Genomic DNA, 288358 nt, shown 5'->3' on the forward strand with positions numbered 1-288358 from the left:
GCTATTTAACAGAGGCAGCAGGTCTGTGTATTATATGTGTATCCTGTATATCAACATTGTGATTGATTAATACTAAATATTGTTATGAAATTGAAAACTTCCCTAATTACAAGTATAAAAAACTTCCGACTATGTATGTAATGTTACATATGATCAAATAAAGCAACTAATTCGTAAGGTTGTTCTAATATCCTGAATTCAAAATTGTAATTTTTTGTATATTCCAATACTGGTTTGTAATATTTTGCTCAGTATGGTAATTATGAAGCAACACAGTTGTTAATCCAATCTATGTAAATTGGAATTTATGATTTTAGTAAAATAGCTTTGGGAGGAGGGGGGGTTACTTCTTTCTACACATACCTAACTAAACTAGAAGTTAATTCTTGTGAAGCTGGAAGTATATCGTAATTGCAATGCATATGAATTATGATCTACCGCCTGTAAGCTTTTATCTTCCATAGACATTCACAATAGTCTGCTATCATTTTTTAGTACTTTTGATTACTCTTAAGTCCTAAAGATTTGAAGAAACACGTGTTTGTTTGAATATATTGTATTTTACATGATTTAAAGATGGCATACATATTGAATTGATAAATGCATTACATACTTTTTAAAAATCCAAACGATTATATGTTTGATGATGTTGAATGAAAAAGCTATGAATTGTTGATGTTTACATTTTCATTTGGTGCAAATATGTTTTTATTTTCATTTCTTTAAGTTAATATTTTTTTCAATATTATTTTTTTAAATCAATCATCTTTATATTATTCCTGTTCATTATTAAACAAAAATTCTTTTTATGCATGCCAAATATATTTGAATTTATAGATATTGTTTTAACTGAAAAATAAAATAAGAAGCTTTAAACCTATATGAAGATAAAAGAATAAAATTATCTTTAAGCAATATAAAAATCTATGTAAATATGTCTTTGAAATATTATATATATTTTTCTCGTTATCAATTGATATGTTCTGCATTATATATTGAAGCAAATGAAATTTAAACAGAAATATCTGCTTATTTTTGCTTCACAAAAGATTTAATTGATTCTTTCAATTTAACAAATTTCTGAGAAAGTAGGTTTTAGCAAAATTTGATATATAATCAATGTTTCTTTGTTATGAAAACTTTATAATAAACAGAATATTATTTTCAATTGTTAATAGCTCATTTTAATAAAAAGTTCTCTGAATTAAAAATAACAAATTAAGTTTTGCCTCCATTGGATGTGCAGTGAAACTTCAATTTATTAAATAATAAACTGAAGAAAATTAATATATCAATAAGTTAGTACATTAATATATATCCAGTTTTGAAAATTAATAAGAGTTATTGGAAATAAAATTGAAAGTACATATTTACCAAGTGCACGATTTTAAAATCGATGTCTAGTTATATGATTGAAAATAAATATGATTGATTGGCTAAAAAAAATAAATAAACGTTTGGAAAATGTATTATTTATGAATGTTCAATTGCTGCAGAATCCTAGGGACAAAGCAGTTAAAAATTTTACATGTTCTCGAAAATATCTAGTTTGTTTTTACAATATTTCAATGCTATGGAAGTTGATAAATTCATATTTTAAGTTAAGCCATGCATAAAGTTTTGCAAAGAATTTGGAAAATGTAGAATTTCCAAGCAATTTGGTAAACTCTGTTTTTAACAATTACAAATTGTTATGAATGACTTAGTCAGAATGTAATGAATGCTATACTCTGTTTCACCCTAACTTGGCAGTAGTGTATATTCTAGGCATGCCGAATCGCAGTCGCCGTCAGGGGAACAGGGTTACTTTAAAGTACAATGTTACTAGAAATGCAGATCGCTGGCGAAACTTTATCTCGCAAATTTTTCGCCAAATAGTAAATATTTATTTACTTTATCATATTATCACTTTATCGGAGAATTAATTGTTTCCTTATTTTCATTATTTTTTCAATATTATTGACACATTATTTTAATAAATCATTAAAGTTATTTCATTTCGTTTCACCGTTTCTCAAAAGAAAACAATATATCTTTCAATATTCTGTAAAGCGTAGTTCGGCTAATGTTTTTCGAAAAGATATCTGTATCATCGTTCACATCTTTTAAAACTTTATCTAATGTTGGGATCTCATTTCTGCGAAAAAAATGCACGGATTTTTGTCAAATACAGATTAATGTAAAATCATCATATTTTACAAGACCTGAATGTTTATCTACTGAGCCTGGTCGCTTCTTTCCAGGGGTACTTAAAGGATGCCTTTATTTCTTTTTTCAAAAGGAAAACTGTTCATTGCGAAACATCTGTAAGATGCGAAACTTTATCAACGATTTGATTGATAGAATCTTAAGGGTTTTCTCGGAGTCGAGAATAAACATTTAATATGTTTTTACATGTTGCCCTTCTTGTTGGTTTCACTCATCTTGAAGGTGTGCACAGCTTAGTCGGTGAAAACACTTTCTCTTTTTCAAACATTTTAGAAGTTAATAGAAATGACGAATCGAATAAATATTCACCAAACAAAACTAATAAATACTAATGCGATTAATAGTATCAAAAATATCAGCTGCTAAAAAAGCGAAAATAAAAAAAGTACGAAAGATGATTATGGTTGCGAACTGAATGAAGTTGAGTTGGCGGAGACGTAAAAGAAAAATGCGCCAAATATTGACCTTGAAGACCGGTTCTAGCCAAAGTGGAATTCATTATGTCAATCTTTTAGTTTTATTCGTTCGCTTTATTTACAAAATACTTAACAAATAAGCACTTCTAACTTGAGAATAATTTTAAATACATATTGATAAAAAAAGGATTTCTGTAATTTATGATATTATTTGATAAATTTCTGCGCATTTTAACTATTTTAAAGTCGGAATTGATGGGGAACTCTTTCCCAACGCGGAGCGTCACATTTTCTACCTTTTACAATACTGCCAAGTTAGGGTGAAACAGAGTATAAGGTGTAGTACATGAAACATCAATAAGGATAAAAATTTTTAGTAATTAAAAAGTGAGTAGTTAAAATTATTAAATTAAAAAATTTAGTATGATTCATATATGAATGATTCCCATACACAACAGAAACAAAAAAATTTGATAAAATAATTTATTTTTAAGATATGATAGAATTTTACATATGATTAATTTGGCATATTATATATATATATATTAATATTATGAATATTGTCTCATATCCAGGATAATTGTGAAGGTAGGAAAAAAAGTAAGAAACTGGTACAATATTCCATTTATAAATACATTTTTCATCTGTACAATTGCAAAACATGAACAATTGAAAAAATAATGAATATGATACATATGTGATGCTGAGTCAGATCTTAATATTATGCAACAATAATAACAAACATTACAAGAATAAAAAAGAAAATGAACAATATAAAATTATTAACAGCTATGCATATAAAATTTTAAAAACTTCATAATAAGAAGTTCCTTCATTAAGTATTAACGGAGGAACATCAAAATTACATGCAAGTTATTGCTATAATATATATATTTTTAGTCATATAAAACATCATCAGCTGCCTACATCATCAAGTACTCAAAATAGCTATGAAGTTATATAAGCAGTATCATAAAAATTAAACCTCAAAACAAATGATTAGGAACTGTGTTAAGATTTTGTAAATATATTGCCATTGATACCTTCTAGTAAAAAAATCATTATAAATTTTAAGTTTATCATTTCTATAAAACAAGAATTTAATACTATATAGCAATAAAAGTTTTCTAATTGCAGGTCATTTGCTAATAGAATTTATGTGATAGATTAAAATTTTATATATTATGGGTAATTAAGATGACTGCACATATAGGGTTGCAAATGCGATTTAAAAGTTTGAATAAGTTGATTATTGCAATATATTTAAATCCAATTATTTGAATTATTGACACTAATATGCTATAAAAAGGATTATAAAAAATCCAGAAATTCAAATGTCATAAAAAAACATTTTGAAAATATTTTTGTTTAAAAAAAAAACCTCTCAATAGCCTGTAAATTAATATATTGATATTTCATTCATGTACATTTCATCAAATAAAAAAAAGATACAGTAAATCATTTTTAATAGCTTTTCCATGGCATAGATTGTGATAATTATGTAAAGGGGAATTTGAGAAAACACCTAAAAAGATAATGCACATGAAATCAAACTATAGAGCGTTGAAATGCTACTCCATAGACAAATGTCATTTCAGAAATCGGTCATGGTGCTTTGTTGTCTAGTCAGCTGATAATTTCAAAACACAATAAACTTTTAAAATTCCAACAATATTACACTGAAAGATAAAATTTGAAAAGAATAATACAAAACACTTTTTTGAAGGATTTAAAATAAGCCAAATATTATTATTTCATAAAAGCATGACGGATTTCTTTTTTATATGAAGAAAATTGATATCACAACCACTATCAATTCCAAATAAACCAATTTGTGATTGAATTTATTTTCTGTAAAGTTTAGACAGAATTGACGATCTGGCAATAAAGTCTCTCCTTTAATATCACCATCTCAAGATTTGTTTTCAACAAAGATATTTCATGTATATGGGCTTGTTAAATCTGTAATTGGAACTGAAGTATTCTCATGCTAGACAAATATCATTTTTTCAATTGAAAACTTAACAACTGTTGCACATCTTAAATAAGTAATAAAAATCTTTGAGATCTCTCCAACAAATCAATTCAAAGTTGAATAAAATTTTATTTAAATCATTCTTATTTTGTAATATAATAAAATTGTGTGTCTTTTACATCATATTATCTTTACTCATTAATGAAAAAGATATCTGTCTACAAATCAAACGACAACATAAGTCATTTCAGCCATACAGAATGATAAACTTTCACAAATACTGTTATTTCACAAAAGTCAATACTGACTCAGAAAAAAAAATCCTATAGAAAGCAAGGAAAAAAACTGTAGATCAGTACTTAGAGATGTAAATACGAGTAACTTCATTTTTAAAATCAGTTAAGAATAAAAATATTGTATTTCCCAGTTTTTCTTCTAAAAATTTTTAAACTCCAGAGCAACAAGAACAAATTTTGGCATTTCAAAAGTAGATAATTCATATTTATATGCATATTTTCATCATCTAAACATTCATGGATAAGCTATTGTTTAGTTTTCTAAATACTAAAAAAAAAAAAAAAAAAAAAAAAAAGCATTTTGTTTCTTTTTAAAGCTGATTTTTCTAACATGAAAACAATAAGATCAAAATAACTGATTACTTTGAGTGTAAAGAATCTCAGATGTTAATGATATAATTATGATTGAAGTGAAATTGCAAATAATTAAGAAAATCCAAAAATAACAGTAGTAGTACATTTGGATACATATTAAACATTTTGTGTCATAAGCACAACAGAAAAGATTAAACTTTTGCAAAATATATTAAATAACATTTAAAAATGAGAGAAGAAAAGCTAAACTCAGAACATAATATTGCATTCATACACTAACAGTTTTTAAAGACCAGTATAGAAAAAATTTAACAAACACATTCTTATAAAATAGATGTAAATATTATGATTAATCATAATAATAAATAATTAGAAACATTATCAGTTTTTTTTTAATGTGATAGCCAATTTTAATGAGTAAAAGATGTTGTGATTTGTAAAATAAGAAATTTAGTAATATTTTATCTTAATATTACTAAAACTCACTTACGATTACTTATGACATTCACTTATGATTGTGCAAGTTATTAAATTTTTTTATTTATTTTAATCACTTACACAATCATAAATTTAGTAGAAATCTGTGATAAAAAAAAGCAATTGAATGTAGTAACAACATTACATTTGTATATAATGAGGATAAATTGAAACATTTTAAATTTACTTATACTTTTAAATAAACCTTCAAAACGAACATCAGAAATACAATTCACCGAAAGAAAATTGTGAAGAGATGACAGATGCTTTTTTGTAGATGTATGCAAAAGTAAGCATAAGATGAATTAAATGGCACTTTCTAATATAATAGAATACAACTATTGTCATTATCTAAAAGCCAGAATGGCACAATAGTTTATATATATGACAATATTCACTGCAAATAAATTGCATATAATATATTCATCTTTAAATCAACAGCAAAATTCAATATTTGGATCAACATCATCATTTAGAAATCAATTTGACCCTTTATAATAATTTAATTCAGAATTTGATTTTTGCTGTTTTATATTTAAATTATGGTAAAATGCATATTCATATTAAGTCTATATAGAAAAAAAATCTATTGCAAAATATATCCCAAATAAAAATATTTAAAAAAAAATGCTTTCCTGGCACCCTTTTCAATAACATGGAAAATAATTTTAATATTATCGCAAGGTTTTATGCTTCTTTTTGAAAGACATGTTCATTATTTGAATGAAAATCAGTGAAAAACGGAGAAAAATAAGTCTGATATGGACACAAAAATTTACTAATCTAAAATAACAACACTATAAATATTTTATGCTAACAATGTATTAGAGATTCTTGGAATGTAGTATGAACATTTTATTTATATTCCCCCATCCATCCTCTCTCCTAAAAAAATCCTCTTTCATATTGTGACATTCTAATTAATTTCTAGTATGTTAAAAATATAATGTATATCATTATACTTTGAACTTACTAAAAAGAAAGAAAATCTCACATCTTAAGTAATACTTAAATACAATTTTCAGTCTTTTATAAAACATAAAAAAAATATTCAGTATTCAAAATTATTTCATTTAAATCAAAGAAATAATACCATTTCCATTTAGAAATGCCAAATGTAAGATCTTAAAATTAAAATAATTGATTTGGAATGATTCAAGGAAAATGGATTTCATAAAGCTATATGCTTTATAATTTAAACCTGAAATTAAGTATAAACATTCACACACAACATGAGAGAAATAAAATCTAATAAATAATCATTCACAAACCATAATAAAAAATAAAATATTTTACATAATTCATTCAAAGAAAATTGATTATTTAAACACAATCTGGATAGGGTTAAAAAATTCCTATTTGTAGACCTTGTAAAAAATGAACTGCCTCAAGATTACAAGTTAAAAGGGGATAATATGTATAAAAAATATTCTTTTAAAAAGTTTCAATGATATAATAAATCCATTCCAGTATAAATATTTTCAACAATAGTATACTACATTTAATTATAATTTTAAGATATAGTGCAATCAGATGTTTGATCCTCTTTTCGTTGAGAATCAGCACTATCTTCCGATTCTTCAGAAGAAATTTCATCCTCTTTATCTGGACTTGTACCATGAAGTACAAGAGTACCCTCAATACCTGGTATGTCACTACTTGTGGAAAGTCTATGATGATTTTGGTCATTATCATACAAAATGTCCGAACAGTAATCCTCATTAGTAGTTTGCATATCCAATTTGAGCAATGAAGATGCAGATGACATTTTGCTAAGAGCTTTGGCTTGATTGTGTACTAATATCATAAAGGTTTTGTAACCTAAACTAGAAGGGAGAAAAAAATCAAAATTATAAATTAAGAAAAATTTGTTTATTACTAATAAAGACAAAAAATTTTCAATTAATTTTTTGCGCATATTAGAACAAATAATTAAGAAAAATATAATCTATATATAACAACGTATTGAGGAAAGCAATGACGGATAATGCATTATAATCATGGGAATGCTTAATTAATAAGTGCACAGTTTTTACCAGCAAGCAATTGCCTTGTGCAATATTTGTACCACCATTCCTTTACAGTGGTACATTTCAGCATAACTTATATTTTATCTTTTTAAAATTAATTCTGAATGATTGAATAATTAATAAAAAATTAATGAATTATATTTTTAACTTGGAGTTGATAAAGTGTTCTAGAATAAATTTTAAATTAGCATTTATTAATTACAATATTAATTAAAATTTCTTTTGAAAATAACTACTTTTAATTTTTTTTAAAAAATATCCTTAATTTAATTTACAAAGATTCACACAACTGCAGATGAGCATTATAAATGTTCATGAAATTTAAAGACACTTAAATCTAGGGAAATTATTGTCTTTAATTCTAAGAAATATTTCAGGCCACATTATTATTTAATTAATTTTTATTTATCATTACTTATCCCTAATTTTTTATATCATTTTCAAATTTTTGTCTGCCAAAAATTAATTCAACATTCTTTCTTATTATGTAGCAGTAAGAATCAGTTCACTGCTAATGTGTATATGAAGTAGAAGGAAATCAAGATTGAGTTTTAACTGCTGGAATACAATACTCCTTCCCATTTCTTTTCTATGAAATATTTAAAAACAATTATACAATTACTCTCTGCATTTCTCTTTAAAGTTGAATATACTAAAAGGCAAACTGCATTATATGTCTAAATAGGATTAAAATAATATTATTAAGGGATTGTAATGATCAAGTTAATGAGTAAATTATATATTGAAAAGTCAAGGGTGCCATAAATGTGCAGTATAGATGTAGACCTATACACAAGCCAATCTTGTAAGAAAGTAATCTATGTATAAATGTGCTTAGATACCTCTTATTTTTTAAGCTTTATTGTTTCTTTTTATTTTCATCCATTAGCTTATAACTCCTTAGCTCTCACAAATTATTATTTAGTGAGAAACATTTCATATTAGTAATACAGTGGAATATTGTGTCACATCATTACACATACTTCTATATAGTTCTGAATAATTCAAGTATTTAAAGATAAACGAAGTTCTGAATAATAAATCCATACAATTAAAAATTGTCTAATTCAAAGAATTGTTTCTATATCTCTATAATGCATGGAAATGTTGGATCTCTATAATGTTGGATTCTATGCATTCTCAACATGAACAACAAATGCACAAAGTACTTATTTTTTAAACTAAAAATTTCTGGACATTGTTACTTCTCTAGCTAGTCCATTTTGAGAGGGGGAAAAAAAATACAAATACAATAGTTGTATTATATATTATATGCTATAAAGCAGCTATTAAAAAAAAAAAAAAAAAAAAAAAAAACTTAGGAATTTCATTATTCTTTTGATATGGAAATTTAACAGGAATTTCTTTCCACATCAAATCTGACACTACATTGTCAAAATGGTTACCTTATTCTCCATAATTTTTATTTTTGTTTTAGATTATTAAAATTTGTATAAAGATTATCTTTAATTTTATATAAAAATTATTAATAAAAATAACCAAGCAATTAATAGAAATTGCTAAGTTGAAATCAATTAAAAAGAAAAATTAAGAAGAAATATTTTACAATTATAAGTGAAGGGAAGTTGAAATAAATGAAAACATATTTACAACCAAAATAAATAAATAAAACAGCATGCAATACAATACCACTCTTTTTCAGCCCACTGCTCAATAGATGCCATTCCTTCTTTTAAATGTTTCAGTACATTCGGAAATTGTTCTTGTTTGGCAGTATTCACCACACGTATCACACTCATAGCATCTCTCAAAATTATTGCTATAAGAAGAGCCCAATCAAGACAACCTGCTTCTAAAAGCAATTGCAGAAGGTACCTGCAAATTAAGAAGGATGAGAAATTTAACTCAATTTTCAGAAAAGAAAAAACATATAACTACTTATAATATTCTGTATATTAAACAATTCAATAAGGACACACTTTTACAATTAGTGCCCAACTAAAATGTAAACAATCAGGGGCATAGCAAACATTTCACTTTTAGAGGTGCTTGAAGAATAAAAATGTCAACATTAATGATGAATGTTGCTGATTTAAAAATTAAATATTTTCATGATTCTAATTTACAAGCATGTTTGCATCTGTGAGCCTTTAATATCATTTTTGATTTATTTTACTTTTCAATGAAAATGTAAAGTTTTTACTATGCATTAAATGTATGGCTGTACCATAAGCAATGAAACAGCTTAAAAAAATAACAACAGCAGTCTGAAAAGTATATAGAAAAAAATTAATAATATAAAAATTAATGAACTATAATGAACACAGAAAATTTTGCCAAAATACAACTTATCTTTATGAATAATAATAAATCTTAAAGAGTTTTCTTTAAATAAACTTTGGCCTATAGTTCTACTTTATGGACTTTTAATTGAGAACATTTATTCACATCATGAATGACAAGTCTGTGTCAATGACACTGTTGTTTAAAAGGGAGAAAACATTAATTAAACCAAATGTTTATTAATTCAGTTCTTTGGAATGTGGTTGAAAACAAATTTCAGTACATTAAATTATCCTACATCCAATGATAAAGGAGATGCTAAAATGATATGAACATTTTGAAAAGAGCAGGTAAAGCATTTTGCAATTTAAATACTATTAAAATATCTAAAAATTTAGGAAATTTTTTTCTGAATTCTGAATTTTTAATTTAACATATAAATATTCTTATTCGTTCCAAAAGTTTTTGAATGAGATTCTATGATCAATTTTATTGATTCAGTTGTATAAAATATTTCTCTTTGCTGAAAATAGGAAAAAAAAATTGAAAGGTTGAAATACTGAAAATCAGGATTAAATTTATTTGAATCATTGTAAGCATTCTAATTATACCATCACTATTTTGATGATATATTTGTGTATTTTATGTAAATGTATTTATGCTCATAGATAATAAAGTTTTTATGAAAGTATCAATATGTATAATTCTCCCATACAGTATAAAAAAATTTACTACTTAAAAATAGTACAGATTTCTAATACAACTAGTTTTCTCCCCAATATGATACATTTAAAAATAGATTTTACATATATGAAAATTAAAAGTGAAAGAGAAAAAAAAAAGAAAAAAATCTGAAATGTGACTGAAATTATATTTTTAATCTTTGCATCATCCCCCAAACACACACTTGCTAATGGTTTATAAAATTTTGTGTGATCATTCAAATGAATTAACAAATTTAAAAATTTCTTCACTCTCTGAAAACTCAGTACAGTTATGTTTAAATAATAACAATTTAGAAATAAATAATATTTATTAATTGAACTAACCAAAATATATTCAAATTACAGACAATATATTGACAATTACTTTAGCATGAAATTCAAAGGCCAAAAAGATATTGCACTATATCTTCAAGATGTTGTTCGATATTCTGAATGTTGTATAATATTGTAACGATTATTGTAACAATGATGTTGAACACTGTGTGATAATAAAATGATTTAAAAATCAATTATTAACAAATTTGATTTTTTTAAAACTTCTTATTAATTAAACATTGATACTATAATAAATAGAATCTTTTGAAAAATTTAAAGTAACTAAAACACATCTTTAATTTTATCAGTTTTTCAATAACTGTAGCTGTCTGTATCCAGAAGAAAATTGTGAGTAAAGTGTATGCAATAATACTAAAAAGAGTATCTATTATACTTCTATGAAGATCTTATAAAATCATAACTGTTATGAGAACTCAAATTTTCAGCCAAAGTTTAATAAAAGAAGAAGTCATGGAAAACAAGTTTGCTTAAATACCACTAAGTGACTTGGCAAGATTTTAATTTCAAGATTATGTAAACTCAATAACTTGAAAAATAAAGCAACTTGTTTTGAAAGAAATTAATCAAAGCAATTTCTCTTTCAGTAAAATTAAAAACCATATTAAATGCATTTAAGAAAAACATTCTAATTTTTTAAATTATATTTACACCTCATTTTTACATTTATATTTTTAAGACAAAATCTGAATATCTCTATATTTAACATGATTAATAGATCATATTTCTTAAGAAGTTCAATTCTATACCTTAACTGAACCTCAGTTTCCAAGGGTCCCCGACTGACAAGTTCCTCAGATATTGTTTCAAATTCTGTGGGTAAAGAAAGACTAGAGAGATTTTCATCGTCAAATGTAGCTATACTATCTTCAGTCCATAAAGAACTATTTTCAGAAATGTCCAATGTTAATAAACTTTCTAAAAAGAAAACAAATGAAAAATCATAGTAAAAAATAGTTTCATTTTTTCAAAGCTTTGCTTTAAAAAATGTTCCAATCTATGGATATTCAATAAAATACATCAGTAAATTAACATTTTCACTCTGTAGATTTTTTAAAATTATTATTATTATTTACTTTAGAACTATAAAAGTTGATCTTACCTTTTTGTTTCGGAGCTAATTGAGCTTCAATGGTATGTTCAGGGACATCTTCTAGGCTTGAATTTGAATTCAAACTAGATAAATTATGTAAATTCTTCAATTTTTCAGCTTTATTATTTTCAGGTACATTATTCTGCATATTATTAGCATTCAAAATGCTAATAATTTTGCCTTCATTAAATTTGTCATATGCATGAAGACTTGGTTCTGAGAGAATCATTTTGGAATCCAAAAGAGTAGGAGAAGAATCTAAAAAAAATTACAAAATAAGTAAAAGAATAAAGGACACAGTTTTCATACTTAACAATTTGATATGTATTAGAAGAAAACGATCATTAAAAAAAGTGAAAAGGTACATCTGAATAAGTCAGATTTTGATAAACATTCTTTACTGAAAATGTATTTGAAAATTTTTACATTGCATGCTTTATTCTTTCTGAAAAATAAAAAATAAAAAAAAATAAAAAAAAAAATCGTAAATGGAACATAAAAAAATATTTGTTTGATTTTTTTTTAAAAATTGTAATGAAATTTAGCATATTATTTCATATTACTCATATTGATTATTCTATACCAATTAGACACAAGGAATGCTGATAAAAACATGTTTTATAAGTCAGGTTTTCTTAAACTGTGAATCATTACTAAAAATATTAGGATGCACTACTTCTATTCTCACATGCTTTTTTTCTTTCTCATTCTGCAAATGTATGAACGAATTGTCAAGTAATTTCTCTTGACAGTTTTGAATTTATTGAATAGGGAGAAAACATTAAAAAAGCAAAATTTTGACATTTCTGGGGGAGGGGGGAAATAACAAATAAATGAATTGACTTGAAACATCATCAAAGTCTCAAGTCACATAGGAACACTTCCACTCTTTCTCAGAATAAAGAAACGTGAGAAGGGCTGTATTATAGTTTCCAAAGACCAACCAGAAATGTTATCAGTCTTCCAGATTATACTATTATAATGTTTATGGACAGATTTTGCTCGGACATAAGATTAATATGAATTCAAAGAAGCTATAACTGGTGACAGATATTGTAAAGGTTCCATAAAAAAGTTTGAAAAGCTACATTGAAAATTAGTAAAGGGTGGTGTCCAGCCAGAACAAAAGACTAGGGCAAGTGGATCCATGTAACATACAATACCGATTAAAAAAGTGTCAAGACCTTGATTTTTGAACAAATTATCTACAGAAAATGTTTAAATTTCTGAATCGAATATAGGAGATGATTCCGCGTTTTTGGAAGTATCATAAAACTAATTACAAGTAGCTATAGTAATAACAACAGCAGTAACAGTGCTTTTAGATTTGGTTGCTAATCTGAAAACAAATGCAATTTTTGAAATCTTTCATTGATAAGTCCTGCTTTGAAAGTTTTAGCACCAAATATTTCTGTGATTTAAATTAACCTCTCTAAATACTAGATGGTTCAGGACATTATTTGAAGATGAATCAAAATTGAAAGACTGGTCTTAGCTAGTGTTTATTTTAATTAAAAATGCCTGATGTTATGAAATGTGTCTTAATAGCAGATGCCCATCCAGTGCCTATAGTAAGAATTTAGGTTTTAACCTTACATCTTGTTCCAAAATAAGAAATCTTTCTTTGAATTTAGCTGCAAAAATTTGCATTTCTAAATGCCAATGTGGACATAAATGGCAATAGACAACCTGATTGCCAATGCAATTATTCATAGTTAAGCAATATTCTTCTAGTTATCATGACTTTTGCCACATAGTGGATGGAAATCAAAGTCTTGTAGTAATTTTGATTGCTGATCAAAACATTGATACTGAAAATAGCAGAGAGAATTTAAGATGTAAGATAAGTAAATGATAGTAAGAATGTAGTTCTTAGGTTACAGAGTTGTTCATCCTCTCAAACGGTAATTCACAGCATATGAATTCCATCTAGACTTTTTAAATTATTTATTATAACTTCAATTAAAATGTTAAATAGTTTCCCATAAGTTATAAATTCTTTAGAAAAAATCAGAGAGGCTTGTTTATTGACATTGATTAGAATAGTTGTTAAAGCTTTCAGTTTCATGATTTTCTGAGCTACATGTGAAAAGTGATCTTTCTTATAAAGTTAACTGATCAAATTATGAGAATGGAAGTAGTTTCTCCAACTATCCAAAGTTTCTTTTCAACTAACAACTAAACTGAACAACTAAAAAGTGACGAAAGCATTTTTCAGTAGATTCATTTTATCAGGTCATATTTGTTTAAGTTAGGCCATATTCTTCAAGAATCAAATTCATGTTGCGCCCATCAAATTTAGAGCAAAGGATTCAAGAGAACTATCTAAATAAATCTATCTATACTACTATATACATTGTTAATTATTAAGAGTTATTAGAACACAAGGTTGTTTTGAAATGCTAAAACTTACAAAATGAAAGTATAAAGTATTTTTCAAAAGTGAACAAAATCAAACAAATTTGGAAGCAAAGGTATGGCAATCTTTACCTGCTGTTTTATTTATACCATTTGTAGAATATATAGAGGACGATAATGGGAAAGGCCACTGAAAATCCTGATGTAATGTGAACAAGGCTCTAATAAAATCGTCAACATGTGCAGTATGATTCCTATGATAATGATATGTTAATTAAGTATGCATTAAAAATATGATGCATACTACAAATCACACACACATATATATATACTTCTATATACTATTTGAAAATTTTAACAAGAAAATGGAAAAAATTATAACAAATATAAATATACTTTTAATGTTACATTAAATTGGGAGAAATAAAGTCTATAGAAGCAATATAAATAATTACCTTTCTTTTGTAAAGAATGTGATTAAATGAAAATCAAGATGGGCAGCAAAATATCCCAAATCTTTTAGTTTTCCTGAACTAAGCAGTTTTCTAGCATATTGAGTTAGTAAAGTATCAATGAAAAATTCTTCAGAACCTTTGTCTTTATGGTCAGAAATTCTTCTGCAAAAGAAATTATTGATTTCTTATTAATGGCTATAAATATCCAGCAAATATAAAACACACACAAACAATGATGTTTATAATAAATTTGTTTTTATTTTGAAAATGGAGCGACTAGTTTAAATGTTTTAAAACAAAGATAATTTTAACAATAGACGATTCATATCTTTCAAATAATATTCTTATATTATACAGAGCAATGTACAGTATTAATAAAGCCCAATTAAAAAAATTATTAAAAATCATTATACCCTTATTTAATACACTTTTGGATTATTTGATAAAATTAATTCCAAAATATTAAGAATATTACACTAACAGTACATTCCAATGTATTAAGAATATTGAAACACTAACAGTACAATCCAATATATTAAGAATATTGAAACATTAACAATACAATCTTTGACATAATTCAATTAAACATATGCAAAAAAATTTTCATTATATTATAGAAAATGAAGTTTCATTTTCAGTAATTCTCTTAGTATTTTCTCATAAACAAAATATGCACTGAAATATTAAGTCAAATTTCAAACTTTTTGTAGAAATCAGAAATGGATAAACTGATATCATCAAATACAGGAGTTTTTTTTAAAAAATTCAGTATGAACTATTTATTTAAATAATAATTATAGAAGCCATTGCCAGAAAAGAGCAAAATTACAAAACGAAAAATTATTTTGAATGTATTTATAAGAACTTTTTGATATCAATAAAAAATATTCAGTTGTACATTACCAAAACAATTTAATTTCAGGATATAAGCGATGGTTATTTATTTACATATCCACAATAATGCAAAATCGTCTTTCTTTATTTGGATAAGTGGCATCATTATGTGGAAATATACAAAAGTGGAGAACCAAATTTTACTTTATGAAATATATTTTACTTTATGAAATATATTTTACTTTATGAAATATATTTTACTTTATGTTATTTATTTTGCTGCTGTTTTATTTACTTTTATGTGTGATAAAAATTTACAGGCATGAACATTTCAATAAAAGTTAGTCTCAATGGATAAACATAATCCATAATGACAGATAATAAAATTCAAGCATGAAACATTTGATATAATAAAAATCCACATATTTTTGACAAAGTAAGATGCAAAGTTAAACTAAATTTTACTATAATTTTTTTTTTTAATAATGTACTGTCTTTAAGGCAAAGCATAAAAAATTATTCAATTTAATGATGACCATTCTATGTTAAGTTATCACTGTAATAAAAACAAAATAAATAGTATTGTAAAAGTGATGTCTCTGATATTGTTACTAGTATAAGAATGCTATTTTGGATAAACAAAATACAAATACCACATATTTTATACCTTCTCCTAGGAATAATATGAGGATCACTTATAGTCCTTGCTATATCTTGATGTTGCACTCGAGAAGATTTATCCTGCATTGTTAAGGCTAATTTTTGACTCACAGTAGTACTTTGTGATCTACCTCTAGTCAGAGACACAGTTCCAAGAACAAAAGACAAATCATCTTCAGATGGACTACAAGGTGGAGTTGAATGAGGTAAACCATATTTATTTGGAGGGATAAAAGTTCGAGGCACTGGTTCATTATCACTGGGATCTGAAAAATTAAATGGTCCATTTAAATAATATTTCTTTCAAATATAATAAATAAGAAAAAAATGTATCATTAATTAATAAAAAGATATCAATAAAAATTTTAACTTACCAATTGCTTTTAGAAACCTTACTAATTCATTAGCAAGCTGCAAAAAAAATATAACTGTCTTCAATAATTATTTTCATTCAAATGACATCGATTTTTCTTTCTTATCATATACATGTATTTAGTTACTATTTATTCAACATTTTACTTTTAAATTGCAAATTCTTTTTGTAACTTCAGTTTTGACAAAAGTCTGGATTCTCTGTAACCACATACTAAGTTCATGCAATAATTACTTTTTTCTGTATATGACAAGCAAAAGAAATGATATTAAATATAAAATAAAAAGAGCAAAAATAATCTACTGAACAATATTTAAAAATCTCCAGACATCAAAATTGAATAGCTAAGCATCCTATCAATGTCTTGCATTTAAAATAAATTTTTCCACAAACACACTTTTATCACCATTTAGATTGTTTCTCCCTTCAAAACATTTCAGTCCAACTTACAACTTTCTCAGTTAAACACATTAATCTTAAAATATCTGATGATTTTCTAAACTTCGTAAAAATAATGCCTGGAATTATTGACCTAATCACTTCTCGAAAAATACTGAATTCACAGTAATGTTGTGACATTGTGTTAATTCAATTTAATCAGAGTTCTAATAAAAATTGAAATCAGTTAAAAAATTATACTGGCAAAATTAATTAGCCTACATCATAGATGCATATTATATGGATAATGAAATTTCGAATTTAAGCATATTTAACAGAAAATTCAGTATCAGTAATTTGAAAATCTACTGATCCAGTGCAATGGATGTTTGGTGATACAAAGTTTCCACTTCATTGCAAAAAAAAAAAAAAAAGTAAGGATTTTTTTTAGAAAATTGAAGGATTATAAAATTACCTATCTCAGATATAAAAATGCATATAATAAATTTAAACAAATTTTCATCATTAATTTTCAAATGCATGATTACATTCTTGTTCACTACTTCTAAATGGTAATCTGAGATAGGAAAAAGCCATAAGGTGAGTTTTTATGTTCATCTGTTAATGAGCTCAAACTTGCCGTTTGATATTGCACTGCAAACACTTTTACTGCTAACCACTACACAGCAGCTACTGGATGCTAATTTCACACAAATTACTAAAGGGTGTTGACTTCACAAACACATTCACAGTGAAACATGTTAAACAATGAAAAATGTTAATTCCACTGGAATCCCTTAATCTTACTTTTGACTAGAGCTTTGCAGAATGAATACAAATACTAACTCATGAATCTTTGTTCACATTTAAACAAAAGAACAGGAAACAGGGTGCCATTAAAATATTGTAAATTTATATTTTAAATTACATTGTGAAAAGCTTTAATTTCTACCACTATCCATTCTGTTATGTACTGAAAATCTCTGATATCTTCTGCCATTTCAACTAATTTGTTTGCAGATTTTTAAAGTTAAAAAAAATCCACCAATTTTTTTTTTTAAAATTTAAATCATTTAGTTAGTCTTCAATATTTCATTTTCTTATGCTTTTCAACATTTTGAAATTATAATCTTCAATTCTCGATATATATATTTCAAGAAGGTATTTTTCTGCATATAGAAATTTTTCTGAAATTTGAAAATTTTCTACTCTATTGTACTGTAACATACTTTTCTTCTTAAATTTTTAAGCCTCAATTTTTGTTATTGAATTGTAGTCTAGCTATAAGATTGTATCCTCAAAATTTTAATTTCTTCCCACAATTTCTGATAAGACTTATAATCTTTTGAACATTTTGATGAAAACTTGACATACTGATTTATGGATACTTCAAACTCCAAAAAATGTAAGCCACATCATTTATTAAAATAAAGTCACATTGTTTATGCGTAGACACTTGCAATTCACATGAAAAAAAAAAAAAAGTCTTTCATTTCATTTTAGTGGTCAAATAACAACATTCAACCAGCCATAGAACCAACCTAATAACATGACAGTGACTTTCAGTCAGCATATGACCAACAGTGACTTTCATCACTTGAAAGTCAAAGCTTTCACAGGAATATCTTCATCTATTCCAAACACAGAGATTGCTGATTCAAACTATGTAGACTCCACCAGTAGGAGCAAGGAAATGCCAGGAGGCTTACAGATAGGCTGTCTTTTTAACTTCTGCGTCAAGACTGCACCTAATAGAACCACATTACTACCGGTGTTTGCCAGCATTGAGAAAGGGATATAACAAACAAACCCAGTCAATCAGAGTTCCTTTTTTCTCCACTGCTAAATGTGGAAACTTTCAATCAAACAAGAACAGCACATAAAAGAAACAGAAGCATACAAGTAGCAAATCAATAGTTAAACAGCCATAATAGCATAGAAGAAATTCAACAACTCTCTCTCACTCAACTCCACTACTGATTTGCTACTCAGTACATGACTAACTCAGTACTGACTGGCTGGCTATTCAGCATATGACCAATGCTGCTTCAATAGTCTAATGACTTCAACTCTGCCATCTGGCTTTTTATAGTTTTCCAAGCCAGAGCAAAGAAGGCTTTAGAATGATTGTAATAGTTCACGTTCTAATGGAATTATCACCAAAATTTCAGTAGATTCCAAAATCTATTTTATTGTCAAATAGTGATAGTTGATCTTGCATAATAAAGTGCAAATGAGGCGAGGGGGGTCAAATTTCCATAACTATTCATACATTGTTTAAAACTATCTAGATATAATAAATATCCAAATATAATAGATATAGAACTACATTATTATTTTTAAGGAATTTCTTAGAAAACAAGATTTGACTTCTACTTACTGACAGTGCAAACACAAAAAGTTTGCTTATCGAATAGATAATATTTTTAAATATATACTTAAACAAAAAAGCATTCTTAACACTCATTGTTTCTTAATTTATTAATGAAAGAGGCAATTTCACATAAAGTAGGAAAATTTTGGTACAGCAAACAAGAATTATGAATTTTAAATATTGAAATCTATAAGTTTTACCACTGCCTTCTATACAACACTTGTTGTGCTTTGCACTTATACATAATATGATGAATTTACTGACCTCCCATTTTCCAGCTTCAAGTGCTGAATCCAGCAAAAGTGTAGCATGTTGTTGACTAATCGAAGATAATTCTAAATTTTGTAGAATAATTAAATATGAAGCAGCAGTCTCTAATTGTCCCTGATTAAGGCATGCCTATGCAAAAAAAAAAAAAAAAAAAAGATGAATTTAATAATAAAAAAAAGTCAAAATTTTCAAATAAAGATAAAGCATAAAAATATGCTAAAACACAAATTTTTAAGTCAATACAATCTAAACAGAATGCATACTTGAAATAAGTTCCTAGGATTGCCAACTGCAGAAAAGAGATAAGGCCATAATGCTAGCTCAGTTTTTCTAGCACACTGCACAACTGTTTGTAGAAATACAGGAAATTCCTGAATAAAATCTATTACTCTTGGAAGTAAGGCATCTAAAAGGAGGAAGGAAATGAAAATTAGATTTTAAAAAAATCATTTTTATACTAATATTCTTTTTGTTTCATCTCAACAAACTGAAAGTGAATCGAAATGGCCATAGTAAAGTCATGCAGCAAGGTACATCATTCTCTGAAGTGTATATCCATTTATCAAATAAGGCAAACAAAAATGACATTCTATCAGCTTATTACGTATCAAAGATTTTAATATGATTTTTTTGGGTTACTTAATTAAATAGAATTAATAAAAACAGTATAAAAATCTTATTATTTTTATGGCTCTTGCTTTGTAGAATTAATAATTTCATTACTCAATATTAGATTTAAGAGTGCCTGTAAAACATGACAGAAAATGTTATATTTGTTAATATATAAATATATATGCAATAGGCACTGAAGATTCTTGAAACGTTTAAATAAAATAATAATCGTATATTTAAATTTGAAAAAGAAAATCTATTGATATATTCAACAATAAATTTGATTTTAAATAATCACCTCAAATATAAATTACAAATAACATATAAGCAAAATAAATTAATGTGTTGCTTAGTTAGTTTGGGGAAGAAGGTAATAAGAAAAAAAAAAAAAAAACACTCAAAATAAAAAAGTAAATTGTAAAGTATCCTAACAGACCAAAATAATAATAATAATAATAAATCTTTTTCACTTCCTCAAAAATGAATTCAACTTTGAAGAAGGTAAAACACATTCAAATGGATGTAAAAATAAGTATTTGGCAATTTGAAAGTTATATTTAACAATTAATTCTAATATATCATACATTCCCAAAAGCAAACATTTCTTTTTTCTTTTACCCAACAAAATTCTGTAACTTAAATTTTTGAGAACATAACTGTATGACATAAATAAATTTACTTTGAGTAATTTCTTTTGTAGTGCAAAATGCTGATTTTAAATCTAAAGATAAAACCGAAATGTTAAAGGAATGTGGGGGGGGGGCACGCCATTTCAAAAGGAATGTATGTTTTATATTGTACAAAAGCTCAGCATACATAATGTATATTCATATGACATGCTAATTATTGTCATATCTTTAATTTATAATGGAATAAGCTCTATTTCAAATAAACTGGTGATTTGCATTGCTAATATTAATTTAATTTCTGAAAGTTTACTGGTTGGCACCATTTTCGGATGCAAAAATAAAAAAGCTTTTATTCAAATATCATTTAACATAAAAGCAATTAGCACAATTATAAAAATATAATATCAAAATCCTGTTTATCAATCTGTGTTTCAAATAAGCAAAAATAATAATTTCACAATATATATATATATATATATATATATATATATATATATATATATATATATATATATATATAATATTTTGTGTAGAATCAGATGTATGAGTAAACAGCACCTGGTATAGGATCTGAAGAAGTAGCCTCTTCCTCCAGAATCTCATGTAAAAGTAATTCTAATGAATGTGGGAAATATGGTAAGGTTGAACAACTTCGAGCTATTTCCCATGCATGATAGCCTAAACTAAAAAGTAAACAAATAAATTAACAATTATATTTTCTCTAAATATAATATTATTTTATACTCAATATTATGCAATTCAAATGATCTTATAGTATTTATATGTAATAAACATTTTCTTTAAATTATAAATGTTTGAAATATAGTATCAACTACAAATATATAAAATCATATTTATCCAAAATCAAAGCAAAATATGTTTGTTTTTAACTTAAGAAGCAAGCACATAACAGTAATTTTGATGAAAAGGGATGTCTAGTTTCTGAGTAAAATGTTTATGTTTGGTTATTAAATACAGTACACTCCCGATTATCCGCGGAATTGGGTGGCGCGGCCGAAGCGGATAACAAAAATCGCGGATAATCCGAAAAAAGCTAAAAACGGGTATAGCAAAAGAAAAAACAGTCTTTCCAACTTTGAAAAATCGTTTTATGTACAATAAAACGTAAAATAAACAGCAGGAAATGTTTAGCTAACCCTTAATATTTTAGTATATCACTCAAAACTTACCTAAAATGCATTTTGTTAATGAAAACAGAAAAGTGCTTTGTACTCACGAGAGGCGTCAAGGATGCACAGAAAAATTAATACATATGTACTGTTTTAATACTGTAATGTATTATGTAATTACAAAAGCATAACTGTAAAACTACACCTTTTTGAAGAAATCAGTCATTTGTGTTTGCTTCTTGCTTTGGAAGCATTTTCCCTTGCTTGGAAGCAAGAAAGAAAACTTAGTGAGTCAGGCGCGGATAACCCACCTGCGGATAATCGGGAGTCTGCTGTATATTTAATGTAAAATAGATCCAAACAAATGAATGAAAGACAGAACAAATATTTAATGTAAAATAGATTAAAGCAAAACATATATAAAATTTTAATGATCAAAATAAGAAAATTCAGCCTTGGTTTCAAATTTATGCTTTTAGCCATTAATTTTTTTCTGCTGCTTGTTACTTGAAAGTTCTGTCCTTTGGGTGACTTCCTCTTTTTCTTCTTTTCTTTCTTTTTTTTACAGAATTAAAATACTTTTCATAATTACTTTTTTTTTACAATTTTAATTGTTCAAACCCATTAACCTCATCTAAGAATTTATGAAAAATCCTAAAAAGGGACAAGAAGTTATAAAATAAAGATTGTTTAAACTTCATTATATTAATTATTTGTGCATAAATATTAAAATAACGTGAGGGGGGGGGGGTAAATACTTCATCCAATATCAAGATAAATTATATGAGCATAACGAAGTACAAAAGAAAAATAAACTCACTTTCGTTTTAATAGCTGCCTTAGAATTTGATGTAGATATACTTGACTCTAGAAAAAATTATTTTCAAATAAAATTAGTTCAATGCAATGAAAATCAATAAAATAAATAAGCATATTATTGAAAATAGATATTTTATTAGATTATAAAATAAATAAAAAATCTTAACATAAAATTTATTAAAAAATTTCTTATATTTAAAGCAGATCAGACAACATTTAAAGAATAAATTAATTTAAATGAAAGAGTGTTATTTTTAAAAAAATAAGCACATACTGTACGAGAAATGATACTAAAAGGATGTTTGCTATAACTATCAGCTGGCAATAATACAGTTTCATTCTCCGCACCCAAAATTACAGCATCTTCATATAAAACAGCTATAACAGAAAGAAAAATCATTCTACAATATTTTTTATTCTTATACAAGAAAGCAATACAATATTTTACAATGCCCCGAAATATACAATTACAATATTTTTATCACAATAGTCCCCTATTCTATCTAAAGAATTTATAAAACCTTCCTACATCATTTCTCATTTGACTTAAAACATTATACAAGTTCCCTTTATGCACACCAAATTCTTCTGTGATTCGAAATAAGTGTTGGTAAGCCATATATCAATGACAGAATAAACAAAAATTTAGCTAAGTACATTGATTGTAAAAAATTTCTATTAAGTTATTTAACAGTACAGGACTGTTAAATACTTTCATTATTTTTTCTTAATAATGCTTATGAGTCTGCTAAACACAGAGGCAGTTCAGATTTCTATAAAAAGAAATTATGAAAATCTGAACTGCTTCTGTGTCTGCACTTCACACTGGGGTAAGAATCGATAGTTTAAGAATCCTTGATTTAGAAGATAATGAGGATGAAAATTTTAGTAGGAAGAACTAGTTATAGATTTATAAATGAATAGCATACCATTTTAAACTTCAAAGAAGATGATTATATGTATGATAGTTATCAATTTATGATAGATAATCCTCAAAACTTACGTTTCTCTCTCTCTCTCTCTCTCTCACACACACACACACAACTAACAGGAAAAATATAAATTTTCTTCTAAACACACACGTCATGTATAACAATTTTGATTTCTTCTGTTTTAGATGTTATTTTATCACCTTTTATTGAAAAGATGGCAAAATAACATTATTAGTTATCAGGTCATTTTGGAAGATAATTTGTAAATGCAAAATCAATTAAAGTACTTGATTTTTGCTACACAATAATAAAAATAAAAATCTATTGTGTTGATAGACTTGAAAAGTAGAAAATACCTAACGGATAAATGTACACTGGAACTGGAAGCATAATTCTTTTAGACATGAAGTTATGAGCTCTTTGTTTTTCTCCATCTCTAGGAAATAATGGCAACCAAACCTGCAAAATTTATTTTAAAAAAAGAAAAGACTTTTTAAAAAGATTATACAGCAATATAATAATCAATATATTTAACATTATTTATTTAATTCTATAAAATAGCTTTATTCATTCATTTGAAGAAATAATTTTTACTAAAATTATCTACTAAACATCTATCTACTAAACATTATCTACTAAAAAATATTTTTACTAAAATTATTTACTAAAATTTTTATTAAAATTATCTCTTACCTTATACACTATGGAATACATATGTAGAATATCTACATTTTAAACTGTGCTTTCTGTCTAATACAATTCTAAGATAATTTTAAAGTACAATAATAACTAAACAAACTTTTTTCTTACAAAAATCTTGAAATACATAAGTTAAAATACAACAATCTCAGCTACTCAATGACATCAAAATTGAATTACAAACAGTTTATTCAAATTTAAAACTCTAAAAAATATGTAGATATTAAACATTATCATGTTAGGCTATAACAATAAATAAACTTCCATTACTGAATAATGAACTATAGCAATATAGTATACTGATGTATATATATATTTCTGTAGCTTATGTACTGTTAAGTAAACAAGGAATTTTATTTATTTATTTATTTATTTTTTATTTTTTTTGTAAAATTTATTTAAACTTTTGCTGATACTTTTAAGAAATGATAGAACACACTTATATAAGCACAAATCTTTCTAATGTAATGAAATGCCAGAGGGTATTATGTATCCTACAGAGTAATCTATTTCTTTACATCTGTCAATCATAACAATCCTATTGAATTTTGAGAGTTTTTGTTACTATTTCTATAGCATCATATGAGACATACCTTATGTTTTTGTCAATGCATGCTCACTACCTTACATTACTACATTATTTGAGCATTTTCTGAAATTCGTTCCATAAAATTATGGCTTAAAATCATCAGTTTTCATTTGTCCCTTCCATGTAATTTTTGTATTTCCTTGTTTCAGGATACAGCAATTACCATTCCTTCTACTTTACCATTTCATTTACAACTACACATTGCAACATTTAAATATGTCCTATCACAATATAAAACTTGTTACATAAGTTTTAAAACAAGCTAAATATAAGATTTAAAATTTTAAAAAATAACTGCACAAGCTGAAGTATTTATAAATATACCTACTCTCATACCATGAGCACCACAAGCTATCCACAAGGCCTCAGTAAGATGGGGTGTATCTTTAGAGCTATGAGAGCAAACCCAAACATTTTCAACACAAGATGCAAGAACGGTTGGCAATCCATATGATGGTATCTTCTGGAGAAATAAAGGAAGGCAGTTTTTAATGAAAGAAAAAAAAATTGCATTGTTTGTTTTCCTTTTATATATGTATAATTTTACTATTTACATATTAAAAAAAATTTCGAGTTATCAAAAACAAGAATGATTATTTTGTCTAGTTAAAAAAAGATGTCCATGAGGATTTTAATGCTTAATGAAAAAATAAATTACAAATAAAATTAAGTTAATAAAAAAATTTCCAATACTGTTGCAAAATTTTAAAAAAATAATAAATAAAGTAAAAGTAACTGTTAAGTAAATTAATCCTTTGCACTCGGATGGTGACTCACACTTATCATTCAAGACAGTGCAACAACATTTTTGATATTTTAATTATTTGATTCTTAAAAATATCTGCAGAGTAGTAAGAAGATGCAAATTAACTAAACAGAAGAATTAAATTTAAAACAATTATATATATTTTTATTTTTTGGAGCAATAAACAAGTCTTTGTATTAGGGGAATAATTATGTATCAAATTACTTATCCGAGTGCAAAAGGTTAAAAGTAGAAGCAAAATTTTCAAAAGGAAATAATAGAATTGTTAGCAGTTTGGAAACCTACGTGACAAATTATGCAATCACAAGTTGCCTACTCTGATCTGCCCTGAGAAACATAAATAAATCTGAATGACTAGACCACCATTACAGTATTGGCGGGAACTGAGGTTGAGTCCTAAAGGCCATCACTGCCCACTGTACAACCCCTCCAGAAGGTCATTAGTAGTGGATTGTTGATTCCACACCATTTCTATATTCACTACGGTGGCAAGTTACAACCATCATACTGGAAGCTTCTCATCCTCAAATCTGAGGTGTCCCCAGTAGGATTGCCAAATTATGTAAATAAGACATACAATTTTTAGATATATTTAATAACTTTTTGAAATATGTCCAAGAGATAAACTAACCTGTGAATTATTGTTTACAATATCAGAAGTTCTAGATACAGGATCTTGTTGTAAAAGAAGTAAACGACCACATATATTCAAAAGAATACTTTCATCTCCTTTCCGAGGCCACCTTACTGTGGTAAAAATGAAAATATACTTTAAAAGGTAAGTAAAAAAATTCAAATAAATGTATTCTTGAATAGTTAAGGTTAATCACATTAAAATTGAGTAATTAATTAGTTGTCATTTCAAATAACAGTTCTCAACAAAAAATAAAATCTAGTTGCCTAGAAAGTTTCAGGGATCTTTGATCCTGCAAATAGCAAAACTTATTTGGGGGGCAGGCGGGAAGGGGGGTGAAATGGTTCTAGATTTGAAATAATACATGTTCTCAACACATTGTCAGAATTTTCAACCACAAATGCATGCTATTTATTTTAGCTCATCTTTTTCACTTCTGATTTTACTCATTTTATAATTATATATTCACATGACTAACGAATTCAGTGACCATCAATAACTTTGAGCCACAAGCAAAATTTGCAAAGATTGTATATAGCATTTACATTAGAAAAGAAAATACTAAAAGGGAAGTTTACAATTTGGTAAGCGAAAGGTATGAAGAGAATCTATTAATCTGAAGTCATTTTTTTTATTGTAATTCTGAAAAGTTTTGTTTAAAAAAAAGGGGGAATGCCAAGCTTGGGAATCAGCAAGATGACTTATGAGGTAGTGCAGATATTCTTATGTTAGTTTTCATATAATTGCCTGATACGTCTTCCATAGATGAAGACATATACAATTAAGAATATAATAATAAAAATGAAATGATGTAAGGTTTACCCTATCATAATTCTTTAAAACTGAATTCACTGATTTGACAAGAGAAGTTAGTCATAGCAAGGTTCAAAACATTTAGCTTCAAGTTTGAAAAGGTGGAGGAAGGATGCCTAAAGTCTGATGTTAAATTAACAGCTTATAAAATATGAAAAGAGAAAATTCTTCCATACTTCAGACATGATACAGGTGTGGAACAAAAATTGTGAGTTTCATAAAATAATGAATTGCACAAAGCATCAAAAAGTAAAATAGGTATGATTAATTAAATAAAATGACTACATTTATATAGAAAGTTCTAGAGATATTAAAAATATTGTTGAATAATTATATAAAAAATTTAAATAATCACAAGAATGATAACTTTCGAGAAAATGTTGAACATTTTTCTGCAGAAATGTGTCATTGTTGATGCTATAGCCAAGAAAGAGAACTGTCCTTTTCTGCCAATGTTCATTCAGTAAAACTCAAGAAATGGTGATATGAAAAATACTAAATGACTTTGAAGATGTTCTACAATCAAGAACAACAAAGTTGTATTAGTGCTGATCTTGAGATGGTCAGTTTTCTACTGGAACAACCAACGGGACATACAAAGAATTCTTGCATTATCTATATATGTGGCATAACAGAAGATCACCAGAAAAAGGGAAAATAGTCTTTAAGAAAAATTCTGAAGTAAATATCGAATTGAATAAAAGTATTTAACTTTTCCTTTATTCGACATGATTCCTGCATTTTATTTTCTGATTTATTAACTGAGGCCTATTTACAATCAAACTTATTTGATTTATTGGTTTAAATTTATCACCAGTTTACTTCTGAGAAATTTTCAATGCAAATTCAGTATTGTGTACATACTACTATTGAAATTTAATTTTCATTTTAGGCAAAAAAAAAATTAAAGTTTCCAGATTCAGCACCAAAACCATGCAATCACCCTAACATTCAGACTATAATTAACAATAAAATCAGTGTAGCAGTATATACAAACAGAATATGATACAAATTATAAGAAAAATTCATTAGAAAAATAAAGTGAGTTTTGTTCATTAATAAAATAAAAGCACTATTCAAAACTAATATTGTCATACAATGCAAAATATTCTTTAAAATATCAATCTAAATAATTATTACATAAATTTACACATTAATTCACTTAATAATGTGTAGATTATGAATCAACAGCATGTGGACAGTTTAAAAGCGCATAATCAATTTTAAAATGAACATATGAAATATAGCATATGTAAAACCTGGATTCAAATTTAAAAATATTTTATATAATCTTTGTATTTTTAACAGCAGCTTTTTCTTTATTCTGAATACCATAAAAATACTCTACTTATCTTAAATTTTAAAAAATAAAACATAAGGTCACTTGAACACAACAAATAAAATTTTAACATCAAAATCAATTAGATAAAACAAGAGTAAACTAAAATAATATTCTTTCCTTTTTTCAAATTGCAAATTTAATTATTCAAAAATACTAAACCCATAAAACTGCTTCAATAAATTTATATATATACCTGTTTCTGTACACAATGATGTAAGCACTGATGACACAACACAAGCTGGATGAAATACTAAATTGGATACATCTAATTCCAAAATCCGTGAAACATGCAAAACACTACCTGAAAGAAAACACTATATTTCAATTTACAATGCAAATGTAAATATATGATCCTATATTTTAGATTAATAAAAATCCTTAGTAATCATAAAATTTACTTACTTGTAGGAGAAGTTTTTCTTTGCAATAAAAATAAAGTAAGGTGAGAATCTGCACAAAAACTGAGAAGTCTATCTCCAAGAGCTGACAACTGCAGAACTTGGGAATCCATTTTAACAACACGGACAAATTGGTTATCAAGTTTACTTTCTTGGGGATAAACACGAATCTAAAGGATATGGAAGTGAAGGACTTTAGAGGCTTAAATATTTCAATGGAAATAAATTCCTTTTAATACGATATTAATTTTTGAAATTTGATATATTTTACTATAATTATATATATATTATATATATATATATGCAACATGTTCAGATATTACACATTATTTTAAAGCAAAAGCTTTAGTTCAATGCTTAATGATTATTTTCATAGAAAAATCAATCAACTTTATAATACTATATTTTTATTTATGGCATTAAAAAAAAAGAAACAAAAACTTGAGTTCTAATAGCACTTTACTAAAATTTAGATTAATATACCCTTTTGCAGCTTTAGGAAGGATACTTTGGAAGGCATTATAATTATAGACAGTACGCAGGCAAGAGAGATAACACTTATGCCAGAACATCTCTTTTACACCACACTTACAGTGTTATGCTTTATCCTTTAAGGGTTAATTAGTGCACCAAATCTCCATATATTATTGCAGTATATAATATTAGGTTTCAAACCTGACTTTCTGGTGCAAAATTAATTCTATCTAACATTCTATCATCAGAGCAGGGCAGTTTAATATTTTCATAATAAAGAACAGGAAAGAAAAAATTTTTAAGCAAAGAAAAATATTCTTGCACTCTTAAACACGACAATGTAACTATTTATAGATGGAGACAGTCATTGTAACTAGCTGTTGATTGGAGAATTTAAGAATTCATTTCAGTAACTTGAATAAACAGGTCATTAAATTTATTTTATTTGGAGAAACATTAAAAAAGGAATTCCTAGAAAACGAATTAATAAAAGGATACAAAATTAGTTTTAAAACAACTATAATTCTATAAGCAATACTTACTTCATCCCTAAGGTCACGAAGATTGTAACATCCAAGGATGATCTGATCTTCCCACCAAAGTAAACCACCCATGACTACAAAATCTCTCTCCTAAACATACACAATATAATTGCAAATAATTATTTTAAATTTAAAAATATAAGTTTTAAAATATCATTATATAAGTTTTTTTTTACTTGAGTCTCATTCCCAAACAGTTTCCATCTTCGTGTTAATAAAGAATAATGAGCTAAACCACTTCTTCCAGCAACAGCCATGCTTTGACCCTGAGAATCAATTGCTGTATACTAAAGAAAAAAGAACAAAAGAAAACATTACAATATGCTCCTAAAACAGTAGAAATACAATACTGACAGTAGCAAAAAGATAAGCATAGCTAGCTCATAGCCATGAATTCATTTAGTAACAAATATCCATTTCTTTAATTTCCATTTTTTTTTAAATTAACACATTTTGTATACACAAAAAAAATAAGAATTTAACATACATTTGATAAATTTATGATAAGTAAAATTTTAGACACAATTTTTAAATTATTTTTAGATTAACTAAAATCTTGAATTATTAGAAACATTTTTTGAAATTATTGGAAACATAAAATAATCTATGTAGCATTTTTAAGTACTTTGATTTAGCACTTAAAGTGATTTAAAAATAGTAGAAAATAAAATATTTACTCGAATTGGCCAATTATTTCCAAGATATGCATATGGTATCTGAAATTAAAAAAAAGAAAAAGAATAATTTCTAATAACTAACCAAAGTTTAATACATAAAAATATTAAAAAAGTAAATAAATTAAAATACTATAAAAATATCTTTTAACAAAATGCTATTTAAAACTACTACAATAGAAATTTTTCAAAGAATTTTGAAAAAAATGCAGTTTTTCAAAATATTTTTAAATGAGTGAATATATATTTAAAGTAGAATACAAGAGTTTCAATTTGCAATAAAAAGATATATATATAATGTTTATAGATGAATTACTAAATTTAGCTCCCAATTCTTAGCTAAAACACCACAAATGGCAATTTCTTGCCCATATGGAAGTTAGCATATTAGACTCAGGAGTTTTTAAAAGCAAAAAATACTAAATAAATTTGTTCAGGTAAAAATACAGTTATTTGAAGTACTATGTATGTTTAAGTAACTATAAATGCTGCATCACACTAATTACCCAACTGACGAATTTACAAAATATAATTACATAAAAATATAATTTTAAAAAAATGCAGCTGTAAATAAAAATCGAAAATTATAATTAAAAATGCAATTGCTGTATTATAATTCCATTTTATTTATATATTTTGTCAAATCTAAATACTGAATATTAACAACCAGTTGTACTGATTCCTGAATAAAGATAAGACCAAATTTTTCATAATCAGAATAGTTTAACACACTACTTTCATATTCATACTGTGCCTTAAAGAGAAATTTTATATATATTTGAAATTAAGACAATGCATATATTAGCATTTTTGGATAACCAGACTATTTTAATGAAAGAAACCAATTTAAATCCAAAAAAGTTCTAAGATCAAAATATCCATTTGAAAAATATACAACAACTAAAGATTATCGTGAAAATATAACTATACATACTGGAATAACAATCCATTGCTTGTTTCCCACAAGCATTTGTTCTCTTGATAAACCAAGAGATGCATTTATTTCTGGTTCATTATTCCTTTCAGCACCACTAGGCTTATTATGGATGATATCAGCACCAGCACTCACATAAAGCCTATCTTCAGTTTGTAAAAATACATGTTCTTTGCCAGTCTGCAAAATCATACGTGTTATATTCACAGGAAATGGGTGGGATGCAAAAATGAATATTTCTCTAAATGAAATACTCACCATTCCAGCATTAACTGTTAAGGCACTTTTGGCAAATTGGAACAACGCAACTTTAATATTTGAATGTTGAGCATCATTAATAACTTTTACACTTGGCTTTTCAGCGACTGTCCAAAGATGATATCCTTCTGGTCCCCATTCCTGTAAAAATGTTACAAAATATTCTTTGTTTTCTCAGTATGATATATATATATATATATAATGCTATGCATTATTTATAAGAACATATGAAGTATAATAGCAAATTCTGATATTTTAGAAAAGTATTTTTTCTTTTAATAAAATAAACACTATTAAATTAAAAAGTGATTGTTCCTCTAGATAATTGTGAGTACAAAATTATCTAGAGGAAAAAAAAAAGGATTATCATTATTATTGTGCACCATATATATTAATTCATAACTATCTGTACCCAGCAACACATTGGCTCAGTCTGGTTAAATGGGGGGAGGAATGCATGCTTCTAATGTGTTTAATTTCACGATTCTAGTGGGTATACAATATTTCTTTTTTGTTCCATTGCCTGTATGACTGCGAGTATGCCAACTTTAGAACATGCAACATATAATTGTTCATGTGAGAAGCAAGGCATGTCTAGATTTAAACTGCACAATTCTAAAGATTGGACAAAACTTAGTTGATGATGATTGCAAATGTCATTCGAATTGTGAATTGTAATCTTAAATTGAAATGGCATATCTGTTAGAATAATAGAAATCAAAAGAATGAGGACATCTTCACCTTCAAATTAATTCGAATACACTCACATCCACTTTGGATTGGTCATGTTTTTCTACTTCGAATCTTCACCTTCCAAATGTTCTGTAATGAATGCTGCTTCTACAATGTTGCTCATTGATTTTTTTACTGCAAGCTGTGGGCTGTTGCAAAGCTTTGGTTGATTGATATTTGGAACACCAATAATATATGATAAATGGAACACTAATTTTCAAATACAGTGTGTGTGATGGTATCCCTGACAGAAGGGTGAATTCAAAAATTCTAATGGATAATTCACCACTTCAAATGCTTCCACAATAATGTTGATGGACTTGAATGTGAATGCTTTCCTTTGAATGTTAAACAAATAATATTGTTAAGTTCATATATGTTTTGCTCTGCGCCCCATAAATAGCTCGTGTACTCAGCCAATCATAGATCTTGTAATTGGTTTGAATATTGGGAAATGATTCTTCAACCATTTCTTCTTTTAATGTCACTAAAATGCAGACATTATGAGACAATGAAATTCGTCCTGAGGTCAGATCAACTGATATCATGCCATTCCTAATTTCTGGTAAATGAAATGAGAATATCTCAACTAATCAATCATTTTACAGCTGGACATGCATATTTGCAGTTAATAATAATATGTTTCACTACAAAGTAGAATATTTCAGGCAATGTTTATCTGAAATCTTATGCAAGCAATATTAATCTAATTCCATGTTGTTTGATGTTTCTATGCAAATCTTATAATGATTGATGAAGAGACTTGAGCGAATTTTTAGGTATCATTGCGCATTATCACAAAAAATAAGTTTGAAGTTCTGCAATACTTAATCCATGCTAGATGTTTTGGAAATGTTACAAGTGAACATTTCAATGAATTGCATATTCAATAACAATTTCAAAGCAGGATGTGTAGTTCTTCCAAGTGGCAATCCTGGTAGCTATGCCAGAGATATTCTGTACACAAAAGCTAAGACTGTCATTTTGGGATGGAATTGCTGTCAAAATCAATCTAATTAGGAATGTTTTATCAGTTTCAAAGCAGCAGTAGCAGATCGATTTAGTAGGAAAATTCCCATTTGATTGAGAATTTTGTCATATTGAACATATTCACTCAAACGTATTCGATGGAAAATATCTTTAATCATAAGTTATTTTTCTCTTTTCAGGGGTGTTTGTGGGACCCCAAAAAATCCCCTGAAACTTTTATGGACTTACTACCGACATTTTGGAGTTTCGAGAAGGGGGGGGGGAGAAATGAAAAATTACGATTATGAAGTATTGAATGACCTAATTATAAAAGTTCAATGAATTACTTTTTTTGCAAAATTAATAACCATTAATTTTGCAAAATTAAGACCTTTGAACCCAGGTCACGTGATCGCACATCTGGTCGAACGAAGTCTCTCCCTTTTTTTTCTGCCGCGCCTACTTGCCGAAAAGAATCCAGAAGAGAATGTCCGAGAACCGGGGGAATGAGTCATAACTCGCAATAAAGAAAGAACAAAAAAGAAGTTTTTCCCCCCTTTTCACGCATTATCACTGCCTTTGGAGAAAGAAAGGAAAAGTTTTCACCACACACACTGACCTTGCGTTTTCTGCTTTCAAAGCAAACAAAATTACCCAGATCAAAATAAATAATTCATTATTATTCCTACTTCCTTTTGAACGACGATCCCCGGATAATTCATTATTATTCCTACTTCCTTTTGAACGACGATCCCCGGAATTTCCGGGTATCGAAGTTCAAAATCCCCGGAATTCCGGGGTTTTCCCGGAGCACAAACACCCCTGTCTTTTAATTCTCTTGTAGAAGAAGCAGAGCAGGTGATCAATATGATTACAAACATCGCATGAATTTGATTTGAATATGAAGTGTTGCATGTGTCACTATGTGTTGTATATGGGGTCACCAGTGAACAAGGCAGTCAAGATGTTAATAATTTAATCAATTAACATTCATTTTAAAGCTGTAAGGAAAAAAAGAAGGGAAAAAAACTTACCAATGACAAAATTTTTAGAGCATTTTTCATAACATCTGCTGACCTAAATAAAAGATACATTAAGTAAGTAAGATGCATTTCACAAAATAAACATTAAAAAAAACATTAACTCATGGCAATAAAAATAGGCAGTTTTATTTACACCAAATGTACTTAAAATTAATAAAAATAAATTCATTTTTTAACTAATTTGCCTGAAAGTAATGGTATAAGATGCTTAGTTAAGACATAAGAACAAAGGCAAAATTATTTAAACAAACACAAATATAGAGAAAAACTATTTCTCAAAAATTCTAATCTTGACAACATATACTCTATGTGCAGAAAGAATAATTAAAAACAAATTGCACATTTAAATATATTCTAACATATACACTTTAATTTATATCCATTCCAGAAAATTTGAATAAATTTAAGAAGTTTCATCCATAAGTACACACAAACACAGACACACACACACACACTCAAAAAAAAAAAAAACCTAATAAAATTAAATATCTGATACAATTTTACATTTCTAAAAAGAAAATGTTTAAAACCATTAATAACCAATTTAATTCCGATTCTATTTTCTATCATAAAAACTTTTATCACGCATTGAAAATCCTGTGATATTTTGTATCATGATACAAGAAGTTCAATCTTCAGTTCATACAATAATGCATAAAGCAGGCATGACCTAGGCTTGGAGCAAAAAAGGTGAAATTCATAAAATAAAGAAATATGCTTAAAGGAACATAAATAAATTAAATAAAATAAATAAATTTATACAAAAATTGTCTGAGATATTAAAAATATTGTAGAATTACTGTATAAAAGAAAATTAATCAATCTCAAAAATAATGAAATTCAATTCCAAAAAAGTTGAAATCTCCATCTCTGCACAAATGTGTCAAGTTTGATAATTCTTTTTATGTTAATTTCATAGAACATATTTTTTTCCATATAGAACATATTTTCATAGAGCACATTTTTTAAATCTCAGTTAAAAACTAGTCACGTCAATTTCCTGAAGGTAATTAATATATATATATTCAGTGAATTGGTGCTGAGAGTGGAAACTCAAATTTATTTGGAATTTAAAACAATCAATGTTGTGAAATAAATACACATGAGTTTCCAAAAAAATGCAAATAGTCAAATTTTTAATGGACTTTTGAATAAGGATGCAATCAACAAAATAATATATTTACAGGGATGTGAGAACATATCAGTTAACTTACAATGATAATATGTAATTCAATGAGAAACAAATGTGCAATTCTAAGAAAACAAAAGATTTAAGATAATATTTAAAATGTCTAATAAATCTTTTAATTATATATTTTTGATAATAAATCTGAAGGAAGGTATAATAATTAATATGATAGCTCAAAACTTTTTCAAATCAATAAAAATTCAATTTGCTATCTATTATGCAGTAGAGGATAATTCTGTTCATTGTATATAAAATGCACTGAATGACATAATACACAATAAAATGGAATTGCCATTCATTATTTGAAAAGCCTTATATCAACAGAAAAAAAATGTTTAAAAAAAAGCAATGTTGAAGTTTTACTTTTTGACAATAAAATATTTCTCAAGGGAAAAAATTTCTGGCTCCTCAAAAAAGATTGGAGCACAATACATTCCACTGCCTTTTAAGGATCTTAAGCATTCCCTGAGACCCTGTTGTGACTTATGTCGAACTAGCTATTTTTCCGTTATTATTAACAGTACAATATAAAATACCTAGCCTATTTTTTTTCAAATACTAAAAAACTATATGCATCTATTATTGTTACAAAAGATCTTCCCATAAGCAGCATTTAAATCTGACACTTTTCTATAGTAATTTGACATATCTTGTCTTAGAAATCTTCAGAACAAAACTGATCATCTGCTTTCTATGAAAGAAATATTACATATTTCCTTGTATTTTTACAAGAAAAGAAACTACTAAAGAGTACATATTTTTGTAATTACAATTCCAATAAAGAAACTAAACACAAAAGCCTGCTAGAGAGCACTAAGTTAAGCAAAAAATATTACTGGAGAAATCTATCTTCAACTCTAGTTGCAAATTATTAGAAAGAAAAATTATGCAGACATTCCCTTGAACCTTACGAAATTGTAAACTAAGATAAAATAAAAAGGAAAAAATAAAGAGGATAAATTTATTTTTAAAAAGTCCAAATGAAGGAGGGTCAGATTCTATCCAACTGTACCTTAAAGACTTAAGATATGTTTCTTAAATCTCTTGATCTATTAGATGGAAGTTAAAATTTGAATTTATAGTCGTGTTCATATTTTTAAAATCATTAATAATTCTGTATATTATTTATCTACATTATCATTTAATATAGTATAATGCAAAGATGAGTTAGTCTCAGAAATCACTATTGTTGAAATAAAGTAATTAAAAAAAAGGAGAAAATCAAATTTTATACCCATAGTCCCAGCCAAGACTGCACATCAGCAGTGCTCCGAACACACTCCAAACAGCAAATCCTCCTTTTTCCCAAGTCATTGCCAAAGCACCGCCATCAGGCGTCCATTTCAAATTGGAAACACCTCCCGCTGCAGTTGAAATGTCTAAACAACAAAATATTTGTATATTAAAAAAATATATACATACCTAAAGATTATAACATAAACTTTTAAACTCAATAATTTTCAATTAAAAGTTAATTTCTTTTTTTTTTTAAATAAAAAAGAGAGAAGGCAGAGTATTTGTAATACATAAGCATTATTGACATGTTTCAAGGCTACAGCAGGAATGATGAAAAAAAGATGATAATTACATTTTTAAGATATTATGACACAAAAGAAAGGCTGTGTTGCAACAAATTTGCAAAATCTGTTTTTTAAAAAGTATGTGTGAGTGTGAGAGAGAGCGAGAGAAATAATGAAATAACTTCAAACAATAGAGAAATATTTTTTATATTGTTTCAAATTGATGATGGATGTTGTAATCTTTTGATGATGAAATGCAATATTGAATGATATTGACAGAATAATGCAGATTATCAAGTAAATATTACCAGATTTCATCACTAACTGCATAAACACAAATTTTAAAAATATAATTTTCAAACTCGGTTTTTTACCTGGAAAATCTTTGCTAGATAGTATTAGCTGATGAGTTGATTGTAAAGCACCAGTAATGTCATCTATGCAGAACACAACACCTTGAGCACTAGATAAATTTAATATAGACATATTAAAATATGAGTCATAAATCTAACAAAAAAAAGAGAATATATGAAAGTTTTATTTTATATATATAAAAAAGCAGTATAATGAAAGTAATTTGATTTAAAATAAATCAAAATTTAAAAATATATTTAAATGAATTAAATAGTTAATTATTATAATAATATTATACGCAAAAAAAACTGGTCTTTACAGTTAAAGTTTTTTTTAAATTATAACTTTTTCACAATAATGAAGAAAAAATTATCAGCTTATAACAGTAAAATTTACAGAGGGTAAAAATCACACCTTTTTAATCCATATGCAATTAAACGATATCGATGATTAACAGCTGTACATAATGCATTCTGTACATCTTGAGCAAAAATACCATAAACTTGCTACAATAAAAGAAAAAATATATACATATGCATAGAATTTATAAAATAAAAGGGTTTTTTTTAACACTTTGAAAGAAAAATAACACTTGCAAAACAAATCTCTGACATTCATTAAAAATGAAAAAAGCCAAAATAAAAATGTAATAAAAATTACTGTTCTACAGTTACTTAATAAATTGACAACAGCTTCATTTTGATTACTTAGAGTGTCAGCAAATAATACAATAAGGAATCCATAGTAAAATTATCTTCTAATACAAATTAAACAATAAAATATTCTCAAAAGTTGCCAATTTATTTTGCAGACCAATTGCAGTTTATATTGAAAAAATCAAGTCACTAATAAATAAATGATTGAGATACAGAATCAATGATCACCACATGCATAAAAAAAATATTTTCATAGGAAAAGTTATAATAAAAAGAATGATTCACTTCCAATATTATCAATCTCCTATTTTTGTCTAATAATATTTATCATCAAACAAAGGAATCATAAAAAAAAAAGTTTTGAAATACCAAAAAGTTTTAAAAGCTCAATATAATGCAATAAAATTATATATATAAAAAAATAATTATTCATTAATGGTAATATACAATATTATATGAATATATAAGTTTAATAGTAACTGCATTGAAATTAAAAGAGTATTTTGAAGAAAGGAAACTTTTCTCTTAAAACAGTTTAGTTAAAATAGTTTTGCAATTAAATTCAACAAATATATACATATATATATATATATATACACACACACCAATTCTGGTTATTCTAATTACGAATGCACAAATTAAATTATATTGTTCAATTTGTACATTCATAATTAGAATAACAAGAATTCATGTGCTTATGTTTGTGTGCATGAAAAAAAAAAATCACTCACATGAGGCTCAAATTTCAAAGTAGTTGCAGTTATGAAACAAGCTTGCCCATTTGAAAGTACAACAGAAAAGCCTCCAATGATTGGTGAATATTCCATACTTTTAACAAATAAATCAGATCCATGAAACGTAGATCCTGAAGAAAATCGAATACCTTTAAAAAACAAAACTTGCATTCCACTGAATGAACATACAATACTTGCATGCATTAAATTATATACCTCATCTTGAAGTTCATCAGAATTTTAAAAAATATATTTTGAATAATTCAATTACATATACAACAACAATTACATATTAACAAACAATTTTAATATCATTAAATTTTACAATGATTTACAAAATGTTCTTAAATCATACAAGCCATTTTGGGGACATATATCTTTAAAATAAATATCTTTCACTCCTTACCTCTCGATTGTAAATGATCATACCGAAAGGAAATATTGCTTAAATTTAATGTATAATCTTCATTTAATACGCCATCCCATTTCACTCGCCAAAAATGGCCATCCAATGTTGTCACCATGAGTTCATCCCGAATACATACTAAGCTGGAAACACATAAAGAATATTATCATTTCTCTTCTGTTACTATATTCAAAAAAACATTCTGATAATGGTATTAGAAAGAATAAAATAATCATTCATGTAAAGTTTCTTCATAAAATGTGATGCCAAATCTAATGTTTGGAACAGATAATTCATAACTAACCAGTAGAAGTAGTCTCCAAAAACTTTCTCACATAAATATAAACACATAGATATAAACAAATGACAAAGACAACATCCTGTGTGGCCATTTCTCCCACCAAACTCTCATATCACAGCAAATAGAAACATGTTTGAATACAATGAATTTCATTTATACCAAAACCATATGTATAATATGTTTACACATATTATATGTACATAAACCATAACCATAAAATCAAAGTGTATCCATATTAGAATACTATGTTCTTGTAACCCTCTGATATATGAATGAAACTTTAATACTAGGCTATAGCAGCTTCATTGATGTACTTTGGATATTAGATGAAAATATTTTTTTGAAAGTTAAGTTTACTGAGTAAATTTTAATTTTAAAGCATAATTATAATATGCTAACAACTTTTATTTATATATTTTTATACACAGCACAAACAGGCAGGAAACTGATTAATAAATGGTTTGATTTACACATTTTTAACTATCTTTTCAAAAAGAAAACAATATATTTTAAATCATATCTTTTTAAAAAATATGCAGTGATTACATTTATTTTTAAATAAAATAGTAAACATAATTGTAAACTTATTTTTGATATATAAGTATGTATGTATATTAAATATAAGTACATATTATATATATATATATATATATATACACATAAATATATATAAAAAAACAATCTAATCTTTTCAAAGATAATTTCATTCATTTAAAATTTTCTAATATATATTTAATATCAATAAATAATGTAAAAGAATTAAATTATATATTTTCCTAATGTATACATCTCTAATGACAATATTTTAGGATCTGAATATGACTTAAAGCAATAGAAAGAGAGAAAAAAAACTTAGCAATATACCTGCTAATTTTAGAATTAAGGCATAATGTGTGAACATGTTCCAATGAAATTGGAGGAACTTTTTCTTTTAAATATAATTCATCACTCTCTCTTCGCAATCCTGATATTCTAAAAAAACAATAAAATGCAATTATTTTCCCTTAATGATTAACAATTTTATACAGTTACTATTATTAGTTATTAGTTTCCTGAGAATGTTATGAATTAAAATCTGGAGTTAAATTAAGCAAATATGAAATGAAATATATTCAGATCATCAATTTCTGATGAATTTTTTGTATCATAAAATTTATAATCAGGTGAAAAAAATTAATATAATAAAAGCTATATAATATACAATTACTACTGACTGACTATAATTATTACACATCTGTTTGCAAAATTTAGCAGTTCAATTTTTAATTAATTAAAATTTGCATTTCAATAAAATAATGTTACTTCAGCAATGCATTTAATTACCGTCAATAATGCTCAATAAAATTATCTTTTATATTTTGCAAAATACACAATATAAAAAAAGAAATTCCGCAAAGAGAAAAAGTGCACTTTGCTTCAAAATATTAATTCTAGAATAATCATTATGTGCAATTTTGTTTAGTTATTATATCATGCTTAAAGCTCTTAAAAAGCTATTTTGTCATGCAACTAGTAATTTTAGGATCATAATTAGGATAGTAATTTGACAAAGATAATTCTAATACACTTGAGATGTCACTTGTTTGAATTTCCTCATTACAACAATGAGAAGACATTTGATCTTCATGGATTTAACATGCATCACATCCATGCACACAGTAATATTTCAAAGAAATCAGGCTTCAAACCTGCTACATTCCTAGTTAAGTGTTCAACCACGAAGCTGAAACATTTAACAAGGCCATTTTGCAGATAATATGGTTATTTTAAAATTTCTGCAGTTTAATGATGCTTGCTACATCATTTTAGCAACGATTCCAATTTTTATGCATTATGATGCCAGTATTTTAGGAAAACAGGAATCTATATTTCATGGGTAAGAAATAAATATATGAAATTTTCTAACATTTCTATTTGAAATTACTTCTTTTATTTAAAATTAAGAATATTTTTCATAAGATTGTTTAAGAAGACAATCAACAGATTTGCTTAAAAATCATGCTTTCATCATTTATAGTTGAAAGTTAAGACTATTAAATATCAATATATAAGATTAATCTATAAATATTAATCAATACCTCAACTCAATAGTTTTAAAACATAAAATTTCATATATAGAAAAGTGAATACTTGATAAAATATAAGGAATAAATCAGCTGTATTTTCCCTATAAATCTAATTAAGTAGTCATCAATCTAATGCAGCTTTTTAAAGCTATTTAGAAAATAATATAGGTTATATATTCATAATCAGTCTAAAACATGCCAATAGAATGGTGACATTCCAACATCTATCTGCAATGCAAAAAATACCCATAAATGACATGGTGTGAAGTGTAAAGTTGATTATCCAACCCAGCTAATTTCCTCTTAGTCTAACTGAGCTGAGAGGCAAGCAGGTACAATCATAATCTAACCCACCATTTGGTTTAAGCTGATAGTGAACGTGGATAAAAGAGGAAAGACTTAAAATGCACAGAAAGGCTTCATTGATTGGAATGGAATAAAGCTGGTGAATGACCAACTTAAATGGCTGGTGTAAAAATGGAGTGATGCAGAGTGCATCATTCCATCAGTGTAATCATGGATAATTTGCATTAGGTAGAAAAGAAAGTTAGGGTCAAAAATATTATTTGCATAACACAACAATATATTCAGCACCTTTCTTCAAGTCAAAAGATATGAAGACCTAAGGTTTTGTGTAGACAAACATGAAAACCGCTGGTGGAAAAAAATAAAATACTTACTCTTGTTATGTAATAATTATGAATGGCAAAATTTCTACAAATAATTTTCCAAACACATGCTGGAAAAACATAATTCCATTTAGAATCATTTCCTCAAAAAATATGTAAATATATTAAACACAGAATCTTGATTTAATGAAAAGATTCAACAACAAATGCAATTAATATCTATGTCATTAGCTTTTTTTTTTTTTTTCAAGGAGAACTTAAAGATTTTAAATACAACATTTTATTATTAAAGATACTATAGAAAAAAAATATCCCTGAAAAATACTTACTTGCTATCTAACTGCTCATATAGACATTTTATAGAATCATCAATTTCTACTTGAAAAAACAACAAATGATTCAGGCTTGTCTACAAAAATTTTTAAAAATATGTCAACATTAGTATTTAAATAGATACAAATATTAATTCACTCAACAAATATTAAAAAAATGAAATCAAATGGAGAAAAGGAATATTAATAAGAATGAAGGAAGGGCACTGAATAATTCCTTGTCTTCCATCTTTAATTTAATTGATTTTTTAAAAATATAATACTTTTTAGGTTATAAACATCTTAAATTATGTAAATTAACAAATATTTTAATAATACTATTTTTAAAATGTTTTTTTTTTCTGCATACTTATAGACAGACACATACACAATTGTACTGATAATTATATTTTTTAATAAAAAGAATAAATGAAAATAATTTATAACTTTGATCATAAATTTATTTGTGACATATAATATATGAAGAAAAAAAAAACACATTTATACAGAAAGAAAAAAAAAAAAAAAAAAACACTAGATTTCAGTATTTTTCATGGAACTAATTTAAACTTCTCCCCTGAAAATATTTAGCATATTCATAATTAAATCATATATGAATAAGGATAAAGTCAAAATAGCTTTGTGAATTTAAAAAATTTAAATAAAATTGCATTGAGCAAAGTGTTCAAAACATTTAAATATTTTAAACAAAAATAAATAAATTATCAAAAAAAAAAAAAAAAAAAAAGAAAAGAAAAGAAAGAAAGAAAGAGCAAAAGACAAAAATCTATGTATCCTTAATTTTTTTTCTGCAATTTGATTGTGATTTCAATCTACTTGGAACACATTAAACACTATTTTAAAGCCACTCTACTAATTATTCTATTTATGTAATAAAATGTTTTTTTTGTGTGTGTGTGAAATATTATTTCATTTACTACTTTCACTAAATATGATATATAAAACAAAATAAGTTAAGTACTTTCAAAAAGAGTTACACACACACACATGTAAAAAAAAAAGCATTCAAAGCATTTTTTATGTATCAAATGATTTGCCACCCTTCATTCCATAGAATAATATTTTTAAGAATTATTACCTTTAAAAAATCCTATGCAAATTATTACATTTAATGCATTTACAAAGTTAAAATATAGCTATTTAATACAAGAATCTCCTCTCATAAAGAGAAAGAAAAGAACTACTTACAGTAATAACAATCATTAAAGAATCTGGTTTCCATTCTGCTAATTGATTTGTGCCAAATGCATCAATGGACTCTTTACTCCTCTTAAAGCATGTAACTTCAACACAGGGCTAAAACAGACAAAAGGCATCTATATAATATAAACAATAGAATTTATAATAAAAAAAAATTAAGCTACATGAATCTAAATCTGATACTAATCAAATAAAATCAGAGGAGTTTCAGTTTATTAGAATCACACTGAAGATGAAGTTGCAAAGTAATCATTAAAACAAACAGAACCTCATTAAAAATTTTAAAAATATAAAGTACACAACAGATTAATAAATGTACGTAAAAATTATAGACAGTTTCATCAGAAACAGTAAAAACTTTTAATAATATAACAGATTATATATTTCCAATATAGTGGTGGTATAATATATATATATAAAGAAAAGAAAACAAGAATACCTGCAAGAAACATGAAAGAATCATATTAATCTTTTGTTTTGTTTTTTTAAGTATATAATCAAGCATATATAAGAATTTACAGTCCATTCTCAGATGAATAAGCTATAAGCTCGATTCAGAACAAGCTTTCAGATAAATCTGAAGTCGGTAGGCAAAATTTTCAGCTCAAAAATTACTGTACATTTTATTTTAGTGGTTATAATCTGAATTATCAGATAAACAGATCAAAGAAAAGGCAGGGGGAAGATAATTCCTTGAAAAGGAAAATAAAAAGAAAAGAAATTTTTCAATTAGTTTTTTTAATTGTTCATTTATTGACTATCAGAAAAATGTGTTTTTCATTAATCTACTTGCAGAATTCCATTTTCTTTGTTTCAATAAACAGCTCAATAAAAAGAAATGAAAAAATTTTAAGAAGTCTACTTGAAAAAAACTGTCAGCAAATCCAGACTATGTTAAATATTTGTATTTATGGATTACAATAAAAACTTGCAATTTAACTTTTTTTAAAGCACTAGCATTATTTGGAGTTGTTTTAATTAATACAGATATTTTTAAAATAAAACTGATTCTTTTCGTGTAAAAAAGTTATTTTCTTTTTATAACACTTTTTATAGTTGTGCATTAAAGTGTTCAAAATAGTTCAGTTTCAAAATAGATACAATTCATTAAAAGCGCCACAAAATTACACAGTGAAATAGATTGTGGATTCAGCGTTTTACTGCAATCTTATATAATTGCACATTAAAAGTTGAACACTTTAAAAATTTATATGTCAACTTTTACAAAAAAATAACCAATAATTGGACTGCAGCTAAAATGCGATGTAATTAAATTGCAAATCAACATAATCAGTAGATAATACTTTTATTAATTCTATATAATATTGTGCGTAAATTATAGTTGCAAATTTTTCTTTCAGTAAAGAAACTTTTACAGAAGCAACGATTATAAACTGGCAGTTAACTTTGCCCACAACTTGCAAATTTTCATTAAACGAAATGTATTTAAAATTTGCTAGGATACATTGGAAGAATTTACAGATTATTATTTACATACCCTTATAAACCAAATACTAATACTGTCATCAGTCAAGACACCAAATAGAGATCGATCTCTATTACAAAAAACTGAAATGGGTAAACTAAGTGAGTTTCGGGGCTCAAGATATTTTGGCCAACCTGTCGGAAAGTACATATTTACAATTTCATCAAATAAATTGAAGGGCTTAATTTCATTATATCTAAAAAAAGGTTAACGTCAACAATAAATCACTTTCATGTGCCATGTTGACATGGATCAACTAATCAAATCATTACAAAAATAACTAAACCAAAAACATAAGATACAGCTGTTGCCATTTATTTTGGTAATATGATAATTGTCGCCAATTTTCTTATCTTGACATAGTGATTAGTTAAAAAGTCCAGAATGTAAAACATCGCGATTTTTCCATTGGGAGATAAGCTGGAAACGGAATCAATAAAAACTTAACACCAAAGAGCATTTCTGTCAATTTGTATATTTTTTATGAAAACAAAGAGGAGAAATTTCAAAATTGTTTGCAAATTACAAATGTTTCCAAAACATTTTGTTTATATATTTATGTTTCATAATGTTTGGTTATCATAGATATTTTGGAGCAAATTTGAGCCCATTTCTACCAAATTAATGATATCTGTCACTTTCATATTAGTATTCATTAGTTCTCAGATTATTCTTCATCTTTCTTCAAATTTAACAGAATTTTTTTTCAAAAACTGGCATCATTACAGCCTGGAGGGCTGTGTTTATATTTTCGATTCTCTCCGAGTGGTTTTGGTTTGAGATGGCTGAAGATTTTAACACTCCTACTATTAGCAGACGAGAAATATCGCCGTCTACTTTAGGGGATTTAAATTTTGATATTGAAGAAGTAAGTAGCTTATAGGTTTTTAAAATTTGTGTTCTGTTCTAAGATATTTTTGTCTTATCATCAATTAATGAAATTTAATTAAATAATTTCCAAAATTTGAGAACTTTATTTGATACCAAACTGTATTTTTTCAATTTTAGTTAGATGACAAAGAATTTAATTTGCCTGTTATTGATACTCCACCAACGCTTGAAAGCATATTAAATGAAGTAAGTCAACATTATTCCGATTATTCCATTTTATTAGTTCAGTTAGCGGAGGAGATAATCTGAATGTTCAGTTATAATTTGATATTGAAATAAATTGTATTATTTTAATGATGTTCTTATAAAAATATTTAAATAATTTTTTAGGCAAATTGGTTGATTCTCTTAAATAAACCTCTTGACAATGTTACTTTTAATCTTATTAAATATATTTATGTGTTAAAATTTATTCTTCATTCATTAAATGACGAATTTAATGTGCAGTAGAAATATATTCTTCTTTTATATTCTGAGTGATTGAATTAAAAAATTATCTTTTTTTTTATTTATTCAGCTTGTTAAAGTTTTATAAAAATTAAAATATTGATTAAAGTTTTTGTTATTAAATTATATTAAAAAATATACTTTATTCCATAGTTTTATTAAAGTTAATTTAAAACATAATTATTTTTCTAATGTTGATGTTAATTTTCTATATTAGGCTACTGTTCAGGTAAATATTGGAAATCAAGAAAAATTTGAAATAAAATTTCATTAATTATTAATTTACGACATTATAGTTATATAAATGTGAAGCAAAAAAAATAAATAAATAAATAAAATTGTCTCTTATTCTCTTTGACTTTAAATATTTCTTTCATTAGAATTTCATAACTTGTTAAATAAAGGTGTTTTAAATTTTAAAAAATGATGTGTCATCGCAGGATGATGCTATAGTTTGTTAAATTGCTTCATCATTTTCCATCCTGTGTATTTTAATATGTACTGTAACTATTTTAAATCTGAAAAATAATTTATAATTATAATTATTGCTGTGATTTGTGGATACAAACTCTATCTAATAAATTACTGCGAATTTTCTGACACTTTTAGTTGGTTTTATCTTTAGTCATTATGATCTATATGCCAAAGTATTTTCAGAAAAAAATGAAATTATTTGTATGATTTGTTTTTAAATGAAAGAAAACATTTAGTGAAAATTTGTTTTAAAAACTGATATATTCAGGAATATATTTATAATTCAAATGTGTATTTTTATTTCAGACTGATGATGTTTCTTTAAGTGATGAAGAGCTTTCCAGCACTCTTGGCTATTTTCAAGAGACATGTGAAACAACTTCCATTGACAGCATTGAATCTCATACACGACGAGAACGGAAGTAAAAATATGTTTATTATTTTTAATAATGTTTAGTGTAACCAATATCTCTTTCTTCAAATTGTTTTTCCTATGCCTGAATGTATAAATATGGCCTTTTTCACATCAGTGATTGGGAATGATGCCTATTTTGAGCAATTTGTTTAGAGTTGTACCACCATTTACATAAGTTCTTTTAAATTTGTCTCGCCCAACTTTTGAATAGATTCACTTTAATTTTTATGGTTTAAATATAATTGTGATATGAATTTTTAATTATTAATTAAAGGGAAAAAATATATAGTTCTAACAAGCTAAAATAATAAAATTTTAACAGAGAACATTTGTATCTTATTGAAGAATCCCTGCAACCAGTAATAATCTTTTTTTTTTTAATGTTTATAAATTTGACATATAGAGAGAAAGTGGGACAGATTTAAAAAGAAAATTAAAAAAAATTACTTCTTTAATTTAGACTTGCAAAGAGATCTGTTTATAAAAATCTAAAACAATTAATTTATTTTTTAAAAATACTAGTTTTTATTTGCATTTAACATTTCTTTATCTCGTATCTTCCTTATATGAGGGACGTATGGGAACGCATATGAGATAGGAATATAACAAGGTTTGAGAAAATTAAAATTAATAAATAATATATTTTGATATCTTTTTCATTCAATGATATATGGTTTTGAGCAAGTCAAATAAGAGCTAATTTTGAAATCTTCGTTTGTGCTGCCATATCTTGAAAGTTTTATTTTCTTCTACAAACGTTTCCACTGATTGTAGTATATTATTATTTAATGTATTTTTCTGTTTCTTCATGCTTTTTCTTCCATATTCATGGCATTTGTATATAAAAAAGATAAAATTATTAATTTTTTTTTATTTAGAAAGTTAAAATTTTTAATAAATATCTTTCATAAATTAGCTCCATTTTTTTCAGTACTTAATTTTTACTAAATTGCTTATTAAAATATTATATTCACAGCACAATTTCCCTTGATCCAAATTAAGTGGTAAACATGATTTTAAGTATAAAATAATTTCTATATGTAATTATACAGAATGATCTACAGTATGAATGCATACCTTATATTATATAATTATTCACCTAAATAAAGAATAACAAAACATGTTTAGAGACATGGGGAATATTTTTGAAAAAGAGTAGAATTTTATTTTATGCTTTTTTTTTTTTTTTTTTTTTGATTAATGGAAGCCTAGCTTTTTTTAGTGTTGCACATTAATGCTTTATATTATTTAAACTATATATATTATAGTTATAAACTATATATATATACTTTATAAACTATTTATAAAGTATACCATTTTATATGTTTTAATAAATTTAAAGCCATCAACTTGCTATTGAATTGTAATACACCAACAGCTAATTTTAGTAAACAACTTTAAGAAAAATTGAAAACTTTAATCATTAGCATGTTTTGCTATTTAGAATCAAACATGCTCCATTCCTCCTTAACTGATGTTGTCCTATTCCTTCCATTGCAGAACTTTCTGTTAAAATGCATATTACATAAAGCATGTTACATTAAAACTTGACTTTAGCTTGTAAACACTATATCTTTGAGTTTATTATTGAAAAAATAAGAATTTGTATTTGCTTCTTAGGCATGAAAATCATATTTTCTGTTTTAAATATAAATAATATTATAACTGGTGTAACAATTTGGATCAAGTAAGGTGCTAAAGTTGTTCTTTCTAATTGAAAAAATTAGAAATAAATTCTTATCCTTTATTAGACATAAATGCAGCTGGTCCATTTCTCCCATTATCACATTCCTCCCAACTCTTCCCTACTTAATAGAAAGCATTTTGAATATCTATCAGAAATTTTTTGAGTAATGACACATGCAAAAAAACAGTTGCGTTAGCAATAAACTTGTTTAATAGTTTAAAATAAAGAATATCTATTTTTTTCATTGTAAGTTTTTTATTTGAATGCTACATTGTCCTTTAATTATGATTTATGAATAGAAAGATATAATGAATCAATGAGATATAATTATAAGTTTACTTAATATTTAAAACAAGTTAAAAGTTTAATATCTTAGCATAAAATATGTTACTTCTGCATCATAAATTAATATTCATAGAAAAGGTTTCACTAAGCATGAAATTATGCAAGTAATAATGATTTAATCTGTAGAAATTGTATAATTAATTGTATAACTTTTTTGTACAGAAGTGCTGAGAACTATGTTTCTTAAAAAGGCAAAATACATCTACTTTCCCCTTCTCTACCAAATTTGTTCAATATGGAAATCTTAAGAATATATTAATTAGTCAATAGTATCAAGATTCTGTGTTGTTCAGTTTAGAAGTTTGAACTATATTGCTATTTTGTACTGTTCCAAATCAAAATTTTATATTGTTTATATTATATATTAGTTTTTATTGTTCCAATTCAAAATTTTGTCAATTTCTATTTGTCTTTTTTTAATTTCTATATTTAGAATTAACGCAGTATGTTTCTCTTATGAATTTAAAAAATTTCCTATTAAACTTATTTATTTTTGAAGCTGTGTATAATAGCTGTATTTATTTTAGAGGAATGGGTTATGATTTTAGTCGTAAACTAAGTTTAAGAAATAAAATAACCATTTCTTTCTAATGCAAATAAAAAAAATAGTTAAGAGCATATAAAATAAAACAAGCATGATTTTATTATTCATATGATTATATCAATATAATTAATGCAGTCAATGCCTCTCTCTGAGGGCTGATACTCCCCCCCCCCCTCCATTGCTTTCAGACTAGCAAATCATAACATTATCCTGCAGACTAGTGCAGGTTAAACAAGAATTTAGAAAGATTTGTTGTGATACTAACTATATTAAATATCATGAATACATATTATGAAGATATTAATTACATTTGTTATATATCTGTTTATGGTTATATATTTTCTAGAACTCTTAACTGAAATGCATCCATTACATGTACTGAAAGTTATTATTCTTGTGTTTATTAATTTTTTTCTCTTTAGACACTCAATTCAAAAAGAAAAGAAAAGCCCGCTTTTTAAAAAACATGGCTCAATTTTAAGACATGTTACTCTTCGTGGTGTTTCAGCTCAACTTCAATCAGCAGCAGAGCGAGTTAATGCTGGAAAGCCAACTTCTATGGTAAGAATTTTTTAGTTAACTAAATTATTGACTAAATGTGTATACTAATACTCTTTTGATTTCATACAAAATAGTTAAAATTTTATTAAACTTTATTTTGTTTACTTTTATGAATGTTTTTAATTTAAAATAAAGTAATAATGAAATGCTATTTAATAAGCATATAATAATTATAAAATTTGTGTACTTCTCCTTGAGTTCAGTATATATCTTTCATCCAAAATATACATCAAATGTTTTCCAACTACATATGGCAAAATATATCATTTTTGTAAAGTTTGTGTGTATAAGGCTGCTATAATTTCTTTATACACAATTTCGTGTCTAGCATGCTTATCAAAAAGTAACCTTTTATTCTTAACAGTCATGCTTGACAATTAATGTTCTGAATCTAATGAAAAGTATAGATTAACTGATACTTTTTCAAAAATTCTGATTAATTTTTTGCTTTTTTATAATGAAATGTAATTGCTTTATTAAGCAACCCCTTTAATTTTTAAATGACATAAGGTATTTAAAAGTAATTTTAAATATTAAGTAACTCACAGTTTGTAATTAAAACTTGATATGTAACATTAAAAACTCATGTATTTTTTTCTTTTTAAAGTATATAAAATTTATTCCATATGAAACAAAAGTTTTAGTGATTTTTCTATAAATATTGGAATTGTTCTTTATGAAATTTTTTTCTGACAAGAATATTGTTTTGTAAATATTTTTTTTATTGATTACCTATTTATCTGATATACAAACAAATCAATTTTTCAATCAGTGTTTTATGCCTTTTTGATTCACCTCAGTTTTATTATATTATACATGTTTTATAACATTATGATAATTAGTATTGGAAAATAATTCTTTAAAAAAAAAAGAAGAAAAAAACCTTACGCTTTTTTTTTCTCACTCTGAAATGTTGGCTGAAGCAATTTTGGTGTGAAATGTATTAATCCTTGTATTAAATAACATTGAAAAATTTAACATGCAGTAGCATAATTTTAATTTATCTTCTCTTTTCTTTATATTTTAATAATATATTTTCTCAGTTTTTGAATTTAAAATTTATTCTTGCTTGCTTATTCCATTCTTATGTTGAGAATATTAATAACAAATTTTAATGTTACCTGTTTTCCAAAAATGACTTAATTGAATAAATTAAAGCAAAACAAAAAATTAATTTTTTTATCTAAAGCATATATTTTTTTTTAAGTGTAAGTTTCGTTGTAGTAGAGGTAAACATCTATTTGCTCTTTAAAACTAAATTTTGAAAAGAATTAATATTTATAGTTCTAAAATTTCTCTGTTTCTTTGTAAATGAGTTTTATGTATACATATGCATTTTTTTTCCATGGCTGTATTTTTGTGTTAGCAGATAATTGGTCATCTTCATAATATCCCATTGTGCCCAAAAATATGTCACATTAACAAATTTAACTCTACAAGGTATTTCATTTACTCGTGAATTGCTTGTTCCTTGTCAATTTTTTTATAGTTAGTAAGACATATATTATACTGTACTGAGGTTATAGATCGATCTTGAAAGTAATTTTGATGGATATAATAGCATGAAAATTTTTGATTAAAGTAATTGCCAAATGGACATAAAAATAAGTGACCTAGAATTAATCCAATTGGACTCTTCAACTGAGAAACTAACATTTTGCATATATATATGAAATAATTTAAATTTATTAATAGAGTAAATTTATCATTATATTAATTTGATGCACTTAAATGTCTATATATGGCAGCATTCTAAATCTACTTATATTAGAAAGCTACCATTTGCTTATTTGTGAACAAATATAATTTGAGAAAAATTAACTATGACATAATTATGAGAATATATATATGCATTTCTTTCCTACAGGCTGTTTCATCAGTCATAGCAGTTGGAACATTTCATGGAATAGTACTTATTTTTGGTAAGATTATGATTGAATATATTCCCCTTGAATTAGATCTTACTATAACGTAGTTAAAATTTAATTACCATTATTGTTAATGCCATTATTTTATTTCTCTTGCCCTTTTTCCCCTCTCTAAATTGCATAGTATGTAAAAATGTTTGTAATTTTTTTATTTCTTCTATGTATATGTAATTATTTTTTGTTTTTCATTATGTTTCATTTATTTAAGAGTAATAAAAGACTAATGAAATTGTATAATATAAATATTTCTTATTTATAAAAACAAAGGCATATAGTTTAAAAAAACTAAAAGTAAAATATTTTTCCTTGTTACAAAGTAATTATTAATGCTATTGTATGTGTGTTTTCATGTCAAATTAATAAAATAGATTACTTAAAGTTTGTAAATTTCTCTATGGCATTGTACTACTGTTGTTCTAGAATTGAACTGGTATTGTTTTATTTATATCTCATAAATAGCAGCAAAAATCAAATTAAATAAAAAAATGAAGTCTATTAATTTGAAGGTGATGAGGTGAATTCATGTATGTATTTCCTTATTAATTATATATAATTATTTTTTTAGATCCACAGCAAGTATTAAAATGGTGCTTAGGAACAACAGAATATGGAGAAAAATATGGTTCAGTCTCTGCATTGGCTTTCAATACTGACTGCAGTCGTTTGCTTGCTGGATATAGTAGAGGAGAAGTTAGTTGTGCTTATATTTAACCTGTTTATGCTAAATTTTAAATTTATGATTGAAATTTTGTATATGAATAGACTGATAGAAAAAATAACATGAAAAAATTGTTTTTATGTTTCTTTTTTGTATAAGTCATGTGTTATGATTGACCTTATTCTGTTTTTCTGTTATATAACTACCCAAAAAGAAAGTTAAAAAACCTATGATAGATGAATAAACTAATACATGTTTATTTAGAAATTCATTAGTTTTCATTCATAAAATATCATACTAAAACTGAAATTATTATAGTCACAATTCTCAATATGATTACCATAAGTAGATGCAGTTAAGTATGTTTTTTAATTAATGATTTTAAGATGATACAAGTAGAATTTTTAAATAATAAATATTTAAGTGATTTCTTATCTTTTACAACTGCCCAAAGCTGCATAGTATAATTTCTTTTTTCTTTTTTCTTTTTTTTTTTTTTTATGCAACCTACTTTTATTTAACTTGTAAGTAGGAGACATAAATGTTTAAGAAGTTGAACTTTTATTTGTTTTTATGATTTTAGTTAGATGATATATATTATATTATTATGAGAACCATTTTTAATCTCATTTTAGGTCTTTAAATTTTATGAAATTTAATTTAATTCTTATATTTAGCAACATTTTAAATAATGAATCATTTCAATTCTTTTTTCTCACCTCCAATTAAAAATAATAAAATATGATCTATGTTATAAGAATAAAGATGCACAATGTGACACCCTTATTAGCGCAAATAGCCAAGAACATTTTTTCGATTTCTACACGATGTTGGGTAGCATTCAAAATGTCGAACAACTTTTGGAGATATCATATAATATCTTATGCTAATGATGACAATAATAGTTTGACTTTATTAATATTCATTATTTAAAAGCACATTTAACTGATAAAATTTATTTCCGTTTTATATCAAAATTATAAATATGACTGCTATCTATGAACTATAATATCTGCTTATAATAAAAGTGTGTGTATATGCATGCATTTTCTAGTGTGTTTTGATTTTCTAAAAATCAGACCAACTGGCCTATAGTTAGTAAATTTGGCACATATATATTTAAGAGAATGGAAATGTGCACTTCAAAATAATTTTTTGAAGTTTTAATTAATTAAAAGTTAAGCTGAAATTTGTAGTTTTCTGAGATAACCTCTGAAGTTATTATTGTGTGAAAATAAATGTTATATCATTTCAAAACTTTAAAAATTTTCTTTTGCATTATACCAATTTAGGGATTGTGCAAATTTTTGCTAAATTTTGTAATATCTTTAAATATTTTTTTCCCGAATTTCCAATTACAGATTACATTATTGCTCTAACACTGAAATTATTTTGATTGTTTCATCAATAATTCAATTGCATGATTTTTCTCCATTATTGAAATTTGAAGAATAAGGATTTTGTTTAACTTCAGTTTAGTTTTTTTTGTTGGATAAAAAAAAATCACAATATCACAAATTTATGGTAGATCTACCACACATTTACATTTTTATTAATTCCATGATATCATGAGATTGTTCTCTATTAAATAGATCATGTACATGTCAGAAGCATATGTGTAAAGTAATACAGTTTTATTGTCTGGCAATTTCACAATATCATGGATATGAAGTTATATTTAAACAATTTAACAGAAATTAACGATTATCAATATCTATGCCGAACCAACTGGTTACCAAATGTGACATGTAAAAAAGATAAATGCAAGAAATATTTCTGATGTTTTCTTTATTTTGTAATGTTGTAAGGTTCTATCAAATTTTTGCTCTTTGTATTGTCAACTTTAACAGTATTTCTTGTTAAATATTAATGCACTTGAAACTTTTAAAATTTTAATTAATTTTTTTAGATCACCATGTGGGATCTGCATAAAGGTAAACTAATAAGAGTCATTTCTGATGCCCATCCAATGCAAAATGCAGTTTTACATATTAAGGTAAGTAAACTTATTAACACTAATTACTTTAGTGGCGGGTTGGGAAAATAATTTGTTTATTTATTTATGAATTCCATTATCTATAAATTCATTCTCAATTCATAGATTATAGCCTCTTAATAACTTTGCATGCATGCTATATATATAAAATATTACTTGTTTAATGAAGACTGGCTGTTCCCATATCATGTTTTTGGAAGTATTTAATATTATTGATATATTTAGATTGTTAATTTAAACTAAGTTAAATTCTAATGCCAGTTAAATCATTTGAACCAACTATTGAAAGAAAAATATAACTTGCAATGAACATGCTATCTTGAAGGAAGTGTTACAAATTTATAATGACTTCCAATTAGCATTTTCCTAAACTGTTACTTTTGTTGTTCCAGTTGTTGTTGACTAGTTATATAGTTAATGCGTTGCCATTCCTTCCTACAACTATTTTTACACAACAATACACAACTACACAACTATTTTTTACAACTATTAATACACAACTATTTTTTTATAATGGAATTAATTTATATTTAGTTAATTAAGCTTAATATCAATTTTCCTTGCCATTGCTACAATATTTATTGAAACAAATTAAATGAAATTTATTCAATGAACGAATGGCATATTACAATATTATTTCAAATAATGTTTTGTTTGAAAAGTTTAGAAGTGTTGAATTCTTTAATTAGGTAGATGAGATAAGAGTGTTGTAGTGATTACTTTTTAAATGTAACATGAGAAAAATTCTTGTTCAATATATATATATATATATATATATATATATATATATATAATATATATATATATTCAACATATGTATATATATATAAATTTCTAATTAACTACATTTTATAACTATTTTCTAATTTATCAAGCTCTGGCTTCATTTTCATTTCTGAGTTACTGGGACTTTTTCATTTTCTCACAATGATTAAAATTTCATAGAATAACTTTGGTAATAACTTTTCTATTTCTGTCTTCCTTTTTATTTGGTATGCTACTTTGTGTTTGTCATGGCTTTAATAAAGAAATCTTGTCTATAGATAGAAATTGGATTATTTCCTTAAAATCATGGAGAATAATAATTATTAAAGAAGTCCACTCCTTCATCATCATAAATCAAAGTGTGCTTTATGTGCACACTGATGCACATATGCACACTGATGCACATATACACACATATTTACACATAATATTTTTAAGAATGTACAATTGCTAAGTTCAGTAAAAATTTAATTTTGTGAAAGAATATTTTTTTTTAATTTTAGTTTTCAGATGACCCTACTTTAGCTTTGTGTAGTGATAGTGGGGGATCAGTTTTTGAATTAAATTTCAAGTAAGTAAAATTTACTCAGTAATTTTTTAAGATTGAAAAAATATAAGATTTTCAATAATAATGTTATTGCAATTCTAAATAATTTTATGTATTCTTCTTTATATTTAGACGTGTAATGGGAACAAGAACATGTGAAACACGATGCATCTTTTCTGGAAGGTAAGCTTAGATTACCATAATTTTGCCATAAGAAAGTGTAGTAACAAAATTGGTACATTATTTTTTTCATACTGTAGCTTCTTCGATTTTGATGATGATTTATTTATTGTGATTATTATTGTGATTATTTATTGTGATTTTATTTTTTATTTGCAGCCGAGGTGAAGTTTGTGCTTTGGAGCCTCTGAGAATGACTCCCCATTTTCGAAGTCATCCCAGCCAAGAAGTGTGTCTAGTTGCCCTGGGTACTGTTACAAAGGTAGAGAAATGATTTTCCTATTTAATTTTTTGATAATTTCAATCATTCTTACTTTTTATTCTATGTTTTTTCTCTATCTGACCATATGAAATTTAATATATTTTTAAAACTTTTCATTCTTTTTGAAAAGCATTTTTATGATAAAATAGTAATATTTAATTGTTATATTTGAAGTTCTAATTAGAGGAAATACTTTTCTAAGATTAATTTCTACACTTTTTCTTTTAGCATAATTTGTTTTGTGGAGAATTTTTAAGCCATTAGCTATAACAGAATATCATAAATGCACTTTAATACTATTTTGTCCCTACTAAATTCAGAAAAAAGGTGCTATTATTACTAATTTTCTGTTTAAAAACTTTCATTTAATGCATAATTTCAGATTTATTATTAATTTAATAATAATTTCTGCAATCATTAATTGTGTTTTCACAGCTATCCTTTTCACATAAAACTTAAATTAATACATGTTACATTGTATGATATTTCTTTTAATTAAATTTAAATGTTTTTTAAGGTTATAGCAGTGACTGTGAGGCCATCTTTACGAGTTTGGTTTACACATGCTTTGCGAGTAAGTTTAGTTTTAATATTTTGTTATTTATAATTTAATAAGAAATATTTTCCTTCACTTATTCAATTGAAGGAAAATAATTAAAATTTTACTGATTATTCGTCCAAAATAAGTGTTTCCTGCTCAGTAATATGTTTACTACTTATGTTATTGTAAATATTGGAGTTATTATGTTTTATCTGAATATTTATTTTCTTTCTTTTCTAAAATATTTATTTCCTATATATTTTTAGGCAGATCCAGATACCTTACCAGTTTTGAGCTGGCAGTTTGTAGTTATTCAGGTTTCTTCATCCACTCGAATTATTGATCCAGTTTTAGCATTTGGCCGACAAAGTACAGTATATTTTTTCCAGGTTTGTACAATTTTTAACCCTTATGTTCATTTTGTATTTTATACCATACATACAACTTTATAAAAATATACTACCACTATAAAATAAAAATATATATAAAATATAAAAAATATATATAAAATATAAAAAAATATATATAAAATATAAAAAATATATATAAAATATAAAAAAATATATATAAAATAAGCTACCTATATACATTTTTTTTTTTTTTTTGCTTTTTTTCAAAAAAGCAATCTTGCCATGATGAGGGTTAATATATACTATTATTATTATGCATAAATGTTATTTAATATATGTCTATTATAATAATGCAAATGCTGTTCATATATGTCAAATTAGAAAATCATTTCCTATTTGTAAAGATTTCTAAGCAAAAAATTTCGTAAAAAGTGATAAATGTTATATTTATTAGTGACAATAATTCTAACTTGACAATCTTATAAAGTAGACTTTTAAAATTGTCTTTTACTTTTAAAAGTAAATAAGGCAAATACTTTTTTTTAAGTAAATGCCAAATTAATATAAGAATTGCATGTTAATGTAAAATGTCAACAGATATCCATCAATATTTGCAAGATCTAGTGATTGGCCTATAATAATATTTTATGCCAATATCATGTAAATAAAATTACAATAAAAATCATTTTGCTGCTTTTTTTTTTTTTTTTTGCTTATTTATTTTAATTTTTGTAATGGCATATGGGGTCACAATGGCTTAATGGTAGAATCTTAATTTCTGGTGGTTCCATCAAAGCTTTCCTGTTTGGCCAGGCCTCATATACTTTACTTGTCAAGATCAAATGATCTCTTATTGGGTATTGTGAAGAAAATTGGAGAAGGGGTGTTAGTTAAAGTATCCTTACCATATTGCTTCACTTAAAAATTATGATATGCAGCTGCAAAATGAGGAATTTTAATTTAATTAAACTATAACTCCAAGTTGCGTGACATTTAAAGAAAGATGGGATATTGTATTCAATAATGAAAGCATTTCTTAAAAGGCTAAGTTTTTTTTTTATCTAATTTTTGTTGGTTATTTATAAATTTAAGAAAATTTATTGATATGAAATGTACTACTATAATTGCATAATGCAAACTTTTTCCAGAAATATGTGAATGAATGGTGGCATACCCGAGTTTAATGATACCCGATAATTTTATCTCTCATTTAATTCCCAAAAATCATCCTATTTTCAGAAGCAACAACAAAGAAATTGAGTCTTTTAAATCTTTAATTAAGAATAAATAAAATATTTTTAATTTTTTTGTCACAATTAAGTAAAGTGTAAGATAAAAATACAACATTTTAAGAATTGTCTATTTGATGGAAAAAAAAATGAATTTTATCAATAAAAATAATTTTTATATAAAGTCATTATTTAAAAAGACAAGAAAGTATTTGTTAATAAAACTGGGATTTTTTAAATGTTTTTCTTTTTGAATAGGTCAATTTTGCTTCAGCTGAGAAGATTAACTTCATTCCTTTGCAGAAAATTGAACTTCAGTATGTGTTTCAAAATTTTGCTGTAAGTTTTGTTTTTGTTTTTGTCTCTCATATGATTAGAATTGTAGAATATTTCTGCATTTTTATTTTCATATCTAATGCTGAATATAAGATGTAGATTTCCTGAAATCTCATTTTTTTTAAATCTGTGCTTTTTTTTATTGTAGTGGTTAAATTCAAGAACACTAGTAACTCTTGATGTACTGGAACATCTTCATGTTATTGATGTGAAGTCAAATGAAGAATTAGAGGTAAAGCTTTATAAGGGATTATCAGCTCATTTCATTTTAGGCATTTGTAGTACTTTTTAAAAAAAATTATTATAGTTTCCTTTCTTAAAATCCTTGGATGGCTCTTTTTTTACTTATTAATAGTTGATTATTTAATTTATATTACCAGATTCTGGATTTAGCAGATGTTCAGTTAGTCTATGGTACAACTCATTTTAAAGGTCTTGCTACTGGAGGAAATGTTAGCAAAGCTATGGTAAGACAATTTAATTTTAAATTCTGTGTTTAAATACATTATTAGTGCAAATAATAAATTAAAATGTTTTGTTTCCTCTGGAGATACCTAAAAAATAATTTATAAAAAAGTAAATTAAAAATAGTTAAAAAATAATTTATAAAATATTTTTTAAAAGCAAGTTTGAATATATTTCTTATGCTTATAGTTATTTTTTTATATAAAGTTTATACACACAATGACATAATATGACTTCATTTTTCGTACTGAATTATATTTTCACTAAAGTCATCATTTTAGCTGCATGACAAAATCTCATTTACATATAAGTACATTATCTTATGTTATCAAGATATATGATTGGTAATTATTTCGAAAATGCACAGTATAGAAGTATTTTCTATGCAGTAATTTAATTGCATACTTTTTTATGGAAGTATGAATTGTTTACCATAGCATCATTAATTCTTTTTTCTTCATTTTGACAACTGATTTTTTTTTTATTCATTTACTTAACTTTTCGATTGAATATGCTAAATAAAGTTGTGTTTTATTTTGTTACTTTTATAGATATTGAACTAGCATTTATATGTAGGTTGCTGGCTCCTTACTAGTTGTATAAAATGCTTTAAAACTATATAAATTTTTATACTGATTAAGAAAAATTGTGACCTTCATTTTGTGATATTTTTATATAATAACTTTCAGAATATTATCTTTTTATATAAAAATAGATGCACTTTTTAAATTTTTTTTCATGGAAATTGTATAAATCTTTTACTTTTCAGGCTGCAGCTGGTGAAAGAGCATGCTATTATTCAATGGCTGCATTTGGAAGTCAATTATTGCTTCTTGGAACAAAAAGTATTCATGTAATGACCATGCGAACATGGAATGAAGTATGACTTTACATTAATTTTTTAAATTTGAGATTTAATTCCTTATATTAGTACTTTATTTTGTTTATATTAGCTTTATTTTTGTTGTATGTTTACCTTTAATTACCTTACGTTTGCTATAGCTCTATTTAATTCTTTTCTCTGTGATAACAATTCTTTGTTTTCTACATTTAATTTTGCTTTATGCATTCTTAAAAGCAACTTTATTTTATCTATTTCAGAGAATAGAATTTCTAATCAAACAGAAAATGTTTCCTGAAGCACTGTCTCTAGCCTTGTCATTTTATAATGAAAATGCCAAAGCAGTCTCTGGTATGTTTCCAGATAGAGTTTTTCTAAAAATTCAAATTAAAATTGCTGTAAAAATAATATATTAAATAAGTAAGAAAAGCACAAAGGATTTAAACACTTTCTCATATTGCTGCTGTTACTTATAGGGTTGATTGGCAAGAAATCACACAGAAAAGATTTGGTTGCAACTAAAATTTTAGACATTCTAAGTTCATATGTTGATTTAATCATGACACAGCTTTGTCCAGAGAGAGGTAGAATTGAGCAGTTGATACATCATTATCAAGAAAAAGTACCTATTTGTGTGGAGTACTGTGTGGCTGTTGAAAGGAAGTAAATACATTTTTGAATGTCATTTGAAATGTAATAATGTCTTTGATAAAAATATAAAGGATAAAATTTATTTAATAATATTACTTGATTAAAAAATTGTGAAATATTTGTCAGATGAACTGTGCAAAGTATATATATATAATATATATATTGTGCTGTTTCAAAAGCAATGCATACAATCATAAAGAGAGAAGAATTTTATCTCAGTCAAAAAATAGCATTACTATATTAATTATTATACATAAAGGAGGGGTATGTACTATATTGAGTATTATGATGGAAATCTGTTAAATAGTATAAATAGTACAGTAATGGATATGTGGCTAGTTAATGACTTCTTACTCCCCACTTGCATTATTAGCATGATATATTTTATACCATCTACATAATATTGTTTGATCTACAATGTTGGTCAATATTCTGAATACCAGATAGTATCGTGAAAATTTCATAACAGTGTTGTTGGGTATATTTTGTACTAATGGGGTAACAATCTTGCCATTCAGTTTCCTGCATATCTTCAAAATGGATAGATTTCGCATATGGTAGCTACTTATTGTTGTAAATCATTTGGTCAATGGAAACACTGCTATCTGTGATAACTTCTAATCCATAGCCTACTATTTTATCCAGCTTATCTTTCTTCTCCTTCTTTATCTATATAAATATCTATATTATATGATCTATATCTATATTATATGAATAAATATTCATTACTAGGGGGTATTCTGATGAAAAAATAGTTTGATATATTGGTTTTTCTAAGCATCTTTTTAAAGTACCAATACTAAAAAAAGTAATGTAACTTTGAAAAGCTATACATAGAGAAGCTTATTAAGAATTAATAATGATTATCATATTTTCTGAAGATAACTTTCTACTGAAAGTACTTGAATTTTGAATTTATGGAGAAAAAATGTTTGATGGTAGGAAGTTGATGTTCCAAATTAATAGCTCACTAGATTATCTAACGTTACTGCTTATGAACAACGTATTTCCATTTACTCCTATGAGAGATTCTCAACAGATACCTTTATACAAATTGACACTTAAATTAATTAACATACATTTCTGAGAATTAATTAAAAAAATTTCAGTGAGCACATTAATATGTTATGCATATCCTACTTAATTCACATGTACACCCAAAAATTTTATTTCTACAATTTTTCAACATATTTCAGTTAAGGGGTTAATATGAGGAGACTGACAGAATAAAATATAAAATAGAAAGATAGCTACAAATCAAATGTTGTTTAAATTAAAAATTATTAAAATTTAATTATATATTTTCTACAAAACCTTTTAATTAAGTATTTGATCTTTAATGTAACAGAGTTATTGATTAGATTACCTAAGGTAATCCTAAAATTCTTACTGGATGTGACTTCAGCTAACTGAAGTCCTTAATGCATTAGCTTGCTAATGAAGAACAGTGTATTCTGAAAACAAAAGATAGTGCTAGATACTTCAGTAATCTTTTTGGTTTAAATGTGGATATCAATGAATACCCTTGAAATGTTATCATTCAGTGTCAAAAAAAATCATATAAGCAGCTTTATTTATCATTTTATAATTGGTTATTTATTTCCATTTTGTCTTTAATTTTTAATCTCTTGATTTATATTAATCATTTTTAATGGTAAAATATTACTAGACAGTTTATTTTTTAAACCAATTTTGTAATTGAATTGTTATGCTGAAATTAGTTTTAGAGACAAAGAATACAATAATTTTATTTTAACATAAGCTTTCTGTTTTTATAGTGTTGATATTTACAAATACTCTAATAATTCAAAGGAAATGTTTTGAAACATTTATATAAAATGTCTTTTAGTGCTTTATCAAGGAACAAAACCATAAGTAAGTTAATAATAAAAAAAGTCATAACAAAATAATCAAAACAAATGAGATTTTTCCCATACTTATTTCCATAAAATGAATATTTTATCTGATATAATTATTGCATATATTTAACACCTTGTGAACACAATAAAGAAAATTCAATAATTGTTATTGCTTACTTGTGAGCATTATTTTCTGTACATTTATTATTTATTATACAGTGAAACAAAAATTCTCTTATACTTTGTTTAATAAGGCTACTATTTTTATTCTAATTTACTAATAAAATTTGGCTCATTTATGTGTCATTTTAGAGAATTTCTTTTTGGAAAAATGTATGAAAGTTTTCAGTCTGATCCATTGGCTCTTGGAGTGTTTTTAGAAAGCCTTGAAACTTATATATTAGATGGACGTTTGAAATCAATGACTCCACAGATTGTGAAGGACTTTGTGAACCATTATGCAGAAAAAAATTTATTTGATGCCCTTGAAGCTTGCATTGTTCGACTGAATATAGAAAACTTGGATATTCATCAGGTAAAACACCTTTCAATGGCGTTTTGTCTTTTATGTATTTAATATTTCATTTGTCCTAAATCATAATTTTATAGTGTTTTTAATTTATAGTAATTTTTTTGTAATGCATGTAATTTTTTAATTTGCAATTACTTCTGAAACTGCTATTTTCAAATGGAATTTCAGACATCATCTTCTTCATCCGGCCTATGATTTGAATTCATGAATTTCAATGTAAAATAGCCCTCCTGTAAAACAGGATACTCAAATAATTAAATTAAATCTAAATTTTTTATAACTTGGTAGCTGCATAATTGTTATAAAATCATTATATTTTACTTTGGTTCAACTTAAAATCTCTTTTATTGCAGGATTTATATGCTTTGGATTTGTTGAAATTGAAACGTATTCATAGAAATTTGAAAAATAAGTTGGTAAATCAGATGCCTCCCTCATCATTTGATCCCAGTTAAAAAATATGAGATTATCTTATTGTTAGAATAAGGCATAAACCTATCAAAGGGCTTTTTTCTGCCTGAAAATTGGATTTTTCCTAGTTAATTTAAAAGCAGTTCAGAAAAAAGTTAAATATAGAAAGTTTAGCACAGACACATAAAAACTTTGAATTGAATGAATGGTAAGTTTGAGAGAAATCACTGATTAAGAGGTTACACACTAGTTTGCAATGTGACTATCAATAGAATGTTACCTTATTTAATGAATTAATAAATCAATCAAATCAATACAAGACATTTTATAAAAGATATTTTATTATGTTTCATATTATCTTTAAATAAAATTTATTCTCGGTTATTTATTAAGTGAGAGTTACTTAAATTTGTTTGGCTCAAAATCGTATTTAACTTATTGTTTAGCTTTTTAAAATTTGAAATGCAATTTTTTTAAAAAAAAGAATTATTATTATTATTATTTTGTTTAAATAATTTTTTAGTACTGATAACTTTTTTTATCACCTAGAATATTTGAAATTATTGTAAATTATTTTTACATAACCAGAAATACTTGGTTTTAATTGTTCAAGGCCAAAATGAAATATTACTTTCCTTTTTCAGGTTATGACTTTGTGTTGGGAGCATGGATTGTATGATGCAATTATTTATATATATAATCATGGAATGAATGATTATGTCACCCCCTTTGAGGTAATAATTTAGACTTGTTAACCTTCTTGATATTTATGAATATAGAACTAATAACATTTTTAAAATATCTTATTAACTTTCAAATAAAGAAGAAAAAAAAGATAAAAAAAACACTATTTTACCAAAATGAAGTTTTTTTTTATGTTCTTATAGTTTATTTCCTTTTAATAAATGGCTTAATCCAAATTGAAACTCTCAAAATCAAATTGAAATTAATTTTTTACAGTATGAGACATATTAATTTAAATTTTTTTAAAGAAATAATTTAAATGAGTATTAATTTGTTAAATCCATTGACTAGCTTGTAAATATTTTAAATCTTTAATTTGATTTTATTTAGCTGAACTAGTAAATGTAGATATGGTCTCCTTAGTTAATTAGCTTAATTTTGGTTTATTTACATCTACTTTCAACATTTTTTTATAATTGATGCTTTAAGATGTTATGGTCCTTTAATTGCTTTGGTTTCATTATGAAAAAAATGTAATTAACAAAACTGATTTTAACTTAATTAATCTGTATTTGATGACACCTTTTTATTAGTTGACAAATTATTAATGAATCACTTTTTACTGATTAATCTATGTATGATTATTTAGGAATTAATGGTGAATCTTCAGAAAGCTGTAAGCAGAGGGAAACAACTCACAGATGACCAGATCAAGCTGGGAAATAAACTTCTTGTTTATATTAGGTAATCTTATAATTTCAAAAATGTTCTAAGGATATTTATTTATTAAAGTGGTTAAATTCCAAAAATTAATGTATAGATTCTTTTTTTTTTTTAATGTGTAGTTGCTGTTTAGCAGGAAGAGCCTATCCTTGGGGAGATATTCCTCCAGATATTGTTTCCGATGTTAAATTTAAAGTTTTTCACTGTGTTACAAATTTGCATGGAAAGAATATGGAAGGTATGCTTTAAAATTATTTGAAGAATGTTTTATATTGCAAATATTGGTTGTATGCATTGTAAAGTCAATATTAAACACCATTTAAAGTAAAAACTATCATTTACAAAATTAATATGTACATAAAAAAATTTACTTAAATTGTTTCCTGAGTAAATTTTCTTTATAAAAACTTATTGAATATTTTTTTTTATATGAATGGAAACATGTTCATTTATTTTATCTCTTTTCTTCTCTTCTTCCTCTCTAAACATTTCTTGCATAAACATAAATGTAATTTCAAACATAAATTCATTTTATTAAATAATAATTATGCTTATGTGATGTATATAATTTACTTAATCTTTGTTTAAATTGAAAATTTTTCACAGATGCACTATATTGCATTTATGCTTATCAGTTACTGTTCTATCATCTTTTAAAATCTGTACCAGGAATTTTAATCAGCATGTGCAATAAGCTTCTGTTTCTGGGGGCACGGCAGTGCCCCCACCAAGTCGAGCAAAAACAAGCGGCACGGCCGTACTATCCTTTTCTCGAAGCAGTTCAGGCCATTTTCAACCCCCTATAACTTCGTTGTGGATAAAACTAGAAGCCTGAATTTTTAGTAACCAAGCAGGCATTATATAAACACGGTATATTTCAAATTTCATTAAATTTGAACCAGTAGTTTAAGAATTATAACTAGTCAAAGTTTGTGAATTTTGTCACTGACTGACTGACTGATTGACTGACTGACTGACAGATCATCAAAACTCTAAGGCACTTCTAGCAGACATAGAAGCTTCAAATTTAGAATACAATTAGTGTTTAGTGTATAAATCAAGGAAAAACTAAAATATCCATGTAATAATGGACGGATCGATAAATTTTTCGAAGTTTCGAGCATTATCCATTTTGTCGGCAAATTCGTCGCCAAATGGTCGCCAAGTTTGTCACCAAGCTCTCGTATCACTGGCTCGGAATCCGGCAGCATCCAATACAGATTACTGTAAAACGGTCTTTCATATGATGACACTATTCTCGCTGGGAAAAATTAATTAAATCTCAAAATTACAGGTTTCTAACAATATCTAATTTGAAATAATTCAATTTGAAGCCGTGGAAGCTGCAAACGCAATGGGTGACTTTCAGAAAATCAATCTGGTAGAAGAAAGCAAACTGATCTTCAAAGTATGATCGCAAAACTTAATGTCGATCAAAAAAGAGTCTTCGATGTGATAACAAATAAAATGGACACAACCGATAATAACGCTGACGTTTTACGCTGTTTTGTGAGTGGAACTAGTGGCACTGGAAAGAGATTTTTAATAAAAACTCTGAAAATTTGGGTTAAGACTTATTTAAGCAAAAAAAAGTGGCAGTTAGTACTCCAGCAGGAATAGCTGACTATACATAGAATAGATTGACTATACATAGACTATTGCAACTGCCTGTAGAACACAAGCAAATACCGAAGTACAAACAACTTTCTGATGAAGTGCTCCTTCTGAGATCAGATTTGAAAGAAGTAGTGTTGTTTATAATAGACGAAGTGTCGATGATATGCAATGTTTAACATATATTTACTTACGCTTATCTGAAATATTCGACACAAGAGACGATCAGAATGGGTAGTTTGGAAAAAATACATCTTGTAGTTTTCGGAGATCTCTTACAGCGTCCGCCGGTAAGAGAAAAGTCACCTTTTGAAAAACTATCAACTGCTGAAACTAACAAGTTATTAGGTTCCCTCAGTGTACCGAATCTGTGGACTGAACTGTTCATATACGATGAACTTACAATTAACATGCGACAGCTCAATGATTTTGACTCTGTTGAAATACTAAATAGAATAAGATTAGATGTGACTACACAAAAAGACCGCGATTTACTCTCGACTAGATTAATAACTCTCAAATCCAATTCAAATGAAAACAGATTAATTGAAATAATTGAACACCTCTCGAAACTTCCTGATGATATCGTTTGCTTATTATCTACAAAAAACATGTGTCAACAATTAAATACTGCAATGCTTAAATCTCTTCTACATCCCAAAATAAAACTTACAGCTGTAGATAGCATAAATTTCCCCAGATACCTAACAAAAAGAGCTCGTGAATGCATAAAAAAATATGAAGACGATGCTTCTATGACTGCAGGCCTGGAAGAGAACATAGTTATAAAAATAGGAGCAAAAGTCATGTTAAGGCGAAATATTGACGTGAGTCTTGGTTTAGTTAATGATTCTATCGGTATAGTGCAAAGAGTAAAGGTTGATCAGGAAAATACAAAAAATAATTAAGAAAATATACATTGCATTTAATAAAGAACATGTTTACGAGCTTAGTCCGGTCAAAACTAAATTTGAAATTATTAATAGAGCTTATGTTCATCGCGAACCGTTTCCCATATGTATAGCCTATGCTATAACTATACACAAAAGTCACGGTCTAAGTCTAAATAATGCACTGATGGATATTGGTTCTGCAGCGTTCACATCCGGTCAAGCTTACGTGGCACTTCTGAGAGTTACAAGTCTGGACGGCTTACATCTAATAAATGTCGACTTTGCAAGTATTAAAGCGCAGGAATCCTCAATTTGTGAATACAACAGACTAAGAAGCATTTATCGTCCAGACTTGTCAAAAATTGTAACATCAAAGCTTACGAGAAAAACCCATAGAGACAGAGACTGGGCTTTGAGAAAAACTGTGGCTGAATCTCAAGAAGTAGTACCGGAAAGGAAAAAGGGGAAGACTACATACAAAAATAAGAAAAGGACTATCTACAAAAAGAAATGAGATGCCATCAAAAACATAACTTGTAAAAAAAACCAAGTCTCGCAACTCAGTTCTTCTATCGTAAAAAGTTGTGAGATCCATGTAATACCAAGTCGGTCCATTTATTCAGTCCCTACTTAAGGGTCCTTCTGTCTTAAGTTATTACGTAATTAGCTAACCTAACAACATCTTATGGTGACCATATCAATATTAAAAATCTCTTATGGTTTAAATAAATAGATTGACTTGGCGATCGCACTAAACAATCTAATTTAATATAATATGTTAATGCAATCTAATTTAATGTAAAGATACATTGTGTTTTCATGCGATGGCCAAGTCAATCTATTTATTTAAACCATAAGAGATTTTTAATATTGATATGGTCACCATAAGATGTTGTTAGGTTAGCTAATTACGTAATAACTTAAGACAGAAGGACCCTTAAGTAGGGACTGAATAAATGGACCGACTTGGTGTTACATGGATCTCACAACTTTTTACGATAGAAGAACTGAGTTGCGAGACTTGGTTTTTTTTACAAGTTATGTTTTTGATGGCATTTATTATTACTTAGTCTGTTAAGTGCTAGCTGTAAGTAAAATCGCCTGAAATTCTGAAATAGAGATTTTATGATATTTCTTTATTTTAACACCCTTTGTGTCTATTTGGCACTTTTCAGATTTCACCAAGATTGTTGCATTTCCATATTTACTGCCAATTTTCAGATGATTATGCCAAGATAATGAGTGGGCGATTTTCAGATTTCGCTAAGTTCCATCTCTATTAATAATAAAAATGAATGTGTGTTTGTTGGTGCTTTACATGCCAGACCATTTGATTCATAATACCAAATTTGGTACATATGTACCTAAAAGGTGAGAATGTACACCTAACATTTGTTGGTTTAAAAAATTAAACTGAATTTTCGCATTCTTTTGCAATAACTTCCAAAAATTCCTTTAAAGTGAATTTCACACTGTTTCAAAATATTAAAAAAAAATGTATTTTTAATTATGTCAATTTAATAATCGTTGGAAATTTTTTAAACTTTTGGCAGTTTTTTTTTAAAAATATTTATCTAATATCCAACAATAGATTATATTGTTACCCTGAATTTCAAACTGCTTTCACTGTTTCATGAAAAATTGAATCATGGGACTTTCTTCTGTTGTTGAAAGCCAAGGAAAAAGAATTTTAATATCTTAGAAGTTTACAAAACAAATAAAAAAGTAAATGCCACGAAATTTAAAAGATATGAACTGGATATTTACATTTTTAATAGCCTTATATTGTTATGGGACTGTCTCTCCATTAGAAAGATACATGATAAATAGAACTTGAGTGAGTTAATTAAAATAACTTGCTTTAATATCAGATAATTTTGGGAAATAATGGTCATGAAATTATATCTAAGCATTTATCTGAAAACAAATATAGCCAATATCCCTGGCTAATCATACCATTTGCTTGGCGCAGCATGGCCAAACTTGGCATTTGCGCCAGAAAAAAACTGAAACAACCAACCAACCAACCAACCAACCCTGGCTAATCAATCGCCTGAGACGGCTAATTATATATGATATCCTAGATGGTTACATTTCCAGATGTACATGGCAATCTTCAGATTGTGCCGAGATCGCTTCTGTCGAGTTGCCGATCGTCAAGTCAGCGACGATTTGCATTTTTTTGTTAATTTATCGTAGAATCTCAAAAATCAACAAGTACTGGTTTTTTTTTTTTTTTTTTTACAGCACTGATTACTGTAAACTGATTTATTTCCATATCTGGAGAAATTTTTATTATATCCTTTTATATAATATGAAGTAGATTTTTGAATTAACTTATATAATAAATTTCTATATCTTTGAACAGATTCTGAAATCTACCCTTATTTAAAAACTCTTCTTCATTTTGATACGAGAGAATTCCTAAATGTTTTGGCCTTAGTAAGTTTTTTTTTATTTGTATTAATTAAAAAGCATTTTCGTCTTCAAGTCTTTTATTGACTCTTTCTTTCTGTACAGGCATTTGAAGAGCCAGAATTCAGCACTGAAATGGGGTTAAGTATTATTATTATTTTTTTTTTTTTTCTGATTGTATCATTCTAACTATAATTCTTATTTTGGAAATATTAAAACTTTTGTTCTTTTAGATTGGCCCAGAAACAAAGGGTGGTTGATATTCTGCTTAAAATAATGGTGCAGAGTGAAGGCTTTCTGGTGTGTTATTTTTATAGTTCCTTGACATTTTATAATTTTTTTATTATTTTATTAATAGTGTTATCAGTGGACAAAGAGTAAAAAAAGTAATTAAAGATATCAATTTTAAATTTGATAATGTAATATTTTGTAATCATAAATCTTTTTTTTTTTTTTTTTTTTTTTTTAAGTACTGTCAAAAAAAAATTAGAAATTTGTTTTGATTTGAAATGAATAAGGCGAAGAAATAAGATATTAGCTTACTTTCCCAAACCATATATTATTTGATTTGGAAATCATTAAAAACATTATTTAACAGATAAAATATATCTATTATCTGTTAAATTAAGGTGATGATTATATTAAATTTCATTTTTACATCCTTTTAATTATTTATTCCACCATTATTCTTAATTCTTTTAAAAATATTTGCTTGTTACAGCCTACAGAAATTGGTGCACTTTTTACTTTCCTTGCTCGGCAGATGGCAAAACAAGAAAACAGTATTATGGTGAACAGGCTTCTTTTTGAGCAGGTTTGTTTTAAATTACATTTAATCGTCCACAATCCTTTGTTACATCTGGATAGGTTATAATTTCAGTGGGAGATGAAAATGATTCCTTTAGAATAGGATAGAATTATTAAGAAACTATTTGTATATTAATTTATTATTGAATTTTTTCTGGTATTTTATTAGCTATATTAATTAGGAATATGAATATGATGTAACTTCTTAAATGATTGAAATAGTTTTCTCTCTCTCTCTCTCTCTTTTTTTTTTTTTTTTTTTTTTTTTACAGAATTGATAAATGATATATTTCTCCCAAGTAATTTTATCATTAAATGTTTTATTAAATATTATTTTTGTAACTAGCTTTTTGATTTATTGTAATGTTGTTCACCTGATAATGAATCTGATAACTTTATTTATTTCTAATGGATAATTACTAAAAACATTAATTAATATTCATATCTTCCAGCTAATAGAATTAATTATATTTTGAACAAGGAAATGTAAAAACAGAAAATTATAAAATGTTTCTTCTTCTGTCTCTCTTTGCATGTGTCTACAATTAAAAATTTAAGATAAGAATCATCGGATAGTTTGAGTCAGTCTATTTGTTTCTCTAGGAAACTGTATGCATTAATTATCCTATTTCTAAACTTGAATGAACATTAATTTAATATTAGTGAAATTTCAAATATGATTTTTTTGCTCATCAGTTTATTTCTTTACCTTTTATTTAAAAAATATGTATTTTTTCTTTTGTGATACATTTATTTAATTGACATATTATATTAGGTTTTGGAACATCTGACAAATCCTGGAGATGAGACACGTATTGAAGAAAGGCAGCAAGCTTTAATGGAGCTGCTACAGGCTGGAGGTTTAGCACAAGTGAATGAAGAAAGGGTTCTTGCCTTGGCTGAAAAGGCAAAATTGTAAGATTACATATTTCCACTTTGTTTCTTTACAAATTTATGTGACTTTTCAATGATTTCTTTCCTTACTTTCAAATATTTTTTATTTAATGCTTTTTTGCAACTGCCTGTCTTGTTGTGAATACAAGTTGTATTTAATTCCAATTAAATCTCTTGTGTATAATTTCATTTTTGTGATTACCCTAAGAAAAAAACTTTCAAGTATTAACAGATTTTCATTTAAAGCAAGGTAAAACATTAAAGTCAGACAATAAAGCTTTATTAATTCAATAATCTTGCATATTCTCTATTCATTGTGCATCTGAGCCATCCTATTGGAGTTGTGACTATATACTGCTAATAAAAATGTAAATGTTAGGTTAATCTATCTTTTAACTTTAGTGGTATTATAACTTCTTCACTCTCTTATTCCTTATGTAAATCATATAAATATCAAACAGAATGCTTCTTTGTCAGTTTTCAAAAAATCATTTGATTAAATGTTTTATAAAACGTTAGAAATGGTTTGAATTTCATTTCAACCATGAAATCTATTGTTAAAAAATTACGGGAAGATATTTTTTAAAAATTACCTAAATTCAAGATAGATTTGAATAATAGTTTGATTGATAACATTAAAATGATACTATTTTTTATTTTATTTTTTAAGTTTTGAGATGGTAGAATAGTCATGCTTGTATTGTACTATTTTCGGAATTTATCACAGAATTTTTTAAAATTGTTTAATTAATTGAAATTTTAAAAAAGTACTTTGAGATGCTCATTTTCGATCTCAAAGGTACATATGTGCCAAATTTGGTAAGTGTAGATAAAACAATTTGGTCTATAAAATGCCAGCACACACACAAATATACTCGTCTTTATTATTAGTATTGATAAAATTACTACTTATTAAAATGTTTGTTATGAAATGTGATAACTTATTTATCTTTCAACTTAAGTTAAATTGACAAGGAAGCACTGATTGAGTTTTAGCATTCCTACAACCATGTCTTCCTCATCACATTTTACTGAACATATTTGTAAAGAATTAGAATAATATTTCTAGTATTGTAAAAATATTAAAATTTGGCTAATATTTAAACTTGACATCAAGTTTTGGAAAGATTAATTAGTATTTTTGTAATCAATGATTTATTTTTTGAAATCTTTCTATGAAAGAAGTCAAAAATAAATCTGCATTTTGTTTTTGTTTTTCTCAATCATAACATATATTGTTTATTACTTCTGTCATTTATAATAGAATTAATCTTTGATAAGTAAAATATTTTTCAAAATACTTTTGAACAATATATTGACATTATCGATTATTGTTTGTTATAATTTATAGCTATCGAGTTTGTGAACATCTATATGAAAAACATCAGCAGTTTGACAAAATCCTTGAATGTTATTTGCATGATCCATCCCGAAAGGTATTTTTTTAAATATGTTTTTTCTTTCCCCCTCCCAACATATTTGTGTGTGTTTATCGTTACACTTTTTTAAATTCATTTATCATTTTTTTCCTTGTGGAAATTGTGAATTTTTTTATTCTATTTCTTTATAAAATAAGGATTTTCTGATCTATTAATCGTAGATGAAATTATTGCTTCATGATTTTTAAAAGTCTGCTTTAGTTAATACATGGCAATACAGAAATGATTACTTTTCGACATATCAATGTATAATATTCAATTAGTAGCTTTTCCTATTATTATTTTTTAGGGCTCTTAGAGATTTAACTTGCTATTCAATCATTTGGCTCCTTTTCAAAAATCTTGTATTTCTGAATCTTGTATTTATCTTAATTAGGTAATAAAACTTGCTACATTTTTATTTTAGGTTCTAATGTAAAACTTTTTTTTTTTCGTAATTATCGATTGGCCTATGCTATTAACCATCACAAGTTTTTAAAAAACAATCTTTGTTGCTTCCAAACATTGGTCAGTTATTTTGGACAAAGATGAAACTGAAAGAATGAATCTTTTCCTTGAACTATAATTTGAACTGTATATGATATCAAATTCTGTTATAGTTTCTATCTCAATTTTCGAATTAAAAAAATTTAGGAATGCATTCGTCTATAATCTGTTTATATCATATTCCTTTCTTCATTTTTTTCTCCCTCCTTTTATGTCCCCCCCATGATTATTTTGCTGATCATAAGAAGGAAATTTTAGTAAATCCATCTGTGCCTTAAATAATGACTATTGTTTTTGGATGTAGCTCAGTGGCAGTATTTGTGATACCCGACCCACCCCGTTTTGGTAATTTTAAGAGCATAACCAGATTGCTGTTATATATTTCTGATCAGCAGACTTTTAAAATTATAAGCTGAATAAGGTATTTTAAATTCTATAAATGAGAAAGATGATTCTTTTTAAAGTGCTATATTATGTAGAATACTTGTTACATTATTTAAAAAGCAATATTTACAGCAGAGGATATATATATAATTATTTTTTCCAGTTATTTGTGATTTGAAAGCAGCCTTTATAATTTATCAATTATTGATTTAATGATTTCTAATTATTATTATGATGATGATTTATTTTCTTTCCTTTTTAGCTTCAAGTTTTTTATTTTATTGAAAAAATTTTGAACCATCCTAAGAGAACAAATGAAGAAAAGGATGCTCTAGAAGCAAAAATTATTTCATCCATTGAAGTAATGTGCTCATTTTATTCATTTACTATATTGTTTAATTTAATATTTGTTATTATTTTGTTTTTTAAATAACATTATTGTTTTATAAATATTTCTATAGCAATTAGTGGACATTGATAATAAACGAACTTCTCAAATTCTGTTGGAATTTTTCCCTAATCAAATCCTGACAGTTGTAAAGGCTTTGAATGTAAGTATATTATTGTATGATATATTGTATATTAATTTAAATGAATAGTATTCTTTTAGTAATTTTTTTTCTTTCTGTTATTAGAATATGCCAGAAATCTTATACCAATTCCTGCAAGGTTTATTTAGCAATAAGTAAATATTTTCTTCTTGAATTTAAATTTAAAGAAATATTTTTTTTTTTTTACATATGATATCAATTAAAATTTTGAATGAATTTCAGGGATTTGAATTCTTCCGGTCCTGGTAACAAAGATGTACCGATGGTGGATCCAATTGTGGTAGAAACATACATAGATCTTATGTGCCAGTATGACTTTAATCAAGTTCATAATTATCTGCGCAGAGCTGATGGCTATAGGCTTGAAGAAACTCTTGAGGTTAGTTTTGAAATTCAAAATTCATGAATAAACCATGATTATTATATATGTTAATAATATCTGACTTGAATTTGCATGATGTTATATTTCATTCAATAATATTTTAATTATTCATATATTCTATGCTATATAAATTTTTTACTATGTACAGAATTCTGTGCTTCTGTGCTTTTTTTATTAATTAAAAAAACTCATAAATTATTTCTATAGGTGTAATTGGTTCTCATTTGTTCAAAATGAAATTTTGTTTAAAATTTAATAGGAGTAGAATCGGATACAAGGGTTCATTTATTATAACCAGACAATCCTTTTGTAAAGCTTATAAGGGCCCCTAAAATTCGAAAATCATACTATCTTTTAAACTTTTAGCTGTTGTTATATATTTTTAAAATTATTTTACGAAAATAGATATAATTTGGAATTGTCTTATTTTATATCTTACTTCTTTGAATGACATCAAAAATTTTTATGGAATTCTCTTCAAAAATTGTTTAACCTGTAAATTTAAAAGTTAATTTATAATTTAAAATATGCTTTCATGTTATTAAAAATGCATTCTTTTTTAAAATATGAAAGTATATATTAAAATGTGAAAGCTTTTATTGAGTATTTTAATGTGCATAATAAGAATTATTTTCAGATTCATTATATATTGGAATATTTATTTATTTGAAATAAGCATGCTACAGAGATTAACTGTATTTGCAGAGTGCAAACACACAAAGGACACAAGCCATAAAGCAAATTAAAACACACATAAAAAAGGAGCAGCAAAGAACAAAGAATATATTAAAAAAGCAGGAGTCATTGAACATCAATAAATTCTAACTTCAAATTGTTCATAACTCATCAACTGTTTACTCAAGATAACAAAATGTTAAGTGTATTTGAGCTATTTTAATCCAGAGAATTTGGATATTTATTGAAAATTGGGTGTTGCTATTTCTAAAGTACAGAGATGACCTTCTGATAGTAAAAAAACATTTCATAGACTTATAGAGAACATATTTCAATAAGCAATAGGCTTTTACAATTTTATTCTGTGATAAGTAGTTTAGAATAAAGAGCTGTCCAGATACTTTTTCAAACGGCTGCTCAGGAACATTCAGAACATATTGTATTTTTAAATGATTAATGCTTTATTCAAAAATATTATTGAAAGTAGTATTCAACTACACCTTAGTGTAACCATGGAAATGAAACAATTTATTTCAGAATAATTATATATTAGAAGCATAAAACGTTGAGCTTATTTCTATATCCTCATTTGTGTATAGATATGCAGAAAACACAATGCTATGGAAGCAACTGCTTTTCTTTTGGAAAGAGCTGGTGACATTTATGGAGCTTTTAAAATAATGCTTGAGGTAAGATAAAACTTTTTTTCTTAATAAAATGAATGATAATATGAAAAAGTGTTAAGAAATTATAATAATCGTAACTGTGATATTTATGTTATAAAGAATTCACTTTTTTAATTAAATTCATGACCTTATTAAGTTGGCTCATTTTAAATGTTTTAAAAAATTACATGTGAAAAATATTTAGCTATAATTTGAATAATATCAGTCAATTTTAAATAAACTGATTTTAAATGTATATAAAATCTCACATCTAACTAGTGATTTTGCAGTGAAGGGATGAAGAACCTAAAAGATAAAATATTTGTGCCTTTATATTACTTTTTAAAATCAAATATGAAGATGAGGAAAAATCGTTACATTTGCTAGTTTGCAGCTCACTCAGTATAAGAAAATTTTGTATAAAATTTTAATTTGTAGAGTTTAATTTTTAATTATTTAATTAGCTACTTATCTGTGTAAGTGCAATTTATTATTGTTAAAAATGCACAACAGAAATTGCATATCTTAAATATGTGACATATATTTTCTTGATATTTAAAATATATAAATAAGGAATTGATTTTAATCATTTGCAAATGAAAGTAATAACTATCCAGAGATATTCTTAATTGAAAGTAAATTCATTATAGTCATTATATAGCTGTTCAAATTTTATTAATATCTGTCAGCCAGATATAAGATGATTGGTTAATTCATTCACAAAATTATCTCCGTATTTGAAAGTTTTTATCAGCATAAGCAATTAATTTCTTTTATAAAAAAATAAGTACTTTATGAAATCCAAACTGCATGAATTTTACCCTACATTAATTTAAAAATTATTAAAATCACACTTTTCCATGAAACAAGTACTTTTGTTAATTTACATTAAAATAATATAGTTATTCTGCGGTGTATATATCTATTGTTTTTAATATTTTGCTTACTTTATGAGAAAGTTATAACTTTTCATGTGTTTGTAGATATGATCCACACAACTTCGAATTTGGTTATTTAATCCCTGTTAGCTTTTTTTTATTATTGTCATGCTTAATTTGGGAAGTTTTAGTGAACTGCAATAAGAAATATAAGTTAAAATTTCTTTATCTTATGAATTAATTTAACTGCTTTATTTATGTATTTTTATTAAAAAAAATTTCGAGAAGCTGAATTTATTTGAATTAGATAATAAAACTGCAATTTCTTTTCAAGGGTTTGCAAACTAAAGTGAAAGAAATCACTGAAGAAATTTTGTCCTCGCAAGATGATTTAAATTTAGAATATTTAGCTTCATGGAATGCACTCCAAAGTCGTTTGTTAGTCATCATTCAACTGTGCCAAAGAAATTCAAATAAAATGGACCAAGAAGAACGAGAGGTAAAAGAGGAAAAAAAGTTCATCATCTTAATTAATTTTTTTAATATATTGTATTTCTGATTGTTTGTTTTCTTATTTTAGAAAATTTGGTTTCCCCTTTTGGAGGCTATGATGGCTCCTCAAAGACAGTTGAGAGGCAGAGTGAATATAAAATATGTTAATGGTAAGTTTAAATTTATTGGAATTTAAATCCGTTAATAATCATTTGTTCAGGGACATCATTATCAACTGACCTTGACTGAAATTTGTGAATCCATCCTTAAAGTAACTCTCATGTTACTTCAAAACAGAATTTTGATAAGACTAAATTGTATTCAACTTTCTGAATTTGTATTAAAAAAATTTGTATTTCTTTCATAAAATAATATAACATTAAATGGATTTGGATATTTTGTTGTTGTTTTTCCAAATTCATATAAATTACTCAGTATATTAGATTTATTTTTAACATTTATTAACAATTTGTGAAATGATCTTTTCTTATAATACTTGATTTATTAATGTGAAATTTTTGAAACAGTCATTTAGCATAAACTTTTTAAACCATGAAATATTTAGATTTAAATTAGAACAAGGAGGATCAAGTTGGAACCAGTGTTTAAATTTATTATTAAATAAAGGTGGAATTATGAAGAAAGTGATCATTTTTGATATTCTGTGGAGTAATCTAAACTTCAATAAAATATTCTGTGTTCTATTAAAATTTTATTTGATATAGAATATTTTAAATTTAAAAAAAATAAAGGGAAAAGGCGATATTTTCTGTAGAATTTTATTTTCCATTCTTATTTTTATATTTCTTTTTATGTCCTATTTTATTGTGATAAAAGTTCTTTATTAGATTATACATAATGGTTGAAGAAAATTTAGGCATTTTACAGCCATAGATAGAGCACAATATGAAGCCCCTCTTTTTGATTAATGTAGTTTCAAATTTCAACACAAATTTAAATGACATATTTTATTATTTATTTTAGTTTTTTTTTTAAGTTTTTTTTTTTTTTTTTTTTTTAGTAACTTTGCAAAAATGCATTAAGCTGTAAATGTTCTATAGAAATGTATGTTTTTATTTATTTTTTGTGATTCAGGATTAAATGGCATCCTCATTTTTATGTATTCTTTAATCATATATTACTGTATATTAAATACTGTACAAGTAAACAGAATGAATCAGTTTGGCATTACTCTTGTGTTTTATAATTCATAGAGTTTGTATTTTTAGCGATTTGAATTTGTAATTTCTATAAATTTATTTATTTGGCAATTAGGCCGGTAACAATTTTTTAAAATCATCTGCTTGCACCCCCTCGCCCCTTCATTAGCAATGTGACCCTAATAATTACTTAGTCTATCTAGTTGGAAGTCTGCCCCTGTATAAGGTGGACTAAGCTATAAAAAATATATATATCAGTCCTATTCAATTCATATAATTTATATGCATTATAATAATAGTATAATAATAATATATTATAACAATAATAGTATTAGTGTTATATAAAATAATTTTTGCAATAATTTCTTTTTAAGAATTTAAAGAGCTTACTAGACATCTACTGAATAATATGATGGGATATATTTCACTGCCTGCAATTTTGCAACGAGTAGTACAAGTAAGATTATAAACATGCAGTTTTCATTCAAGTATTATGCATTTGAAATGCAATTTCAGTTTAACTAAATACTATCCTTGCACAGGATCCAGCATATAATACGGGAAAGTTTGGTGAAATTCGAGAGCTAATCATGGGAATGTTTGAAACTTATAACTATGAAAGAGTAAGTGGAACTTGCACTTAATTTTTTAACTTTATCTTACTTTTAGATAATTTTAACCAATAAAACTTTGAGCTGAAATCATTAAAAAAATGTTTAATGCTCTGAGCATTCCATTAATGTAAGTTCTATTTTTTGAAACTTAGTTTGTTTCATTTTAATAATTCCTAGAACTGAGTATTTAAATTGAGCTCATACTTAAATTGAAACGAAGAATTATTTTAATGTATTGTATTTATAGTTCTAGGTGCTTAATTCCCTGGAAATATTGGTTATTTTTTATCGTGTACATGAACTATTTTAATGGAGAGTGTCTCATAAAATCATAAGCGCTATTAAAAATGTAAATATCCGGCATTAATATAATAAAGCGTAAAAATTTTTTATTTGTAAACTATACAGATATTAAATAGAATCCTTCTTCATCCTTTGTCAATAAAGTATTTGTGTGAAGAAATGAAAACGGTTGAATTTCAGGACAACAATATAATCTACTATTAAAAATCAGTCAAAAAAATATTTTTTTAAAAATAACAAAAATTTGTACTACTATTAAATTAATGTTATTAAAAAACAATTTCAATGTTGAAAGGCTGTGAAATTCATTTTTTTTTTTTTTTTGCAACAATATTTTTCCAAGTTATCAAGGGAATATGCAAATTCAGCTTAATTTTTAATTAATTAAAATCTTAATTAAGATTTTTGAAAAAAAAATCGCTTTGAGGCGCACTTTCCCATTTGCCTAAGTATACAGGTGCCAAATTTGGAAGCTGTAGATCATATGGTCTGGACTGTAGACCACCAACTCACACATGTACACACATTCATCTTTATTGTAGTGTAGATGAGCAAATAAAAAGCAGAATTTTCTCTCTTAGTATTCAATAATCGAAAACAATTTATAAAGCAATAAAAATTACTTGAATTTCATTACAAGTATGAAAGTTTTATAATTATGGGGGAAAAAATATCTAAAAAATTGCCAAAATTCCGAAAAGGAAAATTGCGCAGTTAGCTGAGTTGGTATCATTAAAAAGATAATTTTTTTGAATTTTAAAATAATATAAAAGTATTTTTTATGCAATAATATTTTTAAAAGATGTCGCGGATAGCGCCGAATAATATATATATAATCTTTATGATGCAGATTCCCGCCCTCCAAAGTTTATTTATTCTAATTTTTTAATTAATGTAATTAATTTTTAATTAATTTAATTAATGTACTATTTAATTAGTGTAGATGAAATGCTCTGACCTGTAAAGATCCAACAATTAGACATATCGCATACATTCATTCTTATTACTAGAAGAAAATGATGAATTTTCTCTCTTTTAGACATTGCTTTCTACTACTACAAAGTTACTGAATGATGATTTACATCATCAGTTACGAAATTTGTGTAAAACAGCTAACCATGTGTATTCTAGTCATGATGATACATGTTCCTTTTGTCGAAATGAATTGGATGCTGATGAGGACGGAGAAATAGTGGTTTTCCGGTTTGTAATATAAACCTTTATTACTTTTTTTAAATTTCTGTCTGACTTTATGGAAAGCTCAGTTTTCAGCAAAATTAATAATTTGATCCAAAATATATTTCTGTTTACTTTCTAAGTTCTCGTTCTCTGTTCTTCCAACAATGTATCTAAAATAATCTCTTGGGTAATATCTGAAATTAATCATTTCTCTGTATCATTATTTATCTTATACTCAGTGTGTGTGTGTGTGTGTGTGTGTGTGTGTGTGTGTGTGTGTGTGTGTGTGTGTGTGTGTTAATTAATTTCCTAATTTTTATCTTAAATTAACCCTAGTTAACTTCATTCTAAAATGTTATATTATTTCCAAATCCAATACCCACTTTTTTATTTAATTAATTCTACATGTGCTGTAGAAAACTGGTGACTTATATTTCTCACACTCGGAGAGAAGAGATAAAATTCCCTAATGCTTACAACATTCTTTTAAATAAACCTAAGGTTTGCTTGCCTAAGTTGATAAGTATAAAAGAAATCTTTATAAAAATCTCATAGTAGAATCATTGATGGGAAAAATTTCTGCCACTTTGCTCTTGTATCACGATGTAAAGAGACTTCATTTTGTCACCGCTTCTTCCTTGTACATAATATGCCTACCATGCTGAAATAAAATGAAGTTATAATTTCAAAAGTTTCTATTTTTCTGCCATACATCTACAAAATTATGTTTATGAATATGCAGCATAAACTGTCCTCCACCTGTCACAAATTAATAAATTGATGACCTAAATAAAAAATATATATAAATTGCAAATTTTTTTTTAATTTAAAACATCAGTATTTTATTTAAATTTTTTTAAAAGATTTAATCCAACATACATGACCATCTCGTCTTTTTTTTATCAGTGTCCGAAATAGAACTGAGGAAGAAAAATGGAAAGGTATTGTCATTTATTAAAAAATATATTGCAGATCACGAAATGGAAAGAGATCCTTTTATGATAAAAGGAAAGAGATCCTTTTATGACAATCCATAATTCAAACAGCTAAGTGAATTTATTTTTAACAGAAAGGATTGAAAACAAGCAGTGTATTAATAGATCACGGATAAGAATTCAACTATTGTGATTAAATAATAATATGTCAATAATGATAATTTGTCATGTACATACTGATATCTCGCTTATAGTGCAATAAGTTATAAAGCAAAAGCTCCATCCAGCTCCATGCAATCATGCCAATGCTGATTTGTTACCCATTGGTAATGTAAAACATACCAATTATGTAATTTCAAGCAACTGGAATTTTTATATACAGTGTTTTGCACTGTCAGTGATGATATACTCTGTATTAGTATTTTATTAGACTGATTTTATCTGTTTTAATATTTCTGGTGAATATTAAAATAAATGTAATTTTTTTTTTACAAATTAGCATTCTTATCAAAATTTTACAAGTTGCTTTTATACATAGGTGTGGCCATGTATATCATTTGAGTTGTTTGGGAGGTGGTCGGCTGACAAATGAAGATGATGCCATATCCTATTCATGTATCAAATGTACAAGACACCAGAGATATGTTCCAAGAGTGCAGCATCAAAGAATAGTACCTAGTAAACAAAGCACCATGCCAAGTTTCAGGACCAAGAGCAGATCTGCGTCATTCAGAGAGGTTTCCATTATGAATGTTATTTTTTTCAAACATATAATTAAAATGATACTTTTTTTTTTCTATGAAAGAAATGAGGTTTCCTTAAATTTATGTTGATTTATTTTTCAAATCTGGATAATTTTTATCTGATATTTTATTTTATTTTAGAGTCGATTGAACACTCATCAATTGCAAGCTCTTGAAATTTTAAGGAAATGCCAGAAAACTCCTAGAGTAAGTAATTTTTGAAACTGTTTTCTGAACAATAAAAGTGGCCAAAAAATATTTGAAAGACTGATGATTACTATTCTTGGTTATGCCACATTATCTTATGATTTATTCGTTTTCATAAAAAGTAGGGGAAGTAATAGTGGGAAAAAATATTTTGATGTATTATTAATTTTTTAAAAATTTTAAATGAATCTGAATACATGATTAAACATCTAAGAAAAGTTTTAATTTGCATTGTTATTTTAATTAAATAATATTAAAAATCATATATGATTTATAAAACTTTCAGATTAATAAATATTCATGCTGAAACATTTAATAACCTAAAAAAAGTTTTGAAATATTTCTTGATACTGAGTTTAGATAATACTTCTTTATTGGTAAAATTCAAACTGTCTTTTGAATAAACTTATTCAAATTATCTTAATCCTAAAAGTCTTAAGAGTATTTTTAATAATTTTCAATATTAAGTTCCTGTTTGTTTCATATTTATTTTAATACCTATATTTATAAAAGGATTAGGATATTATATAGTTTTATTGTCATTCATTTGTCTCTTAAGCATTCTGTATAAAGGGACCAATATAAATGGATTGTATAGTCAGCTGTGCTTCTTTGAATTCATTCAAATCTCTTATTATAAATTTTCTGTTACTGTATTAATATTTTATTTTAAACTTACAAAAAACTTAATGAACTTTAAAATTAACTATGGTTAAACGATAATGACATTAAAGCTAGCATTTCACACTTCCATGCCAAACACCTGTAGAAACCGAATCTGCATAATTCTATATCAAGAAAATATGTTCCGTGGAATTAAGTAAGGAACTTTGGAACTTAATAAACTCTGCCATTAGATCATATCATATAGGAGAATCATTTGCTTGCTAAAGGAGTCACTAAAGCAGTCAATGAAAAATATTCATAGTAATAGGGCTTGGAAGTCTGGAGAGTAATGTCCTGATTCCAATCTCATATTCCACTGACTCCAATATAACATTATGGACTATGTATCCCACAGACCAATGGTAGTGTCTAAATGAGATATAAACCTGACCTTAACAAAATGTCTGTTATTCAGTACTACTCAGTATGAGATACTCTGTACCTTCAGTTCTAATTTTTTTTATTTGAAATTAGAGAGTGTGAGATTTTGTTTTGTATCTTGAAGTTTTCTTTGAAAAAAAAATTGTCATCAGATTCAGAAGTATTTCTTTTTAAGAATCAGAGATAATAATAAAAATATATATTATTATGAAATTATTTACTCCCTTTTTTTACTATGAGGAGAATGATTTAGTTTATTAATGATAAAAGTTTCAACTGTATCAGATTTTAAAATAGAATTCTCATTAAAACAGGTATTGCTCTTGATAGTTTGCATAAACCTAAACATTTTTACAAGTTAAAAGGTCTAGACTTGTATCAACTGTGTAAATATCACAGTGTCTTTTGATTTTTAGAGGTATGACTAAAAGGTTAGGACTACATTTTTTTGGTTTAGTTTCTGCATTGTCTGATGATTGCAATTAATTATAGTGAATCTAAAGGTTTTTTTAAAATTTTTATTGATTTATATATTTTTGGAAACATTTAACTGCAATAATTTTTATATAGCCCATAACATATTTAATCTCGAAATGATTGTATATGAGTTTTCATCACATATACCATAGAACATTTGCTATTCATTAGCAGTTTAATCTCATTAAATAGTAAGCAACATACATTAGGAAGGTGATTAAATAGTAAGCAACATACACTTTGTGTAAGTGAATTAATATTTTTACACATAATGAAAAAACATGCATTCTTTTTTTTTTTCATATGAATTTTTTTTTATTACTTAAAATGTTTTATGAGAAGATTATAATTTTTATAATGTCAAGAAACAGATTTCCAACATCAAAACTGCTGTATAACATAAATTTCTGTATAACATGTTTAATTATTATTAATTTTAAAAGTTTCATTTTTTTTATAGAAAATGAACTTTAATTATTTTTTTTTTTTTTTTTTTTTTTTTTTTTGTATTTTTCAGCTGTCTTTTATTGACGAATTGGCTCAAAATGAAACTCGAAGAATGCAAGGCTCACCAGTTAAGAAAAAAGAAGTTGATGATAATCTAACCCTTAATTTGGCTCCTGCTGGTAAAGAGAACTTTGTATCAGAATTTTAAATACATGAAAAAAAATTACTGTTAACATTCCTACACATCTGTAAGTTTATTCTTAATGAATTGTGTTTATAATATACATAAGTAATTAATTTTGTTAAGTTTTTGTCTATTGCTTTATAAGCAAGTTGTACATAAATTGTCACTTCGAACAATATATTTATACCATTTGAATATATATTAAAAATAAAGATTCTTATATTGTCTATAATATTATTCAAAATTCTGTTTTATTTTTTAACTTTCAAGTTTCCTGTAGCTTTCAGTTTGATAAAATTTTCTTTTCGTGTATATATATATATATAATATATATATTCCTTTTTTTATGTAAATGCAATGCAAAATGAATTGAACCAACACTTAATGAATTCATTAGCCAAGGAAGTGAATTTATTTTAAATCCTAAAATTTTAAATATTGTGTTACTAGAACAATAAGTGTAAGTTAATTACTGTAACCCCTTTGCATCTTAGGCATACAAAAGATTTTTGAAAATTAATAAAGCTTATGAAAAATTACTTTAATCAAAACATACACTTGCCTTCCCTTATGTACATTACACATAACTGCTAGAAATTCGAAATGTTAAATTAGACAGCTTATACATATACATCAGACAGAATAAATATTGTACCAGATTGCTGGATCATAATTCTAATTACAAACAACATTACATGTTATTAAACAGGCGGGTAATTCAGAAGAAAAAATTATATTAAATATATGAAGGCAAATAATTCCAGAAATGCTATTCATAGGCCCTTGAGGATGTTTTTATAAGAATATGATAGGAATATTGATAAAAACTCGCGCCAATCGATTCGTGGATTTTTCACCTATAATTTTTAGATATATTCCTATTAGAAAAACGATCTATAGCAATGGTAACCATGACATGATTTTAAAAATTAATCTGTGCAATTTCTTATATATATATAAACGCTTCTCTCTTGGTAACTAGAATAATTTTGATTAGATTTGAACCAGCATGCCATATTTTGTTGGGGGAATGGTAGTAGTAGTCAAATTCATTGCCGAGTATGCAGTTCAATGGTAGTGAAATTTTCAGTTGCCCATAATTCTAATGACTGCAAACAAAAATAAGATACAAATTAGGGAATTATCTTCTTATCATAACAAACAACTTTTATGCTAAAAGTTTTTCGACAGCTGCAATTTCTTCTAATTAAAGAAAAAATTTTAACTCGGAACTTCAGCTGATTTTTAAATTTTTTTCCCTTAAATATCCAGACAAAAGAAATGTCAGGGCCCTCCAGATTACTAAAAGGGAAAAAAAATATAAGGTAATGTTTAAGACATAGTAGCTGGTTTTAGCCAGAGAAATATTTACTGAGAATTTTTTGCAGGTGTAATATTCTATACCTCATTGGTGTTTGTATTATAGTGTCAGATAAAATATTTAAGTACCACATTTAGTATCATGGAACTTATGTACTAATTTATGAAAATATCAAATTTTTACATCAGACTTTTATTGTGTATATATTTAAAAATGTTTGACAATTATAACCCTATGTTTATACGCGATTTTTTTTTTTTGTCCGGTTCGTTAAATTTAATCTGCTTTTATTTTTACGCTATTTCAAATTGTATAAATAAAAAAAAGTGAATTATGCAATTCATAAAAGGCATTTTAGTTAAAATTCTTACAAAAATCCAATTTAATTGTTTTTGGCATGTGCTAATTTACACCTCCACTGCCATATATATATATAAACTATTATATCAATATACTATAATATATACTATTTATATCATGCTACTGACAATAGTGGTTATTGACACCTTATCCGCCTTGTCGCCATTTATATACCATAGGGGGGAAAAACATGCTTTTATATGTTTGGGTAAAAAAAAAAAATTGCATTTTGCTTCAAATCGAAAGTATTGCTAAGCATTTATCTTATTTAAAGATATTAATTTTTTTCAAATATTTGAATGTTTTCATCATAAGACATTTTACATAGTGTCTGTGTTAAAATTTCCAAGAAACCATAGTCGTCATTTCTCAATTCTAAATACATTGAATGAATTTTACTTTAATTATGACAAAACTTTGTTAGTTAATGATGAAAAGATCTATCTATTCACATAAGTTATGCTCTCCTCAGATTCTACAAATCAGAAGGATAATAATATCTATTCAATAGCAGAATTTGTACTACTGAGCCAGTTATAAATTTGCATTTTCATCTTTTCTGTCATCATAAATTCTTCTGTTATCAGAATCAATTTAGAATATCCTCATATTATAAAACCTGCCATATGTATTCTCAACAAATACTAATGAATTACTATTAAAAAATTATTGAACTATATATTACTATATTATACTGCAAATTTGTTCTTTTTTTTATAGTTGTAATATAAAGAACCTTATACCGATTGTTTACAAACAACAAACGTATACCAAAAGCTAAAAAATTAATTTATTCCAGTTTGTTTGTAAATAATATTGAATGGATCACATTACAGCTTTCTTGTACAATATATCTATGGCACTATGTCATAGAATGTGAGATAATGAGTTATTATGAAATCAATTCATTGAAAATAATATTGCAATATTATTGATTTCCTACAAAGTCAGAATATATGTGGTGAATTGCATATAAGCCAGTAACAGCGCTTCTGCCCGAACAGCTGTTTTGGCAAAATCGGTTGGTTACTGGACTGCTAACCAAAAGGTCCCAGGTTCAATCCTCACGCGTCCCTTACCTCTTCATTGGTGACCTCGGACGCTGAACCTTCAACCTTCGTACAGCTGTTGTGGCGCCATCTACCCGCAACTAAAGTCGCCAGACTCACTTGGCGCAGCAAAGTCGTCAGACTCACGTGACGCAGCAACCCTAAGCCGCCAGACACACTTGGCGCATCAGCACCCACAAAACGCTCGCCATAACGCTTGGTGCTATTCAAAATAGGGTACAGGCTCATTAAGACAACAGCTACTCAATGTATCACCACTCAACGTCATATCGTTCGTCTCCCCTTCGACTCACTGGAGGGACAGTATTGTGGTGAATTGCATATAAGTCAGTAACAGCGCCGAACAGCTCTTTTGGCAAAATCGGTTAGTTAGTGGACTGCTAACCAAAAGGTCCCAGGTTCAATCCTCACACGTCCCTTACCTCTTCATATATTTCAAAATACAAAAAATGTTTGGTTCTTTCTTTTATAGCTAAACGAGGATTAATGAAATCCATCTCCATATCACAATTTTAAAATATTTATTCTTTTGTTTAAAAAAAAAATGTTTCAGATGTTCAGAAGATAGAAAAAAAGTTCATACAGATACAGATTTTTAAGGGCTGACATTTATTTTTAAAAAAAGTCAAAAAACATTACAATCTTACAAAATCCAAAAGCTGATTAGGAACTTCAAATTGAGTAATTGCCAATCATCCTAAAATATCTTAAAATAATCACATCTTTTCCTTCTATATAAATAAATTCAGTTCTTCAAATAAAATATCATTAGAAAACTAAAACTGTGAATAAATTATTTAAAATATATATATATATTATATTCAAATGCAAAATAACAGATGAATGTATAAAATAGATAAATCATTTTTCATGTAAGGCAACTTATAGTGGAATATGTTGAATTCTTAAAGTTATACATTCAGACTAGTAAGATATTATTATACACAGTAAACGCATTTCATGACCACACAAAATACAATTGACATGAAATTGAATTAATTTCAATGTTACAATAAGCTTATCACTATACCATTTTATCACTCAATACTTACTCAATATAACAATTTACTATAAAACTGACTCTGAGGCAAGCTATATTGCACTATTTTTAGTGTGCCCTTAATTGCTTTTTGAAGCTATTGATATAAAACTAAGTTTTTTTTTCCCAACAGTGCTTTTTATACCGTTTTTTAATTTCATTAGTTCTAATAGTAAAATAAAATAAAATCACTTCAAAAACAAAATGAAGATTACAATGAAAATAACATTTAACACATTGAAAAATACATAAGATATGCATGGTAATATGAAAGCTCTTATGAAATCACTTGAAAGAAAAATAAACACACATTATATAAACATACAATTACTGAGCAATAATATTGATTTCAATCACAAAAAGATGGTAAATAAAGTTTAATTATCTTGAAATTTAAATTTATTAAATTTACATTTAAAGATTCTGACAAATGGCTGAAGAAAGTTTTTTGTGGTGTTATGCAATTAAAATATTTTCAGAGATTAATTAAATATATAAATTATGCAAGCCAATCTAATTATAAAATAAACCTGTTAAAAGACATTAAAGAATCCAACTGACTTTTAATCAGAGGAATTCTATATTTAAAAAATTTCATTGACATACAAGTCAGATTGCCTTTTCTACATAGAAAATACATTTATAAAAAGCTTTTTTTTTTTTTTGTACTTATTTAAAGTTGCATTTTGAAAATTTTATGGCAAAAAATCTGAATGCCTTCTCATATTTATATATTCAGTGATGTTTTCATATGGAAAAAAAAAAAGGCTGTTATAAGAATGATATTTTATGTATCATTTCTATGATTGTCCCATAATACTTAGAAAATAAAACCAAATAAAAAATGTACATTGTAGCCATTAAACTTGTATGCAGAGTAATACTTAATTTAAATCAGTAAATTTAAAAAAATACTTTAAACAAAACTTTCTAAAATGCCACTACAAAAAACATTAAATTAAAAATATATTAATAAAAATTATAATTCAGAAAAAAAACTGACAAAAAAATGGTAACCTTCAAAAAGAAATCTCTAAATGTACAAAATACTGCATAATAAATAAACATTCATACACTGGTAGCCAAAATATATATTCTACATTAAAGAAGGAAAAGCAAATGTTGAATTAAAAGTACTTTTGTTCTGAAACTCTTAGTACGGCACCAGTTTTACACCATCCATATAAAAAATTAAGTACAAAAGCTCAATGACAATAGAAATATGAAACATGCAAAAGCAGTATAAGATTTTAAATAAATAAAACTATTTTAAACAAAAGCTAGATATTATATACAGCAAAGACTAGACAAACAAATTTTTTTCAGCAATGAATTTTGCCTTAAAACTCATGGCTAATACTTATAGTAATTTAAGTTGCACATAAAATGATTGGTTTATTGATAAAAACATATTTTTGCTATGTATACACTGCATGGGCATTTTTAATTCAGAAAAAAATTATAATAATTCACTCATTAGCACCATATGAATGCATATGACCTATCAAATTCTGCAAATTACATTATTTGTTTGCCACCAAAATGTATTAAAAAACTGACTGATTTTTAATACACTTATTTAATTGGACACTATACTTAAAGCAGAAACTTAGTTTGAAGAAAATTAATAAATTAAAAATATATAACTGCCTTAGAAAAGTTTTTTGTGTCACTTTTTATAAGCATATTTGCAGTAATTAAAAAAACAAAACAAAGAAAAGTTTTATTGGTGATTAAATTAATCTTTTAATAATTAAAGAGCAAATCATATATTTTTACTATATAATAAAAAAATCCAATTCTCACTTTATTTTTATGCAAAATGAGACAAAATAACTATATAATTGATACTTTTATTCTATAAAAAAATTGAATTACGAAAAGAAATTCTTCAAGATTTTAAAGCCCAAATACTCAAAACTATCACATATAACAGAGTTGAAAAAAATCAAATAGTATTAGATGGATATCAAGCCTACACAGGATTCTTTTCTACTTTTGAGGTAGTTCCCAAAAATTTAATGAATTTGAAATCCTATATGTTCTTTAAAAATCTATTTTACAACACTTTTTTTTTAGAATATGCATTTGATGCATTTATTTCTGTCAGCTCCAATTTTATTTATTCTTAATCGAAGTGAACAAAAAAATTAAATTTGTAAATTGTATTTAAAATAGCTTTGAGACAGATGTATTTTAATTTTGGGAACCTTACCTGTGTATGCTAAAAACTGATATATACGTATATTTAATTTTAAAATACTGTTCAACATAGATAAAATTCTCAAACTCTCAAGAAAATGCAAAAAAAATACACAAGATCTTTGAGGGAAAACAAAAGTTAACAAACATAACCAGACAATTACAATCTAGTTACTTCATCTCGGTCATTTTCTTCCTCTTCATCATCTTGGGCAATGTCTGGCAGATCACTTTCAGACTTGTTACCAGATCTTCGAGAAAGAGCAGGCGAGTGAGCTCGTGAATCTTGACTTGATGACTCAGAAAAATCAGTACTTTCAGAAAGACCTGTGCTTGATTGAGACTCTAGACCATCCCATGACCCTTTGGGTGTCAATGAACTGGCACCTCCTGTGAATTTAGGCCATGGTCGTCTCACAGCACCAGCAGCTTTTGGCAATGTAGCAAATTGTTTAGGTACAATGACTGGTGAGGCATGAGCAGTACCAGCATGGCTTTTGTAAGTTTTACGTCCAGAAATGCTAGGGAAGTTGTAACAGCTTATTGAATCATCCGAAGTCAAGGTCTGGGGCAGATTGCTTGATGCATGAGAGCTGCCATAACTATGGAGACTGCATGGACTAGGTGGCACCATATTGCGAATTCTGCTCATAAGATATGGACTAGGTGGAATTTGTAGTCCTCTATCTTTAAAACCTAAGACACAAAAAAAAGGCTTTAAAAAATTATGCATTATTAACATATGATAATTAACTATTTTTTAAAAATTTCAATCAGCATATTAAGTACCAAGAAAATCAAAAGATTATTTTCAATTTAATTCATTTATTTTTGTGAATGTTGTAGATATTCACAAAAATTCCATCAGTCTTGGATATAAATTTATTTCTTTACAATCTTGCATCAAATACTTAAATAATTCATTAAAAAAAAAATTTTTTTAAAGTCAAAATATATCAAACCTTTAAAAAAAACTACAGCACAGTTCATAGAATATACAAAAAGTAATGGCCATTATACCAAGACAAACACTAAAATGAGAAATCATGAATTGTTATTTTAGCATTTAATTGTTTGAATTTTTTTTTTCATTTTATTATTATTTACTTTAATAATATTATTTATCATAACAAGGAAGGAGACCGAAGAAGGATTTTTAAAATGTTCTGCAAAACTGTATTTTTAAAGTAAATAAGATTTCGAAATTTTATAGATTCAATGAAATAAAATGAAAAAGTATGTTTCACAAAATTCTTATACATAACTATTTGGCCATGGCAAGCAAGTAGATCTAGTATATATCATAGCAAAGAATAATACTGACTTTAATTATTCTAAAAAGACTTTTACGCAGTGCAGAAGCAATAGAATCAAAATGTATATCTAATTAAATTTTCTCATAAATTAAAGTTTTACAATAAAATAATATAAGCATATATTTTAAAATGGGCTTACTTTGGATTAATTGCTGTTCTTTTTCACATAACTGCTCTAACTCGAACTTCTTTTCTTGAAAGACCCTCTATAGATAAGAAAGAAAAAAAAGCTTTACAGAGGGTAGCATTTTTATGTCCCCATAATTAGAAAAATGTAAAAAAACATTCATAAAATAGTAAACTATTTTTTAAGAACAGAGCAATCAATGAAAAAATAAGAATATCACCTTCAATCGTAAGTATTTCATATGCAGTTCCACTTTATGTACACAATCCTCAAATAATACAACCATGCGCATGGTCTTCTCACAGCTCTGTATATACCGAACAAGTTCTTTATGGTCAACCTTTTCCATATCATGGCCATTGATGGATAAAATCACATCACCTACACCAATTATAATGAAATCATCACACCATTACAAAATAATATAGGGTATTTATTTCATTTTAATTATTATGACATAAATATCCCATATAAGTTGTATGGAGTTCATGTGTTCATGAAGAAGTTACGTTATAATAATAAAATATGGCAAAGTTATTTCTGATAGAGGAATTTGACATAATAATTTTAAACAATAACTGGAAATCATAATGAACTAAATATAATTATAGAATAGTAAGATATTAAAAATACAAATTATAATTGAACAATGTTACAAGGAATTAAATCCAAAATCCACATTTTCAAGTATAGATGTGTTTTTCCAAAATTTTTATTGCATTATAATTAAGATTTTTTTCCTGCCTCCAATGAAATTGTTCTCCAACAATTAAAATTAGCAAGGTTTCTTATTCTATTATACTACTTATAATTTGGTATTAATGAAAAGTTATATAACATGAAATATTTCATATTAGACAAACTGTCTTAAATAATTCCATATGTTGAAATTTTATAGAAATACCTTTCCCATACTCAAAATTTCATAAACTGAAATTAATAGAAACAAATTAATCAGCAAAATACTGGATATTCTCTAGAAAATACAGAATAAATTATTTTTTAATTTATATATAAATACAATATTTCATTCAATGTAATCAATTATCAATTAGATAAACACTGATCAATACAATAAATGATTCATAACAATTAACAGTACCACAATTTTTTTTAGAAATAATCCGTACCTGGCCTCATCCCAGCACGAAACGCTGGACCATCATATTCCACGTAATCTACATAAGTAATTAATTCAATTTCGCCATCTCGTTTATGATGAATACCATAAGTCTGAAAAATGAAACCAGGAAAAATAAATAAATTAGATTTAGCATTAAAATAAATTTGACCACAATAACAAATTTTATTTTTAAAAAAAAACAACTTTTTTCTTCTTTTTTTTTTACAAATTGTTAATAATACATAAATCACCAATCCATGACTATTTTAAAAATGTAATAAAATCTACAATACAAAGATAGAGTAAATTAGAAAATTTTGTAATTTAAATCCCAATATATATTGAATATTACAAAAACTTGAATATTCAAAGTAAGCAGTACATAATTAATTTTCATAAAATATAAACTGAGTACAATATCTAATAATTCAATATTTTTGTTTAAAGAGAATGAATTTATCCACAAATTATCATTTTATTTAAATTCATTTCTCCCCCCCCCCAAAAAAAAATGCTTACATACAAATACATTTTTTACATATCAAATTCATTTTTTTTTTTCAATACATAACATTAAATTTCTTCTTTGATTTCCCATAATCAAATAATTCAACACCAAATGCTTTATCGACAATATGCTTTCTGTTATTACCTGAATTTCACCATAAAATCATCACAGCATTTTTTTTTTACATTAAATCCATTATTTTATTATTCTTTGACATGTTAATGCCAATCCATGATACAATATATCTATTAGTAGCCAAATGGTATAGATTCTTTGGAAGTCATTAAGAAGAAGGGAAGAAGAAGAGGGGAAATGGTGAGGGGGGGGGAGAAATACAGAACTGACAAAATTATACACAATTACAAAAATAATTAATATTTGAAAGATAAGAGGCTAAGAAAATAGCAACAAGTAAAAAAAATTACTACAATATTAATGCACAACTTCAATATACATGTTGCATTATTTCAATAATGCATTTTGCATAACTTCAATAATATATACTTAATTGTCTCACATTAAATCCCTAATTTCCCATTTGCAATTCTAATTAAGTTATCTCAATAAAAGTATGAGTAGTTAAATACCATTCAAACAAAAATATGCTAAACAATACATAAATAATTTAAATTTTATCTATTAAAAAATAATAACATGTTTTAACTTATTTTATTGTATTCTTTGCCAACTTTTCTATTGCTTGGCACAATTTGGCATAAGCTGGCGAAAATTGAAACCATGGAGAAAAAAAAAACTTTTTTACGCATAATGTAAAAATGTGCCAGATTTTACAAATTTGAATAAATATATAAACTGCTACTATTTTTTTAAAATAAACAAATAAGATCAACTAAATTCTTTTTAAAATGTCCACTTAATTATCGATATAAATACCTGCAAAGTGAAGCCAAATGATCCATTTTTCCTCTCCACAATGATTGTGCGTCGTCTTCTGTCCTCTTCTGGTTGAGTTACAATTACCCTATCATTTTTAACTGTTTCCAGAATTTGATGCTGAAAGAAAGAAAAAAGTCTGCTTTATTTCCAGATAAAAGTAAACTTACTGATAAGCACAAAGAAACTGCACATCTTATAACATTTGATTAACATATATATATTGCAAAAAAAAAAAAAAAATTAATTATTGGATCGCTTTTCAAAATTCTATAAACAAAAAACTCAAAGCAAAAATAACTTTTAAATGTAACATAAAAACAACAGTTTAACATAACAGCAACAATTTAATATACGAAAAAGAAACATATGATGTCCATGATGTTTCAAGAAATAAATGTCGATTTTTCCATCCCGCAAAATCGAACAAACTTGTGGTAAGAACTCCGAGTAAAGCAAAATAAACTATAATATTTTAAATATTAATATTATATTAGAATAAAATATGTCGAACGTGAGATCCATTAGTCCATGCTGAATTATCAATTCATTGCGTTTATCTATCATATCAAACATGGATGTGAAATTTTGAAAGCTTACAAAACATGATTTCAGCACTATAGAATTAAATATACATTAAACAATTTCCAGAAAAAAAAAAACGATTTTTCTTTAATTATAAACAGGTAAAAGAAATTTTTATTTTTGTATAAACAGATGATACAAGTTACCTTGTATGCAGTCACGTCATTTTATCCTTCAACATAATAATGATGATGATAACTTAAAATATTATTAATTTTAGTAAAATAAGAAAAACAAAAATGACAATAATAAACCTACGCTTTCATCTTCATCCGAACAACTCGTTCCAGTCCCAGAATCGAATAACTCTTCCGTGCCTATGTAAAACATGGTTCCCTAAGCGAAGAGCAACCCGCCTCCATTTACTGCACTACTTCAATGGCAGAATATTTATCGACAAATACTAAAACACATCTACACACACAAAAAGCTATCGCTTCAAAAACAATGGCGAGCATTATCATTTAGTCACTTTTAAGTCACTTCCTTTTCTTCCACTTTTTCACCGCCAAAACAAAAACAGAATTCCTATCGTTATTTTTAGAACAATTCTTCAAAATACTTGAAAAAGATTTCAAAATAACACTCATATTTCTGATTTCGGAACAAACTTCTGTAATATATGATTATTTGCCTTCGGTTACCATTACTTTTTTTTTCTTTCAATTTTAATCAGATTAATAATTTACTTTCTATATTTTCACAGTTTTTTGGGATGTCAATTTTTATTTTTAATCAGCACTTTGACGTCGAGAAATAAATGCGCTTTTTTTTAACATTACTTAAAATGTATAATGAATATGAAGAACTAGAGTTATCGGACATTTAAAAAGTTTAAAGGAGATCGAAATCTCCCCTATAAAACTTCGTAGTATGATAATATTTTAGGCTTGCTTTTATTTTTTAAAATTTACTCAATTCTATAATTGTAAAAATACGCACAATTACACACACACACAAAAAAAAAATATTCAATATCATAACGCGAGGACGTATAAATCTAATAACAAACAATGAAAAATATTGTAAAATACACTTTAAAAATAATTTATAAAGACTGCTTTAAGAAAAACCGTGAAAGAAAAGAAAATCGGTATTATTATAACATTGATTTACATTAATTTTAAAATGGTGAAGTGGCTTGTGTAATAATATACTCCGAGGTTACTGATGACAAACGCAAAAATTTTGATTAATTTTTATTCATTTTTTTTTTTTTTTTTTTTTTTTTTAACTTTTGGAGAAAGAAAAAAAACTTTCTTAGTAAGGACTTGCAATCTAAGAAATAACCACGTGCCTTCTGTCTACTTTGGAGAACATTTTGAACGATTTCGTATAATCCAATTTACAGAAAGGCTTATATTCTATATAATTTAGCGAGGACAGATATTTTTCTTTAGCTTGCATCTAATTCGCATATCACAATGTATTAGAAAAAGGTCCATATATGTACAACACTCATACTTCTAATACATCTTTTAATTGCTAAAAACTTTTATCTTAATTTTTTTTAATTCATTTTTCTCCTCCTTGATATTATATATATATATATAAATGAGGAGAAGGCTTTGTGAAAGGGCACGAGTAAGTTTGCTAGTTGACTTATTAAGATTGCTTTGAAATTATTGAGGTGCTAATAATATTCTTTAAATAAAATCTTTATGATGTATAATATTATATAATAACTAAATTCAAACAAATTCTGAATAACAAGGTGGGGGAAATGAATCAACTACTAAACAAAACTTAACAAACATAATTCGCAAGAAATTAAAAAAAAAAACGTGAGGATGTGTTATAATTTTTCTTTTTCTATTATATTATTAAGGAAACTAAATTAAAATGTGTAAATATTTTTTATGAATATCCGTATATTATCATTTCATATCAAGAGCTTTTATTGCAAGCATTTTATAAGGATGCAAATACTTAAAAAGAATCTGATTCTCATGGGAAAAGAATACTTTTTGGATGCATCAAATTACTTCCGATTTGCAGATAAATCATTTCAAGCATGCATCGATTACAATATAGTTATAATTAGCAACAGTGCAAAACTAGGGTGAGGAAGATAAAAGTAATCATATTTGAAAAAATAAAAGAACCAAATCTGAAATGTCTTGCTGATTAAAAAAATAATAATAAATATTTTATATGTTATTTCTTCAGTGAATATCCCTTTTTATCAATTAAAACAAAGCAAACAGAGATTAGTTTAGTTAGATTAACATCTCATTTTGAAAACAATTCAAGGATTATTTTTGGGATGAACTTCGTAATCGCAAACCCAGCGCTGATGACGATACATACACTTTACCAAATTTATGTATCCCACCAATGGGAGGATGTTTGATTCACATCAGATTTAGTACGCATCAGACCCACATACACGACGGAGTCTTAGTGAAATTGAGTTTTAAAACTGGAATTCTATGCCACAGCGGTCTCAAACAGCAATTAATAAGGTATAAGTAGATAAGATTTTCCCCCCTTCTGAGTTTTTTTTTTTTTTTTTTTTTTTTAAAGAAACAATGTGCTTTTACGTAAAGTAGAAGAAAAAAAAATATTAAAACACTTCACATTGTGATGTAAAAGATACGCAACTCCTTTGGCCTTTATCCCCTACGGTTTTACAAAACTAAACTAACAAACAGATATGCAATCAGGTTTAACTTTATGACTACTTAATTCAAGTAGAACAAATGTGCTGGATACACAAAGTGAAATATACAGTAACCGACTAACCGCATAACACATTTTAATATATATGATTGTAGCATTTTGCCTAGTATTAAGATGAGTTTAGTTTAGTTATATTAACGTCCCGTTTGAAGCAACACTAGGGCTATTTTGGGACGGACCTCGTCATTTTGAACCTCGGTCAGATGACGAGGACGACACCTGATGGGTTTACTGGTTGATAAGATTTGAATCAGCAGGCGTGGTCTCCCCCAAACTTTCTCATATATCCTCCAATAAAGGTGTCATCGTTCCCCATCCCCTGAATAAAAGTAGATCTTTAGCATAAATCTAGCATTTTTACTGAATTTATAAAAAAGATGTATTTTTTTATACTTCTTTTTTTTCCGACCGATTGAAACTAGAATTTGACGGTGAATTACAGTTGTAGACACACGATCCCATAACGAATTTCACTAATTTATATCAATGCATTTGTGAGTTACTGCATTTACATGCATACAAAAGTACAGACCGATAGACAGTCAACATAGACAATTTGGTAAGAATCCATATTTTAGATTGCAATCCATATATCCAATCCAAAATTGTGTAACAAATTTCATCTATCTAGCTTTTTGTGTTTTGTAGCTATCAGGTTCGCTTGTACTCGAACAGCAATACAGACTGTATTCCTCTAAATGGATATCGCTCAAAGTTTGAAAGAGATCTACAAATCTGATGTAAAGTTCAAATACAAAATTTCATTCATCTAGCCCATAATGTTTTTGCGTTAACATGTTATATCACGGGCAGATATAATGACAAAAATGTGTTCTTCGGACTCAGGGTGTTCTGAAACGAGCAGATTCGTCAAGTTCTCAAGTTTTGACGATAACAATACAAATATAAATTACAATACAAAATGATTTCATATCTAAGAAAATAAAATATATCTAAGAAAATAAAAATAAGAAGGGAATTTAGTGTATTCTTAAGAAAACTCAAGGTGGTATCGCAATCATTTATATACGGGAAGCGGGAAAATGCAAATTACCTTTTTGAATGAAGTGAAAACATATTCAAACCCGAAAGTTATTCATATTTTTTTAATCTCAACTGTTGCATAATAGCGTTTTCCTGTCAAGCTTGGAAGAAAATAACAGCAGACCAACTACTTCCGCAGCGGATAGTATACTGATAAAGGAAACACAGTATTTCTTCCGATGTTTTTCAAGCGGAAATCTTCAACTTCGGCAGATAAATCAAATAATCAGTCCAGAAAGAAAATTTCAATTACTAAGGGCTAGAATGGTATTCACATCGCACAATTAAAATATTTTGTTGCACCTTTTTGGCCTAAAAAAACCCTTCCACTTTTATTCGCCACACATTTTTACATCACACATTTTTGGACTCATATTTTTAAGGGTGAGGGTGAGAGTCACTTTGTCTATGAAAGACACTTGTAAAAGTAGGTAAATTGTCTTAGTAGTAATATAATGGAACCACGCTTAACAAGCACCTCAGATAGAGAGTGATTATCATAACGAGCAAAACAAAATGTAAAAAAGTGTCTCGTTTAGCGAGCGATGTTTCGTAGAACGAGTGGCGAGGAAATACTGTGACAATACATATTGGATTAGCTTGTGCATCTGTGTTGCGTTTATTTGAATAAATTCTTATTTCAGCATGAAAAAAGTTTGATAGGATCAAACATAGCTCCAAATTGTTTGAGCTGGTCTGTGGTACCTTAATCGATGGACAGATTCTATCCCCCCCCCCCAAGATTATAGGGCTAGAGGTAACGACATCGATGAGCAATTCTGGTGGAGAAACATGCCAGAAATACTGTAGAACTTATGGAGCTAAATTCTGTGTTACAGAAAAAAGCTGCGGATGAAATTTGGTCAGGAGAGGGAGAAATAATTGACGTCAAGAAAGCAACAACATTCCATTGAAAAAAAAAAAGACGATGAAAGCATGGCAAATTATTTCACCTCATTTTGAGAAGCATCATTCTGATAACGTGACAGCTATACGCGCTTAAATTTCATTTAACAATAATGCTGTGTCCTATTTTTTTTTTTTTTTACCAACTTTTGAAACAAGGCCAAAGATAAAAATTCTTTAGACAATTTAGGCATTTTAAATAATAAATTACATTATTATAAATTTGATTGGTTATTTATTTTTGGAATGAAAAGCATTGTTTTATTTTACATGGATTCGTATGGGAAAAAATTGTTTCACTTAACGAATGCTTCGTATTAAGAGTACGATTCGGAAACAAACTTCACTCGTTAAACGAGGTTCCACAGTAATAATAAAGAACTGGAGAATAAAAAAATTAAAATAAATATCTCATTTTGAAGCGCTGTATCATTGTTCGGAATGAGTTTCTAATTCGAATCAAATTGATTCAGAATAATTTCTGAGCTGTCATACAATACATCGAGTTTCATTTTTCAAACATTCCAATAATGTTTGAACACTAACCATATTTAATTCCTTTTTTTATAAATGTATAATTTTCAGCAGATAATTAGTAAAGGATTTTGTACACAGAATCACTGAGATAATTTTCGTATCTGACCCGCTGTAATAATTTCGCAAGGCGTCGATTAGCTTGAATCTGGCTTGTTAAAGAAAGATTATGAATAACCGAATGGTTCGAATTAACATATACTTATTCAAAGAATTGAAAGAGATAAAAATGTGAAATTTCGGTAATAGCCCTTTCGGAACATGGGGATAAGAATGTAGCAAAAATAAGTGCCCAAAATAACGCACCAGAAATCCCATCATTAGTATCAACATAATTCAATATTCATCACAAAATAATTCCCACTTGTGGTGCATATTAATTACGAATTGTAGATGGGAAATGAGAACAAACACGTTACCAATTCTTATTAATATACAAATGTCAAATTTTATCAATGCCTATTAAATTAAAGTTAATGAATGCATGTTAAATTAACATGTTAACCGGGAAATAACTTTTGTTAAACTCGTTTCACGATTGGGGGTTTTTCCCCTTGTTAGGAAATGTTATGCCTAAAATAATAATAGGAAATCGTTTTTAACTTTTTGATTATTTTGACAAAATATTTTATGACATATATAAAAAATATATATACATCAAATAATTCCAATTACAAAGAATTAATTAAACAAATTGAAAATAATTATTTCACGTTATGATATTTCTTGAAACAATGAGCCATACACAAAGTAGCGCAACAATCAGGACACCAAAATCTCGACTCTTTCCTCAAACCTTTCGAATAACAAAATTTGCACCTCCTGGTAACGTAAGACCCAACCGTCAGGGAGGGGTGCATTGTTTTCTTATGGATTTACTATTATAATTCGAAATCGCTTATATCGCACCGAACAAACTTTCACCGTCGCTTTTGGTTGATTTGTTAATTCCCCCCTCCCCTCAGGATAACCGTTCGCTACAGTTTGAAACAGAAACTATAATTCAAATATACAACAGACAAATTATGGTATTACTAAAATGCAAAATATTCAAATGCATAGAACGGAATGTGTAAAACCTATTTTATAAAGAAAAAGTTTGAGATGGCGTTTGAAACTGTGGTGGTAACATTATAAGCCAGATAACAACTTCCGGAGAAGAGTGTACACTTTTGTCTAGTGGCTTTGTTACTCGGCTATGAACCCTAACGTTGCGAGTTCGAACCTCAACTTGCACAAAACTAAATGAAGCACATCTGAAGTGCTTCAATATAGTCAAGTTAAGTTTAAATTGGTAAGAACAACGTAAAATATAATGCAATCCACATATTACTTTTAACGAAATATTTCGTCATAGCCGATTGACAGGTTAAAGAATTTTATGGGAAACAAATAGGAGTATTCTTCCCTCGACTTTCCCGTACATTACTAAATACAAAATGTTTTGTATTTAGCTTCTTCATATGATTCGTTCGCAATTTCGCTTCTTCACTTTAATTAGCCAGGTCCAAAACTTGAAATACATTCAGAATCTTACTACTAGAGGTAATATACCAAAATAAATGAGACTAACTCTTATTACATTCGTGGATCATCGTGTCCACACAAAAAAAAAATATATATTGACGGATTTCGCCCAAAATTTAACAAATATCAATAATTTTGTAGTAAAGACCAATATAAAAAAATTTATTTGATTCTTTCCCCTTCCAATCATCGTCATCAAAGATAAATATTTTTTTTTTTTCAAAATTTGGTGATGAAGACTTAGGGAGATCTGAAACGCGGGGATTATTAACTATTTTAATGCCGAATGAAACCTTTGTGAGGAATGCCTCCCCCCCCCCCCCTCAAATTGGCGAATTTGCTAGGATTTGGGAAGAAGTCCACAAAAAAACGAAATAAAAATGTTTGCAAGATTTAGAAAGAAAATATTACGAAACAATGGAAGAATAAATCGATGCCAATCTTATTTCAATATTTTTTGAAAAGTAAAGTGCCCTCGCGTACGTAACGATATATCGCCGTTAGGGATTGCAATACCGGTATAACCGGGATACCGAATACCGGTATTTTGAGACATTTGTACAATTTTGTAATACCGGTATTCACAAGTTTAAATACCGGTTTTTCGGTATCTACTAGAAATTTTAAAAATTGTCTCCACTATATATTCAGGGATCGCGGACATAGCAAAATAGTATACGTTTTTGTTTTTATGTCTTCCTAACGGGCGAAATTAATTAGCTAATTAATGGCTTAATTAATTGCTTAAATCTAAATGAGCGAAACATGGATTATCCCTGAAATAAGATATTGTATGCATAACGACTGATGGAGCAACAATTATGAAAAAAGTTGGAAAGTTGATGGGTGCAAATCAGCAGTTGTGCTATGCACGTGGAATTCAATTAGGAGTAATAGATGTATTATGCCAAAAAAATAAAGAACAGGAGAATCCAAATACTGTGGATATAGAAACTTCGGATTCCAGCTTAGAAAAGAGTAAGAGTGAGAGTGATATTGACAATGAAGATAATGACAATGTAATTGTTGAAGAAGATATTGCTAATGAGGATGAAATATTTACCTATCAAGAATTGCTTCCTATAATTTATAAAGTTCGAAAAATTGTTAAGATATTTAAACGTTCCCCTATAAAAAGGATATATTACTAAAATATATACTAACTGAAAATAAAACAGAATATATGTTAATATTAGATTCTAAAACACGTTGGAACAGTTTACTCCTAATGACGGAACGATTTTTGAAACTGAGAAATCCAATCAAAAAAGCAATAATCGACTTAAACCTGTAAATTAATTTTTCAGATAGTGAATTCGACTTAATATCCAGAACTATATCAGCTCTAATTAAAATAAAACTGACTATAGAGGCATTATGTCGGAGAGATTTTAATTTATTAACAGCTAATGCAACAATAAATTTCATGTTGCAGTCATGAAAGAACAGCACACATTACTATCTCAAGAATTATATATTACATTGAAAAATCGCACAGAAGAAAGGCATACCGAAAAATTAAATGTCTTATGTTATTTATATAATTATAATGATTTTAAAAATGAAAATGAAAAAGAAAAAAAAGAAAATAATCAATTCAAATCTGATTAAGTTTATAGTAAATTTCCTTAAAATTTTTTACCCACAAACCTATCCACATTCAGAAGAATTCGGTTCAGTTATCGAAGATGATGATGATACTAATGTCGATAGTGAAAAGGAATTGTCTTTTGAACAAAAATTAGAATTAGCGATAAATAAAAAAATTTCAACAAACCAAAATACAATACAGAAATCAGCTATATCCAAAACCATTTGACGAGAAATCGATTTATTTGAAGATGAGGGATTTAGAGGTAAATACTTGGAAAAAGTATATCGCGCATTGTTAACAGTACCACCAACTAGCGTAGATGCCAAAAGATCGTTTTCGACAGATGATAATTTTTACACAAAATTACTTTTCAGGCTTAATGACAGTACCATTGATGCATTATGCGTTTTAAGATCACATTTCAAAAATTTGTAATAGTATCACAGACTGAATAGTGATATTTGCACTCTTTTGTGATTTAAATAAATAAGATGTTTCTATACTTTTTTGTGATTATATACTGTTATAATTTATAAATTACAAATTATTTTTCGTGATATTTACAGTCTCTAACAAAACTGGCAAATAAAAGAAAGAAACACCTGTGTTTTCTTTCTTTTTCTAAAATTTCTAATACCGGTATCCCGGTATTAAGATTTAAAAAATACCGAATACCGGTATTGAAATTTTGGTCCGGTATTGCAATCCCTAAATATGATCAATGAGATTTAATAAAATATTAATATTATTTTAATATTTTATAATAAATAGAATATTGACAAATTTATTTATTTTGACAACTAGAAAAAACAGAGTCGTTTAATTCATCCGTTGCTGGCTTTTCTCATCCTGTTCACCCTATGCTGTAAATTGGAAATATGACATTGATTACAAAAGTGGAAGTGCAGCGGAAAGTTATAGGGTCTAGTCGAAAGATTCAGTGCCATTCGTGCAATTTATTTTTCATATCTAACATATTCTAATTTCATACATAATAATGTTTAGAGATTGGCATTATATCTGTAATTTATAACATGCTGGATTTAAAATTTTGCAAAACACTTTTCAAGACAGATTGTTAAAATTAAAGCAACCAGACATCACAGATAGTTAGCACTTGGACGTTAGATGCTCATTAAGAAAAGAATTTTCAAACTATTAATTCAATTTTTAATTAGAAATTAATCGAAGAGAACTTACAACAATGACATTAAAAATAATTCCATGTCATCCAAGTGCCATCTATTCAATTGCTGCTGATTTAAAACCAGAGAATAGAAGATCTAACCTCATCCAAAAGCAGTTATGTTTGCAGGCATAGTACACTATAAACTCATCTCGCTGACATGCGCATTGAAAGATATAGAGAAATCAGTAGGAGTAGTCTCCCTGAAACGTTCTTGTATATCACTAGTAAAGTTCTTATTCCCTCCCCTCCATATAAAATCGGGGATGATGAGTAAAGTCTCAATTTATATCTCATTGCCAAGCAATAGTTAAGAAATAGAGATCTTTATCGAAAATTCGGCAGTTTCGCTTAATTTAGCGTGTTGGTGTGTATTTTGAAGATTTTTTATCCGCCAATTGAAACCGAAATTTCACACACAACTATAATTGAAGTCACAAGAACTTTGCTAATATCGCAAGCCATTGGACATATGAATTATTGGGTTAGCATGCCTACGTCAAACTGTTAACCATTTGACAGATTTGATTCAAACTTGATGTATCTACATTTTACATCTTTAAGTACCAAATTTTTTCTAATAAATGCTTTTTTTTGTTACAGGAGACTTGAAGTCAAACAATTAGACAGACGGTTTGTTGTTATCTGAATGTATTTCATTCTAAATTTGATAGATATACAAATCTGGTTTTAAATCACTATGCCGAATTTCATCCGCTTAGTTCAAAGCATTTTCCAAAGTCTTGTTCACAGATAGAATGCCTAAACGGAACTTAATAATCACCTTGTATTCATTCAAGGTAATATGTATGTACATCACATGACAGATATTTTAAAAGTGCTAGTTTTTAATTTGACATAATATAATGAACATAATTCGCTGGCACGAATGCTGCCGAGTTCCTAAGAGTGAATATGGCGTCCAATCATATAATAAATAATACCAAATATATGAAAAATATAGGAATTTATTACATTAAAGGCAAGTTCCTAATTACTTCAAGATACATATTGTACGGAGTAACTGAAAATCCTTTCCTATCTCTCAGCAGAAAATCGAAAAATGGAAATTCATTCTTTTTTTTTCTTTCACCTTTATATCCTAGTATACAAGAAATATAAATATATATGGTATCTACGGCGACAAAATAGTAATAGATCTGGACCTCGAGGCGGGAGGGGGGGGGGAAAGAGATGGATTTCCAACATGCAACTATTATCTAAATTGGGGCTAGCTAAATCCTTCTGTTTTAAATAATTGGAACCCATCAATGCTGAAAGGGATGTTAACCGACTTACCGTCCCCACGGTTCAAAATTACCCTAGCGTTGTTCAATAAGGATGTTAATATAACTGAACTATATGAAATCTTCTTGAGTGAATTTCCATATTAACATTTTATATACTTTACCATTGTAAACTATGGATTTGATTTCTCCATATAAATTTCTATAAGCATATTTCGGAACATTTTTATTTTTAAAAAAATTATCATAAATAGCATCTAGAAATCTAGCTCAAAGAATTAGAAATGTCTCACAGAATTAGAATGAACAACTATAGAGAAAAAGGAATTTAATCAAGCCTATGAAACTTAAAATCATTAATATTTCTGCAATTATTTCCTAACTTCTTACACATATAGCTCAACGCAGATACTTTTCTCCCAACACATAAAACAAAATGGCGGAAGTATTGTTCCAGTAACATGAAATTTTATTATGTTTTTAAAGCTTTTGAGCTCAGAAAAAAACTATTTATAAATGATCTGATAAATATTCAACCTTTCAAAATTAAGATGTTCCTTTTTGGTTAAAATTAACTCTCCCTTTCTTTTTTCTGCCATTTCCCGCCTAACTCCTATCCATCCCTAATTTTCTTTGTCCATAGTCAGGAAAAAAAAAAAAAAATTCTTATTGTCCCATTTGAAACGTTTTATTGAAATATAATTTTTATATTTTGTTTACATTTTCATTAAGCTATATTAAATTTACCTCCCATACAAAGTCATATTTTTATAATACTTACATTAAGTAATTCTACAAAAATTTAAAAATTCCTTTTGATATTAATTTTTCCCTTTCTCCCTCCCCTTACATCCCTAATTTGTATTATTGACAGTCTTACATTTGTTGGCTTGATAATAATTATTGATCATATTTTAGTTGTTATCTTCAACAGTCACTTTTGCTATTGTCAACAACAATATAACAGTTTACATGTTTAACAAAGTTATAGATTCTAAACAATCTCATGGAATAAACAATGGATTCCAGTTCTGTTGTTTTCTGCTAAAATTCATTCACTGTTTTGCAACCGAACGTTGTGCGACTTTTTTTGCTGAGTTATAATGCTTAGTGCGCTTTTCGGGAATTTCAATGAGGCTTCGGCCATCATTGTGTTCCTCGTCTTAATGACGATTTGGGAAATACTAGAATATTTCCTTACCCCCAATTTGCCATCTATTGGGGATGTAGATTCAAATCCAGTTTTGGATCTTGATACAGATGTATCATCTGACCCGCCTGTACCCAGAGTTGCTGTAGTGCGCTCGTTTGTCGTTTATAAGATCTGCCGAGCTCTGGAGCTACCTGTTGAATTGGCTCCCATTCAAGTCCAAAAGGCTGAGACTCCGATCGTAAAATCTGTCATGGTTTACGAAATGTGCTGTGCGTTAAAGTTGCCAGCACGACTGGCTCCTATTGGAGTGCCAGTTGTGGAGTCATTTGCAGTTTACCAACTTTGCATGGCCTTGGACTTGCCGGCTGAATACCGGCAGCGGCAGAATACAGTTTAAGATCAGAACTGTAGTATCGATGCTGTCTTAAAATCAGGACTGTCATCGTATGTTGAAGGGAGGGTTGGCGGGCGGGGAACGAGAGTAGCACACCTCCACGTGGTGTTCCCTGGGCAACGGGGCAGTTCATTGGAACTGCAACGGCTAAGATGCTACTCAAATTTGAAAACATAAATAAAGAATTTATTGAAACATAAATAAAGAATTTATTATGTTTCTTTATTTATTATGTCAGACTAAATAATAAATAAAGAATTTATTATTTAGTCTGACAAAGTTTACACTCTTATTTTTATTATTATATTTGTCATTAGTCATTTCATTACTATTATCTTGTTTGGTGTAAAATTTCATATATAGTTGGCACACCATTATATTGTCAACAGATGACAAGATTCCAATTAACATTAGTTAGTGTAGCTATTGAAATTCAGTGTCGTTTTATTGAAAGAAGGCTTACTATTCCTTGGTATGAAATCTGAGGACCAACCCTTTTTGCTTAAAAACATTATATTTGACAAAAAAAAAAAAAAAAAAAAAAAAAAAAAAAAATTTCAGAATTTGAAAATTATTGATTTTTTTAGAAAAGAATTTATACAAGATTTACAAACTCAAAAAATAACAAGAAAATTCTAAAACAAAACCTTTAAAAAATTATGAAATAAAAATAGATTTCTGAACAAGCTTAGTGTCATTTATAATATTCAAATGTTGAACTGAAATTTAACATTAGTTTTGAAACCTCAAAATTAATGTTAATTTTTGAGTGAATACTGAAGAATAGCGATTTGCATTATATGCTCTTCTCTCTAGGCAATAGAATTCATCAGTTGTTCAAGTTTCTATCAGTTTCCATAATACAATAGAGTTCTTTAAATATTTGGAACTTGCAATCATTTGTTTTCAGTTTCTTTTCAAAATAGTCTTCTTTAAAACATAATATTTGGTAAATCGTAATTAGGAGTTTTAGTGTAATATTCGTTGTTACGTCCAATTTTGATATCAGATATAAGTAAATGAATATAATCCATTCAAAGACGATTTTCTGATATTATCCTTATGTTATCATTAAATTTATTATATTTCCAATGAATATTTATTTGGAAATATAACAGTGAATCTAGAAGCAAATTTAAAATAAAATGGTTAAATTTTCTTATGAGTTTATTTATGTAAGCATGCACTTTGTTTGAATTCCGTTGTGAGTATAACGCCGTATACCACTTTTATATAATATTAATAATTTAATAATAATATTAATAATATATATAATATCTATATATTAATCGCTATTATCTATATGTTAACAGTACCACCAACTAGCGTAGATGCCGAAAGAGCGTTTTCGACAGCTGGTAATTTTTACACAAAATTACTTTTCAGGCTTAATGACAGTACCATTGATGCATTATGCTTTTTAAGATCACATTTCAAAAATTTGTAATAGTATCACAGACTGAATAGCGATATTTACACTTTTTTTGTGATTTAAATAAATAAGATGTTTCTTTACTTTTTTGTGATTATATACTGTTATAATTTATAAATTACAAATTATTTTTTGTGATATTTACACTCTCTAACAAAACTGGCAAATAAAACAAAGAAACACCTGTGTTTTCTTTCTTTTTCCAAAATTTCTAATACCGGTATTAAAACCGGTATCCCGGTATTAAGATTTAAAAAATACCGAATACCGGTATTGGAATTTTGGTCCGGTATTGCAATCTCTAATCGCCGTTGGCATTTTTCGCGTGTTGCGGAAGAACGGGACATCGTCGTTCGACACTATAAGGGTTTAAATTTCGAAGTTGAATGTTTTAATTACTATAATTATTTTCTTTGTGCATCTTTGTATGATAAAATACAACCAGTTATTTTATTAAGTGTTTCTTTTCTTCTGATTTTTTTTACTTCCCTTTACTTTTTCAGCTTCACTCTTTTCCCACATTCTGAAATACATTCCACAAAAATGACATTTTTCATGACCACTCACTCCATCCCCCCTTCAAAAGCGATACCTCAATTCGAACCACCTTGAATATTATTTATAAATCTATGCATTCAGGTTAATAGTTCGTTTTTATCTATTTGGTTTCAGTGTATTATCTTACAAAAATTATGAATCAACTGATTCTCACTCTGATTCGCATACAGAAAGTATATGCCGTCAACCTGCGAGCTGTTAAAGGAAAGAGGTATATAACAAAGCTCTTTACTTTTGAAAATAAACGACAGACACCTTGCTCTAGGCGCTAGACAACCTACTTTCATCTCTTTCGCTAACTATACACGGCGGCAAATGTTACCTTTCTCGAACAAAGAAAAGGGGAGGGGGGGTGAAGTTATAAAAATGAGTGCTTCCAAACTCTTATGAAATCGTTTCTAGGTCAAAACTCGAAAATGTTCTTGAACTATCCAGCATATAGATTTCAGGTTGCTAATTACTTTCGATCTTTGCCGACTTCTAAAACATTCATTTTACTTCAAGGAAATGTCACTTGCATTCATTGCTAATGAATTATGACAATTATTTTCTAGAAAAAAAAAAGAGTTTAATAATTATTATTGCTCTACCGGTTAGCAATGAAAACATTAAAATATAAAGGAGTATAAAAAAAGAAAGAAAAATTTGATATCAGGTAAAAAAGATGATTCTTGAACATGAGAATGTTTTTAAAATCGCCTACATAACTGTAAAACATAGCAAGATCGAATTATTAAAAACAAAGAAAAATAAACGTATGCTATTTATTATCAAATTTGCAGTAAAATAATTTTTTAATCCTTTAAAGGGCCATTTCTTTCTAGTCATATGTTAAAATATTTTTAGACTTGAAATTAGAATAAGAAAAAGGATTCATTAACTTATTAGATAAATTTAATTTGATTAATTAATTAATTTGGTTAATTAATAATTAAGTAACAAATTAAGACACATCATTTTGTCTGAGATAAAGAACTGAAGCATCTAAGTTTCTGACTTACTAAAAAAATTTGTCAGAACTTATGCCAACTTACATAATTTCATACAAAGATCGATAAATTTGGTGGGAAGCATACTTCCCACGGCCCTAGAAAGGGTTAAAGAAATCCTTTGAATCATTAGCAACTAATGACTGTATCTGCTATTTGACTGCTTCTATTTGCTCTCTCTCTATTATATATCTGAGGAAGTTTCGTAGCAACGAAGAAAGAAAAGACACTTTCGAATTTTGAACTTCGCTTTTATTCCATTCCGGGAGGCATAATTTTTGTACAAGCAGAAGCGACGGGGCACATCAACACAGAACGACACAAGAGCGAAAAGAGAAGAGCCGAAGAATATTTATCCTCACTGTGAGATTTTGACAGGGATTTCTTTATACGTGTCGATTTAGATAAGAGAGTTATAGGGATCTATAAAAAGAATGTTAGATCGACAAATTTTTATCCCTTCACTCGGAGTGTGGGAACTTGTCGATGTCGGCAACTTTACAGAGCTTTTGTTGCAACAATTAAATAAAAAAAGATGGAAATGGATCAGGAAATCAGAGAACATTTTAGATTGAAGTTAATATGGGTTGAATTAAGATAAAAAATTAAGAAATTAATTAGGATTAAATTACATTTTAAAGTATCTTTATATTATATTATATATATATATATATAAAGCAAAACACATATATTCGTAAGTCATGCAGTTTATGGTGGTACAAAAGAAATTGCTTCGATGAAAAAAAAATTCAAAATATGAGAAAAATTGTATGGTAATAAAATTTATGTAATTATAAAGCTAATTTTGTAAAAATAATGTTTTTGCGATGATTTATTCAGAAATTGTAACGTGAAAAATCTAAAAATTTTAAAACCCATCCCCCACCCCCTTGGCGGCTGTAGAAACTTTTCAATAGTGCTCAACTTTAATCCTTCAAGGTGTTTAAAAAAAAAACACGCGAGCTAATTTTCGTTTGAATCCATCAAGGGGCTTGGAATTGCATAATATTCGAATAAATGGACATTAAATTTTATATATAAAAATACGCTGAAATTGCGATATTTTGGTAATGAAAATTGAAATAAGAAATAATGGCGATAATATGTGATCCATTATAAATATCAAATGCATTGTATTAAATAGATTTTGGAATCCACATTGATTATCGTAGAAAGAAAGAAACGTGACAGCACACCACAGTGTAGCCATAGTTCATTCAGATCAATGCACCGTTTTAAACATATACGAAGGATATTTTGTTACTGGCTTCCTAAATTTTAGCCCTATTCAATTGAAGAGCAAATTAAACTCGGCTAGCACAACTCTCTCCAAACTTCCGTACCATCCCAAAGGAAGGAAGTTTGACCTTCAATGGATTTATCATTCACCAGGCTTGTGTACATAACGGATTTTCCGGCGCAATATCAAATTTAGATTACAGCGGCCCCACAGTAAGACAGATAAGTAATTAGGTGACATGTACAATTATTACTATGTTATTGTGCTATTTAAAATAATAAAGCGACTTAAAGTAACAGCAGTTTCTAATATACGACCACGAGATGTAATGAAAACTTAGTAAAAAAATCACTAATCAAAGATCCATTCTACAATATATCAATTTTTTTTTCTCTTTTAATTTAGCTTGATTATTATTACAATTCTCTGAAAATCAGTGTCTGTATGTGTGTGTGTGTGTGCGTGCACAACAATAAGTCAATCCTATTTATGTAAACATAATTTTGCAGATCCGTGGCCGAAAAAAAGAAATTTTTGGAATGAACTTCAGTTTATTTTCTCACGGGAGCCATAATTTGTACATGAGATATGCGTTAAGATGTTGTATTTGTCTATATCATGACACAAGAGAAAATAGACAAAATTTTCAATTTCAATGAATTTTTCAGGGAGATTCCGATAGGAATTTCTTTGAGACGTGTCGACTTAGGAAAGGAGAATCTAAGATGTATTTTCGTGGAATGCGTAGATGTTAAGGTTATATATCATTATCTAATACATATATATTTATATCAGATCATTTATATATATATATATATATATATATATGTGCTATCAGACCCAATATAACAACAAAGGGCTAAATTTCAGCACAGTAAAGATTGCTTTTAATCAATACAGGAATTTTAATTCTATCAAAACACTTTTTAAATTTCACCAATTATTCAAAGCTTAAAAACTTACCAATATTAATTTTTAAAAATTTCAAAAATTCTTTTAAGAATGTTGCGAAAAAATACGAACTTATATAGTAACACAAATTCCAAACTTACTAAACTTTGAAGTAAAACATGAATTTAATACATTTCTAATATGAGTCACATCACAAAAAGAATCGAGCAAAACTCATATCCAAAGACTATTTCTCAAAAATATGATTGAAAAATGATACGAGACATAGAAAGGCAATTTAAAAATAACGATTTTTTAAACCAGTATTTATATCAAATATCTAGGTTGAATAGCATTTTATCTACAAATCATGTAAGAATAACCATCCTTCCAAAAACTGTACCAACCGAAAGCACAGTACTTCCTAACCCTCAAATAGGCTTAAAAAATCTGTACGTGAATAACTTTACGCGAGTATCTGATAATTTCTCTAATCCAATGAAATTATAAGACAACCACAAAATCAATATCATTAAAAATCTTATTTTTATAGATTAAAAATACAGATTTAAATAAGATATTGAGAACAAAGCGAGTAACTATAAATCACAATGAAGGAATCAAAAATATAACACTTACATTCATATATTCAAAAGAAGGTGAATTATTCATTGAAAACCCACTGGTGAAATAATTACTCCAAAAAATGTGTAATCAAAAGTATAAAAGTTCGCCATTACGAAATGTAAACATCATTGGAAAAACTATATATATAAATCAATAAAATACTAAATACCAACCATAAAATTTCCCTGTCGAAGAAAAACTAAAAAAGATCGATGTCAAACTGGAAGCGATGATGAAAAAAAACGTATACATACATCCTCATTAGTTTCAAATAAAAATACACTTTTCCCCCTTTGCTTAAAGGACAAAGAGAAAGAAAACAACAGGATAACTTTTTACACGACAGCAAAAAATAAATAAATAATAAATGAAAATAAAAAGCCATGTCTAGCAATTTTCATCCGCCAGCCACAATTTGCAACAGCGACGGAGGTCATAATTACTAAAAGGAAATTTCGACTGAGCTTCATGCAAATGACTACAATTTGTGAGTCGTTACAAAAAATTCTTCGTAAGGAAATAATTTTCTAGACGTAAGTGTTAGCAGTATAGTTTGGGTCGGATTTTCGACTAGGCAGCTGCCTAGGACAGTTAGACTGAAAGATTGACACTATCTATTCCTATCTATTTCAGTACGTTCACTTAGTTTATTACAACATTTATATATATGATGCACCTGCTAAAATATCATTGCGTATAAACCTGGATGAAGCGCAGTCATGAATTATCTATATCTCTATTTATATTAAGATGTGTGAGTGTATATGTGTGGGTGGGTGCATTAATAGACTCATATACATTTGGGGTAATGATGTTACACATCGACAATATTTTGTGTGTGTGTGTGTGTGTGTGTGTGTGTGTGTGTGTGTGTGTGTGTGTGTGTGTGTGTGTGTGCGTGCGTGCGTGCGTGCGTGTGCGCGTAATCTATTTAAAAATTAAACAACATTTGCTGGAAAATATTTCAGTACAAAACTAATTTTTACATCAACTTAAAATTCAAAAAATTATATTTCGAATAACATCAATGTTTTTAGTGTATAAATATTTGTTTCCTATATTTAATCACTTTTTAAAATATATTGAAAGTATATTTTCCCATAAGAATTGTAAGAACTCTGAATGAATATTAAACGTATCACGAACGATAAAACAAAAAACTCTGCAAGCAATATAATTCTAAAAGAACACGAATACCAAAGTTATTGATTAAAGTCACTATTACAGTTGGAGGACTGTTTTTGTCTTTGTTTCAAAGTCTGTATTACCATCAATACTAAAACAAAAAGAATGAAATTAAACTTCTAGCCTTAACACAAATCATTACTGGCAAAGCAGATTTCAGGAAAGCAAGCGATATTTTAACTTAATTCTTAAAGAATCTGTGAAAGATGTAAATTTATATTTAAAATACACCATTTAATATGATGAAAAAATGCTAAATTTTACAAAGCTTTCAATCAGAAATGAGGCTACATTTTTAAAAAGTTGAAAATACAGAGTATATCCATTTTTTTAAAGATTTTTAGTAGAGGTGAAAGTAAATGTGGGAAATCCATACTAAAATTCTATAACAGTATGATTCAAATTTTGGAACTTATAAATATATTTCTGAATAAGCTATTAAGAGACCAAATTACATAAAATATTGAACTAAAAATTTTAGCGAGAATTAATCCTAGAGAATCAATCATCTGGTCATCAAAAGCGGCTAGTTTATAATATATTTCAAATTTTATATAATGAATATTTGAGAATTTTTGTTTATATCATTGTGGCTTTAAGGTCTTCTATTCTTCATGTGTTTAACATGCTTGTAAGATTTTTATTTTTTGATCACCGGAATTTAAAAAAAAAAAAAAAAATTATTATTCCGTTTTAAAACTCTGATAAAAGCGTTTTTTAAAGGATTTTTTTAACTTAAAATTTTGTTTCTTAAGACAGTCATGTATTTTTTTTAAGGCGTAAAACACCTAAACCTAATTCGGAAACGGAATGCGGTCACGTTGACGTTACAATGACGAACGAAAATCTTTGTGCCTAATCAGTCGACTTTCTTTCATTTTACATCCATATTCTAGACTATCATATAAAGCTTCATCGTGAAGAAGATTGTCTCCTTTAACATTCTAAATTTCTAAGAATAAATTACATTCTAAATTAATAATTTCTAGAAATAATATTCTTAATATCTTTAATTTTTTATCAAAAATATGCACATCAAAATGAAACCATAAAAGTGTGAGATTCTAATAGAGGTATACTATAAGGGAATTTTAATTGCAAATATAATATATTTCAAAGCTAAATGAATATCAAAGAATTTCTTATGAATATACGGTATCTTAATTTTTTTATAATATCGATTTTTGATATAAAAAATTACTCTTTACATTTTACTACATTTATAAAATGATGAGAAAAAAAACTAAAAAAAAGTTTTCAACAACTTTATAATCATTAATATATTAACTTTTATAACAACTTTATAATCGTAATATATATATAATTCAGGATTATAAGCATTAACTGAATATGAAATTTAACGTTTTTCAAATTAATCTAGTTGGCGCGACTTTTGAAATCTTCTTTAAATAATAATTTTAATTATCAACTCATATAAAATTACTACTTTTTAATAAATCAGTCGATAATTAAAAGCTCTAAAATATTCTACTAAGATCGGTAACCAATGACTGTACAGAATTCTAACACACGAAAAAGCAAATGAAATATCGATTACAAATTCAATCCTTCAAACATTAAAGATGTGAAGCAAAAGCATTTAAAAACACAATAAGGTAAATTGATTAATTTTATTATGTGACTAGTTCCAAATTAACGCTTTCTCGAATTTTGAACCAAATCCGTCGACAAAAAGACAGTCCGCATGTTAGTCTATACATATACATATGAATGCTATTCCTGTTGTTGTTGTTTCTTATAGCACTTGTCATGGACAAGCCCGCTGTTCGAAGACAGCCAATTTAAGCCTGAGGGGGAGCGCCTCTTGTTTCTATAGTAACGCCATCTAGGGCCAAGAGAACAACTTAGCTACATACACGTCACAACCCTATTTACGGGGCGGACTTCATTCACTCAACCACAGATCGTAATTTAGACCTGAATCAGAGAACGATCACCCCTGATCCAGTGCCCCCAGTGGTATTACTCTCGACATGGAGGACTTTGTGACCACGACAAATTTAACGCGCGTCAGCCACCAAGCACGCGGGGAATCTTCGGCCGTCGGGGTTCGAACTCGAGACCTAAGGGACAACCTATTCCTAAAATGCACAAAGAGATGAAATTTGCCTAGTATTTATATATTTTCTAAATGAAATTTGCTATAGTATTTACGTCATATAACTATGACGTAAAATATTATGAAATTTCTGGACTAAACAGATGGAAGAAAATCAACCTTCTCAACTTTCTTCACCATAATATCGAAGCCAAAATGCAAAACACGCCATTTTCTTGAAGAATTATGGGGGAGTACTCTTGTCGGAATTTATTTTAGAGTAAAATAGGGGCAATTTATGGAATTTTTTTAAAAGAAATTTCTTTAAAAAGGTAATTTTTTAACTAAGCATAGATAATTTTATTTAATTTCATATAGAGTATTCAGACTCAAAGCACGCAAAAATAAAAACCTGCGCTAAGAATCACGCATGATTATTTATATATTTCAATTTTATTCACACCAAGACCAAAATTCAGTAGCGATTAATGAAGCTCAGTGGCACATATCATTAGTCTGCCGATATCCAAAAAATTCTTTAATCTATTTTAAAGGCAAAGGCTTAGGATTATATTTCTATTATTCTTCTGTTTTAATTCTCTGTTACGAGCCATCTGTTATATACAAGCGTCTCAGGTGAACAGCTGGTTCGCCTGGAAAAGCGGCTGTGTTTAAGTTCATTTAAATCTCTCATGCGTAATTTTATGTGCATCATTTCCTCAACAAAGTATTTTTAGCCATCAAATCGTGACAGATATTAAAGTCGTGTTATTATGATCAGTTTCACATCTGTTTTCTTCAGTGTGTATTTCTAATCTTCCTAATGGTTATTGAATAAAAAAATTACAATCTGGGCGATCTTTTGTCGTATGTGCGATCAAATATTCCTAAGCTATAATGCTTGAGCAAAAAATACATTTACGATCAAATAATGTAAATCGTCAATAATGGAGCTGGAAAAATCTAATTCTTAGATGTGCCAGGTGAGAATGGTAAAACATTCCTAATTAAATTTATTCTGGCAACAATTCTATTCTAGTATGAGATAGCCTTAGCTCTTGTATCCGAAATATTTCCGAATAGAATGTCGGATAAACTGCCAGCTAGAATTACTCATTCCGCTTTAAAATTCCCAGTGAACATGCAATTCATTGACACTCCCCCATGCAACAGTGACACGCAACCAAACCATCCGGCATGGGAAAAATATTGCAGAAATACAAGCTCATTTTGGGGGATACTGCACAATGATGCCTAAAAAATTCGCTCGAGTTTCTTCATCAATTATTATAAGGTTTTCGTACAAACATCAGACCATATGGGGACAGATTAATATTGCTTGCAAGATATTTCAGACAAATATTGCCTGAAATACTACTACTTTGCGACAACGTTTAAAAACATTGTACTTAACTACAAGTATGCGCGCAAAGATTGATTAATTGAGATATTCTCATATTAATTGCCAGAAATTGGGAACGGAATAATGCCGTTTAATCTGACATCAGGACGAATTTCATTGCCCCACAGCTTCTGCCTTTTAGTGAGGTCAAAAGAATTGGTGGAAAACAGATTTCCCAATATTCAAACCAATTACCAAGTTTCTTGTAATAAACAAACCAATTACAGGAATCATAATTGACTGAGTGAACGAACTGTTCTTGCAGCCAAGAACAAAGACATTTATGAACTTAAAAATATTTTAACATTAAAATCGAGACAGTCATATGTTAAAACTTTATTTACACCCCTTGAGGTCCAAGGTTCTCCGTCTGAGGGTGCTGTGTCCCCCCCTCTGGGTTTGTTTATATTGGGTAAGTCTTGTTATGTACGTTGTGATGTCTAGTTGTATTGCTTTGTCTTTGTGCGCTTTCCTGCAAATATGCTAGCTGTGTGTGAATAAAATGTGAAAAATTCACTAGTTGCCTCCTGTTCCTTTCTGACAGGTAAGAGCTTTTGAATTTGCATTGGCTAATTGAATAGAACGTGAATTTGAATTGAAGTCTAATCATCAAATACAAGTCCATCAGTACTATTGTGGAAGCAGATAAAGCAGTTAACTATCCAAAAGAATTTTTGAATTCACTCGATCTACGGGACTGTAATTGAAAATCGGCGTTCCAATTATGTTGCGAAATATCAACCAATCAAAGCGTTGCAATAATCTGCGGCTTGCAGTAAAAAAAAAAAAAATGGTATCACTAATTAGACTTTTTAAAATTTTGTAATGACGTAAAAATCGGATTTGTGCAATTATTTTTTTACAGGAACTATCGCAGAAGAAAGTCAAGTTCTAACATAATTTTTAATGAAGTTTTCATTAAAATTTCAAAAAAACCCTTCCCCAAGTGTACCTTTATAAGCTCTAAAGTATGTGTGGGCCAGATTTGAAGTTCTAGATCAAGCAATCTGTCCTGTGAAGCGCCAACATACGTTCTCCTATATTATTAGTAGAAAAACTGATTTCACCATTCATATATAATCGATACATACAAACAGAATAACAGCTTTTGTAGATAAATTTTACAAATTTTATTACAAAAATAAAATTAAATATCCCAATTCAGTAAAAATTTGAAACTTCCATATTATATATATATATTATTTTTAAAATAAAGAATACCAAGGTTTACGATTGTTTTAGATAGATTTACGAAAACTTTTGAAGCTACACGATGACTTTTGATACGGTGATGACTGTTTCGGACTATTTACCTTTGAACCATGGTTATATGTTGAGGATGACGATTGATCCTGAGTTTGCTTCACGCTAGCATTAGAAATATCGAAGATCTGGATCATTTAAAGTGTATAAGAGATCAGCTCTCTCCCGAACACGGCTGATGTTTCATCCAATCACGTTTCGAAGCTGAAACATGTCATCACAACACCTTAAATCTTTATGAAAAATTATATTTATTTACTATAGTATATACTTGAATCTCACAAATTTTGATTAATATTAAATTAAAAGAAGAGCTACATTTTTACATGTTTTAAATTAAAAACTTGAAAAACGTGATATTCAATGCAGAATATTATCCTACAACTAAAAGGTCAAAACTATTACGGGTGTACCAATCTATCCTAAAATGACAGAACTGATGGTTCTGCATCACGGTTGGTTTAATCAAGAAGTCGAACGAGATCGTTATCAATTGTGTACGCGAAAAAAACAAAATAGAACAGAAAACGCAAACGCTTCGAAAGAAGTGGAGCAGAACTAAATAACGTGAAGAATCTCTTTATCTACTGCATTGGAAATTGCAGATTTCGGAAGAACTGATTTAGTATCCTGTTTAGAGTTGTAATAAACGAACAGAGGATCAAACAAGAATCTCAAATGTGAAAAGCAGAATGAAGTCATGATTAATAAGTTCTGTTTATTCAAAAAAAAAAAAAACTGAATTACAAAACAATGCCAATTTTTTTTTTTAATGAAAGTAATTAAATTATTGAAAATAAAATGTTAAAGTAGTGAGTCTCTAGGACATGCGAGCAAAACTGTAGATATAGCATAGGATTCCTCTCTCTCTCTTTATGGCAGTGGGAGACGGACACTACGAAAAACTTAAGATACGCTAATTTCGATAAACTTAAATAGATTAGTTGATCAAGTATTAGCCCCCTACTATTAACCCTATGAGCACTGACCGCCCGATATCGTGCCGTTTGACAGGGGTTGGACTCCCTAGTTTTGGTTTAATAAATTGGCTGGTAACTGAGTTTAAATGGGCTCTCGTCGAGAAATACCTTTCACCCCTTAAACTCATTTTATCGCCCCAAAGCGCCTAGTCAGGACCCTGTTACACGGGGCGATATCGGGCGGTCAGAGCTCATAAGGTTAAACTAAATGAAGTTCATTTTTGAGATGGACCTTGTAATTTCGAATGCTAGTAGATTGACAACCAAATCCGTCAATATTTTACACTACATCAACAGAAGCACAAAAAGAGCTTCAGAAAAAATGCATCGAGTAAGCAAACAAGGTGGCTTTTTGGTGGAACTGGGTCTCAAACCCGCAACCTTCTTATCCCGAAGCCAATATTTCGTCGTACCACAGTTACAATTAATGAATTTTAAGATGAATATGCACGATGAGAAGATAAGTATAATGTTAAGTAATAATGTCGACGCATGTAAGAACTCGAATTCATCAGCTAGAATAGAAAAAAAGCACTCTTCTCTGGAACAAGCCCCCCCCCCTCTCTGTTTTCTTCTTTGCATGTATTATACTCATTAGAATGGTAGTTTAAAAATTGCGATTCTAACAAATGGATGGTTTAGATACCATTTCGAACAATTTTTAATACTCATCAATTCATATTATTTGATTTGACGTTATTTGATATCCTATCCTTTCTTTTGCCTCAAATTGTAGATAATTTTATTTAAAGCTTTTAATATGAGGTTTATTTTAACATAGAATAAAAAGAAGGCAATTTTCATCGTATTTTATATTTATTTCGTTTTCATAAAAGGAAGAAATCTGTTGATGATAACAAAAAGATAATTTGGAGTTAATGATTAACTCGACCCACATTTCAGAAATAATTTGCTTAATTTTTTTCTGAAGATATGTTTTCACTAAAAGGCAATTCAGTTAAACAATTAAAATTGACAAAAGACCAAACGTCAGCCATAAAAAAAATTCAGATCATATTTCAGAACATGAGAATAAAAAGCCTTCTTTAATTAATTTTTAATCCAGCTTTTATAAAAAAACAATAAACAGGTTTATGTTTTTTATAAAAGCTGGATTTGAGGTCCATCTCAACTACAAGAAATTGAATAAACTTAGTTTTATCAAATCTCCTAATTTAAAAAGAAACGATAAATGGGGATAGAAAAAAATATATCTTTTTCCATACCTTTTATCGAAATGATCCTGGAGGAATCGGCATGATAAGATTGAAAGCTAAACTTCTTCGAATAAAAATTATGCATTAGATCATGGAATTATAAGGATAATTTATTTATTTATTTTTTATAAATTTGAGTATTTTTAGATGCTTAATATTAAAAATTAATTGAATTAGATAAACTAATCAAATAAAAAAGTTCTGAATTGATAACTCGTTTTGGAATCATGTTCCTTCATGGAAAAAAGAAAAAATATGTACATCTTTAATAATTTTTTTAAAATTGTAAAAAAAAAAAAAAAAAAAAAAAAAAATTAATGGTTTATATGGAAGGTGAATTTATCTCCCTCAAGAAGCCCGAATCTTGCAGATTCAAATTATCATTATCTATATTTCCACAAAAACTATGTATGGTAAAAATATGATGATAATGAATGGTGAGATCGCAACTGGTTCAATTCTTTAAAGAAAGGACATAAATTTCTATAAATATGGGATGATAAGTTCCAAAAAAAAATATTTCTAACTATTATTGAATAAAATTGAAAGTATATTTTTTTATAAAAGTTTATTCATTATTCCATTATTATTTTTTTACTATGAAGAAAAAATATTTTTGCACCCCACTTAATAATAAAAAATTTAATTTTTAAAAATGTTGTATCAAAATATCTGAGGCAGTAAAGTCCTAAAAACTTGTTTCGTTCTTCAAGGACTTTTGTTTATTTTTAGTACATCATAATACCAAAATTGCCGTTCTACAGCAGCAGTTGTATCATAAAATGATTTATTAGTGTTATACGAAAGCAAAATCTAAAGCTGAAATCATAATTTTACAATGACGTTTCGGAGCCTCAATATTTACAAATATTTTTATCAAACTGTAAACTGTTGCATAAAAGAAAAAGAAAAAAGAAAAGACAGTCCTTCCAGTGTGTATGTTAATATTTAAGAATAGTTTTAACTTGTTTTTATTAATAATGTAGAAATTATTTTATAAAGCAATTAACAAGAAAAGTCCTGCTATAGAGAAATTATGAATTTTCTTTATTTCCTATATAAATACTTTTGTCTTTCTTTTTTATACACAGATCAGCAATAAAAGAAAACTAGACCGAAAACTCCAAAATGAAAAAAAAAGAAAGAAAAAAGAATCGGGTGGGAAGAACAATTGTAAATAAGAAAGATAAAAAAAAAATAACAAAATTCAATCCCCCCTTTTTTTCCCAATCTTAAAATAAGAAAAAAACTCATTTAATCGAAAATTGAATAAAAAATACTAAGAATTCGGTGAATTTTGTCGAAAAACAGCATTTAAACCAAAATATATATATATATATATATATTTGCGACTGTAAACATTCAAACTGTAATCATCCCACAATGACTTAATTCCAGAAATTAATATTTCCAAGTTTACAACAGAAAACGGATAATAGCAACTTTTAAAAAATGTGAATACACATACATTCTTTTTCTTTATAATATTAGCATTTGTAAACATATGAAAATCCCATGATTTTAAATTACGTTACTCACAGAATTTAAAATAAAGAATTGGGTGATTATCCATTCAGTGCTAGAGAAATGCATGAAAAAAAAACCTAATTAACTAGACTTATAAACTAAAAACAATATTTAAGAAAATTATGCAGATATTTGTGATGCAGGAAAAAGAATTATGACTTTGAATAAAAATATAAAAAAAAAATAATTCCGGTAAATTATTATTATATATAACAGCTGGTTTGTGTGTAGATTCATTTTATCGCTACGCAAGACAGAATGGTTTAATGCAATGGGATCAATTTTGACACTGATGGATTAACACAAGTGGAGTTAGAAATTATTTTAAAACAAATTATTTTCTAATTATTTAATGTTAACAATGAAGTCGGGCGTTTATTAATTTTGCAAATTTTCCAAATATGTTCTTAGACAACTATAATTTCATGCCATCACAAAACCCAAAGAATCACTTTTTAAAATAAAAGTAATCTGACGTTTCTTGTAATTTTCTTGGTTTGTAACGCAATTTTATTCTTTAAAAATATTAAAATCCAGCAAGAAAAAATATTTTCATAATTATTATTATTGCAAGAGACAATATACTATGTTTCTGTGTTTTTATTTATTAGTTTTTACATTCGTTAAATTATTAGTTTTACATCCTGCTTTTTAATGATTTATTTTATAATGTTTTATTTTGAAACGTATATTTTTGGCAAATTTTGTTAGTACTTAAATTGATGTTTTAAATCAGATTAAATAAATTACTGTCGTTGCGCTATGAATCTGCAGTCACCTCTTCCTACAATTCCGTACATAAGGGAATAATGAATCATTCCGTACATTTGAATCATGCGTTCGAAAGAAAGGCGTCTCCTTTGAAAAATTTTCAACTGCGAAAAGAATTCAAATGAAAACATTTGTAAAGTGAAAACAAATGTGGGGAAAATAGATATATATCGGAAGGAAGGCAAATAAAAGATAGCGCAAAACTGTAGAAAAGCGAGAACGCAGACAGACTTGTGGTGGATGTTGAAGTTTATTAAAGGCAGCAAAAAATTGGAGAACAATATTAATACAAGTTTAGGCTGAGATGATCTTGTGTCTCAAATGCTACGCAATACCAAGGTTGGTTGGTTGGTTGGTTGGTGTTTTTTTGGCGCAAGAGCCACATTTGGCTATGCTGCGCCAAACAAATGGTGGAACAAAAGAGCAAAATATTAAAACATTCTAAAATATAAAAAAAGCTATCAACATTAATATTATATGTGATGTATGTACAATGCTTAGTATATTTAGGTGAAATATTGCTGCGAGAAGAAAGAAACAAAATCAGGTAAAATTTCAAAACATAACATTAAAAAGTTTTATATATAAGAATAAAAGCGAATGGTTTTTAAAAATTTAAAGATATCTGGGTGGTATTTCTCACCCACCAGGTCTTTCAAAGTTAATGACGATGACTTAAAGAAAAGTGAGCGAGAGGGATTAAAAGATGGACACTCGATTAAAATATGATTTATGGTAAGATCCACATGACATGCAGGGCACTTTGGCGCCGCCTCACCAAAAATGAGATGTTTATGTGTGCAGCGAGTATGCCCTATACGGAGGCGAGTCAACTTAACATCCACCTCGCGTATAGGGTGATTAGGCCACAGTCCAATATATGGTTTGACAGAATGAAGTTTATTCTGGATCTGCAGGTCCCATGTTTTTTGCCAGGTAAAATATATTTGTTTATTAAGGGCCTTCCTAACATCACTGTAAGGAAGACCTTGGTTCAAGGGCGACACTGCAGATTTTGCAGCAGAATCCGCCTGTTCGTTGCCAGAAATGCCTACATGACTCGGCACCCAACAAAAGGTAATATTACAACCCTTTTTCTGAAATTGTTGCAAATTGTATAAAATTTTGAAAGCCTCGGGGTGTATTCGATTGTTGTAGTGGGACAGAGTTTCTAAAGCGCTCATGCTATCTGTATAAATAATTACGTTATGCTGAGTATCAGGTGATATTTCCTGAAGAGCACAGGAAATGGCCACTAACTCAGCGGTATATACAGAGTTATATTTATGCAGCCGATAGCTCAAAGTATGAGACGGAGTGACAATACCACAACCGACATATTCCTCCGATTTTGAGCCATCTGTAAAAAATGGTAGGTGGGAAGAATACAAACAGCGATGGCTAGAAAATAGTTGTTGGAAAACCACAGGCGGAGTCACTGATTTATCAAATTTAAGAAATGGATTTAAGAATGAAAATTGCGGAATATCCCAGGGAGGAATGCAAAAGTAATCAACAGATTTGATATTAACATTGTTGAGGTCCAATTCTTGCAGAAGCATTTTGACTCTCTCACAAAATGGAAGAACATGATAGGGTCGAGCGTCATAAATTCTTCGAAGACTAGCCGGAAGATCAATTTTACACAAAGGATGGTTCGGCACAGTCTGCACACGGAAAAAATATAATATAGATATTTTTTTCCGTCTTAAATCAAGAGGTAGCTGGTAACAAATATTATACAGACTTTCTACGGGTGAAGTTCTAAAGGCGCCTGAAGAGATTCGTAGAGCGCTATGATGAATGGTATCCAGCCTGTATAAAACACTACGACGAGCCGATCCATACACCATGCATCCATAATCTAGACGAGAAAGAATGACTGTCTCATAAATACGAAGAAGGGAGGTTCGATCGGCTCCCCACGATGTCTTGGAGAGCACTTTTAAAATGTTTAGAGATTGTTCACATTTCCTCTTCAAGTGTAAAACATGTGGAAGGAAGGTGAGCTTATGATCGAAAATCACTCCCAAAAGACGTAATTCTTTAGAAACAGGAATAGGAACATTTCGGATATGAATGTTCGGATCAAAGTGAATATTTCTTTTCCTGCAGAAATGGATGCACCGACTTTTATCGGCAGATATAGTGTGTCCATTATTGTCGCACCACGTTACCAACTTGTTAACTGCATTTTGCAGCTGTTGCTCAATTAACGACATGCTCTCACCTTGACAAGAAATTTGAAGGTCATCCACATATAAACTTCCATGAATAGATGGTGGCAAGGTATTTAAAATCTGACTAAGATGAAGGATGAATAGTGTGACGCTGAGGACGCTTCCTTGCGGGACACCCTCAGCCTGGATAAAATTATCAGAATAAAAATTGCTCATGCGAACACGAAACGTTCTACGAGATAAAAAGTTTTTTAAAAATATTGGTAAATTACCTCTAAAACCGAAGGTAAAAAGAGTAGAAAGTATGCCATGTCTCCATGTGCGGTCATAAGCTTTTTCGATGTCCACAAATATAGAGACAAGGTGATTTCTTCTAACAAAGGCATTTCGTATTTGGGTTTCCAGAAAGACTAGGTTGTCGAAAGTGGATCGTCCTCTACGGAAACCACTCTGCCACGGGGAAATGCAACCCTGTTTCTCTAATTGAAATACAAGCCGGGTATTAACCATTCGCTCAAAGGTTTTGCAAAGACAATTCGTCAGTGCAATTGGTCGGTAGTTCAGAGGGTTGGAGGGATCTTTGCCAGGTTTTAGGATTGGAATCACAATAGCTTCGTGCCATTGTGCAGGGAACTTTTGTTCAGTCCAAATTCTGTTAAATAGAAATAACAGATTGGAAAGGGAAGTTGAATTCAAATGGCGAAGCATGTTATATGTGATTCCATCTGGACCGGGACTGGTATTGTGAGTTTTAGATAATGCCGCTTCCAATTCATACAAACGAAAATCACAGTTGTAAGGAGAAGTACTTCGGTCATTAAAACGCAAAGGCAACCGTTCCGCGCGATTCTTAATTGCCAGAAAATTAGGATTATAAGAATCTGTTGCGGAAACTTGTGCAAATGCATGACCGAGGATATTAACTACATCTAAGGGGGCAGAATGCACTGTGTTTCCTGTTTTTAAAACTGGAATAGAAGATTCTCTGTAAATCCCATTTGCGGCTTTTATCTTTTTCCACAAAACTTTAGTGGAAGTTGAGGATGTGATTGACGACACAAAATTTATCCAAGATTCCCTCTGACTACGACGGCGAATGCGTCGAGCTAAGGCTTTGGCTTTCTTAAAAGAGACAAGATTTTCTGTCGTAGGGTACCTTCTAAAAATGTCCCACCGTTTTTTCTGGTTCTTAAAACTGTCGCGACAAGCATCATTCCACCAAGGTTTGCGATATTTTCTTAAACGTGGTGAGGTTTTTGGTATTGAAGCATTTGCGGCATGTATTATAATGCCAACAACATGCTGTACTGCTTCCGTGATGTCGGAAGCTTTGACCATTGTCTCTGTTATGTTTGCCAGTTGGGAAAAATAAGCCCAGTCTGCCCGTTGAAATAGAAAACGTGGTGGACAGCGACTCGGAACACCACTTTCAGCTTGGGAGACTATTACAGGATAATGATCACTATTGTACAGATCATCATCGACCTTAAAATTCATCAAAGGAAGAAGCTCGGGAGAACAAATGGCCAGGTCAAGACTATGGAAGCTACGTGTGGGTTCGTGGAAGTATGTTTTCTCGTCATTATTTAGAAGACAGATACAGTTATTTGATATGAACTGTTCTATCTGTCTCCCACGAGTATTTGTGCCATCCGAACCCCACAAAGTGCTATGTCCATTGAAATCGCCGAGTATAATGAAAGGTTTTGGAAGTTGGTCGAGTAAGTTGTCAAGGTCGTGTTGACGAATGACATCATGAGGTGGCAGATAGATACAGCAGACTGTGACTAACGTTCGTGTGTGAACTTGCACAGCCACAGCCTGCAAAGGCGTATGTAAGGTGAGTGGTGTGCTCGGATAACGATTAGATGTGAAGAGACAGACACCACCAGAACTGCGAGTTCCTGTGTCTGCATCCTTTCGAACACAGTTGTAGCCGCGCAATTTAATGGGAATGTTGGCAGTCAAGAATGTTTCTTGGACGCAGAAACAGACAGGATGAAATTTGTTGAAAATTGTCTTGATGTCTGCGAGTTTTGACCGAAGGCCGCGACAATTCCAAGAAAGGAATGTACCCATTAAGAAAGATTTGTAATGGAAGAGAAACTAGAAGCAGTGTTAGAAGGTTGCGAAATATCGCAACTCATTTTCAAATCATCCTCTTCGTCTGATGGGTGAAGTGAAATAAGATCATGAGTTTTCGGCTTGCCGCCAAAAATGGAAGTTAAGTCCCTGTGTACTATGCCCTGGTTCGAAAGTCCCAGAGCAACCGAATTTTTTAAAAAGGATTTTTTAAATTTTGATGATAAATCTTTTTCAGCAAGGCCACATTTGGAAAGCTTTAGCTTTAAAGATTTGTTAGATTTTGCTTTCTGTTTAGGTGTTTTTTGTTTGACAGGTTCGGAGGGACAGGTTGAAGAATTTTCTGCATCAGATTCAGATGCCTTATCAGGACGTTTTGCGTTTGGATTGCGTTTTGAACAATCTGAACAAGAGCAATTTTTGCAAAAAGAGTTTTGAGTAGCGGAAGCATAACTGAGACCAGGTTTCGGTGTCTGGGCTAGAATTTTCTTTCTGGCTTCGGGATAAGGAATGTTTTCTTTTATTTTAGTTGTGGTTATTTGTTTCTCCAATTGCCAGCGTTCACAAGATCGAGAGAATGATGTGTGGTTGCCATTGCAGTTGACACATTTTTCTGGTGCCGAACACTGCTGACTATCGTGGCCCCTTTCTGCACAGCGGGCGCAAGTAAGAGTCCCGCGGCAGTTGGCCTTCGAATGGCCAAAACGTTGGCATTGAAAACACCTTAAAGGATTAGGGATATACTGTCTAACAGGTAATTTAATGTATCCAGCATATATATATTCGGGTAATTGTGGGTTATGAAATGTCAGGATGTAATGTTTTGTGGGGTGGAGTTGCCCATCCCTCCTAATAGTTATTTGACGTACGTTTGTAACTGCTTGAGATTTCAGTTCTTTAGTTATTTCCTCTAAAGGAACATTGAAAAGTTCCCCGCATGTTATTACCCCTTTTGAGTAATTCAGAGATGTATGTGGACTAACTGTTATCTGTATGGTAGCTAAAGCTTTTAATTTGATGATTTGCTGGGCTTGCTTCTTAGAGCAAACCTGAACAAGCAAATCACCAGAGCGCAGTTTTCGGATGGATGAAACGTCACCGACTGTAGCTGCTATCGCTTTCTGAACTAGAAACGGCGAGATCGAATTAAAAGACTCTTTTTCCTGTGATACACGTTTAATAATAAAAAATGAATCAAAATTATGATTGACAGTTTTCATTTCACGATGATGCCCACTGAAGGGAGATTTCCGGGAGGAGCCCATGCGATATACATAAAAATTCAGGTCCGACGGCACCGCCCACCACGGAGCCCAACAAGGGAAGGCAGCCACCGGCTCTGGCCACTCCAGCCTCGGCGCTTACCCTAGTGCTAATCGGTTACCTATACGTTCGGAGTTACCCCCGGGGACAGTGACCACCCTTAACGCCAAGCCCAAGGAGTAACCCCTTCGCTTGATCCCTAGCAGACTAGCCACTAAGGTGACTAGCTACCAGCCGATTGATACACAGGGGACCACAGTGCACCACCCGTCTTTCAAATGGGTCGCCACGCACGGCCAACACGTGGGGTTTTGGCTGTCCATGAGAAGCAAGAAGCAAACAGAGCGGCGACAGCTTCTCATGGAGAGCTCCCTCGCTTACCGTCGAGGGAAGGAAAAACAGCAGAAAGCAGAAGGCGTAGGGGAGTTTGAACATGAAAAGAGTAAAGATCCCTAGGTACCTCGGGATTGGGACACCCGTACTCACCTATAGTAGGTGAGCCCCTGAGGGGACGCAATACCAAGGAGTGCTCATAATTTCAAATATTGTCGAGTATTTGTTCGAGTAGTGACTTACAGAGTCACTTAGCATATGTTGCAGATTTTAAAAACTTCCCGGTCATACTTTTGAAGAGTCTTTTTGCAGGCAAGTTTTGAAAGATTAATTTAACAAGAAGATATATGCTTGTTGTGGAAAGTTATTCAAATATTTGTACGTGGAGGAAGACACGACGGTACATTAAAAGATTTGGATTCCGAACGGAACCAGATTACCAACTTAGTATTATATACAGGTAGGAAAATAAATACTTTTTTCCGATGTTTTTTGGAAATAGAATGTCGAAATTGATCTTAATCCAAGTTCAAATTCTTCTTAGATAAAAAATTCATGAGGCAACTTCAGAAATTAACAACCGATTCAACTTAAATTATTTCAACCGTAAATTTTCCCATGTTTGAAAATGGAAATGATGTATTTAAAGAAAATTTGCAAATGTTTAGAATTGAAGAAAAGCATTGAATTTTTTACTTTGTGGCGGAATCTCTTCTTAATTTCAGATTTAAAAATAAAGACCGCCTTTCCTTTTTATCAAATAACAGCTGCATAAAATGATATAAATGAGTATAAAAAATAAATTTAAAAATTACATTTTAAACTTAGAAGTTGTAGCAAGAATCTAATTATAAATAATAAATTGCAATTGTTTAATCACAATTTCTTTATTAATAACTTTGTTTACATCCAATCAAAAATTTAAAAAAAATGTAATTATTAAAACATGGAAAAATTGCATGCTTTATTAAAACATGGAAAAGCTGCATAATAGCATTTTATAATATTACTAACTGCCTTTGGCGACCAGCTGGTTCGGCGTAATATTAATTCCATAAAACTTCAATTAAATACATAACTTAATCCTCACGACTTTCTCAGCAAAGTATTTTTAAATTTTAATAGTCATATAATTTGCATTATTTAAAAAAAAAAACTTATGCAGTTATGCTATATGCCTCAGTAGTTTTTCCGCTGTTTCACCTAAAATTTGAAGTTTTAAATGGAAGAGATTAAACTCCAACTAATCCATTCACTTACTGAATCGGTGCACGTTCGTAAGATAATACGAAAGAAAGAAGAAAATTCAGTGTACTATAATAAGGATGCAAAACATTAAGCTAAAAGAGATAATATGAAAATGTTTAAAAAAGACTAAACTTGAAAATATTTCATAATTATTGCTGACTTCTAAAATTAATCGTTAGCTGTAACTGTCGTAAATATTTGTCGTAAATAGAACATGCTTTAAATAAAAATATACTGTGCGATACGCCGACTTCGGCAGATGCCAAGAGGGAAACTTGATGGGGCCACTGAAGAGCAACCCCTTGCTTGCTTTAAATAAATAAAACATTTTTAAAAAAAATGCTTTTAATAAAAAAAAATTATGTTTTAAATAAAAAAAAATAATAGAAGAATGAAATATTACTAGCAACAATGGCAATGATGTACGTTTCATTTACAACAATGAAAATTTTGTTTTTAATCATTTTATCACATTTTTAAAAGTTAATTAAATCTAAACAACAACAACAAAATCACGGCAACTTAAATGGCATTGTTGAACAGATAATGTTTGAGTTTTGAGACAGTGTAAAATACAATTTTGTGCTGAAATATTTACGGAAGTTATCAAGTAAAAACATTAATATCTCATTTATTTTTAAATTAAATTTCTTCAAAATGTACGTTTGCACCTACCCAAGAATATATATATGTGCCAGGTTGTCAAATGGTCTCGCCTGTAAAGCCCCAACACACAGCCACTCTCCTTTATTATTAATAGAGATAGAGTTGTGATGCCAGCAAATATAACAAAAATAACTTTTTGAAATTTTTATATACTCAATTTTTTTAGTGATTAATACGATTTTAATTCTGATAGACAGGCTGTTTATCTTTAGGTAACAAAGAAGAAAGGGAAAATAAAAAAATTAACTTCAATATTTTGCTTACTTTTTAATACTTTATTATTTTGTCTGCTTCTTGTTTAGTTATATCACCCTTTAGAAAGAAAAATCACCAAAATGCAAATAGAGTTACACGAATTTATAAGATTTGTATTTAATTTGAATCTTAATCATACATAAAATTTACACTTGGAAAGTCGCGAATATGCTTTAATTTGATAATGTAACAGGAAGAATGCTCACCGATATGCACCATTAAATAAATGATTTTTCGATATGATACAAAGGTGCAACGAATATGCAACAAAATCATTTACGTCACACAATGGGATAAGGATTTTACGTGTCAGATCTTATTGGCAATTATAAAACAAGATCCGACAGTATAGCACAGTTAGGATAATTCAAAGATGACATGTTTAAGACAACGATAAGCTGAGAAGAAGCAAGGATAATAACTTAAATAAAGAGTGGGATAAAAAAAGAAACCTGAAGTAAAAAAGCACCCGGCATGCTTGACCTAAATTAAAGACCTTAAAGCGATAAAAATGGGAAACTGAGTCAAGTAGCTACTCAGAATTGTTTTTAAGTCCGACGTTCTCATTCGAGATTCCTTCAAAGTTCCGAAAATGAATTCTTTTCAAAAATTACGAGTTAATAGATTCATTCACAATAGTTCACAGAAATTTCAATTTTCAATACACCAAGTTTACATAAAATACACAAAAAAAAAATCGGACGAAATAGATTTTTTCGATAAAATATAGTATAAGGTGCTGCTAAAGCTTCTCACTAATAGTGTTCCTAAAGTCTCTCAAAAGGAGATGACCCCCCCCCCCTCCACTGCAATGAAATACTCCATGAATAAATTAGAAGTTATTATAAGATACAGAAATTCAGCCAATATTATTTCCTGTATCCATAAATCGCAAACAACAAAAAAACTTACAGAAGAAGAATAAATTGCAATTACTTATGTTAAAAATTGCAGTTAGTTATGTCTTCCAAAACTTTATCACATACTCTCTAATGAAATTTTTTTATCCCCACATAAAACTGTAGACCCTGGATAAGACTGAGCATACCTTACATGGTATTCGCCAACAACAGTTACGAAATATTGATTTTTTTGCGGTGAATTTAGCTAGCATTTTTACTAAATCTATCGAGTCATTCTTGCCGATTTTTTTTTTTGGGGGGGGGAGGGGGGGGAGGGCGAATAATTCCTACATTTAACAATTAGTATCCGAAAATCGAATTTGTGTTTTAGACACGCTATTTCCAACTGATAGGAACCAACATTTGACCCAAGAATACAATTGTAGTCACAAAAATCTCAAATCAAATTTTACATATTTAAGTCATTGCGTTTTTGAGTCATCAAAACGCAATTCTGAAAGTACAGACGGACAGATTGTCAACTCTTAGTTGGATTTGACTCAAATATGATCCTGTCTACATCTGTAGATGTTAAATCTGTGCACTGAATTTTATCTATCTAGCTCTCTTCGTTTAGTAGGTATCATATCGTGTTAACTCATATTCGGACAGATAGACTTCCTCTGAATGGATTTCGAAGAAAATTTGATAAAACTTAAAAATTTGATGTAAAGACCATATACCAAATTTCCTCAGACTAGCTCAAAGCGTTTTTGAATTATCTTTATCATAGCCAAGAAAAAAAACAATGCAAAAAAATGTTTTTCTAATTCAAGGAGATTTAAAACATAAAAATTCGTTAAAATATTGGGTTCGAATTTTTTGACAGTACTTGCTCTATACTTCATATACGAAAAAGTAATAAATGCTATGGTATCATAACGTTAGATTCCGAAGTTTAAAACGAGGCGTGGCATATTTAATCATTTGAAGTATCCCGACTGGAAATAAGGCCAAACACTTCATTTTTATCGTTTTACCGGAGTTTTTGTTAGCTTATAATTTTCTGAAAGTTGATACATATACTGATATCCCGACTTTTCTTCCTTGTTGCAAAAACTAGCAGACGATAAACGATAAAAAAAATGTTGAAATTAAAACGAGAAAATAAAGTAAAATGAATTTTGTTCATCAACATTAATTGTTATAAGTAATTTAGATAAGAATAAGAGTTATATATATATATATATATTTCATTTTGCTACGAAAATTAATTTTATTCACTTTTTAAGTGGCTTTAGATTCTATTCGGACCCGAAGCCCTACAAATCAAAGTTAATGTGCAGCGCGTTATAATGCAGGGCTTAAACTCCAGGATTCTTAACCTACGAACATAATTATTGTTGGAAAAAAAGTAACAATAATACAAGCACTTAAAAAATTGTGTGTGAAATAGTATTATAATAGAAGTGTCTTAAGAAATACAATGAACACCTAAAACACAAATAAAGTAGGAAAATCTGGTTTTCATATGCAAAAAAAAAAAAAAAAAAAAAAGTGAGAAGAGGTGGGGGTTCCCCCCCTCCCCATTCCAAAGACAAATCGATATATTTTTAGGATCCTAATTTGGTTCGATTATTCTAACACATTTTGAATGTGTTATAAAAATAAAAACTTAGTAATCAATAGTAAGTCAGTTATGAATTGCCAATTCAAAGTTTTTTAAAGCAGAGAGGAAAAAAAAATGCGTAACAGGTAATTAAATAAATTAAAATAACTCAATACTCCAGACATAAAATGAACAAAAAAAAAAAAAAAATCTCTTCCTTTTGCATAGAGTTGCAAATGGAAAATCCATTCACAAAATAAATAAATAATTAGCTTGAGAATCCAAATTTAGAAATAATATTTGGAATTCAGAATAGGTCAACTTATTTATTACAATTAAATTTCATTTGAAAACTACATCAAGAAGATAATGGACTTGATTATTTTTACAAAGATGATACAAGCAATAAACATTCCAATATTTAAAATTCAATATGGCAATAATGAAAGAGATGCCCTTTTTAATTTAAGCAGACCTAGACAGTAAACAATCCACAATGATTTGATTACAAAGAATATGTTGTCACTGACATTATTCCTCATTACGTAAAATCATGATAAGGAAAACTTACCATCAAAATAACTAATCAAATAAGAAAGAATAATTATAGTTTAATGCTTAGGACTTTTTAAATTTCATCAGTTTCAAAAAAAAGAAAAAAGAAAGAAAGAAAAGAAATCAATATTATGCTAACCTGTTTGTGAAGAAAAGATAAAGCAATTATTTATAAGTCAATTTTAAAGTGCCATGGGTAATTCTCATTATTCTATTTTTTTTTTTATATATATACAAAGTAATTTTATGACTGACTCCCAATTTTTAATATATCACTTTGAAACTTAGCAAATTTTGTTTCTTATGAGTTCAAGTTTGAAATTTACCTTCCAATTTATGATTTAAAAAATTCTTTTGCTATATACATAGATGGGATTGATTCATTTATGGTTCATTACAGGATCCCTCCGGTGGGTAAGTCATAAGATAAGTATGAGGGTTCTTGTTTCTCCAGCGAGAATGGCAATGATGATGTGGTCTTATTGGCCACATTTCAATAAAAAGCTATGATTGAAATCTGGTCTCATGATATCTCAATAAATGAAAATACAGAGAAGATTTGTGCATGGGCCAAAGAAGCCATTTGGTAAGTAATTCTAGATCATTAGCATCTAGAGCTAGATCAGTGATACTAATTACTAATCATAACAATAAAATAGTAATAATGAGATTTCACAAGAAAAATTCCTTTTCTAGTTTCATGATTCAATTAAATATACTTGTAGTTCCAAGAGAATTTCTATAAAAGTTAAATATACAAATGATGACAAGATAATCAAAAGAGTTTTCTTTTCTTAGTGAAAATTAATTATCAAAATGACTATCTTGCATCAGAAGAAAAACATACTTTAATATGATAGCTAAAAATTACACAAGTATAAAAAATATTCAATTGCTCAATAAAAATGATTTTATATACATATATTCAATGTATCATGTCTTTAAACTATCAAATAACATAGTGTGTTTTGACAAATGGGTTAAATTGATTTTTAATTCCATATATATTTATTTACCTTAAAAGAGATTATAAGCATCAACCTATGGAGAAACTGCACAGAGATCTCAGTAAACCCTAAAGCCTTTTTAAAACAAAATATAGAAATGGCAATATTAAAATAAAAGCCAGCTCTATTTTTATTAAAATTAGAGTTAAATATCTACTTAAATATGGTTTTCAACAGCTTCAGCTCTGAATAAGGATTAATTGTCCAACTGCCTGAGCTGGCTTTTTAATTTTTAATGTTTAGTTTAATCAAAAATAATAAGTTTATAACCAATAATAAAGTTTATAATCAATAATAAAAAAGATAGCAAATTGGCAATAACAAAACAATAATAAATTACCAATTTATATTTGTTTACGATTATTTTTTATAATATGCGAATAAAATGATCTTCAGATTGCCTCGTATTCATCACACATCAAAAAAATAATTTATCCACTTCAGCTAAATGCTTCTCAGATTTATAAGTTATTATTAGACAAAAATAATTGCTTATTTGGACACTAAAAGAACAAATGGAAAACAAACACACAATGAAATTATAAACTTGTATGATAGCATTTATAAAAAATTATGTTATTTCTTCACCCAAAAATAAAATCAAAAAAATTATTTATGAAAAATTTCATATTTTTCTATTTTATATCTTGAAAACAATTTTAAATAAGTAATCACAAAGAACAGCAAAGCATACAATCATAATTATATAAAGTTATGTTATAATAAAGAAATCAATAATTAAATTATTAAAAAAAAATTGAATGATATGGAATATTACATAAAAACTATTTGAATCAAAAAACAGAATCCATCATTTAATTTTCTGCTGTATTCAACCATATACAGATACTTGTGAACTAATGACCTAATGAAATGATCTAAAATGACTAAAAAAATCTTAAATGTATTTTTACACAAAGAAAATAGAAAACAATTAGCTTCTTTACTATGGTAGATTAAGACAGAGCTTCTAAAAAGAATTTTAAAAATTTAGCAAATTTCTTCTAATATTCAAAAAGATTTTTTCCTCTATCTTAATAACATTTTAAAAATGTCCGAAAAGAGATGGTAGATGATGCCTATTGATAAAATATAAAGATGAAGCAATGCTTTGAAAAATAATGGAGCAACTTTTTTCTTATTAATTAATTGTGAATACAAAAATGGTTTTGTAGAATACACATAAAACAGAAGTAGGAACAATACGATAAAATAGTTTAAACCATAATTCCTGCAATAAATGTATCTTTAAATACATTTGATGAGATATTCCACTATTATTTATGTGACAACATGCGAGTAGATTTGTATGTCAATAATGTATATAAATAAAAACAATTACACCTTCAGACTCAATTCACATTAGAGTTTGTGATAAGTAAATGCTTAGGAGAAAATAAAAATACATTACTATTCTTAAGTGATTTAATTTGATACTACAATTTATGATATATTAGAGTTTCTATAAAAATCATTTAGATATTTATTTTTTATAAAATTAAAATTTCTTATCATTTATTTTTATCAAATATAACTTCGAATGATCCTACAAACATCACAATCCAATAAGAAAAAAAAAATCCAATACAACAAAAGACTACTTTTTCTATTACAGCTAAGCACGTACATATTTTCAGATATACTTGAGGTACATCAGAAATTTAACAAAAGAATCTGATAGTTTTGATACTGACTAATACATGACAAATGTCAGAGTCTGTTTGCAATTCCATGGTCATCATTTGTGCAATTCTGGATTTTTAAAATTTTGCATGGAGTGAATAAAATGTGAAAAAGTAATTATAACTAAAATAAATGTCAATCTAAATTCTTATTGGCATAACATAACATGATATTTTCTTCAGTCAGTTCTATATTCAGTATAATTCGATTTCACTCATTAATAAATACAAATATCCAATAAATGTAGTAATACATTTTGAAGGATCTTTGGAGACTAAATTTGTAAAAATTGCTAGAATATTTCATTTATTCACATAAAAACATTGCATCTATAAACAGGAGCAGTTTCTAACATCTCTGGATCATCTCTCTATCATGCCAAAACCAACAGTTTGTAAAAATTACAATTTTTTTATTATGTTATAGCACATTAGTCCTTTTTTTAAAAATAAATATACACTGTTTTGTGTTTGACAGCCAAATTTCTAAATATTTTCTTTTGTTCTTTTATTAAAAAAAAAAATGACATGGAATTCTTCAAGAAAAATAATTAACACACAAGAAATAGGCACAAGATGTTTGGTGAAAAGGTTATTGTTTTTGTTAAGTAAAAATCATTCAAAGAAATCTTTTTATGTTTCTAATATTTAAAAAAAGCCTTATTAAAAATTAGTTAAATATTTGAAAAAAGCCTTGAGTTATACGTTAAAACTTCTACAATTTAAGAAAATAAATTTCATATTTAGACTAATTTTAAAAGCACATAAGAATGTAAGCATGCTTTAAACCATCAACAATAATAGTTCCTATATTCCCATGAAAATACTTCAATAAATATAATATTTTTACTGATATATTCCTATACAAGATTTCTCATTTTACACATAAGACAACAAATTTGAAGATTAAATTCATAAGCAATATTCTCTTTGTTTACTTTTTGTTCACAAGGAATTGACTGATATATAGCGATTCATAATGTGAAATGTATAAATTAATTTTTTTTTGCTCAAAGAGAAAATCATTAATGAAAATAGTTTATGTGAAATATTTTTAATAATTTTAGCTCATGGACATCTACTTCTACATAAAATCATTTGCTCCTTAAAACAGCAATCAAACTTAAAATTAACAGAAACAGAAAGAATATTAAGTATTAAACACGAACGTACATCTGGTAATAATGATACAAACGAATAATTCAAAACATTGTAGCAGTGTTTGTAAACCTTACCTGAGATGCTTCTAGATTTGATAGTTGTAAATCTTGAGGTGGATGGAAATTATGATGATGACTATGATGGTGATGATGTCGACGGTGTTTTTTCGTATGTTTTTTTATAGTTTTTGGAGACGCCATGCCGCCACCGACGAACATTTTTAAAATTTGTTAAATGCTAACAAAGCTGAAAGTCTAAATGCAGTTTGCACCTTGTTTAACAAGGACTGTAAAGCGAGCACCTATGTGTCAAGCATGAGACTACAATGACTAGAATAAATAAAATTAATTGCAGTTAATTACATTGTTGATCGTTTTCCTATGAACTAACATCACACGAAAACGAACGAAACTAACATAAGTGTTACGGAGCAGACGCAAAATTCATTTGGATTGTTGCCAGATATTTTTTTTTCTTGCATATAGATACCTACTTCAAGTTGAACGCATATCACGTGATGCATGAATAATTTTTTTCCCCACTTATGTCGTCACATATTCACCATATTCCTGTGTATTTTACATATATTTAATTATGAATTCTATTCATGATGATCAATAGTTTTTTAATGGGCTTCAGAAATACTTTTATCTGGAATATTTTAATATTAAGGAATATTTTTTTTCCAATTCATATAGGGACAAAAATTCACCTATGAAAAAAAGCAAATTAAAAAAATAAATTATTCACAAATATCACTCAGCAGTATCTATCCAAACAAAATTAATCTATTTTGTATTTCAAAGAATTTCTGTCTTAAAATGAGAATGAATTATTACTCTTGAAGCAAATTAATTTTTTTTTAAATATTACAGATATAGTGAAAGGAATTAAATGTTGGATTTTTGTACAAAAATCGAGATAATTTTCTCTAATCAGATTTTCTTTCTACTATGAATAGGCATATAAAGATCAGTGTAAGTAGTCTCCCCAAAATTTTCTCTCTCACTTTTCACACCTTTGGTCGGACCTTGTAAACCTTGGGTAAGGCAGATAACGCTTTAACCTTAAATGAAACGCTTGGCAATAACGAAATTACCTTAAATGAACTGTAAATTTAACACTTTTACTGAATCTGTCATGTAATCATTGGCAAGCGTTTTTTTTTTTTTTTTTTTTTTTTTTTGACAAATAATTCCTGGCATGCGATTAAAAGTATCCGAAAGTAGAATTTGGGATTTTAGACACTTTCTTCTGAACTGAAAATAAAACTTCTTAAAATAAAATTTTAACATAAAATCTACACATGTAATCACAAAATTCCATACGAAATTTCGTATATTTAAATCATTCGTTTTTGAATTATCAAGTTTACATATTTCCGAAAGTACAGACTAATAGACTGTCAACCCCTTGTTATATTTGACTCACAATTGCCTACTCTATAAATGTTATATCTTTGTACTGAATTCTATCGATCTATATCACTTTGCTTTGTAGTTAAGATATCGTGTTAATTCATATTCGAGCAGCCGGACAGATCGATTTCCTATGAAATGATTTTTCTTAAAACTTAATAGAAATCTACGAGTTAGGTGTAAAGTGTGAATACCAAATTTCACCCATCTAGCTCAAAGTCTTTTTAAGTCATCTTTGTAATACACAGACAGACATTTCCAAAAATGGTCTTTCGAATTCAGATAGATTTGAAATGTTGAAATTCGTGAAAATATCGAGTTCGGATTTTTGACGATTACAATACTTTCTCTATAATTCATACACGGGAAAATAACAAAAAACGTCACAAGAATCAATTCATGCTCATAATACAAAATCCATATGATTGTTATAAATTCAAATTCAGAACCATCGGAACGATTTGAAAATTAAATCAATTTTGAACCATGAGCAAAATATTTCGGCCAGTTCTTTCCAACAGCTCAGATCAGTCAGGAAAAACTAGCAGTCGATAAACGATAAAAAAATTGTTGAAATTAAAATGAGAAAAAAATATAATTAATTTTGTTCATCAACATTAAGTGTTATAAATAATTTAGATAAGAATAAAAAGTATATATATTTCATTTCGCTACGAAAATTCATTTTATTCACTTTTTAGCTTTTTGAGTGAGCCTAGATTCTGTTTGAACATATATATATATATAGTATTGTAGCCATATAATTTTTTTCTCCAAAGTGTTCCGTTTTATTCGGCATGTGTCAAGTTTGTAGTGATAGAATCTTATTCTCGATACTTTACTCACTTCCTTAAGTATTAGAGTTCTGAAAATTATATATAGTTTTATCCAAATGACAACAGGATATGTTAATAACTTTGAAGCTCTTGATTATGTTGATAAATTAACTTAGCAAAAAATTGATTTGACATAGGGAGTGTCATCTAGAAATTAATTCGAGAAATATTAATTTTTAGATTTCATAATATCCATAACAATGAATTACGAAACAAATTAAAGACTACAAAATAGAAAATAAAAAAAATTAGCATATTTTATTTAGAGTAATAAATATCACAGAGAAGAAGATTCAAAGATTTTGCTCCCGAATTTAGTGAAAGTTCATAGCACCTTATCCTTAGCATCCTTACATCCTGCTTTTTTGACCACTTGTATATGACCAATATGTATAAATCAACCGAAAGGAAAAACAATGAGTGGAATAGTAAAATATAGGCAATCTTTTAATCTCTTATTGATTCTTGAATTTCAAATGGTTAACTAAATGATTTTTTTTTCTAATTTTTTAATTTATTTATTATATTTTGCCAATGTCACCATTCATTCCATTAGTAAGAAACCACATTGCGCATTCTAGATTTCAGAATGCCTCGGATTAAAAATTCATTTCGTTTATTTATTTATTTATATTTTTTTTATGATTTTTGCGTAAGTGTAAATAGATCATATATATAAAAAAAATATGCGTTGGATTTATTTTGAAAAAGTGAGTTTCTGAAATTTTTTTCATATTTTATAATATGCGTAACATGATTATTTATATTTGGTAAAAGATGAAGATAAAATGAACTGATATTCCAGATAAGTCGGAACAGTTGAGTATTTTTGGCAACTTAACGATTTTTTTAAATTTGCAAATAAAAGTTTTAAACCATCAAAAGTGCTCTGTTAAAACTCTCTCATAGTCTCTAATAAAGGTGTTATCCCGGAGAATGCCTTGCATGGCAGTGGCATACAATGGTTTCAAAATATTAATATTTGGCCTAAATATAGCATTTTACTGAATCTATCGTGTGATGACACGGATGCTTGGCGAGTTAATTGGCGTTTAGTCTTTGGCATGCGGTTAACAGTATCCCCAAATCGAATTTCTTTTTTAGACGCTTTTTTCCCAACGGAAAGGAACAAAAATTTGACACAGAACTATAAATATTATCACAAAATCACGTATTATATTTGATATAGTTAAGTAATCGCGCCTTTGAGTTTGTGCATGTTTGAGGTTCGAACTCGCAACGTTAGGGTTCATAGCCGAGTAACAAAGCCACTAGACAAAAGTGTGCACTCTTCTCCGGAACTTGTTATCTGGCTTATGATGTTACCACCACAATAGTCCCCCACCAGTGAGTCGGTAGAGTTTATAGCGCAAGTTATGGCGAGCGACGAACGTGATTATCGCGCCAAGCGTTATGGCGAGCAACGAACGTTGATATCGCGCCAAGTGTTATGGCGGGCGACGGCGAGCGTGTGTGAGTGGTTGCTGCCGGTAGATGGAGCCACGACAGCAGAACGAAGGATGCGGTTGTTCAGAACCAGGGTCACCAATGTGCATGTTTGAGGTTCAAACTCGCAACGTTAGGGTTTATAGCCGAGTAACAAAGCCACTAGACAAAAGTGTACACTCTTCTTCGGAAGTTGTTATCTGGCTTATGATGTTACGACCACAAGTTATCACATTTACATGTTTCTGAAAGTAAAGACTGACAGATGGTCAATCCTTTATAGGATTTGACTCAAAGTTTGAAAAGTGTCGAAATTATAGATGCTAATTTTGTGTATCGAATATTATCTGCCTTGCTCTATTTGTTTTGTAATTATCCTGTTAAATTATATTCAAATAACCAGACAGACAGACTTCATCTAAGTGGATTTTGGTCAAAATTTTATAAAAATCTACAAATTTGGTATAAAGACCGTATGCCAAATTTATCCGTCTAGATCAAATTGTTTTTAAGTTATCTTTGTCACAGATAGATAGACAGACAGACGGACGAACATTTTCCAAAAATGTGTTTTTCGAAGTCAGAGAGATTTAAAATGTGGAGATTGATCAAAATCTCGAGTTCTAATTTTTTGACGATTTCTATACTTCCTCTATACTACCTGTACTAAAAGTAAAAAATGATCGTCGTTCAATTAAATAAGTTCTGAGAAATGGCGTTTGCAACTTTTTAGAGAATATAATGACCCCAATAGAACCAATGTAGATATATGAATCTAAAGAAAATAGTAAAATATATTTGCAAATTCAACTTACAATATTCCATTACACTACTTTGTAAAAAACATTTCCTGTCATAAACACATATATTTTTGTCTAAATTTTAATCTGATAGTAACGATGTATGAAATTTGTAAGGCGTAAGTATATACGCTACGTATATACGGTGTAAGTATAAGAAGACGAAAGTATATAGGCTAAGAGTATATTTTCTGATACTAATAATTTTGAAGAAAATTTACTCAGAAGCATCAGAGTATTTTAACATTCGTCAATGAAAGCAGATACTGAAGGGGTTTTTTTTATTTATTCATTTATTACTTTCCATTGATCAATTTTTCTTGTATTCTCATCAATCCTTTTAATCTAGATAATTTCTACTCAATTATGTATTTAAGATTTTTTTTTTCCTTTGGCTACTGTTTAAATTTTAATGAAAACAGATTTCCTGATATCTAATAAAGTTAACAAATGGAAGTATGAGTTCTAGTTATTCGTTTCTTGTAGTTTATTTATAGAAGAATAAAGTTCGTTTCGAAGAAAAATTAAAAAGGATATTCAAACCTCTCGCCGAAAGGATATTCAAAAACCTCTCATACCATAATGCTTTTAATTTGATTCGTCAATCTTTATTTTTTAAAATTTACTCTTTGTTATTTAATATCAATAACATTCATACAAGCACTTACACAGACAAAAAAAACATTTTGCTTGAGTATAAATCAAATAATTAAAACATTAAAAAATATTGCAGTGAAATGCACTTAAAAATATGTTTAAAAGCTTATTAAAATCACAGAAAAGGGTTATATGGAAACGAAGTTGGTGTAATATTGAACGCTTTTCCTTCAAAGTGCTCTAAGAATAATCTTTGGTTTATAATATGCTCTGAAATAATAAAAAAAATAATAATTTCGATTACTTTTTAATTAAAATTCTAACTTTAAAATCATGTAAATCCCCTTTAAAACAAGTATCAACTCAACTGACGACCAATCACTGCTGACTACTCTCGAAATTCGGTGCTTCAGGGAGTACTCGCCTCGAAAAAGCAAGTTACCTCCGATACTAGCTGGAAAAAGAAAATGCCTGACTTGAATAAGTGTCCTCAGCGTTTGTTTTCTGACAAAATATGAAAGGAACCAAAGTCCGCTGGTAGTATATATGGGGGCAATTTGAGGGTGGAGGGATATATTATAGTGGTCATTGGCGAAATAATTCAGTTAGACTAAGGGTGCGGTAAGGAAGGGCCGTCTTAGCTAGTCCTAGGATGATGATGATGGATTTCCAATTGTTGGTGATGGGTCAATCAAAAATCAGGAGAGATGACAGGGAAGATAAAAAGGAGGGTTAACTTCAATTACTCCGTGAGAACATTGAGAATTATCTATTTCTTTCAATTTTGATTGTTTTTTATCCTGGCTAATTTTGTTATTTTTAGCAGGCTAAGAAATACCTTGAAGATGTTTTTGATCTCTTGGGTGATTTCAAGAGCTTCTTGAAGAAGAAAAATTTTATTCTCTAGAATTTTCGTAATAGGGGTCAGGTGTTATTAACATTAAGATTTTACTTTTCACCTTTTCATATTCCTTTTCCAATTTCTTTCTTAGTGATTTTCTGCATATGAAGGGTTGGCTACTCTTGACTGCGCAACTCAGCTACAGTTCCTGCATCTGGGCATCGAATACTCTAGAACAAACACTGGATTTAGAGCTGTAATAGAGTTAACATCAATAACTTTCAACGTTCTGAGTCACTTCTTTGTGTCGCCAAAGTTTCCAAATTCCTCAGCAGGGTATAAAATCGCCACAAAGTTTATTGCCAAGAATGGATGACATTAACTTGGCATTCGTTCAATGGCCATTATTATATTTGTAAAATTATCTTTCTTACCATAGAACTAATTGCTCAAATAAGCAATATGATAAATTCATAACAATTTTCTGATTGATCGTAATCAGCAATCAGCGTCATTTTAATGTATATCATTTCCATTTAATGTATCAAATATTTAATGTCTATTATTGATAATAAATAAAATGATTAAGTATCAATAACTTTGACAATTTTGAACTTTGACTCTAACAATTATTTGACGCTCACAATTCAAGGTCACGATAGTTTCTACTAAAATAATTAATGGATATAATATCTCCATTAAAGTAATTTAAACTCTATCTCAAAAGTTTACAGATTCTAGTAAAATATATGTTTCAGCAAAACGAAAAGGCATACAAATACCAATTGCAAATATGTTTATTCAAAACACATAAGATTTGCATTCAAAGAAATATTTTTTTAAAAAAATAACAATTTGTATATCAATTATATAACAAAATGGAAATATTAGATGTCTAGAAAATTTGTAGAACATATATTTTAACAAAAGATGCTGAATACAATGTCTTAATAGTTTAAAGTCTTTTAATTTTTCAGCATGACATCGTATACACGATATAATTAAGGTTTTTAATATCTTCAGATTCAATTTGTACCATGCATTTTCTATGGTTGTCTTCAAGGCATTTAAATATCTTCTGAGATATAATGCCCCTCGCATTGTTAATTGATCTACAGCAACATTTTCTGAGTTCAAATAATTTTTCATAGCTTTGAAGTTCGGGTAGAAACATTATCATGCTGATATTTCCAGCTTCCTGTCTCTAAGTTTTCTGAAATGGCTATATTTTCTAGTCTTTCTATGTATATGGGAGGATTCTGTCTGCCATCTAAAAAGGCCAAACTCACTTGATCGTTAAAACCGAAAAACGCCCACATCATCTCAGATCCACCATTACTTTGCCTGTTGAAAAAATTCCTGTGTTCTTTTCGTAAATCGTGTCAATATTTTATATTCCCGTCAGGTCCATCTGGGGTCCATATTTTTCCTCCGTCATTAAAAATTATAGTCGCCCATTTATCATCTTATGATATATGAGTTCATTGTATTCTTTTACTAATTTGAAATTTTGAAGTAGTAATCTGCGGGCCATTTCTACGTAGATCGTATAGCAAGATTCTGTAATTCGTTTATAAACAGTGTTCTTGGACATTTACAACCACAAAACTTTAGTAATTTAGCGAACCGACATTTTCCGACTTGAAGTCATTCTCTGTGCCCATCTATCTCAGCGAATATCCGTCTCACGAATTCTTCCTGGACGAGATCTTGGCTCATATGGCGTCCTACGAGTTAATGAAGATAAATCATACTTTTTGAACGATGTAAAAGTTTTTTCTCAACAGTCTTATCTAGTATTTAAAATCTTATCGAAGTTTTAAGCATTTTGAAAACATAGAAGAAATTATCTCTTGCCTTTTCCTACATATATTTATTAGGTTATGATTCCACATTATAATTAGCACCACAATGTTCATCTAAAATTACATTTTTGTTCTATAAACTTTTTGAACAGATTGTTTCTGTTTGTCTACAATTTAATGGCATTAAATATACGAGGTACAAATGCTGTTTTTTCAAGATAATAGTCGTAACATATCTATAAAGTAAGCTGCATCGAAATTTATGATATACATCAAAAAGTATGAACGAAATACAAGATTCTATAAACGTTTGGAGACTTCGATAAAATATTATCAAAAATAATTTAATCACTGTTTAGTAAAAAAAAAAAAAAAAAAAAAAAAAAAAAAAATTATATTATTTTTGTGAGTATGCGAAAATTTTCTCACACACTTACAAAAGCAATATGTCCACAAGTAGAAGAGTGATAGTCATCTACTGAACAATATGTCTTCAGTATCAGACTGTATAATGAAATAGTGTTTTTCCGATTTATATCGAAAATGTTGGATGGATAAAGGACAGACTAAAAATAGATAAGTTTAGTTATATTAACGTCCCGTTGTAAAGCAACACTAGGACTATTTTGGGACGGACCTCGTAATTTTGAACCGCGGTCAGATGACGAGGACGACACCTGAGTTGGCACCCACCTCTCCACACCAGTGGGAGGACGTTTGGCATGACGAATCGGGTCTCGAACCTGAAACCCTACGGCTCACAAGCCGAGACCTTACCACCAGGCCACCGCGGCCCTAAAAATACATAAAGATAAGACTGTAGATGGATAAAGATAATACATAAATATTGATTACATATCTAAAGACCACGAGCTTTCATACGAAATAAAAATTGACGAAATAGGACCAGTGTTTCGATCTGGGAGACTGATTCATTGTTTTCTTAAGTATATTATATTACATTATTATGATTATTCACATTAATTTTTAAGAAGCAACTAATTAAAAGCAATTTCTTTTTCGCATTACGGTACAGATCTCTGTTCTAAATCCTTAATATTTCAGTTTGATTTTTAACATTTAATTAATTAGTTTGTAAAACTAAAATTTTTGCTTACACTTATAATTTTATTTTATTGCTTTATTATGAAAAGATTGATTATGTAAAGATTTATTTTATTGCGTTTCTTACATATTTAAAAAAAAATTCCTTTAATTACTGATTTTGACGTTTGAGTTTTCAATTTATTGTTGACAGCAAATCGATTTTTTGGTGGAATTTCGATACACTCAATATTCTAAAAATTTCAGGTTTGCTACCTTTTTATTTGATTTGTTCAGTCTTACTGTTGTTAACTATCTACTTTATCTTTTCTTTTCTTCTTTTTAAATTTATATCTCTATCTTACAATGAGGTGAAATCTTCTTTTGGGATCAAATACTTGAATGAGTATTTATTTGAAAAAATATTACTGCTTTGATTTAAATAGCGTTTCTTATCCTAGCTAAAAAATCGAAAGATTAGCAAGCAAATTCTGAGATCTAAATAAGATTGACTGAATCTTGTTAGATAATGTCTGAAATACTGCACAATGGAACTTTGGTAAGTGTTGCGATATAATTTTAAAAAATACAAGTTTATCCTTATTCAAACTAGACGTAAAAATAATTTTCCTAATTCCATTTAAAGAAATTAATATAATTTTTTTCTAAAACAATTATAGGAAGAAGATTGCACATCATTTAAAAATCTTTCACAACAAAATATATGCAATAAACAATGCATGACTGTTCCGCGATAAAGAAAACTTTTTGCTTTTATAGTACCTACAAATCATCCTGGGAGGGTTGCGGGAGAGATGACTTGCATTTGAATCGTAGAGGTAACCAAGGCATATTTTGAAGAGATTTATAAAAACTTGCATTTCAGCTCAAACAACATCTAAAAAGTTATTTATATACAGTGAACTAGATATCACTGGCTTTCCGAATTTATTTAGAGTAGCCATAAAATTCAGAAATAATTGCGGAAAATATATTTTTTTATCAAAAATCTAGTGGTTAAAACAAAACAAAAAACCCATAAAAATAGAGTCGTTGGAAACAATGCACAAGGAAAATAAATTATATTATAAGAAATAAAATTTAAAAATAAGATAAATATTCATTTAAATGCGACGAATGCTATTAAATTGTTCAATTTATTTATAATAATTATATCGGCAAGTAACACATTTATAATTTTTTTCTCCCTCCTACAGATTTTTTAGATTAAAAAATTAGTTATTTACATTTTAGTATACAAATAGAAACTATACTTTTAATTTTTCATATACGAAGTATAAAAAAAAATAATATAATCATAAAAAAATTCGAGTTTTAATTTTGGTCAAATCTTCGCGTTTTAGACATATCCGAGTTCGAAAAGCACATTTTTAGAAAAATGGCTGTTTATTTGTATTTGCTTTGATTTAAATAGCGTTTCTTATCCTAGCTAAAAAATCGAAAGATTAGCAAGCAAATTCTGAGATCTAAATAAGATTGACTGAATCTTGTTAGATAATGTCTGAAATACTGCACAATGGAACTTTGGTAAGTGTTGCGATATAATTTTAAAAAATACAAGTTTATCCTTATTCAAACTAGACGTAAAAATAATTTTCCTAATTCCATTTAAAGAAATTAATATAATTTTTTTCTAAAACAATTATAGGAAGAAGATTGCACATCATTTAAAAATCTTTCACAACAAAATATATGCAATAAACAATGCATGACTGTTCCGCGATAAAGAAAACTTTTTGCTTTTATAGTACCTACAAATCATCCTGGGAGGGTTGCGGGAGAGATGACTTGCATTTGAATCGTAGAGGTAACCAAGGCATATTTTGAAGAGATTTATAAAAACTTGCATTTCAGCTCAAACAACATCTAAAAAGTTATTTATATACAGTGAACTAGATATCACTGGCTTTCCGAATTTATTTAGAGTAGCCATAAAATTCAGAAATAATTGCGGAAAATATATTTTTTTATCAAAAATCTAGTGGTTAAAACAAAACAAAAAACCCATAAAAATAGAGTCGTTGGAAACAATGCACAAGGAAAATAAATTATATTATAAGAAATAAAATTTAAAAATAAGATAAATATTCATTTAAATGCGACGAATGCTATTAAATTGTTCAATTTATTTATAATAATTATATCGGCAAGTAACACATTTATAATTTTTTTCTCCCTCCTACAGATTTTTTAGATTAAAAAATTAGTTATTTACATTTTAGTATACAAATAGAAACTATACTTTTAATTTTTCATATACGAAGTATAAAAAAAATAATATAATCATAAAAAAATTCGAGTTTTAATTTTGGTCAAATCTTCGCGTTTTAGACATATCCGAGTTCGAAAAGCACATTTTTAGAAAAATGGCTGTTTATTTGTATTTGACAAAGATAAAAACACTTTGAGCTAAACGGATGAAATTTAGTATATGGTCTTAGACCAAAATCCAATCAAATTTTTTACAAAATCCTTTCAAATGAAGTCAATCCGTTTGGCTGTTCGAATATGAGTCAACACGATACGATAACTACAAAATATAGAGAGCTAGATTAATAAAATTTGGTACATATAATTAGCATCTATAGTATTGACACCTATTAAAGTTTGTCAAATCTAACGAGAGAATGAAGAGTGTATAATGAAAGGATTTAATCAAATTTCGTATGTAATTTTTTGACAAATTGAAGTATTGAATTGGGAAAATTTAAATTCAATTTTCGGATACTTTTACCACAGACAAGGATAAATAGCCGGAAACGTCTTCAAGGATAATGCGATAGATTCAACTGGAATGCTAAATTCATGCCAAATTCTTTATTTCGTAACTATTGTACGCCTGTGCCATTCAAAGTTTTCTCTAGGACAACGCCATTATTAAAATATATGCGAGAAAGCTTCGAGGAGTTAACTAGTTTGTAATATTGTGGACTTTTAAGTAACGCCTAAAAGATTCATGTAGTATTTTGATCGTGTTTTGCTCTTTCTTTCTTTTATTCGTTCGGTACAAAACGAAAATCAAAGACATTAAAAATACATCAAGCTAAGATGGTTGAATATCAATATACGACTTTTACACCGAAATTGTAAATGCATTGATAATTTAGAACAAATGTGCAATTGTGTGCAGGTTTTTTTCTACTTATGCATCGGGAAATGATTATTGAAAAATATAAGCTAAAGAATCGACTAAATAAAATTCAGGAATTCTTCCAAAACTTGTTATCATGTGAGAACATGATGTTGCTATGGTTTGAGGGTTTTCAAGCCTCAAAATACGTATGCAACAAATTGTTGAAGCCTCAAAATACGTAGGGAACAAATTGGCGATTTATCGCTTTTGAGGTATCAATTTTTCGCTTTTAGGGTTATTAGAAAATATTAGAAAATAATGCAGAACGTTGTCACATTTGGCGATTTATCACCAACTAAAGTTACAACTTGATTTCTATTTTTTTTCTCCTTCGCTTTCTTATATTCGCTTACAATTTTGTATATAATTTAAGGAATATATTACCTAGTTCCTGAACTAAAAAATAAGTTGTATTTCTATCCACTCCTTAAATATCGGGTTTCGATTTTTAAGTAACATGAAATTTTCTTTTCCTTTCTTTTGCATTGTGAAGCATTATAACAGCTGTAGAATATTTCTAAATGAATAGATTACTTATTCTGTAGTTCATCAACTGAGTAATTAATAACTGACAAATAATTGAGAAATCATTATACCAAATTTGAACCAAAAAAATATGCATTGGATTTTAATTTATGAGTTTCTATTTTGGAAGAAATTATATTAGAATTTCAAATCTGAGAAAAATAATTTTTAAAGATGGAAAATAGCATAACATTATGTATATAAATGCAAATATAAAAACAATGTGATTTCCCAAAAAAATGGACTTAAAAACCAAATTCTAACGGGTTTATAAAAGGAAATATTCTTACATTAAGAAAATTAAATTTAAAAAAAAAAAAATCACGTTTTTCAAAAGAGCTACTTTTTAACGTAATCCCGAAATCTATCGGCATGAAATCTGTCTATGTCGATATGTACAAAGTAACTCAAAAGCGCGACTAGTTTAAGATATTGGAATTTAGCATGCTGTTTCCTCGATAGAATAAAAAATACATTTCAAAAGTTGGAATAAATTCGACGAAGAACTGGTTGTTCTGTCGGTCTGTATATTTTGTCAGAAATGAAATATGGTGTGTGGTCACCAAAATTACAGACCTCTAACAGTAGGTAAAAAGAAAGACGCCTAAAATCTACACCAGGCTTTTGCCACAAATGAAATACGATATGTGGTCGGCAAAATTATAGGCCTCTATCAATAGGTAGAAAGGAAGACGCCTAAAACCTATATTTGGCTTTCATGACAAATGAAATATGATGTGTGGTCACCAAAATTATAAACCTCTATCAAGATTTAGATAGAAATATATATTCGGCTTTCATCACAATAGAACAGCGCACATTATATTAGTATCCAAGATCATAGCGAATATGGAGTATGATGTATCAATGGCTTGGCAAGAGCGATTGGAACCCGCATATAGTATAATTTTTTCCGCACTCAGACGCCTTCAATGGTTTTGCAAGTATACATAGCTTGACCTTATTTTTCGCCCTTTTATTATATTTCACTTTAAAAAGTGGCATAAATGCGTTAATATTATGTTTTCGTATCCCCTTAAAACTAGCATTCGGGACATTTGTACCCTCTCCGCAGACGAAAAGTCACTATATTATATTAGTATATGAAAAAGAAAAAGGGAATGAGGAAAGGATATTCTAGTTTGCTGTTTTTTATTCTATAGTATATAGATAGAAAAAAATATATATTATATATCAATGCCAAATAAGCGAACAAAAAAAAATTTCATCACTTTATTTTATGTTTATTTACAGAGATACAAATAGCTCGTAGATCCTTGTAATTCATATTAAAATAAAACAATTATTGGTTTCTTTAGTTTGAATTTTTAATCAATAAAATTAACATTGAAACTATTAAGATTAAAAATTGTTGTAAGTTTTTCTAGAACACAATTAGCAACAAAAAACATAATATCTACAACTACATGGCAACAAAATATTCTTAATGAAGCAAAATGCATCTTTATATAAAAGTAAAATTGTCATTTATTGCAGATAACATAAACAGAAAAGTATTAATAAACAACAACTAACTAATAACAATCGAAATTTATAAACTTTTTGAAACAATAGTACACGAATAAGTTTATATAACTACATAATAATTTATTTAGAAGTATTCTGGCTATTCATAAATTTCTATAAATAGCATTCATGTTTCAGGCAATGTTATGAAAAGGTTAAAAGATACGTATCTCAGTCTGAAAAAACACAAACTGTCTTCTGAATAAGAAAAAAGTTAGAATAAAAATGCAACGTATTAAAATGAAGCCCCTTATTTTTCAATATCTAATTTACAAACAATATGTTTATATGCTTGAAAGAAATTTTATATTAGTTTATATAATCAGTTTGAAATAACTTACATAAAATAGCAGATTTATGAAAATGTATATGACAGTTTAAGTTGTTTTTAATATATAACAAAACACGATATAACTTAAATTAATATTAAATTTTTTGAGGAATAAAGAATTCATTATGAAACTAAATCTTTTCTAATTTTAAATTAAAAAGCATTGATTCAAGTGATTGAAGAACAACATGTTTAGAAATAAAATGTTCCAATTTCAATTAATAAAAAAGGAAATAATAATAATAATAATTGCCATAAGAATACGAAATCTCGGTAGTGTACATTTCTAAGCATTGGGATATGATTATCCAACTTGTAAGAATGAAAACTTTCTTTCGCTTTTATCTTGGAATTCTTTGGATTCCATGCACTAATTAAATTGCATTTGAGTGTTTTTGAGAACTGTTATTATCTCCTGCACACAGTGACATCAATTGTAAAAATGGACATGCTGCAACTTATAATACAATATTATGCAGTGATGTATTTCTGTGCAAATCAAATTTTGCCTTTAATAGTTAATAATAAATGCGCTTATAATTAGTTAAAAAGTATAACAAGTTTCTCGACTTAGTGAATAAAAGTTTTAAGTAAAAAGTAGCAGTTTAAGTAATTAGTAAATATAAGGATGTAAATAAGTTGTTAACAAAAATAGCCAAAAATTCATACTTGAGGAATTTTAATCAAGCAGTTACTAGTTTATAATTAAACTTAATTAAAAGTTCAATTTCAAATAAAAGTTTTCAGTAATTTTTCCTGCATTCCTTAGTTCTTATTTATACAGCTGCTCAATGATGATAAAAAACTAAATATCTTTAAGAGTATGTTTAAAATAAATACATATGTCGAGAAATTTTTATCGTACAGATCTATAAAAAAAAAAAAGCTTTACAGTACAATATTTTTGAACGATTTTCAAAATTCATCATTGCATTTATTATCTATCTGCAAATTTTAGACACGCGAAAAACTTTGCTGGGGTGAAAAAAAACACCTTTGAATTTATTTCGTTTCATTAATCAATTAGTTTTTGGTTTCAGTGCCTTTCTTCAGTCTTTTCATCTTCACATTTTGTGTATTAAAAAAAGAAAAAGAAAACATTTCACTAATGCGCATGCACAGTAAAAAACAATCGGCCTGGGTGGAAATTCAGTCAGATTTATATTAAGTGATATACAGTTAATAATAAATTTATATAAACAGAAATATGTAACTTTTCCCTCCTTAATTGGAAAGCTTTAGAAATGGAAATTTCGCTACATTGCTCATAGATGTAAATATTATGTAAAAAATAAAATTAATAAATAATAATGTATAAAAAATGGAGGTACTGCCACTCTGAAGTGCTATACACAACTTACAATTTGTAAAAATAATGTTTGACAACTATGATTGAATGATTATATGACGATGGCCAAATTATATGTTCTATAACAGAAATTATTGGCCGTTATCACACATTTTCAGAATTTGGTTCTTGAGACATTCATTTCCTAAAGTCTCGAAATGCATAGCACCAAGATTGTACCTATACCTATACACCTACCTGCAATTTGCTATAGTGACTAAAATAGGGATATTTTAATTCTAACACCCAGTAGACCTTGTTGTTTTGTATAATCTAATATAAAAAAAATTAATAAAAAAATTAACAAAAAACTCTTTCGAGAAATGTTCCGAGAAAATAGTTTGCATGTAAAGGTATGTAAGCTCTAATGAAAATGGTATACATTTTTTTTCTTTCACATTTATTGGTCAGATCTTCAATTTTCAATTATTCTATATGTAAAAAGAAGAAAAAGTATGGTTTCATTTTTATATTTTTTAAATTGCGAAGCAATATACTGCATTCTAGATACATGCAAACATTTTTTTAAAAAAACTAAAAACACGCACTAGAAGCTATAAAGAAACAAAAACTTTTATAAATATACATTTATAACTCTGACCTGAATCTAAGTCACATTTTTAGAATATACAAAAAAAAAAAAAAAAAAAAAAAAAAAATAACTTGAAAAAATTTTGAATTTATTATTTAGATGAACATATTCCTGCAATTTGCAGTTCACACACAAGTAAAAGCTTTCTGCAAATAAATAAATTATCAAATAAGCAGAAAATTATCGTAAAATCATTATACAGAATGAGAAAAAAAGAAAAAGAATAGTTGGACACCTATCAGATTACAGGTATGAAATCTCTTGATTTCAGACAATATGTAATGGTTTTTTGTTTAGAATTGTTAAATTGCTGAAAAGTTATGCCTAATCTACCATTTTAAATTCCCAATAACATTAATATTGTTATTATTTACTAATTGATTTTCTATATATCAAGTGAAAATTAATTTTGCTTTTAAAAACATCCATTTTTTTTTAATCTTGTAAAAATATTGCAATGTTCTGCTAATTCCAACACTTTTCAAGTTTTTATTGACAATTAAGTTCTCTATGCTAGCTATAATATAGTACATGCTTTTACAGATCACTTACTAATGAAATGTTTCATTCCAAAAATACTTCAGACCAACTATACATGGGTTACAAATTATATTTATCATCCACAAGTACTTTTTCGCTATTTACAACAAAAGTGGTTGTTCTGCAATATCAAATGGTAAAAGTTCTATCTGATGTTACATGAAGCAGTGACATTCTTCAAGAAATGTAAAAATGTTCAATAGAGAAACGCATCATAGGAGATGATTTCAGGGTTTCAAATGTTAGTGAATTGTTCATGACATTTTGCATCGTCCGTTTCTTTGCCGTCTTTGGAACCTGCGCATGCGCCATGGCCAATCATCTTTCCATTCGATAACCGTACTGTCTCTGCTGGCATGCAAACCTGAGTATTTTCTTCCTTCCTGGTTATTTCCTGCAAATAAAAAAAAGAAGGAAGCAGTTCATTTATTATTCAATTCAGTATTAATTCCAAAAAGCTAAATGATGCATCTATATTAAGAAAATAACATTGCAATTAACGATTTAAATAGAGAACACCAGTTGAATATTTCGGATTGAATTGAATTATAAATAAAGTCTAACCTTAACATATACAAACATTAATAATATTTTTCCCCCTCCTCAGGAATGTAACAAGAAGTATTAATTTACAGTCGCTAGATGGCGCCAGGAAAGCTACCTGAAGTTAAGAGTTTAAATTCGTATCAAAAATCTGATTTTTTTTTAAAGTAATTATTAGTTTGGTGGAAATTACTGAAGCATCCGAAGTATTTTTGTGCCAACTTTGGTAACTCTAAATATAAAGTTGGTTTTGCCAGTAAGTTATCCTGTAAGAGTGCATAAGGCACTATAAGAAGATAAAATTATCTCCTTGTAAAATATATTTTTTATTTAAGTCTAACTATAATTAAACATGTTAACAAATTTACCAAAGTTCATTATGCATTTTTGGTGATTTTTTTCATTAGTGCTTCGTTAATTTAAATGATATATATTTCTTATATCAAATTTGTTCATTCTATATAATACAAAGCGCAAACAGTCAACTGATTTATAAGGAAAAGAAACAGCTCCTGTTTGTACAATGCATTACATTTTATGTCAGCATTTCAAATAGTTAAAAATTAATAAAAATAATGCTACTTATTAATTAAAAATAATATTTATAAAATTCTAATAAGACATCATTTTGGCTTTAGTGTTTTTGCAGCTGAGATTTTTGCTTAGGTAGTTAATTAGTCTGTCATTCAATACTTGCTTTATTATAATAAGTTCTCGTATCCTTTATTTGAAAAAAAATTGACTATTTGTAAACGATAGTACAAAATATATCAATGTGATGCCACCAACTCAGCACCTTTTTCCTCATCTTACTGACAGCTATCGTGTGGTTTTGAAAGAGGTATAAATCTCTGGAGCTAATCAATCAAACTTTCAGTCAGGTGCTTTATGCTCGACAATATATCAAACTACTAATGCCACACTCAGCATGTTAAAAAAATTTATTTATTTAATATATAATTTGAATCCTTATAATCCTTATTGTCAAATGAAAAAAAAGAAGACGATTATGTCATTTGTAATAGAATCCTGTAATGAGGGAAAATGGTTTTTCAACGAGGCAAATAATTATTATAAACTCGAAAAATAATGATTATCCGAGAGATCAATGTTTGATATTCGATTTTATGCTCTTTAGATATGGTTTATAATAGAATAAAGAACATGATTTCAAAATATGTACAATACAGCAATCAACAGTATAGTCTTTTTTTTTTCTTTTAATTTTGTAGCATTTACGACTATAAATTCGCAGAAGATTTGACTCTGCTTAATTACATTTTCGTATACGAAATATACAAAAAATCGTAATGAATTAAAAAATATATAAAAAATTAAAATCTATAAAAAATAATATATAAAAAATTGGTATCTGATCTTTAAATATATAAAAAATTGGTATCTGATCTTTAAATATATAAAAAATTGGTATATATAAAATATTGGTATCTGAATCTTTGACTAAAACTGCAATTCTGAGTCAAATTTTGCTTTCAATTGTCGGAGAAAACAACGTCCAAAATACATATTCCGTGTTATAGTCCTTGTTTGACAACCGCATATCAGCGAATTATAGCCAAAGATCGCACTCTAATGGGCTCTTCAGTCATTTTTATTTGCCAAATGGTATTTCGGTTAATAATACACAAGTACCGGCTTTCTTTATTATAAAGCATATAATTCTCATGTGCGGGACACTGAAAATAAAAATCTGAGTACACGTGCACATCTAGCACATCCTTGCCCAAGATCCATATTTTTAAAGGTGGCGGGACGAGAATTATCACAGAATAAGAGAGATAATTTCTGGGATATCAACTCGCGCTGGTTATTTTTAATAGCTATTTTCTCGTAGCACACGCATTATTGTTTCACTTTATTAATTATTGTATTCAAATAGTCATTACTTGCACAAAAATAAGCAATTATTTTAAATTTATTGAGCTTAATTTACAAATCTCATCCAAGCTCCACTATAAATTTATTGCAAACTAAATTTTAACGAAAGGTGGTAATAGCGGTCTTCATTTTTTTCCCTTGAAAATAACTGCAATTGGAAATCTGTGCATTTTGATCATTTTGCAAATGTTGCTCGATACGATTTTTTCCCAACATATCTAATCTTAGTACAATGCGTGGAAAGCAAAAGGTTCTGAACTAAATGCTCTATACTAAGTTTTAAATAGAGATAATATTTACTTCTAACTGTGTTTATTAATTTATTAAAATTAATTATCAATAAAAGATATTATATATACATTCGTAAAAAAAATTAAGAGAAAAAAATAAACAAGGAAATGGCAAATAATAAATAAATATTGTACGAAATAAAATTGCAATAAAATTCTATGCAAAAGAATATATTGTAGTAAAATTGCATAAGAAGTTTATACAAAAGAAGATATTGTATTAAAATTGCATAAGAAAAACAATTGTAAAAATTGCACAAGATAAATATTGTACCAAAAAAATAACAAATGAAAAGGATAATGAATTTAAAATTTTGTCATTCGATTTCCTTACCTAATATCAGATAGGAATGTTTCAGCCTGAGTTTCGGACAGCTGCAGGCAATTTCAGCCTGTGAAATCCAGAGAGATTGAGTCCCGGTCCTGAGTTTGATGGGGCCCGCTTTGAAAACGTGCCGCACGTGAATTCCAAATCGAACCCAGTCTCCAACTGTTTCTCGCGAGTTTATATCGGCTTGAATGGCTGTAAATCAAAAGCATGATGAAATTAATTACAGTGCATTATAAGCATTACCTTAACAATAACAAATCAATATGAGATATGAGATGCGAATTTTTTAATTGCTTAAATTAATATAAAAACCACATTTAGCATTTCAGATGTTGAATCGAATTTATTTTTAAAAAAAGAGATGTATTATTGTTTATATAGAAACACCAAATATATTTCAAAATTAAGAATTTGCATATGTTAAAATTTGTATCAATATAAATTCATATTGAAAAAATTGTATATTCGATATTTAAAAAAAAGATAAGGTAATGCTACAGATAAGCCAAAAGAAGGAGATTGATTATCATAACAATAAATGAGAAAATAACACATATAAAAAGAATAATAATACTATTAATAGAAAAACAAATTTAATGGCATGTATATGATAACGCATCATGTTAATCTTTAGCATTTTGTAGAATGTCACTGGTCTGATCAGTGCACAAGTTTTTATACAAAAAGTGTCATTTTTTATTTTTCAAAAATGATAAAAGTGAACTTGACCATTTCGAATTATTTTCAATGGAATTTTATTCAATCGTTTCTTTAATTTTCTATTAACATAACGTTAAAGTATAGTTTATAATTCGATTTTATTTAATCGAAGTCAAAACTAGAAACCCTTTCTTTCGGAATTTTTTTATGAGCTAAAAATTTCATGTACTGTGAGTGCAATATCTTTTTTAATTTACCTGATAATAAATTTTCACGAAAAAGTAACTCAAATGCTTACTTTTAAAAAAAATATTGAACCTGTTACTTACTTAATGTGAAAATACTATTTATTTTGATTTTTATCTTACAATTGTTATATTCAAAATGCTACGTGTAATTTATTCTTAAAAATTATGTTAAAATTTTTTTAAGTTTTATAATTATTTATTAAATTTACTTATAGCCATTTTTACTTAATTCTTATTTCTATTTTAATTTTAATTTCTAACTTTAAAATAATTGTTTTCTTTAATTGTGTTCAGACAAAAATTTTCTTAATTCCAATTTCTGTATGAATCGAATTTTTATAACGGTCCCCTCAAGTTGGAATTATCCACGTTCCACTGTATTAGTTCAGACAAAATAAATGACTTTCGTTAAACTATTATATAAATGCCAATGAACAGACTTCATGTGGCGCCACTTTTCTTTCTTTCTTTTTTTTTAACTTGGGAAAAGGAAGAGATTTAACCACTGAATACCAAACACGTATAAACACATGCTAAAATCTTTCAATATTATTTCTAATACCTCTTCCAAGTATTTATTTTCTTCCTGATTTGGAGGTGACATTCCTGTGGTTTAATAATTAGAGCAAATTAAGCCTTTTACGGCATGAGGACATTCATTATGAATACAATGTGCTAACGACGAACAAATCTATTGATTTACTGCAATTAATGCGTTAATTAAGATCTAAATCTAACAATTCTCTGATTTATTGGAAATTCTTAACTATTTCAAAGGAATAAACAAATAGATGGTATATAAGTATGCAAATAATATAATACTGAAATATAGACTTGTACAAATACTGAACGATTGCCGTAAAATTTTGAACATCGTATTTCTCTTTGATACAAACATTGAATCCAACTGATGTGAAATTTAGGATCTTTTATTGAGAAGGGAAGTTAATATTGTTCATTTCTGCCAAACATAATGAATTTTTAGAATCTAGAAAATAAAATACAGTAATCGAAGTAAGAAGCCTTTAGCTGTGTAATTTTCTCTAATTAGGAAATGTAGTTTTATGAATTATGTGTTTAGATGAGAATGTTCTAATATATTGATTCGACTAAGAATTTATGGAGCACTTGATATATTAATGGATTCCACTTTCTTTACTTCAAATTATAAAGTTTCTAAAATATTTAGTTTCATCTTATTATTTAGAAAATATTCGAAATACAAGTGAAGTTCTTGCATGACAGTTAAAGGTTAATGGAATTTATTCTGAAAATTCAGGTATTATTAAACGGACAAAGTGATTTCTTACGATTCTCAAAGGGAAGATATGACTTTTAAAATTTCCAGTCTGATGAAATAAACAAATCTTTTACTTCTTCAGTGTTTGACAATTTCAAAAAAAGAGAATTTGGCCGTTTGAAATTGTGAGAATGGGGTAATAAGTTCAATCCTTTTTTTTTTTTTTCCCCTATTTAACTGGATTTGCTAAAACTGGAAACTTAAATAGTGACCTCGAAATTTGATTAATATGAATCATCATATTTTAAAATCCATGTCATCCTTTCTAGAAAAAGATATTGGACCACGAAGAATCTACTATTTTTGATAAAACCCTCACCAATGATGTCATGCACCTGAGACTGTTATTTAATAATAAATTCACTTTCAAGAAACACATGAAATATTTTATCTAAAAGCACCGGAATAAAGTTCGTATCACCCAATTAAATTATTGAAATTCTCCTCTGTGCTTCTATAACAAAGCTCTTCCTCTCATTTTAATTTATGCCTCTGATATCAGGGAATTTGCTGCTAAAATGTACAGAAAAAAACACAAACGCTACAGAATGAAATATTCAGAATGCTGACAGACGCCTCATGGCATATCAAAAACAGTATTATTCCCATTTGTCTTAAAATTCAAAATACTAAAGAATTTGTTAAGAAACTTCCAAGGAAACTCTTTTGTGCCGGAGGGATTATAAATCATTTTAATCAAGCAATCCAATATCAAATCTTCTTCACTATAATTATGATAATACCCTTTTCATAATAAATGATATGATTTTAATAATTATTTATCATAATAATTATAATTATTATGGTAAAAATTATGATAAATACCACAAAATAGTCTCTCCCAAATTAAAAATTTCCCTATCATTTATTACAGTTCTCTCTTTCTCTAGAAAGTCATAGCATCCCCAAAAAGATACTTACATTAATAACACTGCAAAAATATTACATAATTTAAAAAAAAATTTAATTCATTTCAATTAATTTTATATCAATAATTATTATCGCATATTGTTCATACATATGTGTTCAAAATGAGAAAAATTACTCAATATTGTACTAACATGTGTGTATTGGTACCCCACACACACACATGCGTTAATACAATATGAGTACATGTGTTTGTAAAATTAACCTTAATTAATGTAATTGTATAAAACCAATTTATGAATATCAGATACAGAATTAACATTTTAGTTCTTATGTAATCAATAACACATCAAAAAGTCGCAATTTCAATAAATTTTTAATTAATTAATTATCTTAGACATTGATTAACAAAATGGATTGCAGATTTATTCCAGTTAAAGTAAACTATACTGAAAATTTCAATTTAAAAATATTATACATGATAATTTCCAAAAACGCATTCTTCCTGTTTTTCGAGGAAAATGTTAATAATTTTCCCATTTTTATTTTTTATTCTTCACAAATCTTAATTTATTTATAGGGACAAAATAAAAGAAATTATTTTATGAATAGTTATATTAGAATTTCAAATGGCTTATAAAACCAAAGCTTTTGTTTCATTCAAAAAAACTTGTAATTAAATACGCTTTTCATAATGTGCTCACCATAATCTCGTTTGCAGTATTTTTTTAAATTCAGTCTTTTTCTTCTTGCCGGGCATTTCCCACATTTATCTGAAAAGAGAATGAAAAAAGTAATAACAATGAGAAGAAAATAACTGAATTTAATGTCTTTAGTATATAATTTACTGTTTATTAAAAATTGGACCTACCAGTTTTAGTATCGTGTTTAGACTTGTCTGTTTTGAAAACTTCTGAAAGAAACAAAAGAAAATACGTTTATTAAGCTGAAATACATAATGAAATAGAAGGTGTTTTAAATGAAATAGAAACTAGCACACAAAAATATATTTAGTGACTATTGTAAAAAAAAAAACATTTAATTTCCCAAATAATAATTTAAATTCATAAAATTTCAGAAATCATTTAGAAAATACACATTTCATAATTTATGAACAGCAGTTCAAGTTATTAATTATAAACTAATTAATATGAAATTTAATGAACATATATTAAATATTGTAATTTTTAGAAATTCATGAAGGAAAATTTTAATTAAATGATGTATTTTTAATGAATAATATCTTGAGTTTTCTTCAAACCTCAAATTAATTTATTCATTTATTTCAGAAGGTATTGTAAGATACTGACATAACCGGTTTTTATTTATTTATTTATTTTGAAATTTTGCACATTTTTGAGTATTTTATTTCATAGTTTGGAACAATTTTCAAAGTGAAAACTCTATGAAATGAAGATTTCATGTGTGACTCATACCATAAATTGTTTCATGCAATATGTAGTAATATTATTTTATCAACTGCATTAAGTTTTAATAAGCGATATTTAAATAAAATCATAATTTATATAGATGGATAAATACTCTATAATTGTATTCATTAAACAAAGTGAAACATAGATGATATATAAAAAGCTTGAGAATTAATATACAGTACATTCCCGAATATCCGAACTAATGTGGCGAATAACAAAAAAGCCGGATAGGACGGAGTTCTATGCGCTCATTTCTTTGCTCACCAATACCAGAAGATGAAGTTTTTATACCAAAATTCACTGTTTTAATAAATAAATTTTCTCACTTCTTATTGAATACTAAGCCCTCCATTTATTTCAAGCCACGTAGAATGTGAACGCCGCTCGGTGAATCACAGAAGCAGTTGCCAGTAACGTGTCGAGTTGAAATAGAAGGTTCTGTATTTGTAGCTTATATATGTTTATATAACTCACAACTTCGAAGCTATATATTTTTACCACCAGAGTCTAGTCGTTGTATGGCGTGTAATTTATAATCCGTAGTCAATCCAACTTTTTTCGTTTTTCACCCCTTTACTGTGGTACACTTAAAAAAAAAACATCAAGCACATCCTAAGAACAATTTACGAATACTGTACGTACTGTGCAGTTATAATCAGGAACAGCGGCAAAAAGTGAGGTCCGTTACACACTGACAAAACAATGAATAATGAATAGAACGCTTCTCTTATCAATTTCTCTCTTCAATTTGTATTTTGCATATGACACATAGGATGATCGTTTCTAATTTCTTGGCAACGTTGTCAATGTAACTTCTTGCCTTTTTAGTTTCTACCTTTAATTACGATAAGAAAATTAGGCCAGATAATACGGAAGCCGGATAGTCGTGAACCGGATACTCGGAAATGTACTGTATTTACATTTTTCAATGAAATATCAAGAGACTTATAATGAAAATTACAATAAAATTCAAATGATTACTGTTTAATTTAAATTAAATGCTAACCATGGAAGGAAAATTCTGTAAGTATTATTAAAATTATTTCAAATCTCATTGCAAGTCATTTTCTAACTTAAAACGGCTAATTATTTAAATTAATTAAAGGCAAAACATTTCATTTTAGTAAAAAAAAAAAAAAAAAAAAAAAAAAAATCTTTTAGTATATTTTATGGACTTAGAAAAGCGAAGTATGAAAATAGAACAATTTGGATAAAATATTTCTAGCTTTTCGATTAGTTGAATTATTGGAATGGCCAAATGAAACGATTATTATATAAACTTAGAACACGCGCCATAATACAGTGAGAATATCCTTCTCTGTCATTCAGATGCTTACGTTTGTTCAAAAGACTTTCATCTAGGATTATTTTCTCACTTCATATTGCTTATGTTAACTGGAAAGCTTACGAGAAATAACTTTTCCTTCACAAAGTGAAGAAGTTCAAAGGTAAATCCTCATTACTTATTCATGCACGCCTTTCTATAAAGCGAGATGTGCTTTTAAAAAAATCTTTGAATATTAAAAGATTTATCCGTCTAGACATGGTATTATTATCCTCTTAGCAATGCCTCGGATATGGTGGTCATGAATTAACTAACTAAAATTGCAGCAGAAAATCTCATGCATATTTGCAAAACTCTTAAGAAATTTAAAAAAATTATTATTTTTAGTATTCTTTAGATGCAAATATATAACAACATTAAAAGTCTTATCTCCTTGCAGCGGGATCTTTTATATCCATAATGTTCAGGACCTCTAAAACTGAAACTAAACTTTTAAATTGGGCTGGAATAAACAGTGATTCATTGCCAGGAAAAAAAATGCTTCGTCAAACACAAAGTTTTAACTCATTGCAGAAAGAAAATAATAAAATTAACTTCCAACTGTTCGGTGACGCGAACAAATAATACATCAGCATAATATAAAATAATAAAAAAATGCAGATTTCAGCTCATTCATCTTTGTCCCAATTTAGTATAAAAAATGTAAATAAAACGTCAAGTCTACGAACCCATGACTCATTTTTATTCATGCTTAGCTGTATTCCCATGTATAAAAAAAGAACTTGCCTGAGTTGCTAAAAGACAACAGAATTTGTTATTTTACATCGGCAGGGATATTCTTAAACCTCCTCCCAGCGTTACAGACTTTAGTGGGCATATATATATGTATACATTCATACTGGTGAAAAGAAAATTGTTCACTATTAAATACTTATGATAGATTTTGAAGACAATGAGCATTTATAACGCATTGCGAATATTGATTTCTTTCTTCCTTCTAAACCGTCAAAATAAGGGGGGGGGGAAACCCGGGAAAACTATTCTTTAATATGCACACTTCGGGAATAATATTAAAGAACCAAAGAAGGAAAACATTATTTTTTCCATTATTATGCAAAAATCCCATAACCATGTGTTTCGTAGCATGAATAGTAGAATTTCAAATGTAAGCACTACACACCAGTGCATCAAATATTGATTACTTTATTACAAAAATCGATAACATAATCTTATTTCGTACACTACGTAGTAGTAGCTAACTTCCACTGCATTTCTGTTGCGTGAAAAATCACGTGCTTCTGTCATGGCTCCCACCATTTAAAAAGAAAGGAGTAAGTGAACCATTGACAAATGTCACGCATTGGCGCGTGTTTTATTGAGTCACAGCAATTAAGTTATAAATCTCTCTCTCATAAAGATAGGGGAAAGTAAATAAACAAAGCATTAAACTACCATTTTTTACAGTTAGAAACATACAGTGTGTTCACTTTAATAGTGGTCCAACAGCTAATTTCTAAACCTTAAATGATAGGCACATATTTCCAAATAGGGGGAAAATGCTTTAAATGAAATAAATAAATTATACTTTGTGTTGTTTGAAACTATAAATGTTCTGTTGAAGAAAAATATTACAAAGTCTAAATTTTTATAGGATCCAAACCCTATCAATCACCTTCAGCAAAGTAACCTAGACACGCAATATTTTTTATTAAAAAAAAAGTTCCACATTCCAAAGACAAAGATTGATCAAGTTATTGAAGTTGGTAGCGCTTCGCACTCCCAACGCACAAGTCTTAGGTTCGATACTGAGGCTGAGCAACGTTAACTCAGCCTTTCATTTCTTCAGTGGTTTGCTGAACTGAAGACCAAGCATGTTTGGAAACTAAACACTGGAGATTCCGCGTTAGACTGACCACCTAACCGGGACATATGTTTTGCACCCCAGGGCACTCGTCCAGAAAGCAGTTTTGGGCACTGTAGGCCTTGGCTCGCATGGGCTGTCAGTGCCACTAAGTTAATAAATATAATTTTAAATTATCTAATTCCTTACTTATTTATTTCTCATTAATTGTATGAGAGACTGCATAAAAAATTTAACTTCGTAATTTTTTTGCAAGTTTATTTGTTGATTCCCCAAATATAAAATATAATTTTTCCCGCCATTTAAAGCATTCTCTAATTGCATGCTTATCAATATAATACCTATAAGGAAGGTACCCGTACTCTATCTCACTCTGCTTAGGAACTAACCATTCAATCATGATAAAAGTGGTCATCCAGTGAGTAACAGTTGTGAAATCCTACACAGTAATTCCTTATGGGACAGGATATATTTTTATAACGGAAATCTTATGTATATTTTGCACATCCAGAAAGACATCAGCTATTTTGAACAAAGCTAGCGAGAGTGAGATTTCCAAAACTTTCTCACATATTCTCTATTAAATATGTGTTACGTTTGCATACAGATTGTCAGTTTATCTATATTTTCGCATGCATTTAAGTGTGATAATTCAAAAATTAATGATTTAAATCAATGAAATTTCGCTGCTGATTTTCTGTCTACAATTATATCAATCAGTAGGTGGGAAAAATTCCAAAATAAATGTTTGATGTTTCGGTTGATTAATCGCCAAAAAAAATCTCCTTAGATTGCTCGCTGATATCTTATATATATATATATATATATATATATATATATATATATATATATATATATATATATATATATATATATATATAAGGGATAAAAATCCATTTATGCTTAGCAAATTCTTTTAAAGATACCTAAATTCCCTTACCTAAATCGTCACGTGGAAAAGAAACCCATACCAAAATCTTATAGTAAAATGATCAAAAGTAAAAATTTCTGTCTCTTTCGCTCTTGTGTCGCGATGTGAACTGATATATTTCTTACCACTTATTCTTGTACATAAATTATTCATCCCATGATGGAATAAATCAAACTTAAAAATTCAAAAGTGTGAAATCTCTCTTCTCGGCTACGAATCTACTAAAAAATTTTGCTTGCATGTGTGTGCGTGTGTGTAGAAAGAGAGAGAAATTATCTTTCAACTCTGATAAGTTTCTAATATGTCACACACACAAAAAAAAAAGATGCTTATAATATTTTAAAGGCTAAAGTCACATGGGCTAAAGTCTGGTAACCGAGTTGGCCGTGGAACGTGAAACTGCTAACATGACTTTTGAAAAAAAAGTTGCTTTAGTAAATCTTTCATACATGTATCAGTATAAGGTGAAGTGCCATTGCATATAAATAGCATGTAAAAGATATCACACTGTAGAAGATCAGGTACACAAAACTTCCTTCATATGGATTCATAGAGAGAGGCAAATACTAAGCTTGATGAATTATGTTACAGAAAGCTCTCAAAGTGGAATGATACTATGCGATCTGGGCAGTACAGTCTCGCCAAACAAATGGGGATTTTACTGCCAAGATTTTGAGCGAATACATGGGTTGTTTATGAACATTTTAGAAATTTCTTTGCCCAAATACTGTGATTATATTTGTTGATCGATATTATTTACGGATGTTAATAATACAAAAAAGTTATAACCCAAGCCTTTTACTCGGAAGCTTTTATTCGTTAATTTGTTTATTTTTAGAGAACGTATTCCGAGATTTCATTTAAAATATTCCTAAAACGGTAGATTTTGGTCAGAAATTTACATTTTTAAGTATTAAAAAGCGAATTTTAATTATAAATTATGAAACAGAAAAAAAAATACTCCTAAAACTCCACTTTTCCAAAATACAAATAGATATATTATATGCATCAAAAATGACACAAAACATTTTGTTTTGAAACACTGAATTTGGCACTGATATGCGAGATCTATGCCATGTAAACTGCAGCTCTTCATACAACATAGCTTAATGTAAATTTAACTTCGAAAATGGAATAAATAATGGACCAAATTAAAATATAATAGAGTCTATATGATTTACTGCTATAGTATTGATTTTTACAGGTCACTTACTGATACAAGGAGCGACTGTGGAACGGCTTTGAAAATACCCTTTCGCACATCGGTTGCAAGTAGTTCCTGTAACTCCATCTTTGCACGGACACTGTCCATTTGTCTGATTGCAGGTCAGACCCGATGACCCCACAGGATGGCAATCGCAAGCTGACATATAACGAAATAAAAAAGAAATGAGCACCAGAAATCATCCATAATTTTTTTAATACAGAACGCGAAAAATAATATTTCACTTGATTTATCTACATTAAAATTTAATTATAACTCTTCACTTCAGAAATAGATTGGAATAAGACTCAAAACCAGGGGGAAAAAGTTAAGAAAATAAATTTTAATTGTTTTGCTATTTTGTTAGTTGAGAAAATTCATACTTTCAGAATCCAGTCTTAGGAGATATGGCAACCTGATTTAATTTTCTAGATTCCTAACATTCGTTTGAAAGTTAAAATGTCAGTTTTCATTCAAATCACTAATGAGCACTGGTGTGAGAAAAACTAAGATATGATAAAAATAAATTTATAATTTTTCTGCTAATATAATTACAAGGTGTGAAAATTAAATCAAAATAAAAACAGAATTCCTGTTTATTTACTTTAGTGCTACTATACTATTTTTATCAGATAATGAATACTGCTGGAAAGCTTAAAATTCTATTTCAGTTTTGAACTCCACTTTAAAATGAGACTTTTTTTTTTATTAATATTTCTCTTTTAAAACATGCAATTATAATATATGTTTGAAGAATCGTTTAAAAGTTTCTTCATATATATAAAAAATAAAATCGAAGAAAAAGGAAAAGGTAATAATAATCTTTAATAAAATCTAACAATTCTAGAAAATTGAAAAAATGAGGATGAATTTAGGTTTCTTAATTTCCCATCAGCAACCATTTCAACTTCATCGACAGACTTTTTAGGTTAGACAGGAAAAAATAGGGTCTACAGAAACATTCTAATAAAAGGAAGTTTGATTACCCTTTTTTTAGCTTTTATTAAATTTTATTTTAATAAAAACGATTTATTTCAATAATAAAAAACATCCGAAAAAGTTATTTTCAAAAGATACAGGCACTGAAAATAAGTGGATAAATATCTCAAAAACAAGTCCATCCGCGATGCAGGCCCGGTGTAACCCCACAAGAAGCGCGCCTATTTTCCCTCGCAGACGCAACAAATAGGCCTGGGAATTCTAAAGGATGGTTTGGCGAGGGATGAAGGATGGCATTAATGTCTTTTCAATGGCTTCCCACTGAAACCCATAAAAATAAAAAAGCGAACGGGTGTTTCGTCAAAGGAATTCGTCAGTCTTTGTGTGGTCTATGGCCCGAAATTTCATTTATTATGATTTTTCTCTCTTTTCCCTAATGTTACCATGTCCCACGGTCTGGCCCACAATGCAGCCACCCTGCTCCCTTAATTAGGCAACCGAGCGTGAACCTGGGACCTAGACTCGCATGAAAAGAGCCCCAAAGTAGCTGCATTGTGGCAGATAAAAGCGCGTGTTGTCGAGTCACAAGGGGACAGTAATAACTGCACGCTATTTTGTTGATCCCCAAACTGGTATTCAGTTTGAAAAGCAATGGAAAAGAGAGGGTATTGAAGGAATTGGTCATTATTATCCATTGAGTTGTAAAGAGGTACTTTTTTTTCTTCTCATATCGTCACCTTGACAAAAGGCACCGGAGTGATTTCTTTGCTATACGAGGGGGAGCTTTAAATCCTAAATGTGTTTATTAACGGTGATAAACATGTTTTCTCACCTTTTGTGAGTTATGACATAGAATTGAATGAGTATTTATTCATTATTTGAACATACAGAAGAAGGAAGGAAAAGCTGAACAGAAAAAGTTGGGAGGAGTTAAAAAGAAAATGTATGAATACGAAGAAAAGACAAATGATTTTTTTTAAATTTATTAAAATATGTCAGATGCAAATAGCAAGAAAACACAGCTGCCTCTTACTGCTTAGCAATTTGGAAGAAAATAATGCAGCACTTATTAAAAACTATTAGGTCACCGGAAGAGATGATAAAAACTTTCAACTCTACATTTTAAAAGTTAGTTTTATTTTTTCAGAGTAGTTTAGCTTTCCCTTTTTGATTTCGATAGTTCTGTTTGACAATGTTAATCACCATCCCAACCCCGTAATGATTCAAATATTTACAAAAAATGATAAAAAAATAATGCAAACAAAATGATAGTGAACGTTGAGAAAAGAAGTTCCCTCAGGAATCCATCTAATCATAGATTGTTAAGATCTAACTTTGTATATTGTAACTAATTTTAGGAAACTCCGTTTATAATAAAAAAAATAACTTTAAAAACCGACTTAAAATAATGAATTCTGAAATCATTACAAGTGTAGTGATCTGGAGAGAAGGAAAGGATAAAAACGCCTCAAATGCCAGTTTAGCATGCATCATGAAGAGAAAATAATAAAGTGTTTATGCCATTTTTTTAATGCCAGATATGATGGAGGTGACGAAAAGGTATCATGCCTAAGATACCACTAAATCTTGCAAAGCCAATTATTTTAACGTCCAATAATTGTTGTAAAAATATTCGACTGTTTTAGCAATTTTGATTTGAAATGCATTTTTTCTTTTATTTGACAAAATCATGTCTATTGTATGATTTCTTATTCCTTTATTCTATAAGTCGTAGAAGTAAATTATATGATACCGTCACAATTATTTTGCTGCTTGTCAAATGATCATTTTATTTGAAGCTAGTCGTTTTTGACGCCTGGTTGGTGATATTGATTATATTTAATGTTATTTAAAATATTTAGACATTTCATGCCCGTGATTGCGCTAAATTGTCAGACATTAAAGCCGTGTTATTTTAATTGTTTTATTTCAGTTCTGTTTACTGTGTACCGGTTCTTTTGATTTTCACGATATTGTAACCACTTTTTTTATTCATCCTGTAAACTACAGGATAAAAAAAATAGCAGAATCCTTTTTTTTTTTTTTTTCCAACAATGAAAGAAAATCGCGTAAATAAATATTGGATGAAGTAATGAAAACGGTTTGAATTTCAAGACAACTATATAATCCACTGTTTGAAATTAGGAAAAAAATATTTTTAAAAAAATTGCCAAAATTCAGGAAAATTTTGCAGACTATTAAATTGATAACGTAAAAAAGATAAATTTTTTTAAAATTTAGTAACGGTGTAAAATTTTCTTTTTAAGTGATAATATTTTCGGCAATTATCGTGAAAAAACGTCAAAATTCAACCTAATTTTTTAAAATTGAAATTCTTATTAAAATATAAAAAAAATTGCTTCGAGCTGCACAGTTCCAACTTCCAAATATGCAAGTTCCAAATCTGATAGCTGCAGATCAAACAATCTGGCCTATAGAGCGACAATACCCGCACGCCCACACACGCACATGCACGCGCGCGCGCGCGCACACACACACACACACACGCACACACACACACTTAGCTTTATTATTAGTACGACTAAATTTCACATACATATAAAATCAGGGAAATTAATTTTCTCTCGCAATAGAATGCCAGTCAATAAGTTTTGTAAATACTTATTTTACTTAACCAGTCAATTGCAAAATTTATTTTTTAAAGTCCCTCAAGTCTCCCATTTTAAAATAAGCGATGACGAATATACACGTCGAACACAATACAAGTGATTTCATAGTAAACTTTGCAAAAAAATTACTGTAAAACGAATAAGATTTCCTTTATATTAAATAAAGAATTGCATATCGACAGAGCCAAAGTGAAGATTTGGCGTATACACGTCAAATGCACTTATATGGCTAATATCTAAACATCACATCTCAGTCTTAAGCATTCACTTGTTTTTTCAATCTATTGTATGGAGTTCATACAGTGCTGTCAACGGAGGGGGGGGGGGTACTGTCATCTACTTTACGTAGTGCAATATTCCTTTTGGCATAAGCATCTTCCCGAATATGAATGAACAATAAATTAAAAAAAAAAATCATATTAAAATAGATCTAAATGTAGTATGTTTCTTTCACATTTATTTACGAAAAAAATTAATAGCACTATATTTTTAATTAATTTTCATTTATAAATGATTCTTTCTTTTTTCCATTTATATTCAAATTCCAAATTCACAAACAAGTTGCTTAAAACTTTGCTGACTTTGCCCATGTAGTCATAAGTTATATAAATTAATAAAAAATATGTATATCTTCACTACGTTATTAAAATAAAAAATTAACTAGTTTTTTTAAATGAAAGAGTCTCGTTTTGTATACTGTTTAAAATCGTGAAATGGTTAAACCCCGTACTGTATTCAGAGTCGCACAATTTACGACTTTGTTTTTACTACGAGACTTTTGATTAGAAAAATTATTTATTTTTAGAGTTTAATGCACTTTATAATTCATTATTATAATTATTATTAAAAAAGATTGCATTTTTTTTCTACAAAATTCACAACGAGATGGCCTCGTTTTACTCGAAATAAGCACTAGATTAAAACTGTACGACTATGGAATAATTAATTAATTTGAAAATATTATATATATATATATATATATAATAAAAGCGTATAAAAATAGAAAAAATAAAATCCTCCAATATAAACAAACGTGTCAGAGAGCTGGATTTATCTAGGAAGTTCTCGCCTAGGGGCAGATTTCCTTTACAATGAATCTACTCATAGGCTGGTAACTCAGAGATTTTTTATTGCCAGTGCAAAAGTGAAGTTTGCTAGGAAGATAAAACTTTAACAGCTAAGTATTTTGAGATGCTATTTTGTTGCTGTATATGTAAATTTGTTTCAAAATCATTTTTGGTTTGCAGAAGAAGAAAATGAAAACATATTATCTTACATTTTGCGATATTTTATACAGTGGTTGATGCTATTACAAAAGTAATTGCACAGTCATACGTTTCTTATTACAAATCGATCAAAATTACCTTATTTTTAATAGTACATTATAAAATTCAAACTATTACCAGATTTGTAAAAAATGCAAATGAGGTGTTTTCATTGGCCGCTGCTGTATTTGTGCAATCGTACTTTTCGCGAGAATTAAAACTTAATCAATCAAGTAACATTAGTGAGAACTATGTGCATTTCTACAACTTATAAATAATTTTTCACATAAATAAATTGAATCCATCTAACAATTTGATCGATTTTAAAAGATCGTGCTTCCATGCATTTTGGAAAAATTGACAGAATGCCAGGAACATTCACATATGATCTACAAAGAGCATCTACAGATTTCAATCAAATTAAAAAATTAGCAAATCATAGGAATATTACTTAGAATGGGAATTAATGATAATCGGCCCTGTATCAGCTGCAAAATAACTAACACAGACTGAAATCTGCGTGCATCTGAATTGAATGGAACTTACCTTTGCAAGCTTTTCTGTGCGTTATAGGCTTAGTCACATCTCTGTAGTAGCCTTCTTTGCAGTAGTGGCAGTGCCTACCGGCTGTGTTATGTCTACAGTTCAAACATACGCCACCAGACGTCTCTCCAGATAGTATATAAAGCTCCATGTTGAAACGACATCTTCGCGCGTGTTGATTGCAGTTGCACGCTGAAGAAGAAAAGAAGACAAATTATGAAAATGTAAAAGAAAAGCTAGAATTATTAGGAAATTATGAGTAAAATTCAGTCAAACTGTAACTTTTGAATTGCGTAACTAATAAAAAAATTTTCAGTCGAATAAACTCATACTCAAATAAATCAACACTGAGGTTTGAAATCGAGATAAAGCAATCAGTTAAAATATAAGAATAAAGCGACAATGATTTTATTCGCATACAGAATATACCTGATGAAAATGATACAGAAATGGCAATATGAATCAATAAGACATTAAGATAATTTAAAGACTTCTGATTACAATTGCTTATAGATGTGTAGATGCTTTTGGGTAAAGAATTTTGTCTCCAGAAATATGCGAGTTGTTCATAACAGACAGAGACGTTGCGAAGGTTTTGGAACATGTTCACCAAATAGGAATTGATTACATTCAGTGAAAATAAAAGTGATAGTACAATTGAAACTATTAGTGATTCAATCACAGATGAATGAAGCAATAACTATTTCTCAGGATCATTGGGAAGGTCTCATAATATTAAATAATAAGTTCTATCACAAAGAATATCAATAACTGATAACTGATGCTTAAATCTGAATTCTCCGCAAAAAATATGGAAAAAATATGGTACTTTTAGTAGATGCTTTAGTATTATATTTAGAACTATGAAATACGACCCAATTATATGGCTAAGCTTTTGTCATGTTGTCTAGGGGCTTATTGACGATGGGGGGGGGGGGCATAGATACAGTCCAACTTCATTTTGCACTTGTTAAGTCATAAATGACACCTACAAGCGAAAAGTCCTATTATGTCCATGGCATCACTTACTATCGCAACGCAATTAATACTGCCAAATTGAGTTGTCATTGACAATAATAATTCTCGCGAAATCTGCTCTGAAAGGTGGTTTTAGTTTCGCTAATCTTTTTCTGTAAAGTTATAAATATTTCACTTGCTTTTTTATGGGAAGGAAAGGTTTCACAGAAGAGATAAAATTTGTCATCAATTTATGGCAATATCTAATCACTGGAAATTCTTGCTTCTCTTTCAGTAAAATTTCTGAGCAATTATAAAACATTTCAGACATAGTTAATGACTGTAGCAGATTTTAGTCTATTCAATGTTAAATAATTATATTTTCTAAAGAATAATATAATAACGAAGCCTTTTATTGAGCAATTTCGTCAAAACTGATTTCTTATCAAAATGTCAGTTATGGAATTGTTATATCTTGTTGTATTTTCAGCGAATTAGTAAATTCTTAAATTAGAATATAAATGAAAAGGGGAATTTTTTTTGTTGTTTCTTACTTTTCCATGTTGTTTATAAGTTTAAAATGTTTTTATGCTAAAATATATTATTTACAAATGTTTTTAGAGAGAAGATTTACAACTGAGTAGGCAATAACATATTTTGTTGTTCCTACTTTTTAAGATGAAAAGAGCCAGTTTTGAAGTTATTATAAATAAAATGCTGTACTGTTATATCCTGTACAAAATATGATTTTTAAATCAAATTCCAAGTAATAATGCATCTACCTCTTTATGAATCAACAAATAACTTATTTTAAGCTGATTGCTAATACTTATACAGCTAGAAAAATGAAAGGAAAATGGTTGCCAAGATGTGGATTCAGTTTGAGGTATCTGCAAATTTGTTTAAATCATGGACACACATACAAAAAAAAAAAAAATCGAAGCCCTTGTCTAGATAAAGCCACTTCCTCTATTTGTTAGCAGTGAGTAGGCAGCGCTTGATGACAGAGAGTTTCGTCACATAAGACAAGCAGGCAGAGGTGTGTATTATCAATCTGTCAACCACGAGAGGGGGCTAATGGACTACCCTGCTGAAATAGATAATAGACTTAAATGTACATTAGCGGTTTGTCTTTATTAAAGTAGGCTCCATCATTTCAAAAAGTTATTGGCAATTTTTCAACTTGAACTATTTTTTTTCTTTCCTTTCCCCCTCCTTTTTTTTTTAACTACTCTATACAAAATATGAAGCTCGCGAATGTTTACAAGATGGGATAAAATCATGGAAAAAATATTTTTCTTGTGGTAAAGAAATTTTCCTTATTTCAAGAAAAGAAATTCTTAATAATTGTTTATGTCAAAAATAATAAAGTAATCCATTTAAAAAGAAACAATTTTTATTCATTTAGTTTCATTGTCTAGAGGATTTTAAGTTCTTATTATAAAGAAAGTAAAAAAAAAACATAATCAAAATAAAAGAACGAAAATTTCAGAAATATTAGTATTGCTGGATCATAAAGAAATGCACGTGTGAATATCAATTTATAACACTACGATTTTTTTTTCTATCTTTAATAAATTTTAAAAGATATTTTAAACATATTTTACAAGAATATATTTAATGTTGAAGTAAAACGCCAATAATTTTCATTGTTGTTATTAATTTTTTATTCCGGATTTTTTTTTTATTGTTAAATATTAGAATATTTTTCCATGTTGAATATGCCGCCCTACAAGGCGTGTTTCTAATGAAATTTTTGAAATCTCACTGCATTTATAATTAAGGTTTAACTTCAAAATAAAACAATGGTGAAAGAACTTTTAAAGTGCATCTACTTTTAAACACCGCTGCTCTTTCTTGTGATATAATTGGTTGTATAAAAATGCAGAGAAAAAAATTAGGGAAATACGTAGCACAATGAACAGAATGATGTAAGGCTTCTAAAATAGTATGAGCAACATGTCTTTCAATATTTGAAGTTTAAAAATAGCTTGCTGAGAAAATTATTAACCAAAATATTTAATAATCATTAAGCAAAATATTTAACTGAAATTTTTAACAACCCTTAATTCCACATGAACTAATTGATTGCCAAAGGTGGCTCATTTTTAATAAAGAAGACCAAGACAACATTGTAATATTTTCCTTTTTTCCTCTCTTTCATTTGAAGAAGTAATAGAAGTTAAATTCACATCTAATCAAGATAAAAACTAATGAATGAAACTAATGAAACAAACGTCATAAACAGAGATTTGATTTGAAAATACTTGAAATTCATTTCAAACTTACACAATGGGCTGTTAAAGTTAATCATGATTTTGAAGATTATTGCTATATCTCATTTTTTTTATAAATCGAAGCCATTCTGCTGTGTTAGGCTAAAAATTTCAAGAATATAAATCAGATTTACAGATGAACATAAAACAAATTTGTATATAGAGAGCAAAAAAGTATTTTCACACACTCAGTGTTTAGCATAAGTAACTCTGGAAAGCAAATGCGACGAAATAGTTCTAACTATTACTTTATTTAAGTAATAATCCTAAACAAATAATCACACTTTTAAAATCATAACAATATGACTTTAATAAATGAAAAACTACTTTTTCAAGTCAAAAAAGTATTTGCATATGAATACTTACTGATTAAATAGCACTTAAACATAAAAAAAATGCAAATATTAATGCAATAGTCTAGCACTTTAAAGTCACATTAAATGACAAAACAAACTTGGAATGTGTCAATTTCTGTTTCCATGGCACCGAAAAAGTGTAAAATTTCTACAGCTATCCTTGAAAAGATAGAATTTTCTTCATGATTTAGATTTAAATTATCGATAAATAGATTTAAAAAATTAATTTAAACGTTTTTATGTTCGTTATGTCATAATAAAGGAAAAGAGGCAGGCACGACAACAAATAAGTTGCGAATTGGACATCAAAAGAAGCTAAATGCAAGGCAAAAAAGGATTATCACGAAGGAATTTACTAAAAACCCCATTATGAGTATTCGAGAATTTGCTGTTGATATCACTTCAATTTCAGGGACAACTGTTACACCACGAAGAGTTAGAAATATCCTTGATGATATAAATAATCGAGGAAGAGTACCCCGGAAAATAAAACAATTATCAGGGAAACAAATAGGCCAAAAAGACGATTTTTCCAAAGCTTATGTCAGCAAACCACCAGAGTTTGGAAAGAATGTTACTTTTTCTGATGAAAGTAAGTTTAATATTTTTGTATCAGATGGAAATAAAATTTTATGGCGAAAGTCAAATACGTTCCTTCAATTTAAAAGCTTGAGAAACTGTAAACCATGGAGATGGTCATGTAATGATTTGGGGATGCATATCTTTTAATGAAATAGGTGAAATGGCATTTATTGAAGGAATATGAATGCCAAACAATGCATTAGTATTGTTACAAAATTATTTTTCTTCTACAAATACCGCCAATCAATTGTAATAACTCAGCGCATTTAATCGCTGGTTCAGCAGCTTGCTTACTGTCTAATCCTCTAAAATCTTGTTACTCGTCGGCGACTCCGACTCCTCAACACACACGACTTCTGACGATACACCAACTTCCCTCCAGTTTCAGAGTATCTGTCTTTTATAGCTCCGGGAAGCGGGGCTAGAATTTTCAGACCAATCAGGGCGTATCTGAGTGTAGCTTGGTTCCTACTGGATGGATCGTGAAACTTCTCGAACTTTCCAGTATGATCCATTTAGTCGCCAAACTCGCCAAATTCGTCGCTAAATGGTCGCCAAGCTTTCAGGTCATCGACGCGGCAGCCGTTCAGCACAGATCTTACAACGGCCTTTCTCACAATGCCGGGTCTTTCTATTCGTGCCGGGTAGCAAAATTACAGATTTGTAATAGTATATTGTTAGATCATTTATGGAATAACTCTTCAAAATTGGAAATTTCTAACTCTTTTTACTTTCAAAAAGATGATGATCCCAAACATACGGTATACAACACAAGGTTATGGTTGCTATATAAAGTTTAAAAAAAATCAATTGGAAACTCCGCCATAATCAACAGACCTAATTCCAATTGAATTTGAAGCATATTTCGGATAAACAGATAGGAAAAATAAAACTTCTAACAAAGCTTACCTTAAGGAAGCTCTTAAGAATGAATAACTAAAAATCAGCCCCGATACATGCCACAAATTAATCAAATCGATGCCCAAACGAAGCAGTAATATAAGCAACTAAATATTAGTACAATTTTTTTCAATATTTGTTGTAATTTTATTCTCAATTTAGTGTGCTAATAATTTTTTGTAATCATAAATATTATTTTTTTTATGTGTTCATGTTTTTAAATAAAATGATCAGCTCTAATATTAAATAAGTTTATATGCTTTGTAAATACAGTAAATATTTTTCCTTCATAGCTCATTTTATGTTTTAATAAGAGTGAAAAATCAAATCCATCTAGAGTATAAATATTTTTTTTCGCTTACTGTAGGTGTACAATTTCGATTTTGAATCTAAAAAGCAAAACCAAAAATGATTTCAGTTCCTATTAAGAAATAATAATTCATTGGTAGATGAATTTATAGAAGAAAGATACATTTTCTGAAAGTATTCAAAGAAAAAAAAATGAAATGAAGTTATAACTATAGTAGAACATTGGTCACTGAATCTCTGTTTTTCTTTTTCTTTTCATTTGGAAGAATCGGATAGATTCAAAGCAAAAAGAACCATTTGAACCATAAAATAATATCACCGATATCAAAGTTAATCAACTGAATTCTGAGAATAATACTACTTAATCGATATCTCATTCACGAAACCATTATTTGTATCACTATTTGTTATTCGGTATTCGAAGACTTCGAAAGAAACCTTTATCTCTTCCGATAATATAGTGATTAAATTTCTCTAGGCGACTCAAGATTCGAAAAATAAATGAGTACAAGAGACATTTGTGACCGAGATAACAGAATAAAAATATAGACATCACGCCATTACGGACAATGCCGCAAACATATCATAAATCAGTGAAAACTAGAATCGAAAAACGTGGTAATTTCTGCAATCTTCTTGATTAAGAAGAAACAATGTATACAAACTCTCTTAGATTTCCAGTCACGTCAGAGATCTTCGAAATACCTGAAATTTTCGACCTCATTCTTTATCTTAATGGATGAGTTTTCAATTAAAGAAAGGAGGCTCGATTCAAGCTATTTCATATCAGGACTTCATGGTCCTGTAGTTATAGAATGAATTCGTTTTACAAAATGAGATTACAGAAGCAGAGTTTTACGCACGAAAATTTAATGAACTTCTGTAATGCAAAGATAAACACTAATTATGGATGCGTTGATTTAAATACATAATAATCCGATTTAATTCTGATCTTTAGTATCTTATTTCTCTTACTATTTGAATAATCACTATGAAACCACGAGAAAAAAAAATGTCGCATAAAAATGGAGTTCCAAAATTGGAAGTGTATGGGTAAGGCTTGGATTTGAGAGAGGTACAATTTTAAAACTTACAATTTAAAGAACAAATATTCTTTTTCTAAAAAAAAAACTAGGAAGATATAATAAAGAAACAGAGAAAAAATTTTTTAATGAGAAATTTCTTTTCAATAAATCAAACCCTATTTGAAGTATAGAAAAAATTATCTATATTTTATGAAAGTATCTATCATTTTGTATTGATACTAAGTATCTTACAGAATCAATTTATAAAAAAGCTAAGGTGACAACCGCCCTTTTGAATTCTGAAACTCAAAATGTTCGAATAAAACAGAGAAAGAAAAAGGCATGGAAGAAAAAAAAGTCATCCCTAAACCAATAAATCCTTATTTAAAAAATTTTATTAAAGTTCTATTGCAAGATATTTTCTTAAAAATTTTTGCTACAAATCGTCAAGCATTTTTGTAGAAAAATGTAACTTCTATGTATACTAGGATCATAAATTAAAATGACCTGTTTATGATTAGTAAAACATTTTTGTAACTTTCAAAAATTCCTTTTTAATATAAAGTACCCATAAAAGTGGACAGCAATTTAAAATGTACGTAATTTTACAAATGTATGCCATAAATATAATCCATAAAAAAGTTAGAAAGATTGAAGAATTAATTTTTTTATTTTTGTCTCAGTTCTGTTCTCTAAAACTCTTATTTAATTTTTTTTAACATGGTTGAAATAGAATATAAATGCAAAAAAGGGTAATTCAGCTAGTTCTATCATCTCTTTGTGCTTGGAATTCAGAGGGAAACTTTTTTTTCACTACCTAAAATCAAAGATTTCTTTGGACAGCAGAGGTAGATTTTTATTTCAGCCATCCAAGACACATAAATTAGTTTCTCGTTAATGGAATCTTAATTCAATAATCTTCCGAAGAATAACTATTTTTCAAAGATAAACTAAATTCTAAAAATAATATTTCAAATGACAAAAAAAAAAATTCTTGATAAAGTTTAAAAAGCGTCAAACTTTTTTAAGTATCCTTTCTAACTTTTGAATTCTTTTTTTTTTTTTTTACAACCCGTTTAAGCTACTACTAAAACTTTACAGACACCTTTTCTGAAAAAAAAAAAGATTCATCACTGAATTGGCGGTAATAAAAACTTTTAATTAAGTTATGATAAATGAAACTGTCCAGCTCAAAAAGTGGAAATTAATCGATTTTGCCTTGTGCTTTTATGCGATTTTACCTTATGCTTTTAATCTTACTCTTTGTAAAGAAAAAAGAAACACTTCTACTTGGCATTCATGATTTAAATTATTTTTAGTGCAGTAAACTGCTAAAACTTAATAAAAAGAAAAGGGAATAAAAGAATAAATAAAAATTCGATCTAAGTTGGATAATATTTGCTGGAAAATAATTTTTTAGATAATAGAACAATAATGGCATTAATTCACTCGTAAATCGCCCCATTTATATGCAAATTTTATTTTTTATGAAGCAAATAAACACAAATAGTTATTTAGGTATTATTTTATTGTTTTTTTTTAATATGCCGTCCGATTTTTATAATATGCTTTTGCAAGTTTTTTTAGCCTGAGATTTTTATTGTTTTGTTTGTTTGTTTCTTATGGCACTTGCCACTGACAAGCCCGCTGTTACGAAGACAGCGATTTAAGCCTGAGGGGGAACGTCTCTTATTTTTTATAGCAGCGCCAACTAGGGCCAAGAGTACGACTTTGCCACTCACGCATCATTCATTCGCTTACACAACCCCTTTTTACAGGAGGGCACATTCACACATCTCACAGATAGAACAACCATGCCCAAACCGGGACTCGAACCCGGGACGCCCAGATCACGGGGAAGACGCGCTACCCCTATGCCAGTACGCCGGCTGAGATTTTTATATTTTAAATAAGCAGTTCAGTGACGAGGATTATTAACCTTTTTGCTTAGAATACTTTGAAGATTTCTTCTCACAAATTTTTGTAAGCACCAAATGTCAGCAAAATTATTTGTTCACGAAGTAGCCTTCTGCAGGAGAAATTTTCACTAAAAATACGTTTTAAGGAATGATAAATTTAAAAAAAATTATTATTTACTACAATTTATAATAGAATAATGTTATAGTAATATATATCACCTTTATATTTGAATGAGATTCATAATAAATAAGACATTAAAGTTGAACACAATGGGAGGCGTTATCCGAATTGTTTTGTTAAGAAACTGGATGAAATGACAAAGAATTCAAAAAGAAATATCCTATTTATCTTCTAATTTATGAATGCCCTTCTCATGTTTCAGTGATGAATAATTTGTGCAATATAAGTGTAACGACGCAAAAAATTAAACAAAAAAAAATGCATACATTTAAAAATTAACGAATTACGTAGTTCTATAAAAATTTATAATTTATTACAATCCGCTTGAATAAAATTAAATCGATATAAACATTTAATAATATTAATTTACATGCACCGCAGCATCTGTAGCATTTTTTCGCTAGTCTAATAAAATTTAGAGTAGGTCTGAAAATAACTTATTACAAAGGAAAAACACAAGAAATAAGGGCAAGAAACAATCGCGAACGGAAACGAAAGCTGGCGAGATTTAGCGCTTTTACTTAAGGGTGAAAGCGGATTTGCATGTGTCGTGAAAAGAATTCTCTGCTGTAGATGTTGTCTTGTGATTTGGGGCAGTGAATCAATTTAAATTTGAATTCGAAAATTTGTAGCTGTAAGATTGAGGTCAAGATTGCTTAACTAATATTACTAGTTTTCATCGATGACTCAGCAATTGTAAATGGTAACCGGGCATTATTTTTACTTTCTCGTACACGAAGTATAGAGAAAATAATACAATCATCAAAAAATGTGAACTCTAGATTTTAATGAATCTGCATGTTTTAGATCTCCCTGAGTTCAGAAAATACATTTCTGAAAATGTCTATCTATATGTGACAAATATGTCTTTCAGATTGAACGGATGAAATCTGGTGCACGGACTTACCCAAAATTTGTAAATTTCTTTTGATTTTGAGCAATCCAATCAGAAGTCTGTGATTCGATACACAGATTTAATATCTACATTGTAAACTCCTATCGAATTCTGAGTCAATTCTGCCGAGGAGTTAACTTTATGTCAATCTGTACCTTCAGAAGAATGTAAACTCTGTAACTCAAAAAATCAATGACTTAAATATACCAAATTTGGTATGTGATTTTGTGACTACAAGTGTAGTTCTTTGTCAAATTTTTGTTTCATTTAGTTGAGAAAAAAAATGAATCTAAATCAATTCTACTTATGAATACTATTAATTGCATGCTAGTGATTAATCGCTGAAAAACTAACTCAACAAGAATCATACCATAGTTTCAGCAAAAATATTAAATTTAGGCCGAAGGCTAATATTTCGTAAATATTATACGTCTTTGACATGTAAGGCCGTTTTCTGGCTTACCCAAGATCGCCTTTTTTTCGGGGTATAGGGATATATACCTTTATTAGAGAATATGCGAGAAAGTTTTGAGCGATCACTCCCTTGGTTTCGACGTAGTCATCAAATTCGGCTGATTAAAGCGGCATAAAAACGCGATGAGTTGCCTTTATGATGAGCCCAAAGACACATATCTAGCTGCCCATCGCTATACTATTACATGGCATTGCATCCGAGAGCAAAAAGAATCGAAGTTAGTATTTAATAATAATAATAAAGTTCAGTACATTTGGATATGTAGCCACGTAGGCAGTCGATCCTCGAGGCCGCTCTCAACGAACACGGCGTGGGGCTCTTTTTTTCCTCTCAGTATCGGCAATTTGCCTAGAAAGAACAGGCAAGTCGGAATGCGTTTGCGGCAGTTCAAATGCGCAAGAACGCAAAAAATTTCAATTCAGAAACGGCATTTTACTGCTTAGCAATGCATATCATGAGACCTTTCTTTTATTAATGGATCAATTTAATTTCACATTTCAACTCTTTTCAATCAATATATTAATGATTTATTTTTGCTAATTTTTTTTATTTTAATAATTTTGTTAAAAATATGTTTCTACTTTTTAAATGTACATTATACAAATAATAATGAAAATAATGAAAATCCTGGAAAATTAAGAATAAGAATAATTAATAATGTAACTTTTGAACACATTTTGTGGCATGGTCAAATTGTTAATATTTCCCAGGATCCTATGACATGTTTTTTTGCAGTTAACATTTAATTGACAGCAAATAAATTGTGTGATTTATGATTTGATTAAATTGCCTTAGTTTTTACCTTATTTTGATGTCGCTCACGAATTTTATTATTTTACATCTGCGGAAACAACCTTTGAAAGCTGTTTCCCTTCAAGCCACAATATCATATTCTCATATAAAATACAATGTACTGCAGCTTAGTACAATGTGACGCAGCTATGAAGATGAAAAAGCCCATTGCACACTCTGGCCACTAGGAAATGTTACATTCGCTCACATATGCGTGATACGACATTCAGTCTGCTTATTATTCGGAAAGAGTATAAAGAAATAATAATAAAAAAAAAAAACTAAAAATTCCAATAAATAAAAATAAAAAATTATTTTATGGAACCTGTCAAACGGAATGTAACATAATCAGTTAAGGAATTATTAATATTTCATTATAAAAAGCGGTTGGACATACTTTAACTCTGATTTTAATACTTCAATATGTATGCACACTGTAATATTAATACCCTATAAATAAAAAAATGTATATTTATTAAAATTTATTTATTTGACAAATAAGTTGCAATTTTTAACCGATTTGCTTGTTACTCCCTTTTAATCCAACGCCCTACACATTACTTAGGTGACTAGTCTGACTTATCGAAAATCCGCCACTGCATTTATTGTTTGTTTTTATAACATTCCTTACTATTAAAAGCGTGAAAATGAAGTATATCTGAAAGCGCCTTACTTCTTACGAATTTTATTAATGAATCAATGGAACTTGTTGCCGATTCGTTAGAAGTGTTTTTAAGTCTTTCTTCTTCTTCTTACTTTTAAAGCGGTTTTCTTCATTTTTATATATTTATTGACATTGAAGAAATCGCTGAAATTTCTAATTTGAAATTCAGTTTTTAAGAAAATGAGTGAAATTATTATAAAAAGGCGCCTTATACTATACTACATGTACTATTAATGATATGGTACATTATTTTAGTAGTAGACTTTTAAAGATGTAAGTGATTGCAAAATGGAGCTCTTTGCAATCTTTTGTACTCAATCTATTCAATATTCAGAAATATATATATCCCCCCTCGCTCTTTTCCATTTCTTCTTAAATGGCCCTTATGGTGGTGGTAACTCTAGCCATACGTTAATTACGGTTTTGAAGTAATTACTTTCCTGTAAATTTATACAATGAAAGTTTCATAAGAGATCTTTTGCTAATTATTCAATTTTAAACCAGCGGGAGATGTTTCCCCAAAACTTTCTCGCATATCCCAGAGAACGTCTTGCATGACATTCGTTACAGAATATTAATTTTGGATTGAATTAGCATTTTTACAAAATCTAACGCGTCATCCTTTTTTTTTCGGCGATTAATCCCTGGTATGCATTTCTCAACCGATTGAAACAAAGATTTGACACAAAACTGCACTTGTAATCATAAAATCCTATACTAAATTTGATAGATTACTATGGTTGCATTTTTCGATTATCGCTTTTACATGTTTCTGAATGTACAGATCGATACGCAATCAACCCATTGATGGATAAGGCTCAAAATCTAAGGCTCATAATCCCCAGGTGTTTATATTATAGATGTTAAATCTGTGTACCGAATCTTATCTATCTAGCTCTCTTCGCTTTATAGTTATCATGCTAACATATTCGAACACCTGGATAAACGTACTTTCTCTGAATAGATTTTATTCAAAAACTGACAGAAATCTGCAAATTTTCATGCCAACCGTCTGGCTCAAACCATTTTTGCGTTAGCTTTGTCATAGACATACGTTCATTTTCCAAAAATGTGTTTTTCGAACTCCAAGAGGTCTAAAATGTGAAGATTAGTCAAAATCTCGAGTTCTAATTCTTTGGCGATTACTATATTTCTCTATACTACACATACGAGGAAGTGAAAATTGAAAGAAAAAAAATGATGTGCTGTTTTCAAGAGGACTAATGCTATCTATCACTGTTTTCGATTCTACCAAGGGGAAGTGTTAAACATTTCTCTGATTAATATATTTATAAAATGCTACTAAGGGTTCATTGATGAATTCGCAGTTAGTAATATCTCGATGAAAAATCTGCAGTCCTCGAAATCCCACATTTCGGAGTAACAAAATATACAACTCCGTTTCCGCTAATCTCTTTATGAACCGCACATCCGCATGTAATAAAATAACCAGGCACTAAATCAACTGTCGAATTTCATCCACCAAGGCTTGCATAAGAGTCCTGATATACACTATATTAAAAGAAAAAAAAATCTCGGAAAAAGAACAAAAAAGCTCTCTTAATAAGTAATCAGACTCCCCTTAGAGCCTAATAATTGGCTCCTCGAAGTGTTACTATAGTGATGAAATATTAAACTTGGAGTTGACAGTTTATTAAGCTGTCAGAGGTGCCTATCTCAGCACGTAGACGAAACCCGCTGGGCCGCCGAGCCACTTTCAGAAAAGAAATCAACTCAAAACGCGATTAATCACTTCGCGACACTATCTCCTTGAGATACATATTTCCTGAGTCAGAGCTTTTTTAATGTGGACCGAGAGGCAGTGTGATATATCGAGAGATCATATATATCCCAAATTCTTTTTGAAAAAACACTCTTGTTAGATATTTCTCAATGGCGTCGTGTAATCTGATTTACTTATGGCTTGTGGTGTACGTTTCTGTTGGAAATGCCATGTAATTTTTTTTTAAATGTTCGCGTGAGGGCGGTTAACTGGATTGGTTAATTTGTAGGTTGCAGGTGTGCATTAAGATGAAATTACATTTGAATATCCCTATCACTGCTCTTTTCCATTCATTACTATGATCGTGAATAGAATTTCCCTTTAAACCCGGAATGAAAATGTTACTGCGGTGGTCCGGTTCGAAAGACGGAAGCCGCTATCGTGTCATTTAATTTCAAACTCCCTCTTACTCTATAAAACCGAATTCTGAAAATTTTTAAACTTTGTATTAGATAAATAAGAATCAAAAACATATATGTCATCTTTGTATATCAAAACTTTGATATCAAATAATTTTTGATAAACTTTGTATATCAATAACGCTTTTGATAAACTTTGTATATCAAAAGCGCATTTTAATTCATATCAGTCTGTCGGAATATTTATATTTATTAGTGACTAGCCGCCTTTGGCGACCAGCCGGTTCGCCAATCTTAATGTTCGTTAAAATTTTAATAATTAAATATTTTATGCAATTTCTACTTAAATAGCTTCTTCATCAAAATGTTTTAAAACTTCAAATTTTGATTATCATATAACTCATTAATAATATTATAAAGGCCTTCAGTCATAACGTAATATGTATCTCTCTCATTTTCTGTTAGCACCCGTAGAATTTATGCTTTAAATTAAAGTGGAAAGAATTTATCTTCAATTAATATAATAATATTTTTTACTGAAACAAAGCATTTTTTTATAATCTGATTACTGAAAATAGAGTCACTCAGCGTTTAAACTTTATGGGCACTAAAGAATATCTTTTTTAATTTATGCAATATCTCAAGAGTTGGTCAACAAAATTTTCTTAGATTCATTATGAGCAGATCGATTAATTAACAATGTTTAAATTTAAATGCATCAAACACTAAGAAAATAAAACGAATCGTTTAAAATAAACGGTTGAAAACAGGTTTTAAAAAAACTACTTAAAAAACGATGTATTTAAAACTATAAGCATATACAAAAAATATATAACTAACAAAAATACAATTTACTTACAAAAGCATGCAACTAACCCAAAAATAATTTAAATCATCCATTGATAACGTTGTCATGGCAACAATCAGAACAGAATGCGCATGCGTGAATTTTCTTCGCCGGTTACGTAACGCAAATACGTGATTTTTTCTACGCCAGTTGGGGTAACGCTATGCGGATTAGAAATTTTTAATTTCCTTTATTCTGTTTTATTTTAATTCAAAAGTACTTCAGAATGAATCTGAAAGATTGATTCATTAACAATGTTTAATTTTAAATGCATCAAACATTAAGAAAATAAACAGAACCGATTGAAATAATCCGCCGAAAAATTTTAACCCTAGCCTCATTACTGTTGGGAGAAAAAAAAACAACTGAAACCTTTCTCGTTTGGCGCTGGGGATAATGGAAGATTTTTTTGGCGGAAAAGTTGGCGGTGGGGAAAATGGAAGATTTTTTTGGCGGGAAAGTTAGTTTTTAATTAATAATTAAAATTCTAATTAAAAATTCGAAAAAAGAAACCACAGGTGCACATTCCCGACCTCCAAGGTATACATGTACCAAATTTGGTAGCTGTATGTCAAACGGTCTGGCCTGTAGAGCGCCAACACACACACACACACACACACACACACACACACACACACACACACATTGAGCTTTATTATAAGTATAGATAGATATAGATGAATAAGGTGTTTAAACTTATATTATTTGTAAATGAAACTTTTACATTATAATAAAACATTTCTATATTAGTAAACTAAAACTATACTAGTAAAACATTACTAGTGTAGTAAAAAAAATGGGCTGTAATACATAACAAGAAATATTAAAATTTATTATTGTTTAGTCGCCTTTGATAACCCGGTAGCGTGCCAGGGATATTGGTTATATTTGATTTCAAATAAATCATCTAGATAGAATTTCATATCCATGATTTTGTTAAATCTTCAAGTACAAAAGCAATGTTATTTTAATTATATTGCATATGTTTTTTTTTTTTCATTGTGTACATGAACCTGCCTTTCAATTGCACTCCAAACCTATATCATCAAACCACTATTAAAAACGTCAATGCGTGTTTCATTTAATTTCTAAATTTCTCGCTACTCTAACTTCACTTTTTTATTCGCCCTAAAAACTACACAAATATTACGCAGAATCTTTCTTCTTTAACTTTCAACAATGAAGGCAAATCATTTGTGAAATAATGATATTGGTTTAAATTTCAGGGCAAAAATATAACCTATTTTTAAAACTTTAAAAAAAATCGAGAAATTTTTTTATTACTATTAAGGACAGTTTTTGAAGTTTGAAAACGGTGTAAACTTCATTTTTGTGCAATATGGCACATTCGCTAAATTTTCAACTAATTAAAATTTTTAAAAATACTCTGAGGTGCACATTCCCACTTTCCAAAGTACATATGTGTCAAATTTCGTAGCAATAGGTCAAACGATCTATCTTGTAGAGCACCAACATACACGCGCATCTTTATTATTAGTAGAGATAAAAATAAAATGAATGAGTCTGTTTCGCCGTAATCAATTTCGTTACGTAGCATTTTATTTCCATTTATTTCCAGCATAAGTCACGTTCAAGTTGAACTTAACTTTAATTAATATCATCATGGCTGACGCATATGATGTGTTGAGAAGTATTAAATATTTAATCGTTTTCTTGAAATTTTGAATCAACATAAGCGTTGTTTTCTAGAACCCATTCATGAGATTTTTTATTTATAGTTCGTGATGTGATTATCGTAACGTGACGTTCATGATGTGGTCATTTTTTATTATGAAATTATTATATATATTATATATAATAATATATAATATATATATATATTATATATAATAATATATAATATATATATATATATATATATATATATATATATATATATATATATATATATATATATATATATATATATATATATATATATATATATATATATATATATATATATATTACTTAGCATTAATAGCATTTTGTTGCTTAATAAACGTAAAAGAAAAATCATCTTTTCGTGCAAAATTCATGCAATTCAATATTCATGTACTTGGGACATTTTTAAGCATTAATATTACACATCATTATTTCTCCTTATTATTAAGAAATATACTCATTTATACTCTTATAGGAATTCATTTATATCCTGGAAATAAATAAATGTGAGGAACAATTTACAAATCAAAGCAAGAAATGAGGAGCAAGTTGATTTTTTTTTTTAATTATTATTCAAGCATCCTTATAACCATTTATTAATGATGACTTCTCTTTTTTCGTACTCAAATGAATATTCTCAAGTAAAGACACTATGAATGATTTTAAGTTCTACTTTGCTGGAGGAAACGGATAAAAATATTTGATCGACAAACAATTTGTATAAAAAAGTTATAAATGTATGGATTCATTATTTCGCTTCTGGAATTATTATTTCGATTTAAGATGAATGATTTTTTTTGGCTTTATATTTTGAACTATGTAAATAGCGTAAGAACTGTATTCGTACATTTTTAGCACTCACTATACGATCTCAAATAATATTAATGTATTACTCACTTTGAAAATCTAAACTATTTTAATTATCTAAGAAAATTCAAATATTATAAATTTCTCTTTTTCTCAAATAATATTAATGTATTACTCACTTTGAAAATCTAAACTATTTTAATTATCTAAGAAAATTCAAATATTATAAATTTCTCTTTTAAGGTTTTAGAAAATTCCTTTTCTGGTTAATAAACATGCGCCTGGTGTTCTGTGATTACAAAGACAATAATTAATTAATCAAGGTACCATTATTTAGAGTAGTGTAATAATATATATTTCTAATTTTAGGATTCTTTGCTGAAAACTAATTTCGAATTTCACTAACAAGGACACGGGTTGGAAAATTCAGTTCGGGATGAAATTTTGTATGATCGCAGTTTTTATCCGCGAGACAAGGGTTCGATCTTGAACTTGGTTTTTTCCTTTTCATTTCTTTTTAAAAATATTTCAAATTAATATTTTACGAATACTTTTCATTAACATGCTTTTCAAATGATATACATAAATACATGTTCATTTTTCTGATTCTTGTAACATAATTTAATTTTTAAAAGAATAAATTATGAATTTATATGTGGTTTTTAAAAGAATATATAAAAGTTATTTAAATCGAATTAACAATTTATAACTATTTCAACTAAATATATTACTAATTTTGCACATTATGTTTTAATATAATTTTTATAGTTTTTATTATTATTATTATTATTATTAAAGTTTAACCGTTATAGTATTAAGTTTAAACCGTTATAATATTAACTTTGGCATAAAAAGTAAACAAGTATCTATATTCATAAAGGATAAAGGAAAATATTTATTGAATAAAAATTTTGAACTCAATTATTTATAATAATTTGTCCTTGCGACAATTTTGAAATCAGACTGTTAAATATATACAAGTTAAATGGGTTTTTTTTTAATTACAGTAAAAAAAAATTACTTCTGAAGTTTTTCTTTCATAATTAAGTTATAATTTTTTTTTAATATTTTTCTGAAACACTCTGTATTTAAAAGTAAAAAAGATTAAGCATTCCACCACATCTTTCCACAATTTCTACTCACAACTATATCAAGGACAGCCTATTAAATTCATTTGTTTTTGCAGTAAAAGATAAAATGATCTGAATGATGGCATTTGTCCATCTTTGTACATAAAACGCTAATATACGTGACACAGAAATCCCTCTTATTATATATTGTCGAATGGCAACAGCAAAATGTAAAAAAAATCAATAAACGAATGCTTCCGACTGATTCAATAAGTTTTTCACAACTGAATTTAATTCGAAGTTTCTCTAATTAATGAAGGCATTGAAAATTGCCTTAAATATGACTCACCGAAAACTATATTCATTCAGAAGGAAAAGATGTAAAAGAGACGTCAAATGAAGTTCAGTCGAGGTTGAAAATAAGCTTACCGATTGCCAGATGTGTAATCCTATAACTTATCTTTGGTAGTTGATGGCCATATTTTCTAAAATTATAATCATAAAAATAGATTTTGCATCATCCTAAAAGTCAAAAAATTACCTTTTTAGGGATATCAACATTTCATTACAATGTTTTCTTTATTTTTTTAATATTTTTTTTAATGTGACACACAATTAGAAACAATTTCTATCGTTATGAAATTCAAACTCATCCATAAAAACATTCAGTCGCTTGCTTTTGCCTATGTTAAAATGAAAATTAAAATAATGTTTTATTTTACATTAATTCCGAATTGGGATTTTAGCTTCTGCTTTTACTTCATAGTATTTAGGCCTTTTAATTTGCACGCTTTATAATTTGTTTTGAGTTATTGAATTAAATTCATGTTGTTGTTTTTTTGTCTTACCTAATAATAAGGTAAAAAAAAATGTTTTTAAGTATACTTTCCACATTAATATTTAAAAAATCAATAATCTGGCCACCAAAGTCGACTAGTAAAGGACTTTACATGAAAATTGGTGGAATTTAGGAAATTCTTGCTACAATGTTACTATACTTCGGTATCAGGCTCTGAATTGCATCCGCGACTAACCCCGCCGTCAAGGAACCCTCTTTTTCCGTATTGGCATTTTGAAGCACGCTCCTCCTTTACGTCAGTTGGCACATGCTACATTACGCCTCCCGGTTGCAGTTAGCGTCACTTTGTATCAACCATCGCGGAGACTGAAGTGCACTCTTGGGTCCTCGAGAAGGTACTCAGCAAACTGTTAAAGATGGATGGTCGTTCGGGGACTCTCCGGGAAAAAAAGAAAACGGCGTTAAGTAATCAGTGTGGTATGCGGCTGAAAGAATGATTATGTCTGCTCCGTAAACTTTATTTCTTGCCGTGTACATTAGCAGTTTCTCGGCAGGCAGATGGGAGGATGAAGACAAGGGGGGGGGGAGATATATCCTCCGTTAAGATGAAAATAGACATATTTTTTTATAACAAAGTTCAATCGCCTTGAGAATTTCGGTCGCCGTTTTTACTCGTGGCAGAGTAGACGATAAAAATCTATGAACGAGTAACTTCAAGTATGAAAGGTACTTTGTAAGTTTCCACATTTATTTATTAATACCTTTTTACGGGATTTAAAAGTGGATAAAATTGGAATTAAGTACCTAATTAAATAAATTTTATTGCATATATTCTATAAGCCTCCGACAACACTGCTGCTTTTACTATAAAGAGTTTATGAAGTTTTTATAAAACTATTTATATCAGTATATTTCAATGTGGGCACCTAATTCTCGCCACGTATTGTCCAACATTTCATTTGTCACATCAGACACAGCATCTGTGATCCTAACTTTGAGTACATGAATATCTTCAACTGATGTTGCAAAATTCTCTGTCCTTCATGTAACCCCAAAATTGACTTTGAACAATAATGGCCAATTTGAATTCATAGAGCCAAAGAAAACACAATATAACAATAAAATATTTAATTTTAATAACAATCGAATATAAAATTACCATTGCTGCATAAGTTGCTTTATCTTTTATTTTTCAATTACAATCAGTCACCTCGTTACCACAGAAACTAAAGCCATATAAACAGGGATTATTATGATTGGCTGCTATGCTCATTAACTATCCAACTTTTGCATAAGAAAACAACGGCCAACGAAAGTTCAAAGAATCCTCAAACTATTACTAAAAGTCTAGAAATCTTTTCCATCATTTCTTTTAATATTTTTAAATTTCCAGGGTATTGTAATATTGTATTAAAATTATTACCCATAATGATATTCCCCTAATTTCTTTGAGCTCGATGCATTTTGTTATGTAGTGCTGAATTGAGCCTATTTCCCCACATATACGTATGTTGTCTTTCCGAATCTGTAGAAGTAGTTAGGAAATCTCCATCTCTCGATATAATTTGTACTATCATCGAGTGAAATATTCTTTTTATAATTTTTAATAGGAATTCATATGTTATGCGTCCTTTGCATGACATTATTCATCCATCCTGATACTGCATAGCCATCTCTCTTCTAATTTCCTTCTTTAACATTTTTTGCAACATTTGCGCTATTAGTTGGGTTTTTTTTAAAACTAAAAATACAAAAATTCTATAATACAAATTTTACAGTATTATATTTAATGATTCTTTCGTAAAAATGGTTTGTAATCTGGGGAAAATTTTATAACTACTTTATTATGTGTGAAGCATTGTTCTTCAATTTATATTATCTAAAATTTAATTTACACAACTCATTTGGGCTCCAAATTATAATAGTTTTTTGGATTATTTTTTTATTTGCCAAAAATTTTTAACAATTGAAATCAATTTTAAAGAAGAGAAAGAGCCTGCATTGTGATTTCATGATTTCCATATTCCAAGATACTACCTCATCTGCAAACAAAATGCACATTTTAAGAAGGTTTGCACTTTATAAACGATGAAAAAGCGTAAACGATTTTCATAATTATAGATACAATTAAAAACAATAAAGAAATTTGCAAATTCATAAATATCTATCTTTGATATAAAAAATTGAAAGAATTTAATTAGTTTATAAATTTTACTTAACAAATTTAAATATTTGAGTGGGAGCGTTATTTTTAAAAACTTCATGAATCAACAGCTCTGAATTCAGGATCATTATTTTTGTAAAAATTCCAAAGAATATGAAACTTTTTTAACCTAAAAAGATTTTTTTTAAACTAAAAATATTTCAGCAATGAATAAAGAGAGAATAATTACTGTCACCAATGTTTTATACAAGGTTTATTTATATTTTATACTCATTTCTTGAGTACTCTTCGTTTCTTTCATATCATTATTGGTATTATCGTGCTGTTGTATGACCAATTTTCTTTTTCGTTGATTAAAATTTGTTCCATTATGTGAAGAATTCTTTCCAAATATGATTTCGGTGCAAATGGATGCCATAATTTATGACTGCAAAATCTCATTTAGAGAGATTTGCGAGAAGGTGAAACAAACGGTTTTTTAGCAGTTTCATTCGAAAGAATAAGTATAAAAATATTTGAAAAGAAAATGATGAAACATAAAAATTAAAAATGTTTGAGATTAAGGGCCTTCTACTCCGTTATTTTTAAGTCCCGTGCATCCTCATGATTCAGGCAGTCGAAAATTCTTTGTTAACAAGAAAGAGAACATCTCGAAGAAAATCTACGTTGTGTAATGACCTCTTAGTAATATTTGTGTTACTAGAAACGGCATGATAAATTCGACTCATTTTCAATGCGCTCGTTTTGTTTTTGATTATGCAAAGTATTAACAAATGATGTTGGCAGATGTTTTCATATCATTACCGAATAGTGGATTACTTCTCAAGAATCATCACTTCCAGGAAAAAGTTTCAGCCCTCGGGTTTGCAAGATTTGGCGATTTATGAATAAACGCTTTCATTTTACATGAATAAATACCGTTTACACAAATAAAAATAAAATAAGAAAATTGAATAATCATAAAAAATGCAAATCTTATTTCTCTTAAGGTAATATGTAGCTCTGATTATGGTTCATATTACGTTGTTCGTCCCAAAATAACCACCGCGTTGCTTCAAAATGAAATATTAATATGGTCAAACAAAACTAATTCTGAAGTGTATAACTTTAAATAAAATGTCAGACTTTGATTTGTCTTTAAAACAGCATATATCTGCTAAAACAAATTTGATCATTGATGGTAGTTGAAGGTATTTCCTCAAAGAAATAATCAGATTCAAATTCAATAGTTATTAATGACTTTGTAACTTGGAAAAAGTTTTAGATCTAATTTGTTAATTTCACAGATATAATCTTAATTTCAAGTCCCTGTTCGGTGAGATTGTTCAACAAAATATATAATGTAACTTAAAATAAATTGCTTAGTCAAAAGCAAAAGTAACATTTCATCAGAATATGAAATATCAGTTGAATTTCTCTTTTCCGCCAAATTAAATGAATTAGATAATTTTTTAGTTATTATTATGAATTGCAGATTCATAAAATTGTTTTCATATATTCATATTTTTTTATTAAAATTTTTAAATACTGGACAAACAGAATTAAAATAATATATATATTTTTCCTTTTAATTGTTCTAAGAATATATATAATGTTTTCGATTATATGTATATTTTCTTTAAAGAAAAATGAATAAAAATTTATGCCATTATCACTATAATTCATTTATATTTCAATAGAATTTCTTCCGCCTTGTTAAAAAAAATGTTACATGAGTTTTTATATTTTTCTGTTACAATAAAATAAATATCATTCTTGATTTGCTTTTAATGTTAATCTGCATTTATTCCTTGTAAAAAAAGTGATAAAATGTAAAAAACTATTTTCAAAATTTACATCTGCTTTATAAATACACAGTGATTTGTTATCACTTTCCACAAGCAATTCTTACAGAGGCAGATAGAAAGTGCACGTCATACAAATTCTTTGAAAGCACTGGAGGCACAATTGGAAGTTCGAAGAAAACCAGGTGAATGAATCATTAATGAAAGAACTGCATCACTGTATTGCCTTTAATATGGCTATATAAAAAAAATGGCACAACCTTCTTCCTTACTTTGGAAAAGTTACATGTTACATGGAAGCGAAAAAATTGAGCAAATATTCTAGTTTTTTAATAAGATAGTTATCGCGGATTACATCTGTAAAAACAATTTTTGTGCACATGTGACCAGATTATCAAAACTTAAATACAAGGCATTTTAGATAATAGTTTCACAATGGGAATGTTAATTTATAAAAATGGAGATTAAGATAATTTATAAGAATGAAGATAAAAATAAAGGCTGTGGAATAGGATACAATGAAATATATACACAGGGTGGTCCTTTTAAGTTCTTTAAATTATAAACGGCATTTCGTGCAGTTAAAGAAGTAACTTATACTTTTAGTAATTTGACAAATTTATTGAGACAAGTTACTGCAACCCTAGAGACGAAATAAGGAAATCGATATAAATTAATAAATGAGGTCAGCAAAAAAAATTCATTTAGGAAAACAATGGCCATGATAAAAATGCAGGTAAAAGTTTTATGAAATTTTCTGCAAAATAGCTGGATGTATTCGCGATCTAAAAAAGGATTTGTCCTAAAATTGAAGAATGTATTCTTGGCAATATCAGATGTTTTTATGAGTTAAGGAATGACGAACCAAAATTTAAGCACCAAAAAAAAATGAAACAATAATAAGAAGAAGAATCTGAAAAACGCATACGGGGGGGGGAGGGAATAAATTTGAAAAAAAAAAAAAAAGTTAATTTTATGACAAACCCTTTTTAAAGTCATTGGAAGCTTTTTAATTGCAAATATCTCAGCTAAATACAGATTATTCTATTTTTTTATTCTAGTATAGCGGACAATTTTCTAGTCTTTCTAGATGATCTTCTTTATTTTTGGAGTTATATTTTGTAACTTCCTCATGTAAGAAATTAAAAATACAGAAAAAAAAATAGGAGCAGATGAAGGAATGTATCAATATGATGTAGAATTATTTTTATTTCTATTCTTTAAAATAATTCTTCCACAATAAATATATCAGATTGACCATATCCTATGTATAGAAAAATTTCTAACTGATTAATCTTAACATTAAAAGTCATTAAATCTTTTTGAAAAAATGAGCTATTTACTTATAAGTAAAAGCCCCAATAGTCCATTCAAAAATTGGACAATTGGAAAAAACGTCTCAAAGAATAAAGAAATTACCGAATATGACAAGTTATAATAAAAAATATTCGTAAAATCATTGCTTGCTTGGAAAGGGAATAAATAATAAATAAAAATTCAAATACTGACACGAATAAAATAAATAAAAATGAAATGAAATCAGTTTCATAAGAGTCTCATTTTAAGTTAGTGAATTTAAAATATAAATGAGCATAAATATATGTTTAGCATAAATAAATGGCTTATTCAATAAGGTTTACAATTTAAGATTAAGATTTATAATTAAGAACAAAATTTTAAAGTTCATCAGATTTTTTTTCAATCATATATAGCATACTGTAAATATTTCAAAAATGCGCTTGAAGACAAAAAAAAAATCTGTAAACTGAATACTAGAATTTTTAATTGAAAATGAAGGTAGTAAAAGAAACAATAATACACTCCAGACAAAAATTAAAAATTATTTTTGCTTTAATGATTGTTTTATGTCAAAAAGAAATTTACCGAGCTCATTGCTTCTTTAAGAACACCACAAAACATATATATTTTCGAATAAGAAATATTCATTCCTCTTTGTATTATCCAGTGAGCTATAGTTAAAATTATTCCTATTTTCTAGATTCTTCTAGTGTCAAATTTGTATTAAAACATCCATTTTTATTATTAATAGTTTTCATATTTTTAAAAATCAATTTCGAAAGGAAAGAACTGATATCTTAAAAAAAAAATGTTAAGAATTGTTACCCTCTTTCCAAATACAATAGCAATTCATCCTTTTGTAAGCTGTAAGCGTCTAATTAACTGAAAAAGGCTTGCAAAATTTCAGTGGGTGTTTATGAAATACTTAATTGGAATTCAACTCCCCAACCAGTTCTCAGAAATCTTAAAATACATACACGAACTTTTATTTGTGGTTGTAAGCAATTTATACGCCAAAAGAAGCAATTTCCAAGCTTCTGAAGAACTTAATTTATTTTTTAGTAGTTTCTTATTTTTATTTTATTTATTTATTTAGTAGACCTCCTGGAAAACCACATTCGAACTGAGGTTAAAATACCATTTATTGCCTAGCTTTAACCTGGGGGGTGGAAGCAGTTAAAAGCATAACAAGAAACATTTTTTACGAGATTCGCTACCTCTGCTTTTGTATTACGATTGAGTCAACTACTATTTTATTCGAATAGTTTAATAATGTTCGGCGCAAGAAGAGTTGTTCTTTCCCGGTGATTGGTGTAAGTAGTCGTAATAAGCAAAGTGTGTGGTGCATAATAGCGGCTCATAACTCAAACGGGCCAAATGGCAGAAGATTAAACTTTTCACCTTCCAATTCTAATGGTTGCGAACGTTCACCTAACATTCTGGCGTGGGCGTGGAACATGACTGCACACTGACGACGTGAATGAAATAAAATCCTCCTAAGATGTCACGGAAACCGAGTAAGAAAAGGTTTGGAATCTGACCTTCGCTGACATCAGAATTTGTTGACAATGGGTGCTGACGTTTGTTGGGATCTACCCTATCTTGATGCTCACATTTTTTACTTCGCATTATTTCCCTAGTAATGGTCTTTTTTTTCTTCCACTAATGGACTCAAAGAACCGTTGATGTTGACTCACAGAATGTTTTCATTCTGTATCTGCCGAATATCGTTTGAGGTAAAATATCGCCCCAATGTCATGTTTTATCATAAAAGCAATAGAGAATAGTTTTCTTACTAGACAACCTTATGGGAATCGCCTAGAATCCGAATTAGAACTTGAATTATATGAAGACCTTAAAAATGTTCTTGAATCATTTTATATAAGAACACGACAAACTTAATTTCTCACTTCTCTCTGGTTTACATTCAATATAAAAAAAAGAATGTAAATTTAATGAAAGTAATAGGTGTCACGATAAAGTCACATAACTAAAATGAAATGAAATCTCAAAGGCACACAGGGAGTAATTGACAGAATCTGGAAAACTACTCCGCATATCAATACATCCAGCTAGCATTTTAAGTATGATTCAAATGTATTCAAAAGTCATTAATGCATTTAAAGAAGAATTAGTCTTAAACACATAAGGATGGAGTCAATGTAATAAACTTGTAGATCTTTTTTATAGCAACGGAAATATTTTCATAACTTTCTGTACTCAATGACTATAAGAGAATATGCGAGGACAAAAGAAATTGCTTTTTCTTTTAAAATGTCTCATGATCATAAATTTGAACAATCAATTAAGTATATAAATAATCGCGTTACTTATTGTCTGCAATCGTATTTGTGAATCATATTAAATACAATATTCAAAGTGATGTCACATCTTTAAGATGCCATGAGCAACATATTTTATACTAGAGAGCAAAAATGCTCTCTACTGTTCTAGGAGAATAAAAATGTCTTGTTACACGGATTAGCTCTGGGACATTCAAGAAGAAGGGAGGCATTCAGATAATAAAAGGAATAAATACAAAGGATGCTGTAATCTATTTTTAAATTATTTGTAATTATTTTTACACAGCTGAAGTGGAAAGTTGGCACTTTAAGAGAAAACAACTGGAAATTAAGCTCAAAAAGCTTAATTTTTTAAATTAAGGTCATTCAGTTTCATTCTCATTACAAAACATGCTAAATGTGCCAAATACATGAGGATTTGGCGAAACTGCAACAACTTTTTGATTTACCAAAAAATGTGCATTTTAATGGGAAATATCAGTTACCTCTGATAATTTTATGGTTAATATTAAATATATGGATGACAAATAAATGAGTTCTTAGTTGTTTACTATTCATTTAATTTAAAATCATTTGAAAATTATTGTAATTTGTAATTGTTTCGAAAGAATTTTGCCTATTATCAAAAATTACATCAGAATATTTGGTTAGTCTAGCATGAAATTAGCAATAAATAAAATTTATTAAAAAATCATGCAGTTCAAATTAATGAAAGGCGAATTAATTGCAACAAACAATTTCACGTGAAAGATAAAATACTGGAAAATTTGAAATTTTGGATCCCACTCTTCTAAAACATAAGATGCAATCATGATGATAGTTACGAAATAAACGGCTCATTCGCAGCTAAATTGAACACGTATAAAAAGAATAAATTGGAGCATGCAGTGCAATTTAAGTTCAAGGTATAAAAAAATAAGGCGAAGAAGAAGGAACGAGTTAATGTGTCAGTTTCTGAAACACACCGCTGAATTTCAAGAAAGCGAACCAATTCATCAAAGTAAGATAAGTTCTTGGCTATTGAATTGAGGGCCAATTTTTTTCTCGGGTCGCCTTAAACACAATTTTGCCACACCCGAGCGATCCGTCAAAGTCCTGTCCAGAGCCGCTTTGATTTCTCAAAAGACCGTCATTGTGCGAACTTAAATACGTATTTAATCTACAATTGATAACAAAAAAGGTGCTGCATTAGTCTCCACATCGAATTCTTAATGATTTCTGGAGTATATATCTACCATTTCTTTAAGTGCTCGGAGAGACCGAATATAATAGACAGAAAGGTTCAAGGGGGATAGATTGCCCTTCACATCGAAAATCCGAAAATATCTTAATAGATAAATAAGTGCTGTTTAAACTTTCACTAAATGTATAAAGCACTAATCGCTTTTGGCGACCAGCTTGTTCGCCTGAAATATTTGTTATATTTATTTTCTGTTAAATCATTTAGATATAACTTCATGCCCATGATTTTGTTGAATTGTCAGATATTAAAGCCCTGTTATTTGAATTGTCTCTTTCTGTGCATTGTTACATGTAACACTCCTATGATATCACATCTCTATTATGTGGTAACATCATCATTTTCATTTATTTCTTCTTGTACATTAACAAAAGTATTAAACAGAATCCTTATTTTTCAGCTTTCAACAATGAAAGAAAATCACACAATCGGATATTTGATGAAATAATGAAAGTTGTTTGAATTTTAAGGAAGCAATGTAGTATTTGTCGTTGGAAATTAGGCAAATGAATATTTTAAAAAAATCGTAAAAATTCACAGAATAACATGGTACCTTTAAAACTTTTACCTTTATTTAATAGTACTTTTAAAAAGATAATTTTTAAAAATTTAGAAACTGCGTAAAATTAATTTGTGTGCAATAATATTTTCGAAAATTATCGCAGGAAAACGCCAAAATTCAGCATAATTTTAATTAATTAAAATTTCAAAAAGGAAAATATCTGTGTGGTATATTTCTACCCTCTAAGGAATATACGCGACAGATTTGGTAGCTGAAGCTCAAATGACTGTAGAATGTCAACGCATGCTGATTCATCTTTATTATCATTAGAAATGTAGAAAAATTTCTGAAATAACTTATTAGATTAGCTTTATTTTTTTAAAGTTAGTTAACAAATATCTATACAAAGTATGCTAACAAATTACTTTAAACCTAAAAGTAAGCTGCAGGCTTAAAAATCTTCCCCCAAATCCAAATCCAACTAATTCAAATTTTCATATTCCACGCATTTTATAAAAACTGTCAAATGAAAAACAACAAATCTATCAAATGAATGTTTGAAAAATATTTTGTCCGTAAATAATCGTTTTTATTTACAATATAAGAGCTAAAATTCAAATAACAAGATTTTTGATGCTCAAAAAGTTCACGCAATGTACACTGGTTTGCAAAACTTAAGCAACGATGTAAATTTTAAGCAGGCAGCCATGAAATTGCAGAAAAGGGGTTATTGCGATCAATACAATGAACACACAATTCAGTAGAAATATTATGCGTATGCAAATGTCAGGAACAAAACGTCATAGACGACGTGAGTGTAGGCAAAACGCGTGCAGTCAGCGCGCGCAGCTCAAGACTACAATAAAAGGAAGAACGAAGGCACAATTAAAAACATTTGCTTCAAGTGCAAGTGAGTTCTTTTGTGAAATATGGCCACAAGAAATCACTGGGACGACTTCACACGTGGAAGAATGATCGGAAAGCTCGAGGAGGGGTGCAGTTTCACCAGTGTAGCTGAAAAGTTCGGAATCAACAAAAGTTTCGTTTCACGCGCTTGGAAAGCCTTTCAAGCCATAGATACAACTGTTAGCGTCACGGTTTATTGCGGTCAGGCGCCTTCACAAAGGTAGCATATTCACCCATCGTACTAAAAGCTGCATCCCTTTGAAAGTTGGCCATCGGTGGCATCGTTTAGAGTGATGTAAGGAGCACAAAAACTGGACATCTCATCAATGGAGCCATGTCCATTGAGTCTCGTTACGGATGAGAGTCGTTTCAGTGCCACAAGTGATTCTCAACGCCAGTTGATTTAGAAAGAGGTCGGGACACGGTTTCATCTCAGTAACATCACAGAAAGAGACTGCTACGGTGATCCCGGAGTTGTCGTGAGGGAGGCATTATGCTGAACGGGTGGACTGAGCTCCTCTTTTTCGACAGAGGTTCTGTAACCGGAGATCGCTATTGTAAAGAGGTGATCCTTTCCCAGGTGCGCCTGTTCCGAAGTGCTATTGAACCAGACTTCGTATTTATGGATGATAATGCACGTCCATACCGGACTGCTGATGTTCAGCAGCTACTGGAAAATGAAGATATCACTCGAATGGATTGGCCAGCATTCTCTCCTGATTTAAATCCCATAGAACATGTTTAATATTTTGGGGAGACGCCTTGTAGCATGTTTACTTCCTCCGAGGAATACTCAACAACTGAAACAAATGCTGATTGGGGAATGAGCACTCTTACCTCAAGAACTGTTGGACAATCCGGTGCTGAGTATGAAGAGACGGCGCGAAGCAACCATTGCAGTAAGGGAAGGGCATATCCCATACTAAGGAACATCTGCTTGTTGTACTTCCTCTTGGACAGAGAATCATGTGTAGCGATACTATGAGTTCAATAAAGTAATTTTTGTTTGATTCCATACTATATGCATTGTATTCATTTTTGCGAAACTATGCTTTCGTCATCGTTTAAGTACAAAATGCTGTCTCTCATTTCTGAATTTCATGTCTTTAAGGTGATTTCTAGTGGAGTTATGGCAAAAAAGCACCTGTTGCTTAAGTTTTGCACACCAGTATATAAACGAAGTATAAATGTTAGAAGGCAGACGCAAGCACATCATTTCATACAATGCAAAATTTAGATACATTAAGATGGCGCAGTTGCTTTTATCATATGATTATGGTCTCATATAAACTGATGTAATTTTATGACTGTGAAATATGAAGCTAATATTTGCATTCTATATTGTAATCGAGTCTTTAAGATAGCACGCAAAATGTTTATCTCGAAAGATCTTAAAAGTATTTCGCGTCTTTTGTAATTCAAAACTTCTGACTCTCGATTAAACTTAAAAAGACCATAAATCATTGTTTTTAATAAATTTTAGTTAATTTAAATATAACTAATTTTTAAAGATCAGTAAGTTTTGAAAAGTCAAAGAATAATAAAAATATATATATGTGAATTTTTTCAAAAATCATTCTTATTTGTTTATTACATCCAATTTAAAAATTTTCAAAATACATAGTGAAAAAATTAAAAATTAGGTCCAAAATTTTCCTTATTTCAACTTGTCAATTGATTTGCATGACTTAATCCATAACCAGAAATACAGAATTGTCTGGCAAAAGCATTTATTACATTGTATGGTCAGCTTTCACAGCATCAAAATTCAAAAAATAATTGAAAAAATTATTTTCCATTCGGATACATTTTAATGTTCGTTTATACAATATGAGAAATAAACTATAAAATTTTAATATAATACGCAGGGATCACATATTGTAATATAATACACAGTAATCCAATATATAAAATGAAAAAATCAAATATTAGCTCCAAAATTTTCCTTATTTCAATTTGTCAACTGATTCAAATGACTTAATCTATAACCAGAAATCTGGGATTGTCAGATAAAGGCACATATTGCATCGTATGAGCAACTTTCACAACATCAAAGTACGAAAATTAATTGAAAAAATTATTTTCCATTCGGATATATTTTAATGTTTGTTTATACAATGTGAGAAATAAACTATAAAATAATAAACTATCTAATGTTCTGAAAATGATGACTGAAAATATCCTAGGAAGGCTGAATTAAAATGGTGAAAGAAAAAAAAACTCTAATATGTTTGAAACACTGTTTTTCTTCAACTAGTGTCTTTTAAAAAATATCTTGCATCCTTGGAAAAAGAAATGTTTTAAATACCTAAAAACCTAAAAACTAAAAACTATTTTTTTAAAAAATCTAACACTAAAAAAAATGCTTTCATGCTTTTTCTTGCAACACTCTTGGAACATTTTGCGTCAACTGTAAAGAATAATTTTAGTGTCATTAGACCAAATTACCATTTGCGTTTTAGGCATCCAATGAATTGTCAAGCCGTGTATAATTTTCTGTGATAAATCTGTGGTCAAAAACTTCTAAACTCGTCGAACAAATTGTCTTTTAAACTGAGACGGATTGTGTACCTAATATAAAAATGCCTACATGCTTTTTTTTTCACCATTATTCAACCCCTGTCATTCACCCCCGGCATAGAATTTAAGAAAAAAAAAAAGGGCTTTATACATTCAATGAAATGCCAGATCAAGTCAACTGAATCGTCAAGGGGAAAAGCGTTGCCAAACTTTAGGTAACAATTCATCCTCAATTTGAAGAATTAACAAATCATGTTCTCAGTACTTACAACACATTCTTCACTATAACCTTAACATTTCTTAGGCATTATTTATATTTAGACCACATTATTTCGTTTCTGGACCGAAAAATTTAAACGTTTAAATTAAAGTCTACATTCATCTTGGAGAAAAATTTTAAGAGGCAACAAATAAAAATTGAAAACAGCAAATGAAAAAAGACATTTCGGATATTGTTGAAAAAATTTTATAAAATCGCAATCTTTACTGCATTTTTAATGAAATCCAAATCATTTTTTATTGAGCTGCTGACAATTTTCACACCAAATAAAACTGAAAATATTGGAATAAAATAAACCTTAGATTCATTAAAGTAGGCAGTGGAGATGATAATAGATGAAATTTTCAAACAACTTACCAAATATCAACCATTTGTGAATCAACTTATGAACAGATGACTTCAAAACGAGACATTGTTTGAAATAAGGGAACTGGTGAAACGCCGACGGTTAATTTCCATTTACCAGTTTATTTTGTGCTTCTTTGGTTTTACCCCCTTCTATACCATAAATGTACCCATATGTGGAAAAACTGGATGACATAAAGTGACTTTTGAGTTAATGCAAGTTCAAAACTGGATGACATAAAGTGACTTTTGAGTTAATGCAAGTTCAAAACTAGATGACATAAAGTGACTTTTGAGTTAATGCAAGTTCAAAACTGGATGACATAAAGTGACTTTTGAAGTTAATGCACGTTCAAAACTGGATGACATAAAGTGACTTCTGAGTTAATGCAAGTTCAATAAAGTAGAATAATATTATATAACTTCTTTTCTAACAATATCCCTTGACGAATCGTGAAAATTTCAAAATTATTTAGGCAAATAGCAAATGTATCGAATAGCATGTTATTGATGCTCTCTTGAAAGTTGAAAAGTATTTACATTTTTTTTTAATTTAAAAAATCTATTTTTCTTATATTTGCACAGCAGATATTGGATCAATTTAGTTAAATTTTAAAAAAATATAGAAGCTTTATTATGAATTAAATAACCAATATAAAATAAAATGTCTGCATAAATTGCTTTAGATTGAAAAGACTTAGTTTTCCTTGCTACAACATAAAACAACCCGATCAAAATCTATTTAAAACCCTAAAAAAAAATTTTAACTGCTATATTACTTTTTAATTTGATTTTAATACATTAAATTGATTTCATACTCATAATTCAATGTTTTTCTAAAAAATAAATTTTATTAATATAAATAAATAAAATTGATATTATCAAAAGCTTCTTTAAAAAATAAAGAATACCCTTTTTTTTTCACTTGCGATGTTATGATTTTTCTGATTCCAAATTCAGTATTCAATATTTTACTATTTTTAAAAGATTTTAAAACCGCGATGATGTATTCGATAAAACATATGTACTATTTATGTATAAATCAAAATATATGTACTATTATCAAACCTTTATTAAGTTTTCATTGCCGAGGCAGATATTTCATTAAATGGTTAAAAATTCAAATAATTACTCTTATGTGAAAAACAATCTAATCCATTTCCTTTCTAATCAATTATAAGTAAAACATCAGCATTTCATACGATTAACAATGTGTTCTAGAATTCAAACACTAAAATGATAATAAAGGAGAGAGTGGTGCATTTAAAGTTCCTCAAAACCGTTTGATGCGAACTGAAAAGACATAAACGCTTCAGAGACTTTCTTCATTAAGTCTGAGGAAACGAAACCGGAAACCCTGTTCTATAGAGGATTTAATTTGTTTGAATGAGCACCATTTGAAAAGTATGCTATCGAAATTTTTTCAAAATAACGTTGAACTAGCTTCAAGTTACAGTTCTAGACTGATTGATAACAATAAATTTAAAAAGGTATTTAAAATGAAATAGAGATTTCTAAAGTCAAATACTTTGAAAAAAGAATTCATTTTTTTAAAAAAATTTGTCTTGAAAAAGATTAATATCGCAATGCTAAAATGTCCCTCATATTTATGAATAGCAAATGTTTTCTAAAAGTTGGTTAACTGAAGTTGACTGTAACTGACGATTATGTGCTCCACTGCTCTTTTCACTTCTGTCAGATGTACCGATATCCGTTACAAATAAACGCACGCGCTGTCCAACCCAGGTGGGACGTCGAAGTGTTTAACTCAATTGAAGAGACATTTTATAAGTCTGTTTAAAAAGAAACTCTTCCCCACCCTCTGTTTAGGGATGGAGAAAAAACTTTAGGTTAAAGAGGAGGAGGCAAGAAAAAAAGGAAGGGGGGTAGGCAAAGAGAGATTGCGACACAAGATGAGTTCATCACGAAGAGAGCAAGGCTATAAACTGCAAGTCGGAGCAATTACTTGCGGCGAACAAGTTGTTACCCCACCCTGCGTCCCCGAAAAGTGTGATTCCCGCCAATCCAGCTGACACCTCTCAGTATCATAAAAAGTGAAAAAAGGGGCTCGGTATATATACTCCGTTTAGGAAAGGGGAAATTGCATCCGCTTTTGTTCAACCACGCTCCCGTTTGACAGTTGCAAGAAAGAAGAAGCATGAAAGCAATAATAATAACAGAAGGGGGTTCTAAAAATGAGACACCCGAGTTATTTTCTCCGTGGGCAGGAACTATATGATCCTTCCATTCATAATTGTGCGTGGAGAACGTAGTGGGAGGGAGGAAAGGAGGGGTAGTGGTTAGAGACAGCTGGGGCTTGTTCTGCTGCGCAAAACATTGGCAGTTAACCGTGGAAGTAAAGAAAAAAAAATTTTGATGCTCATCCAAATTGGATGGCGAGAGGAAAAGGTGGAGGAGAGAAACAAGCAGCATTTCGTTCTTGCAGAAGAAAAAAAATTAACCATGTCGGAGAGTTTTAATCAAAAATGACACCTACAGAATGAATACTGATGTAGATTAGAGAGAAAAGAAAACAGAGTGAGCAGACGAAACCTCATAGGATTTCTTTTTCTTTCTTTCCTTTTTTTTTTTTTTTTAATTCAACACTCCGATTAACTGAAAACTTTGTATCAAGCTACTTTTTCGGTAGGAAATCCCACAACTTGTAAAGGATGAATTGCGTTTGAGAAAACAGTTGATAAAGGCATTAATAATGATAACATGGTTTATAAAAAAATTGTAATGGAACAAAACAAAATATATAAATATATTCTCATCTTTTCCATTCGATCAGTCTGAATGAAATTCTTAATTTGCAGTATAAAAATGTATTTCCATTCATTTTTTCAACTTTTTTTACAGTCTTTTTTAAAACTCTTTTAGGGGAACATTCGGTCTTTCTTTCATTGTGAAAACGCAGTTAAATTTTATAGAGATCCATAAGAAAAGAAAAATGGAACTCAGATATTTAAAATATATCAGAGTTCTAATTTTAAATGAAAATTTCAGAGTATATTTTAAGAGGGGAAATACATTCATATATTTTTACTCTGAAAACAGCAAATATATCTTCTGATGTATAAAAACGTATTGACTGCAGTTTATTTTTTTTATATATCAGAAGAAATATTTTCACTAGTTGACCACCATAAAATGGCAGTGTGGCTAGACTTTTAAAAAAAAGGTTTAAAAATAAAATTTTTATAATAAAATAATAATTTTATATAATTAAAACAACGCCCTAAAGTATAATTTTTCTGAATTCGTTTAAATAACCAAAAGTCACTGCTTTCATAATGATACTGATATATAATATGCACGGCATAGAGAATGAAATATACCTTGTATTTAGATTTAGTTGTAAGTATTTTCCAACCAATGTGCACGACGAAAAAACTTAAATCAATGAATTCAAGTATTCTAACGATTTTTTTTTTCAAAATTAAATCTTAAATTTTGTTAAACTACTTTAAATATACGGCAGATCTATGGCAAATTTCGATGAAGTTTAGATTAATTACATCAATTGGTGGTACGATTTCACACGTTAAGAAAAATATATTTTTTAAACCTTCTACTTAAAATGAAAATTACTTTTCAAATGGTAAAAATGAAAAATAAGAAATGAAACATAAAATCTCTGTTATAGCTGAAAGAGATAAATTTAAGTACTTTTATATTCAAATACACATCAGTTCCTTCAAAAATTTAAATTATTGTCTTAAGGCTTTTGGAATTAAAGTTATGCAATTTTCTGAAAATACAGTTTTTCACATTTCACTAATGAATCAATCGATCCTTTTTTTCCCCCAATTATGTTAAAAATACAAAATTCATAACTTTTGATTTCACATGAAATCGTGTTCTGCATTCTGCCTCCAGTTCTTTTAAAAACATATTTGACGCTTCTTTAACATTTTTAGCATACATACAGAGACAGAGGTTGCAACTTTTTTAAATGAACATTATATTTGAATTTCTGTCAACGCATTTCTAATTATTTTATTCAAATTTATTGTATTGTCGAAATTTAAATTTCATAATGATTTCTTTCATTCATTTTTCTTTAATTAAATCAAATGGGACCAAAAATCTTAAAAGCAAGCATGAGAGCTTTAGTTAAGGAGACTATTAATGTTCAAAGTGGTGGTACCATTTTTAAATTCTCCCCACCTCATAGAATGGTAGGGATCATTTCTCGAATTTCTCCAATGTCCAATAATAACTATTGTCATGACATGCAAGTGCAGATGAGAATTATCATTTTTAGCCATTATTGAATAATCACTCTAAAACAGAAGTATTACGAGATGGAGCTCTCAAGTTATTCATCTATGTGAACTAATTTTTCCAGCAGTAGTCATTTTTCTTCGGTGAAAGTAGTTTGACAGAACAAGTGAAACAAATTTGATATTGGTATAAAATTCGAAAATTCGTCGTTTTTGCTGCCATATAGCAAAGTAAACTAAAATTATTTTTGCATCATTATAATAGAAAATTAAAATTGCTCCTTTTTTCAGACTTTTTAATGTTTCTTTTTTAATGATATGGAATACAAATCAAAAGTATTATCACGAAAAAAGATTGAAAATAGAACAAATTTATGCTTCATTCCATATTATACTAATTTGAAATAGAATAAATTATAATCAATTTCTTTTCTGAAGAAATGCTTAAAATGAATATTGTTTTTCAATAACTGGGACTTTACAAAAAAATGATATTTTTACCATTATAGTAATAAAGAATACAACAATAATAAAATTCAATAGATAATAATAGTATAGATTCCTATTTCTGTTATAATTTAGTGTTATGTAATTCAAATACAAAAAGTTTGTGCCTTATATTATAAACTTCTTTATCTGTCAATTTGTAATCGCCAAATTCGTAAATAACAAATCTACAAAATTCAAATTTTTTATAATTCAGTTGATAGTAATTTTATATATTTGTATATTGTTCCAAAAACAAAACAATTAGAAGAGATCGAAAACAAACTGAAAAATAAATTTTAAAAAAAATTTAAAACATTATTATTATTTTTTTTTTTTAGTTTTTTCTGCATGTCAAATACAAAGATAAATTAATGAAACTAAACGAAAATGTACTATATAAATTTAAATGAATATCATTTGAATAAATGGCGATTTTTCAGACAAAACACTAATTCAAGAAAACCAATTGTAAATTGAAATTTTGCATCTTTTATTTCCAGCAATAAACGTAAGAACAGTGCTCATGGTTTCTTCATACCTATTTTCTTATATAATAATAAGGATGGCCAAATATAAGAATAAATGATAGTTAATGATTTGTAAAGTTTTCCCATGAAGGAAAGAAGAGTATAAGTAATTAAATAATAAATTCCAGGTTCAATTTTCGTTTATCAAACGATAGCACATAAACCGAATCTATTTCAAAAGGCATATAGTTTTTCCGAAAATCAGTTGTATTCTATTGAACATTTTCTTATTTCTCCTCTTTGTAACAACATTTAAAAAACATTTTAAAGCTGATAATCTATTTAATCGATACTCATGAGTAATATACAATGTTTATAATCAATATTTAAGCGTAAGAACTTGATTTAGTTTTGGAATTCATCCCAAAATACATAGCTTTATTATTACTATTGTTATTGAAATGGAAGATTTGGGATATTTAGCAGGAAAGGCTGTCAGAGAGTCAGAGTTAATAGTTACCAAAGAATTTCAATGAAGGAAGAAAAAATTTGAAGAAAGCGGTTATGAAATACAGTTTTTGGGATCAGAATTTTAAGTGATGAAATTTCTTGGTGACTGGAAGTGATTCTTTATAAATACCTCAAACAGTGCACAAGAATATGTTCAATTTCATTTTCTTGGTAACAGGAGAGACATTCAGGATTGTTATAAAGTCCAAATTTATTCAGTAGAACTGGGGTGGTGATCATTCGGGTAGAAATATAGAACTTCCGTCCAAAGTACTATCAAAAACTTATTCATTCATAGTATTCAAAAAATTATTGTCGTGAAGTTCATTCCCATATCAGAGTTCATAATTCTGCTTTTATCAAAAATATTGAAATTTTTTCAAAAGCTTGAATTCATCAACGGATAATAAGGTAATTTTGCTTATCTTTTTTTCTTAAAATTTTGAGAACCATAGCACTTTTTCCCATCTTCTTTTATTCAATGATGGATAAAAGAAAGTTAAAACATAGAATGATTCTGGAGTGAAATTGGAAACAATACCTTTTTCTTTTCTTTTTAAGCGCTAACTTTTTCTGTCCCTTGTTATTTAAATGGCTAACAATCCATATGAAATTCATGCAGGATTGACACTGCAGTTTATTCTAAAACGTCATATCATAAAATTAGAAACCAAATAAATTAAGACTGGTGATGTAAAAAAATAACCAAATCGAACAAACTAAGATTCTAATATGCAACCGAAGTAAGGACTACATAATTTATGTAATATATATATATATATATATATATATATATATATATATATATATATATATATATATATATATATATATATATAAGCGTAGAATATATATACATATCAACTAATAAATTGACTTTAGAAGCTCAAACTATCTTGGATTTCCTATATCCCAATAAAAGCAGGATTTTCCAAATTGAATAATAATTTATCCTAGTTTGTCAAGCACTGCTAAAAGTGGACAATACTTTGTGAATATAAGAAAAAAAATGTTGATTATGAACTCTACCTTAGACTGAGCCACTATATATATTTATTTTTTCATTTATTTACTTATTTTTTCATTTGTTTACTTATATTTTTCTTTTTGTTTTTATTATTATTTTTTTTCATTTTTTTTCTGTTTTCAAAGTTTAAACTGCCTATTTTTGGTAAATTTTATTATTTACTAATTATGTTTTATTATTTACTAATTATGTTTATGTTTACTAATTATGATTTTTTAGAATAGCTAATACTTTGATAGCTATTTAAATTCTATCTTTTTTTTTTATTTTAATTATGAGCTTTTTACCGGTGTAACGCCACTTTTGGCACAAACCTAATCATCAACAGAATACATAAGCGCTTTTAGCAAACTTTTATCAGACGGAAAAATTCCTATGCGCTAAAAATAATCATTCCATTTGAAATGTCTTTTGGCTACATTTACTGAGCCATGACAGTTAGAATGTTTTCTATCAAGAAAGTGGTGTTCTCATCTCCAACATTTTTATTTTCAGTAACTAAGAAAAAACCCACCAGCGATGTTGGCTTAGGTAGCAGTTCTGCTAAAAGTTGACTGATTGACTGCAACCATTCGTCAATTATAATATCATAATTAAATAGAAGTGCCAGAAAATTTGCAAATATTAAATTTACATTAAAATAAATCAAATAAAAAATATATAAATTTTTAGAAATTGCACTTAAGATTGTTAAGAAAAGTAATTTTTCTTTTCTAATGCTAATATTAAGATAGGATGCATAATTTTAAAGCAGAAACATAAAAAGAGAAAGACTATGCAGAAACTTAGCTTCGGCCATTTCCCTCCTTGTTTTGTCCATGCTCAGAATCTCACTTTTATTTGAACCACAATTTTTTAACTTCTATTCCAAGATTCTCATCGCTATCTCTAAAAATAATACAGATAAATATGGCGATGATGTGTTGGCGCTCTTCAAACCAGATTGTTTGACCTATAGTTGCCAAACTCGACGCATATATACTTAGGAAGGTTTGAATGTGCATGTCGTGATGATTTTAAAAAATACTTTATAATTTTAATTAATTAAAAACTAAGCGAAATTTTCGCTTTTTTTTCGCGATAACTTCCGAAAATATTACAGCACGAAAATGATTCTTACATAATCTTAAAATTCTGAAAGGTATCTTTACAATGAAGACAATTTTTTACCTTATAATTTTCTCTGCTTTTAATCATCTTCGAAAAATAGCTTAAACGTATTTTACAACAGTATATTTCCTTGTTGAATTGAAATTCAAATTGTTTTCATTATTTCTACTAATATTTCATTGTAGTTTTTTGTTGTTGTTGTTTTTACTGATAAAAGTATAAAATTATTGCTTTTTTTTCCAAAATGAGAAGATTTTTCTACTCAAGAGTTTGCTTTTAAAATACTTTTGTGAAATTTGTTGTACTTACAATTAAATTTTAAATTCATAAATAAGCAATAATAAAATCCTTTTAAAATTGCGTTCATTTTTACTTTATCCAATACGTAGAATAAAGACGACAGAGTAATTTTTGAAATCGAGATTTGCACGAATCGCGACGTTTTAGAATTATCCGAGTTCGAAAAACACGTTTTTGGAAAATGTCCATATGTCTATCTGTGACAAAGATAACTCAAATGCTTTGAGCTAGGTATATGGTCTTTACAACAAATTAGTAATTTCTACCAGATTTTGAGCAAAATCCCTTCAGTGGAACTTTGTCCAGCTGTTCGAATATTACGTAACGCGACAATTACAATAGATAGATTCGATAGATAGATAAGATTCGATAACAGATTTATCATCGATAGTATGGAGTATATATTTATCACTTATCAAATTTTGAGCCAAATTCAAAAAAGGGTTGATCGTCTGCGGTCTTTACTAAAAGGATAGCTCAAAAACGCGGTCACTTAAATATATTAAATTTGTATGGGATTTTGTGGCTACAAATGTAATTCTAAGTCAACATTTAGTTTCAATCGATCGGAAAAAAATGCGTTTAAAACACAAATTCGGTTTTCAGATATTATTAACTGTATGCCAGGAAATAATCGTCAAAAGACCTCGCCAAAAATAACCTGATAGATTTAGTAAAAGTGCCAAATTTGCGCCAAAGCTTAATATTTCGTAATTATTGTACGCCAAGGCCATGCAAGGTGCTCTCTGGGATAGTACTTTTATAAGAGAATATGTGAGGAAGTTCTGATGAGACCACTCCCGTGGCTAAAATACAAAAGTAACCATGACCTCTCTAGATATAAGAATAATTTTAATATTATTATAATTTTGCACATTTCTTATTTTATTCGACCTTGATTTTACAAAACAGCATAAAATCTCATGTCCTAGCATTTTATAATGTACCATTTTCTTATTTTATTCGACCTTGATTTTACAAAACAGCATAAAATCTCATGTCCTAGCATTTTATAATGTACCATTTTAGAACCTGATTTGAATTTACGGTTAAACACTTTTTGAGAAAGAAGATAATGTGTTTCTATCAACTTTAAAATATTTTCCACTGCTTTCTGAAAAATAAGAACAAAAAATAAAATCCTTTTGTGAAAATGATAATCAGGCGTGTTCTTTCTTCAATTTTTTGTACTTCCATTTATGAATGACATGTAAAAGGTGTGGTCTGAAATGATTTTTGTCTTCTTTTTATATAATCGAAAGATCTCTGTATAACCGATAAACGTTTTCAGAAATAAAGCGCCTCTGATTATTTTTAGGTTTAATTCTGAATGCTCTAGATTTTGTAGATAAAGAGCAAGGTTGGATAAAATTTTGCAAAGACTCTTGGGCAATAAAAGATTTGAGGCTAACATTTTTTCTTTCATAACTTCCAAAATCAGTTATTTTTTAATCGATTTTTATCTCTATAACAGTTATTTTAAATAGTACATTTTAATAAACTCAAGTAAGTAAAATATTAAAATATTTTACTATACATATATGTAAACATATTTTAACAGTTACGCGGTCGAAATAGAAGAAACGTTTGAAATTTTAAACTTTGATTTATCACCATGGAAGGTATAATTTACTTACAAGAAATAAGTGGTGATGAATGCGCTAGTCTACATCGTGACACAAAAGCAGAAGATACCAAAATCTTTCACTTCTGTGGTTTTACTATGAGATTTTAATAGAGATATCTTTGACACGTGACGATTTAGACAAGGGAATTTTAAGTATCTTTAAGCAAGCATTAAGGATTTTTATTCCTTCATTCGGAAAGTGAAAACCTGTTGAATTCAGCAGTTTTACAGATCGCGTGCAGAATAATTAAATAAAAAAGTGGGAATTGGGCCAGGAAATATGAGAACATTTTAGAATAAAGTTAATATGGGTTAAATTAAGATAAAAATTGGGAAATTAATTGATATCATTAAGAGATTAAGAGATATCATTTTATATATATGAAATAAGCACACTACAAAATGCATTAATCTCAAAAACACACAAGGAACACAAGCCACAAAGCAAATTAAAACATACATAAAAAAAGGAACAGCGAAGAATAAAAAGTTACAAAGTTCGAAATCATATAAATAAATAAAAATGTAAACAGCAAGCAAAATTTAAAAACTAAAATACACCGATGCTCAATACCAACACAGAAGCATGAGTATATATAAATATCACAGCATGTGTAGTTAAAAATAATATGTAGTATACATACGTATAATTAAAAATAATGTGTGGTCAAGCACAAAAAAAAGTCAATAAAAAAGAAGTAAGGTCGAGTAGATAAAAGTTGAGAAAGCCGCTTAGAAAAAAAACTTGTAATCATATGATGAATGCCAAGTTCCCCAGAAATTTTGTTCAGAGTCTTATAGAATTTATACAAAGTGAACTTTGTAATATAATTAAATTTAGAATAAACATTTAGAAAAATAATCTGGCTTCTTAAAGATCTTACAGGCACACCAAAATTTATAGAACTCAGAATATCAATCCTATACATCGAACCACTGATAACCTCATAAAAAATGCAATTGGCAGAAATATATCATCTACAACATGAACTAGGCAAATTAATTACTATAGTGTATAATATAATGCAAAATTAAAATTTCAAAGTAATTTTATACAGAATGGTAATAAAAAGTTGATCAAATTCTTAACACAACCCCAATTTACTTAAATATAATATGGAAAAATTTGTTTAGTCATAAAATTGTCATATATGTTTTTAAAATAAAAAAAAAAATATGACACCACCAGAGCAAGTGGACTCCCCAAATCTTTCTCTCATACACTCTAACAAAGGCATTATCCCAGAGAACGCCTTGCGTGGTGTTGGCGCACAATAACCACGAAATATTAAGATTTGGCGTAAATGTAGCATTTTTATTAAATCTACGTCATCCTTACTGAGTTCTTCCTGGCATGCGGTTAACAGTGTCCGAAAATTGAATTTGTGTTTTAGACACGGTTTTCGCAACCGATCGAAACTAAAATTTGACACAGAACAAAAATTGTAGTCTCAAAATGACATACCAAATTTGATGTATTTAAGTGTTTGTGATTTTGAGTTTTCACGTTTACATGCAACTGCAAAGGTCAGCCCGACAAACAGTGAACCGATAGTTCGATTTGTCTGGAAATTTGATTGGCACCTAAACTAAAGATTTGAAATCGGTGTCCGAATTTTATTATTATTGTTTTAACTTTTATTCGGACATTCGGATATACAAACCTCCTCTGAACAGTTTTCACTCAAAATTTGATAGAGATTTATAAATCTGGTTTAAAGATATATACCACATTTCATCCGTTTGGCTCAAAGCATTTTTGAGTCATCCTTGTCACAGATAGACAGGTATTTTCCAAAAATGTGTTTTTCGAACTCAGAGAAGTCTAAAATGTGGAGATTTGTCTAAATAGCGTTCGATTTTATTTTTTTATGACAATTGCTGTTTTTTCACTATATTTGTATAACAGGAAATAAAACGGCAATTAATTAGGAATGCTACTAGAATAATGTTCTTAAATGTAAACAATACTTGATTTTAACTTGAGTAAATTCGAAAACATATTCTTTGTAAATTCGATGGAAGTGCACAATTAATTACTCTCAAAATGCTCGATGTTGCGAGATCACTTAGTAGTTTCCTAATTTGCCTATTAACAACAAGGTCCTAGTATAAAAGAAAGAGGTGAGAGTTGGAGGTATCAAGGATAGTCTAATGATAATCCGAACTTCCACATAATGAAAATTAAAACTATGTAAAGTAATTGTGATATTAAACTGTCATAATTCACTACAATAGGGAGATTATAACTTTACATATTCTGTGCATATTAAAAGTTGTTAATCAACTAAGAAACTTCTTTAGCAGTTATTGTTTTTCACTTACTTCTACTATTTAAAGAATTAATACAGATAATTATTTGTAAGTAATTTATAATGAAAAATTTGGGATAAATTATTAAAAATAAAGACAAAGTCGAAATATCTTTTCAATTTGGACAACGAGACAAATCTATGGCATCTGATTTTTTTATTAAAAAATCCAAATCACCTTTTCCGTTAACAGCTTTCCTGTATAATCGTTCTATTTCGTAATTTGATGCTTGTCAGATTTAACTTTTGAAACTAAAAATCTGATGCAAATGACTTTTAATCTTAAAATAAAAATAACTAATAACATTTTTATGATATCAGGTAGATTTATGTTCTGTTTATTTCCTTTTAATTTCACAAATTACTTTAAATTCTGGCTTTGATAACAAAAATCTGATTTGCGATAAATATGTATTATTTTCTACTATTTAGCTTTTAAAATTTTTTATAATTCATTATTACAGTTATGACAATAGCTTATAAGCTTTCCACAAATTTTCAATCAGATAGTTTTTTCTCGTGTAGATTTAGAGCTAATTAAAATTAATTATGTAAATGGTAGTTAAATTCTTAAAATATTAGTATATTCTATTGTCGACAGGAATACACAACTATACAAAATTACAGAGATCTTGTACGTTGGAAAGTGAATGATAAATCTATTATAAAATTTCATTTACACGAGCATATAAGAAATCAGAGTAAAGGTATGCGAAATTGGAATTTAAAAAACAATTTAAAGTTTCAAAGTTAGACGAGAAGGAAGTTTGATATTTAAAATACAAAATCTAATTTTATTCAATATCCTTATTTTATTTCCTTATTATCCTTATTTTATTCCGTATTACAAAAGTAACATTTAACTAATTAAATGTTACTTTTACTAATAATAATTTACCATAAGTAATAAGAGATCAAACGATTTCAAATAAACAAATAAATATAAAACAATTTCATGAATAAGAGTTTAATAAGAAATTGAAAAAAAATCAGTCACTCATGACAAAATAAATAACAATTAACCAAGGTTTATTCTAAAGCATATTGGCAGTCCGTTACTTCAGAGTGGACTTGGGTGGATTTCGAAACTGAATTTCACCAAAAGATTCGCTGCTACCTAAATTATTATTAGTAGCTATATCAGCCCAGAGTCAAAGTTCCACGAATCAGGGTGGTTTTAAATTTTGAGGAGCTTGGTACTTACCTTGGTTAATCACTTAATTGTTTTATTTTCTTTGCTATCTAATAAGATGACACCTTCTACTTTGGGAATATTTTCTTATTTTGATTTACTTGTCTTATCTATGTATTCGAAGTAATTTTAATACTGAATTATAATAGTTATGATTGGTTTATTTTTTGCTTACAACTATCAAAATTCGATAAATCAATTCACATATGGCACTGGAGCAAAATAGTTAAGCGGTTAAAATTTACGATTTCAAAAGAGCTTTTCTTTAGTTTGGAAATAAGAGTTTAATCTAACAAAAAAGCCAATTCAAATCCTATGCTATTTCTTAAAATGTGAAATGCCACCTAATTATCGGCATTTTATGTGACTGCTTTAAAATGCATATACATTTCGTCAAACTAGAATTATAATTGCATAAATAAAATAATTTTCGTAGTTATAGAAACAATATTTTATTTATCCATTTTCTTTTTTATAATGAGAACGAAAAAAAAAATACTTCGAATGAATGCAATGGAAACAAGCAAACAAAAATTTAACTATTTATAGTTGATTTTTCTTTATTTATTTAATTATTTCAATGATATAGAAAAATTGGGAATATAATATTCTACTTTTAAACGATTTTACTTCTTTTCCTATCGAATTTTATTTCTGAAATTGTCTGAGTAAAATAATTATGGAAGTAAAGTTTATAACTTTTAACTTTAAAAGTTCAAAATAATGCAAAAGTATTTTTATTACTTCAAAGAATTTTTTTTAAATATTTATAGATGAATTCGTAATTTCAGTACCATATAAATTTCATTAAAATGGGATTCTTTTCATGATTTCTCTTTCAATTTATACATATTTGAACTTATATGAATATAAAAATTAAGAAAAAAAAAAGAATAACTTTATTTTGCAATTTCTCAAGCTGTTTATTACGCTCATTTATGTATAAAACATATATACATGTAATGATATCTTAAACTTTAATTTCAACTTAATTAATTTCCAAGATTTTATCGTAATGTAGCCCATAGTAACTTCATTCTACAAATATTATCTTATTTCGTGATTCAATTCCACTTTCTCTAATTAATTAATTCAAGATAAGCTTTATAAAACTGCTGAATCAGCTAAACGCCGATACTATCACACGCTCGGCGTGAAGGGGTAAAAAATATCCAGTAAGCATATTCTTTCTTAAAAGATCCCTGTGTTTCCCGAACATGTGATTGACATGCGTCAGAAATCCCTATCAGAATCTTAATAATATATTAGCACTGTGGAGAAATATTTTCCCTATCAAAATCTAAGGTTATATAAGACGAGGGATAATTTATTTCTCCCTTTTTCCCCACTTCGGATTTTGTACTGCACTGTGGCGGACGTCTTGTCCGCGTCACTGCTTGTAAATAATTATGCTTTCCCGATGGATTAAAAAGAATTTAAAAATGTAAAATGTTTCATCTATGTCTTCAAAACTGCAGCCTGCTTCACATAAAATAATGCTTACATATATTAAAGAGCCGACAGGATTCCGAAAATTCTTTACATACATTCATTCGATTTGCATTGAGCAAAAAAAAAAAAAAAAAAAAAATTTTTTTTACAAACTGAAAACATTTCTTAATTACAAAATCAGTTAAATATTAGGAGTTTTCATAAGAGATGTGCTATATTTTTATTTATTTATTTACTTTTTTTTCTCTTTTACTTAAGATTGCAATTGTATTTAAAATTAGAATGACATTTAAAAGTATAGATAAAGCAAAAAAAAATCTTCACACACTCACATATATATATATATATGTAAAGGCTACTCCTAATTTTTTAATTCTTTAATCGCCAACTACCGCCTTTAGCGTAAAATCTATTCAACGATTCGTTTAATATTCAGTCTCCAGTTCATAAAGCACACGTTTCGAACACACCCGCCGAAATATAATTTACGAGCAATTAATCTTTCAGAGTTTCTGAATGTTTATCAGACTTATCAATATGAGCAATCTAAAATGTTAGGTGAACAAAGGAAAGTTCTGAAGTTTTTGGAATGAATAATGCAAACCCAATTTGATAAGAGGATGTGAAAAGGAGTGCGCAGCTTTTAGCACTCTTTAAAGCTGCTTGTAAGGGGAAAAAAAAGTAAAAGAAGAATAAGAAGAAAAGAACACGTTACTTTCTTTCACTTCTAAGTATTTGTTTTTCCACCTCTGTCTCAGAAAAGTGCAAAGAATAAATTCGATATGATAGTCGCGCATACTTTCTGGGTGGGAAATAGAAGAAAGCGCCAGAAAAACAGTAAAAAAAGTGACGAAGTGGATGCTCTCGAACTGAGCAGCCGATTATCATACACAACTTTTCTCATGAAATATTCATGATCAGTCTCAACTTGAATAAGACACACCTCTTCACTTCAGTTCTAATGAAAATCGAACCCGATATTTTTTACCCCTGACTCATGGCGAATTTTTGTTCTAATGCGAGAGAAAATTTTCTTCTTATTTCAATACACAAGACATCTGATTAATTCTTATTTCAATACACAAGACATCCGATTGTGAATTATTATTAATATTTTTTCCCTTCATTTCACCTTTGCTAGCTTTATAATTATTGAATTTGTATTCATAAGATTATTACTAGTAAAACATTAAATTATGTCCAAATCTTCATATTATAAAAAATAAAAAAAAACTCATTATAATAATTTAATAAATAAACAAATCTTTTAAAATTTTGATTAATACAGGCTTCTAGCCGAAGCTTGTATCGCAAAAATAAGATTATGCAAACTTTTAAGTATATATTTTTTTATTTCGAGTTTTATTTTGAACGCAATGAGTTTAGGAAATAAGATAGCAAAATCAGCAGATACTTTATCGTTTTTAACAATATATTAAACTGAATTGCATTCTGCATTTGATATAATAAAATTACAATGGTTTCATCAAACAAATTTTTAAAATTCTTATTAATACAATTGAATAAAGCCTCTTTATTTTTTTTTCGAAACAATTTTACTCAAGAATAAAATTTTAAAAACGTATGGCACATTTTCTTAAATGAATAAAGATCTATAGATTAATATTCAAAAATCAAAAGAATATACATTGCTAATTTTCATAATAAATAATAAAATAATAATACATAGCATGAAAAAAAGCATACACATTGCTAATTTAAAAACTTTAAATATTAAAAATGCAAACTGAGCAGTATTATCGTTTTTTAAATATGCATTAATATTTGTTTATATCATAAAATATATAAGATTTATTTTTTCATCAAGAAGTTTCTGTAAGAACAAATATATTTTCAAATTCAGACATAAAACCGTGAGAAAGCACCCAAAATTTTTATAAGTATTTATTGCTAGCATTATTATTAGTTTTATCAAGTCAATACCTGCTGTAAAATAGGTAAAATAATTTATTTTATTAATCAAGGAAGCTAATAAAGGATGGGTCATTTTATGTGAAAAGTATTCACCTTGGGAGAAAAATCAGCCTTGGGAGAAAAAAAAAGTGAATACATTTTATATGAAAGTTTCATTGTAATATTTTTAATTATGCATAAAATATTTTAACGAAATATTTACTATTTTAAGCACGTTTTAATTGCTTTCAGATATGGGACAAAAAAAAAAATACATTCTCCACAATACGAGTAGACTTAGACAGTACGAACATGTTTATTTACTTCGATAGAATGAACACTGAATCTTATTTGCTAATGCAGTATTCCTTAGAAGAACTTTTGATTAAGTTCAATTCCAGCGCTCTAAAGCAATTAAGATAAAGAAAGTTAACTGAGTAAAAATTCTGTTAAATTCGAATAAAAAATTTAGTTTACTTCTTAGTGCAAGAAGGCAAGAGATTCTGCAGAGTATCGAAGACAGAAAAAAAAAAACTATTTAATTATTAAGGTTGAAATAAAGAAAATGTAAATGGAATGATACTGAAAAAGCTCTTAATTAACAAAACTAAAGCAAGTTGATTTACAGAAATCAGGCAATAGTATAAAAAAAAACAATAAAATAACTCCTTGAAAGAAAAAAAATGGGATCCTGAAAAAATAGAAGGAAAGAGATCCAGGTCTATAGCAGAATTTTTTTTTTTTTTTTCCTCTCTCTTTAAGAAGTTGAATTAATAGTCGACTTTGAGCTAAACCACATTTATAATTTGAGAAAATAACAACAATTTCTAAATTAACTATATCAAATCATACTTTCCCTCCTTAAGGTATTGATAATTGTTTTCACTATTCTGAGAATGTAAAAATTTAGTATTTATAAAAATATTTGATATAGACTCAGCATCATCTTATTACTCAAATATGCAGAGAATATACATTGTGATGATGTTTCGGACTGCTTAAAATATAATTGCAGCAATACTTCATACTTCAAATAAATAAAACATTTGAAAATCGCAGTTTTTCAAGAATGAAAATAATGAAATAATTGACATATAAAATAATGAAAAAAAATTTCTAGAATTCAAATTAACAGTAATATGAATAAATTAATTCAAAATATTGCAACAATATCATAAAAGCTTCAATGATTTTGTATGAAAGTATTTTCCGTGTGTTTCTCAGTTTAAAAGAACAGCAACTTGTTCACAAGAAAGTGTATCATCGTGCACATTAATTATTTTTAAAAATGAAAATAAATCGCGTATGAATACATTAAAGAACAGTTATATTGTTCGAAGAAACCACGGAAAATATACTAAAGAAGTAAAAACTTGCTGAAATCAGGAAACAACAAAACAAGATGAATTAATTTTTAAAAATGGGACTGTTTTATTTAATGTCCTTTAAAAAAGAAGCTTTTAATTTTTCCGAACCTTTTGAATCCCTCTTTCCCTACAATAGTAAGGTTTTAATTTGGAATATCATCGAAATATTTTTGTTTTGGAAATTTATCTATCATCAAAATTGTTAATTTTTTCCTGAATAAATTTTTCAGGCTAAGGGTTTTGACGAATATGTTAGAAAAATCATGAAATTAGGTTTTATCACCACTTTTAACAAATCGCTTGAGGCATAAGCTTCTTTTTTCCCTAAGGTGTAAAATATCAGTTAAAAAAAGAACGACGACAGCTAAGGAAAAAGGAAAGAAAAAAATCGAAAAAGGGAAAAACAAAGCAATGTAATTTAAGCAAACAAACTCAAACTCCAGTGTTATAATTACAGTATAGGAATAGTTTCCAGGTTAGACATCACACTTTAATGATGGAGAATTACGGCCACAACACTAATAAAAAAAAGGCAGCTTTCAGGAAGTTGAAGGATTAGATAACTCGGATGTAAACAAGAGTAAAATGAGAACGATCAAATAAAAGAAAAATAAACATAAAAATTTAAATGAGTTAAAAGCTGAACGTAATATTTTCAATTTCAAATGAATGTATACGTGCAGAATAATTACAGACCACCGTTTCATATACGATGAAATAACATAGATGAATTATTTAATAACCAACGAATTCGAACCCGACACATTTTGATATTTTTATATCTATCACAGGGTTGATGTTTTTTAAAAAAAACTGTTTCTGGAATTATGCCAGCATACTTTCATGCCTTTGCGTTTTTGAATATATTAATTCAAAAATGAAATGAGTTAGATGGGCTAAATATGGTATCAGACTTCAGGCTAAAACTTTACTTGAAATCTATCTAAATAAATGGTATGTTTTTCAAAACACTTATCAAATTCACAATACATATATTGCGCGTAAAAAAAAAAGGACATATCTATATTTATAATCTTTCAGCGCCGTCTGTAACACTGAGTAGAATTAAAAATATCCCCGCCTTTCTGGTATAAATCATTATCGTATGCAAAATCTCAACTTCTGATAACTAAAACTATTTTATGTTTATATCGACTGATTTATCAGTGTGTGAATAAACCCAAGTATGAATAAATAGTAAAGGACAATGAAATGAGGTCTACAATTTTTATTAATCATTATATTCTCCTTTCACAGGACCAAATTGAAGGCTATTTCCAATATTTTCTTTCTGCATTTTTAAAAAAAATTTCTAATCGGCATTGTATTTTTGCTATTAATAGATCATTAGTCGCTTTCATCCGATTTTTAGCGATTAGTTTCAAGTGTTCGTGAGCAGTAGAAACAAAGAAGATCCCATTGCTAGGGATCTTTTAGGATGTATATAGGATCTAGGGATATTTTAGATGAAATATTTATTATACATTACATCTAAAATGTGCTATAAACTATATATATTTCCTTAGAACCTGGAAACATGCATGAGATTTTCTACTACAACTTTCCTTAGTTAATCTGATATATATGTAAGCATATTTTAGCAGATGGGTGACCGAGAAAAAGACACTTTTGCATTTTTAACTTAGATTTATTTTATTCATAGAGGCATAATTTATGTACAAGAATAAGTGGTAAGAAATACGTCAGTTAACATCGCGACACAAAAGCAGAACTGCAAAAGGGACCGAAATTTTCCAATGGTTTTCACAATGAGATTTTGATAGGGATTTCTTTAACACGTGCCAATTTAGGATAGCGAAGATTAAGCATCTTTAAAAGAATGTGCTAGGCATAAAGGATTTTTATCCCTTCTCTCGGAGGGTGAGAACCTACTGCATTTACAGTTTTCTAGAGCGCGTGTTAAAAGTAATTAAACAAAAAGTGGAATTGGATCAGGAAATAAAGGGAACATTTTAGAAGGAAGTTAATATGGGTAAAAGTAAGATAAAAAATAGGAAATAAGTTAAATTAAATTAACTTAACCAGACAAATTAAATTAAGCAATATCCTTACATGTATGTGTGTGTGTGTGTGTTTGCATGTGCACGTTTTACCATTCTTTGCCAGTAAAAATATTAATGTGCGTATTTGTGTGCAAATTGTATAGATTTGAAATGAAAAAAAAAAAGTTATTGACATAAAAAAGCAAGACAAGAAAATTAAACTGGTTTGATTCAATTAAACTGCTTTTTAATTTTATTTTTAGATGGTTTCATTTCAGTTTCTATATTAATTCCGGAAAAACGTCCAGAAAAAAAAAGTGAAAGTATTTTTTTTTTTTCTTTTTGTATTGATAGAATAGATGAAGAGAAAAAAAAATGAAGGTATTTTTTTTTCTTTTCGCATTGATAGAAAACTATGAAAGCAGTATCTTTTGCTGGTAATAATATAACATTATTGAGCAGATCCTCTGTAATAGACACATTTACTGGTAAAATTTACGTTTTGGTTTACTGATCGGTCGACACAGTGTCGCTATTGGGCGTGCTTGTTTTGTTACTTAGTGACCCTGTGATTCAGACTGCTATCCTTGGATGTGAATTGCTTCAACTGTTGTTGATATTCGCCGAAACCGAAATCGCCAAGGTCAGTTCAACGATCCGGCATCCTCCTCAAGTATAAAAATTCCTTCTCCTACAGGCGGGAAAGTAATTCATTTGTGGATGGCCCACTTTCCCAGAGAGAGCCACGGCGGGGTGTCTTGTGTAATGGGCGGGCGAGGTGCGAACGGGGGGTTCAGAGTTCGCATTCTTCGCAGGTAGACATCGGTGACCTTTTATTTATTCTATCGGCATACACGCGGTTGCATGATCCGGGAGCGCTTCCCCCCACCCCCTTAATACTCTTTAAGGTACTTTATGCCTATTGTGCGAAGGAAAATACCGGTGGAACTCCCAAGGCAGGGAGGATACCTCTCTTCTATAAACGAAACTCTCCACTCTGTTTTCAGTCGCAGTCTGTTTGGGTTGGAAAGATAGCGTGACCTGAACCTGATCCGCAACGTCCGATATGCTTGTTCAGAAAAGTAACGAACATGACGGAGAGATAAGATGCGATTCAAAAAAAGAAGTAATCGATACTTGTGTAAAGAAAAAGAAGAACTTATTCATGCTCAGATATCTTGTTTTGATTCCGACTGTCAAATGCATTTTTGAGACGTGAAAACTCTAATATCATGTTGCGAAAAAAAAGAGGAAAGTGATCAGAATAAAATACCTAAATGTTGAAAACGTTTTCGTTTTAAAAGGCAGAGACTAGTTAATAAGGACATTTCAGGAACTTATTATCCATTTTTTTGAGATGTTCATTTTAGCGTCAAATTTATGAGAGTAATGTTTTCTTTGCATATATTCGATTAATAGTGAAAGTGCTATAATATATTTATAAAAAGCTACAATACCTTTTTTGACAATATTAAAGTTTTATTATTATCTAAATAATAATATTTCCTGACATTCAAAGAAATAATTAGATACGAAAAATTAGTTCAATCCAATCCTTTTCAGGGCATTTGTTATACACACACACACACACACACACACACACACACACACACACACACACACACACACACATATATATATATATATATATATATATATATATATATATATATATATATATATATATATATATATATATATATATATATATATATATATATATATATATATATATATATATATATATATATATATATATATATATTGCTTTTTAGCATCTACAATCATATTAAATTTTTTTTATAGATTGGCGGTACAAGTATAATAGACGTTCTACAACTGAAAACTAGCAACAAAAAGAGGGATGCATAGAAAATCTTAGTTTTAATAAGATAGAAAAGTTCGAGTCTAGTTTTTTTAGCAGTTGATTCAGAGAAAGCAATGATTTTTATGAAGCTATGGTATTAAGAAAATGTATGATATGTTGATTAAGATTAAGAGAAAGTTTTTAATTGTTTCCATTACAAATGAATATAAAAATCAGAGAAGTTAAAAAGCTGAGCTCGGTGAAAATTTTCTTATTTCAAATTACTGTAAAGTTTTAATCTCTGTGCGTATTAATTTTATATTTAATCAGTAACGTAGCGTAAGTTTCAGCCGCCCGAGGCGTAGTCCAAATTTATCATCCCCTCAATTAGGCATTGAAATCCAAAAGGTTGTAATTTACGGAATTTCTAAAGAACTTTTCAGCAAGAATAAATTTGTAATTGTGAATTGTATTGAGTACAAATAAAGAAGTCATGCATGCATGTTTCAAAATATAATATATATTTGTAAACGTACACCATATGGAAGGTTTATGACACGTGGCGAGAAGACCATGTTATTATTACATAATATTAAGAGCACATAACAAAAGACGGTGAATAAAATATAAAATTGAAGCAAACTTCTAATTCAACTATAATGATATTGTCACGATATATATTTTTATTGAAAAATAAATAGAAGTAAAAATAAAATTTATATCTTCAATTAAAACTTTGTCCACTTTCTTGAGATAAAATCTTTTATTGCACTCTCAATGTTTAAGGCAGCACTTACTTCTTGCTCAATAGATAAGACCGCCAGGTTACTCTTAAAATACTTATAATTGATTTTAAATCATTTTTGATCAACTTAAATTTTGAAAAACTTCTCTGACAGATGAGATATCGTTTTTGGAAATTATAAGGAATGTTCGGAACATTGAACAGAATATCTTCCAGCTTGGATTTCACAATTGTACTAACCCAAATGGGCCCATATAAATTAATTTATTTTCATTATCTGTGGCAACTATGAAAACCTGTATTCCAAGTTGTTCTAGCCTGAAATCCTCTTCGTCAATTTCGGTAGATGCGTAGTTATATTCAGTCATCCAAATACTACAGAACCGGCGCTAAATAAAAATTCCGTAGCTGTTGATGAACCTCTCTTGAATTTCTACAATTATTCTATCTGACAAAGGAAAGAGTTTCCATCTCAATTCATTTTCATGAAACAAGTCAACATCTCTATTTTCATCGTCAAAAATATGCCTTGTCATTTTGCTCCTCCGTGGAAATGACAAGGTGATGCCAGATATCAAATATCTTTTCTATAAATTATCGCGCCATCTGTCAGTTCCTTTTCTTTCTCTATGTCTGCAAAACATTTATTTTCGGACCAGTTTACTGTAAGGTCCATTTGTTTGTAAATATTTTTGTGCATCGTTCACTTCGTGTAGCACAACTTGTCGGAATCTTAAGGAATAAAGAAAGGAAAATGAATGTCTATTCTTGTGTTTAAGCTTTCATCTGTCTGTCAGCTTTTTCAGAGTGACCAAAATATCTTTGAAATGATGCCTTACTATATTTAAGGCATCTGCTCTTGCGTTTGAATTCTTTTTTGAACTTTGTCTGTAGGTTGTATTTAAACCTCCCGATGATTTGTGGCATGGGAAAAAATTACTCCTTATGAAAAATTACTGAATGGAAAACAATTACTGAACTCTTCTCATCTGAAAAAGTATATAAATAAACCAGGTTTAACGAATGGCTTAAATAATATATGAATTGAGTTTTAGGATTTATTATTATTTTTTTCTTTGCTGAACTACTGAACGCCTTCCAACCATAACCGGTAGTATCATATGTTTGGTCTCTGCTGCTCATTCTAGAGACCATTAGTTTTAAGCAAGTTCCCGTACATCCCGGAACAGGTCGCCACCCCCATTGCCTCCGTTATGCTATGCCATTGCATTCAATTGGATAGTTATGACACATAAACATGTTAAAATCTTTCACATATAACTCCATTTAAACAAAATTTAATTTAGATAGTCGATACTAAATATTATTATTATTATTTTAATACAATGAACGTCTATTACGAAAAGTTTACAATTTCACATTTAGATGTTTCATTAAAATTTTTTTTTACAGAGAATATATTTTAAATGCGATTCATGAGGATCGGCTTGCAACTTTACGGAATAATGTATACAGCAGGACAAGTTGTACCAAAATACAATATTCAAAAAAAAAAAATTATTGTAAAAAAATTTAATAATTGTAAGGGGATCACAGTTGCGGCAATAATTTCAGTGAGAAAAATCAAGATCAGCAGTGTTCGAGTCTCACTGTCGGTATCAAAACCCGATTTTATTGAAGACTTATCGTGACTACATGCATTTAGTAGGTTGGTAGGTAATTTGGTAGGTTCATCTAGTAATAGCACCCGTATTCCTCTCATTCATTAAACACCCAGGGCAGTAGCTCAACTTTTTGATTTTAGAACATATAATAGTGGTCCAAGAGGAGAACACATAAGGGTACAACTTTAAAATAATATATTAATTTAATTTAATTATATTAGAATTTCCAACATTATTTTGAATCAACAACATTTGGCATCCAGCAGATTCTCAGGGATAAATGGTGTCTAAAAATATCCATTTTATATGTGGCTTAGCCCGCAACGGTTTATTCAGCAGAATGTTCTTAAATTTCAAATTGTGACAAATTTTGTGTTATTTAAGATTAGATTTTATAATCTATTACCTTACACATGTTAAGCGTATCCAAGGGGTGTTTTTTATCACCTCATACAAATTTCTAACTTCAGTTGGAAAGAGCAATGATTGAATTTCAAATAATCGAATAACATTCTTGACGAATGGAAAGATGTTCATAAAAAATAATAACAACATTGAAGATAGAAAACATGCGGAACTAAAATTTTGCATGTGCTATTGAATTTATTTCAAAACCTAAGTAATATTCCAAGATATTTTAACATAAAAATTTCTTTGGTCCAACAAAAAATTCAGTATACTACAATAAGAAAGAAATTTCAGCGATAGAGGTCTCCCAGAAAGTTTCTCTTATACTCTATACCAAATATATTTGAGTATTATTAACCGCATGCCGTTGGCAAATAATAGTTCCGAAAGAATCTAACAGCGTGCAATCTTTGGCAATTAATCATTGCGGGATGCGGTCAACACAAAAATACCATAACACCAAATGCGTATTTTAGGTTCCCTTCTTTTCGACCAAAACTGCAATTTCAGTCCCAAAATCAATATCAAATTTCATCTATTTAAGTTCTTGCGTTTACGAGTTATCACCTTAACAAACTTGTGAAAATATAGACCAACAGAGGTTCAACCCTTACAAAATCTTATTCATATCTATACTTTAGATGTTAAATCTGTATACCATATTTAACAGTACTCGAATATAATACTGTAACTTATACAGCTTTATTTAGTAGTTGTGTTAACTTGTATTTGGACAGCCGAATAGACAAAACTTCCTCTGAATGAATTTCGTTGAAAATTTGAATTTACAAAGAGCAATACCAAATGTCCACTGTCAATCTGAAAGAATTTTTGAGTTTACATGTATACAGTCGGACAGATATAATTTCCAAAAATGTGTTTTTGGCATTCAAGGAGGTCTGAAATGAGTAAATTCGTCAAAACCTCGAGTGCAAATTTTTAACGAATACAATACTTTCTCTTAGTATTCTTCTTATATGAGAAAATAAGAAGAGGTAATAAATTTTTTAAATATCCATTTATGTTATAGGAAAGAGCAACAGTATAGGGAAATGGAAAAATTGTAGAAAAATTTCACTATTTTTTTTGTTTTGAAGTTAAACTATAACTGAAAATATAGCAAATTTTCAAATATTTTATTAAAAGCTTACCTTATACTAAAACCTATTTAACCTGAGATGTAATGTACTTTAAAATGCACTTTGTAAATAAATGTACTTTAAAAATTAATTAAAATTAGATTAAACTAATTGCACGGCAGTTAAATTGGTAAGAATAAAGAGATAATTTTTTGGATTTTAAGATGCAAAAAAAAAAAAAAAAAAAAAAAAATCATTTCTATGCAATAATACTTGCAGGAATTATCAACGGGAAACATTAATGGTTTGCGGAATATTGAATTAATTTTTAGTAAAAATTTCGAAAAGAATAGATATAAGGGACGTATTTTCATCCTTCAAAGTATATCTGTACCAAATATTTTAGTTCTTTGCCTAATGGTTTGTCCTGTAGAGCTCCAACATAGATATTTTTTGCCTTTTAATTAAATAAAGATTACTGGAAAAGACAGTGACGAAAACTATTTTACATAACTGTTTGGCAACAATTTTAAGAATTTTCTTTTGTTTAGGTAAATGTAAAAGTCTTTCATGGAAGGGAGAAAATTTCCTATGGAATGAAACCTGAAACATTGAGATGATTACATCGGAATACTAATGTAACCATTACAAATTCCATATACAAATGTGTAAAGACAAAGAAAAGAATTAGAATGATCCTTAATTGATTAACAAACCAGCGAAAGTGTTCTTCCCAAACTTTTCTCGCTTACACTCTGATAAAGGTCTTATCCCAGAGAACGCCTTGCGTAGCTTTGGAATACAATAGTTACGAAGTATTAACCACTGGCGTGAATTTAACATTTTTTTACTGAATCTATCGTGTGATTCTTGGCGAATTTTTCAGCCCTGGCCCTTTTTCGGCCCCCCTATCCGAAAATAGAATTTGCGTTTTATTCTTGTTTTCACCAATTGATTAAAATAAAAACTTGATACAGAACTATACTTGCATTTACAAAGTCACATCCTAAATGTGATATATTTAAGCCGTTGCGCTTTTGAGTTATTGCGTTTACATGTTTCTGAAAGTATAGGGTAACAGATGGTTAACCCTTAGTCGGGTGACTCAAAATTTGTTAGCTATGTATGCTTTAGATGCTAAATCTGCGTACCGAATTTCATTCATCTAGCTATCTTCATTTTGCAGTTATCGTACTGACATGTTCGTACAGACAAACTTCCTCTGAACGGATTTTCGTCAAAATTTGAGAGATATCTACAAATTTAGTATAAAGGCCATATATTAAATTTCCTTCGTCTAGCTCAAAGCGTTTGAGAGATTTCTTAGTCACAGACAGACAGACATAATGCCAGAAATGTGTTTTTCGAACTCATGAAGGTCTAAAACGTAAAAACTCTCGAGTTCGAATTTTTTGATTATATTTTTCAGTACTTTCTCTTTATTTTTTATACGAAAAAGTAAAAAGAATTAAAATAGCGAGCTTGAATGAGGGCGGATTTCTTTTAACGTAAACCGTTTTCCTTCCAAACCGATTATGTGAACGAAACAAGTGCTTTTAAACCAGATGTTAAGTGAGTAATAACAATGAAACATAAATTGGGAGTGATTATCTCATTCATAAACCGCAAAAGCCAAGTTAGAAACAATTTCAAAATGGAATCGGAAATGAAACATGATTGAATAAGCTTTAGATGTTAAAACTATTCATTTAAGAACACACCTTTTAACCGCAATAATATGGAAAGCATTTTCAACCGCAATTCTCTCAACACCAAAAACTTAAGTCTCGTCTTCCACTCGACACTTTCTCATTTTCTCCCCTCCACTATTCTTTAAAAAAAAGAAAAAAGGAAAGAAATCTTCGGCAGACAGGCGTCGGAGTTCCTAAAATTTGAATATGCATAAGAATTGGTCAAATATTTTGGTAGTGAATGCAGAGTTCGGTAAATACCTCCCATTCCTTAGAGTTGACTAAGGCAGCGTCTTTTCGAGCCATTCTAAACCAGCGCAATTTTTTTTTTTATTAGTGTTCTAATATTACTTTTCCATGTACTTCAAGCCACCACAATATGTGCAATTACTAATATCTACATGCGTGTAGATGTAGTAACAACTTTATAATACAGATACAATTTTTAACAGTTAAGCAAAAAATGATACATATTGGTTTTCATAAATATTCTATCTATCTATCGAATTTATTGAATTGATTAAGTGAATAGATTATTTATATTTCATAAATAATCTATTCACATTTAATAAATAATCTATCTATCTATCTGTCTATATGTGTGTGCGTGTGTGTGTGTTTAATGATAACCTTTAAGAAGCGTTGCCTAAGTATTGTTAATATACACCTTTTACAGTCAGGTATCGGCCCATAGTTCTATCTTTCTTGACAAGTAATGCTCTGCAGATAAAATATATAAACTTAACCAAAAATTAAAACCTTATCCGTCTAAGTTATTTCAGATTCAATTTAACTATTTAGCTTGTCATAGTAAATTTGGCTGGAAACAATCAGTCGTAGCAACAGTTTTTTTTAAAATTTTATTATTATTGTTTCCCTTAAGTTCAATCGTTACAACGTTCTTTTTGCTTATTACTTACGCATACCACGGGTTGAGAAACGTTGGATTAAGCCATTAAAATTATTGCGAAGATAAGGATTCGATACATGATTTTTATGTAATTAAATCCCTTATTTCAAGAACTCTTCAAAGTACAAAATTAAAAATTCTGAGTTATTTCTTATTTGAACTAAGAAAGCAGATATTTTTTTTACGGAAAGATTTCTGAATATAAAAGGCGGTTCTATATATAAAATGGTGATGCAATATAGAGAGTAAAAAATATCAACTCTCTACAGTTATGGCATTTCTCAAATAAAAGAAAATTACATCACTATTTTCCCATTTATATGACATTACTTACAGTTAGGTATAAAGATCAACAAAGTTGTCTTTTAATAGCATTTAAAATTATATTGGTCTATTTCAAAAATGTTATAAAGATAAGATAAGCATAATATGATGCCTTATTTATTCCATATAATAAAAATTTTCTCTCTTTTTTTTGTCCTTCGAATTTGAGATATCAACCAATTCAAAATCATGGTACAAATTTCATCATAGAGGTTCTATAGGTCCTCCCTATTTCGCCCTTCTTTTTATGGTAATCATAGTTGGATTTTCAAGAGGGCAAGTGGTCTTCCTTAAAGAAATATTAATGTAGTGATGTCATTAATGAACGTCTTAATTTTCACTTTTCTAGATAAACAAAGACGGAAAGTAAAATGTTTGTACGTGGATCTTTAAAAGGAAATTCTAATGGTTTTCTTGCCTCAGCACAGCTGAGACAAAAATGTCGTTTGTCCGCACAATCAAGAAACGACACATAAATGCTACTCTCCTATATGAGTTCCGCATATTTCTACTACTGATTCAGAAAACAGAGAACGGAAATGATCGCTAGAACCTTAAAACAGATTTTGAAAACACAAAATTATCTGAAACGGCCTGCAAAACTTTTTGCAATATTATGATCCAGTCAAGAATGTCACCTGTTACGTGTTTTTACAACGAAAAATCTGTAAATTATATCGTTTGTTGGTTTTTAATATAAATTAATATTTCAATGACGGGAAAATTGTAATTAAAAGGCTATTTCATTGGGTCTCTGCAACTACCATTCAGCTTACAAGAAGCTAGCATGAAAAAAATTTCGAATTTTTTCATCACTTATAGGATTTCTAAAATAAGCGATTAGTTAAGAAAAGCGATATTATTAACGATAAAACTTAATTTATTCTTCTGAAAAACATATTCTAAGTAAAAATTTTACTGAATAGTTAGATATTTTTTTTATTTAAATAAAATATATCAGAGAAAATCAATAAAATTTGTACAATTACTATTTGATTGATAAATACTAATAGGGGACATATACCCTATTCTAATATACCTATAGAGACTACAGTCTGGATATCATATATAAATTCGAGGAACCTATAGATTAATTCAAAATATTTTAATCTACAATTATTTCTATTATTGTTGGTCAGAAAAAGATTTTCCAATAATAAAAATTATAGATTAAAAATGCAAATGTTAAATAACTCAATATGAAATGCAGTTTAAGTTAATTACAGGGAAAAGAAAAAATCATTAATAATACTTTTTTTTATTATTTTGATTTCAGATTTATAGTCACATCCTTCAAAATAGGCAGGGTACAGAATAGCTATGTAAAGGATAAAATAAATTTTTACTGTTACATTTAACCTTGATTTTAGAAATTGAAATATAATGACATATAAAATCATAAAGGCTAAAAAAAAAGACAAAGACAAATATGAATAATACAACAGGGCAGCGGATTAAACGGATTACTTACAATCTTCAGGACAACATATTTTATTTTCTCTCAGTCTCGCGCAGAACACAATGGCCACCCATCCCTAATCGAGGGTGAGAAAATCTCACATCTCACTGACTACTTTCATTACAGCCCCGTTTTTTCATTCATAATCTTATCGCGTATTACAAATCAAGTTTACGAAAATTATTAGCGGCGCGGGTGAATATGCTTGGCCTTACCCTTTACTACCTTACCTGAGGAACATATCGAATAAAGAAAAGTCTCACGCTAAAACGCCAACAAAAATAACAAAAAAATATGTTCTATATGAATATACAACATTCCAATGGGCCAGGCCCTTTCCATAAGCATTTTAATATTACGGCGGTGAAACAGAAAAGGAAACTATCCAATGTAGGGAGGGGGGGAAGGTTATGGCAATGGCCTGGCTATGGAGAGGACGTCTTGCTGTGCTGGTCGGGGAATTTTGGCGCCTTCGTTCTCACCCCCTCTTACTTTTCCTTATTTCTTCCGCCCCCCTTCCCAGGGTGACTTCGCGAGGTGATTTACGATGTGCCACGCCTAGGTTTCAGAGTGAATGTAACCCCCCCCCATCACCCCTCGCTTCAATTTCTTTTTTTATTCGCTTATTTTGTTTCGGTTCAGGTAAAACTACACAGCATGAAGTCTACTTCGGGCTCTTAGATGGAGAGAGCATAGGTTTTTACCGAATGTTTTCGGGATTTCTATATGTACGGGCATGACCAGAGCAATTTACCCATGACACAATCGTCTGGGACCTCCCCTCTATTACCGTTTCCCCTCCCTCTTGGTCACCGCCTTTATTTATTACTTAATTCTTTCTGCTCCGAAGTATGTCTGTGTGCGGTATTGAAAAACTTTGGTATTTTCGGTGGTTTGAAATTCGAAACGAAATCAATCGATCACCTTCCTTTCCGCCAAAACGCCTCTCGGTTTCTTTAGTTAACTGCTGACCGACACTCTATTAGAGAGTTTACTCCAATGATAACGGATGTAGCCGGAGGCAAACGATAAAAAGGTAGAATACTTATATTTTTGATTTACATTTTGTAATCCTTTAATAATAGGCTTATTATTTAGGGGTTCATCGTCTTTACTTAAACCGTTCACAATAAGATTTAAATGAATTTTTAATTCTCCCACGCAATAAATAAGTTATGGAACAATTTCATTTTATATAGCATCATTGTAATTTTTGTATTGTTATAAACTTAAAGTTAATCAACATATTTCAAATTATTAACAAACAATAAATTAGGTGAAAAATTGGTACAAAAATAATAATAAGGCAACATTGGAAAAATATTATTTCTGAAGGAAAAAAAAAATGGTAATTAAATTATTCAACGAATGTATTGAAAACTATCGATTCATCTGCACATTTGTAACTATTAATAAATGAAAATGATGCTTATAGATTTTATTCATATTGGTAAATTCAACTTTGATAATTTTCAACTAGAAGAAAGTGTACTAATCAGTTAATTATTACGTTTCAAGGGAAAGTTTCTTAAATGATTAAGTAAATATTAATAAATGAAATTGCTGCTTATAAAACTTATAAACGGTAATAATTGCGAATTTTACTAGAATAATGGACAAAAATTATTTTAAATTATGCTACATTTCAATTTGAATACTTTCGATTGTAAATCTTCATAATTAAATGAAAGCAATATATATATATATATCTTTCAAAATACAGTAAAAAATCTCAGGACCCTCTAAAATTGTAGGATTTTCAGTTAATTGCTTACTATGCCCATTTAACAGTTCGGCTTTAGCTACAGTATTTCCAGCTTTTTTCAGTATATAAATTTAATCAGTTATTTATTTTGCTTTATGTATAGTATCTATATTCATTGACAATTGAATGAAATTTGCTTTTCATGATTCAAAACTCAGGAGAAAATAAGTAACATTACTTTGAAAATGAACTAGGAAAAAAATGGACTACTTAGAAATTTTTTTATGTCAGAGAATTGAGACATAAAAAATTATTCCAATTGCCTTCGTAATGCAATTAGACAGCTCTTTACACACAATTAATTAAGAAAAGTATTGTGACCATTGGAGTACCGACAATATTAAAAATAAAGTATTTCAAGCGTTTTACCACAGAAGAAATTTTTTTCGCGAGGTGAAATTTGAGAAAAAATCATTTAAAAAATAAATATTATAGAAAAATTATGAAATAATTAATGATAAATGAAAACTTAATTTCATTGTAAATTTATTTCTATTACATTCAAAATAATTTTTCTAACGATTTTGCTAACACATGCGCTCAATGGTTTGAAAGGATGTGAATTCAAAATTTCTGCATTCATCATTACTATTCGAAGCTGTGTAGAAGAAGCTCTAACTTAGCATAAGAAGGCGAGCTCCGAAGAATAAGATTTTATTAAAAATATCAAATATGACGGTTCTAGTATCACATATTCTGTCATTCATTCAAAATAAAATGCATGAAATTTGAATGGATAAAATTTGTTAAAAAACTTCAATAAATGCTTTTACTTTGAAAAGTACTCCAGCATATATATATATATATATATATATATATATATAATTAATAGTAAAAGATTTTTAAAAATCTTTCTTAGGTTTGAAGTACATAAAGACAAAGCTCTGTATTTACGAAAATTTTCGATTTAAATTAGAAAAACCTAAAAAAAAAAAAAAAAAAAAAAAAAGCAAAAAAACCCATAAAGAGTTACAGAAAAATTGAAATTAGATCTCTCAACTCATACATATCAGGAAACAAACAAGCACAAAAAATGAAATTCAGTTAGACATCTTTGCAACAAAATTATGGATCCGTACTAAATTTTATACGAAATCTATTAAAGGCAATTCTGACAGAATGCATCGTCACATAATAATAGGTAATATTAGCTTTATCATTATATGCATAATTATTTTAACTTTACATTTCACGATTATTATTTTTTTAATATTCAGCCGTAATTTTCCAAATCCTTTTGGAGAAGAGAAAGGAAGTAGCAAAAATAATTGAGAATTTTTTTTTGTCATTAAATTCTTCTTTAAAATAACTGAAAAATAAATAAATTTCTTTAATAAAAATAATTTTTATCAAGTTAAATATATAATAACAATTTTTATTAAATGATTATTCAATTATTAAAAATATTTTGAAAGAGTTAAAAATTTTATTTATGCAAAAAATTATTACTGAGAAATTAAGGACTTTAATTACAATATCGTCAAGTTAATAGTGTAAGAGTTTTCTAATTTCAGGTGCAGGAATGGGTTTTTTTCCCCATAGGTTTAGATGGGAAAAATATATAAAATTTTGCAAGGAAGATCTTATATTAAACACTGTTAAATGGTGAGCAATAATAAGTTCTAAATATTAATGCGTGGAATCTTTGATTTCTTCAAACCAGTGAAAAATAAGTATTATAAAATCAAATATTCCGCCAGTTTTTCATTAAAATTTACGGAAAGTAAATGCGCAGAATATATTCAGTAATACGAGGTGGACATAAAGCCATCCCCTGGTTACAAAATTTTATTACAGAAGAATCATTGAATATAATGCTATAAAATTTCTACTATAGAATAGTTGTAGTTTTAATTTTTTCCCTTTTGTTACAGACAGCACAGCTAATGCAAAAATAGTGACTTGACATTCGATTGTTATCAAAATGGATCAAGGAAAGTAAAAGTTTATTGCGTTATTTGGTTTCTTGAATTCAAATCGGCCATTGCTGTTCAATGTCTGGGTTCACATAAAGGACAAATTTGGGAATTACATAAAGGACAAGTTTTGGGGTTACATAAAGGACAAAGTGTTTTGAAATTTTGATACTGATATACCAATTAGTATCATAGATGCTGCATTTAAATGTAACAGTCGAAATGTTGGACAGTACTTGGCGAGAATGGAAATAGCACTTTCATATTCTCTAAACTACCAAATGAGCTCACGGTGAAATTAATTGACGTGAGGGACTTTATTAAAAACTTTATGAACGTCTTTACAATAAATCGAAACGACCATATGCCAAATTATAATATGTTTTTTTTTACAAGGGAAAGGCAAGGCTACCCCGTAAATTATAGAGAAAAGGAATTTTGTTTCAGTTGCAAAATTAATTAAGTGAATCTGATCTATTAATAAAATATTAAAATAACTTTAAGAGCTTAAAATATGTGCTATATCTTACTTAGTATTTAATTTCTAGAATTGGCCCATAAAATGAACGATTAAAATTGTCAAGGAAAAAGTAGCGTGTATGAAGCTAACATCTCATCAAGAACATACGAGAATAAATCATACATTCAACTCTCTTTCCTGTCAGCCCGTGTGCCAAAACGACACTATAATAATTGAGAAACATCACACGGTTTATTTAAATGCATATGACAGCGGAAGGAAAAGAAAATAAATTCATTTTGTTAAATGACGAAGCTTCAACAACGGTGGGGGCGGAAAGGAATAAGGAAAACACAAAACACTTTCCGTTGCTCAACAAAAGATAAAGAGGACCTCAGTTAAAAGCTAATCTTCCAATAAATAACATTTCCTTTCGTTCCAAGCATTAATAACAATAATAATAAAACAACATGATGAGGGGAGTGGGTAATGAGCGTACAGATCTGCCTTGTTGTAAGTAGCCGCAAAAAGCAGCGCCAGACAACCCTATTTTTAAGTGTAACCGCGTTTTTGCGGGCAGATAACATCTACTATCTTTCCAAGATACGCATCGCTCTTTAAGCTACCACCCAGATAAAGCTAAATTTAGAAGAGGGGAAGAGAAAAAAAATGTATATCTCCCAACCCCGTGTTCATTACATTTTTATGTTACCTTCTCAGAAATCTTGCGGTACGAGCATCTTAAGCATACTTCGCATCGTTGCCTCGCTAGCAGATGCGAAGCAATAAATAATAAAAAGAGGAAAGGGATGGTGTGGGGGGAGTGAGAATTACAAAAAAAAGGGGCAAAAATCGTGGACGAAAAAGAACAAAACAACATTTTTGAGAAACATCAAATTTATGGATGCTTATTTAGCTGCCGCTGGAGTACTGAAAAATGTTACTGTTGGGAAACATATGCTTTTTAGCACCTCTTCTGAGGACTTAAGTAAATGTTGTTTTGTCATACTAATTCTTCACTTCCTGTGTTGATTTCCATTTCGCATCCCGTCATTAAAGCGTGTCGGAAGAAAATGATGTGATGAAAAAATGTGCTCCTTGAAGCAAGTGGATTTCATGATGTTTACATTAAAGAACATTTTGAAGGTTGTGGAAAATTACAGTGACAATTTCATGCGACAAACTAGTAAATTAAGTCCTCAGATATTGTTGACATTGATGTCGACAAGAGAAGAGAAGCAGTTACATTCTTTTGTTGTAAAATCGTCACCAGCAAAAATTTATATTATCATTTCCAAGAAATTTAATATTTAAGGACTGATAAGGACCAAAAAAATTGAGTTGTTTATAGAGATTTGATTCAAATTTTAAAGACAAGAAAAGAATTCTTTGGGCAATATATTGTTTTTCTTAGCCACATTTATTAAAAATGAAGAAGTACCATGCTTCAAGTCAATATTGATTTCTGGTCCACGATACCTGATATGGAATGATAAGTAGCTTAACTCAATATGCCGAATCTAGGGTGGTACAGCAATGATGGTACAGTCATGGTCGACGATGTTTTCATGTTTCTTTTGAGAGAATATTAATTTGCCGTTGAGGTTATCTTGTAACCAGCGACATCCTTGTTATTGTGCGGAAGTGAGTTAATCGTACAAATATGCCGAACGATTTTGACAAGGTTAAGATGATCGTTTATTGTGTTAAATTAAATTGAAAGAAAAATTTCAGTGAAGTCACTTTATGAAAAAGAAAGTTAAACTCTACTATGGATGAATATAAATATAATAATTATAATCATTATAAAACGTTCTTCATTGTTGAAACTTTTTCATTTCTTTCTGGGTTTTTAACCCTGAACAGGCAAATTCAGTTTAGCATTAAGAAGAAATTTATCCTGTTGCAAAATTTGCAGTGCTTATAGTTTACATCCAATCAAATCAGGATTATTTCGTAATCATTTATTTATTTATTTTTTGTAGAAATCATATAATACCTGGATACAAATAAAACTATGTATAAAAGTCTGGACGATCTTAGAATTATTCTACATAGTTTATAAAATATACAATGTCTGATGAATTCCCATAAAATCTGTAAATTTCAAATATTTTATTCCTTAAAAAAACTGTTTTATTTAATTCAAAATTCGATTCAAAGAGGCAAAATTTTGCCATTCCACCCTTATCCGATTACATAGCAAATACCGGTAAGTTCTCCCTGCACAATAAATTAATATTTCATTGCATAATTAATTTATGGCTCATAATGTAATTGATTTGAAAAAAAAAAAAAACCCAGAAAAATTTGTTAAAACAATGTTACAAATACTTTACAAATGAAATATTATTGAACACAGAAATTTGTACAATGCGTTTCTACAAGGTATATTATTTACGTCAAAAAACAAAAACATAAATGGTTATCTTAGCGATATATATATATATAAAAAAAGGATTTAGAGCCATTAAGAATTTTTTTATTGTTGTTGTAAGCAACATTTTTAATTACATTATGTAGTTATAAAAGATGCTTTTAACTAAATAAAAATATTTGTAAGTTATTTTTTTATAATAAAATCTTAGAGAAAATTATTTTTCTCTTTAAATGGAAATGAATATGATTGATATGATTTCAACAATCAAATTGTGAAGCTAGACTTCTAAGCACGGCTTTATTTTCCGAAAATATATAAAGGTGGAAAATCATACTCTTAACACTTTGGTTTTATTAAGATGTTCCATTTAAAGTTCGCATGGCAAATTGGTCAGTGAAATAAATTTTTCCTGCGTATTGCAAAAAGCATCTTATTATAGTTTTCAGTTTTAAGAAAAATGAAAATTGTAGTGTACATCTATTGATAAATTTTAAAAAAGAAAGAAAGGAGGAAAAAAAGAAAAAGAAAAGAAAACAAGCACAAATTAAGTGAAGATCTCAAACGTTTATGTCTGAGAGATATGTGAAGAAGAAATTTATAATTAAAACTATGAATTGAAACTTGAAGCTTATTTATTTTAAATTATCTCATGGAAGAAACTTTTCGTATTCCCCCCCCCCTTAATTTTGAAAAGTATACCTGAATTAAGTTCATTTGTAGGCTTTCATATGTAAATAAAGTAAATGTAGTAAAATAATATTATATTCTAGATTATATTATGATATAATTGTCTTACTATTATATTACAGATTTATTATTATTAGGATATTACTCATTTTATAGATCTAGAATTGTTTTATTTTTTTCAGAAGCTAGATAACTTTTTCAGATATTCTCAACAGTTTTAAACAAAATTAAGACTTTTATTTCGAGTTCTCTTCATTCTTTTGATTTTTTAAAAAAAATCCAGATTTAAATTTTTTGTACTCATGACATTTTTTTCGAGTAAGAGGGGAGATTTCACGACCTTATTTCCACAAAAATATGCTCTGCAACATCAACGTTGGAAAAGAAAAATGAAATATCAGTTATTATTAATAAATAAAATATCAGCTCTACTTTAAATAATATTGTCAATTAACGTATATACTGTAAATGTTTTGAGGTTGAGAATTATTATTTAAAAGCTTATACAGGCAGTTTGCCATTTATAATTTGCCGAAGCTGAATATATTCTGCCCTTCATGCAGTCTGAAAGGAGCTTTAATATACTTTACATTTGTCAGTTCAAACATATTTCATTTTCTTATAATAATTCTCGAAAAAAATATGAAAAAAAAAATCTGCAATTCAGAAATTTCATTTTACAAATTTTACTTTCATTTCCGACACGGTGATTTCACCTTGTACCCGTCTAGTTATATTTTCATTCTATCTCAATTTACTCTCATCTCCCTCTTTTAAAAATTTATTAATATCAGTTAGCCTTAGTATCACAACAGACATAAATTTTTGTCAACTTTTAAAATTTATATGTAAATATCAAAGTAGATTATAATCGATCTAAATATTAACCAGGAGTTGTCCCCTTCAAACTTTTTATTTATTGTCCCCTCCCTTCGCATAAAACTGTGGACCTAGGGCAAGTCAACCATCTAACTCTCCGATCCGCCACGAAGGCACACGGATTTAAACCATAAAAACTGAATGACCGGACCGCCGCAACAGCAACATTGGCGAGAACTGTGGATGAGTCCTAAGGGCCGTCACCGGCCACGGTACAGCCCTCCCCGAAGGAAGTACGTCCCATCATCGACGGGAGGTGTCAGATCCCTCACCTATTAGTGTACCATCTAGGGTCTCGAGATCCAATCACCATGCCGGAAGCATCTCATCCTCATTTTGAGGTGCCCCCCCCGGGGGTTGGGCCTAGGGTAAATCTGCTAATACCCGAGTACTCAGATTTGAGTCTTCAGTTGTGTGCTTCATGGTTTAGAATTAAAAAAAAAAAAAAAAAACGGTACTTATGTAATAATTGTATAATATTGGTGAACAATAATTACGAATATCGATATTTTCCGTGTATCTACTAGCATTTTTACTAATGTACGATCTTTGGCGATTAATCCCTGAGATGCAGCTACAAAATCGAATATACATTTTGAACGTGTTTTCTTCCGATCTATTAAAACCTAAATCTGATTTTGAACTACGATCGCAATCACAAGATCACATACCAAATTTCATTTATTTCAGTTATTGTGTTTTTGAATTATTGCCTTTAAATTCACGCGAAAATACAGACGGAAAACCCCCTGAGCTTTGGTTCTAAACTTGATATCGGTTTGCAATTTAGATGTTAAGTCGGGCAGCAGAGCAAGTAGATTTCAACAGAATGGATTTTGGTCACAATTTGACAGGAATCGATAAATTTGGTGCAAAATCCCAAACCGAATTTCATCTGTCTAGCTCAAGACGTTTTTGAGTTATCGCGTTCACAGACAGACAAACATAATTTCAAAAATGTGTTTTTCAGACCCTGGGACAAAATGATCTGAAATGTAGAAATTCGTAAAAATCTCAAGTTCGAATCTTTTGACGATTAAAATATTTTCTCGTAATTAATTTTGTATATAAGAAAGTAAGGGTCTTTTTTTTTTTTTTTTTTTTTTTTTGTATCTAAATACACTAATACAAAGCATTTTTTAGTTTCAATACGGCATATTATCTTTCACCAAAATAATATTTTAACTAATTCTATTAAATGCTTTTTCCTTTATCAGCTTCTCTGATGTTAAAAATCTTTAAAAACAAAAATTTACATTACAGATAAAAATACTGCAAATAAAATTACTATGCTTTAATTTATAAATATATATTTAATTAATAAACGTACTACTTTTTTTAAAATTTCCCTTTTATTTCACTGCTTATTTTTTAATCAGACTTATCTTAATTTCAAAGTGGGAATTTAACATTGCCTAAAAGCAGGCATAAGTAAATTACTCAAACAGCAGCAAGAAAAGTAAAGCTATTTCCAGCAATTTAAGCAGAGTTCGATGACAGTAGTTGCTTCAAGCCATTTGAAATTAACCAACATTTTACCTTTTTTTCGACAGATACTTCAGAAAACTTTATTTCGAAAAATATTTACACCGCCATAAAATTATAATTTACTTTTTCAACGAAACCAATTCTATTTTTATGCAATTTTTATTTAAACTGTTATTAATTTTTTAGAATATTTAACGCGGATGATCTTGAAATAAGGGAATTTCTAGTACTGTTTTGTTGAGAAACGTTAAAAATTTAAATTATTCTATCCAATTTTTTTTAAATTTCTCTTTTGTTTCAATACATATGTTTTTAAAAAGTTTTATCTATAGAAATATTTTACAAAAAGGTAGTTTCTGCTTTAAAAATATTATACATGGAAGAATTTTAATCTCAAGCAAACGCTAAGTATATCAGGTGGTGATTCTTTAAAAATGAAAAAAAGACAAAGAACTGAATAAATATAAGTAGATCGTAATGTAGAGAAATAGCCAAAGGAATAAAAAAAATCACTCTAAAATTTTTCTTTTATTTCAATTTTGACAAATGAAAGGATTTCATTTAATTACTTTTGGTTTATATGATGTACAAAAGTAAATAGGATAATGTGAAACACTAAATAAGTATTCAAACAGTAGAAACTACGAAAATGAAAGTAAAAACGAATTTTAAACTAAACAGCTTTTAAAAAATTCTCAAATTATATTTTTTCAACATGAAAAAAATAACATCTGTTGAACGAATAAATAAAGAGAAAGTGACTATTTTTGAATAGAACTTTAAAGAATTAAAAGAAAGTAAATAAAGAAATATTTTCAATACTATGGTAACAACAGAAATATATAGCAATAACTTATTTTTAAAAATAATTTTGGAAAATATGTTATTAAAAAATGTTTTAACAGGATTCGAATTACAAATGAAACGCAAATAATGATAACTTACACGAATACTTTTTGGTAAAAAAAGCATCAAAATTAAGAATAATCGCTTGGAGAAGATAACTTGCTTACGTATGAAAGTGTGTTTGTTCATCAAATTGTGCAAATACGGATGTAACAACAATTTCTGAATTAAAGTTGAAAAATTAAAACTCATAGAAGTATCATCGAGAAAATATAAATTAAAACAAAATGGCATGAAATAAAATAATAATTTTAAAAAAGGTCACTATCAAAAATTTTCAGAGAACTTCTTATTAATATCATCTATTTATCTATATCTATCTATCTATTTATAGATTTATAGATAGATGCACACAGATATATATATATATATATATATATATATATATATATATATATATATATATATATATATATATATATATATATATATATATATATCTGAAAGTAATGCATTAATAATTATAAAATATTTTTATATAGTGAAAATCGCAGATTCAATTAAAATGTGGCTAATGATACATAGAAATCAGAATGTACACATTTTCCTACAACCATAAAAAATATTGAGTCAGTATTAACTGTTCTAATTGTAGATTAAATGAAGAAGGTAATGAGGCAAATGGATCGAGTTCAAGAGAACATTCTCAAAAAGTTTGCCTGTAAACAGTTTCTGAACAAGGTCTTCAAGAAATGAGTATGTAGTTGATCGGAAAACTAAAAGTAGTGCGTCAGTTAAATTTAACAACTTCCCACAAATTGAAATGTCTCAACTGTCTGGCAACGCGTTTGAAAGAAAAAATTGTTTCTTAGTTTACAATTCTGAGAAGATGACAGTTTGCTAATGTAAAATGAAATACACGTAAATTCATAATTAGATTTTACAAACTGGGAGAAATCATATCTGACGGTAGAAATGCTTATATTTTCTTTTCTTTCTTTCTTTTCTTTTTTTTTTCGCACAAAAAAACGTACAGAGTTATTGAAAATTGTAGGATCCTGAAATACACCAAAATAAATAAAACTAAATGAAATCTGTTTTAAAGATTACCACAGATATTTGTTAGACATTTTTAATCCCAAAAATAGTTAGAATATTATCTTCCTAAAATTAAGTATGAACTAATTTTCAGCTGATAAAAAAATTACAATATTAATCTAAAAATTGCGCAAGAAAAATGAGCATAAATGTTTCTGTACTAACTAAAATATATAAATGAAATAAATAAATAAAATAAAATAAAAAAGTGACCTCACTACTTAAAAACATGAAGATTCATTATCAATTTATTATAGAGTATGTTTTTCTGATATAGTGATTTCCCTAATTTCAAAAAATTATTATAAAAGATTGTAAAATCTTCACTATAGAAAAGTTGTGTTCTTAAAATTTTTATACCAATATATAGCACAACCAAAGCTGAAATAGTGATTTTACATTTGGATGTTATCGAAACGGTATGAACTAAGAAAAAAGTTCAGCGTATTTCGTTGGTTTTATGAATATAAATCGGCCATTGCAATTCATTGAAAATTATGGAGTTACATAAAGACCAAAGCATTTGCAATGTCAGTTGGAGATATTGATATACTCTATGTCAGGATCACAGATACTGTGTTAATGTGACAGCCTGAATGTTGGGTAATACTTGAAAAGAATTGGAATGTTGCCTTGACATTCTTCGATTACCAAGATGCACACACTGAAATTTATTACGTAAGTGCTTTTATTAAAAAATTCAGAAACGTTCTAAAGATATTAAAACAGCCATATGCCCTATTATAATAGGTTTTTTACAATAATTTTTAGTTATAAGGGAAAGACTTTGCGACCTCCTTGTACATCATTCGAGGAAAGTAATCATTTAAAAAAAAAAAGATGCAATATACTTCAAAAATTTGATATTAATTAGCGACATTGACTGAAAAATTTAAAGTTCGGCAATCCAGACGAATTCACTATTCATGTATGCAAGCATATATATAAAAATAATATTACATTCTTGCTCTGTACAAGTCGCTTCAGCAGATATTTTTTGCATGTGCATATATATTTTCATTCCGACATTAGTATTTTAGTAGCAATTTGCATGCTTTAGAATTTGAAAAATCATAAGGAAATATTCGACTTGCCTAAAATTAGTTTCCTTAAAGTTTAAGATTTTAAAATAAAATGACAAAAAAAAAAACTTAGGTTAAATTGCTGCGATAATTGAATTCTGTTAACTAACAAAAAGAGGGGACGATTTGAAAAATTGAGTTTGGGATGATATTTAGTACAATGATAGTATGCTTTTAGGATGCACATTTAATAAAGTAGTAAAGCGCAATAGCCAACCAAAGTATATTTTTATACTAGTAATATTTCAACGATACCGAGCGCCCGAACAACAAAGGCGCTAGCTAAACATTTGTGAGGCTTCTGTTCGGTCCTGGGCTTCTGTCTTCGGTTTCCGTTGTTAGTTTTCTTTCAAAATTATTTCACTTAATTTAACAAATAATTTTAATTATATTTTTTCCATTATAAGTTCCCCTTTTTAAGAAAAGAATAAATGTTTATTCTCCTAATTCTTGAATTATAATTTAATTTATAGAAGAAAAATAAGTAAAGATATGAAGGCTTTTTCTTAAAAAAATGATAAAAGAATATTTAAATAAAATTAAAAGCTTACAGACAGTTTTAATTAATATTAACTCTTGTAGAATGCAAAAATTAATGTTCATTTACCTAATAATTGAATCATAATTTTACTTTAAAGCAGGGAAAATAATGACAAATATGATTTAAATGATGATAAATGTTAAATATAATTACTGACATCATAAAATATTTCATTTATTTTATACTAGCCGCCTTTGGCGACCAGCTGGTTCGCCAATCTTAATGTTGGTTTAAATTTTAATAATTAAATATTTTACGCAATTCCTACTTTAATAGATTTTTCATCAAAATATTTTAAAACTTCAAATTTTGATCGTATAATTCACTCATAATATTATAAAAGCCTTCATTCATAACGTAATATGTATCTCTCTAATTTTCTGTTAGCTCCTGTAGAATTTATGCTTTAAATTAAAGTGGAAAGGATGAATCTGCAATTAATATAATATTTTTTACTGAAACAAAGTATTTTTTTATAATATGATTACTGAAAATAGTCACTGAGCGTTTAAACTTTATGGGCGCTGAAGAATATATGTCTTAATTTATGTAATATCTCAAGAATTTGGCAACAAAATTTCTCAGATTCATCATGAACAGATCGATTCATTAACAATGTTTAATTTTAAATGTATAAAACGTTAAGAAAATAAACGGAATCGTTTGAAATAATCGGCCGAAAAATGTTAACCCTAGCCTCATTACTGTTGGGAAAAAAAACTGAAGCCTTACTCATTTGGCGGTGGGGAAAATGGAAGATTGTTTTGGCGGGAAAGTTAGTTTTTAATTAATAATTAAAATTCTAATTAAAAATTCAAAAAAAGGAACCCCAGGTGCACATTCCCGACCTCTAAGGTATACATGTACCAAATTTGGTAGCTGTAGGTCAAATGACCTGGCCTGTAGAGCGCCAACACACACACACACACACACACACACACACACACACACACACACACACACACACACACACACACACACACACACACACACACACACACACACATTGAGCTTTATTTATAAGTATAGATATAGATATAGATTAAATAAAAGAACAAGAATGGTCAATATCGTACAGAGATTGCAAACAAGACTGATATATTTTGACATCTTGCGCAATTGATAATGATTATCCACAAAAGAAACATTAAAGGGAACGGTTAGAAAAGCATTACCATTTACCTTCAAAAAATATTTTGTTTTTCTTTCAGAAAATCATCCAGCGGACGAATCATACCGTATCATGTTATTAAAAGTTTTGAACCATCTGCCTATACATTCCATAACTTAACACCTGCTTTCTATTTTTTCTTTTCGATTAATAATATTGAAATCGTTTGCTAATATATTCTTTATTTTTCACCTGCTTTCTCTATTTTCCGTTATAAATACAGTTGAGCTATAACCAATAATTTGTAATTATCAAAATTTAAAAAAAAATATGTCTTTTAATGATTTTAAGATGATAATAGTTATTTAAATTATTTTCTAGCCGTAAAATTATATTTATAATTATTTTTAACACTTAATAATTAAATTATAATAATCAAGTACCGTATAAATAAATATAATTATTTTTATACGTGAGTTATTCTTATAACTCACGTATTAAGAGACAAAACATTTATTTTTGCTTACAATAACGAGCAGAATATTAAATGAAGCCATCTTTAAATTGTTAATCTAATTTAAGCAATTTTAAATATTAAAAACACATGTAAATTTATAATTATTTTTCTTCTAAAAAGTCAATTATAATTCAAGAGTTATGTGGTTAAACATTCGTTTTTGAATAAAGAATGAAAAACATATTAATTAAATAGTTATAGTAATTGTTAAATTACTATAACTATTACAAATTGTTAAATTAATTTGAAATAATTCTGAGAGACAACTTATAAAAAAATTAAAAGACTACCCTACGACCGAACTCGGGTATCGCACCTGCAACTCTAATACCTTTATCGATTGTTCTATTCGGAGTTCGACCACGACGACACATTATTAATATATAAGGTATATTGAAAGTTTGAGGGACCACTTACTCAAAATTGGCTGCTTATTGCGCTTTAATATTTTAATGAATGAACATGCTACCATTGTACTATCATCTGGATATTAATTTTCTATCTCGTGTCCTCCCTTGTAAGAGTTTCAGCTGACTGCAAAAATTACATTACTTGACAATCAAAATAATTTTTTAACGTATACGTAATAATAAAGTTAGAAGAAGAGTTTATTGAAAGAAAATTTAAAAAAATACCCCTTTTATAAAATGAATAAATATATAATACTGTAACCTCATAAAATTGAAATTTCCTTATCAATGTTTCATCACTCTCAAGGATCAATTTACAAAATTTACTTTCAAAAATATGATAGAGTTTTCATTGATAATTGTAAATGAATGAATCTAACTTATACTATCGTGTCTTTAACTTGGCATTTAGAGATTTCGGATGAACTTGGTTTTTGAGGCATTTAATTAGGTAGTTTCACAGAATAGTTCTTTTGACATAAAATAATTATTACGAATTTTCGAGAATCACAATCATAAATCATCATTAATGCTTCTAAAATTTCATCAATTAAGAAGAATACAACAATTATTGTGAAAGAAAATTGTGAAAAATCTGAACTTAATTGAAAAAGTAAAATCATAAGAGTCAGAATTCATCACAGCATTCCATGCGAGAATTAAAAATAAATTTTTATATCTTTTGTAAACTTTAAATTAAAATCTATGAAACGGAGTTCTCAAATTTAGGGTATATGGCGTACCGGAATAGCCTGGCTGGTAGGGTGTTGGATTCGTATCCCTTGGATTGCGAGTTCGAACCCTTCCGACAGAAGACCGTCCGTGTGTGTGGTTTCTGGCGCATGTATAAATCTGCTGTGGTCATAAAGTCCTCCAAGTCGAGAGTAATACAATTGGAAGTACTGGGTCGGAGGTGATCGTTCGCATATTCAGCTCTAAATTACGATCTATAGATGAATGAATGAAATGCATGAAGAAAGTTCGCTCCGTGAAAAGGGTTGCGGCGTATGAATAGCTGAGTCGTACTCTTGGCCCTAGTTAGCGCTACTGAAAAAACAAAAGACGCTCATGCGGCTTAAATCTCTGACGGATAGCTGTCAGCGAGCTTGTAAAGTGGCAAAAGTCACAACATAACGCACACAGGATACATAATGATTGCGATGCTGTAGTGGACTAGATAAAAGCAACCGTTCCTCGCCTATAAATTTGAGTTAGATGTTACATATTGTGGTATCATCAATCGTTATGTACGAATATTTCTCATAACTGCATATAGAAACTCGAATACATTGCATAAATTGGGCAAATAACGATTTATATTAATCTTATTTTCATATTCCATATTTTGTTAGGGAAGGCCTCTTATTAAATATAAATATTATTTCAGATGCGTTTGCAAGATATTTAAGAAAAATTTGCTTAAAATTGTTGATTTTGTTTCTAATTTTAAATTCATTATTATAATTTTAAGCAACGTCACTTTTGCATGATAAATGTAACTGCACATTATCTTACATTGTGATGTAATACCATGCTCTTTTCTTTATTAAAATTCTCATTGATCTCCACAATTAAATTGCACAGCGTTCTTCTTGAGAGAATTATAATATTCAGGTAGCATCCTTTTTAATTGAGACTCAAATTTTCACAAGAAAATTGTAAAACATATAATTATTTGATTTTGAAAGTTAAAGTTGAAACAAAAACTATTTTTAAAATATCATTGTTTATTAACTAACTCAGAGACAATTCTCAACTTCTGTGGATAACATAAGAGAGAATCGAAAATATATAATCAAGAAAAAGGAGAAGAAAAAGAGGAAAATAGAATGATTGGAACCGTATAAAGTAAAGATATATTCTGTTGATAAAGAAAAGCAAAAATATAATTAAAGTAATGTACTGAATAATGTTAATAATAATAATGAATAATGTTAAGTTAGTTATCAAAAATCGTTAGAAAAGGCAGCTGATAACTGACAATCGTAGATACTAAAAGATTGAGAACTATTGAATGAATTATACAGATTTTATATTCCATTTATTAATACCATTATTTTTAAATGAGATTTTTTTATCTGCTCATTTTTAAATGAGGCTTTTCTACTAATGAGAAGAGTTGAACGAAGCGCAATGAGCAAAGCTAAGAATTTAAGTAAAATGGCAAGCAAGGATTACCTCAGAAATTGGAAACGAAAAATAGTTCAAATTCTTTGGGATGAAAATATCTCTTAAATAAATCTCCTTTTATTAGACGCAAAAGAAATCCTCGGAAATAATCTGTCTACCTGAATCCGTGTTTATCAACACTTCGTCACTCCGACGAAAACTGTGTTTATGGGAATTTCAACAAAGCGAGTGATACTCAAGGCGGGGGAGACGAATCGAACCTGAAGTACCGACAGGAAAGAAGACGTAACATAATTTACGACTTCTCTCTCGTCTGGGCTAAATATATCATCCATTTGGGAGCGAAAAAACAGAAAACGGAACCATACTATTCTCAGGAAAGAATAAGTGCTTTAAAACAGTTTCTGTTCTTCTCTGTTTACTTTTTCCTGACTAGAAGAGGTTTTTGCTTTCTTTCATTTATAATTTATTTAAATATTATTCAAAAAGTAGAGTAAAATAAATGTATACGAATAGTCATATTTATTTACAATTTTTCATCTTTTCAGTTCTTTTCTTTTCCACTAGGAATTCCAAATTTAAGAAAACAAAGTTTTATGAAATTTTGAATAGATATAGAAATTGCAGTGGCATAGACTCATCCAAGAAAAATTCTATGAAAAATTTAAAATATCAGGAACTACTATATATAATTATAATCTCAGGTCGATGTGGATGAAATTATTATTATCTGATGGTTGTTGTTTGATTTATCAATGTATTAAAACTGTAATGATAGACAGATACATAGAAAAAAAAATTGAATCTATTTTAGCTTTCCTACATTTATACATTAAAGGTGTTGAAAAACGAATTAAATTTAATTATTAAATTTCTGAAGTACATTTTTTTCGTAAATAATTTTAAAAAATGAAAAATATTTTTAAAATGTAAAAAAATATCATATTTTGAAAAATTTTTACAGACTAAGTTTTTCCACTTAAGCAAAGATTATAATTTTTTTTTAACTGAACAAACTTTCGAATTGAAACGAAAAATATGAATTAAGTTCCCCTCTACTATGATTACTTCAACCTCGGACGTTTTTTTTTTTTTTTTTTTCCTTAGGACAAAATCGAAAGAAAAAGGAAATATGCTATTAGATCATTTCCTTTCAAGCTTTTTATCTATTTAGAAAAAGTGTTTTTAACGATTTTAAATCAAAGCATGTCTTTGTATTTACATTAATTACGCAATAAGGCTTTTCACTGAATACAAACAATTAAATTATCGTTTTAGAATTTAACGAAACGTTTATTAAGTATTGTTTATGTAAAACTATTCCTTCCCGAATTTGCAGCTGCAGCTTCCTTAAAATTATTAAAACTGCTAAGAGGTCAGACTTAGCCTTGACCACACCCAAGGCATTAACACTGAAGATCGGATTGAATTGCTGGTAGATACTAATATTTGTCAAAATAAAAAAAATAAAAATAAAAATAAACTCTAGAAAAATTATTTATTGCAAAGTAGAAATACAGGAATAACAATTTTCTATATGCAGGCTTGTATGTTATTTTTTAGCACTTTGATTTTATAGCAGAAAGATCTATTTTGCTTGCGGAAGTAGGGAACACCTCTATGAAAACAAGTAGGCCCATATTTCCGCAGAAGTGTCGCTTATTACAGCATCATCTCAAGATTAATTGCGACCCTGATTACACACCCAATACGGAAAACTTCCTTCTTTGTTTTTTCACATCTTGAATGAGTCTACATTATGTCATGATTCTATATATCATATCTTTGTGATTCTATGGAAAGGAATTAAGTATCTTTTCAGTACAATAACAATCTCTACCATGAATAAAGTAAACAGTTCATAAAACTTATAATATATTTTAGTCAGAGCTACTACGATTTCAGTTACTTCCGTTCATAAATGTTCAAAAATATTCATAAGATAATAAAAATGTTAATTGATAGTAAGAAAACAGTTTCTAAATATAAAAATCCTTATCGTACAGAACTTTTTTTTATTTAAATATTTTCGAAACTTGAAAAAGCAAATAATAATTTACGTTCCAACATGATTTTTTGGATTGGAATGTGGGTGGTACCTTACACAAATATAGATATGCAACATTTTTCAAGTTAATGGCACTTTATAAGGCTTATGAATCAGCCGTTTAAAGAAAAGTGGGAAAAAAAACACACACGGTTTTTTCTTTCTATCTTTTTAGTATTCATTTTCCTTTGAATTGCAAAGACTTATTAGAATTGCTTACAAATTTCTTCCAATATTAAGTAATTCATGTTCCCTTTCTTGAAACTTGCTTTCCCCATTCATGTTTCAATATTATTTCAATTAGATATTTTAATACTTAATAGTATTATTATACATTCGTGACTTTATGTCTCAAGGGTGAATCATCATGCAATTGCTTCATTAGCAGAATAATATTCGTGGCAACAGTAATTTTTGTGTGTGCCATGCAATTTGCACCTATGCTATACACCATCGGGAAATATATGTAGGCATGTACCTTCTTCAATCAATTGCCAATTCATTGCCAATTTATTAAGTTGATTCTATTTGTTTCAACTTTTATTATGCATATTAAAGCTATATTTCGTTGCCAAAAATGAATCGGAGTTCTTCGAAGTCAGTTGAACATGCAACAGACACACATTCTTGTAAGTAATTTCTAACGGTTCTCTTTTATATAATATCTTTAATGGCATATATTTAGCCAAATATTCTTCATGGCTTCAATAAATTAATACACATAACATAAAAGTTTCTGTTTTCAGTTATATATTAATATTAATTTTACCAAGTACGTTTATTTAAGCACAAATTTATTTATTTTTTATTCCGAAAAGACATCAGTATTAAGAAAAAGGAGTTCTTTACTTTTTTTTAATGATGATTTAATTTATTCAAAGAAGTTTAGCTCTTAGAATTCAACTATTTGGATTGTTGATTGAAGATTTCACGTTATGTGAATTTTTAAGATTACCAGACGAATGAATACATAATACACTTATTTACCAAAATTCGTGTTGACACATGGTAATCTTCCATTACTTTCAGTTTTTTAAAACAATAAAGAAAATGTGAGTAGAATATTTTATTTCTTTTTTCCGCCGCAATTTGTTGCAAGTTCAAACTACAGTATATATGTATCAATAAGAGAAATAAAGAATGACTATGATTATGAGCGAAAAACAGCTCTAAAATTTGTAGTTTAAAAATTATACAAGTATTCAGCAATATTAGATGACAGGTTTTTTTTTTGTTCTTAATTTTTAGAAAACATTATAAAAATGAATTATGAATGAACAAAGAAAAATATTTTTTATAAAATATTTATTTTATTTGATAAAAATTTAGATTTTGTTTGAAAAGTTATAAATTTCCATCATAATTTTATGATGATTTTGAAGAATTTTAGAAGTTATTTCATTGAATTTTTTGCGTGATTTGAAAATACCATTGCTTTTAAATTAAAGATAAAATTTATATTAAATTCTTTTATTACCAATATTTTATTACTATATGATTAACAATTTTTATCATCATATGATTGCTTTCAAAAATTTCACCAAATGCATTTAAAAATAAAAATACTATTCTATGCCAAATAATGTAACCAGTAAATGTGCAAAAGTTAATTCAATTTTCAATTTTAAAAAAAGATGAAAGAACGGTTGTGACAATGAAAGCACACAATTTACATTTTTTACAAAAATGGCATTATCAGGATGTACAAAAAAATATACAATAGGGTAAATAAAGACTATTGAGAAGATTTTGCATAGGAAACAGGGATGTCAGGATTCCCATTTCTGCTATTACGTCATCCTTTATATGAGTACGTCAGCCTTGAGTATAAAATATGACAATATTTATAGGGTAGTCACATTTCATTGGCCATTAATGTATATTCACTCTTTTAATCACAGATAGTTTTATGAACAGTCTAAAAATTAATCTTTAAAAAATTATTCACCGAGAAAGAAAAGGGAAAATCAATTAATTACAAATGGAAAAGCTTGTGAGCTTCATGATTCATAGTAATTAGTGCAATATTTAACCATAAATTAAATGAATCAACTGATTGTAGAAATTCTAGTATGGCACCAGGAAGCTAATAATCCTTTCTTGTTTATAGAAGGCCTCATGAATTTACCAAGCATTTTACGTCATCGGTTAGTATTTGGATTACGTTGGATTTTCATTCTTTGGAAACATCGAGAAAAGAGATGTTTTCTCGAACCTACTTTTGAAATGTATGATATCAAGCATTAAAGAGATATTTAAAAATGAAAAATGGCAGTACTTCTACCAAGATTCAAACTTTGTAATACTATTACGATGTGAGGTCCAATATCGATGGAAATTAATTGAACTTAGTTCCTTTACCCAAATACATTAGTTAGTTATTATCTTAAAATATTTTTTTTTCAAAGGATAACTGATGTGAAAACAAACTACAGTCTACAAGATAAAAGTGACCAATAAAAGAGAATATGCTAAAATACAAAATGCTTAGCTTATGACACTAATTCAATCAGTAGGTATTGAAAAGAGAGGCACGAAAATAAACAGTAAGAATATGAATACTTTCAATAGCTGACTATATTTTTATAAACTAATTTGAATAATAAAGCCTTAACATATATCATCAAGAGTTTTTATAATGTTATTCGATGTAAATATATATATATATATATTATTTTCAAATTTGCTTACCGCGTTGTTCACATGTCAGACGACTCATCTATAAAAATATTTCTAATAAGAAAAAGTGTCAAAAATCTATATTTCAGAAACACAGTTTGGGGGGGAAAAAACATAGTTAAAAAACATAGAAGCCGGGTATTCCTGGAGGCAGCTTCTCTACTTCGTGATCAAAAGATTGCAAATTTGAACGAACATCTAGCAAAAATTTTTCATGCATATGAATATTAAACGCGGCCATGGTCAGTGTTCTTAGGTTAATGTGATGAGATGAGAAAGTCGAGAGTAGTAAAATCCTTATCACTTGACAACAATTCAAAATTATGACATTCGTCTTCAATAATTCTTATTTAGCTTCAAAATAAGATATTAAAACAACAACATCCCAACTAAAAAAAATCTCTTTGAATTATTTAAAATTTTTAAACCACAATAAAGCCTTTCTGGTAACAATTTAGCTTCAAAATAGGACATTAATACAACAATATCCCAAATAAAATGTATCTCTTTTAATTATCTAAGATTTTCAAACCACAATATAAAGTCTTGCTGGTAACAATTTAGCTTCAAAATAGAATATTAATAGAACAATATCCGAAATTAAGAAAAAAAAAAACTTTTTAAAATTTATTTGAGATTGTTAAACCACAATAAAGTCTGGCTGGTAAAAATTTAGCTTTAAAATGGGATATTAATATAAAAAAATCCCAAATAAAAAATACATTTTTTAATTATTTAAGATTTTCAAACCTCAATAAAATCTGGCTGGTATCAGTTTAGATTCTAAATGGGACATTAAAACACGATCCTAAATATGAAAAAATATATATGTCTGTTAATTATTTAAGATTTTCAAACTACTTAACTGGACTTTATTCTTTTGCAAAGAAAAATTGAAAATTTCAAAAATTTTGTTCTACAGCTCCCCAATTATTAAATTAATCAATATAACTTTTACAAGAACGAAAAACGAAAAGCATGATGCATCCAAACACGATACGCTGGCATTTGCAATTCATTTACCATGAGCAATAGCAGCGGAACCAAAAGCGTGCCAATTTACTTTAATTTTCGGCTTTCCCTTAATTCATTCTTTGCTTTCCTCATTCTTATTCTGCAAGCAATCGAAGGGGAAGGAAAGGCGGAAAGTTTCTTAAGTACTCCACTTTGTGCTTTCTCCTACATCCGTCCCTGCCGGTCAAACAGGGTGATAATATTAATTCAGGAAATTTTTTTTTAACCGAACCGCTTAGCTTAATCAACGAATAATAAATTCACACGGTTGTCTTGGTGAGATCGAAGAGGGGGTTTCAAGAATCGTCCTTTTCCATGGAGTGAGGTCCCTTTTCCCCCTCCCTGTCAAAATAAAATTTTCTGACATCATTACCCACAATGTGCCGAGCAAGATATCTCCATAAAATAAGGCTCCGGCGCCGTATTATTGACACTCGTCTATGATGGGTTGCCAGGATTCCATAATGTCGCCAAAGCGATCGCCAACCGAAAAAACTCTGCAAACCATACATAATTCATAATATTAATCCCTAGGGAAATATTTTTTTGTGTTTTTTCAAATAATATAATAATAATGTGTGATTTTTAAATTTTACCGAGTTTGGTAAAATGAAATTGCATATTCAAAGAGATTAATAAAATATACAATTATTTAAAAGTACTTTTGTATAATTTCATATTCAAATTTCTGTGAGACAGGAAAGTCAAATTCTTCTACAAAAAATTGTTCATTTGAGTTTTTAACTATTAACTGTATTTAAAATTTCAATTCAGTTTGGTAACTGCCTACAAGGAAAGAAATTATTAAGCCAATTACGTCATAGTTCTAACAGAAATTTGCAGGATGACTAACTAGATTTTAGCGATAAAAATCCCGATGTTAGCTCTGAAATTTAAATGTTCAATAACATTTTCAAAACGAAATACAGTGATAGTGAATAGATCATTATTAAGAATGACATTTACGAATTAAACATTAATTTTGATTTTTAAATATTTATGGATAATTTTAAAACATTTATTTCCATGACCAATTATTATACCACCCAGAACATATTTATTCCATTCATGGTATCATTTACTAGCGTGGATGGTTAAAAAAATTCTTCGGAAAAAAAGAAATGTCCTATGTTTTCTTGAAATGAAATAAATTTATTGCAATTAATTTTTAAGAACATTTGAGCTCGCTTCTACTAAATGAAAACCACGGAAGCACTAAGCATTAATTAAAAGAATAACAAATTATTGCAACAATAAAAGCATTTATTAAACAAAACGGTTTTATTATTTCATAGTATAAAATTTAAATTTCATTGTGGTTATTACATTTAAGTTCTTGAAATATTAAGTTTCATCCCAAAATAGCAGATATTTCGATTACCTAGTTTTGTTACTAACGCCTTTTCGTCATCATTAAAGGGATTACAATTGGTGTTGTACGATTTACATGATCTTGCTGAAAGCAAATCGATTTAATTGATTGTTGGGAGGAACTATTATTCGTGCTTAAGAATTTTAATCAGAATTTTAAAATGATTCAAGATGTAGGCAAATAATATAAATAACTGCTTTGTGCATAGTAACAGTAACTATATGCAGAAATAACGTTTTATATAATTATAATTCAAAAAGATTATTAAAAGAAGACTCTTCTACAATCTCCAACTGAATTTTAAAGATGGTCCTAATATAAGAATTTTCTTGCATAATTGACGTCTTCTTACAATTTCCTCAGGTTAAAATGAACAATTTCTTATAACATTTATTTCACGCCAATAACTTAAATTTACACATTTTTTTTCACTAAAATATTTTTTATGAATGCTCAGTGCTCAATTTCATTCAACCGATCTAAAAATTTAAAAAATAAATTAATATAAAAAATGCTTTAATTTTTTACGAAATCGATTGAAATATTTAATAAGTAACAAAATTTCAAACTAAGTTTTTACATAATGAAATGAGTTCGAACGATAATATACACAATGGCTGAAGATTATTAAAATTATATAATTTTATTCATTGTGATTAAATTTCTGACGGCATTTTTATACTTCTACGAGCAATGACATTTTTTCACTGAAATATAATGGAAACACGATATCACATAATGGAAAATAAGAAGATTGAATAAATTTAATAATTAAACAGCAATAAAAAAGAACATGAAAAAAAATTCCACATTTTTTTTCGACATTTTCCCACTTTTTTTCCGCGTCGTAGATTTTTTAAAGGCTCATGTGTAAGCATCCCGCTCAAGGAAACGGATTCTTGATATTATCTTCACATATCTCATACCTTTGAGAGACACATAATCTCCGCATGCCCGCGAGGTAACATACTGTCAGAAAAAAAAATAAAGCGGGGGGGGGGCTTTCTCTCCCTCATACCTATATCATATGTTTCCTTGTTTTTGTGACGTAAATCTCTTCGACATTCAAGGTATCGAATAGCGTGTTTAAAATTCGATACTGCTAGGCGAGCAACGATCTGTCGTTAGAGATCCAAATTTTAGTTTTTATCCTCCTCAAAAGTTTCCATTCGGATACAAAGTTCATTTCAAGTAAAAGATTTTTGACTAAGTAACAATTGCTGAATATTTAACTAATTTACGGTCCTGGGAGTATCAGGTGCTTTTTTCGATAATAATTTAATTTTGTAGTTTTAATTATGTTAATTATGTAGTCAGTATTTCAGTACATCTTAAATTTAATCACATGATTTAATACTAGTTAATTTTAGTTATTTTTTTAATTGAGTATCTTTATGGAAAAATGTTTTTAAAATAAATAAAATAATAAAATTCTGGATAAATTAATCCTAATTAATATTAATGATTTGTTTATATACAAACATAAACATTTAATCAATACAAAAAATTATACAGAAATTACAAAATTTATGTTAATTATGTAGTCAGTATTTCAGTACATCTTAAATTTAATCACATGATTTAATACTAGTTAATTTTAGTTATGTTTTTAATTGAGTATCTTTTTGGAAAAATGTTTTTAAAATAAATAAAATAATAAAATTCTGGATAAATTAATCCTAATTAATATTAATGATTTGTTTATATGCAAACATAAACATTTAATCAATATAAAAAATTATACAGAAATAATAAATTTCAAACAAATATTAAATTGAAATCACTTTTTTGCATAACCTGTCAGTGAATTTATAAGCGGTTAATGAACAATTAATACTCCAATATATTATGAAAAGTAATTGCTTACTCTTTAATAAAAGATTTTAATGATTCAATATGTACATACATTGTAGTCCTAATATTTTATAAATAAAATATTAAATTTGTACTTTGTTACAAATTTAATTATTTGACAATTAAGTTAAAAACTGTTTTTTAATCGTTTTGACACAAGAAAGAAATTACAAAATTTATATTTACTATGATCGATAGATTTGTAAGCAATCCAATCCAGATTATAAACTTATAGATTATAATTTAAATTCTGTTTAATGTTATAATTTTTAAATCCGCTGCATGCCGTAATGCTTACTAACAGTTCAAATATTTTTTTAAAAAATGTTGACTAAATGTATTTTTAATATAAAATCTACCTTAGGATGAAAAAAAAATTGTCAGTCAATTTCATGAAGCATTTTATAGGCAATCTTCACAGATTACTCGAGTTTGTGCTGCCTGCTTCAAATTCTGTTCCTAAACTATTGCATTAGAAATAAAGTTGCTTATCTCAGATGTTGACGCATCTATTTTTACAAAATAAAGTTTTATTTCTTTTCAAAAGCAGAAACACACTTTTGAATGCGACTGCTTCATTTCCATTTGCTGAACTTTCCAAAAGATGATTATATATCATTTATGTATCCTCTTTTTTTATTCCATTTCTGAAGTATTGAATTTGCAGAAAATCGTGCTGTGTCAGTTGTTTCTAAACTTGAAAATTGCTGAATCTTCGGTACAAAATACATATATAAATATAAATGAACCTGAAATCACACAGCACGTTGAATATACAGTTGAATTTAAAAACAGTTTTCCTATAGATAATTTTCTCATGCACATAATTTTATATTTAGTAGAAGTTAACATATACTTTAAACATTTAGATGCTTACAATACAAATCTAATTTATTTTAGCTGTTTTATTGTTTCTTTTAATTTAAAATCACGAACGGAATACTTATGAATATTAATTAAAATGTTGTTTTGAAATCGTGGAATCATCAAATAATCAATTGGTATATGTCGGAAATTTGCATTTTAAATCAGCAATACTCATCAAAACATCTACTGGAAAACTAATTTAACGCAAACTAAACGCAATGGACAATGGAATCGTTTCATGCACGATTGATGGATCATACAAGAAAGATTTTGAAATTCATTATAATCTCGGAACTTTGGACAAAAACTGTTTCCAAAAAGAAATTCAGAAATTGTTTAGAAATAGTGGATTGAAATTAAATATACACGACAAAAGAAATTAATTCAAATTAAATTGATTGATTTTACTTCTGGAATTAGATATTTCAAAAAAGACTTAACACAATAATGAATCAATTACTTAGTATTAAAAACATCTATAACAATTTAGGAATAAAAAGGAACAAAGAAAAAAGACTTTTTTAAAAACAGTCTTAAATCTCAACAAAATTCCTGTCTCTTTTTATTCACTATTTTTCAAGTTTTAAAAATGCAAGTAAAAGATTGTCAGTGAAAGCAATACTAGTGCAGTAATTAATACTATGATAAGGCTACGCACGCCAACAAGATCATCTGAATACTGAACTAGGAATTTTTTGCGATTAGATAATTAGTACAATTTAGCTTAATAAATTATATTGTGCAATTAAGATTCATAAAATATATTTTAATACATGTTCTGATAAACCAGTGTTTGGGGAATTTTAATAGAAATTAAATTAATATTTTTATTTATAAAGTTATAAATAATAACCGATGTTCGCTTATTTAACTGTTAATTACGCAAAAATAAAAAGGTAGAAAGCATGATGTAAGTAGATTTGCTGATGCGAGTTTGGTTAATATTTCTATCTTTTATTCTTTCAACTTTTTAATTTATAATTCCACTTCAATTCTTTTGATTAATTGATTTATATTAGTTTTACAACAGTTTTTATTGACATTCTGCCTAATTTATTCTAGAAAATAAAAACGTTTCCCGCATTTATAAGTTCCAGCAGAAAGCATCGAATAGGTAGACATTTGTTTGGATTTTCCCAGTTGATAAAGCAGTTTGGACTTTATAACAGTTTATTACCTTTATCATTTTTATTTCAAAATGTTTTATTTCATTATATTATTATATTTTTATTATTTGTAAATATTTGTCGTACTATATGCACAAAATTTGAGTTTTTAAAATTTTTTAATTACTATAAAAGTTTTTTTCTTCTCAAGAGCAACTAAAAGTTTGTAAAGATTCTAGTTTTGGTAGTTTTGTTTTCGGCTGCTTTGTGTGGGGGTGTACAATAATTTTCTAATAGCTCGAAATCTGCTGTAACTTTAATTTCGGGGTTGAACGGAAATTTAATTTTCCTACGGTTCGCAAATTCCTTCTACAGTACATAAGATAGAAACTTTTTCTTATGTCCGCTCTTTTATTCCTTTTACTGACTTACTGGGTTTGTCGCTCTGTTTTCTTCATGGTTTGAACAAAAAAAAAAAAAAAAATCTAGGTAAAAGCAAGAAATTGGGCTATACCAAGGAAATTCTAAAGAATAAAAAGCTTTAAATAACTCATCGGTGTCTCTTCAACCCAAATTTTATATCTTCTTTACAAAATTTCCTAATTTTATATCAAAATTTTCTTTAGTGGTTAGCTGTTCGCCAATCAAATTAACAATATTAATCTAGTTATGTCAATTATTTTTAACGAGCTACAACTTTACCATGAAAGCAAAATTATTTTAAATTAAACTTCAGCAATAAGCATTAGCAATGTTTGCGAATTGGCGAAATCAGTTCAGTTGTTAAGGCTGTAGGCTCTAATAAGACGATATCTCTTGAAATTTTAGGGTGGTATGAAACTGGCGACCACTGATCACTTTTCTTCGAAATATAAATTTTGATAAAATACAAATTAGCAAAATGAAAGCAATGATGGGGGCTGGGGGACTCTTGTGAGGTTTTCTCCCCCATAGATAGTGTACAGAGAAGTAATAATTTTGGAACTTCTCTAAAATGAGGAGTAATGAAGGGCAGGTGACCATATCTAGATATCATAAGTTTTGATATGAAATAAAAATTTCAAAATCAGACCAATAATTGAGTTTAAGGGATTATTTCTTTTTCATGGTTATTCTCAGTACACAGCTTGGTGAATAAAATTGGTGAAATTGGTTATCCTATTAAGGCTCGGATCTCTTCCAAATTTTTTATTGCAATATATCTCGATACTTCAATTAATGACATATCTAGGGATCAAGAACTTTTATATGAAATAAAAATCTTCGAAGTGGTGTAGAGATTATATCTGAAAAACATCATTGTGTTTTTTCCCCATACAGAATTTGCTGTAATGTTTTTGAAATTTCTTTCAAAAATTGAAGGTAATGGAAAGCAGATAACTTTTGATGATTTATTTAAATAAATAAATTGACTCGAAGTAAGGGATTAGTTTATAGTTTTACTTATTGTTTTAAGTATTTAGATATATTGATTGTGATAATGCACCAGTTCCAGAGCATTACTGTGGTGTGAAAGTTTGAACAGGGCGTTCCCGCTAAGATTGTGTTCTGTTTAATTAATCGTTATTTAAAATTATGATATCCATTCCAATATAGCTTCATGTAACTTCTGTACGGAGAATTAATCTAAATGCTTTGAACCAATATCATATAAACTTACGTATAACTTGAAATAACTAATGGGAGTCTCCACGAAACTTTCTCGCAAACTCTCCAATTAAAGTCTTATATCCCTCTCAGTATAAAAATAAAATTTGGATAAGGCAGCAAATGCCATGCATAGCATTATTAAAGAATAGTTACGAAATATAGATCTTTGGTGTGAATCTAACCTTTTTATTGAATCTATTTATTGTGTGAATAAATATTTTGAATGCCTTTTGACAAGAAATTTTTTAGGGACTATTTGATAGAGAACTACAGTAGTCACAAGATAGCATGCCAACTTTTATTGATATAAATAATTCCTTTTATGATTTAGTTTGCATACATGCGAAAATACAGATAGATATACAATAAACCTTACAGATTTACTTCCAAATTTCATAAGATATATTTTAGAGGTTAAGCCAATGTACCAAATTTTTTTTCCATTTAATTCTTGGCGTTTTGAAGCTGTCATGTTAATTTATATTAAAATAAACGGACAGGCAGACTTCCTGCGATTGCATTTCGATCATAATATGATAAAAAATCTACAAATTTGATCGTAAGTCCATATACTAAAAATAATCCATCTAGATTATAATGTTTTTCAGCTACCGTGTTCACAGATAGACAGATATAATGCCAAAAATGTGTTTATGGAATCCAAGAAAATCTGAAAAGTAAAGATTCTTCGAGTTCGAATTTTTTGATGATTTCAATATTTCTTCTATACTTTCGTATACAAAGAAAAAAAGAGACAATGAGAAAATAGAACTTTTCTATACATGAAATTTAAAATTCACTAGTTTAAGATTCACCTTCATTAAGATTCACCCAACACTCACGAAAGCTCACCTTGCTAATTGGAAAATTTTTTATATAGTTATACTAGAGCTTAAATGAAGTGATTTAAGCAATAAGATCTTAGCTATATATTTTGACGAATGAATATATATATATATATATTCTGATTTAAACTTTCACTAGTATTTTTCATATTGCTAAGATGGCCTCCCTTATGAAAAAAACAGCAACACGCACAGCAGAATGTCGGAGAGATATCATTTGATATAAGAGAATTGTCATTTATAATGACATAAATAATGCTTCTATGAAAATAATCTGGGCTTAAAACAGCTCTTAACAAAATTGCTAGTTTTTAGACTAGTATGCATCTTACAAAAGGAAAAAGGATGTAAGGTATCAGATGATAATTTAAAATGAAATATTATATGACAAGTTCTGTTATGTTTGTCATATGAATGATTTCCATTATTGTGGGAGCAATTCTTAGCACAAGTCATACACATTTTTGAAATTGAAAAACTATTTGCAGAAGATTACTGTATAAAAATTTAAAAATTCAAATAAAATCCATCACAACGTTACCAAGATTATACACTAAAAATCGGCTGAATTCACAATTCATTACAGAATGTGATAAAGAAGAGAAAAAAAAAATCTTTCAGTTTCAGAAATTATTTCATATGAAATGCAGCAAAAAATAAAATATTGAACTCCTTTAAGCCATGAATAAAAACATTATTCATTAAACTAATATTTTAGATATCTTTTTTCCAGAATTAGAATGAATTAATTTGATAAAAATTACGTAAAGTGATGCTTGATTATATGCATTAGAAGAATCTCAATATATGAACTATTAAAAAAAGAATTACATTGCAGTTTTAATTTTTAATTCACTTTTTTTTTCGTTCTATAAAAAGAAATATGATTTCATTATAAATTATAGATTTAATTTACTTTAAAAGTAGTTTCATATAAAAAAATCTTTAGCAATAACTCAAATGCTTTAACAAATTAATAAGCAATACAGTTGCTAAGTCACACTAAGTATTGATTTTGTTTCTTTAAAAACAATGGGATTTAAAATTTAAGCACAAAAATTTTAAATATATTAGGAAGATATATTGCAAACTATTATAAAATATCTTTTGAAATAAGGCATTCCAGATTACCGCTTTATGCATTATAAAACTGTAATATTTTCGTACATTTCTTCCTAAACGCCAAGAAAATTTTTATATGCAAGAAGAATAAGGGTGATAAGTATTTCACTTCAAATTAGTTGCATGAAACTTGTGGTTGATTTTCTACAAAGAGGATGTTGCACAAAAGTTACCTATTTTGCATATTTTTGAAACGAAATTAAAAACTAAAATATATATATATCGCCATTGAAAACTAAAGATTTTAGTGGATTAGATATGGAAATTCCAATTACTTTTGAAAAAAAATTAAATCAGAAAAACAACAGATTTTAAAGATATGGTGCATAGGTAATAACAAAAATATAAAAAAATCTGACACTGCAACCGACGGTTATGAAAAAAAAAAAAAAAAAATGCGGTTAATATGTACTTTCCACATTCCTTACAAAAAAAGCAGATATCAGATCATGAAAAGCAACAAAAGAATTAATTTTCTACTACAAAAAGTTTTATGTCTACTTTTATGCAGCATATCATCAATGAAATAAAAGTCAAGAGAAGAAATAGAACAAGCTTGAAATTAGAAAGGTAAAATATTTCTAAATTCAAGAGGATTCCTTCCCATAAAGTCGCAAATCGTTTGAAGGCCGGCGGAGTGAAAGTTAATAGGGCGGGGAGGGACTAAGATAATGTGGAAGATGGGTCGGTGGCCTGCGGCTAACCACCCACATGATCCTCTGACTGGAATAGAGATGGTTTTGTGGAATGTTCGTTAATTGTATCATGTACGCGGTGAAAATCGTCACACTTAGAATGGAAATTGGGGATTTGGTTGCATTTCAACGGTCAAATTTCGCAGCAGTAGAATCCGACCTCATTTTTTAAATAGCTTTGCTAACTACCGCCATATTTTCTGTTCTTTTTAATTTTTTGTAATACAAAACTTGCAAGAAATATAATATTTATTCATGATACCATACCATCTCTCAAAGATTAATGTAAAATTAAGTCAGCAAAGAGTAAAACTATTTAATGTTCCAACAGTCTAGTAATTAAAGAATAATTTCAAAGAAAACAAAAATTGCATTTGAATGAGAACAATAAAGGAAAATTTTAAATTAACTGAGATCTACCATCTCAAATTAGGAATTATCTATCATAATGAATAATAATTTTAAATGTTAAACTGGATGTTTTTTATAGTATCAACGAGCACGTAAGCAATAAATAGAATTTCTACATAATTTGCAAGTAATATTTCCCTTAACCGGGAATGGCAACGCATAGGTAAATAAATGCAATAATTAAAACCGTACATGAAATTTTTGATCAATATGAATGGTAAAATGGTCGTGACAAGAAAATATTTTATTAATTAGTGCTTCGATAATTTTCAATAGAGTGAAGAAAACTGATTTGAAAATTTTTGTGAAAAGCATATTTTCATGTAGATGAATTTTATTTAAGATTTGTTTTAGACTTACAATTTTGGTGTAGTGGCGATATGCCAGATTAATCCAGGTCATTGCATGTCTAAGTTGCCGTATACAGCTGAATAGAGAAGCATAGTTCAATAAACCTTTTTTTTTTCATGCCGAAATAATTAAACCTTTTTCAAATATATATGTTTTTTTGTGCCAAATGCAAGGAAATGTGCATTACCTAATGCAAACTATAAATTTTTATCATTAAATCGATAAATATTTCTTTATCTTCGCTATGTTATAGGAATTTTAATGAATATTCCATTTTTGTTTGTTGCAAACAAATGAGTATAGTTTACAAATATAGATATTAACATACAATTATGTTGGCAGTTCTTTTCATATAAAAAAGATACTTAAACCATAAAATTATTAGAATAGTTGTGATATATTATCAACATATTTGTCTAATATTTTAAAATAAATTACATATATTTTGCTTCTAATTTCATTAAAAACTTCAAGATAGTTTTAAGTATTAAATTGCTTCAGTATTTATACAAGAAATAAGCAAAGACTTATAAAAATCTTAAACTATAATTACATTTTCTTATTTGATTGTGTATATTTTTACAAAGTGTAGTTGTTAATAAAATACAAGCAATACTCTTATAATAACACATTACCAGCAATTAATCTAAGTTCTAAAGTAATAGCTTTATTTACGTTACGCAGAAAGCAAGTAATGTTAATTGCTGAATTCATATGCAGGCTTACATAACTTTTCAACATGCATCTGCATAAAATGAATAAACAATGTATTTATTATATACGTGAAAAATATGCATCAACGGAAATATTGCATAAAATTATCATTAATCGTTCTAAAGTAAAAGCAGACGATACAAATGAACAAATAATTGGGCAAAAAGAATAAGTGTCCTTCGGTGAACAATAAAATGCGCCAGTTCAAATGCTCTTCTAATTGTGTGGCAAAACAATAACGTTTCCATTCATGATATGTCCTTGTAAAGGCGAATCAAGAGAAACTATACTTGAGTGATAATATATGTGCATATTTGATTGTTTACACGTATTGGTGCTAGCTTATGTATAATTTCACGTAACAAATTCGAATGAAACACGTTCCGGACTTCTGTACCGAAGGGAGAAAAAAAAAAATGTTTCTGTGACAGTGCTGGTCGTAATTGGTTCCAGGTAAAATTTTAGGCATAATCAAAACTGCACAATGATGAGATATATTTCCATTTCCGAATTCACAGAATAACTCTAAGAGTTTGATAGGAAGTAGAAAGTAGCTGTACATTGTTTTTGACGTTATTATTTTCAAGAAGAGGTATTAAGAAGGCGTAAAGATGATACAGAATTTACAATATTTTTTCGCAGTACTTTGTCTCTCAGAAGAGATAAATAAGTGACATAATGCAACGTTGTGAAAAAGTGGAATGCACTAAAGTATTGCCATAACAAGAACGTAATTACATCTACTCACATTGATTTCCAGAACTTAATTGCAATAAAATCTCGATACATCAAAATTTTTAACTATTCGAGTTCACTGGGATGGCAAAAGTTTCGAATAATCAAAAATTTACAGAAATTTAGTTTAATCTTTGATTAGTTTCTTTCAAAAGATTTTCCAAAATTTCTTGCTTTGGAATTATAAAATTAAGTCCGCAAGCACTATTACGTGCAAGCCTTTTAGCAAACAGTTTTTAGTTGATTATCAAATTTCGTATGAGAGAACTCACGAATGTTACTGATTTTTGTTATTTCATTTTTATTTCCCCAACAATTCTTTAAGAGTGTTTTAAAAAATGTAATTTCATGCTCTAAACAACGCGGAATTTTTTATGAAATTGATAAGAATCAATGAATAAAAAACGTTATGCCACTTATTCATAAAAATGCATGGAATTTACTCACGTTACTATCGAAGTTCTTAAGAATGAAAATATATTTCTGTTCCTCCTACATTTATATAATTTCTTGAGTTATAAAAATCAATTCCCAATGACGACCTTTAAGATTTTGCATTCTGAAAATCGGCTGCAATATTAACACCGACCCCCATTTTTTGAAAATTTCAATGGCTTCATTAAAAAAAGGTCGTCAACTAAATAAATAAAGTATTTTTTAACAAATCAATTTCCTGGAACGGGTTATATTAATATACTCGGATATTCGAGACTCTTATGATAATACAGATATTATTTTCAGCTGATATTCATGGTGTGATTTAAACTTGCCAAGATTTATAATTAAAAAAAATAGCGTGAATGATATTTAATAACCATATACCATAAGCACAGATTAAACATTGTAATAAGACATAACATTATTTTTCCTCATTTTTTTTAAAGGTATTATTTTAAACATACAAAAAATAGTAGTTAAAATAAATAAATTGAATGCAAACCATTAAACATCCGACATAATTATTTTAGATGAACTACATAATTATATTCAAGTTAATTGTAGAAAGATATAAATATACAAATTCTTCTTTAGGCAGGTATTAAAAGTTTTATCTTACAATTTAAACTAACGATTCTTGCATTAGCCAAGAGTTTCCTCATTATATGACTGCGGTTTCGAATTTCAACTAGCAATAATATTTTTTTTTTTTTTTTTTTTTTTTTTTGAAGTTTCAAAACGAGGCGTTACCTTAAACTGTTAATGAAGCGTTAACAACTAAAATTAAATCAATATTGTGTCATACATCAACGAAAATTATTCTTAAATAAATGTTGTTTGCTTCTAATTGTATTATAAATAGAAACATAACAATTTTCAATCTTGAATTCTACTTTTTTTATAAATATAAGTAATAGTGATTAACTAATTTTAATGTAATATTCATAATACCGAGTCAGCTTCATAATTAATAAAGAAATTTGACACGCGCAGTACCATTAAACAGCTTCAAGTTTAGTAATAGATATAAATTAAATTTTTAATGCTTTTAAACAAAATATAGCAAGAATTTTTTTAAAATTAATTCTTGTAAAACTTATCTCATTTTTTCCAAATGTTATATTCGTTACCGTCAATGTGAATAATCTGTTATTATTAAGACTAACCGGTCATTATTAATAATACCGATTTGGTAATTATTAATAATGACCAGTTAGTATTGATAATAACCGATTATTCACATTGACGGTGACATATTCACCATATTCCGTGTCGTAAATTTATAAAATAAGATAAGGCCCAAACTGTGATATACTGCTATTGGAATGCGAACAGCTTAAAAATAAAAATGAAAAACCGAATACCATTTCTTTCTACTAGAATTTACATATTTTCATTCTCAGAAATGGCAGATTGAATTTAATTTCAGTTTAACGATTCCTTAAAATGTTATAATAATCACTATTACATTTATTATACAATATTTAATCTATCCGCATGCCTATACACACAGTAGTCCTAGTTACATAAACTATTATTGATTAAATAAACAATGTTCACTCAGAATGCATATCTGTTGTTCATTTTGCCTACGCAACAGCAATTTTTAAACAGCTGGCTTCAACGGATTAATACATAGTGGCATTTTTTCCTTCATTTTAATTTAAATATCGAAATGCACAGTATACTAGCAAATACGCCCACCAAATTCATTAAAGCCGCCGAATGAATCTTCAGAATGAAGTTCAGCACGCAAAGGAAACAAGCTTTTATGGACAAAATGCATTCAGTGACCTTAAAATAATCATTCCTTATGAGTCGTTTCTTAGCATTAAAGTCTTCATAGAACCATAAATTGTGTATCAATATCTCATATGTCGTCACACAGCTCCGGTTAAAATAAATGAACAAATAAAATCGGTTTCTTTTCCCTTCTTTAGTGCTCTCTTCTACCGGATCGACAACAGTAAACGAGAATTTCAAAACAATTACATTGAATTGTTGGCCCTGACATGAAGCAAACAAAATATAGTTGTTTTTTTTTCTTGGCAAAGCTTGAAAAAAATAAATTTATCGCAAAGTGAGTCTTAAAATCTTTTTTTTTTTTATTTTTTTTTTATCTAAAACTCGATAACGGTCAGGAAATTTAGTATTTAGTGAAATCCTCATTCATAAAATTTCTAATATAATTATCTCTTTTCAGCAATCTTAAACTTTTCACTAAAACCAGCGAAGGTGGTATCCTAAAATTTTTTCGCATAATCAAAAATTGTTTCCCTAACTGATATACAATAGATATGAAATATTAACCTTTGACGTGAATATAACATTTTTATTGAATCCATAGTGTGATTTTTTGCGAAATTTTTAGCAATTCATCCTTAGCATACGGTTATAGTCTGTGTATTTTCAACAGGCGATTCAAGATCACATTTTCTACCTCGTTATTGGTTGTCTGGTACCAGTAACGTGGTAGAAAATGTGACCTTGAACCGCCTATAGAAAACACACAGACTATAATAGTATCCAAAAATCGAATTTGTGTTTTAGGCTCTTTTCTCAACCGATTCAAACCAGAATTTGACATCGAGCTACAATTGAAAAAGTACATACTAAATTTGATACATTTAAGTTATTGCGCTTTCGTTGTCACATTTACAAGCTTAGATGATATCTGTGTACTTAATTTTATCCGTCTTTCTTTGTTTTGTAGTTGTCATGTTAACTTATACTCGAAAAGTCGGACAGATTTCCTCTAAATGGGTTTTGATCAAAATTTGATAGAAATATGCAAATTTTGTGTAAAAACGATGTAACGAATTTCATATGTCTAGTTCAAAGCGTTTTTGAATTATCTTTGTCACAGACAGACAGGCATGTTGCCAAAAATGTGTTTTTCTAACTCAGAGATGTTTAATAGTGGAGATTCGTCAAAATCTTGAAGTCGTTTTTTTCTTTTTTCTTTTTTCTTTTTAACGATTACAATATTTTCACTAAATTTCATATATCAGAAAGTAAAAAATGATTTAAAAAATGGAATAAAAGTTGTTTTCGCAGAAAAAATAAAGCATATCTGTTGTCAAAATACGATCACTAATTTAATTGCGAAATTATATAAATTAAAAAGAAAACTTTTTCTTTAATTGAATTTCTTGATAGATCGGAGATTTGTGCTGATTTTATGAAAAACTAACAAATATTTGCTGCAGAGTCTTGAGCTTCTGTTCTCGAATTCTTTCTTACTTGAAATTAAATTTTTATATTAAATGTATCGAAACTTCAGATTTCTTGTAATGGGTATGGTCCTTAAATGGAAATTTAATAGTAGTTCAGTTCTGTAAAAGATATAGGATGCCAAATGAAAAATAAATCAATGAAATGGGCAGGTTTCTTCGTCTTGGATATATCTAAGTTTCACTTAATTGTAATTTGAGCAATGAACCTAATTTATTTTAAAAGACATTTATTTTAAAAAGTAACTAAACACATAAATTTATAAATATAAAAAAATTGCAGTTTAAATTTTATTATTACGTTAATCGACTTCAAATGTGAAAATATGGTCATATATATACAAAACAGAAATGTCATTAAATAACATCTAAATTTCTGTTTCGTTCTGGAAATGAAATCTTGAGAAACGAAATGAATCCCTTCAAAACTATCACAAGGAAAAAAAAAATGATTTCAGTAACAGGCAAAAGAATGGAATTTACAGAATATCGCCACATTGTTGAGAAATCTGCGCATGTCCTCATCAGATTTGAATAGAATTTAAATATAATTTTAGGAGTTACATGGCTAAGAAAAATAAAAAATAAAAAAATTCTTAACCATGACATGAGCTAAGAGAGGACACTTCTTCGCAAAGCGAATTTCGATAAAACCAGAAAAGATTTACAAAATAAATAAATAAATAAACGAGATTATATTATAATTAAGGAAAAGTGGATGGGAAATAATTTCGAAATTTGGAAGCGACGAAAAATTTGTGATATTGAAAAATCAGTCTTAAAAGGCCCCGTTATTTCCAAAATGATCAATGATTTTATTTAATTCTTTATGCCATAAAATAATAATAAAATAAGATATAAAAACAAAGATAAAAAAGTAAATTAATATATCAAGATCTAGCATTATTTTGTGAAATAGATAAATAGTATCCATTTAATTTATTAAAACAACCATCCATCACCAAAAATTATCTACGCAAATTTTTGTGATTAAGTTTCCAATTGCAATTTTAATGATATTTCTCGCTAAATAATATTTAGTGAAAATTGTTTTTCTTCCCTTTCCAAGACGATTGCGGATGACAAAGAAGACTTGGAAATACCAAACTGAAAGGAATCCGTCTAAAAAGAGCCCAGTTAACTTTTTGTGAGGAGAGCATCGAGAATAAACAACGAAGGTGTTGTGCTAAAAGTATATTACAGCGGAAATACCAGTAAGGTTTCCCGATTTAGTGATCCAGAAAGGTTAAAAGGGCCGAAAAAAAAAACGATCTGTGTCGACGTTCTAAACTCAGAATCAAAACATCCGCCGATAAAATAAAATAAAGGAGGGAAAACTATCAAAAAATATTTCCTTTTATTTTCGGCAAATGGGAAAAAAACCCTAGAAATTTTCAAATAAAACTATCATATAGACAAGGAAATGCAATGAAGTCCATATATAACGTAAAATTTTATATTAAATATCCAGGTATATTTTAAAAGAAATTTTTATTTAGATGAAACTTCATGTAAAATGAATGCTGTTTTATAAGATGGGGATGAATGTAGTAAAGGTTAAAATGTCGAATGTAATAAACCATATAAAGTTCTTGAAGGAAATTTTATTCCAATTTTCGTGGATTTTTCTAGCTATATGAGAGAGAAATAACGATGTTTTATGAGCAATCCAAGTATACATAAGTTCTATTTGTTATTAAGCAACATTTTAATTTTTAATACTACTTTTCGTTCTGAATATTATGCAGAATTCAATTACGTTACTTCTTAGATTTTTCTCAATTTCAAAAGTGAAAAAAAAAGCATAAATGTCCTTATTAATGCCCATAAAATTAACATTTTCTAGCTCGAATTTTATTATATTTAAATCATCTTATATTCATATTTTTTAAATTTATTTTTTCATGACAATTTGATTTTTTTATTGGTATAGAATTCGATAAAAATTCTAAGAAATTCGATTTTTCTTTGCAATGAATCAAATAGTCAAGAAAATTGGAAAGCAAATACCTGAACCTTTATAAAGTTATTTAACTGAGTTTGATTGCAGCATTTTATAAATGAAAAAAACTCTGGAAAATGACTAACAACCATTTCCCGGTCTTTCAAGACAACACCAATTCAAATAATGCAGAGGTTCAACGTCCTGTTCAAATTTTCTTTCATGAACAATGAAATAACTAAACAAAAATTCAGAGTTTCATATTAATTTACTCATTCAAATACTTCTGCTAAGACTCGTAGTTAGTTACTTTACGTCAAATTTCATCTCTTAAAAAATCAAAAATTCTTTTGCTTTTCTTTAATTCCAAATAAATTTCTTTTCTCCTTATGAACGATTTTTTCTTTAAATCAAAAATCACTTAAATTACAGTTATATTAGATTGGAGAACGAAAAATTATTTATTCTGAAATATAAAATTTCATCTATTTCATGAATTTTCTAGAGTTGCAATTAAATAAATGGTTTATATAAATGTTTTTCCTACGAAATATAATTGGATAAAATTTATTTTCAACGGTATTCAACGGTCAATTTATTTTCAAAAAACATCTACGCGCGCCAATTGTTAATCTAAGTTTTTCAAAAAAAAATTATAAGATTGCATACTTTTACATCAGAAAGCTAAATATAGCCAATTGTGTCAAATTGCAAGTTTTTCGAATTTTAATTTCCATTCAAAAATAGAATTGAGCAGAAAAAAATTTAAAGCAATTTGCAATGATACGATTTTTATAAAATTTAATTTTATTGTCTCCTGTTTTGATGCTGGTTGGAAATACGAAATAAAATTAGTTGTAATGAATAGGGAAACTAATAATATAAAAACACAAAAAGAAGTTGTGAAATAGCTTTTATTAAGAAAATAAGCACGTGTACATACTTGCTATTTATTTTACATTACTTATTTTTATCAATATTCTTTCCATTTTTTTTTCGAAAATAATTATTTTTCACTAATTGTTAAGTACGGCTTGTCAAACAAAAAGAGAAATGTAAAATTGGGCCAATACTACTATTCCATTTGTTCAACATAATTTTCTGTAGTCAATTCATTTCATGTTTACAAAACGCACTAGATCCAGTTTCTGCTACATATCAAACGCAGGTAACATTTAAACGTCTCAAATTAAAGCTTAGAATTGTACCATATATATAACAGAGTTTTTTTTGTTTTTTGTTTTTTTTTATGATTTTACTCCTCGGTCACTATTTATTGATTGCTTCATTCATCTTTAAGAATACTCAAGGAATGTAAGATTGCATATAATCATGATTTAAGGCATAATTTTATTATTATAATGTTCAGCATCAATATTTCATCAATTTCTGTATTAAAAATATACAGAAAAATGTATCAATAGGTAATAGATAAAAATGATATCGATTCGTTAAACTTTGTTCATGGTAAATCCCATAAATTCATGTACAGATTATTATCATTTTATCAGGCTTTTCCGTAGACCTTAAAAATAAAAATATCTAAATGTGTCAAGGTTTTAGTAAAATTTAATTGGCATTATCGTATATAAAATTATTCGATGCAGAGTTTTAATTCAGAAGATGGAAACATTAGAGAGCTAATAAGCTATTCGTCATCCATCACATTTGAAAACTATTAATCAGCATGCTCTCTAAAACCGATACAACCAGACACCAGCTGTAAATCAGCCCCGTAGTTAACAAGATACTTCGAGATAAGAACTGATCTTCTCACCACATGTAGGACTTAATTAACTGCCAAATAAATGTCCCGATAACGAATCACATCTGTAAAACTATCCTCTCCTCCCAAATTTCAGAGGATTTTTCATCATTCATTTTATGGGCTCTTAAGAGTTAACTTTCATGTTCCGATTTCGTAGTTTTCCTTAAACAACCCTTTGATGGAAATCCGTAAAAAAGTTAACATTACTTTCTTTCAGTTTTTTTTTTAATATGTATATATAATTAACGTTAAAATTTATCAATAAGTGAAATAGTTTATTCTGAATCATTTTTCCGTTACAAATTTGCTAATTTTAACCACAAAATATAGCATGAATAAAAAAGGTCCAAATTATTTCATAAAATTAAGAAATATATAATTACAAAAATAAAATGATAATTAATAACAGAAATGGTATTCATTAACTCACATACTAGTTCAATAATACTTAGAGTTCATTATCTTGCTTTTACTTTTACTACTAATTTCTAACATTTAAAGCTTTGATAAATCATTATTGACATATAATATTAATATTATTGCTTTAATTAACCATTTATTAACTTTCAAGGACAATGAAATTTTATAGAATGATGCAGATGAAAGCAATGTAAACATATTGTCATTCTATTTTTTTTTAAAAAGAAATGGACGGAAAGTTTTTAGAGTAGAGGCAACATTCAAGTAAAAAAATTATGATATGATAAGATATAATTATTTTAAACATAAATATAATAGGAGAAAGAAATTTGGGAATTATAGTATTTTAAGTAAAACTATTTTTTCCACTAAAATATAATAATTTTTTTAAATTTCTTATTTACATACGCGTTGGCACTCTGTTAAATGGTAATATATTTTTATTTCTCTCGCATATGACGTTAAAATCACATAGCCGTTTTTAGTATACGATTACTCTGGATTTGTTACATGCCTTTTAAATTTTACTCGAAAGTAGTGATAGATTTTAGTAAAGATTTCGAGACAAATAATAACATTTTTTTAAAATTAAATTTCATGAAATAGTCATGAAAATGATTTCAACCGTGCAACTCCAAACGTATCCGTTAGTTAAATATAAAGCCGATTAGTGAACTTTTGTCAGTTACACAGAAGCCACTTCATAATTTTGCAATCGCGGTTAGGGAATTGTATTGACGAGAAGAATGTTAAACAAAGCGCTGAGGTTGGCATATCAACGTTAAACAAAGAATACTATCTTTCATTCGATGAAAAGAATACGATTGAGAATATCGTCATTCGATAATAATTCTTGAGTCTATATTTAGATAAACTATTTGCATGTCAATTAGTTGGAGTGAAGACGACGTGGAAATTTCAGTATGTATCATAATTATTTATATAACAAATTAAATTTAAAAGCTATATATTAAATTATATTAAACATATGAAAACCAACGAAATACATTCTTTTGTTTTGCTAACTATATGGATATATATAATTACTTTTACATATGTTAAATTTAAAAACATACTTAACATTTCAATAGACTGAATTGAACGTTTGATATTATTTAAATTTTAAACGTAAAACATTTTCTCATGTATAAAATGCATATCAATGAATGAAAATAAAAAAATTTTTAAAATCTATTATCAGTTTTTTTTTTATTACTCTAAAAGCCTGTTATTGTCTTTTGTATTTTAATAACAGCGGAGACAAATTTTTAGAAGAAAATACGAACAGATCGTAAAATAATTCACTATTAGAACCGCGTTGTTAAGAATGAAGAGTTCAGAAGCTACGATTAACATAACTATACGATAAATACTGAACGTAATAATTTTGAAAAGTTGATAATTTAATTATTCATATTACAAAAACTTACTTTTTTTATAACTGTTTTTGATAGATAAAAGTTATATTTCTGTGTCACAATTATTTTAAACATTGTTTACTGAAAACGACAAAAAAAAAAGTCCTGTTTTAATGTGATTAATATTAATTTTTTTTCTTGCTTCCTGACTAAAAATGTTTTTGTCATTTTATAAGACGTGTACATCATGTCGATAATTTTATTTTGGAGATATTTCTAACAATTTTGTCTAACTTTTAATAAACTACTTGAGCAGAATTTAATTTCAGTGAGCTAATTACTTCCAAATTACTTCTTGTGTTAAGAAAATTGATAAATTGAGCTGAAAATGTTTAATTTATTCTACAATCCAATTAATATACATCTGTATGACACTTTCATTCAAATAACACACTATCATTCAAAAAGTAATTTATTTTCGTTTTCATTCTTTTTGTAGTTTTGAATATAATTTGCTCTCATTTTCTACAATTACTTAGCTGTAATTTATTTCGCTTCCGCTTAAAATATTTACTTCTTATCAAAAACATTAAAAAACTTTTTAATTTTTAAACAACTTATAAAAACAACGAATGTTAACTGGAATAATATTAAAGCAATTATTTTAGATATGAAATATGAAGAAAACAACTATGGTTAAAATTTTGCACAAATTAAGGACGATAAATTCATTTTTGTCATCTTTTTCGTTAAACAATAAAAAGAGAACATGTAAAAGAATATATTTATTTCTGAAAATATTGAGGGAAAAAAATTATTATTGAATGTAGTTATAAATCTATTATACGCGATCTAAAGGAATGATTCAAAAAAAAAAATTTCTCTGATAAAACAGAGAGGTTGAATAATGACATCTACTTTAGAATACATCTCATTTAGATATTGTTAGCATAGCCTTTTTACCAAATAGGTATATCTTTTAATCTAGTTCATTTCTTCATGTTATTATTGAATTCTTTCTAAGAATAAAGATAAGTAACAACCAAACGCAGTATATACTTCAGGAGGAAAATTCTTAATTTCTTTTACGGGTTATTTCAAAAAAAAAAAAAATAAATAAATAAATAAACCTTCGTTGTTTCCGAATTTTTTTATCAACTTTTTTCAGTGTTTTTCCTCCATCTCAGTTAAAATGTTAGATTTAAGTTCTGGAAAATCTTATTACTTTCTGATCTATCTTATGAAGTCATTTATAATTTATTTATTTGGTTCGTTCAATTGCAGAAAGTGAATTTATTTTTCCTTGAAATTATAGATCATATTTCCGAAATTAGAAGAAAAAAAATATTTTTTTTTTTTACTACTGAAAATAATATAAAAACGCATTTACTATCAAATTGACTGACAGGAAATTATTTTTTCTAAAACTTTTCTTATACTTCATAATATTTATCAACGAAATATGCAGCAAATCGATTTGGTAATTTGAATTCACATATCGAAAAATCTTATACGAAATTCATTTTTATTCATATAGAATTAAAAGAATATGTTGTTGTTTATCTATAACACACCAGATTTTCTTCACTAAAAATAAACTATCGAGATCACAAAAAGAACAAATAAAAAATATTCGAAAAAAGTTCTTAATATTAAACGCTCTAAAAATAATTTTCGAATAAAAGATTAGAAGTTATGAGCATTATTAAAAAGTGAAATTTGTCAGATTACGAATATCTTCGTAACATACTCGCTTCTTTTTAAAATTTTATAAAATTAAGAATAATTTAAAGGTTTAGTTTACTTTGTTAAGAAATTCCCATATATGTGTAATGATTATGAGATATTCACGACTTAATTTCTTTTTAAAGAGCTGGAAATTAGTTATGGAGTAATATTAGTTAAAATTACAACACTTCGTTAAAATACGTTACGAAAAATTTTATAAATGTTTAAAAATTCCACAATAGAAATCTAACTTTTCTTTGTTACTTATTTAATTTGATATGTTTTCAGTTTCTTTAAAAAAATAATGGTTAATTTTTCGGATATTATTATTGCTTTTAATTTAAACAGAAATGCGCACTTTGAAAACAATAAAAATGAAAATAGGCATTTTAATGAAAGAGAAAAAAGAATTTCTCTCTAATGGAAAAATTATGTTTTAATTTTTTCTGACAAAAAAAAAATAATAATTTGTGGGCGCTTGCAATGAAAATAGAATTTATTTGTACAATATTTTTTTCATTTTAAATTATTTTGTTTCTAAGGGCCTAGTGTAATTCCAATAGCTAGCGAAAATATTGCAAATTGTAATAAAATTTATGAAGATAAATTAAATTCAAAGATGTAAGACCTATGAATTTTTAATATGTTTTTGCCAATTTTTATAATTTCTCCGGCATAATCTAACATCAATTGTTTTCAAAGTTAAGTAATACTGAAAATATTTATTTGAATAATATATGTTTTTAAACAAATGAGAATATGAAACACTTACCTATGCATTCGTGAACGTTTTGTGCGGTTGCACGTCTCCACGGTCGATCGAAATGGAAAGGTTTACATTTTTCACAGTCTCTGCCGGCTGTGTTATGTTTACAGTCACATGCGAGGGAACCGTCACTGCCCATTACGCAACGCGACGCGTGTCCGTTGCATTTGCATCTGCCCCCTATGGCCAAATCGGACACACTGTAGACAGTGGACAGTTCTGTGTCGTTTGGCGAGAGAGTGGTCATAGACCAAGGGTGAACTCGAACTAATACCACACGAATATCTGTGGCTGTCACCCAGTCTTGCAGAACAGGGCTGTTATCGAAATCGTATGCTGATGGCCGTCCTTCTAAAGTGCTGAAGGCTACACGGCCGCCGGTGGCAGGTTCGATACCAATCCTGGCATCTGCACATAAGCTTTCCTGTTCATTGGAACGTGTCAAAGGTACATTGGGAACCTTCCCAAATACTTTTCTACATTGTGAAGAATAGAATTGGAAGGGCAACCATGTTTCTCCATAGTTCATGCTCTTATAGATGGCTAGTGAGTCTGGTTTCGGTCCACAAAATTGTAGACTTATATAAGTAAGTTCATACTTTTTCCCGAGTGATAAGGTGAGATTGACCACCGTTTCGGTGGAATTAATATTTGACGTCCAACAGGTGACATTACTCGGGTTATTAAGATCTGTCAAGTATCGTGCTGGATTGGTAGGTTCACTGCTGCTAGCAACAACCATTCTCCCAAAAGCGGCATTGACGAAGTCCGGGATACAGCGGAGGGGTCTCCCGACATCGTCATAGCAGGGATCATCTTCTAGTAAGAGGGTCCGGCAGATAGCCGTCCGGCAAAGAAGCACTAGCAGGAGCAGCAACATCGCTCCGAGGGAGGTGGGTGCGACTTCATAAGGGAAGAGTACGATTGTATTCCCTCTCTTCTACACCGATTACCTTCCTTTCTTCACCCGTCTTGGAGAAGCATCTGTTCTCAGTGATCTCACGTTGTTAACCTTGTGAGTACTGGATTTGGCGTGGAATCGCTTTCAGCCGAGGGGTTGGCGGAAGTTGCATCAATTTAATACTGAAAACGTATGGTTTCTGAGGGTGCGGTTAGATTCGAGAGGTGGGGAGGGGGATTAAAGAATGGTTTGGTAGATAATAGCCGGTGTACGGCACAGCAGTCGAGTTGCTACAGACAAGGCAGGAATTATGATAGCAATTCCCGATTTGGACATGTTCTCTAGGCCTCTCCGTAAGCAATTTGTGTTGCATCTGATATTATGCCTCATGATAAGTGTCAAGTATTAATATTTCGTTAAAACTTTGTGATAATATATTAAGCACATTATATTGTATACTTATAATTCAGTCGGAAACAATGATTTTAAATTTCTAAAAGAATTTTTTAATGTGTAGAAGTAGTTGAAATATAAATAGAATTTAAATTATTTAAAATTTAAAAGATGACTTTTTTTTTTTTTTTTTTTTTTTTTTTGCTAAATGTTTTAGAGTAAAAATTTATGCTTACTACCATTTATTCAATCATAAAAAAAAAAAAAAGCGCCAAACATACGAGGAATCATTTTAAGGATTGTGATTGAGATACAGGGCAAACAGAATTGATAGGATATAATACTTCTTCCTTAAAATATATAATAAATCAGATTTCGAGAAATAAAATATTTGGAAACTTTTAAAAACAAATCAGAATATAAAAATTTTGAAATTTTGTGCTTAAAAAATACATTTTTCCAGGAAATCATACATATTTTTCAAACATCATTGTTCCAGAAAAGTGTCCATGAACTACTCTCTAAAATACAATTACATTTTTTTAAATGCTGATGCATATTTTTCTCAGAATTATTTTCAGCATAGTTTTGTTTGCGGGTACAATGCTACAACTACACCATTATTTGTTATATTTTTCGTTATTTTATTTACTATAATTATAAACATACGGGTTGAGATGATATATCTATATATAGAATTTTGTAGAGTTTCATATTCTTTGATGGATTCCAACGACAATTGTCGTATGTGCTCCTCTGCATCTTGAAAGTTTATTTATGTTAGAAAAAATTGCTCCGATCCTCTAAAAGAAATGAAATGAAGGTAAAAGTATTTTAGATTCCCCCCTAGGTCTTCGAAACATATCTTCGCACAAAATAATTTTTACATTTTAATATAAAGGGGGGAAAAAGCTATTCAATGATACTGATTCTATTTCAAAATTAATATTTCTCGAATTTTGACTAATTTTGAAAAAATTTATTTTAACACAATTTGTAGCCATTCTTTGTGTGTGTGTGTGCGCGCGCGTGCGTGTGTAAATATTAAACTTATTTTACAGCTTAATTACATATATTACTCAGCACTTTTTTCCACTTAAAAATTGTATTCTTAAAACATATTCACTTTTCTTTTACTTCGTTGTAGTATCCCTGTTCAATATGCGAATATAATAGTCTATCTTTAAATATTGCCCTTTAAAATTGTTACAATTTCTTTTACTGTTTAGTTTAATTTATCACGTTTTAGTGTATTTAAATTTTTAATATACTCAGTTGGTGAATCTTATTGGCTGTTTTTTAACATAGCCTTACTGAATAGGATTTTATTAGGCTTCATAATTTTATTATTGTTTATTGAGCTATTTTATACCTTTGGCAACCATATTTTTCACCCAAATTAATGATTTTTTTTTTTTTTTTTTTTTTTTTTGCATATGGCATGCATTTTTTTAAAAATTTCAATGCGTTATTTGATACAACTGAAAGACATGAATTTAATTAATCAGTCTATTATAAATTATTGGGGAACAAATTAAAAATTTATATATTACGAAATAAAAGCGGAAGTGAGAATCCTACTTTGGGGATAATACCCAAAAAGGGCAATTTTTTAAATCTCAATTTTAACACTGGCGAAAGCACGCTTTTAGAGTTTTGATGGATGAGTTCGAATTGCATCATAATATTTTTAAGATTGAAACCAAAGTACAATAACATTTTATTAGAAATAACAAAAAGTACAGAGATGAAACTGATATTATTAAAAATGTATTTTTTTTTTAATTTTAAGATAATGCAAGAACTGTCCTTGCGAAATAATAACGTTAAAACGTAACATATAAAACAATATCAGTTTTATCCATCTGGTGACGTTTTAAGTCTATTTTCGGACTCGATTAAATTTCGTTTGAGTCTTATTACTATCGTCTTTTACATATTCTTTCCTCTTATTGGATGAAAGTTCTATGACAGGGCAAGCCCACACCGGAGAATTTCTAATAATATTTTGCAGCTCCATTAAATCATCAAGAGAAATGTTGAATTAAAGTCAACTGTAAAAATATTCAATGAAGCAGTCTGAAACATTTGCATGACGCTTTGTTTACATCTGGCTGTTGCCAATCGACAATAACTAATAACAGAGATTTCTGTACCCCGTACGTTAGCGTTTTACATATATAGATTTTATCAACTTCAAAATCATAATTTTTAAAACGTGTTAACGGACACTTTTCTCCAGCTGCTAAAAATTACTGACTCTCGTTCGCTCTCTTTATCTCTCGAACAGCTTTATTAAGAATATAAATGTGACTCCACCTATTTCTACGTTAGCAGTACTGAGTACTTACAAATAAATCGAAAAAACTATATTTAGAAGGTTTGACAACACTCTTTAAAATTTAGAACGTGATTCTTAATGTGTGAATGTTAGGTTAACATTCTTTTATTGCCAAAAACACTGCAGCAAAAGTCCATCGGTTGCTGTCAGACATTTATGATGAACCATTTCCCATCGAATACAGCTTAAAAAATATGGTTTTAGCGATTTAAAAAAGATGATTTCAATACACATGGCAAAAAGCAATTTAAATCACACACACACACAGACAAATCCAAATTACAGATATGGAAGATGATGGATTTCATGAAATCATCAGTTATAAACAATACAAGGAACATTTGATCAATTTGAAAGAAGCATTTAAAGTAATAAAAAATGTCGAAAGACATTAATAGTGTTTTCCAATACAACAATACTCGCCTTCATGTTGCTAGAGAGTGCCAGAAATTTTAAAATAACTTCGTTCGCATGTGTTACACAACTCATCTATTCAACAGATGTTGCCTCTTCAATCAACTATTTGCTTCGCTTTATGCCCTTTCAGGAGAGAGGCTTAGTTTTGTTCGCAGAAGATTGATACGTTTCTTGATTTAAAAGTTTCAGTGTTAAAAATATTTTACTGAGTATGATTCATTAGATTGAAGGATTATTTAAAATTTCATAATTTCACAAAAGTATATTTATTGACTGAAACAAAAAAAAATTTACACCATTTAAATCCTTTTCAAATTAAAACTGAAAACTGAATTTTGTGATAAATTGGAGAAATTTTTATAAAATGATCCTTAAAATACTGTAAAAATTATAAAAAAATATTCTGTTGTACAGGATTTCAATGTTCAGTTGTATGAAATGTTTCAGTTTTCGATACTCATTTTTTTTAATAAACTTGTTTTTTTTTTTCAATAAAAAAAGATTTTTTAAATTGAAGTTTAATCGTTTCAATTTAAAGCTCAGATTTTACGAAACCTAATAGGAAATTAGAAAAATGCATAGTGCGATGAAAAGAACAATATGAGTCCTACAATCTCAGTTTATGATTATCGAAATTTAAAATATTTTGCAGAAGAAGCCATGAAGATCAAGTTATATAAAATATTTAATTGAAAATTTTCCTAAGCATTATTCCCAGCGACAAATATTAAATCAGCGCACTTAGTGCCCTGGGGAAACGGGTAACGAGAAATTGTATGCATCTATTTAAACAGTCAAAAAGAAAAAAAAATATTTCGTAAATTTTGATTTAACATATAATGATATGTTTTGATTTGCCTCCCTTATTTACTTTGTCCAGGTTATATAATGGTTATATAATGTAATGGTTATATATCAGGTTATATAATGCTTTAAATTTTTAATTTTATTAATCACAATTATTTTTTATAAATAATTCAAAATGCACAGAATCATATAATGGGGCAAGTTGTAGCAAAATATAATCGGATAGAGACTGCTAGATATTAAAAAAACAATTTTCAAATTCATTGCAATATTTTTCATTGTTGT

At 28.2% G+C, this 288358-nt stretch overlaps 4 protein-coding genes across 7 annotated transcripts; 1 reads left to right on the top strand and 3 right to left on the bottom strand.

Moving 5' to 3' along the window:
- Nucleotides 1-7028: 7028 nt before the first annotated feature.
- LOC129991643 (guanine nucleotide exchange factor subunit RIC1-like) lies at nt 7029-45940 on the bottom strand. 2 transcript variants are annotated; one of them, XM_056098248.1, is made up of 33 exons: nt 45689-45940; nt 44179-44286; nt 42988-43067; nt 40828-40935; nt 39663-39805; nt 39254-39387; nt 38281-38372; nt 37887-37975; nt 37227-37371; nt 34795-34837; nt 32060-32200; nt 31802-31981; nt 30871-30909; nt 30370-30480; nt 30194-30283; nt 29182-29347; nt 28973-29080; nt 26622-26737; nt 25553-25687; nt 24293-24395; nt 23279-23382; nt 23006-23052; nt 21614-21738; nt 20078-20220; nt 19809-19943; nt 16794-16830; nt 16427-16685; nt 14926-15087; nt 14603-14724; nt 12122-12370; nt 11769-11937; nt 9368-9553; nt 7029-7513 (listed from the first exon to the last, which is right to left on the bottom strand). In XM_056098248.1, the coding sequence occupies exons 1-33, from the start codon at nt 45824-45826 to the stop codon at nt 7201-7203; spliced, it is 4320 nt and encodes a 1439-aa protein (XP_055954223.1). In that variant the 5' UTR covers nt 45827-45940; the 3' UTR covers nt 7029-7200. The 2 variants fall into 2 exon arrangements, with proteins under 2 accessions (XP_055954223.1, XP_055954222.1); XM_056098247.1 differs by having other exon boundaries at nt 39254-39405.
- A 478-nt stretch (nt 45941-46418) lies between these two features.
- On the top strand, nt 46419-86055 carry LOC129960432 (vacuolar protein sorting-associated protein 8 homolog). Its single transcript, XM_056073861.1, has 41 exons — nt 46419-46544; nt 46685-46753; nt 47795-47910; nt 50902-51040; nt 52908-52962; nt 53534-53658; nt 55536-55622; nt 56891-56958; nt 57067-57117; nt 57274-57376; nt 57894-57950; nt 58184-58306; nt 59755-59835; nt 59981-60064; nt 60213-60299; nt 61067-61177; nt 61399-61489; nt 61615-61801; nt 63961-64183; nt 65236-65325; nt 65925-66019; nt 66121-66236; nt 70874-70947; nt 71026-71060; nt 71154-71220; nt 71642-71734; nt 72503-72642; nt 73973-74057; nt 75193-75291; nt 75392-75481; nt 75566-75615; nt 75704-75860; nt 77138-77227; nt 78416-78580; nt 78662-78743; nt 80108-80190; nt 80276-80356; nt 81690-81853; nt 83303-83501; nt 83649-83714; nt 85756-86055. Exons 1-41 carry the CDS (start codon nt 46458-46460, stop codon nt 85891-85893), a joined length of 4203 nt encoding a protein of 1400 aa, XP_055929836.1. The 5' UTR covers nt 46419-46457; the 3' UTR covers nt 85894-86055.
- A 3192-nt stretch (nt 86056-89247) lies between these two features.
- Nucleotides 89248-140130, bottom strand: LOC129961833 (cytohesin-interacting protein-like). 2 transcript variants are annotated; one of them, XM_056075413.1, is made up of 6 exons: nt 96673-96845; nt 95830-95949; nt 94435-94537; nt 93525-93685; nt 93317-93383; nt 89248-92557 (listed from the first exon to the last, which is right to left on the bottom strand). In XM_056075413.1, the coding sequence occupies exons 1-6, from the start codon at nt 96742-96744 to the stop codon at nt 92022-92024; spliced, it is 1059 nt and encodes a 352-aa protein (XP_055931388.1). In that variant the 5' UTR covers nt 96745-96845; the 3' UTR covers nt 89248-92021. The 2 variants fall into 2 exon arrangements, with proteins under 2 accessions (XP_055931388.1, XP_055931387.1); XM_056075412.1 differs by lacking the exon at nt 96673-96845 and adding an exon at nt 139780-140130 and having other exon boundaries at nt 89249-92557.
- Nucleotides 140131-156081: 15951 nt separating this feature from the next.
- On the bottom strand, nt 156082-284185 carry LOC129959495 (netrin-1-like). 2 transcript variants are annotated; one of them, XM_056072359.1, is made up of 7 exons: nt 283221-284185; nt 174742-174930; nt 169371-169520; nt 163519-163557; nt 163352-163420; nt 159576-159764; nt 156082-156903 (listed from the first exon to the last, which is right to left on the bottom strand). In XM_056072359.1, exons 1-7 carry the CDS (start codon nt 284092-284094, stop codon nt 156764-156766), a joined length of 1650 nt encoding a protein of 549 aa, XP_055928334.1. In that variant the 5' UTR covers nt 284095-284185; the 3' UTR covers nt 156082-156763. The 2 variants fall into 2 exon arrangements, with proteins under 2 accessions (XP_055928334.1, XP_055928325.1); XM_056072350.1 differs by having other exon boundaries at nt 163519-163560.
- Between the last annotated feature and the right edge of the window lie 4173 nt (nt 284186-288358).

The sequence above is a fragment of the Argiope bruennichi genome, chromosome 2, assembly GCF_947563725.1.
Source record: "Argiope bruennichi chromosome 2, qqArgBrue1.1, whole genome shotgun sequence".
Lineage (NCBI taxonomy): Eukaryota > Metazoa > Arthropoda > Arachnida > Araneae > Araneidae > Argiope > Argiope bruennichi.

Excerpts from the sequence above, each read along its gene's own strand:
- LOC129991643 (XM_056098247.1), bottom strand. The coding sequence starts at position 45,826 with ATGTACTTTCCGACAGGTTGGCCAAAATATCTTGAGCCCCGAAACTCA. Across the intron at positions 37,976-38,280 it reads ATTGCATATGGATTAAAAAG|TGCTCAAGGTGTTGTGTTCT; the intron begins GTGTGATTTTTA and ends AAATTTATCTAG. Across the intron at positions 16,831-19,808 it reads TTGAAGCTGGAAAATGGGAG|CTTGCTAATGAATTAGTAAG; the intron begins GTCAGTAAATTC and ends TTTTTTTTGCAG.
- LOC129960432 (XM_056073861.1), top strand. The coding sequence starts at position 46,458 with ATGGCTGAAGATTTTAACACTCCTACTATTAGCAGACGAGAAATATCG. Across the intron at positions 65,326-65,924 it reads ATTATGTCACCCCCTTTGAG|GAATTAATGGTGAATCTTCA; the intron begins GTAATAATTTAG and ends ATGATTATTTAG. Across the intron at positions 78,744-80,107 it reads GAATATAAAATATGTTAATG|AATTTAAAGAGCTTACTAGA; the intron begins GTAAGTTTAAAT and ends TTTCTTTTTAAG.
- LOC129961833 (XM_056075412.1), bottom strand. The coding sequence starts at position 139,923 with ATGTTCGTCGGTGGCGGCATGGCGTCTCCAAAAACTATAAAAAAACAT. Across the intron at positions 95,950-139,779 it reads CAAATCTAGAAGCATCTCAG|CATCAAATTCTGGAAACAGT; the intron begins GTAAGGTTTACA and ends TCTTTCTTTCAG. Across the intron at positions 94,538-95,829 it reads CATTTGGCTTCACTTTGCAG|ACTTATGGTATTCATCATAA; the intron begins GTATTTATATCG and ends TTCATTTTTCAG.
- LOC129959495 (XM_056072350.1), bottom strand. The coding sequence starts at position 284,094 with ATGTTGCTGCTCCTGCTAGTGCTTCTTTGCCGGACGGCTATCTGCCGG. Across the intron at positions 174,931-283,220 it reads AAACGTTCACGAATGCATAG|CGTGCAACTGCAATCAACAC; the intron begins GTAAGTGTTTCA and ends TTTCTTCTTCAG. Across the intron at positions 163,421-163,518 it reads TAAACACGATACTAAAACTG|ATAAATGTGGGAAATGCCCG; the intron begins GTAGGTCCAATT and ends TTCTCTTTTCAG.